Source organism: Lepidochelys kempii, chromosome 2 (assembly GCF_965140265.1).
Source record: "Lepidochelys kempii isolate rLepKem1 chromosome 2, rLepKem1.hap2, whole genome shotgun sequence".
NCBI classification, from domain to species: domain Eukaryota; kingdom Metazoa; phylum Chordata; order Testudines; family Cheloniidae; genus Lepidochelys; species Lepidochelys kempii.
The window spans coordinates 123,185,627-123,473,984 of record NC_133257.1 but is presented as its reverse complement, the minus strand read 5'-3'; the positions used below and the strand labels follow the sequence as shown (position 1 = coordinate 123,473,984).

Below are 288,358 nucleotides of genomic sequence, written 5' to 3'. Positions count from 1 at the left end.
TCATTTCACTTTCATCTTCCTGGGTCCTAACAATGTTTGAATTATAAGCACTACAAGCAAATTATACAACATATTTGCTTTTAAAAATCCCCATTGAAATTTTAAATGTTGACTGAAACATTTCTGTTTCTCTTATATCTTGTAAAAGATGGGGGAAATTTGTTTCTTTAAACAATATGGTCTCAGCTCCACAGCCATAGTTCAAAGACTTTCAGTACAGGTCTGCTGCCAAACAAACAAAAAAACCCTGTTGCATTCACTTGCCATGATATGCAACGTGTTCTGCTTTTCCTCTTGTCTCTCTAACTCAGTGCCATTGTGAGTGACCTTTTCTTCTTTTCTCCAAGTTCTGTGGAAGCATGCCGCAGGCCAAAAATTGGGACAGGGTGGAAATAGAAATACAGGAGGCATTCACATGTTCATCAAGCAAATTATTCCTGTTCATAAGGGAAATGTTTATAACCTTGTCCAAAAGTGGACATATTTGTAAATGATTCTTGGCAGGGATGGGCAAAGTGCAACAGTAGAGCTGTTTACTCTAGAGTTCCATTTCTTAGCTCATTAAAGCCTTTCGTTCCATGCTGAAAATACCCTGCCAAGAAGTGTATCTGGGTATTTTTATGTTGGAAAAACATTCTAGACAGTCTAACTAGAAACAGAAATGCAGGAATCATTTCACGCAGTAGAGTCTAAGGGAAATTTAAGTTTGTTCCAAAGGTTTGATTACTTGACCCAGTAAAAAGTGGCTCTAGGCAAGGTCATTTAATAGCCGCATGATCGTGGTTGTTATATGAGAGAAACAGAGAGAGAAGCTGTAATGGGAGGCATGAGGTCAGTCATAACTAACAAAACAAAGTAAAATAAAACTTTTGGATGACAGTAGTGGCAGGAAAGGAAAAAAAATCACCCCAAATCAAATGGAGGTATAGAGTGCTAAGTTGGTATGTCAATGACCTAGAAATACCAAGGGAAGGTCTCTAGAGTCTGGAGGTGGTAGAAACCAGGGAAATGGGAATTTCAGTGGGGCCAGAATTTCACCCTAGAAGAGTAACTGCATCTTGTACTCTAAATGTAGTAGTCACATTGCCAAAGAACAGATATAGCTGATATCTATATGCAGTGCTACAGCATTAGTCAAAGTAGCTGATGATGTGAGTGGCAACAACGGAAATTGAATGTCTCTTTCTTGTGACAAATGTCACCAGACTTAGTGATTATTTATGATTTTGACTCAAAATCTGAAACTAGAAAGGGATATTGGAGTCATTTATTCTTCAGCTCTTGATGACGAGCACAGGTAACTGATGTGCTTCACATCAACTGTTGATATTTTTCATATGATTAACAAGGATTTTAAGGTTCATGAGGTATGACTGTGGCTTGTATCCCTGCCTGGCACTATAAAAATGAATTTATTTTTAATCCTGTGAAGAGAACTGTGAATTGCTTTGGTGGCTTTGACAAAATAACAGCTGTGGCGACTGACGGTGCTCCAGATGCATGTGGGGGAGTCAACAGCTTTATTGATTTACTTAAAAAGAAATATGAAGTGAACTTTGTACCTTTTTATTGAACGAGACACCAGAAGGCCTTATGTGGGAAGGTGCTGGAACTGACAAATGCCAGGGAAGTTATTAAAGTGATTAACTTTGTTGGAGCAAAGAATTGAGCTCTCAACAACCATAACTTTGTCTCTTATACAAAAGATGCTGAGAGTGGAGTCTGGGGATTGGTTTCTTCCTGCTAAGATCTTCTGGTGGAAAGGACATTCTGAGAAATGATGGATTTTGTCCTCAGAGAAGACAATGTTAACTTTCATCCTGAAGCCCTCTAGAATCAATAACCTACCTGTGAACTCTCTCAGCAAAAACTATTGCTTAAATATTGTTGTTTTGTGTGATTTGGCATTTATTTTTAAGGTAACTCTTATCTGAGGTGATGTGGTGCGGCGGAGGGGTTAGTGGCAAATTGACAGATATGGAAAAATAAAATTAGCAGAAGGCAATCTCAGCTCTTCAGTGATACAATATACAAGTGGTTCTCAACCTGTGGCCCATGGGCTGCTTGCAACCCAATCACCACACAGCTGCAGCCCATGTGACATCCTCAGGGCCATACAGATAGTGTTGCAAGCGGCCCACATAACACATTGTGGGCCACATATGCAGCCCCCAATGGTAAATAGGTTGAGAACCACTGCAATGTACTCATGCTACAACACTCACCTGAAGAGACAATCAGGGAATTTTCTAGTGCAGGGATTCTCAAACGTAATTGCACCGCGACCACCTTCTGACAACAAAAATTACTACACAACCCCAGGAAGGGGGATTGAAGCCTGAGCCCACTGGAGCCCCACAGTCCTGGGTAGGGGCAGGGAAGGGGCAAAGTCCAAGCCCCAACATCCCAGACGGAGGGGTTGGGGGCAAAGCCAAGCCCAAGGGCTTCAGCCTGTATCCTAAGCCCTGACGCCCAGGGCTGAACCCAAAGTCCAAGCCCCACTCCCTGGGGCTGAAGTCTTTGGTCTTCAACTCACGGAGGGTGCAGCTTGGGCTTCGGCCCCAGGTGGCAGGGCTTGGGGTTTGGCCCCTGGCCCCAGCAAATCTAAACACCAGCCCTGTTGACCTCATTAAAACAGGGTCACAACCTACTTTGGGGTCCTGCCCCAAAGTTTGAGAACTGCTGTTTTAGAGCAGTTGTTAACAGAACTTGTTTTTGCTGGTGTTTCAGAAAGTAGCTTTCTGCTATGTATTGGGGGGGAAAGATCTAACTACAAGGATAAGACTTCCAGGAAAGGTTGTGGAATCCCCATCATTGGAGGATTTTAAGAATAGGTTGGACAAACATCTGTCAGGATTGTCTAGGTTATCATGGTCCTGCCTCAGAGGAGGGGGCTCAACTAGCTCACCTTCCAGCCCTACGTTTCTATGATTCTGTGTATTGATCCATTCTTGAAACACGCCAAACCAAGCTACCAGAAGATATTATTCCTCATTCAGAAAAAAAAAATCACATTGAGTTCAAGGACTACAGGATCTAGGCCTGAAAGAATAAAACAAAGGAGTTGAGGTATGAATAAGACACTGGAATAGTTCGATCATTTGGATTATACTAAGAAATCTGAGTTCCAGACAATTCAAAATCAATCTCTAGATTAATGGTAATAGTTTGTATAGTTATTAGAAATGGACACAAGCGGCAAAAGTTTATCCTTAGACTTTGACACCTACCCCACCTCACAAAATTAGGGAGGCTTTGGGTTTAGGGTTCTGGTTTTATTCCATCTCCAATAGCGACTGTATTTACAGAGGAAAACGCCATTATATTTCAACAGATATATGTGCTGCAGAAAGGAAGAAATCAGCTGATGTCTTAATTTCACATATACAAAGTTACAAACAAAATTGATGCTTTTCCAGCTTCATCTAAATAAAGGTCAGTTAACACATCTTCCATGGTGTGCAATGCAGTGTGCTGACCGAAACAGAACTTGTGAGCTTTAACTAATAAGAAAACCACATCAGTTAGCGCTCTGATCATCTCAGAGAATGATTTCTGAAGTTTCAAAGCAGCATGACATTCTATCTTTTTGTGATGACCCCATTCACAGTATTTCAGCTTGGAAGCAACAACTTAGCATTGTGTGAGCTGCAGAAAATGGCATCTTCCTGAGCAGAAAATATTCTGCATTTTAAAGAAGTTTGGGATTTGTGAATTTATTATTGTTTATTGAGTACAGGCAATGTAGTCAGTATGGTAGAAAATGGTGTCTTCCTCAAGGAGCTTATAACTGATGCGCTCTATTTTGTCCCTTTAAAACCAAAGCTGCAGTCTGCCTATGTGCATTGTACGTGCGCATAGCATCTGTCCCAGGAAGTGGATTGCTGAAGCAGGTGGAATGCCTGTGGGAGCATTGGAACAGGTTCTCAGAGACAGAATTTAAGAGCAGCTTTAGCCTTCCTTTTTGACACTGCAGCAGGCATCCCATAGCACCAGCCTCACACTAGGAGCTGACTCATAGTAAAAGGGTGTAATTCTGGTGTTGCCCCAATCTAACCAAACTGTGGCCTTTCTGGTAGGCCAGAGTTGCTACATACACCAATCATTCCCCTGCAACTGGAGTACAAACATCAGGATTCCAGCAGCTACTGAACCGGTGCATAAAGTGGGCACGGGCACACTTCCTGTCCATTCTTCCGTCTCCTCTCCTCATTGTACGCTCATTCAAGGCCAGGGGATATTGATTCAAAACAGTCTAACAATAGGAAACAATCCAAACCTTTAAAATGCTTGGTGACCATACTGTAGACTTGTCACGTAGCTCTGGGCAGCAGGTGTTTGTTCTATAAATTAAATAACAGCATGTCTTCGGGTGACAGAATAACACTGACACGCTTCATGGAAGAAGTAAGTTTTGAGGAGGGATTTGGAAAAGGAGGGGACACACATATCATTTTGAGGTATAAGAATGGAAGAATGGCATGTAGATGTGTGGGGAAAGAATACAGAAGGAGCACATAAATGGGAGGAGTGGACAGAGCAAAAGCAGCTGTATGGAAGTCCCAGAGATACAGGTTGGACAAAAATTGTGTAGGACCTTGAACATAAGGATGCTGAGCTTAAAATTTATTTGGAAGGTGAGAGGAAACCAGTGGAGGGATTTGAAGAGACAAGAAGATGATTTTTCACTGCCACAGTTTGGATGAACTCAAAAGGAGTGAATATCAAGGGTGCTAGAGAGAAGAAAGTTGTAGAAGTCTAGTCAAGAAATGACCAGAAGATATAGGAGGCTTTTAGCCATAAGGTAATGCTATAGAGGTATGCATGAAAAAACATGATTTGGGAACATCCTGGGCATGGTGTGGGGAAAAGAGAAAATGGTAGCAAGTGTGGGTAATGATAACTGTCTCACAAATGGTCCCCTAAGGCTGGGGAAGTTTGCTTTTAAAAATGTTCATATTTGAAAATACCGACCAAGGTAAAAATGCTTTCTCCAGCTTAAAACTCATTAAAGCAAGTACAAAGAATAAAGAGAATGGCTGATAATAATCTTCTATATCTATTTCCCACAACAGGTGCCAGTGTCCATGTAGATAGCACATTAAAGTGAAAGCTATTGAGGTAATCTAATCTCTGTAGCTCTTTGTATCACATTTGAAATATGTTTCTATTTTATTTTTGTTGTATTTTGTTCCTGTTAGTATTCTGGAACTATAATTGTCCTTCAAATAAATTATATGAGGCAACATGGGGGAAGCCAATATTTTTCATAATAATTTAAATTTATGTCAACATTCTTGGTTTGTTTGACGAGTTAAGACCTATTTTGGTTGCAGACAATAGCATTATTACAAAAAATAATCATCATCATTTGGCTTTTTCAATATTAATCATCTCCTGTTCTAAAGAAATTCCCTTCACCTTGAGATATAAATTAGACTAGACAAGAAATTGTATCTTTCTTGAGAAATACCTGCGTAAATTTTAACTAATCCCAGACCAATTCAGATCAGCATTGTAAGGCTCCAATCTTTCAACAACATGGGTAGTTCTGGTGAAGTCAATGGGACTAGTCACATGATTAAAGTTAAGCATGTGTATAAGCATTTGCAAGATCAGTTTACTATCGCCAGGAGTCCTGCCAGACATGTACCATGTCTGACCACATTCTTGGTGCTAGAACTCCCTTCTCCTGCTACCTCTTTCCTGACCCCAACTGGTACAGCTCCCACTTGCCCATTTAGTCTCTGTACCATATGGGAGGGCACTTCACTTTCCTTAAAGTAGTCCCTCCTCTTTGGATGAGCACCGTGCATAAGGAGGGAACCACTTTCACCCCCCAACCCAAACTAGCTTCTACTTCCTTTGACTGACTCCCCCTCCCACTCACTAAAGCATCTCCTAGTTCCTTCAGCTGGCTTTAGGGAATAGATATCCTAATCTTCGACTGAAGCGTATGCTCCTTCCCCACAAACCAACAGCTGCTTAAAAAGAAAACACATTTTTTTTTGCTAATGACAATTGTTTGTAATTACAGTCAAAATCCCCACCTGCTCCCATATTGCGTTAATCCCTGGTGTGACAGACTCTGGCTGTGAGAGACACTAGTGCTGAGATCTAGCATCACAGTACCATTATGACTGTCATTAATTTGTACAAGTAGTGGCATATTTGAGAAGAGCGATATATATGTCAATCAGTCTAGGGTTCTTCATGTTTGTGGTAAGTGCTTTCAGTGAATTCAGCCCTGCTATTACTTAGTTGCTAATTATTCTATTTCACACAGACATGCACTCACGTCCTCAGTAGGACTGCAAGATCTACAGTTTGAGTCGGTGTCACGAATAATAATCCTCTTTTAGCTCCCCGGGGCTTACAAAGAGTGATAGTGAAGTTCATGCTTATTGAGGGGGTCACTCTGGTATAGAAGACAGGGATTGCCGAATCATTCTTCCATCCAGAAAAAGCCCAGAGAGGCAGGGATGATCTTTTCTCAGGGCATGGTATATAATATACTGGTATCTTGGTTAGGTTTGCTTTTGTTTGTTTTGTGGGGGGAGTAGCATGTTGCTCTCCTATGGTTGGCCCATGGAGATGATAAAAGATTTGCTGCTATTGCTGGGTATGAGATATCTTCTTGCACTCAAGTGATAGAAGTTGGTGGGATGTTTTTGCAGCTGAAGAATCAGAGTTCTAGGCCCAGCTCCCCAGGTGTGTGTGGGTCTGAAAAAGAGATTTCTGTAGTAACTGTTTATTCTCTGCAGCACATGTATTCATTACAGTTGCTGAGCATAATATTCTCTGCAGTTCCTCAGAAAGACATCAAGGGTAAAATATTTTCTGGGGGCTAACACAAATTGTTACACCAACTCAAGTTAAAATCTGTTTCTTATGCTTTATCCTTTGGAGCACAGACCTGCAAAGCAGCAGGTTGGCTATTCAGAGATTATTTGACATTTGCTATTTTTAAAATTGTGATTAAACACACTCATCAAGGACTATTACTATAATATTTCTGAAGTAGTCTGCAACATTTATGCACAAGATATCAAGGTACTTGTATAGCTACCAGCCCCACAACAATATTCCTTTGTTTATAGAGCGGTTGACAGAATTTTTAATATCCAAGAATTTTTAATATCATTTGAGCTTTGCCTACTTACACCATGGCTAATGTTGGTCTGTTTACTAAGATTTTCAAAAGTAACTAGTGATTTTGGCTTCCTTGATTTTTGGGTGCCCATCTTGCGTCACCTTAAAGAGGTCTGATTTTCAAAAGTGCTAAGTACCCACCCTCTGAAACTCGGGACCTTTAATGGTATCTCAAATTGGCTACCCGAAAAAGGAGGGACCTCACATTACTAGTCACTTGAAATCCTTAGATCTTAATTTTAGTAACTTGAGATCCAATAATCCATTCTCCCTGTGAAAGGGGGATAAATTAGGGCAGGATGATTTATGGATTTGCAGCATCTAAGCTGTTCAACATTTGACCCATGCACCTTTCCTGGAACTATGAGGGCTACGATAGCTTTTCTGTAGAATAATTGCTGTTGTTCTATCTGAGCTGAACAAATTATGCAAAACTATTTATCTGATTATTCGTTCTAAAGTTCTGATTAATTTCTTGTGCCATGTCCACTTTCTGCAAACGTTTGAGTGATCAAGATTACAGGCACACAATTTCAAGAGAAGTGTATTTCAGTATTTGGGTTGGAAATGCTTGCGCACTGATTTAATCAACAGTAACGCGTTTCTACCTTCACATCACCCCAGTATGTTCTCCTCCATCTCCATCCCAATCTTATTCTAATTCCCCACCCACCCAAACTACACATGGTTTTCCACTTCTATTACACTGCAGGCAGATTGAGAGCTCTGTTCAAGCAGTGCATTTTAATATCCCACACATCTCTGGCAGAAACCATGATGGAGAAAAGTACAGCATTAGAGAACTGACTTGACTCTGCTTTAAACCACTGATGTCCATGATAAGAGCCTGTTTGAAATTTGTTTTAATCTAGTTTAAGACAGCAAGTATAATTAAACAAATCTGTCATTTTTAAAGGTTTAATACATCCTATATGACTCCATCATCTTATACTGAGTGCTGAAGAAGGCACAGTGAATGGAGTTAAAAGCTGCTAGGAAGATGTTAGCAGCCAGAACCTTTACATTGCACCTTTCTAGTATAATGAAAGGAAAAGTTAGCAGTGCTGTTTTTGTCACTGATGCATTAAGCTAATGATATAAGAGTTGTACAGAAGGAGCTACAGTAAAACACATTTTTAAGATATGTTACAGCACTACCCTATTATATCACATTTAAAAAAAAACTTGCTAATTTGGGGCCTTTTCCCTGTATTTATACAAGAACATAAGGATTGCTATATCACATCAGACAAATGGTCCTTCTGGTCCAGTGTGCTGTCTCTAACAATGGCCAGTACCAGGTGCTTCAAAGGCAAGTGCAAGAATCCGCACAGTAGGAGAATATGGAATAGCCTGCCCTCGGAGGATGTTTTTTCTTAACCTCCTCAGTTACAGGTTGATTTAAGACTTGAAGCATGATGTCAGAAATATAAAGGGAAGGGTAAACACCTTTAAATTCCTCCTGGCCAGAGGAAAAACCCTTTCACCTGTAAAGGGTTAAGAAGCTAGGATAACCTCGCTGGCACCTGACCAAAATGACCAATGAGGAGACAAGATACTTTCAAAGCTGGGGCTGGGGAAGGAAGGGGGAACAAAGGATTCTCTCCGTCTGTGTGTTTTTTCTTTTGCCAGGACCAGAGCAGGAATGCAGGTCAGAACTCCTGTAAAGGGCTAATAAGCAATCTAGTTAAATATGTGTTAGATTCTGTTTTGTTTAAATGGCTGATAAAATAAGTTGTGCTGAATGGAATGTATATTCCTGTTTTTTGTCTTTTTGTAACTTAAGGTTTTGCCTAGAGGGATTCTCTGTGTTTTGAATCTGATTACCCTGTAAGGTATTTACCATCCTGATTTTACAGAGGTGATTCTTTTACTTCAATTAAAATTCTTCTTTTAAGAACCTGATTGCTTTTTCATTGTTCTTAAGATCCAAGGGTTTGGGTCTGTGTTCACCTATGCAAATTGGTGAGGATTTTTATCAAGCCTTCCCCGGAAAAGGGGGTATAGGGTTTGGGAGGATTTGGGGGGGAAAGACATTTCCAAGCGGGCTCTTTCCCTTTTATATATTTGTTAGACGCTTGGTGGTGGCAGCAGTAAAGTCCAGGGGCAAAAGGTAAAATAGTTTTTACCTTAGGGAAGTTTTAACCTAAGCTGGTAAAAATAAGCTTAGGTGGTTTTTCATGCAGGTCCCCACATCTGTACTCTAGAGTTCAGAGTGGGGAAGGAACCTTGACACATGAGAGTTCACATTTACAACCACTCCGAACTTAAAAAAAACAAAAAAACACCTTGCTAGTGCAGCTCTGCATGTTCTTCTTCACTGTGTACATTGGAAGAGATTTCCTATCCGTCTGTCTGTTGGAACCTGAAATGTCACTCAGTACAAGCTAAGTCACTTTTGGCCTTTAATTTTAGTAACTCTTGATCCATTCTCCCGGTGAAGCCTGGCTCTGGGTCTGGATATTTGGGACAAGGGAGGTGCTGTGATGAGATTATTAGTAATGTGCTCTGATATAGTACTAAACATTATTTGGAGGTGCAGAGAACAGAAGAGGATATGGACTTGTTCCCTATCCCTTCTTCATAACAGCCTCTGTCCAGCCAACAAGTGTTGGAGCTGTTCAGTTTAGTTCTGTTTTCTCCCTTCGGGATATGGCCCAATATGGTCCGGGCCATCATGAAAATATGCTGCATTTAGTTGCACATCTACCTCAGTCAAAACTTAGGGAGCAGCCCTGAAGCCCTTCTCAGCTGGAGATGTGTTTATTAGTGGAGGACAATCGTGAAGGTGGCTTTTAGGCCTCTGCTGCAGCTGCTGGTCTGCTCAGTGCTCCCCATAAAGTCCTGCGGGTGCTTTGGAGCCCCTTGTTGGAATATGTGCTGCATAGACTGGGGGTTGTAAAACTGCTGCCACATGTGGCTTATTCATGTGGAAGATGGAAAATGCTACGCTGTCAAATGTGTCGCTATGAATGGTGCATAGAAATGGGAAGAAGGCAAAATATATATTTCACTTTGACATTTTCTCCTCCCTACCCGCCTCTCCAAATGGGCCAACCCAGAAGCCCCAAAAGCAGAAGTGTGTCTGTTTACCACACAGAATGATATGCTTCACTTTCTGGTGTTTTCATTTGGATAGCAGATTTTCAGAGTAAAACTTAAATCGGGTCAATTCAAATTATGGGGATTTTGGATTCCATTCGCATTCTGCATTAAAAACAAAAAATCAGTCTTCACACAAAGCACTTGATGCTAGCTGGTGATTTTGCTTCACCCACCATTGTCACAGTGTGCAAAGAATTAATGAGGCACAACTGATAAATTAATGCTCATCTTTATTAGTATTTTATTCTTCACTAAATAGGGAGCACGTAATCTTTGATCATTTGTTTAAGTTACTTTAAAAATGCAGCTTTAATATTATTTTCCCATTAATCCGTGACAAACTGTAAAATTGAATAATTTCACTGTGACTAACCCAGGAAATTTGTCATCTTTGTCTCTGGCTTACACAACACTGTAGTAATGGATATTACTATACTTAGCTTTGGTGCATGGACGATGATGACAGTGTTTTTCTAGTGGAAGTGTTGGATGCATACGTTGTTATTTTGGAGGGACATTACAAGCATCTGAATCTGGGCTATTGCATTGTTTGCCCATGAGGGCCTGGCGTTTTTTTCCAGTGCTTCATTTTTAAATGCAAGTTCAGTTCCTGAAAGGTGCTGAGAATGCAGTCCTATTAGTCCTCAGGACAGATAGAGGCAGGAAGACAGCAAAGGGTGCAATAAGGGTGCAGATCAGGCACCACCTGTGGGATGTGCAAAAATGAAAATAGCATCAGGTCAAATCAACAAATGTAGGCCAGGCTGGGACCCAAACCTACCTACATTTGGGGTGAATTCAGGATATTTATCCCAAATATCCTCCATTAACAAACATTTCTCAGAGTCTAGGAGTGTTTAAGGTGCCACCGGACTCCTCGTTATTTTTTTAGCTAATTTAGACACCATCATTTTGTATGTAGTCGGAATTATTTTTTCCAATGTGCATTACTTTGCACTTATCCACATTGAATTTCATTTGCCATTTTGTTGCCTGATGACAGCCATCCAACACAAAAAGTGGAACCCACTACTACTATTCCACAACCCACAGCATTCAACCGTTGGGAAAAACCATGGCACCAGTACCCACCATATGAACAGTACATGACACCCGAACATCATCAATTTTTTTAAGACTTAGCCCTAGCTGGAGCTGAATTATCTGTATTTTAAGGGACTGAAAACTTCTGCCCCACCCCAGAATCTGATACGATACCAACATGTGGAAAACTAGAAGAACTCTTCTGCCTACTCTGCCTCAAAGAATTATTTTCACAATGATAACACTCACTTATCCTGTCCAAACCAACAAAGAAAAGAAAACAGAATCATCTGGCTCGACACCATAGAGTGGATGAAACCAGACTCTTGATCCTTAAATTGACTGCTTCAGAAAAAAAATTGACTGAAATCCTGAACAAACATCACATCCACCACTAAGAGGACAGCTATATAGTCTCTGAACCCTTACCACCAGATAGTGATCAAAGTAGCGGACAAAAGGGGAATCATCATGGTGCTCAACAGGGGTGACTATGTTAACAAGGCTAACCGACAATTCTCTAACACTACCTACTATACAGAACTCAAAGAAGACCTCACACCATAATTTACCCAGTAATTTAAGGACATTATCAAATTCTTCCTCCAAAAACTCTGAGAAATTCTATAAACTCATCCCACAAATCCACCCTAGGGACCTTCTGATATGATTCGCAAGCTACACAAACAAGGGAATGTAGGCAGACCCATCTTGGCTGGCCAGAGCACTTTTACTGAAGGAATATCAAGACTCATAGAAACCATCCTCAAACCACTCACCACACAAAGAGCTAGCTTCCACAACCGACTTCCTCCAGAAACTCCAACATTAACAACCTCCCTCAGAACACCATCCTTGCCACCATGATATCATGATGTCACTTTCCTATACACCTATATCCCTCACAATGACAACATAGCTGCCTTGCTCAAATATTTATAAGACAAAGGACGACTCTCAGATATCCACCCCAAACACATTGCTGAACTCAACCATTTCATCCTCACCAATAACAATTTTACATTCAACAACAAACATGGGAACAGCTGTGGATACTAGCATGGCTTCCCAATATGCCAACCTCTTCATGGGACTCTTTGAAGAACAATTTATGGACAAATGCACCACAAAACCAATGATATTTCTGAGATACACTGATATTTTTATCCTTTGGATAAACAACTTAGATTTCCATCACCACTTCAACCACCACCATTAAACTCTCTCTGGAATATTCTCACATCAGCACCAACTTGCTGGATATCATGAAGAGCTTCAACAATGGAACCCTGCACACAGCTATATCAAGAAACCCACTGATTACCACACCTACCTTCATAGATCCAGTAACCACCCCAGACACATCAAGAAATCTATTATCTATAGATGGGCACTCAGATATCACAGAACATGCTCCGAGGAGAAAGACTAGGATATACATCTTAACACATTGAAAACCACCTTCATGAAACAAGGACGCTCCACCAGAGAAGTAGATCGCATCATGAAGGAGGCCCTTCAAATACTCCAAGAGAACTTACTTCAATACATAAATAAAAGTCCCTCCAACGACATGCTGCTAGCTTTTACCTAAACCCATACAGGGTATCATCGAACAACTACAACCAATACTCGATGGGGACCCCATCCTGAAAGAAATCTTTCCTGAACCCTCTCTTCTGGTCTTCAAACAACCCCCCACCCTCTCCAAGCTCATCAGAAGCAAGCTCCCCATGCACCAACCACAAGCAGCACCAGACCCTGCCAGAACAACAGATGCAAAACCTGCAGGCATATCTCAACTGCTATAATGACCAACATGCCCCACAACACACCTTTCAAGATCCCTGGGTCCTACACATACCTATCACAACATGTGATATACCTTGTACAGTGCACTAAATGTCCCAATAACAACTATGTGGGTGAAACCAGACAATCACTATGTTTTCGAGTCAACTCACACAGGAAAATAATAAAAAACAAAAACATCCTATTACCTGCGGGTGAACACTTTTTTCACACAGCAATCACTCTAAATCTGACCTATTGGTCCTCATCCTCAAAGGAAACCTGCACAACACTTTCAAAAGATGAGCGTGGGAGCTTTGCTAAGATTTGTAACTTTGTTAGACACTAAAAATCATGGTCTTAATAAAGACAATAGGTTTATGGTTTATTAAAACAATCTGTAACCCACTAACCCCCCTTTTTGTCCTATTACTACAGGAGTATTAATGGGCTACTTCCCCTTGAATGGTCCCATAGAATATGTGCAAACTACTTATGCTAAACTGTATTTTGATCTTGTATTTAGCTGACACTCTTAGTATCTTACCCAGACCTGAAGAAGAGCTCTATGTAGCTCAAAAGCTTGTCTCTCTCACCAGCAGAAGTTGGTCCAATAAAAGATATAACAGTAGAATCTCAGAGTTATAGATACCACGGGATGGAGATTTTTCGTAACTTTGAAATGTTCTGTGATGCTGAACAAGATATTACGGACTTCAGCCATGGGGGGTTGGGACTGCAGCTGTGTTTGGGGGGGTCAGAGTTAAGGGCGTGGGCCTTGGGGCTTCTGACCCTCAGGGGGGCTCAGGGCTTCTGCCCACCGGGAGCACCAGGGCTCAGAGCTTTAGATCTGGGGTGGGGGAGTGTTGCAGCTCAGGACTTGAGCCCTGCAGCTCTGTTCCTGGCTTCAATCCCATAGGGGGCACCGCAGCTTGGGGCTCTCCATGGCTCTGCCCTGGTTTCAGCCGGGAGAAGGCATGCCAGGACTTGGAGTTTTAGCTATGGGAGGAGCACTGGGTCTGAAACTGGAACTCCCTGCATAGGTAAAGCCCTTACCCCAGCAACCCCTGCAGGGCTGAAGCCAGGAACAGAGCCGTGGTGCTGAAGCTCAGAGCCCCAAGACTCTCCCCTGTCTAAAGCCCTGAGCCACGGTGCTCCCAAGGGTCAGAAGCCTCAAGAATCCTCCCCCACCCAGAGCCCTCACCCCTCACTCTGTGGCTGCAGCCCCAGCCCCCCCATGGCTAAAATCCCAAGGCAGATAAGTCTGTAACTTTGGTTTTCATGTCTTTGAGGTTCTACATACCTCACCCACCTTGTCTCTCTAATTTTGTTACCCAGTCACCCAGTTTTGTGAGATCCCTTTGTAACTCTTTGCATTTAGCTTTGGACTTAACTATCTTGAGTAATTTTGTAACATCTTCAGACTTTGCTGTAACCTAGCTGTTAACCCTTTCTTCCAGTTTTTTAATGAATATATTAAACAGCACAGGTCATAGTACAGATCCTTGGGACACCCCGCTATTTACCTCTTTTCATTGTAAAAACTGACCATTTAGTCCTCCCCTTTGTTTCCTATCTTTTTGCCAGTTAGTGATCCATGAGAGCGTGATCCATCCTTCCCTCTAATCCCATAACTGCTTAGTTGGTGTGGGACTTTGTCAAAGGCTTTCTGAAAGTCCAAGTGCGCTATATCAACTGGATCATGCTTGTCGACATGCTTGTTGAAACCTTCAAAGAATTCTAATAGATTGATGGGGCATGATTTCCCTTTACAAAAGCAGTGTTCATCTATGTGTCTGATAATTCTGTTTTTTTACTATAGTTTCAACCAATTTGCCTAGTGCTGAAGTTAGGTTTACTGGCCTATAATTGCCAGGATTGGCTCTGGAACCTTTTTAGAATATTAACGTTACATTAACTATCCTTCAATCATGTGAGACCAATTTAAGCTATTGGTTGTATACCTCAGTTGGTAGTTCTTCAGATCCATAGTTGAATTCCTTCAGAACTCTTGGGTGAATATTATCTGATAGTGGTGACTTATTACTGTTTAATTTATCAATTTGTTCCAAAACCACCTCTATTGACACCTCAATCTGAGACAGTTCCTCAGATTTGTCTCCTAAAAAGAATTGCTCAGGTGTGGGGATCTCCCTCACATCCTCTGCAGTGGAGACTGATGCAAATAATTCATTTAGCTTCTCTGCAACACCCTTGTCTTCCTTGAGTTTTCCTTTAGAATCTCGATTGTCCAGTGGGCCCACTGACTGTTTGGCAGGCTTCCTGCTTCTGATGTGCTTTACAAAAAATCGTTGTTGCTTTCTGTCCTTAGTTAGCTGTTCTTCAAAGTATTTTTTGGGTCTGCCTAATTATATTTTTACATTTGACTTTCCAGAGTTTATGCTCCTTTCTATTTTCCTCAGTGGTAATTGACTTCCTACTTCATGGAGACTTACAAGTTTAGACAGTGCTAATAGTCAAACAGAATTTTGAGTGCTTGTCCAAACCAAATCTTTCAAGATACCTCGACCACTAACTTTATATGTATATTTAGGTAGAGTTCTCTGTGACATTTGTCAAGTCTCTCTGCACCTAAATTTCCTCCTATGTATATTGCTAATAATGATAACTTCAAAGTTGTCCTGTAATGTTTGGTTCATTATTTGTCATGTTCTTTATGTCCTCAAATGGAAGTGTTGTGATTTTTTCCTAGTTTACTTTGTACTTGGATGGTTTATTGGTACAACAATACTGGGGTGTAGTCTGGTAATGTGGTAGCCCCTTTAGGAGGCCTTGCTAGTTTAATACTGGAGTTAGCATGTGGTTTTTGTTTAGATGTTAACTTTCCCTTTGATACATTTCTTATCTGCTTCTACAACTACTGAGGGAATAAAAGTATTATTTCACTGTGAGAGTTAAAATTCTGCAGGGGAAACGTGGAAAGTGTAAAATGCTCCACAGCTCTACAGGCTATGAATCATAATTAAGACTAAGATTTAGTCACAGGTATTTTTGGTAAAAGTCATGGACAGGTCATAGGCAATGAACAAAAATTCATGGCCTGTGACCTGCCAATGACTTTTACCAAAAATACTTGCGACTAAAACTCTACTTCCAGGGTCCCGTTGCTCAGGGGGACCCCTGCTGGGCGGGGCCAGTTGACTTCCCCCCGGCCACTGTTCCTGGGGATCACTCTCTGGATGGCCTCTGGGCATCCTGGGTCTGCCACTGCTCGGGCAGTTCCTGGAGCCAGCTGCCTGGGGCACCCGAGCAGTGGCCGTTATGGCTGGCCCCAGGGGCCACTGCTCAGGCAGTCCGCAGGACCACTGCTCAGATGGTCCTTGAGGCTGCCCCCAGAACCGCTGCTCAGGCAGTCCCTGGGGCCAGCTGTACAGGGCCTCCTGAGCAGCAGCTGGTGCGGCTGGCCCTGGGTCGCTCCAGCAGTAGCTGGTGAAGCTGGCCGTGGGGCGCCTGAACACCTGGTCCTGGTGCCAGCTGCTCCAGGGGCACTGAAGTCAGCTTCACCAGCTGCTGCAGAAGTCATGGAGGTCGCGGAAAGTCATGGAATCTGTGACTTCCAGGATCTCCGTGAAAGAATCACAGCCTTAATCATAATAGGGTAGGTCTATACTAGAAGCACTGTATCAGCGCAGCTGCGCCATTGTAGCACGTCTGGTGAAGATGCTCTATGCCGATCGGAGAGCATTCTCCCACTGGCATAATTACTCCATCTGTGTGAGAGGCAGAAGCTGTGTCGGCTTTGGTGTGGACAGCGTTTAGGTCGCTGAAACTTGTGTCACTTGGGTGTGTCTTTTTCACGTTCCTGAGTGATGTAAGTTAGATCATCTGAAGTGGTAGCGTAGACCTGCAGTAAATACAAAATCTATTTTGGTAAGCAACTGCTGCATTTTGCTGCTTATTCCTATGTAAACATCCTCTTCTTGTTAGTGGGAATGGATGTTTTCCCTTTTCTTTCATATAATGCACATACAGTCTGTCAATCAAACTCTTTGTATTCTCTGAAAGATCTCTAGTATTCTGCTGGAGAAAACCCAGTTTATCTGCTGTTCCTGCTGCCCTCGTCTGATGTTATTGTATTAAACTTTCATTTGATGATCTTCAGTCTTTTAACAGTATATGTGCAGTGCATGGATCATTTTAAGTAATGCTTTGGTTACACCTTAAAAACCATAGGAAAGGATATTGATTGGAGACCAGCCCAGAAGATATTCTAGCTCTGATCCACCTTATGTGCTACAGGTACACACTTTGGGGAGGCTGTTGGAGTGTGTTCACTTTCCTATGGTGCCTGATGCGTGGAACAGGTCCACAGATAACATCCTTCACAAAATCTGTTCATTTAATGTACCATCACAAGCCCTGTTCCTCGTTCAAGATAAAATATCTTCAAACCTTGGATACTCTGTTTCCTCTCCTTAGGCACTTGCTCTTGTCCACTCAGTCCTCTCTGTATCTCCGCCTCTTTCTTGTTCCCTCCCCTCAAATCAAAACTGTTCAAAGGTAACCACTACCCCATTTCCGCTCTTTTTTAAAAAAAAAAATAAAAAATCTATTCAAAACTCGTTTTGTCAAAAAAAAATTCTCTGTGAAAAAATCCTTTCTTTTGCACATCTCTACTCTTAACATTCATACAAATTCAAGACATACACAAAATTCCAAATAGTCCCCAATGGCAATCTCGCTTTACAAATGTATTGGCTATTAAATTTTGACTCTGAACTAAGATTTGTGTGTACTCTCTCTTCATCTGCCCCCTCCTCCCAGTATAGACTGTATTTAAGTAAAACAGCAAGAGAGTTGGCCTATGCAGTCCTAGAGCCTTGAAATTCTCTCCTGCAGACGGAAGTTAATTTCTATTGTTTTTACAGGAACACAATGTTCTTCAATGGAATTTACTCTATAGTGCAGAATTTAAATAATGATCTATGGACTACTGAAGTCAATGGGCTTTGGATCAGGCCCTTAACTCTGTAGGGTAAGTACAATATTGAGGCTCTAGGAGTGCATACTGCAGCCACAATGGCAGTAAGAGAAGCTATCAAGTAGGTAATTGCCTTCAAGGTCTCCAGGTTTCTTTGCCCATTAGGTCAATTATGCACTAAATCAACTTGTTGGATTGGCTGAGGAAACTATATTTATCCTTGCTTTGCCTATGGGTGAAAGTAACTAATATCTGGCACTAGTGTTCATCAGACATCTCTGAGGAATCTTTGGAACCAGAGGCAAAGCATTTGTTTGCTTTCCTTTATAATATAGAAACTAATGTGCAGTAATTAATAGGAAACGCTTAACATTTCATTTATTGACAGAGCATTTTCATTGGTTAATGAACATTATAAAGTAGCACATTAATCTCCTCTGTATAAACCTCACAGATCAATTGAAACTTGTTGTTAGCAATTTAAACTACCAGCTTCTTCTTCCAACATTATATATATATTATGCATTTCCCTCAAAGTCTCTTACAGTGGAAATAAAATTACTCCAAGTACTAGTTATTATGATGTGGGTTAACACATCTGTTCTTCCAAGCTTATGGTACTCCAGGGTATGTTTATCTCAGCCGTTCTTTATGGCTCACAGCACCCTGGGGCATGGTGCTTCTCATAATGCCTGTACCTCCAAGTTATGCTTTACTTTTTAAGAGAGTTGTTAGAGTGGGTGATGATTGAATTTGATCAAAATTAGTCTTTTTCCACACTGTTTCCCAAAACCATTCCACAATTTGGAGTGTTACATTCCTTGAAGACAGAATATTTTGCAAGAATGATGGCAATCATTATATAAGGGAACATCAAAGGCTCAATTTCCACTCCCCAATTTTAGGGGCTTATTCTGTGTGTGTGTGCATTGAAATCTAATGAATTAAAATAATAAAGAATTATATTTGACAGTATCTTGGTGGAAGCAGCCAAGAATTTGGATACTTTGCATAGCAGTTATCAATCAAGGAGCCAGTGAAATTGATTTAGAGGCAGGGGGGCTGGTGGAATCTTTCTGGAGCCAGCCATACAAGGTTCTACCATACAACGTCTGCCCTGCTATCTGGAGAGCTCCCACTTAGGGAGTGGATACCTCAAGCTCATGCCACGGAGTTGTCCTGGCCCAGTTCCCTGTGCAATTATATCATTGCTGTGCTGTTCACTGGCTCCAGTCTCACTGGGGCTTTGAGCTTTGATTTCCCCTCTTGTTCCCATTTAAGGAAACAAAACCTTTGCATCAAGATGACCAGCTTCTAAAACCCTCCCCACCTGAGGTCCCCAAGTGTGTGGGAATGGAAGGGGGCATAATTTAGCAAAGCCTATGAGACTTAGGGGCAGCTCTGTGGTTTTTATGGGCTTCTGCATTATGGGACTGAGATATAACTATTGTTGTATTTGACCTTTAAATAGGGGCTCATACTCCCTTTTTATTAGAAATTCCTCCTCCCCCCCCCTTTTTCATTTAAAATAAAATATGCCTGACAAGCCGCTACTCTGTTATTGCAGAATTGCTTCTAAATCATGTTTGCAGAACATAGGAAGTAAATATAATATATATATATATAAAATAAAAATCACAGTTCATTCACGTTCTTCTGCAAGTTGATGCTATAATGAAATATCTAAAAGTATTAGATTTTAATACACAAGCTAGTAAAACTGGAGCGTATCCATTAAGCCTTTGATGTTAGGCCTACAAAGCCGATTTGGGGCACAACAAAGTGAATCTAACTTAGCAGAATAGAGATTATTGCCTGGATGAGAAGCATGCCTCAGAAAGAGAGAGCATTTAGCAGAAAAAAAGGACTGGTCTGTTCGGCTTTCAGCTTTTCACTTCAGTAACCATATAAAAGGTTTGTCGTGAACTGGTCAGAACTGCACGGTTAGCTCAGACCAAACCTGGTGGTCAATGAAACAGGAAGAGAGTAGATCTGCTGACAGGGGATAAACTGTGCCTTAGGACAAAACCGTCCCATAAGAACTTGATAGATAGAGCATGTTGGGGCCATGGTAAAAGCAGGACTATACACAACTTGCAATTTGTGCCATTGCTATAAGTGCAGTGACTCATAGGGGGTCTGGGATAGCACTCTGATCTGCTGTATACAATGGCTGGGTTAGATGCCAGACAAATGAGTGGTGGGGACAGGTGGGTCTCTGTGCTTCCTGCCATGACCATCACAGCCTAAATTCTAAAACTACAGTGGTGCCTTTATAATTTTCACACACTGAATTTAGCTGAGTTGAGGAGGTGCTGTGTGGGATTATGTCACTTGGCATATTGTGCTAGCAAGGGAGTCAACAGGGTGCAGTGTGACATGCATGTTATGCTGTATGAAAATATATTCCCCTTCTCCTGCCACCACCACAAAAACAGAGTGTGAAATAATTTTCTATAGAATACATAAAAAGAAAAGGAGTACTTGTGGCACCTTAGAGACTAACCAATTTATTTGAGCATGAGCTTTCGTGAGCTACAGCTCACTTGCATCCGATGAAGTGAGCTGTAGCTCACAAAAGCTTATGCTCAAATAAATTGGTTAGTCTCTAAGGTGCCACAAGTACTCCTTTTCTTTTTGCGAATACAGACTAACACGGCTGTTACTCTGAAACCTGTCATTATAGAATACATGTTAGCAGCAAAACATCTCTACCTATCTCCTCTGATTCACCCCTAGAGAAGAACCCACTAATATTGTTGTCCATGACACCCACACTAGAGATTAAACTGCCTCCCCTGTACAAAGAGTAATTTGAGGTTTGCACAAGGCAAATTGCACAGAACTTGGATGGGTGGAAGATAGTCTTCTTGCCCTAAGCCACGAGATCTAGCAGAGTTTCTCCTCAGCTGCTACTGTAAACTGGGATCTGTGCTTCTGCATGCCAGATGGGTATGGCAGGTGGATCTGTCTCATCTCTCATTCACTGACCCCTTGCTGGCCCCAGTCACAAACCCCTCATCAGTGCTTAAAAGCAGCCCCTACAAATGGCAGCTCCATAATGCAAAGAGATGTCACCACCCCCACAAATCCTGCCCCCGTCTGTTACTTTTTGCAGAGCAACAATAGTGATTTTGCTGCATGTGAGGCCTGTACACCCATGTAGAGAGGTGGCAAGATTAGTCTCCTTATAGCCAATAAATCTCTACACCCAAGGCACATACAATGATTCACCTTTCATTGCAAGGGAACTGCAGCTGTTATCAACTCTTCTGGGTGCATTAATAGTGAGTGTTTGTAAGACCATGAAAGGTACCCAGAGGTTTGTTTGATATACTCTACACACTAGTCATACTGAACAGGCTTTAAAATTGGTGAGCTCGTATTAGCAGGTGAATTTGCAGTCTGTTTTCCCTCTTTGAAAATTACAACATGGTGAATCTTTGTTTTCTGAGAGCGGATCTGAAAAGGGGGTGGTTGTTGACTTCTCCCTTGTTACTCCATACGTGCCCCTGAGATATTGGGAAAATTGAGACACGTCAGTTAAATTCAGCAGACAAAATAATATGCTCATCAATCAACAGTATTATTTACTGCAAGTTTTCATCAAATATGCATGATTTAAATGATTGACACATTACAAAGACAGATGTTTTAGAGGAAAACTATATAAAAGACTAAAAGATTGTGGTCTACTTGGTGGGGAAATGTGGTTTAATTTAAAAATCATATAATTGTTATGGGAAGAGGCATATAAATCAAGCATTTTAATGTTGACAAGATTTTTATCAGGCATTCTAATCCCTTGCAATATCCCCTCTATTATCCAATAAGCATGTATAATAAAGTCTATTTTCAGGCTGTTACTGTAAGAATAATGACATAAGTTTTCCTCACTCCTTTGCATCACTGGAAAAGTTTTGCCCTATTTTTTGACATGGGCATGAATTGGAAAAAGTGCACACAAAAAAGAAACTATCTTCTATGCCTATGAACTTATCTATATAGCAATTGCCTGCAGCATTGCTACAGTTCTTAAAGTTGCTACAAAAATCCAATTCAGATTCTTTTCCTCCCTAGCTGAGTGGATGGAAGAGTCCTCTGTCTGTCTGACATGAACGTGAACATTTAACAAACAGCGTTCATGGGAAATATCAGTCCCACCTGGTCAATTTCCATTTTTTCCTACTACTCTCCAATACATTATGCTTGCTAATTAGGACCTGAGTTTATAAAGCTGTATGTATGCTGGTGGGTATGGCTAACCTTCAGTGGGGGATGTGGGGTTTAAGTGGATAGGGATGGAGTGAGGGGAAGGTCCTTGTTTCTTTTTGCTAATCAACAGTGACCTGTTTGTCAAACTAAGGAATAGTATTTACAGATTTTCATTGGGAAGTTGATGTTAGAACTGCATGATAATGGACTTTTGGGTTTTCTGGCAAATCTGAAAAATAAAATAAATATATATGTTTTGTGTCAAACATTTAGGCCAATTGAAAACTGTTAAAAAATTACTTGAGGTCGAACAATGTTTTGTGAGACGACACAAAAGGTTTTGTTTTGATTTTGAGCATTTAATGTTTTAGTTTGTTTTTTATAAAATTGAAGGAAATTTCAAAATACAAATAGTTTCAAATAATAATCAATGTTCTGTTTCAACTTTTTCCAAATGAAACATTTGATTTTTTCAGAATATTTTTGGGGTTATGTATATGTGTGAGGGATATTGGTGTGTGGTTTTTTGTTTTCATTTTGTTTTTTGGTTGTTTTTTTTTGTTTGTTTGTTGTTGGGGGGGTTGTCTGAAACAATTCAGCAAAACTGACATGAATTCATGAAATGTTTCGAGAGAGAAAGAGAGCTTGAGAACTTCATTTCCAGCTGCAGAAAAGTTTCCCTGGTAAGGGGGAAGAGTTGGGACATTTAAAACAAATTCACAAGCTCCCAAGGTTGTAGATTTTATTTCCAAGAACAATTAGCTGTGTAAAGATAGTTCAGTGATCTACCTCTTAGACAACACTGCCCCACTCTCTTCACAAAGCAGAATAGAATTACCAAAGAAAATAAATGATATTGGGGTGGGAAAGAATATAATTTTGTGGCAAAAAGGTCTTACATCAAGCCTTTCAATGACTGACTTCATGGACCCTGACTCTTAAATGAAGAGGTTGTGTGCCAGTTCCCTAGAATTAAGTGGGTCAAAAGGAAATGGCTTCTCTCGAGAACAAGCTGACCACTTTGGATAGACTGGGCACAAGCCACCAACACAGCTGTCTGTGGAGCTAGCCAATTGCTGAACTGTATGCTGCTGGAAGAACCCCGTGTTTTCCGTAGCTAGCATATTAGCCTTTTGATAACCAGCTAAATCAGAGAAGGAGGAAGAGTGGGATCAAAACAGCGGCATGTGGTTTGTTTTAATTATGGGGCAGGGAGATCTCCAAATGCAAAAACAAAACAGAAAATGAAGTTTGAGTTGCATTTGAAAAAGGAAGAGAACTTGCCAAAAAGTGGGTAATCTTCCGTAGCACGTTACCAAAGGAACATATTCTGTATTAAGAATTCCACATTTTACTGAATGAACATTTCAGAATTAATTCTATTCTTGTCCTTTTGAGTACATGATAAAGTAGATAGGGAAACTAAAGTCATCATTGCTGTCGTACAGACATGAAAATGTACTGTTCATTTCCTCCCTTAGCCCTGACCTTTCAGGAAGATAATCATAATGGAAAAAACTAATGATAGTTTAGTCGCATGCCAAAAAAAGTTCTCATTATGGACAAGTACGGGAGTGGAATTTTACAAGGCTTGTGTAGTAATTACCTTGAGTAATTGTTTCTTACACATGTTACAAATAGTGCAGCTGGCTGTGGATAGATTCAATTCCCACTGAAGTCAATGGGAGATCTTCCATTGACATCAGTGGGAGATGGAGATAGATAATGGACCTGCAGGATCTTGCCCAGGATGCTGGTTTTTTATATTTGTATGTGTATATACAGAAATACAAATAACTTTAGATGGTGGAAGTATCTGAGATACCTGAATGTCCTTCCAAGTGGAGAAATTAGAATGGATGTCAGAATTGTCGGATGTTACATTATGGTCATATTTTATAAGACATATGTTCAAAAGCTTGGTTAGAAATGTGTTGAAAACATGTTGCCTTTAAAGGAAAATTCAATTTAAATTTAGATGCTGTTTAGTAAGTAGAAAAGAAACTAATTACAAATGGGGCCAGTCACATCTCTTCAACATTTTTTTAAAGCTTTTATAATGTACTCATCTTTTTAAAATTTGTATCAATTTCAAATTAAACTGAATATGCTGCATTATGTTCTTGCTATTTCTCTACTGATAGGTTCAATCTCCATGGTGATCTATGTGCAAACTCATCATAAGGAATGAGTCTAAAGAAAATGTTCAAAATATCCTCTTCTGAACTGTTGGGAATATGAGCACGTAAGAGTTTGTGAGTTAGTAGAGCAGCGAAAACTAAATGTCAGAGCAGAATGAGATCACAACCTTGGGGTCTTGTTCTGAATGTATTTTTATTACAGGAGGTAAAACTTAGCCCAAGGCCAGACTTCATCAGAAAGGGGGATGGGTCTGCCCCCTCTCCTTATAAAAATAGTTTTTTCTTTTCCTCAAACATCTGAGAAATTAAAGCGGACCTTGGTAACAGTTTGGAGTTAGGGTGTGATACCCTTATTCATGCAGAATTCTGCCTTACATTCTGTATTAAGAATTCCACATTTTATTGAACGAACATTTCATTGAAATCAATGGGTCTAGTCGTGGAGTAAGATACTACTTTGTGAGCATAAAGCTATTGCAATTTGCCCCCATATGATCAAATATGGGTGTGGTCTACATACCAAGGTTCTGAAAATCAAACCCTATGCATTTTTCCCAGCCCTGAAAGGGAACCCCAAATCTTCACCAATGTCTGAGTTCAGAAATGCAGAGTGAATCATTGAAAAGCCAGCATTTGCCATCAGTGGGGGGTCTTAAATGGTTGCTTTCTCTTGCTGTTGTTTTATAGCTTTGAAATGTAGAGGTCAGGGAGTCAGGATGTCATGGTTCTATTCCTATCTCTGCCATTGACTTACTGTGGGACCTTGGGCAACTCTGTTAGAGCCAAATTTTCAAAAGCAGTCTCTAATTTTGGGTATCCAGCTTCAGAAACCTACATCCTGATTTCCATATGTGCTGAGCAGGTGGCCACTGAAGTCAACAGGCGTTTTGGGGGCTCAATACCTTTGAAAAATCTTGCCGTAGGCTTGCGTGAGGCATCCAAAACCAGAATCTACAACTGCAAACTTAGGCCTGAGCTGCTCTGTCCCATAGTTTGTCCATCTATGAAATGGGTGTAAAAATATTTACCTACTTAACAGAATATTGATTTGTTTCTGTAAATCATTTTGAAAGCATTGAATGAAAAATACTATACACTGTACAGTGAGGCAAATTTGGCCCTTAATTAACTCATGAAACCCCTTTGAAGTTGCTGGGTTACACAAATATAACTGAAGAGCAAAAGCTGGCCCTCTAAGTGTAAAGTGTTACTATACCTCCAGTTCTAATGTGTTTGTCAGTTTGTGCTTTCTTTACATGAGAGGAAAATACACCCATTTTTTGGGCTTCATACTGTTAACTTTGGGTCAGATTCTCAGGTGGTGAAAGTTGGCGTAAGTCCATTGACTTCAGTGGCACTAGACTGTTTTACAGCTGTTGAGGAGCTGGTCTGTTCTTTTAGGCTGGGAACTTTGGTCAAGAAGGATAGGATTGCATGTGCAGGGGTGTGTGTCAGGTCTAATCACCACTCCTCTTTCCCAGGTGTCACCCTTTCTTCACATGGGTGTGGTGTGTTAGGATCTGTCTCCAGCAGAGGGCAGAGAAGGTTCTGTACACTCCATCACAGGGGGGTTGCAAGTCGCCATCGCAATAAAGTGAGAGGAGAACCTGGAGTAAATTCTGTGCAGCCCACAACAGAAAGCACTGTATTTTCTGTGTGGGACATCTATTAGCTTATCAAAGAGAAAGTTAAATGGTGACTTAAACACAGTCTATAAATACTTGCAAGACAAACAAAAAATTGGCAATGGGCTCTTCAATCTAGCAGACAAAGGTATAAGATGATCCAGTGGCTGGAAGTTGAAGCTAGACAAATTCAGACTGTAAATAAGGCACCGATTTTTAACAATGAAGGTAATTAATGACTGAACAATTTACCAGGGGTTATGGTAGATTCTCCATCACTGGAATTTTTAAATCAAGATTGGATGTTTTTATAAAAGATATGATCTAGTTCAGACGGGAATTAATTCAGGGAAGCGTTATCGCCTATGTTATGCAGGAGATCAGACAACATGATCACTATGGTCCCTTCTGGGTTAATAATCTATGAATTTCTGATAAACTGCAGAATGCAGCAAAACATACTGAAAGGTAGCAAATGTGCATAGTAAAGGACACAACCTCAGAGATAAACGACTGCTTTGTTTTGCTTTCCCAGAATGCTTGTTTTATCAAGTGGCCCTGTCCCTTTACAATCCAGGCTCAGCCTTCTTGTCTTAAGCAACACAAACACTTCCAGGCACCAAACAAAGGAAATGTGATTTCAGAAGACCAGGGTGGGGTTAAGTGATTAGTTGTCTGAGCTTTCCCGATAGATTGTTATTAATCTGGATTTCTCCTAGGTGAATATAAAATACAATTACTATGCACATTTGCTACCTTTCAGTATGTTTTGCTGCATTCTGCACTTAAACTTAAACTTGCAGTTTATTCTGATAACTTGCCTTTAGCCTTCACATTTGTAAATTCCTGGCTGCAAATGGCAGGCTTCTCTTGTGGTTAAAAAGGTTAGAACTAACATGAGGCATAGTGTATTATATCCTGTGTGGATGTTTCCTATAAATTAATTTTATAAAAAATCTTTTATTTTCTCAGTTTTTTTTCAGCTACTCCAAGGACTTTCCAAGAAATGCAACCCAGCTTCTGGAGAGGAGTGTTTGGATTGCTGACAGATGTTGTGACTTTTGGCATAACTGGAACCATTTTCCTCTCCCTGTGGATAATCTCATGAGGAGATGTGGTGTGAAAAGTGTTTCTTATTGCCCTTCGTAAATTCTGAAGAGGTTTGGCACTTGTTTGGCACAGCTCACACATTGCAAAAGAATAGAATCATGCAATCATAGAACTGGAAGGGACCTCAATAGGTCATCTAATTCAGTCCCCTGCACTCAAGGCAGGACTAAGTAATAACTAGACCATTCCTAACTTGCTTTTGAAAGCCTCCAATGATTAGGGCCCTACCAAATTCACGGCCATGAAAAACACGTCACAGACCATGAAATCTAGTCTTCCCCCCATGAAATCTGGTCTTTTGTGTGCTTTTACCAATTATGTTATACCAATTCCATGGGGAGACCAAAGTTTCTCAAACTGGGGGTCCTGACCCAAAAGTAAGTTGCAGGGGGGTCACAAGGTTATTTTAGGGGGGATCGTGGTATTACCACCCTTACTTCTGTGCTGCTGCCTTTCAGAGATGGGCAGCCAGAGCGTGGCAGCTGGTGATTGAGGGCTTAGTGATTAAGGGTGGCAATTCCATACCATGTCATTCTTACTTCTGCACTCCTGCACTCGGTTCTGCCTTCAGAGCTAGGCTCTGGGTGAGCAGCCATCAATCTCTGGCCACCCAGCTCTGAAGGCAGCACCACCACCTGCAGCAGTGCAAAAGTAAGGATAGCAGTACCACAACCTGCCCCCTCCCCCACACACTGACCTTGAGATCCCCCCACAACTCCTTTTTGGGTCAGGATCCCTACAATTAGAACACTGTGAAATTTGATTTAAATAACTGAAATCATGAAATTTACTATTTGTAAAAGCCTATGACCTTGAAATTGACCAAAATGAACCATGAATTAGGTAGGGCCCTATCAATGATGAAGATTCCACAACCTCCCTAGGCAGTTTGTTCTAATCTTAACTACCCTGACAGGAAGTTTTTCCTAAAGTCCAACCTAAACCGCCCTGGCTGAAATTTAAACTCATTGCTTCTGATCCTATCCTCCGAGGTTAACGAGAACAATTTCGTATGTGCATAGAGAATGTGGACCATGTAGAAGTGGTCAGTAATCCCTAAGTGCTCCTTCCTGAACACACTTACTGCTGGGCATAGGATTTAGTACTGTGAGTAGTCCCATGAATTTCAGTGAAACAACTACTGACACAAGCTCTGCACCCCATTGTACAGTGGGCACACTTAAATGTTTGTTACATTCATTCTTCTGCAGAGCAAGTTTAGCAGCAATCTCCCCCTACTGATCTTTTGGGCTCTCTGTCTTCCTCCCTCCCACCCCCTCCCCACTTACTCTAGACTAATCAATAAAAGGGTCTTTTTCTTCTATTTTGATCAGTAAGTGATGATCATGCTCCCTTTGTTTCCAAAAAAAAATCCCTTAAATCTATTGAGCTGCATCCGCAGCTGGTGTAAATCAACATAGATCCACTGTGGAGCTGATTTGATTTAACCAGCTCAGGATTTGGCCCAATAGCAGTACCATATACACTACCTAAACTAGACAAGGATTATAGTGGCAACCAGTTTGTTTACAGGAAGCTGCTATGTTTGTGCTTCCACGTTGTATAAATATATACAAATACATTTTTACTCTCAAAGACTCTGTAGAATTCCGATCCGCTATGAGTTAAAAAAATACAAAACAAAACATAAACCCCACAACAACAAACTAGCAATAAACCTCTTATTCTGCCTATAGAGCAAATAATGCAGTAATGACTGATGGCTGCTGTCTTTGTGTGGTGAGGGGATTCCCTACAGCATTAGGTGTCATTGGTGTTTCTTTATTTTTGTCTATTTTATATTTCTCAGACTAAAGGAATTGAAACTGTGTTGCACCAAGGGAGCCTGGTACTGTGATGGGTCTGGAGAGATACTTGCTCTCCTCCTCCTCACCTTGCAGCTTCCTTGAAACAAGTCAGCCAAGTATTTTACAGACACTATAATTTCCTTGGCAGCACTGTCCATTACCATACTGCCCTGTGCTTGGCATCTTACTGGAGTTACTACTATACATTTGCATTGTGTCCTTTGGAGAAACCCCATGTTGATCCTGAGGATCTTGCCCAAGCACTAAGAGAATTGAATGGACTTTGCAATGTGGCTGTGAATGTTAGTAATGTTTGCTTACAATGAATGGTCCTTTACTCTATGTGCTAACTACTTATGCTAAACAATCTCTGCTCCACTTTGCATATTGCTGTTACACTGGGAGTACCTTTCCCAAACCTGAAGAAGAGCTCTGTGTAAGCTGGAAGGCTTGTCTCTCTCACCAACAGAAGTTTGTCCATTAAAAGATATTACCTCACCACCTTGTCTCTCCAATAATGTTAATATTCATCCAAATGCTGATACAATATCAGGGAGCGTGGTGAAGTGCCCTCCACCTGTTCCTTGGCATGATGTTAGCTTATAGAATCTGAATCTTTTGGACATAACAAATCCTGCATCTTGGCAGGGGGTTAGACTAAATGACCCTCGTGGTCCGTTCTAACCCTGTGATTGTATGATTCTATGAATCTTGTCTTTGTGACTGAGCTGTGTGTTTCATGATGCCAGCTATAAAGCTGATATTTACACTGCTCTTCTGCTTCAAGAAATGATTGTTACTCTTGCTTTAGATTTGTAGTGTTCCACTGTAAATGTTGATTGGTCTAGTGGTAATTTTCACTTCTTATTAGTGTCAGGACTAGACTTGATGAGTTCATTAACTGGATTTAATGCTGCTTGTTGCTGATGACAAGCAAAATATTAAAGCGCGGGTTAACACCTTCCTTCACAGATGCTAAACTGTATATGGCGAACATTTGATTTGCTTATTGCTTTTCACATTCCTGAGACACTGTTTGAGTTAATGATTATTCTACAGTATATATTGTGTGCATGTGCATGTATTTAGTCATCTTTACTGGGTTCTCTCCTGTGTTTGACTTGTTTCTGTCTGCGAAGGGGACAAGAGCCTGAGTTATGACAGCAAGTGCCAGATACCCATTGAAAAAGCCTAGGGGTGCTTCAGGATGCCTTGTTGTACCAGCAGCTATTTCAGTGGTCTGTGATACAGAGACGGCACAACAGTCACAGCCATGAAAGCTCCCTCTGAACATCCTGCTTTCACAGTGATGTTGTAAGGGTGCCCTGGAGTCCAAAGGGCAATGAGGACATTAGTACAAGCAGTCCTGGGAAGGGCGATGTCAGGTTTGGGGACAGATTCTCATTCATCTTGGGATCAGTGACAGCTGAGCACTCCTGGATAATGTTGTGGGGAGCTTTAGAATACTTTGCTACACCTGCAGTCATTTCAGTGTTGTGTGAGTGAGATGGCCCTTTATCCCAACACCTCTAGCCATGTAGGCCAAGCCTGATGCTCTGACCCCCTTCCTTAATGGGGTATTTATGTTATCCAGAAGGTCCCTGTGGGGGAAGGTGACACACTACACACAGTAGGGGTTACCTTTGCCTGTTTACAGCACAGTCAGGGTTCTGTGGGTAAAGGGACCTAACACTGCACAGTTCTAAGTGGGTGGACACTGTTAAAGACTGTTGTCTGTACACTAAGTGTTTTCTTAACATTTCCCACCATTGCACCAACTGTGCATCTCCAATAGTGGGAACTCTAGTATTGACCCAGTGCTGGCATTTTTATCTCCATGTTCTCTAGCTCTGCTCAGAATTGTTTAGGTAACATGGTGGTAAGAACCCCAGCAGCCAGCAGCATCTTGATTATGCTAGAGCAGTGATACTCAGACTGAGGCTTGCAAGCCACAAGTAGCTCTTCAATGTGTCACCTGGGCCTCTCTGCTGCCCATGATATTGCAGCACACTGTGTGATTTAATTAGCCAGTCAGGCCATAATTTTACTATGTTGTTAACCAATTGTAGTTGAGAAAAATAAGACTTGATCAGTCATTCTGCTGTGGGAAATATCTATATAACATATATAAATAGTAAATGAAACAATGAATTCCCACCATTGTGGCTTTTTTGGGTTATGTTGATCGCTGATTTGGCTCCTGAACCACTGAGGTCTGAGTGTGACTGTGCTTCAACCATTGCTACCAGTGGTGGAGTTGTACTAGCAACAGTGTGGGGAACCCTCTTGAGAGAGTTCAGCTCAGTTTGTGCAAGGGCTCTGAAGAAGGCATTCTGCTTTTTCAAATGCAGATTTTGCTCTTCCTATGTTCCTGTGTTCTCTGAGCCAGGAATGCAAAACCAGACTTTGAACATATATTCCTAAGGCAGCTAATGAGTCTTTTGTGCTGTGTCCCCCCGAGCATGCGCAGGGCGTGGCTACACTTGCGAGGTACAGCGCAACAAAGCAGCCCCGGGCGCCCTCGCATGCTCCCTGTCCACGCTGGCAAGGCACGTAGAGCGCTCTGACTCCGTGGCTACAGCACTGCCGGTACTTCACCTCGGCGAGTGGAATAACGTTTGCTGCGCCCCCACTGGAGCACCGCGGCACCATTGTGGACAAGGTGTTGCATTACTGCGCTCTGATTGACCTCCGGAAAGTCCCATAATCCCCTTAAATCAAGTGGCCTCTCTTGTCATTATTGTGAAATTGGCTGCTGGAATGCGGAAATGCCCATTGAAAGCTCCGTTTTGGAGAAGCCGGCTGCTTATCAGCTCTGAGAAAAAGCAACCATTTACTGTTTGCTTTGAGTGAGTGAGAGAGAGGCTGGGGGGAAGGGGGGTCTGAACTTACAAGACAGCATGCTGACACACTCTCAGCACCCCAGAAACCCACTCTCTCTCCCCCCACATACACACAACACACTCCACCCCACCCCATTTGAAAAGCACGTTGCAGTCACTTGCATGCTGGGATAGCTGCCCATAATGCACTGCTCCCAATGCTGCTGCAAGTGCCGCAAGTGTGGCCACACCAGTGCGCTGTCAGCTGTCACTGTCAGCTTTCCCTACTGCGCTCTACGAAGGCGGGTTTAACTCACAGCGCTCTAAATCTGCAAGTATAGCCATGCCCTGAGTGTGGAGAGAGAAAGGAGGGTAAGCGTCAAGAGGTAAAAAAAATTTCTTAGGAAAATGGGAAGTTTTCATTTTGAAGTGTTCAAAATGGATGCACTTATCATGTCGGCTAAATTTTTACATCTAAAAAAATCATTTTTTTTAGCAAAAATATGATTGAAAATATTATCAAAATTGTTTTGTGTATTGAAAACTTAGTTTTGGTAAATGACAATGTAATATAACTTTAATATAAAAAAGCATGACACTTTCCATAAAAAATAATTTTGAAAAATGGTCATTTAATTAAATCTTTCCATTCACAAAATATCCATCAGGTTTCTCAGACGAAAGGTGTGTAATATTCAACAAAGCACTAGAATAGCAGTCTGCTTATCTAAACTGTGTATTTACTAGGGCTGTCAATTAATCGCAGTTAACTCATGCGATTAACTCAAAAAAATTAATCATGATTAAAACAATTGATCACGATTAATTGCAGTGTTAATCACACTGTTAAACAGTAGAATACCAATTGAAATTTATTAAATATTTTTGATGTTTTTCTATATTTTCATGTATATTATAATCTGTGTTGTAAGTGAAATCAAAGTGTATATTATTTTTATTACAAATATTCGCACTGTAAACATGAAGAAAAATAGGTTTCAGAGAAGCAGCCGTGTTAGTCTGTGTCTGCAAAAAGAAAAGGAGGACTTGTGGCACCTTACAGACTAACAAATTTATTTGAGCATAAGCTTTCGTGAGCTGAATGCATCCGATGAAGTGAGCTGTAGCTCACGAAAGCTTATGCTCAGATAAATTGGTTAGTCTCTAAGGTGCCACAAATACTCCTTTTCTTTATGATGAAAAATACTATTTTTTTTGATTCACCTCATACAACCACTGTAGTGCAATCTTTTTGTTGTGAAAGTACAATTTACAAATGTAGATTTTTTTGTTACATAACTGCACTCAAAAACAAAACAATGTAAAACTTCAGAGCCTAGAAGTCCACTCAGTGCTACTTCTTGTTCAGCCAATCACTAAGACGAACAAGTCTGTTTACATTTACAGGAGATACTGCTGCTCTCTTCTTATTTACGTCGCCAGAAAGTGAGAACAGGCGTTTGCATGGCACTTTTGTAGCCGGCGTACTATAGTAATTAAGTGCCAGATATGCTAAACATTTGTATGCCCCTTCAGCCACCATTCCAGAGGCCATGCTTCCATGCTGATAACACTCATTTAAAAAAAAATGTGTTAATTACATTTGTGACTGAACTTCTTGGGGAGAATTATATGTCCCCTACTCTGTTTTACCTGTATTCTGCCATATATTTCATGTTATAGCAGTCTCGGATGATGACCCAGTACATGTTGTTCATTTTAAGAACACTTTCATTGCAGATTTCACAAAACGCAAAGAAGGTACCAATGTGAGATTTCTAAAGATAGCTACAGCACTCGACCCAAGGTTTAAGAATCTGAAGTGCCTTCCAAAATCTGAGAGGGACGAGGTGTGGAGCATGTTTTTAGAAGTCTTAAAAGAGTAACACTGTAATGTGGAAACTACAGAACCCGAACCACCAAAAAAGAAAATCAACCTTCTGTTGGTGGCATCTGACTCAGATAATGAAAATAAACATGCGTCAGTCCGCACTTCTTTGCATTGTTATTGAGCAAAACCAATCATCAGCATGGACACATGTCCCCTGAAATGGTGGTTGAAGCACGAAGGGACATATAAATCTTTAACGCATCTGGCACATAAGTATCTTACGACTCTGGCTATAACAGTGCCATGCGAACACCTGTTCTCACTTTTAGGTGACATTGTAAACAAGAAGTGGGCAGCATTATCTCCTGCAAATGTAAACAAATGTTTTTTTCTTAGCGATTGGCTGAACAAGAAGTGGGGCTGAGTGGACTTGCAGGCTCAAATTTTACATTGTTTTATTTTTGAATGCAGTTATTTTTGTACATAATTCTACATTTGTAGATTCAACTTTCATAATAAAGAGATTGCACTACAGTACTTGTATTAGGTGAATTGAAAAATACTATTTCTTTTGTTTTTTTACAGTGTAAATACTTGTAATCACAAATAAATATAACATGAACACTGTACACTTTGTATTCTGTGTTGTAAATGAAATCAATATATTTGAAAATGTAGAAAACATACAAAAATATTTAAATAAATGGTATTCTATTATTAACAGTGTGATTAATCGTGATTAATTTTTTTAATCGCTTGACAGCCCTAGTATTTACCTGTTATATCTGATGGCAGTACTCACTCAGGGAAGTATAAGCTCAATTTATCCCTGGAGTCTCAATAAATGTCTCAGCAGCTGTGTGTGCTTTGGGTCATTGTCTGAACAGAAAAGAAAATAGAGACATTAATTGTATTCTTTAACATGGCCAAGACACACACTTACTGGATTACAGTAATCAAGTAGGATACTTGACTTTGCTTGGGGGTGGAGGGAGTCTGTCTTTACCAATACTCTTGTGCAGGGCATCACTGCATACCGGATATATTTCTCCTCAAACAATTTGTCATCCATTGTCTCAGTTGAAGCTAGGATGTACCATCATCAGTGTTGGGGTTTGATTCACATATATGGAAACACAGTGACAACCTTAAAGATATAGGGGGAAATCGTGGCCCCACTGAAGTCAATTGGTTTCACCCATACTTTTGAGTATAACTATGGGGCCAAACCTGTGTGTGCTAATCATTCTCCCAATGCAAAGTTAATAAGTGGGAGTGCTTGAATCAGTTAACTCTTCGGTAACAGAAACACATTTTGCTGTGTCTCTCCTTCTCTACTGTTGTTTCATCTGTGAAAGTGATATGAAATGTCTCTACTACCTTGAGCCATTTCTATCCCTGATCCTTTCACTTCACCTTATTTGTGGTCTAGATAAGGTAGCAATGGCTGGAAGCCAAAGAAACAGATTAAATTTATCCAGCACTTCAAGCAAGCAACTTTAGAATGCCAGTGCTAATGTATTTAATAATTTACCTGGCCTTCACATAATGCCATCCCAGGTTTTCAGGAGGGTGGGTTATGCCTTATTTTGTTTTTGTTTCACTTGCTTATGGTGATGCAAAATATTTCTTTGGATGTGCGCACACATTTTAGCAGCGGTCAGCTCATTATCCTCCTACATTACCTTCAGAATTTCATCAGTTATTTCCCTGCATTGGAAACCTAGAAAGAAATTGACATATTAAACACAGTCTACTATTTTTCTATAATAGTTCATATGTGTTTAAACAAAGTACAGCTTGCGGGTGTTTCTATAAAACCTAGGGATGTAATTCTGATCCCACTGAAATTATGGCAAAACTCCCACTGATTTTAATGGGGTCAGTATTTACCTCAGAGTGGCATAGAGGTGTCCAGGGACCTTGGGGGGAAAAAGTCTGAAACAGGCCTCTCGGTAATTTTTTTTTTTTTTGGAAGGCTGGGGGAAGGTCTGGAGGGGAGTTGAAGAGCGAGCTCACCCCACACTCATGCTGGAGTGTGGCAGCTCCTATCCTGCGAGCCTGGGCCCACCTTTCTGCTCCAGGTGTTGCTTGCCATCTGGTGTGCGGGATCACAGCACCATTCAGGTTTGGCCCAGCCATCACTCCATCAAGTGGGCCTGGCAGCCCATCCCTCATGATGGAGGGGCTATTGGGCCAAACTTCAGTGGAGCTGCAACCCCGCACACCAGGCCCCAACACCACTTAGTTTGGAGGCCCTCTCAAACAGGGATCTCAGAGCAAACTGATCCTGTTGGCGCATACACACCCTTCCTCTCCCAGATGGCTTTGCCAGGTGTATTTACAAGCAGATCATTTCACAAGCCCTCCACCCCTGGGCTGCACTCCCAGCACAATGGTCACTGTGGGTGGATATGAAGGCTAGACCAGATAATGTTTATGCTCCTTTTGGGGAACCAGCATAGCAGTCTTACTGATGCTGATACCATCTTTTCATATTGCCCACAGATAAGTAATGATGATGGTCTTGTCTAAGGTCAAACAGCAAGTCTCTGACAGAGCTGGGAATAGGATCTAGGCCTACCAACACCTTGCCCTGTACTTTAAAAAGTTCTTTAAATTGTTTTATATCTCTACAACATTTTACTTAAAGATACAGGGCCAGCTCCTCAACTGGCATAAGACAGCATAGCTCTGTTGAACTCTGATTAACACCAGCTGAGGATCTGGTTTACATCATCTTCCGAGGACCGCTTAGTAAAGAGAGGCATAACTTTAATTCTTGTAATTGTTTATTTGCTTAAATTTGAATGAAGGGAATGCATACAGATATTCCAGCACCGTGCCAAGACAGCATTATCACAGATTTTGTTAGTTAATCTCCCATCTGTAAAGCAAGCTTTGTTTGGATTATCTACAGGGCACATATTCCTCTGTGAATTTGTTTTCTGGATAAAGGGGAATATACTCAAGTAAATTAATTTGCAAACAGATACAGCCACTGCTGGATGAATGTATTCTCTCTTGGTACTTGAGGTATAGCTCTGTTGGTATCTGGGCTATTGGCATACACTGAAGTGCTTAGATTGCTTGCCAGAAATCTTCCTATAATGTTGTAAGGAGTTATGTGATAATTTTGTGGTTTGAATAGCAGGTTGGAAATGTATGCCCTCCAGTTTGGAGCGTAGCTAGTTTGAGGAAACGGCAGAGCAGGGTGGCAGGGAAATTATTGTAACGTTTATTTTAATACAACAACAGGCAGTAGGCATGTGATTCCCTGTGTTGCTATGTCCATCTAATGCTTTCACCATTTCGAAACACTGTTTCTTGTCGTTTAGTTGGTCTGCCCAGAAAAATACACAGCAAAAACACTAATGACCTAATCATCTCAATAGCATTGGCTGTAGTATGTTTTCTACCCCTAGGCAAGCTGGAAAATACCCGCCATTCACAGCCTGTGGCCAGGCTCCCCATCAAGCAGTTGCTAAACATTTAGCTGCCCTAGGAAACTGAATGTTGCCACATAATTCACAGTTCAGCCAGCTGATTTATTGATCAAAACCAGAATGAACAAAGAGTGAGTCGAGGGGCCCAGTGATTCAGCGGGCTGTTATTTTTTGTCTTTAACGCCAAAATGAAATTCAGAGTTGAAGCGTGAAGTAGCCAAAACAACAGCACAATTACAAAGGAGGAAGTAACAAAAAATACCTGATTTGAAAACTTCCGTGGGACGTAGAAGGATAAAGCACAGCCAGAGAAGTGGCTATATAAAAATGGCACCCTGTGACACATCGTCTCCTTGTATGCCTTCTAGTTATAGCTACTCATTTTATGGACAAACAAGTTATCGTTTTTACTACTGTTAGCACTGCAGAGTCAGTACATCTATAGCAAAACAAAATGGATTATATTCAGCCGCATAGCTCAGTAACAGAATGGTCTGTTCAAATTTAAAGCCCCAGTCCTGCAATGAGCTTTGCGCCAGCAGACCCCCATACCAGCACAAAGTTCCATGGACTTTTGTGTGGCTGCATGTGGGTGAAGCAGTTTTCAGGATTGGGGTCTAATCAGAATCTTTGTCAGTGGTAATGGTGTAAGAGGTAGTGAGATCTGCCCATGAAAATAAACAGCTTGATCTTCAGATCTCTGGTTTTGTCTCCTGGGTGCAGTCAGTTATTAAAAAAAATATTTTGACTTGTGGACTGACAAATTGATACGGTTATTGCTGAAAAAGTACAACCAGAACACATTCAAAATAAATTAAAATTTGTCTGGTCACCTCAACTGCCAGAGGCAGAATTCTAGACTGTACGTTGTATCTATTAGTTGGGTTTATACGGGAATCCAATACTATAATGATTAAAAAAAATATAGTCAGAAAACTACAATATCACTGTGACAGACACCCCATGCAGACCCTGGCTGGCAGGCAGATTACTCCATGCTCAGCTGTCCTAGAGATGTAAAAGAATGTGGTGATAAAAGCAGGGCTTGGGGCTCTCAGGAAAATTAGGAAAATCTATGTAAACAGATCCCTGGTAGTCTGAAGGTGGAGAGCCTCTGAGAAGATAGCTTCATACCCAGTATCTAAAGAGCAGGGATGCAGCCCAAATTTGACTTTGTACATGTTTAAAAAAATCCTTTGTTTGATTTTGAGTGTGTTTAGGGGTGAGGGGCGTGGGGCAACCAGGAAATCCTCAAAAGTTTAGGGGGGAAAAGTCACTCTAAGGACTTCCTTTTGCAGTTGGATCAAGTGACCCATTCTATTATTGTAGGGCAGGGGTAGGCAAACGATGGCCCAGGGGCCATATCTGACCCTTCAGACATTTTAATCTGGCCCTTGAGCACCATCAGGGGAGCAGGGTCGGGGGCTTGCCCCGCTTTGCACATGCCAGGGCTCCATGTGGCTTGCATATGGGCAGCCAGGGGGCTCTGCACATCGCCCCTGCAGCTCCCATTGTGCAGCTACATCGGCCAATGGGAGCTGCAGGGACAGTGCCTGTGGATGGGGCGGCATGCAGAGTCACCTAGTCGTGCATCCGCATAGGAGCCAGAGGGAGAACATGCTGCTGCTTCTGGGATCTGCTTGAGGTAAGCGCCACCCGGAGCTTGCTCCCCGTCCCCCTCCGGCACCCCAACCCCCTGCCCCAGCCCTGATCCCCCTCCAGCCCTCCAAACCCCTCGGTCCCAGCCTGGAGCACCCTCCTGCACCCTCAACCCCTCATTCACAGCCCCACCACAGAACCCACACCCCCAGCTGAAACCCTCACTCTCTCCCACACCCTAATTTTGTGGGCATTCATGGCCCATCACACAATTTCCATACCCAGATGTGGCCCGCATCTTCAGCATAGCTCTGTTGAAGTTGATGGGGGTTATGCTGATTTGCACCTGCTGAGGATCTGCCCCTTATTAATTTGTAGTGTCCCCAGAACCAAAATGGTGGGGTGCCCCTACTCTTTGAAATAACTCTTTGGTAATGTCCTGGTTTGACTGCAAGGGACAGTACCCTTGCCAGGTAAACTCTAAGGGCAGGTCTACACTGCAAAGAAAAACCCACGGCTGGCCTGTGCTAGTTGACCGGGGCTTAGGCTGTGGGACTGTTTCATTGCTGTGTAGACTTGTGGGCTTGGGGTGGAGCCCGGTTTCTAGGGCCCTATGGGATGGGAAAGTCCCAGAGCTTAAGCTACAGCGTGAGTCTGGAAGTCTACACAGTAATAAAACACTTAGCAGCATTGCTACAGCCTGAGCTCCTTCACCGAGGAAAGGGACAGGGATTAGACAGGAGAGAGTGACAGTTTTCTGTCTAGTTGTAATTAACCCATTAGGTTACACTCTTAATTCTTTCTTGCTTTCTATCGCTTTGGGTCTAATTCTGATCTCCAGGTTGCTGGTGTTGGTAGAAACGGAACACATGTCAATGGAGTAATCCCTCTGTAAAACCAGTGCAAGAGATCAGAATCAGACCTTTTTGTCTCTAATGAATACCCTTCCTCTCATTTAAGCTGATGAATGTTTTAGGGGACACCCCTGGTGCCAGCAGATCTGGAATCAGGAAGTACAAAGAGCACCTCTGGATCTTCTGACTTCTCAGGGGTGCTGAGCACACCCAGGCTGAAGCTGAGGATCTGGCCCATTTGCAATTCCTGTACCTCTCCCACCTACACACATGCACAGACACACTGAGCATCACGGTATCAAATGGAAAAAAAAGGTGATTAGGCTGAAAAGCTCTTTTCGTGCACATCCTGTTCCCTGCCATGAGTTTAAATTAAGAAAAAGTAAAACTAAATGAACAATGCAACATCACCAAGATCACCCTAATGATATCTGACAACCTGCCAAAAGGCGAGGAAGAGGAAGAGGACAACAGAATATAAAACTACACAATAAATAGTGCTGATCTGCCAAAATATGCTCAATCCGTCTGAGAAAAGGTTCTGATTAGCGTAAAAGTGATGCTGTTGCACTTTCCACATGTGGTCTCCAGAGAGATGGTGGAATTCGCACATGATGAGAAATAGACTAAGGTTGTCTAGCTGGAGAAGGGTTAGAAAAGCTTGACCTAAGTGTTCAAAATTATGAATGCCATTGTGAAACCTAATCAGTCCTGCCTTTTCCTCTGTCCCCTGATATAAGGAAAAGTGGCATTCTATTAAATTAAAGACAGTAATTTTGGAGAACCAATAAAATTAAATATTTATTTTATGCAACATGTATTAATCTTGGAATTTGTTGCCAGAGAAGGTCATCACATCAGATATTGTGGATGGAGGTTTTGAAGGTGTGGGTACATTGTGACATTTGTGGCAAAGCAGGTTAGAATAGTGCTAAAGGTAATTCAGTCTGTAAGACTCTGCCAAGGGATGTGGGGACAGGTGGGAATTCCCCTTCCTTCTTTCCTTGTGCCCCTACCTTTGAAAAAACCTCTAACTGGCACAATATTCATTAGCCCATTGTAGCCATGAACTTCCAAGCCAAGTCCTCTGCCTTGACTCCCCATTGAAAACAGAGATCATAAACTCTGTCCTAATGTTCAAAGCCCTCCATGGAATTGGCCATAGCAATTGGAGAGATGCCCTCCCCACTTCTGAGCCTGTATGACCTCACACAATAGTTACCTTCCATTGAAATGGTGAAGCAGATAGCAAGAGGCTTGTGAGTGCAAGTGACACAGCGAGGCAGATAGCAAGAGGCTTGTGAGTGCAAGTGACACAGCTTTCACTGAAGGTGGACTTAAGATATGGAGTGAACTCTCACAAGGGATAAGAGAGTGAGTGACAGGACTAACCACTTTCAGAACTGAATGCAACCTTGGCTTAGCTTTCCCTCAAGAAGTTCTCTCTCTTTTTCTCTCATGCACACACTAACCTATATTAAAAAGAACCCCAAACTTTAGACTAACTAATCTATTTCTACAGGGAAGAAAAAGAGAGATGATGGAGGTTACTATTTTTAAATACTTGAAAGTGTTGAGATATTACAGGGAAGGCAGCATATATGAACTTAGATAAATATGTGACTGAGTATAGTGATAATTGGTATGTATATGGAAGAGAGACTGGAAAGGATGACTCTGTGTGTGTGAGAGAGAGAGAAAGAGAGACAGAAGCACTGTGAGGGGAGAGTGGTGCTTTAGGGGAGCAGAAGGAGCGATTGCAATAAGAAAGAAGAATCATACTAGGGGAGTGAGAAGGTAGAGAGGGAAAGGGAAAATGGAGGAAGTAGAGATAGTTAAAACAAAGCAGGGAAACAAGAAGTGAAACATAGAAAAAAGAAGGAAAAAAGAAGAAAAGACAATATGCAATACTGTATATAATATAAATATATAGTAAAAGAGTAAGAAGATAAGAAGGAAAGAAAAAGAAAAAAAGACATTTTAATTTTTTTAATAGAAATCTGAGTGACAATGTTAGTCAAAACATGTAAATGATATTTGCTTATATAAAATATATGTAAAGAGAGGTGTGAGTGAGATAAATAAAATGTAGGGAGAGGTATGTAGGGATTTTCCCTGTTTCTGAAAATACATCCCTTGCAGTCAAGTGGATTCTTTCTGCGATACAGATCTTCTTCCAAAGATTATAGTGAGCCCAGTAAGTAAAATAGGTATGTTGAGGGGCTTATTCTTTTCCTGTATTGCATTTCAGTACTCATGCCAGTCATGGCAGAAGTACATGACCTGAGTCATTTCTGAATTTAAAGTTTGTAGAGTGTTGAAAAGCACTGCAGACTGTGGAGGGCGAACTGGTTCTGAGAAGCTACCAGCAAGTGTCCTCTTCTGTCCATATCCTCAGTATGCAAATTAGTTCAGTGCTGGCAGTCTACACATCATTAGTGTCTGAAGTAGCTTATTTATAGAGAGAGTTCCAGTTTGGACCCATTTATCCAACTGCCAGCCCCTATCCAGCATTTTGGGAGTTTGGATAAAATGGGATCCAACAACAAACCATCCTTGGTTTTGATTCTACAGAAACAAAATCCAGCTGGCAAGGTTTTCCTAAACAGCCGTCATTTCTGCCTCTTTATTTACAGAATCCTGAATTTGACTGCATGAGACATTCAGATCTTTCAACAGCATCTGGAGTTACTCTTTGGTTTACATAAGTTTCCCTCCACACACACAAACACCCCACTTTGCTATGATATAATATAAAAGCCATAGAATTAGGAACAGGGGTCTGAAAAATACCCAGCAGTTTTCAGCCACTAATATATAATTCTTAAAGCTGAAAAAAAAAACTCACAAGGGAAAACAAATTGTGGAGCCTTATCTCCAGTGAGTATTTCTTTTAAAAACATAAACAAACATTTCATCTCTAGAGGAATAGAAAGATATTGGAAAGCTTGAAAAATGTAAGTAATTTTTATATAAGTACTGATCCATTTGAGCTTGATGTTTTCCCACCTCTTAGGAGTCTTTCCTTTTTTATACAGTATATCTTGGAACCAATGCATGTTTACAGCGGGATAAAATTTCAGAACCTGTATCAGAATTTTCTCCCCAAAAATTACATGCATTTTTCACATCCCCAATATTTCATGTGTTTGCAAAAATACGTGGGTGTAAAGTGGTAAAACTTTGTATGATTTTGCAGTGGATACAATTTTGCCCCCAACTGATATGAAAAATAGGCCCATTTGGGCTGAAAATGGTCTCATTTTACCATGAACATTTCCCAATAATGGAACCAATTTCAGTTTGCAGCAAAATGAGAAAACAGTCATGTTTGAATTTTGTTGCAAAAATGTCATACTCGTCTACTTACAATAAAGGTCATGCTTCTGACTGAGTCCCTGATCCTCTATTCGAACTATTACCTACTGTCTGTACTGCAATGGTGCCTAGGAACCCCAGTTGTGGACCAGGGCCCAGTTGTGCTAGATGATGTACAAACACAGAATCCATGCAGGCATACTGCTGCACCTGCACCAATCCCATTGAAATCAGTGGAACTTTGCCTGGGTACAGCAGGCCACCTGCAGACTATCAATTGCAGGATCAGGGCCACAGGCTGCTCTTTAAACTCATTATGCTCTGATTTTCAATTATGATTGATACCTTTTTCTATTTATTTCTTGATCTTGTTCTTCCTCATTCCCTCCCACCAGAATGCAGTTCAAATCCTGTCTTCTAACCCCAACAAGACTTGAGGATAAGGCAATACATTCTGAGTGAATTAACCCCTTATCCATCCCTGTGGATAAAGCTCTCTTTACAAGAACACTCTCTGGGAAATTTATTGATGAAAGTTCTGGGTGAAATCATGACTCCATCGGAGTCCACGGCAAAAATCTCACTGAGTTTGATGGAGCTACACTTTCATTCTAGTTTCTACTACCCACAGATACTACAGCTTGCTCCTTGATTCTTGCAGACCTGAAAAGTACAGATCATGGTTTGAAAAGTCAATTCTCTGTGCTTTATGTGCACTTTGGGAATGTAGCAAAACTCATTCTGAGCAATATAAACATGCTAATCTATCCTTGTATTATTCCGTTAATGGAAACAAGTAGTCTATCATCCTAGTCCAGGTTTTGGAGAAGATTCAGAATCTTCAGAGTAGGAAATTGGTATTTTGGGCTATATCTCCAGTCCTGCTGTTAAGAGTTTGTGGATATTCCCATGGTAAAATGGAAACTATTTCTACATCAGAAATCTAATCCAGATTCCTGCTCCTGAAGCCTTTGTATCTCTAGCTCTATCCACTCCATCACATGCAGAGATAATTTCTCAACTCACTGACCTGGTTTCATATCTTAAGTTCCTCTCCTTTATTTTTAGATCTCTTGACTGCATGGCTTATTCATAAGCATTCAGCTTTTTAGAAATCAAATTTTAACTGATTTGGTAAATCTCTCTTGCATACATACAAACACACAGACCTATGTCACACACAAAAAAATACCTTAATTTAAAGAATAATAAGACTGCAGAGTCAAGCACTGAAAAGTTAGGCATTTAGATTACTCCTGCAATGTTAATTTGTCCCCCTTATGAATGTGCATTGTGATATGGTTTTTAATTCCATGATCATATACTATTTTTTCCATTGGACTCCTGCCTCATCACTGCACAGGACAGACTAGGACTGTGTACTGAAGGAGGTTGTGGTCTGCAGAACCCTTGTCTCAATTGTTGTAGAAGTTGGAAGGCGACCCGTGAAGGAAGCAGGGGATTGCAGGAAGAGAAGTGATGGTCTCATGGTTAAGACAGTTGAATGCTGCCTAGGAGAATTGGATTCTATCCCTGCTTCCGCCACAGCATTCCTATGTGATGCTGGGCAAATCACTTAAACAGAACATTTCACAGGTGATTGCTAATTGTGTTCATCATTTTCTTGGTGTCTGATTTGGTACCGGGGGTCTGATTTACAGAAGTGTTGAGTCCTCGTATCTGCAACTGTAGTCAGCTGTGCTTTTAACATATAAAGTACTATACAATGCAAAGTGCCTCCATTTCCCATCTGTAAAATGGGGATAATAGCCTTTCATTGCATGGGGTTGTAGTTGCAATAAATTAATGAATATTTGAGAAGTAGCTGATAAGCACCCATAGAAAAACCAATGAGGAAATTAACAATTCTGTCTTCAGAGCAGGGTCTGAATAGTATGAAGTAAATAAGGGCTGGGCACCACACACTGAACAATGAGAATAAGACAAAGTATTGAATAGCTGCTCACTAAGTGAAGAGAAGAAGAAATGGGTAGGTGGGACTTTGTGAGTCATCCAGCCAGCTCATTGGGCAAAAAGGGGACAGAACAAAAGGTGGAGACCATGCAGTCAAATACAGAGGGCCTAATTGGTGCTATGTCATTACACAGGGCATGAAAACTGACAAATTATGGATTAGGAATGGAATAGAGTTGTTATTACTACTAACTTTTCACAGCACCGAAACTGCTTTGCCATCCGTTTCTAGAGACCCCTTTTGTGCAGGGCTCTATCTCTCACCTTTTAGATCTAGGAATCTTTCTGCTGCTGTTGACTCTATGGCAAGGAACATTCTGTCAGATCGCTTGTTGAATCATGGAGATCTGACATTGTTCTTGAAGGGTTTGAATTTCATTCTTCTCAATCAAATTCTTGAATGTTTGTTTTTAGGAATGCCATTGCTAGTATTATTTAGACTTTTGGGGATGTTCCTTGATCTTCTATCTTGAGCCCCATGCTGTTTAACAACTCTTGATGCTTCTTTGGGGGATTATTTTCAGTCTCTGTGCTTTGTGTCAGGGCTATGCACTGATCTATTTCTCTCTCACAAATCAGACAACCTGAGTGACACAGACTCTGGCCCAGTGTCTCTCAGTAGAGACCTTGCAGAGGTCACACACAAAAATTAAATTTGAATATCAACACAATCCAAATGTTTTTTTTCTGAGCCGAAGTAACTGGTGATATATTTTCACCTTCTTAGCACTTATCAACTAAGGATCTCAAAGTACTTACAAGCATTCACTAATTCAGCTTTGAAACATCCCTAAATTAAGAATTAAAGAGATCATTTCACCCACCACTGAAATTTGGCTATTTCCCAGTGGGAGCATCACAGCCATTCAACAGAGCACAGATATACTGCATAGCAGTAGATTAGGGCCGCAAGTGAAAAGGAATATGATATCCAGTTGAAGTTAACATTTTCATTACTGCATTGTAGGTCAGGTTCTTCTCTGCAGCAAAGCACAGTAGAGGGTTATTTTGGGTCAGTGGTTCTCAACCTGTGGCCCAGTCAGTACACAGCTGCAGCCCATGTGACTTCCTCAGGGCCATACAGGGAGTATATATATTGTGTGGATGTGGCCCATATAACACAGAGAGAGCTGCATATGTCCCCAGAATGGTAAATAGGTTGAGAACCACTGCTTTAGATTGATGCTTCAAAGTGGCATAATTGGGAAGAAGGGGAGTCAGTGGATTTTTCAGAGCCTTTCACCCTTAGGCTGCTAGTTCTAATCCAGACTTAGTAACAACTTTCAGTCACTACTAACTATCTGATGGCTGTTTGATGGGGGGTGACATGAGTTTGGTCTCAGTCTGATGTCTGGTGACGTGCACACCTCACAAAACAACAATCCAACTGAGACTACCTGGTGTCATCACTGATCTCCAAGTCTAGGTAAGCACAGAAAATGAGTCGTCCTCCTCATTCCGGAAGCGGGTATCCAGGTTAGGGATTGGGAGTATTGGTAGGGCAGTGTGAGGAAACTTGCACTTCCATTATCTGTGCTCTTCCTTTTTTTTTTTTTTTTTTTTTGAGGACTTCATTTTCCAAGACTGTCAGTCTGACAATAAATTCAAATTTAAACTAATTAATAAAAGTTTACATAGCTTTGTATAGAACTTAGTGTGCATTTTGCCCTGCATGTAAGGTACATTTGGCAGCACTCAAGTGGCTGAGTTTGGGTCCCTTTTCCTACTGATAACCACAATATTATGACACTTTCCTCTTTTAAGAGTTAGAGCCCTGATCTTTCTCACATCAGTGTAAATCAGGAGCAATGCTACTGATGTCATTGGAATTACATTGGCATAAAATTGATGTTAGAGCAGAATCAAGAGATCGTAATTTTTAGACTCCTGGAAGACTATATTCTGTTGGAGCACTTTGAAAATGTCCACAGGTATTCTTTCTACCATCTTACCATCTACCCTTAGGCATCCTGTTAGAATACAAGCTTTTTTCTCTTTAAAGCTGGTTTAGATATTAGATTTCATATCTCTATGACCTACAAGTTTTATTATTGTAATTTTTTACTTGATGTCTTGCAAAATTGATCAGCAGGTTCTAATTTATTCAAAATGCAGCTGCTACAGTAGGTTTCTGGCTAATATTTGTCCGAGGCAGCACCTCACAGCTGACTGTTGTTAGCATCCCTTGTGTGTGGTTGCTGGTGAGTATTTGCTTCAGGTTGGGGGGCTGTCTGTAAGCAAGGACTGGCCTGTCTCCCAAGATCTGTGAGAGTGATGGGTCGTCCTTCAGGATAGGTTGTAGATCCTTGATGATGCGTTGGAGAGATTTTAGTTCACCTTTCCTGATCACTCTTGTTACAGTCTGTATGGTAACACCCATTGTTTCATGTTCTCTGTGTATATAAAATCCCCCCACTATATTTTCCACTGTATGCATCCAATGAAGTGAGCTGTAGCTCATGAAAGCTTATGCTCTAATAAATTTGTTAGTCTCTGAGGTGCCACAAGTACTCCTTTTCTTTTCACAATGTTTTGCTGCTGTAGTTCCCAACCTGGGGTCCGCATGCAGGTCACACCCCTAGTTTCTATGTATAGCCACAGCCCTGGTCCAGCAGCCTTGGTTACTACTTGCAGAGTGATCCTAACACATCCTAGATTTTCCCCCAAAGAACATGTGTTTTGCACTGTCCAGCCCTCTCCTGGACAGTCCAGATATGTTAGCTCAGTTCCCCCTCTAAGGGAATTGTAACAGTGTGGCACCCACCTCTTGCAAGCACCCATTCAGGTCAGGTGTGTCTGAGGTCTTTAAATATTCACAGTGCTGGTATCTAGCTGTACCTCAAGACTTCCTCCCTGGAGGCAATGGTTTACCCTCTTGGTCCCTTCTGGCCCCAGCTCTCCAGCTGGGCCTCTTGACAATTCAGTTCTCCTTCCGGGGGTTTACCTCTGTCTGACTATAGGCCAGTTCCCAGTTGTCTACATGGGGGACCTGGGCTCACCTACGACTCTGGGTACCAGTCCAGGGACCCTAAGTATAGCAGCCACATGTCACCATGTCCTTTTAACTACACTGCTTTCAGTTTCCTGGGCCCCTTCGCTGCATCCCCAGCCTTTGCCAAAACTTCACTCTTACTTCAGGACATCTACATCTAAGTTCAGGTCCAGCAGCCAGCCAGGAGCTCTTCTTTACTTCCCTGGTCCTGCCTGCACTGAGCTGTCCATGGTGATGCAGTTCCCTTTGGCCAGCCAGGAGCACCCACTGTACTCCTCTAGTTCCAGCAAGGAACTGACTATCTCTATCTCTGTAGCTCCTTTTACATGGTCCTCCTGGGCCCTGCTTGGCCACTCCCTGCAGCCACGCTAGGATGTTTGGAGGACTCATCTACTGCTCCTTTCCTGGGAGAGGTATGGCAGGACAGTGAGACCTCCAGCAAGGGGCCTCTGGACATAGTCCACTCCATCACAGGGATCAACAAACAACAGTCTGCTACCTTAAGTGAATTTACCCAAACAATTCACAACACCGGATCCATTTTAATTTAGTAATAAAATAAGTTTATTTAACTTTAAAAAGAGAGATTTTTAAATGAGTACAAGTATAGGGCATTAAAGTCAGAAATAGTTACAAGAGTAAAAAAATATAAAACACTTCCTAAACTTAACAAACTAAACTAGGGTTAAGGTAAAGTCCCTTACCTTATGTTTTCAAAACATTGCTGACCAAATTCTTAGGCCAGGATCTGCTCCCAGATTCCAACAGCTGTTTCTTTTGTCATCTTAGGTGAAAAGAGAGAGCTGGATAGGGAGAGAGAACTTCGGGCGTGTTTGCTCCTTCTTTATAGTCCAGGCTCCTTGAAATGCATTTTTCTGATGATTACCCCTCAAAGCAAAGTTTATTCCAACAGTAAAAAAGATGACTTGGTGTCTGGTGATGAAAGAAGTTCCATTTTGTTTCTTTTCATCTCTGTTTGCTGAAATGCAGATTTTCCTTGTCTTCTGTCTTCCTCTTCTCACTGTCTGAGGAGCCTTTTTACAACTTATATGCAAACTAAGGTAAATACACATTCTTTTGTTTAAGACATGCTTGACCAGTTCTGCCTAATCAGGGTGATGTGGCCTTGAAAATGTGCTACCAACATCATTTAGAAGGAATTCATAACTTTACCCATAATGTTGCAACACTCATTTCATCGTATTATTGACCAGTAAGTTATTAGTGCTCAAAAGATACCTCTCAAGGCATATTTTATACAAAGATTATTACAACGGTGTGTAGGATGTGAATACAGAGGTACATTCTGTCACAACAGCTATTCTGATTTTAAACCAGCTGAGGATCAGGTCCATATGTGTGTTTTTTCTTGATGGTTTAATAATTACAAAACTTACCTTTAAAAATCTAATGAGTCCAATGTCAGAGAATTTGAGTACCTGAATAATGCTACTTTGGTTAAGCCATTCAAATAAAATAACATATGTTAGGATGTGATTTACCACTGAGGCTTTTTTTAAGAATATGATTTATGAAATATGATGCTGAATTATACTTAACTGCATAGCACTTTGAAGATAGCATGCATCATCAGAAGCTCTCAAAGTTCTTTATGAACACTAATTAATTCTCACAATGCCCTTCTAGATAAGGTTGTCATACCTATTTTAAGAGATGGGTAAACTTGGTCACAAGAGGCTGTGGTTTGCCCAAAGTCACATAGTAAGTTAGTGTCAGAGGCGAGAGTAGAACTCAGGAGTCCCCAGGCTCACTGCCCACCAGATAAGATTTGACTGCATTAGCAAAAAATAGATAATGCAGGGGTCTCAAACACCTGTTTGAGTTATACGGAGTTATTTCCTGCGGTTATTTCCTGCCGTCTGCCATAGGTGCTGACTCCACCAGCAGCCAAGCTCCCCTCCTCCCCTGCCCTGCCTCTTCCCACCACTCCCATCCCGTGCACACACAGAATATACATGATAGCTGCAGTCTGTTCTAACCTCTATCTCTGCGAGGAATGATCTAATAATTCACTTTTGGCTGTACCAGTCATGAGTTATCACTCTGCTCATTCATGAAGATGAAGGTAAATGTCATCACAGCACTTGGCCATCACATATTTTGCAATTCTGTGTGTGTATGAATAAACTTTGTTATTAAATTAATTTAAAAAGCTTCACATAAATTACCTCCAAGGATGTATTTTTCTTTCTTTGTAGTACCATGAGTGTTAATCATTAGTTTGTAAGTGGTTATCCACATCTTCACTATTTACTGATGCAAACGAGCCAGAAAGAAATAGTAAACTATAGATTATCATTCTTCGAGAGAAGTAAAAACATATTTTATACAGGTGGAAACTAAATACCAGTTCTTCTACAGCACAGCCACTGCAGAAGTGCTCTCTTTCCTGCACAAATGAAACTGTTAGATCATTAAACATGGTTGATATTATGATACCAATATTACAGTACAATGTAGTATAGTACCGATCCCGACAAAATTGGTTGTTACAAAATTTGATGACTGGTTTGCTACAGCTTTAGCATATTCAGAGTTTGCCTCGGATTTTTAAATGAAGTGTGAGTTGATTTTTAAAAAACGCTGTTTATATTATGCATATGTAGTTATATACAAATGTAGGACTCAGGTATAAAAATGCTTTACATTTGATCAAATACAGTGACAACTATATAATGATTCCTGTGTATGCCGTAATTCGAAAAGACAATCATCCACTATATGTAAAACAATTTTTCTATTATTGAACTTAACACTAACAGAATTATACTCAATCAGTCACAGTAGTATGGAGCTGGTGAAGAAAGGCCTTTTTTCCCATGGAAAATGCCACGTTTTAACACAAAACCCAAACGTTTATGGTTTTCAGCCCAAAAGTGTTTAAGTTATAGCTTTTCAGTGAAAACTCAGTTTTCCTCAGAAGGAAATCACTTTTTGCTGTAAAAAAACATTTTGTTGTAACTCCAGTTCAGTCAAACAACAGATGTAGTAAAAAAATTTTGACCTTCCCTACACAGCAGCAAACATAAGTTTTAGTGTCACTTAGTTAACTTTGAAGGTAAGGCATACCTTTATTATGTATTTATCAATCATGTTCATTACACTCATTCCTTTGGACCAACCAAGATTGGGGCCACATTGTGTGAGGTACTGTACAAACACAGAATAGTAGATAGTTCCTGCCCTGGAGAGTTTACAGTCTAAATAGACTAGACAGAAACAGAGTGCGAGAAAAGTGTAGAACTCACAAGCAGAGTGAACAATGTGATGGTGGCAAATGTCATGTTAGTTCCATGATTTTTGGAGAGTTGGGGAGGAGGTTAGGCAGAAAGGGGATAAGCTAAATAGACAGGTGAAGGAAGAAAGGACATTAAGGAGAAGGAGGTGAAGGGGACAGGACAGGGGAGAAGAAGATAAGGGGGCAGATGTCGAGTGAAGCTGAATTAAGAGACTCAAGATGGATGAGGGACAGGGTTGGAGCAAGCAGCCAATCAGCACAGGGCATAGAAAGTCAGTCAAATCTGTAGAAAGTTCTCTGAATGCCAGAAGGTCCTTGCTTTGGCTGCCCTTGCAGCTGCCCCTGGCTGGGGTATCTGGCTGGTTACTCTCTGTAGTTTTACTTCAAGGCCACATTCCAAGAACAGGGAGGGAACAATCTGGATCCTAGTTTTCCCAGAATGGATTGTTACCTTGTGATGGGATGTACCAGACCCTCTGAGGCTCCCTGCTGGAGGCCTTATGGTCCTGCCACACCCCGCCCCAGAACAGGGCAGTGGAGACAGTCTTCCAACTGCCTAGAGTGGCTGTGTGAGACACAGCCAATCAGGCTCCAGAAAGCTAGTATAAGAGAGCAGCAGGTCCAGAGTGGGATCAGTTCCTTGTGGGAGGAGCTTGGCTGGCTGGTGGAGGGAGCTAGCTATCTGCAGGGCATTATACAGGGCAGTGCTGGCAGAAACCAGAGAGAGCGAGAAGGAGCTCTGGGGCTTATTGCTGTGACTCCATCAGGACAAGGCACTGAGGTAAGGGTGAAGAAGGTGTGGGGCAACAGTTAAGTGGCCCTGGGAATTAGAGCAGTGGCATGGCTTAGATAAAGGGACATTTCCCTCCAACCCCCCATTAGTCACTGGGAGGAAGTGGCCTGGACTTTAAGGCACCCCAGAAGAGGAACTGAACTCTTTAGTGGTCTAGCAGGAGAGCTGGGGCCTGAAATGCCCAGAGAGGGTGAGGACATTGCCTCTGGGGGGAGTCCTGGAGTACAGCTCGATACCAGGACTGAGACCATTGGTAGACTATGGGACTAATTAAGGGCCTACGCCCAAGGAGGGCTACAGGGAAAGTAAGTGCAGGTTCGCACACTCTCAACCAGGGGGCACTTGCTAGAGGTGAGTGCACTACTACAATCCCCTGTACACTGGTCTAGGTCTGGTGGTGGTGGGCATGCAGGGAGTGGTCCTGGCAGGGCCCCATTTTACCCAGTGCAGCCGTCCCTACTTTAGCTGCTTCTGCAGCCACTGCTATCAGGTGGAGCTTCTGGCCAGCTCCTTTCAGCAGTTGTTCTCCCTAAGACCGCATCACCACATATTTTTGCATGTAAGGAAGATGGATGACCCACTCAAATAGATCATTCCCATTTTATAGAGATTATCTGGTCTGATTACATTACTTAGGCTTAAAACAGGTATATCACTAGAACCAGTAATACCTCTAGAACCAGGATGAACTTTTTAAATTCACCCACTGTAGGTTCTTCCCATAGGAGATAATGTTCTGTAATAATTCAAGCCATAAAAATTGGAACAAATTAACAAAAATAATAACAATTTCTAACATTAAGTAAATAAAAATTTATTTTTTGATTAAAAAAATAACAAGACTTTCTAATATGAAGCATTACAATACAGTAAATGCAATAAGACTGTAAAATGCCCATAGAGATTTTATGCATATACAGCCTTGTATTACACAGTATGATCTCTAACATACAGAATAACAGCCGTGTTAGTCTGTATTCGCAAAAAGAAAAGGAGTACTTGTGGCACCTTAGAGACTAACCAATTTATCTGAGCATGAGCTTTTAGTCTCTAAGGTGCCACAAGTACTCCTTTTCTTCTAACATACAGGTACTGTTAATCTGCTTGATCCTGCATCTACTGAAGTCAAGGGCAAAAACCCATTGACTACAATAAAGCAGAATCAGGTTCCATTTCCACTGCTGTTTCAGTAACTAGCCACAGCATCTGAAAAGTTGTAGGTGGAAAGCGAACATTTTGCTCTAGTCTATCAAGAGAATAAGGAACCTACAGTATCTGTTCCTGATGTTCAAGTGCAAATTGTGTCACAATCCATGTTTTTCCATGTGAAACAGATTATTTAATCACACTGGAAGTCTTTGCACTGTCATATTTGCATCTCCTTTGCTGTTTTCTTGCCTTTGCAGCTTCTCCCCCACAGACAACGGTAAGAATCTGAGTTTCTGGTGTATGAGAACCCCTTCCCTTCTGAGGTTACTTTATGCACAAATGCAGTTGCACTGCTCTATGTGTTAGACTCAATGTGGTGCAGTCCATCAGAGAATAGGCAGAAGTTAAACAAATAGAGTCATTCTGTGTGGGTGTGTAAGAAATGCTTGTAAGTTTAAAGCAGTAAAATATCCATTCCTAACAGAGAGATGTTAGTCTTCATAATACAAAGACTGCAGGTTCATGAGGCATCGCGCTGTATCAGCGCAATCATGCTCAAGAGATTGCCTTTTTCAAAAAAGCCACTGCATGTGGGGGTTTTCAAAATAATTTCATGTTGATTTAACTCTGCTCCTTCTGAAGTCAGCCAATTATTTTCCATAAAAGGTTTTTTCAACAGATATTTTGGTTTTTTTGTTGAACGAGAAATTCTTGCACAAAATGTTAGGGTTTTAATCAAAATCCCCAGAAACTTGTTGCTACTTGAAAACCAAAATTTTTCACCCACAATCCCAAAACAGTTCCATTTTCTGCAACCAAAAGCTGAAAAATCCTCAGTTTGTGTGTTTTAAGTTTTTCAATTAATGTTTTTTCTTTAACTTTTTCAGTTTTTAACGAAAATGAACACTCTTTTCATTATTTTTTTCACTAGAAAATAATTCCCCAGCAGCTTTAGCTTTAACATTTACGTCACTAGGAGCAGAGCTAAGCCAATTCTGAACAGTTTTGAAAACTACACTCCAGATGCAGCTCTAGTTTTCTAAGATGGATACTCTGAGGAGCTAAGCAGGAGGAGGTTGTCCAAGGTACAAAAGTCTACATAGTATATCAAATTGTGAACAAGTTATGATACGCTGCAATTTCTTAATTACTTTTATTAATAGATATTGCACTTATCACCAAGGCAGCTAAATATATTAATTCAATTAATATTTAAAAATCCATAAATTAATAAATCATCCATCCTAATGCCAGTAACATCAGGATCAGTGACTTGTATCTGTTTTTGGAATGAAGAAAAAGTCATATTTTAACTGTCTGCCCTGTCTTTCCATTCCATTGCAAGTGATCATCCTTTGCAAGGCTTCCTGTGTAGTCGGCACTGAGCAGCATAGGTCCACAACAAAGCATGACTGTTTTATGTAGTGGAGGATGCTACAGCGCATGATGTTTCTTTGATGAAAGTACTCTCCTCCATCTACTACCATTGTTTCTCTCACTGCTATACCAGTTTGGAGGTTGCACTTTTAATGAATTAAATGCTTTGACATGATCTGTGGTCTTCTGAATAATTACTGTATTTTACCTTCTAGCACAGCACAATTTAATTTAGATAGCAGTAGATCATTTTTGTTAAGTTAATTAGGGTTCAAGTAGTAGTTGCTCACATATATATGTGGTATAGCTGTTATCTTCATGAGTGGGTTTCTGATTATCTCACCAGCTGCATCCAACCATAGCATATACCAAGTTCTCCATGTATCAATCAGCAGATTCATGAATTTTTCAGTGCACATAGTCTTTCTGATGCCACATTCACAGTTCATATGAATGAAAACAATTTTTAAAGATTAAAACTGCAGTTGCATACCAGCTACCAGAAAGAAGAAATAGCTAAAATGCATGCTGGCCTTCAGTACACGGAATGACAGATTAACTAAGCTTGCTTCCTGGCATCTAAGAAGTCGTCGTCTCCATTGATAGTAAGAATATAGTTTTCCAAAATGCAGTACTAATTTATAAACAGCAGTACAGGTTTGCGATGGCAGGGTGGAAATGCAGAAGGAAGGGTAAGTGGCAGAATAATTGTTCTTGCTAGCAAAATGTTCTATACTATAATTAGAACATAGCTGCAGCTTAATGCAGCATAAGGGGGACAGTGTGGTTTAGTACACAGAACTCTGGACTTGGAATGAGGGTTCTGTTTTTAGCTTTGCCACTGCCCTGCTTTTTGACCATGGTAAGTCACTTCACTTCCCTTCTCTGTTCTGGTTTCCTGTCTCCCCATTTCTCTATCGTTTATCTATTTACAAGTGCACAAAGTACAAACTCTTTGTGGCCCGGACTGTCTTTCACTATGTGGGTGTGAAGCACCTACCACAATGAGGCCCAAATGTTGGGTTGGGCCACTAAGTGCTATTGCAGTACGAATATTAATAATAAAGTAATATCTTCATTTGAGCATGTCACAACCAATAATAATGACTGTACTCAAGAGAATTAGTCTAGTAACACACCGGTATTGAAGTCAATCCTTGTCTTTGTCTTGGATAGTCCTCAGCCTGTGCGAGCAGTGATGCACAAAATTCAGTGGCGTTGGTAGCCACTACCGACTGCATCCTGACCTCCACAGACCTTGGAGAGCAGTACTATAGAAGCCTGAGATTCCTGTTAGAATCATGTAGGCATCTAATACTCAGTGAGTTCAATTAAGAGCTATTCTTGCACACAGCGATCATAAAGCAAGAATTAACCTTTGCTCTGTGTCTGACAAATATAAGAAAATATGTTATGTACGCTAATTTAGACACAACTGAGTCTTGTTACACACTGCAGAGCTGAAATCACTGATAACCAGGTCTAAGCATTAGACCTTCTTTGGGATTGCCCATTGTGCACCAGCAGTGAGGATCCCCCCTGTAACAGCTGAAGTCACTGAGAGCTGGAATCACTGAGCGCAGTGCTAAGTGGTGACACCTGGAGACATCCCAGAGGATTGGTGATTGGCTGGCAGGGTGGTCAGCGGAGAGGACAAGAGTGGAGCCCCACAGAGAGGTGCAGCAATCAGCCAGCAGGGTGGCTGGTGGAGAGGTGTGGCAATTGGCCAGTAGGGCAGCTGATGAAGAGAAGCAGTGAGTGAGTGCCTGGGCAGAGGAGTGAGTAAGGTGCCTTCTTACCCCTACTTCACCCAGGGTGGGAGGTGAACTCTGCAGATGCACCTCTGAACTCCGGGTCTGCACTGACCAAGGACAGCAACTGTGAGTGGGTTGCAGAGAAGAGACGGGCATGTTAAAGGGACTTTTGGTGCTGGACTTAACCTGAGGGAAAAGGACACTGACCATCTTACTTGAGGGATGGGTCTTTTGTTCATGGTTTATGAACCCTATTTGCGGTGTTTTCCCAAATTAATGCCAAATTGCTTTCCCCCTTTTTATTAAAAGTTTCCTTGCTACACTCAGACTCTGTGCTTGCGAGAGGGGAAGTAATGCCTTTTAGAGATGCCCAGAGGGTGGTGTGTAATTGTCCCAGGTCACTCGGTGGGAGCTCGAGACAGTTTTGTATTGAATTATTGAAAAAGAACCCCTAGATACAGAACCTGGCCCTTGTTACTGCCAACACTGACTGGCAGAAAGGTTACAGTGTACTGTATATCATTAAATGTTACACAAAACAACATAAAATAGTGGTAAGAGATAATATAATCATCAGATTTCCCATAATAACCAATTAATAGCAGTGGACCCTCATGATCTAAATTCATGGGTCCATCTCTTTTCCATACGAAGGATATTTTCATGGGGGTGGGGGGAATCCTCTTTCCAAAATAGGGACTACATACTCTCTTTCTGTACCACTGTCTTCCATTCTGATTCTTGTCCTCTTCCTGGAGAGACTTTCCAAGGTCTCAACTTGTCCCCTCCTTGTTGGATCTCTGGCTCTTATTTTCTGTCATCCCTCAGCCAGTGAACGTCCTTTTCCCTTGCTTCCTTCTGGTGATTGGAACTTGCAAGTGTTCAGTCTTTCATAACTCTGCTGCAGGAATCAGGCTTTTTCTCAGCTGTAGTCCCTTAGCAGAAGCTCTCTAATTCAGATACCATAGTCTTGCTGAGCCTTAACATGCCTCTCTGGCTACCTCTAGCTGCAAAGTGGGTCATCGGAAAACCTTTTCTGAAGCTCCCTGATCCGAGGCTATTTTTACTAGGCCCTTTCAGCTTGGAAAGGGGGATCAGTAATAAAGGTTCCCTGTGAAGACATAACACAGATAGCCCCATCTCAAAGCTGGATTCCCTCTCTTACATGGTAGATGTAGAGAACTACCCAACTCTCCTTCCTGCTTCCTGATATGCACACAATATAGTTTACTGATTGTTTTGAGGTGGAACAATATGAGTGGCTGGGAAGGAGGTTGTCCAACTTTCCCTGGAATCTGATTGTTTGTTTTAATCAGGAAGGGACCATGCTGTGCAACCATCATCATATGAGCTCTGAAGTTGCAGTAGCTCATTCTCCTGCTGATGGAATGACAGTAATGGCTTTTTCAGACTCCATTACAGTTTTCTCTACCAATATCTAGCTAGCTCCCAATATAGCTTACCTCATAGCAGTAGTTTCTCTTTCTTTCTTCACAGTATCTACAGAATACACTTAATGAGGGGAAGATTATTCTTACCCTTATTTATGGGAGCTGGTCAATAATTTTCCATTAACATGCAGTTTCTGCAAAATCAAAACTGTCTGTGGAAAACTTTGAATTTGCCATAATATTTTGCTTTTTCTATTGGGGAAAATCTAAATTAAATATTTTATATTGGGATGGTCCCACCCAAATTGAAATGTTTTGTTGAACGAAATCAAAACAATTCATGGTGCATAAGTTCAGCATTGAATGATGGTCTCCTCTCTGGTTGAACTGCTGCAGAGCATCATTGGAGTCCCATGACCATGATGCATAACAGGAGATGTCAGGTGGTCCACAGAGGAGAATGAGGTCATGAGGCACACAAATTACAACTCCAATAAGTCACTGTATCAACTTAGGTGCATACATTACAATGTCCAACCAAACATTTTGACATTTCCAAATCAACAGATTTTTGGAACTTTTCATGCCATGAAAATATTTTGCTAGTTTGACTTTTTGTCCCAATTTGGGATGAAAATAAATGTCTAAATATCAGAGTTTTACATGAGTTGGAAATTCCAAATTTTGACTAGCTCTATTATGTATTTGTCTTACAATAGAAATGAAAGACCCAGAGACCGAGGTTCCATTGAACTAGGCACTGTTCAAACACATAATAAGTCATTCCCCAAGAGCTTACAACCTAATATGACAAGCAACGGATGAGAAGAGTAGCAAAAGGACGGGGAATTAAGTGGTTCCCTAAGTCTCCTGAATCTCTTTCCTATCCACTAGACCAATAGCGGTATTATATTCATTGCTGAGGGAAGGGGGAGGAGCCATAAAGTTAATTATAAAGTCCCTCCTCACTCAGCTGTGTGGCTAGAACTGATATTCCAGAGTCCTTGTTAGGTATTATTATGCTTGAATAATTTTGAAAGAAGATTCATGATGAATTTTGTACAGACATTATTTTAACTACAGATATGTGACTTACATTTGTAGTACTTTTGAATACTCTTGGCACATTCAGGCGTCAGTAAGTGTCAGAGCTGTTTGAATGTACGTGACAGGTTGACAGGTGAATTTATTTCTGTTCTTTATTGTTATGTCTTTTCTTTTACGGGATATCTTTTTCAAAGTTGTTTCTGTGTTTCTTCATCATACAAAGTAAGTTTTCATTTTTGAAGGCAACAGTTGCATCTACACTGGTGGAAGATGCTCTTTCAAAATGTAAAACAAAGTGTGGATTGGTGCATGCAAATGGCATTGATTGATGTATGGCCTTTTCAACAAATGTGGGTGCTGTGCGTTGGCAATAAATTTGGCAGACAAATTTTGATTGCTCTCATTAGTGGATTTATTTAGTTATGCTACAAAAGTAACTTGTTTTTCTTGACTCTAAGGTTGCTCAAGTGCATTTCTCATTGGCACAGTCACTACACATCAATGGAATCACCAGTTTAGTCAACAATAACATCCACAACATCCTCAGTTCACATGCCTTATCCACAAATCATGCCATTCAAATGTGCTCACAGACTTTTTTCTACCACAAACTAATTTTTAATTCCAACATATGACTAATCACTATGCAGACCTCTAATATCTTACTGTTGGACTCAAATGCACAACCTTAACCTCAAAATGGGCTTAGCAGACTGGAGAATCCAGCCCTGGAAATGTAATCATGTCACTGTCAGAATTCTTGGCAGTCATGAGTAGTTCAGCACAAAAAACAATCACAAAATAAAGGGAGCATGACCTACAAATGACCTTTCTGAAGAAGAACTTCCCGCTGTCCAAGTTGCTAGGAAAATAGTTACAGAAATTACATCAAATTGTACAGTAAAGCTGCAAGCAAGGTTCAGTAGGCTGGAAGAAAGAACTGGACAGAAAACTAATCTATTGAGCACATATAATGACCTGACCAATGGCAGGGAAGAAATGGAATAGAGGATTTCAAAGGTAGGGGATAGTGCTAAGCAGAAAGATAATAAAGTGGCAAACTGGAACAGCACATTGGATTTCTCATTGAAAAAACAGAGGACCTTGAAAACGGCAGACACTACAAACATATTCATGTTACCATGCTTCCAGGTGCTACAGAGAGCAAGCGCCCTCACGGCCTTGTCTGAATCCAGGCTTCCCAAAACCTTGTGTGTGACTAGAAAGATGAAAAAAATGTCAGGATTGGGAGGATTCATACAATTGGTGTATCCCTCTTCAAACACCCTCGTGTAGCTAACACCAGCCATCATCAGGCTTCAGCATTTCCATGACCTCCTATTGGTAGCTGCCTAAGTCATTATGGATGTGAGTGAAGGAGATACCTGGGTTCTTATTTTTCCCCAAGGTTATGCAACTAGAATTAATAAAAGAATAAGTGAATTCATGGATAGCCCCAACTAGCTTCATAAAATAAAGATTAAATTTATCCTGTTCTGCCCTTTTACCCTATGAAGATGTTCCACAAGGACCAAACACTCATCTTCTCTGCAAAACAGCAGGACTTTTATAGATGATGGACCACACCCTCAGCTGATTTCAGTGGAGCTGTGCCATTTTACACCAGCTGACCTGGACAGATGCTATTATAACAAGTGATCAATGAACATTTTAGTCTCAGGGGGCTATGTAAAAAGTGTAAGCCACATGGGGAACAGGACTGTTGTATAATATATCTTGACCTTTAAATGTGAGAATGAACCTTTTGGCATTTTACCATATCACTTAATATGGTGTTTCTGGCATTTCACTATATCTGTTTTGGGATCAGGTGTGAAAAGATAGAAAGTGATCCATGTTTCTGAAAATAAATGTTGCTTTTTTAGCTCTGTTGTTTTATTTCAGAATTTAGTGCTGAATGTGCAAAAAGTGGTTCCTTTCATTTGAGTTTCACCGTCTCATTCGCATAGAATTTTGAGAGAGAGAGTAAGACTTGCATTATGGAAGAACAGCACAAGATTGTCAAAAGTAACTAATGATTATGGGTGATTCAGTTTGTGATTAAATAGGTTAACCTTAAATAGGTGTGATTATTTTTTTTTTCAGAAAATGCTGCGCACACCTGCTCTTGAAAATTACAGTGTTGGAATGTCTCAGTAGAAGTTTCTTCATTTGCTTCAGTGGGAGCAAAACGTGCCTTATTTGTGTAAAGTAGACATTTGCTACATGCCTAGAAATTAGGATAAAAGTGTAGACAACGGAGTCAAGTAAACAGTGTGAATTCCCACAGTTCAGATTATGGGCTCTAGAAGGGATATTGATGGATTTGGTAGATTTTTTTTTTTCACTAGAACTCCATAGATCACTGTGTGGATTGCTGGGAATTCCTAAAGTTGTGTATTTGCCAACACTCTTCAGCTGATAGTGCTGTATAAACTAATAATTGAAAACTTGCTGTATAATTATACAAGTACCAGGAAGCGGGGAGAGAGGAGACTAATGAGAACTGTTCTGAAAAGTTTTGCTTCTCCTTTTGGTCTGAAATTGCTCAAGGAGTGCTACAAGGCCTTTGTTTACTAAGGCTGTCTCTGAGGGGAACATTTGAGCATTTGGGAGGAAAGCTTGGTTTGGCTGGCAGAGTTTCATAGTTTGTTAGCTATTGGTGTTGTGTGGCTGATAAGCAGTGATGTGGCGTTTTGTAGTCTTGTAAGTGCCTCTGGAGCTTATCAGAGCATTCTATTATAGACATTTAATTTATTAAATATTATATATAAAAGGGAAGTATCAGAAGGGTAGAAACAGCATAAGGATGAAAGACCTGAGGGTGGTGAGAGAACCCCCGGTAAGTCATTTCAGAGTTAAGCAATGTAGAATCCAACGTTGTCTGCAATTATAGGAACAGAAAGACACAAATTAATAGGTGTTGAGTTCCTTCATTTTCCTTGAAGGTAAATCATTGATTATTGCTCAGTTATTTACTGACAGTGACATGGTGTAGATGCTAACAGAAGGCTACCTGTACATGCCTCCTTTTGCTTCTGTCTTTTGCAAGTAGGATTAGCTGTATTTATAAGCAATTTATATGGTTATTAATTTACATGCATAGCAGACACAAAGTTTAAGCCACTATATTTTCAAAGAGTCACACATAGTTAAGTGTGTGATGTTGGAAGTCACTGTAAAACATCAAGACAGCTATCTCAGTGTCAAACCCTAGAAGAGATCTGGCACAGATAGTTTTACCTCAGTGTAGCTAGTTAAGGTCAAACCTATACCTCACACTAGGGGTCAACCTTGAGTAGCTACAATGAGGTAAAAGCTACAGTACCTTGTCTCCAACACAGTCTTACAGTGAGCTATCTCACTGTGTGGGAGTGTTGTTGTTGTTTTTTGCAATGAAGGCATAACCTTGGTCACTGCTTTGAAAATTTAAGGGTAACTATAGAGATGAAGATGAAAGAAATTAGATTTGTTTTGTATAGATTCTTGAGATGAAATTCAATCTACACCTGATGATATTTTTGTAAAACAGATTAGTCTGAATAACAGTATTCAGATCTCAACCTGAGACTTTTCAAAATCAGGATGTTGGATTAGCACCATCTGTATTGTAAAGACTTACTTTTATGGGCAAAAATGATGCACTTCTGTTCTTATAGACTATGTCAGTTTAAGTTATTGTTTGTTTTTCTTTTCTTTTCTTGTGAAATAAGCTCCAAGGCAAAATATCTTAGTACCACAAAAACCTATACCTGACTTCGGACTAGATTCTGATATTGCTGTTCACACTGAATAGTACTTCACTGTGCAGTAGACCCATTGAAGAATATGGAACAGCTTGTGCAATAAGGCACTGCTCATTATGATTATCAGAATCTGACTCAGGGTGGGCTAATCTCTTTTTAAGGTAAAAGTCACCAATACTTGCATTTCTGTTCTGGCAGAACTCGTATGAAGCCGTATCCTGAAAACCAGTTCATTAACTAGATCATTAAGACTGTGAAAATGTAGGTTCTATAGATCTGAAGACATCGGGTGCAGTTCAATTCCCAATATTACTCTTAACTTAGTTAACTATCTGTGGGCTTTAATGACTGAATCAATGTATTGCAGGAAAGACATCAAGTTTTTAAAATATTGCTGTATTATAGTTAATGTGCAAAACTTTTCCTCTTCTGTCAGCACAGTTATGATGATTTCTTTCAACGATTTAGTCAAGAACAAAATTTTTTCAAGCCCTTCCACGATGGGTTTTTTATGTAAGGGATATGTGATATAGGAGGGCCAGGGAGCAGTGGGGCAGTGCTAGAGGGGAAATATATAAGCTCAAGGCTAGCTAAGGCATGGTTCCCTGTAGACTAGAAGGTGGCTGCAGGTTAATTGGAGCACCTGCAGTCAATTAAGGCCCTGTTAGGAACCTAATAAAACCCCTTGCTTCAGGCAAACAGAAAAGAGGAGGAAGGAGAGAGGACTGGAGCTTGGAGGTGTGCTGTGAGACTTGGAAAATCAGAGAACTGAAGTAAGGGGGACCCTGCCCAGTAGGGGAGGAAGACTCCCTTCCCCAGCATCTAAGGACTGCAGGTACCCCACCCAAGGAGGAAGAAGGTAAGAACCCACAGGGGTTGAGAGGGGCTGGGGCTCAGTGAGGAGCAAACCCAGACCCCTCCCCCGCTTCCCTCCTCTCCACCTTCCTGGGCTATCGACACCCCAAGAACAGGGGCAGAGGGTGGCATCTTAGCTCCCTGCCAAGAAAAGCGCAAGACCCACCAGACTAACATAGGCCATCTTGTCACAAATGATAAAATTCACTCATCATTTAGATAAATAGAAAGATGCAGTATTTGTATAAAAGTGTGTGTGTATGAATGAATACAGATTCTTCATCTTTTGTAAGAAGGATCTATAAAGGGCTCTTGTATTTGGGTTTCTGATATTTTATAAAATATCTATGATTACATGTCATAAATTTTATTTTTTGCTGAATTTTCTTTTTTTACACAATTTCTATATTGACTTTAGGAAGAGGAAACTTGTAAGGGGAATCTGACATAAAAGCAGTGTTTAGACTCAATCGCAACACAATTTATTACAATAAAAGCGAAACTGGAATACCAGTTGTCACTGGCTTCTTGTGCATACGTAAGTACACTTTTTCCCTCAGGGTCACAGTCTGTTCCAGGAGAGCATATAGAGACAGTGTGTGATTCACCTATCATTGTAACTAGGGGGGAATTATGTACAAAATTAGAATACCTGGCACAGAGCTCAGTCCTGAAAAGCGTTAGTACACAATGTGTCGGATAGGCTAAAGTCTCCTTTTGTTCATTCGCATGAAATAAACACGAGAATAACCTTCAGGTAAGTGGATTTCTCTGCCAGCCTGGAATAGGTCTAGGATATAGTCCTATTGTTAATCACTATTCCAGATGACCAGTGATACTGATGTTGTTAGTAATCTGTGTTGAGCAGCAGCACTACTATGTCAGATGCACTATAAATCCAAAAATTTGCAAAGTGATGATGGTGATGTTCCAAGTGAATTTTTGCCTACCATACAATTTCGTAAAACAATAAACCCCAATCTACTGCATTCATCAGATCAGCCAATAACCTAGTTAATTTGCAAAACATTACCTGAGACAAGCATTGCTACTTGCTCACATAATAAAAGTAATAATGGTTCCCCTGATTTATTAGCAATTCTAGCGAGGCCTTTGGAAGGCATTTTTTACCTAGTCGGAGATTCTAAGACTATAGGGCGGCACAGGTATGTGCCAGGGGAGGTGCCTGTTTTTTGGCCGGGAGCATAGTGCTGTCGGAGTGATCCAGTGCATACCCAATGGCTCTGAGCCTGCACCAATTAACACTCATGACCTAACTGCACCACCTTGTGCAGGATTTGCATAGCCTTTCCATGTGCATGGTTGTTCAGAGAGCCTGATCTTGCAGGGCAGGGGGCAAGGTTTGCCTTTAGTCACCCACAGAAAAGGTATGGGATGATGCAGCCTGTCCAGGGCCAGGTTACAGATAGGGGGCAGTGCCCCTCCCCAGAGTTAGAGGTGTCATGCCCCTGTCCCAGGTAATGGTGCTAGAGCCAAAAATGACATGCCCTGGGACCGCAGCTTGTCATGCTACACCCACAGCCAAGCAGCTGGTGGCAGCACGGGGGTTGCCATGGAGTGACAGACTCAGGTGGGGCAGACAGGCCGGATAGGGAGTTCTAGGCCATGGTGCAGTAGATGCAAATGCTGTTGCTGGCCAGGGAAACATGGGAGCACGGCTACACCCAAGATCCTTCAACCATAAGGTGCTGCTCTTGTCCCACAGAGCTGCCAGCTGGCAGCCCCATAGCAAAGGGTGCCTCCCTCCACCACCACCTTAGCCAGGCAACTCATCTTTTTCCTGTGCCATGCCTCCTCCCTCTGGAACAAAGCAACCAGCTATGGGATGTGCAGGGGGTGTGGAAGCAGAACCATGGTGCCCTGGCCACCCTAGTGGGGTGGTCATGCAGCCCCAAATGGAGGAGGAGATGGAAATATGCTGCTTCAAGGAGAAGATGCTCTGTGCAGTCTTCCAGCCCCAGAAGCTGGCCAATGGGCCCTATGTTGAGGTGTTCATGGTCATCTTCCTTCTTGGGCAGCCCAAGGGGGTCCTGCGGGATCAAGAAAGCCAAGTGAAAAGCCCTGAAGAAAGAGCTGGAAAAGCTTCAGGCTGGGACATGGCTATTCTCCCCATTCTCTGGTGCTAGAGCTCAGCCACTCACACCAGGAGGAAGTACCATAGGCATTGGGGTCTCTTTGGCTGATGGGGACAGGAGCTACTCCTTGCCTGGGAGCTATGGGGAGGCACAATTATACTTTTGCCCAGCTTAGGGAGGCTCACTATGACAAAATTTGAGAACTCCTGACCTTGATTATTTTTTTTCTTCATTGAGGGTTTGATTTTTCCCTTTTATTACTTTTATTCTTTATGTTCTCCTGGTACCCACATTCTGCTCAGCGCTATGCAAACATACCTGAAAATCTGCTCCTTCCCCAGAGACATGGCGCCATCTCTCTCCCAAGATATTTTTTGACAAATGTTCCTTCATTCATTTGCTGTCTTTCACTCTTATCCTTCACTGGGATCATCTAGCCCAGCCCCTGTGCCATTCTTCCAGTGCCAGTGCACATAGGCACAGTGGTCTGCACTGGCAGGTCCAAATACAGCACCAGGTCCTGTGTGAGGCTGCGGTGTTTGAAGAAGGATTTTGATTCCAAAGGTTGGTTCTCAAGCAAACATCTTATGAGAGAGTAATGATGGCTGGATTAGGGCAGGTGTTTATAAACTGAGACCATTAAGACAAGATTCACCAAAAAAGAAAGAAAAGAAAAACCAGTGTTACATCCATGAATTTATAATATGCTGAATAAAAAGTCAACGTGTGTAATCTTTACCTGTGGAAAAAGATAAAAAAAAAAGGATGTTGTCAAATTCTTGAAGCAACATGTGTTCCATAATTAGTGGTAAAGGAACTTCAAGTTATCCCAGAGATGTAAGTGTTGTAAAATGTCAGGGATTTCTTTTAAACAATTATGCTTGCCACAGCCAGGTGATATTGTAGCTAGTTGGCACTGCCATCCCCCTCCCACTTTCCTGGTTTTTTTTCTGGATGAAACCCAAGGCTCCACACAGCGTGAAGAACCTATGCAATTCTAAATAGTTTTGAGTCCTGGTGATCACCTTTCTTTTTGAGTTATGCCAGTGTAACTGAGGTCAACTGAGCCATCTAAGGATGTGGTGTGTAGGGTGGCAGGGCATTATCATTTGAAGGGTCTTTAACTTTGAGATTCATTCTCCCTTCCCTGATCTGATAGAACCCAGAATTAATGAACTTCTGAACATGTGTAAAACTTCATCTATTTTTCCAGGCTGTGTTTGCAGATGGTTTGAGTGGAAATGACTGATAGGTGGGGGGAGGTTTGGGTGCTTTCGGAGTTTTTTAAATAAGAATATTGGAACTTTTTATTTAAATGTCTTATTTGGTCATGCACTTAGTTTTAGACAGGCTTTTTTGGTTTTTTTTAAATAGCGAATATCCAGTTTTTTAATAGAATGAGAGGACAGGAGCTCACTGGCATTCACTTATTCTCGTTACAGAAATCTGATATAAATGTCATCAATGAAAGACATTTGGCCACTGATAATATCAGTTTTAAAACAGAGGGCCAGATCCTGAGGCATAAGACGGCCACTTTGCACCATTCTGCCAGCAGATTCTGCTTGAAAAGCTGGCATGTCCAGCCATGGGAGAATCACCCAAGTACATAATGGTATCCTCCAAAGGCAAAAAGTCAGTGTTCATGCTGCTATGCCACCCTTTCCCAGCTGCTGGTGTATGTGGTTTGTCTGGAGCTTCCCCATGCCTCATTGATTCCTGGCTGATGGCTTGCTCCTGGATTTGTTACATTATAGATTAGCCAAGCAGAGACCAGTCTTTAGGGTACATATACTCTCCCACTCTTGAGTTGCACCATATGTAGTTGGGTCAGACCTCAGGATGTGACACACATGCTACTCAAACAGTGAGTAACAGATGAAAATACGGTCATCTGGAATTAAAAGTCCAATGGCTCTTTATAGCTCTGGAGATTAATTGTGTGACTGAAATGTCTTCACAGCCACTGCATGAGAGAAGTTGGAGATAAAAATACATCAGCCTGGTTAGTCGGTAAGCAGAGAGCCACACTAGTTGTTAATGAACTTCCATACGTCCAGGAATATAATGCTGAACTCAAGGCGACTGTGCTACATGCATCCACATGATACATCATGGCCTCAGAGCTGTAGAGGACTTGCAAATGAGAGTTCTATATCTATGAGCAACATAGACATGACATTAAGGGCTAGATTCTGAGGCCTTGACACAGATTTTACTCAGTTGTTGTAAAGGCTAAGGAAAAATTGATCCAGGGCTTCAGGATTTATTACTTGAGCCCTGTGCTATAAATTGAATAGTATAATGGTCAGAACTCAATAACTACAAATGCAGAGATGTTATAAACTGCAATGTTTAGAGCAGGTCTTTGTAATACTGTACGTGATGCTGTTCTGTAAATAGACAAACTTCAGATTAAACAGCTTGCTTTTGTTTTATTTGAGGAAGGATGATCATGTGGTGAAGACATTGGAATAAGTCTCAGGAGACCTGAGTTCAATTCCTGGCTCTATCACAAACTGCAGCATTCCTAAATTATATAATCTCTCTTGTCCCAATTCAGTAAATTGCCTAAGCACATGCTTAACTTTAAGCATATGTGTAGTTTCACAGAAGTCAAGATCTCTGAACTTCATCTCTCTATCTGTGAAATGGGGATGATAATAATACTTAATTTCTCTTATCCTTAGCCCTGGTCTACACTGTAAGTTTAGATCTAATTTAGCAGCATTAGATTGATTTAACCCTGCACCCGTCCACATGACGAAGCCATTTTTTTTTTACTTAAAGGGCTCTGACAATCGATTTCTGTACTCCTCCCTGAAGAGGGGATTAGCGAGGAAATTGACATCACCGGGTTGAATTTGGGGTAGTGTGGACGCAATTCGACGGTATTGGCCTCCGGGAGCTATCTCAGAGTGCTCCATTGTGACCGCTCTGGACAGCACTTTCAACTCAGATGCACTGGCCAGGTACACAGGAAAAGCCCCAGGAACTTTTGAATTTCATTTCCTGTTTGGCCAGCGTGGTGAGCTCATCAGCACAGATGACCATGCAGTCCCAGAATCGCAAAAGAATCATAGAATATCAGGGTTGGAAGGGACCTCAGGAGGTCCTCTAGTCCAACCCCCTGCTCAAAGCAGGACCAATCCCCAACTAAATCATCCCAGCCAGGGCTTTGTCAAGCCTGACCTTAAAAACTTCTAAGGAAGGAGATTCCACCACCTCCCTAGGTAACGCATTCCAGTGTTTCACCACCCTCCTAGTGAAAAAGTTTTTCCTAATATTCTAAACCTCCCCCACTGCAACTTGAGACCATTACTCCTTGTTCTGTCATCAGCTACCGCTGAGAACAGTCTAGATCCATCCTTTTTGGAACCCCCTTTCCGGCAGTTGAAAGCAGCTATCAAATCCCCCCTCATTCTTCTCTTCCGCAGACTAAACAATCCCAGTTCACTCAGCCTCTCCTCATAAGTCATGTGTTCCAGTCCCCTAATAATTTTTGTTGCCCTCCGCTGGACTCTTTCCAATTTTTCCACATCCTTCTTGTAGTGTGGGGCCCAAAACTGGACACAGTACTCCAGATGAGGCCTCACCAATGTCGAATAGAGGGGAACAATCATGCCCCTCGATCTGCTGGCAGATCCAGCATGGACGGAACGGGAGGTACTGGATCTGATCGCTGTATGAGGAGATGAATCCATGCTATCAGAACTGTGTTCCAAAAGATGAAATGCCAATATATTTGCCAAAATCTCCAAGAGCATGATGGACAGAAGCTACAACAGGGACCCGCAGCTGTGCTGTGTGAAAATTAAGGAGCTCAGGCAAGCCTACCAAAGAGGCAAATTCTGGCTCTGGGTCAGAGCCCCAGACATGCCGCTTCTATGATGAGCTGCATGCAATTCTAGGGAGCGCCCCTACTACTATCCCACCCCTGTCCGTGGACACCTGCAAGGGGGAAGTCTCACGCAACAAGCATGAGGATTTTGGGGACGAGGTAGATGAGGAGGAGGAGGATAGCACACAGCAGGCCAGCTGAGAAACCATTCTCCCTGACAGCCAGGAACTATTTATCACCAAGGAGCCAATACCCTCCCAAGGCAGGCTCCTGGACCATGAAGCTGGAAAAGGCACCTCTGGTGAGTGTACCTTTGTAAATATAATACATGGTTTAAAAGGAAGCGTGTTTAATGATTAATTTGCCCTGAAAACTTGGGATGCATTCGCGGCCAGTACAGCCCCTCCTTTTAAATGGCCAACCCAATGGGTGCTTGGTATGGGAAAGGAGGGTGCTGCTGTTTGAAACCATTCCCACATGTTATGAAGGTTGAAGAAGCCGAAAGACTGGCTTACCATGGCTGCCTGCAAGCCAAATTCTGTTGCCTGGCCCTGCGTGTGTGATCTCTCACACCAAACCAGCAGGTCCTCAATATAAAAGACAAAATGCGACCTTGTACCGAAAGCATGTGTACTATTTCATGTTAACAGCTTGGCTCACCGTGAAAGAGTCTACCCATTGTTCTCTAAAATGTGTCTTTTTAAATACTACTCTCCCTTTTTTTTTCCTCGCGCAGCTGCAAATGTTTCAACGCTCCTCCTATCATCTCCATCCCAGAGGCTAGCACAGATAAGGCGAAAAAAATGCACTCGCGATGAAATGTTCTCTGAGCTCAGGTAGTCCTCCTGCACTGAAAGAGCTCAGCAGAATGTGTGGAGGCAAACACTGGCAGAGTCCAGGAAAGCAGAAAATGAACGTGAGGACAGGAGGGACAAGCAAGATGAGAGGTGGCGGCAGAATACAATGCTGAGGCTACTGGGGGAATCAAACTGATATGCTCCAGCGTCTGGTGGAGCTGCAGGAAAGGCAGCAGGAGCACAGACCACCTTTGCAGCCCCTGTGTATCCACCCACCCTCCTCCCCAAGTTGCCCAAGAACGTGGCGGGGGGGCTTCTGGGCACCCAACCACTCCACCCCAGAGGACTGCCCAAGCAATAGAAGGCTGGCACTCAATAAGTTTTGAAGTGCAGTGTGGTCTTGTCCTTCCCTCCTCCCCTCATCCACCATCCCACCCGGTGCTTCCCTCCTCCCCCACCCCTCCCAGGCTACCGTGGCACTTATCCCCCTATTTGTGTGAAGAATTAATAAAGACTGCATGATTTTGAAACAACAATGACTTTATTGCCTCTGCAAGCAGTGATCGAAGGGGGAGGGCAGTTGGTTTACAGGGAAGTAGAGTGAACTAAGGGGGTGGATTTTCATCAAGGAGAAGCAAACAGAACTGTCACACCATAGCCTGGCCAGTCATGAAACTGGTTTTCAAAGCTTCTCTGATGTGCACCGCGCCCTCCTGTGCTCTTCTAACTGCCCTGGTGTCTGGCTGTGCGTAACCAGCAGCCAGGCGATTTGCCTCAACCTCCCACCCCACCATAAACATCTCCCCCTTACTCCCACAGATACTGTGGAGCGCACAGCAAGCAGTAATAATAGTGGGAATACTGGTTTCGCTGAGGTCTAACTGAGTCAGTAAACTGCGCCAGCGTGCTTTTAAACATCCAAATGCACATTCTACCACCATTCTGCACTTGCTCAGCCTGTAGTTGAACAGCTCCTGACTACTGTCCAGGCTGCCTGTGCATGGCTTCATGAGCCATGGCATTAAGGGGTAGGCTTGGTCCCCAAGGATAACTATAGGCATTTCAACATCCCCAACAGTTAGTTATTTTCTGGTCTGGGAAGTAAGTCCCTTCCTGCAGCTGTTCAAACAGATCAGAGTTCCTGAAGATGCAAGCATCATGTACCTTTCCTGGCCATCCCATGTTGATGTCGATGAAATGTCCCTTGTGATCCACCAGTGCTTGCAGCACCATTGAAAAGTACCCCTTATGGTTTATGTACTGACTGTCAAGGTGGTCCGGTCCCAAGATAGGGATATGCATTCTATGACCACAGTTAGGGAATCCCATTGCAGCAAAGCCATCCACTATGACCTGCACATTTCCCAGAGTCACTACCTTTGATAGCAGCAGCTCAGTGATTGCATTGGCTACTTGGATCACGGCAGCCCCCACAGTAGATTTGCCCACTCCAAATTGATTCCCGACTGACCGGTAGCGGTCTGGCATCGCAAGCTTCCACAGGGCTATCGCCACTCGCTTCTGAACTGTGAGGGCTGCTCTCATCTTGGTATTCTTGCGCTTCAGGGCAGGGGAAAGCAAGTCACAAAGTTCCATGAAAGCGCCCTTACACATGCGGAAGTTTCGCAGCCACTGGGAATCATCCCAGACCTGCAACTCTAAGTGGTCCCACCAGTCTGTGCTTGTTTCCCTGGCCCAAAATTGGCATTCCACGGCATGAGCCTGCCGTATTGTCAACAGGATGTCCAAATTGCCAAGGCCCGTGCTTTGAGAGAAGTCTGTGTCCATGTTCTTGTCACCGCACTGCCGTCGCCGCCTCGCCTTCTTTTGTAGGTTCTGGTTCTGCACATACTGCAGGATAATGCACGAGGTGTTTACAATGCTCATAACTGCCATGGTGATCTGAGCAGGCTCCATGCTTGCCGTGGTATGGCGTCTGCAGGAGAGCAGAGTTGCAGCGGAAGCGGTGGCTGATGACGGATGCCACGAGAATAGATATTTATAGAGAACGATGAGAGGATCTTCAAGGTGGACTCATGAAGAGCAGAGTTGCAGCGGAAGCGGTGGAGGACAGTGGTTAGCACCGTGCACATTTCCTGAGGAAAAGCACACGTACCCGGGAGCCCATGACAGACCACATGGAGAAATTCGCTATTGAGACGAGCAGCAGAGCAGAGTTGCAGCGGAAGCGGTGTATGATGATGGTTAGCAGCACCCAGGAGGACCAGAACGGATCCCCCGAGCTGCAGGAGAGCAGAGTTGCAGCGGAAGCAGTGGATGACGATGGTTAGCAGAGCTGCTGCACCGTCTGCTGCCAGCAGCACCCAGGACACAACAGCGGCAGTGTCAGTGAGCTGAGTGGGCTGCACGCTTGCCGTGGTATGGCGTCTGCGCGGAAAAAAGGCATGAAATGATTGTCTGCCGTTGCTTTCACGGAGGGAGGGGCAACTGACGACGTACCCAAAACCACCCGCGACAATGTTTTTGCCCCATCAGGCATTGGGAGCTTAACCCAGAATTCCAATGGGTGGCAGAGACTGCGGGAACTGTGGGATAGCTACCCACAGTGCACCGCTCCGTAAGTCAATGCTAGCCACGGTGCTAGTGAGGACACACTCTGCCGACTTAATGCGCTTAGTGTGGACATACGCAATGGACTGTATAAAATCGATTTCTAAAAATTGACTTCTATAATATCGACCTAATTTTGTAGTGTAGACATACCCTTAGTCTGACTTTTCTATTTATTTCCTATCTCCAAAATCTTACAATATAATCTTACAATATGTGTGTTTAGGTCCAAACTAATGAGGTCCCAATCTTTGTTGGGGTGTCTAGGCACTAACAATCTTAAAGTAAAGAATTATAGCTTGAAAACCTCTAATCATTTTTTTAAAATAACAATGAGCTTTACCTACTGTCTAGTTTAAAAATATTCCTTCACATAAAGGTTCAAATGAACTTTCTACACAAAGAATTAAGATTGTGGAAAAATGTGAGGGAACACGTACAGTATCCAAGCAGAAGTATGAATTATATTACTTACTGGATGCTTTCCTGTGCATCAAGAAAAGAAATGTAAACTCAGCAAGTGAACTATAAATATTTCAATTTGTAACTAAAGAAGCATGACACCTATTTGTATTTACAGCAGTTTCTCACATCCAATTATTTTCTTTGTTGAGGACAAAATAGTGTTTGCACAGTGTTACCTAGCAGCTCTGTGTTCTTGGGGAACCAGGGCGCAGTACCCAGCCTGTCTGACTCACAAAAGACCTTCCCCTCGCAATCCCCTAGCCTCTGCTTGAAACAAATCTGCATTAGAAGAAAGATTTACAAAAAGCAATGAAAAGGCAGTGGGTGACACACCTAAACCCTTGGGATAAGGATAACAGGATTAAGGAAACTCCATTAGCTTCATTTGCATTGAAGATGGGACAGGGAGGCATCTCCATTAACATACAGAATGGAGAACAGAGATTCCAAGGCAAGAACCGCACAAAATTCTGGGACCAGAAAAGCAGAGAAGCACTGCATGATGGGGGATCACTGCTCCAGATGTTAATGAACCTGCACGTGCACACACCCAGCCCAGTAGTTATCAGACCAATTCTAGTAATAAATCCTTTATTGATATCCAAAATACTGAAGTTGCCTAATTGCATTGTGAGCTCCCTCGAAGGAACACGGCCCGCAGCCAGGAATGATCAGTTCCTATTGTCTAGCCTGAACAAAACAACTTTGGTATATTCCTTTGAGCCATCAGTTTACACATAAAGAAATCTAGTGTTCTTGCTTGAACCACTGTTGTTTCTCTACAAAAACCCATACCCATGCTTCAAGTAAGTGTTCTGATGCCTGGATCCAAAATCTGCATCAGTTCCATTGGGACTTCATCTTCTTCTGACTGATTGTGCTGGTGGCTCTGCCTGTCTCCAGCACTCCAGACCCTCAGCTGCCACCACCACCTGGGACCCCCGATCGATTCAAGCTTCACAGAGTGGTGAGAACCCAGCTCTCTCTCTCTCTCTCTCTCTCTCTCTCTCTCTAGGGATAGCCTTCTGACCCTGACTTGTGTGATCAGTTACAGTTTTCTAAGCCTGACTTTTATAATCAAATTTAAGTTAGATTTAATATTATAACTGTTTTGTTTGTTTGGCTCCCCTATGGTTATTACCTGGCAATAAATAACTTTCATAATTAAGCTGGTTGCTTCTCTCTCTCTCCCTCTTCCTCTCCTCCACCCCCATGGGTATTTTTTGGTTTCCTCATTTGCTCTGCAGCAACGCTCCTCATACCTAAGCTAAAAGATCCCTGCAGCGCCCAAATATCCTGTGGGGTTTGCTCATCAAGTGGGTTACTACCAGAACAATTCTAACATGAAAGTGGGGACAGGGACGTGCTGAACCTGGGACATAGAAGGGTGGCAGATGGAAAGTGCTACTCGACCCAGCCTGCTCAGGCACGCTCTATTCCGGTGCGGTGTCCGTGGCACACGAGGGGGACAGCTTGGAAGTGCTGCTCGACCCAGCCTGCTGAGTCCAGGGACATAGAAGGGGTCAGCCTGGGAGTGCACCCGGTCCTCTCAGGCGTGCTCTGTTAGAGAGAGTGTGTGTGTGTGTGTGTCTGTCTGTCTGATTCCGGGGCTGGAAGAACCCAGCCCTGGGGAACCAAGGTCCTGCAGGATAGTTCCATTGGGAGGGAAGTTGCAGCAGGGAGAAGTAGAGCTTTGTATGAGAACACAAGTGACAAAAGCAGTGCATCGATAGAAGTACCGACATCTTCCCCCCCCTTAAAGAGTAACCCTAATAAATGAGCATACCCCCAAATAACAGGCAAATCTGGTAACAAGAGTTCTTTGTTATGCAGTAGTTTAAGAAAGTTGCCTCAGCAGCAGAGAATGTGTTAACTTTTATTTGCTCTTCATTTTCGTAAGGAATATATTTTAGATGACTTTTCTTCTGACTCCACTTATATTGAATATCAAAACACAAGAGTAAAGGAAGGTAAACTAGAAACACAAAAGAGCAAATTTACAGAAATTCAGCAGATTTAGGTGCGGGGGGATTGGAAAAAATCTCTGAAAGATAACCATAGATATCTGCCGAAAATCTCTTCAGATTTGTATTATCCCTACATATGGCAATTGCTATACTTCTGCACACTATGCTTCTGTGGATAACACTTCATTTTATATGTCTTGGGTACCTCAGCTAACATTAATCAGCAGGCTCCATTTACTTCTATGGAGCTAAGCTAGTTTATATTGATTGAGGATCTTTTGACTGTAATGTAAATACTCTCAAAAAGGTCTATACTCCTTTTATACATACACAAGGAGAATAAACCCTGAAATACTGTACCAAGCAATAGTTTTATTGAATGTAATATGTACATTAAAATAATGAAACACTATGTGTACATAGATAAATGGATTAAACTCTGGGAATATAATTAAAACTCCGGGGGAGGGGGAATCTTTGAAACTGGTAGAAATGTATGAAGTTAACCTATGTATGGGGAGGTTGGTGGACACTGTGGTTGTGAACAAAAAATGTTTCAGGCATAGGAGAAGCCTTCATCTCCTCCTCCCATTCTTTGCAGCTAGGCCGTTCATCCAAGATCAGCTTTGGTGGTACCAGAAAACAGATTGTTACCTCTTCCAGAAGCCTAGAACTATGAAGCTAGTGAGGTGGAAGAGGATCAAAAGCTTTTGTTATTGATCAACTACAAGGAAAAGGAGTTTGCTAACATTTCATTTAAGAAAACCAAGCCCCCAAAACATATGTGGTCCAGAGCTTCAGCCAGTATAAATCAGCAGAGCTTCACTGCGGGCAATGAAGTTATGCTCTAGTTCAAACAAGAATTAATTCAGGGAAGTCCTCTGGCCTGCGTTGTGCAGAAGGTCCTACTGGAGGATTACAATTTGTCCTTCTGGCTTAATAATCTGACTCTACACCAGAAGAGGATCAGGCTCATGTATGTGTTATGATATATACGTAGTCTGTGTCCTTCCTTGCCTTTTCTTTCTCCTGTTAAATCCATGCTTGTCGTTATGTTAATCAGTTAGGCTTCCTAATTTGAAAAACTTTCAGTCCATTTTGTATGTGTCTTCTGTGGCATGTCTAGTGCACATTGGAGCACTTTAGAAGATGTGTTTTCCACAGCCACCATCTTTATTTCCCATACCACATATTTCATTTCTGATTCAGGAGGGCCACAGGTTAACCCTACATAGCAGAAAAAATTCCTGAAGTAGCATTATACCTGTGGTGGGATGACCCTTTCGGTCTTGCAACTTCAAGTCGGTAGCCCCAGCTGGTCGAATACTCAAAATTCTGTTTCTTTCTTTCTTTCTTTTTTTTTTTTTTAGTGCCCAAGTGAAGAAGACATCTGCCTTTCTTTAATGAAAAACATGTCCATAATCAACACTTTACCTGCATTAAAGCCAATATGGCTTCAAAGTGTTCCAAACTTGCATGGCAGTTAGTTTGTGTGCAGCAGCCAGTTGGAGAGGCAACCTGACAAGAATAATTTCAGAGAACATTCAGAGCTTCATGGGTGGAGTCCCATGACAACATGTTGTCCCACAGACTACATTACAAGTGGCTGTATGCCATCTGTGGTCACTGAAGGTGTGTAGCGGGTAGGAAGACAGAGGAGTCGATTAACAAGATAGAACCAATATCCAGTGAACTATTTAAATCTTAGATGACTAGCATTGTCCAGACTGTAATTATTAATAATAATAAATAGCATTTTATAATGCTTTTCCACACTACTCAGAGCAGTCTCATTTTATAAACAAAGCTAGGTTCATTCTTCTAGCTGTGTCAAGATGCTGATTCAAAAACCATGAAGCAGAAAAGCTAAGGGATTTTTCCCCCCTTAAAGTGGCCTTTAAAATTATAGTAAAATTTTCAGCGTTTCTAATTTCAAATGGCCAAGATTCTTCAGCTAAGTTGAGAGATGGGCAGAAAACTAAGATTTCTGAGTGCAGACTACACTGGGTTATATAAATCGGATGCGTAAGTATCTAACTGCCTGGATTGGGCTCTAAAAATTGGGAGTTTGTCCATGTAAAACATTACAGCCAAATTCTTTCCAAATCCTAAATGATAAAAAGTTGGATGCCCAACAACTAGCTATGGAAAATTCTCTTCAGTTTTAGGAGCTGTATGTAGAGCCCTTGGAAAATTTAACCCAACGGTGTCAGAGTGTGTGCCTAGACTACATACACAAAACAGGAGAACTGCACTTGCAGCTACAAGTTACGAACACAGTTTTTCCTTTTTTTGCTTATTTTTTATATGCACTTCAGGCATAATGGGTAAAAACATTTCAAAAGGGCTTAAGTGACAAAGCCTAAATCCCACTTACAAAAGTGAATTAGGCACTTCCGAGCCAAAGTCTCATTGAAAGTCTGAGGTGTATACTTCTAAATCACTTTTGAAAAAAGGACTTCTGCTTTTGAACCCCTTAGGTGCTTTTGAAACATGTACCTAACTTTATGAAAGTTCCATCATAAAAATCCCAAACAAATTTTGAATTACAGTGTATTTAGGACATACCAATAAATCCACGGAATTTGACTTAAAAGTATTGCTTCCACTATAAAAGAGGGGAAAGCACATAAAAAGATATTAAGGCCAAAGTTTGTCGAACCTTGTAATTTTTGTAAACAACCTTACTTTAAAATCAATATGTAACCAGTGGAGAGACTTTAGGACAGTACTAATAATGTACAATAAAATAGCTGAAAGAGTTAGTACTCCAGTAGCAGTGTTCTTTATCAGCTACAATCTCCCTTGACACCAAAAGTCAGATTTATGAAAGATTTTATTCCTTTTGTCCTTGCCCCAGCCCACACGTTCAAATCTGTTTTGAGAGAATTGGACAAAATACATTCCAAGAAAGTGCTAACATTCGGTCTGGGATTTACTTGATATTGTTTCCAGGTGAAAAATGTTAGCTAACAAATTTGATTCTAATTCCAACAAGGAGGCTATTCCATTATTCATTTAGAAAAAAAGAATAACCTAATGGGACTTCTCTGTGACCATACAAAATTGAATCTGGTTGTGGCCTGATTGTTTCCTGCATACATGTCACAGATAGAGTTGGATGGGAAATGATTTTCCCCTCCTGAGAAAATTTTCTGGAATTTTCTCAAATTGAGAGAGTCAAAATCTCAAAAATTTTTGCAAACCTAAAATAACAATTATCCAGTCTTCTTTTTCCATTCTTCAGTCTGCTAATCAATTTTGTCCACTTATCTCATTTAAAAAACAAAATAAATACACAAAAACCTTTGAAGCCTTCAAGTTGTACAATCACCAAACATTGTGTTCCTGCTCCGTCACCTTTGTTTTCTCCTGGGCATGCTCAAACCCATTATGTTTTATGGCCCCTTGTTACAGTTTGTCCTTATTTAGATGTCATTCCATATTCAATGGGTCTATTCACAGTGCATTAAGTTTACCACATGCATAAGTCTTTGCAGGATCGAGGCCTCACACTGTAAACAAATAGTTGCTATGTTTTATTTTATATTTTACAGTCCTCCGCATAATAGGGCCGAAGATCCTAATTGGGGGTGCTGGGTTAGTACAAATAATGATCATCACCACAACAACTAGTAAAAACAGTAGCTTCAGAAAATAATTCATGGGAAGTAAATTGGTTATGAAACCTGCTTTGCGTTTGTAGTTTATTCTGTTGTAATATCTGTTGCTGAAAGCCAGCAATAGCTCCATGCGTTATTTAAGTCCACTCAAACACTCAGAATAGGATTTAGCCTAATTTCACTCTCAGCATACTTCTACCAGTGTCCATATTTCTTTGGATTGGCAATCTGTATATAGCTGAAAACATTGTTTATTGTTCTTGATATTATTGCATGTTAAACTGAGCTCTCAAGATGGGTAATCTTAACCCTCTAACCCTTTTCCCACCATCTTTAGTTTGTGGTGCCTTCTTATCATTAGAACTATGTAATTAAGTGATTTTTTTTTAAAATTCACTGGCAGGTCTAAAAAAATGTGGGGTCAACTTGAAACCAAGTTTTCAAAAAAAAATTCAGGGAGTCAAAAAGTTGAAATAATTTTTCTTTCGGGTCGCACAGAACGTGTAAAAAATACCAAAACTAAGCCTTTTGATTTTGGACAGAATTTTTAAACATTTTTTGTTGACTGACACAAGCTCGTGTCAATCGACACACATTCTCATTTTTCACCTAAAAAAGCTGCAGCCAAAAATTTTGCCCAGCACCACTTATCACAGCAAGGGCCCAGTCCGTTAAACACTTAGTGCCAAGTATATTGAGAATGAAAAGTAGCATTTTTAGGGTTCCACCCTTGGTATTGGAAGCTCTTCATATCAAAGATAGTTCTGTTCTGTAAAGCACAAGCACACTTTTGAACAATGGAAAACTATAATTGCTAAGAATTGAAATAATTAATACTGCTTTTTATTTGGTGCCTGTGGTGTCAGAGATTGGGAAAAAATTATTATAGGATTTTTCTTCTGTGCTTTAAGATTTCACTGCATAGAGAAGATATGAGATGAAAAATAAAACACCATCTACTTGTTGCTTTGATAGGCAGGAGCCATGAATAATGTTATTGATGTGTAGACATAAAGAGCTGGAGGCTCATAACTCAGTTTCCATGTGATAAAAACTCTACAGAAGGTACTTATTGTCATTGGGTACAGGCTGCTTATGATGTAAGGGAGTAGAAATGACAACTGACCTTTCCTGGGGATACAAATGAGCCTATAGCTGCTTGCACCTGTTAGTGCCCCTTTCCCCTTCATACACCACGTGACATTTTTGAGCAGCCCTCAAGTCTGCCTGCTTAATTGTATTTTACAACGTCATAGTTGTTGTCAAGGTTCCTTCCCCACTCTGAACTCTAGGGTACAGATGTGGGGACCTGCATGAAAACCTCCTAAGCTTACTTTTACCAGCTTAGGTTAAAACTTCCCCAAGGTACAAATTAATTTTACCCTTTGCCCTTGGATTTCCACTGCCACCACCAAACTTTATCTGGGTTCCTGAAAAAACAGAGTTTGGACATGTCTTTCCCCCCAAAATCCTCCCAACCCTTGCACCCCACTTCCTGGGGAAGGTTTGGTAAAAATCCTCACCAATTTGCATAGGTGACCACAGACCCAAACCCTTTTATCTTAGAACAATGAAAAAGCATTCAGTTTCCTTACAAGAAGACTTTTAATAGAAGTAAAAAGAAAAGAATCACCTCTGTAAAATCAGGATGGTGAATACCTTACAGGGTAATTAGATTCAAAACATAGAGAATCCCCCTAGGTAAAACCTTAAGTTACAAAAAAGACACACAGACAGGAATATTCATTCTATTCAGCACAGCTATTTTCTCAGCCATTTAAAGAAATCATAATCTAACACATACCTAGCTAGATTACTTACTAAGTTCTAAGACTCCATTCCTGTTCTGTCTCCAGCAAAGCATCACACAGACAGACACAGACCCTTTGTTTTTCTCCCTCCTCCCAGCTTTTGAAAGTATCTTGTCTCCTCATTGGTCATTTTGGTCAGGTGTCAGCGAGGTTACCTTTAGCTTCTTAACCCTTTACAGGTGAGAGGATTTTTCCTCTGGCCAGGAGGGATTTTAAAGGGGTTTACCCTTCCCTTTATATTTATGACAGTTGTTATGTAATTTTTCTTTCACTCTTGATTCTTTAACAGCCTTTTAGAAATTCTAAAATGTCTTTCTCTATCAATGTGATCTATTCCTATTTGATCATGATTTTTTTTCAGTGTGGGTTTTAGCCCATGAAAGCTTATGCCCAGATAAATTTTGTTAGCCTCTAAGGTGCCACAAGAACTCCTCGTTGTTTTTGCTTAAATTAATATGACTTTGTGGCCCCAGTCCTGCCATCACTCCACATGTGAAACTCATGTGAGCTAAACTGGAAGTCTGCGTGGAAGAATATGCAGGCTCAGGATCTTTAGTTTTGTTTAGGTTACTTCCTTATTTGTGCACCAGCATTACCACAGTGGTGCTACTGATAAAGTTTAGCTCAGCTCTGAGTGGGAATCATGTATGCCTGTAGCAAGTTCTCCTCGGTAGCTTGTATTCTAGACAGGGCTGGAAGGTCTAGCAGATGGCTAGCTTGGAGAGTCAGACAGCTTCATTCCCAGTTGACCAATAAAAGTGGCCACAGAACCAGTAAAACATAAATTAAAGATGTAGAGCAAGTCTCTCTCTCTCTCTCTCTCTCTCTCTCTCATGCGTGCGTGTGCACACAACCCTCTGTTCACATTCTACCCTTAAGGAAAGATGGTTACCAGCAAAATTATGGGCTGACAACAAAAATGTTAGCAGCTAGAGGCATGGTGAAGATGTCTGACCATGGGATGGTGAGCCAGCATCCTTAGTTTTATGCTTTGAGTCTGTCACTGATTTTCTGTTGCTTTGGGCAAGTCACCTACCTTTTTCTGGTGCACTGGGTTCCTTACATATTACATGCAAAATGAGAGTAGTAAGCTTTACCAACTCAGTTAGTGGCATAAGAATTATTTATTCATATCTGTAAAACACTTTCAAGATTAAAATGTCTAAAGTTGCATTAATTATTATTATATCTAATAAGAAGATAGGAGAGGACAAGACATGTCAGATATGATACAGTTAGCTCTCAAACACTTTTAGGTTGCCTAATCTCTCATCTACATTATGTTCCTACCCTTAGAAATGTAATTGCACTGCATTTCAGAGTCATCTGAATGCATTTTCACATAATTCCATTGTCCAGCGTAAAAACAACTGTATTAAATCAGAAACCCTTGTGGAGTTGCTCTATTGGAGCAGTTTATCCTTTCTCCTAGATAAATATACCCTTATTAAATGTCAGTAAAATTACGCTTTCCTAAAATCATGACTACCTATTTTATTTCCCTTTTTACTCACTAAACTACAGTTGGCCTCAAGAACCACCAACTTCTATACACAAAGACAAACAAAAGGTGCTCCATGGGTTATCTTTATTAAACTGCTGGATCAATATTTCAATCATCTGACTTGTTCCAAGAAGTGAAACCCTCATAAATCTTTGATGGCATAATTACCTTCTTGCACCACCTATCAGCCCTAAGGTAGACATGATTTAATAGAGTTTGTGCTTCATCATTAGTAAGTGTGGATGGAAAGAGTGGATTTTTAAAAATATTCCAAGCAAAACTTTTACATTTTGTTTCTGCAGGACTGCAAAGGCAGTGACATTGCCTGAGATGAATAGCGGAAGACAGTGTAACAAATTAATACAAATGAAGTCATTCCTGAGTGACTCCATCTGCTTTGGAAAGGAGGCTCGGACTCTCCAAAATGTGGCCAAGATCCAGTTAATTAGGCCTGACTCCAAATGAAGCCACACAGGTAACTTATAGCTTCATTAACTCTCTTCAGAAAGGCAGGCATCCAAAACCTAACCTTAATAGAACGCATATGATCCATTGACCATCAGTTTGATATTAAAAAATGAACTTTGTCATTGCTGTGTTACATGAGGTATTTGGCAAATAATGTATGCAAAATGCAGTGGTCCCAGGCATATTTTATCCTCTTGCATGCCAGTCACTGTATTTGGAGAACAAGGCTCATAATTTTTTGCCTGCAAAGTTTATTCAACATGCGTTAATAATTTAGAAACCAAGCAAGACACGTAAGGTGCCTGGTAGTGTGTTTGCTCCATAATCAACAGGAGGATTATTGGGTAATAACAAATGTTATTCATCTTCATAATGGCTAAATGACAGCCTGTTTAAAAATAACAAATGACTCCTCCTCATTGACTATTACAGAGTGACTATGACCTTCACGTATTTTAAGCAAACCAGTCCTCTTTTCAAAGACTTCCCGAGTTCTTTAATTGATAATGATGAGATGCTTTGTCTTTGCTAAGAAACAAAAGATCTAGTTTTATATGTTTGTAAAAAATTGGAGCATTCTGTATAGGGCTCTGTTAGAAGACACTGAGTATTATACTGATTTTTTCATAAATAATAAATGGATGAATAATTAAAGCAGTTAGTGAGGTGAATAACGAATGTGAGACATTTTCTTTTATCTTTATCAGTCTTCCTTCTGTCTTTTTTTTTTTTAAACTTTGTGCTGCTTGATGTTATGTCTTGCAAACTAGAATATGGAGTTTTTAAGACAGGCCTTTTAATCAGTTTAACCCTGTTCTTTGTGAAGGCCCTGATCCTGCAAATACTTAAATATATGTATACATTTACACACATGACTAGCGAGGTTGACTAAGGTGGAGGCCTAGTAAGCAGTGTTCAATATGGTATATCCAGAGTCATTTTTCTTAGAAGATCTTTGGAACAATTTTTGTGGCCTTTTAAGAGTTTTGACAATCAGAGCTGTGTGTTGAGCCCCACAAATGACTTACAGAAATTCTGTCCTTCAGCACTCTCCTCACAGGAAGAGACAGCCAGTGAAATGTGCCTGCTGCTGTATTTGGGTGAAGGAGTCTTAATTTGAAATGGCCAGTTAGAGTGGTCCTTGAGGAGCATTCCCGGTAGGAAAATAAAAAAGAGCACAACTACTATGCCTGCTTCTGCTATTTGAAAGATGATAGACTCGTTGCAGCTGCCAACTAGCTTGTTTGACTTATTTACCATACTGTTTAAACCCACCCGATCTTTACAGCTTTAAGAATTTAAGGCTTTCTGTTATCTTTAGTTTCTTCCCCGGTACTAAGTGTGTTGTCACAAACTGTAAGGTGCCAGAAATCCATGAAAGAATTGATATAAATATTCTAATTTATCTCTTTATTAATCTCAGACAATTGTTTGGAGCAGACTGTTACCCATTTTTCATGTGAATCCAGGAACATTTTAACCATGCCCCATAAAAGACAATTCCATGTAGAAACAAGTGTGATATTCTCCTTGCATAGTCTCACATTAATTGCACCAGCGCGCACTGCTCTGCAACACTTTTGTTTTTCATTGTATGGGAAAGTCTTTCTCCTTGAACTAGTGGAACAATGGGCTGAATCATTCCAACTTGGGTCCAATTTCCTTCAATAACAGATTTTAGCTGCAAATCAGCATGAGGTCGTTTATCACAGACGTGTCTTTATTCAAGCAAAAAATGAAGGCATTGATTTTGTTACGTGGTTATCAAATTATCTTCATAAATCAGTTAAGAGCTGAGTAGACCATGTCACAAACAAAAGTAAATGGTGTTATAGTCAGGTGGGGAAAGGTCAGAGGGTTTTGTATTCCTTCACCTGGGCTGCATACAGACCCCCATGAAAACTAAACAATATTTTATCATTTTTATTTTTAAAAAATTGATGACTGTCTGTCCTCTCTGACAAACACATTTCACATACAAATTACTCCTAAAATGTACATTGGAAGCAAGTTGCCTTTGGTAATGTTTTAGGCACTTAGTTTAAGATAACTAGACATGCTAAAAGCAGGTGGGTGATTTGATGTTCACAAACAACATTGGGTCAAAGGCTACGTACTATTCACTGCAAAAGGAGCAGAAAAGTAGCAATTATGCCTTCAGCCTTATAGATGTGATATATTAAAGCTACCAGCTTCACTTCCTATAATAACAGCTTTTGCCTGTTTGTACCAGATCTGTGAAAATCAGCCTGATACAGGGGAGTGAGGTAAAGGGGAAACACTGTGGTTATAAGATATTTTACTATTTTGTTTTCCACACAACCTAGCCTTCCCCCAGCAATATTCACTATCAATGTAGTTGTGGGAACATTTTGTGTTTCCATCATTTCTTGCCTGCATTGTGATTTTATGTATATTTGTCTCCCTTGTGAGATTACAGGCATTACAGATGTGTTTTTAATGTAAATGCTCTGCCTTCCTCATGAAAGGGCTAAATTAAATAATGTCAGGAAATACTGAAGCCTATTTTCCCTAACCTCTATCCAATGAAGAATTTTAGTCATTTAGTAAATAAACTGATATCAGAGTGGAATTAATGCTAATCACCTCCCTGCATATTATTTATTTGGTGCAAGATAATAATGCAAAGACAGCACAAATATCAGTCAATAACTACAGGGTTGGGAAGCTGTTTTTTTCCACTAGAGGCCTGTAGACCTAGATTCACTCATTTAGTTATGGAGATGGCTACCACTATTTAAAACCCCACACCAGACCTGGTGGATTGCTTTCTTGGTGGTCAACCAGGAGCCGCTGGGTCAATTTCCCCTCTATTAGTTTGCCCTCAGGCCACCAAATCTCCGACGTGCCATCGAGCTCTGTCTGGAGTGGCCTTCAGGTTGGCTGTGGCAACAGAGAAAATTACTGTCCTTGACATGAATGGGGCTTTTCTTGAAAAGCATGAATTGTTAAAGTTGTAAAAACTGGGCTACCTTCCCAAAATTTGGAACTCCCGGTATGCCTGTATAGGCAGCTGCTCACTTTCATGACATTTTCAAACACAGATTAAATATATGTCAGAAAACTTGTGGTGATGAGAGTGGGTGGAACTACAACAGGTATCCTGGCCTGACTCCAGCTGATGGGTGAGATTGTGAGACAGCCCTTTGTACTCCCTCCTGCTGGCTACCCATACCGAAGGCACCAGCATGATGGGGAGGACGGGGATGAGAACAGCCTCAACAGAGGTTCCATTCTCCATCCTGCACTGGTGGGCAGGGAGTGGGTGGAGCCAAGGCTCCCCCCAGCACATACCAACCCACACAGGTGAGCATGCATAGATGGGGGAATAACCTGCACCAGGTATACAGTTGGCACAAATTATTTTCCACCCCCTCTCCGAAGAAATGGAGGCGCAGGAGCCAATTCTCTCTGTCACAGTTTGGACAATGGTCTTCTCCTGAGTAGCACAGCTACACATTGCCCTTTACTTGGGGACTATAGCAAAACTGAGCCCTGGGTAAATATATTTCTGCCTATTCAAATCCCTCCTTTAATTTAATGTATTCATTCCCCATCCTAACATTTTTTGCAGAGGGTTGCCAGGCCCTGTTAAAGAGCTACCAAGTTTCTTCCCAGAGGTGACTATATTTCTGTAATGAACGAAGCTGTATGTGTTGCAATCTGAACATCAATTTGCAAAACCTCTTCTAGCACCAGGAAGTGAGGAACTGCCAGTATATAAATCAGTCAACTGTCAATACTGCTGCTCAACGGCATAATTTTCAAAGGCAAACTATGTGCAAAAGTTTGCATTTAGCTGAGTGAAAGCATTGACTAACTGTTTATATCAAAAGAGGAGCCTAATCCGGAGAGGTACTGAGCGTTTGCAATGCTAGGAGAGCTCCAGTGGAGAACCCCTCAGGATTTGGCCCATTCTGTGTATATGCAGGAAAGTCTCGGTTCCCTTATGTTAGCTTCTGGGAAGCAGCTGAGATTTTTTAGTAGAGGAAAAGCTCTTGAACAGATTAGAAGGCAATATCCTACTGGGGTTAACTTGCTGTGTAGAAGTAGGCTAGCCAAATACTTTTTGGACCTCACTGAGGAACAAGATTTAGATAAAAATACAACAGATGATTGTGAATCTCAGTAAGGTTTGAAGAGATACATACATATGTATGAACTGTGCTTTTAACTATAATAGAGCAAGTTTCATCATCCACAACTCTTTTAACAGACTCAGTTCAAACAACAGCTATAAAGAGAGCTTTTCTAAAGATTGCACATATCTATGCAGCAATTATTATTGGTACTAGGAAGTCCTTAGTTAGTCCCATGTCAATGATTTCTGAGTAGGGACGGCAGGGTTTGTCTCTTTCTTTCTCTTAATGCACACCTACAATAATAATCCATGCTTATCAGCTCTGAGAGCTGTAGATTTTACTCATATAAATATCTGTCATGATATCAAATGAAAAATCATATTTAAAAAGGAAAATATATCTACCTTTACAAATATAAATGCATGTGGTATAAATGTGACATTTTGGATTAATTATATTAATAAAATTCTTAGAACTAATCAGCCCAAGATAGCTATTATTTAGAAGCGAGCTGAAGGCATAGCAATTAAAAAGTGCTTTTTAAAATAATCAGGAAAAACTACTACAATATATTTTTAGATTGTCAAATTACTTTCATTAATAACATGCCTATGGGACAGATTTTCAAACAGGCCTCAGTTATTTAGGTACAATGAATTGCGGGAGCAAGTAAAAGAATTTAAATGTCTGATATGTCAGCACAATTTTTGTTTTCATTCACAAATCAGGTAGGTAGATATATAATTTTTTATTTATGCTTGGCTTTTAAAGGCTATTTGGCAAATTTGGACCATATGCAAGGTTTCTCATCGACTTTAATGCCAGAAGGGACCATCATGATCACTTAGTCTGACCTCCTGCACATTGCAGGCCACAGAATCTTACCCACCCACTAACTCCTGTAATAAACTCATAACCTCTGGCTGAGTCACTGAAATCCTCAAATCATGATTTAAAGACTTCAAGTTACAGAGAATCCACTGCTTATAGTGGTTTAAACATGCAAGTGACCCATGCCCTATACTGCAGAGAAAGTCCAAAAACCCTAGGGTTTCTGCCAGTCTGGCCCAGGAGAAAATTTCTTCCTGGCCCCAAATATGGAGATCAGTGGGACCCTGAGCATTTTGGCAAGACCCAACAGCTAGACACCTGGGAAAGAATTATCTGTAGTAACTCTGAGCATTCCCCATCTAGTGTACGATCCCCAACATTAGGGATATTTGCTACTAGCAGTTGCAGATCGGGTACATTCCGTTGTAGGCAATCTTATCATATCATCCCCTCCATATACTTACCAAACTCAGCCTTGAAGCTAGTTAGGTTTTTTGCCCCCCACTGCTCCCACTGGAAGGCTGTTGCAGAGCTTCACTCCTCTTAATACTTAGCTATTTGCCTTGTAAACTGCAGTATGTTCCCATATGTTTGAGGCCAGTGCAGTGAGGAATAGTGTAGAAAACTTGTGACAAAATGAGCCACAAAAGCTTATGTGCAAGATCTGTAACTTGGTACTGTATGAAACCAATCCAATGGACAACACGATAGAAAAGGTCCCATGGATTTCCAAAAGATCCTAGAAATGGGGATATAGCCTGTGGCAGTGGTTCTCAAAGCTGGTTCGCCGCTTGTTCAGGGAAAGCCCCTGGTGGGCCGGACCGGTTTGTTTACCTGCTGCGTCCGCAGGTTCAGCAGATCACGGCTCCCACTGGCCGTGGTTTGCCGCTCCAGGCCAAGGGGGGCTGTGGGAAGGGCGGCCAGCTCGTCCCTTGGCCCATGCCGCTTCCCACAGCCCCCATTGGCCTGGAGTGGCGAATCGCGGCCAGTGGCAGTGGGAGCCGCGATCAGCCGAACCTGCGGACATGGCAGGTAAACAAACCAGTCCGGCCCGGCCCAGCAGGGGCTTTCCCTGAACAAGCAGTGGGCCGGCTTTGAGAACCACTGGCTTATGGAAATGTGGGGCGGGGTCAGAGAAAAGACAACTACTGCCTGTGATACCATGGAAAAATCACTGCATAAAAGTACTTCTGTGAAAATCAAGTAACATTTCCTTTTGTGCAAAGGTACTTGTGCTGTATGTCTCTGTATCTATCTGGCCCAAATGACTAAGAAAAAACAAGCATGAAAATGACTCTGTAGCCTGGTGGTTAGAGCCCTCATTTAAAATATGAGAGAGCCAGGATCCAGTCCCCCAGCTCCAGTGACTCTCTAATTATTTATCCACAGACCAAGAGCTTCAAGAGGAGAGATTGAGGGATTTCCCATAACAGAATATCCTATAGCCCAGTGACTATAGCACCTGAGAATTGGGAGATCCCTCTTCAAATCCTTTCTCCCCATCAGTGGAGGGGGGACTTGAACTAGGTGTCTCCCACATCCCAGTTGAGCATCCTAACCACTGGGCTAAAAGCTAGGAGTGAAATAGTCATCCTCTTCCCTGTTTTGTGTGAACTTGCCTGAAGGGACTGAGCTGGTAAGTGGCCTCTGAGCATGCCCTACCACAGGCCTGCACAACATGCGGCCCCCATGGTCTCACTGTGCGGCCCGCGGGGGGTGAGTAGGCAAGTGGCGGGGTGGGGCAAGCCAATGGGTGGACGGGGTGGTGAAGAGGCCAGTGGCTGGGGGGGCAGGTGAGCTGGAGGCGGGGGAGAGGGACTGAGGAGGCGAGCCAGGAGGGGTGGGGGAAGAGCAGAGCCTCAGCACGCTCGCTGCTCCGGGGAGGTGGAGGAGAAGAGGAGGGAGTGTGGCCTTGGGGAAGGGGCTGGAATCAGGGCATATCTGCTCCAGCCCTTGCCGTGAGCACCCCCAAGACCCCAGCCCACCCCCCTAGCCCCCTGCCCATCCTGACCCCTGCACCCTCCTCACATCCCCCAGCCCCCAGCCCACCCTGACCCCTGCACCCCTTCACACACCCCCAGGCCCCTGCCCTGACCCCTGTACCGCCAAACACCTCCTCTGCACCCCCCTGCACCCCACACACCTCCCCAGCCCTCTGCCCTGATCCCTGCACTCCCCCACACCACCCCAGCCCCCTGCCCTGATCCCTGCACCCCCTCACACACCCCTAGACCCCTGTCCTGCCCTGCCCCCTGCACCCACTCACACCCAGCGGGGTGGCGCTGGGGAAGGAGGGTTTGTTTCCACGGGGTGGGTGGCGCTGGGGGAGGGGGGGTTGTTTCGGCGGGGCCGGGGGTTTCGGCCGTCAGCTGTTTTCTTTGGAGTAATATGGCCCTCGCCGCTTTACAAGTTGTGCAGGTCTGCCCTACCACCTCTGGCTCCTCAGGCAAGTTAGACAACCAAATGCCCGTCTTTCTCTGAGTTGAGAATTGCTCTGGGGTTAGGCAGGAGACAGGTGCTCAGACACTCACAAGTAGTGTGCATTTTCAGAGGCAGAAACAAAGGGAGCTTTTACTACAAAAACTGAGGCACTGAGTGAGTTTAGGCACCTACCAGATTTTAGTGGGAATTTTGTGCATTGCAGTTGTCCTGAAACTGGGACTTAGGCACCTAACTTCCTTTTTTGTGCATTCAGGCCTAAGACCCTAATTCTGTCACTGGTGCTACATATCCAGACTCCTTGTGCCTGTGCAAAGCTGGATTGAAATCAATGGAGTGCTGCACAAGTGCAAAGGTCTGCCTGCCTTGAGCCAGTTGCAGAATTGGGCCCTAAGTGAGCATAATGATTGCTTGTATAAATCTTGTCTTTGAGGAGTTTTGTAATGAGTCCTGAAAAGAAGTTCCCATGTTTGCATAGTATCTTTCAATGGTGGTATATTGGTAAAAATTCCTGAGGCATCATATTACATCAGATGAAAAAAATTATATCCAGTACAGACAATGATCTCATCTCAGGAACACAACCAAGGATGCTAGCCCATTTTCATAAGAAGAAAACAAATCTTAGCTGGGCAATCTGAAAGGGAATTTAAAATACAGTTTCTGTTGGTAGAACTCCTTCTGGCTTTACAGTTTAAAAGAAGAAAAAATAGAAAATGGCTATACAGATAGTTTATTTAATCAAAATAATTATTTTTAAATACAACAATGTTAAAGTGAGTAATGTGTTTTAAAAAAAGGAAAAAGCAACTTAACATTAAATTTCAGTGGAATTATTCTGGAAGTACTTTTTCTGTATTAATATTAAATGAGTTATTTAAGAGTAATAACAATGGACATCAAATGAATGAAAAATAAAAAGGATCAGATTAATTGAAAATCAAAAGACAAATCTTAGATATTCTTAGAGTGTCTTCCACCTTAATGTTAGAGCAGGGCAAAAATTTTCAAGCAGAACCTCTTTGCATAAGAAAATATGATTCCTGCAGAAAGTATAGATTCTGATTAAATGTGTTGATTCTGATCAATTTCATTTTGAAAAAAAATCCGAACAAAGCATTTTGATTGTGAAAATGTTCCATTTTGATATTATCAGATGGGACCGTTTTAATTGTTTGTCTCTAGTTTAAAAAACAAAAAGTCTAAATCAGATCAAACCATTTTGATTTTATCAAAACAAAATGTTCCAATCAACCCGACACATTTTTTAAACTTCATTTTGTGGAAAGTGTCGGTAACTTTTTGTTTTCGTTCATATTTGGGAAGTATACACATTTCCAAGTCTCAATTTTTTCATGAAACAGAAATTCTGGTCCCTGCACAGCTCTACTTAACATGTGACATCCATTGAAACCTATTGCCCAGTGATTTGCTTTTTTCAGGGGGAACTGGAGACTCTGGAGCTGATGTGAGGATCACAGCCAAACAGAAGAGAGTTGCAAGGTCTCTCTAAGCATTTATGCCATTCTAGCTCTGGATAGATTGAAGGACCACCTAGTATAGTGTCTCCACTTATATCTGTTTAATTATAATGAGAGATTCCCATTCCGTAACTACAGGCATTGACACGGTCATTTCAGTCTGATTTAGGGATTTATCTTTAGTCTGAATGTAAGGGCAGAAACTGATTAAACTCTCCCTTTGCTCTTGACTTGACTTTAAGCCTCACATACAGGGAGGGTGGGGTTCATCAGACTACAGCCAAAACATTTGTATACACAGTTTAAGTAACAGCATGCTAAACCTTGGCATTATGGTTAAAAATAGCTATCTGTGTTCATGCTGACTCATTTTGTAAATGAATGGGTAGATAACTCAATGGATTAAGATATGGGTAGGGAGCATCTCATTTCTAGGGTCAGGGGTTCAGATTCACCTCAAATCAATAATAACCAGAAGTTATTACCAGAAGCATCTTTTCATAAGCACTTAAATTCATATTTAGGGAGGTGGGAAGAATACGAGGCACGTTTGCACTATCCAGTTAAGTCTGTGTCAGCATTTCCATTATAAACCCTAGCAGGCCATATAAATTTAATCTGGGCTAAAAGTTGACATACAAGCATCCACCCAGCCCTGGAGTATATTTCAAACTGTATTAAAAATATCTCAGCCACTTATAAGTTAAAATACTCAAGGCTAAATAAAAATAATGAAAAATCCTTTCATCTAGGTGTGGAATGGAAAGAGGAAACAGACTGTCAAATATTCTGTGGTTTTAAAAAATCATAACACTGTCTGTGCATCAAATGAGAAAGCATTAACAAGTTTTTCTGATTAAGTCTGAGGATACTTAAATGGTTCTTGTTGCTTGAACTGTTGGTATATGCTGTCAGCAGGTCCTGGAAACAGACCACAGAGAGCTTTAAAAATGTGAGTGATAACATTTTGAAATCACTGCAGAACTTTACTGCCACAAACGAAAAATATGGAGATTTGGCTTACTCCCAATGGGAAGATGAGCTACATATTTTTGTGTAGCTTGAAGGCATTAAATATGCCCAGTGGGAAGACTGGTTTAAAGAGAATTACAGCAGTTTAAGCATGAAAAATAAGAGTGTACTGCACATCAGCTCTCTCAATTCTCAAGCAGATAGTATTACACTTTTTAATAGCTGTCTTTCTGAGACGATTTTTTTTTCTTTTTAAGAAATAGCAAACTACCATTGGATTTAAGAACAGCTAATTCTCTTAATTTGTGGGGAATATTCCACAGATTTGTGTATAAAATATCAAGCAAGAAAATGTTTGTTTCTCTTCTGTATATGTTTAGAGAATTAAAAAAAACACTAGAAAATGTACTTCGGGATAATGGATTAGTTTATCTAATACACCTTTTCCATCTCTACATGCTGTGTAACTAACTGGCAGATAAATGTCAGGAATATGGGAGGTTGGTGTATGAGTTAGTGTAAAAGTTCCATTTAAAATTTCTAAAGGTCATGGAATCTTGAATAACAATTGATATCCCAAAGATAAGAGTCTCAATGAAATGGCTATGTTGAATGAAATAACCTTTAGAGGAGACACTTCAGTGGTCAGCAGTGTTCCCTCTAATTTTTGACAGGCTGTGTGCGCAAAAAATTTCTTTTGTGCAAATTTTTGACAGGCCGTGTGCACAAAAAATTTCTTCTGTGCAAATTTTCGTCATGTGCGCGGGGTTTAGGATCTGTGTGCGCACGCACAGCTTAGAGGGAACAGTGTCAGTAAAAAATAGAAGGGGACTTCATCTTGCTTTGGCTTCTAACTCAGGTCTTAGCTCTTTTGGAGGCCTTTCTCTTCCTAAATATATAGTAATATGTGTGTGAACAGGCTTATGTCTGTGGATAGTTTCTTTTTTTTGGTCCCATTCTATGCCAATTTTTACCACGTGAGAATCTGGACCACAATGTCTATATCTGGAAAAATTGGGGTAGGAGGGAAATAATTTGCCTTTATTTCCCTAAATAAACAGAAGACTTGTCAAAGGTAGCCTGCTTTTATCAACAGCATGGTAAAGCCACATTATCCTCTACCTACGTCTACTTCCTAAGACTCTTAGCTGCAAATCTGCCTTGTCTGACTCTGACCGTGTGGTGAAAGCTGTGTCTCCTGGCCAGTGGGCTTCAGAAAGACCTCCAGCTATATCACACCCTTTGCTAGCTGGAACTGAAGCAGCCACTTCTCTGACAAACTGGGTCCCTTACCTAGAAATGTTTGTCTGCATTTTTTCATTGAATTGATCAGACTTGGATCTCTCTGGTTTGCAGGACCCTGCAGCTCCGAAAGTCTGGCGTGTCCTCACCAACCTTTCTGCCTTTAGTCTTTTCTATATTTGTAAATACAGAAGACACAATATTCCTGGGTCTTGCTCATTTAAGACAATATAGAGCAGAATAGAGTTACACTGTAATTGAATTTTCATCCTCCCTGCCAACAAAATTCATCGCTCCTTGGATTTGTCCCTATCCACTGCTAATTGGATTTCCAAAGAGACAGCTCTGACACTCTGGCCAGCCAGAGTAGCAATGTGCTTGGTACTGAGCAAGATAAAAGAGACATGTTTGCTGTGCTGAGCATATATTCATACATTATAAGGACAGAAGGGATTACTGTGATAATCTGGTCTGGCCTCCTGTGTAACGCAGATCATAGAAGTTCCCTGAATTAATTCCTTTTTGAATTAGAACATCTTTGGAAAAATATCCAACCTTGATTTAAAAATTGCTATTGATAGAGAATCCACGACAACCCTTGGGAAGTTGTTCCAATGATTAATGACCCTCGCTGTTAAAAGCCCATACCTTATTTCCAGTCTGATTTTGTCTACCTAAACTTTCAGCCATTGGATCTTGTTATACCTTTGTCTGCCAGATTGAAGAGCCCATTATCAATTTTTTGTTTGCCACGTAGGTACCCATAAACTGTTATCCAGTCACCCCTTAACTATCTCTTTGTTATGATGAATAGACTGCAGTCCTTGAATCGATCACTATAAGGCATGTTTTCCAATCCTTTAATCATTCTTGTGGCTCTTTTCTGAACCCTCCCAAATTAATCAACTTTCTTTTTGAATTGTGGACACCAAACCTGGACACAGTATTCCAGTGAGAAACACAGTCACACGAGCAACAAATACAGAGATATTATAACCTCACACTCCTATTTAATATTCCTCTGTTTATACATCTGAAAATCACATACTCTCTTCTGACCACAGTGTCTCACTAGGAGCTCATGTTCACCTAATTATCCACCATCACCCCCGAGTCTTTTTCAGAGTCACTGCTTCCCAGGTTAGAATCCTCTATCCAGTAAGTATGCCCACATTCTTTGTTCCTAGTTGTGTATCTTTACATATGGCCATATTAAGATGCATATTGTTGGCTCACGCCCTGTGTATCAAGTGATTCAGATCACTCTGTATCAGTGACCTGTCCTCTTCATTATTTACAACTCCCCCAAACTTTGTCACCTGCAAACTTTATCAGAAATAATTTGTTTCCTTCTGTCATTGATAAAAATGTTAAATAAAGTAGGACCAAGAACTGGTCCCTATGAGACTCAACTAGGTACACACCCACCCACTCACTCATGTTTCCCATTTACCATTGCATTTTGAGACCTGTCAGTTACCCAATTTTTGATCCATGTTACTTTGTGTCATTCTAGTTTTTAATCAGAATGTACCATACCAAGTCAAATGCCTTACAGAAGTGCAAGTGTATTACACCAACATTATTACCATTATCAACCAAACTTTTTAACCCCCATCCAAAAAAATCTTGCATTCAAAGTGGTTAAGAGCCTTTCCATTTGGGAAGATCTTCCTGCTTTTAAGAAACTGAGTGACAGTCACTTCTACATTAGATAATCCAGCAAGGGGACCCCACTACCTAATGAGCATTTTACATGGGCCTAATTCAGCAAGATACTTGAGCATGTCCATGGGGCTTCACCTATTTAAAGGTACATGTTCTTAACATAGGACTGTAGAAAACTACATGGAGGAGCTTAACAAAAAAGCTTGCCATTTCCCTTCAGGTTGAGCTGGAGGCCCAGGAGAGGAGGTCCCTTTAAATCATTATCTAATCTGTTATAAGGACTTCAAAGGCACCCTGGCAGTTATGTCAGAAATCTTAGTGTGTGGGATGTTTCCAGGGTTCACTTTTCGAAGGGCTGTATGGAATCACTGTGGACCCCTCAGATCTAATGGAGGTGATTCCAGGGACCAGGCAGCTACGTGGGAGATATAGGGCGAATAGGAAAAATGGAGCTGGCCAGTTGGTAAAACAAAGGCCTCTGGGAATGCATCTTTAATGCCCAGGCTCCCTTCCCATTGCAGCTGCTCTTCCTCTTTAGGAAAGTGGAGGAAGGAATTATTTCCCTGTGAGGGGGCATGGAACAAGAAGGTGTCTGGGAAGATAGCTCATACCCCCCTATATCCTGTGGTGCTTATGTTTGAGCAGCCATCTTGGCCAACATACCAGGGATTGAACTGATTATATCGAGAGCTAACATATGAGCTGCTACAGCTTGACCTAAAGAGACAAGGCTTCCTAGCTAGCGCTGTAACAGGTTCATGCCCTTTGGGGACCAGACACCCAGAGAGACCTGCAATGAGTGCTGACCAGTGGGTTACACTTCAAAGGGTCATCCTCCTACAGTGAAGCAAAGCCAAGCTGCCCTTATCTACATGGGGAAGAGGGAGGAAAAAACCCATGGGCAGAGTCTGGAACACCAAAGTTATTGTGATTTATTTTTAAATATTGGGAGGTATGCAGCTACTGTTTTTATGGGGGCCATATAAACACATACATAGAGAGAAACCAAATTGCATAATATCTGTTCTTCTGAGATTGAGAGGAATAAAATGTGCAATATAGATCCCTCAGACTTTAAAGATCATGGACATTAATCAAAAATTGAAAGGAGATAAGCTACCTTTATTGAGAATAGGCACTGACATTCACAAGAGGCAAAGAGCAAGACCTCAATGAAATAGAAGCTAATTCAGAGGCCATGTCATTTAAAACACTTCTATTCATATATATATACCTCCCACGTACTACTCAAGTTCACCATTAAATCAGCTGCTGTGGGTTCTCCAAATGAATCTGTCAGCAGTTTAAAAATGTACAGGCTGATATTTAAAAGTACAGTACCAAACCCTGGGTTCAGTGATGAAAAGGTCAGGATGAAGATCTACATGTTCATGAAGTGATCAAGAAACATTAGTAAGGGGGAAGTGATGTTCCAAGGGTGCAAAGTAAGTGAAATAATTAGATCAAAAATGGGTGACCCTTTTGGTGAAATCAGCCCTGGAGTGTGATATTCCATGAGGGGAAGGAAGGAACTAAACTTTTTTTGGCATACGAGGTACATGGTTACTATAAATTGAGGGTATGATCCACAACACAAGTCCTATCAGTGTTGTTCTCTCTAACACATCACCCTCTAGTTTTTGACTTGCCTTGGTAGCTGTAGTTCTGATTCTACATTCCTTTTGTTGCAAAACACTGGGTCACAGTCTGTTCTCAGTTACATTGATGTAAATCTGAAGTCATTAATTAAATCCATTCAAGCCAATATAGAGTTACACCCATTGCTTAATTTGCACTGGGGCTTGCCAGGGCTGAGCCCTGGCACCTCTAGGCTTGGCAGTTCCTAACCCCAGCACCTCTGGGCTTGCTCTGCCAGTTATGAAAGTAAAAAAAAAAGTTGTGTGAGGCCCAGCACCTCTTTCATTACAAATTAAGCACTGGTTACATTACTGTAACTAAGAGAAGTATATGGCCCTTTTGTTTCCACCTTGTACTCCTCTGCCTGAAGTAGTTTATAGTAACAATAGGAACAAATGGAAACAAGTGACTGAACTCTCAGTGTCTGTACTATGTAATGACTTTTCTCTGCAAAGGTCCACAAATGTGGACATTAAGGTCTTGATTGTCAGGAATCAGAGCCAGCAGCAGAGCCAGTCTCTGGGCAATCTAATGAGCACAGTTGGCCTGTAGTAGATTACCTTATTAACTACCAGCATGATTGGTGGGAAGAGTCAGCAGACCAGCTCTTAAGCCAAGAACCAGCAGCAAGGTGGTGGCTGTTCAAAGTGTTTGCTTGTGACTGCCATAGCTCCTGCTTGTTCCAAGTTCTGTTCTTTTCTTGTTTCCATGTGGGATCCAGCCCTGTCCTGCCTTGCCTCACAGGTAACCTGGGTCTGACCCTTGGCTCTGATTCCTGACTTCTGGTTTCGGTCTAGTCTCTGACACTGAGCTCTTTGTGCCTGACTTATTCATAGATTCATAGATATTTAGGTCAGAAGGGACCATTATGATCATCTAGTCTGACCTCCTGCACAATGCAGGCCACAGAATTTCACCCACCACTCCTAAAAAAGACCTCACACCTATATCTGTGCTATTGAAGTCCTCAAATTGTAGTTTGAAGACCTCAAGGAGCAGAGAATCCTCCAGCAAGTGACCCGTGCCCCATGCTACAGAGGAAGGCGAAAAACCTCCAGGGCCTTCCAATCTGCCCTGGAGGAAAATTCCTTCCCGACCCCAAATATGGCGATCAGCTAAACCCTGAGCATATGGGCAAGATTCATCAGCCAGATACTACAGAAAATTCTTTCCCGGGTAACTTGGATCTTACCCCATCTAAAAACCCATCACAGGCCATTGGGCCTATTTACCATGAATATTTAATTACCAAAACCATGTTATCCCATCATACCATCTCCTCCATAAACTTATCGAGTTTAATCTTAAAGCAAGATAGATCTTTTGCCCCCACTACTTCCCTCGGAAGGCTATTCCAAAACTTCACTCCTCTGATGGTTAGAAACCTTCGTCTAATTTCTAATCTAAATTTCCTAGTGGCCAGTTTATATCCATTTGTTCTTGTGTCCACATTGGTATTGAGTTTAAATAATTCCTCTCCCTCTCTGGTATTTATCCCTCTGATATATTTATAGAGAGCAATCATATCTCCCCTCAACCTTCTTTTAGTTAGGCTAAACAAGCCAAGCTCCCTGAGTCTCCTTTCATAAGACAAGTTTTCCATTCCTCGGATCATCCTAGTAGCCCTTCTCTGTACCTGTTCCAGTTTGAATTCATCCTTCTTAAACATGGGAGACCAGAACTGCACACAGTATTCCAGGTGAGGTCTCACCAGTGCCTTATATAACGGTACTAAAACCTCCTTATCCCTACTGGAAATACCTCTCCTGATGCATCCCAAGACGACATTAGCTTTTTTCACAGCCATATCACATTGGCAGCTCATAGTCAACCTATGATCAACCAATACTCCAAGGTCCTTTTCCTCCTCCGTTACTTCTAGTTGATGCGTCCCTAGCTTATAACTAAAATTCTTGTTATTAATCCCTAAATGCATGACCTTACACTTCTCACTATTAAATTTCATCCTATTCCTATTACTCCAGTTTACAAGGTCATCCAGATCCTCCTGTAGGGTATCCCTGTCCTTCTCTAAATTAGCAATACCTCCCAGCTTTGTATCATCTGCAAACTTTATTAGCACACTCCCACTTTTTGTGCCCAGGTCAGTAATAAAAAGATTAAATAAGATTGGTCCCAAAACTGATCCTTGAGGAACTCCACTGGTAACCTCCCTCCAACTTGACAGTTCACCTTTCAGTAGGACCCGTTGTAGTCTCCCCTTTAACCAATTCCCTATCCACCTTTCAATTTTCCTATTGATGCCCATCTTATCCAATTTAACTAATAATTCCCCATGTGGCACAGTATCAAACGCCTTACTAAAATCTAAATAAATTAGATCCACTGCGTTTCCTTTATCTAAAAAATCTGTTACTCTCTCAAAGAAGGAAATCAGGTTGGTTTGGCACGATCTACCTTTTGTAAAACCATGTTGTATTTTGTCCCATTTACCATTGACTTCAATGTCCTTAACTACCTTCTCCTTCAAAATTTTTTCCAAGACCTTGCATACTACAGATGTCAAACTAACAGGCCTATAATTACTTGGATCACTTTTTTTCCCTTTCTTAAAAATAGGAACTATGTTAGCAATTCTCCAATCATATGGTACAACCCCTGAATTTACAGATTCATTAAAAATTCTTGCTAATGGGCTTGCAATTTCTTGTGCCAATTCTTTTAATATTCTTGGATGAAGATTATCTGGGCCCCCCGATTTAGCCCCATTAAGCTGTTTGAGTTTCGCTTCTACCTCAGATATGGTGATGTCTACCTCCATATCCTCATTCCCATTTATCATGCTACCATTATCCCTAAGATCCTCTTTAGTCTTATTAAAGACTGAGGCAAAGTATTTGTTTAGATATTGGGCCATGCCTAGATTATCCTTGACCTCCACTCCATCCTCAGTTTTTAGCGGTCCCACTTCTTCTTTCTTTGTTTTTTTCCTATTTATATGACTATAGAACCTTTTACTATTGGTTTTAATTCCCTTTGCAAGGTCCAACTCTACTTGACTTTTAGCCTGTCTCACTTTATCCCTACATATTCTGACCTCAATAAGGTAGCTTTCCTTACTGATCCCTCCCTTCTTCCACTCCCTATATGCTTTCTGCTTTTTCTTAATTACCTCTCTAAGATGCTTGCTCATCCAGCTTGGTCTACAACTCCTGCCTATGAATTTTTTCCCCTTTCTTGGGATGCAGGCTTCCGATAGCTTCTGCAGCTTTAATTTAAAATAATCCCAGGCCTCCTCTACCTTTAAACCCATAAATTCTTCAGTCCAATCCTCACAGGTAACCTGGGTCTGACCCTTGGCTCTGATTCCTGACTTCTGGTTTCGGTCTAGTCTCTGACACTGAGCTCTTTGTGCCTGACTTCTGCTTTGACCACTAGGCATGACTGTCCATGTACCAGTCACTGAGTCCTATTGTTGCCTGTTCTATTTAGGTTCTTATACCATATCCATCACCCTCTGACCACTTTTAGAAATACATTAAGTGACATGACTGGCATCTGTCACACATGGCTCTCATTTTTGCCTTTCTCCTGCTGGAAAAAGGAATTTTTTAAAAATAGAGGTGTCATAAATATAAAGGGAAGGGTAAACCCCTTTAAAATCCCTCCTGGCCAGAGGAGAAAAAAAAATCCTCTCACCTGTAAAGGGTTAAGAAGCTAAAGGTAACCTCACTGGCACCTGACCAAAATGACCAATGAGGAGACAAGATACTTTCAAAAGCTGGGAGGAGGGAGAGAAACAAAGGGTCTGTGTGTCTGTCTATATGCTGCTTTGCCAGGGATAGACCAGGAATGGAGTCTTAGAACTTTTAGTAAGTAATCTAGCTAGGTATGCGTTAGATTATGATTTCTTTAAATGGCTGAGAAAAGAATTGTGCTGAATAGAATAACTATTTCTGTCTGTGTATCTTTTTATAACTTTAGGTTTTGCCTAGAGGGGTTCTCTATGTTTTGAATCTAATTACCCTGTAAGGTATCTACCATCCTGATGTTACAGGGGGGATTTCTTTACTTCTATTTACTTTTATCCCTATTAAAAGTCTTCTTGTAAGAAAACTGAATGCTTTTTCATTGTTCTCAGATCCAAGGGTTTGGGTCTGTGGTCACCTATGCAAATTGGTGAGGCTTTTTATCCAACATTCCCCAGGAAAGGGGGGGTGCAAGTGTTGGGAGGATTGTTCATTGTTCTTAAGATCCAAGGTCTGGGTCTGTAGTCACCTAGGCAAATTGGTGAGGCTTTTTACCAAACCTTGCCCAGGAAGTGGGGTGCAAGGTTTTGGGAAGTATTTTGGGGGGAAAGACGTTTCCAAACAGCTCTTCCCCAGTAACCAGTATTTGTTTGGTGGTGGTAGCGGCCAATCCAAGGACAAAGGGTGGAATATTTTGTACCTTGGGGAAGTTTTGACCATAGCTGGTAAAGATAAGCTTAGGAGGTTTTTCATGCAGGTCCCCACATCTGTACCCTAGCTTTCAGAGTGGGGAAGGAACCTTGACAAGATGTATTCGCTTATTTCATATCTTCTGTACCATGTGCTTATATTTGTGAAGGCCAGATTGAAGAAGTCTATCTTTTAGTTGGAAAAGAAAGTGGTGAGGCTTGAATTGGTTCTTAGATTCTGTAGCCTATAATCCAAAGGCTATTGAAGTCAATGGAAAGACACTCGTTACCTTGGGATCAGGCCTTTACACTGCTATCTTGATTAGTAAGCCAAGAGAGTTCCTTAAGAGAGTTGGAAGATGGGACTTTGTCCTCCCTCTGTTACATCAATCTAGAATTGCTAGAACATTGCAGAGATGTGCGATGGATGATCTAGACCAAAACTAAGCATTTGGACAACAGGATGTCAGATGAAACCGAATGTAGACATGCACAAGGCATGTCAGAAGGAACAATTTAGACTCTGTGTATGCTCTGTTGGCTTCTAAATAAATTAGAGCTGAAGACCTGGGAGTCATTGTGGCCAGCTCTCTGAAAACATCTGTTCCATGTGTAGCAGCAGTCAAAAAGGCAAATAAGATCATAAAAGTAAATATGATTGCATTGAGAAAGGGATAGAGAATAAACCTGAAAATATTATCATGCCATTCTATAAACTGATGGTATGCTGTCACCTTGGCTACTATCTTTGGTTCTAGCTCCCACCCCCAATCTCAGAAAGGATCTGATCAAGTATGGCAATTCCTGTGTTCCTATAAAATTCTTATATGTTTTATTACATCTCTTAAACTTTATTTATGCCTGGAATGTGCTACAGAAGCTTTAATTACTCTCTGCTGATATATTTTTGTGCTGGCTTCCAGTCATATGACCCTGTTATCCAATAGCAAAGCTCCAACAGTTTATCTTGTATAAATGTAAATGAGCATTTGTCCTTGATTTTTACAGTTTTTACCTTTGTTCTGTCAGCAATAACATCATTTTAAGCACATTAGCAAGTCTATGTAAAAGAATGGGCAAAACCACACTTTTGCCAGTATGGCCCGTTACCTTCTCTGTACTCATTCCCTATCCATAATGACAAATCATTGAAAATATAGCTATCAAGGCTCTTAATCTTACCATTAACAGTTCTTAATTGTATATTACAGTATTATAAGTCAGTGTGTTCTCCCCTTCCACTCTTTAATCTATTATAGGTGGGGAGGGAAGGGCGCTATGGGAAACATGATGTTTCTTTAATGTCAATATTTATTTTCTTTAAACATGGGAATTTTCATTCAAAATCCAGTTGTATATGATTTATTACAAAGAAACGTGGTTAGAAATTTTCGTATGAATGCAGGTGAAGGGATGTTTCAATTTTTGGACCTTGATATTTGTTTGCTTTTGGTGGTACCCCAACACCATTGATACCAAACTGTGATTGGGGTTTAGCAGATGGGGAAGTGATGCCTATTGGGGGTTCATGTCAATGGGTGGGGAACTGAGTTAACAGACTATGGCCAAAGATATAATGGGGGAGTGACTTACTTATTGTTCATTTAGAAAAATGATTGTGGTGTTTCCCCAGGTTGTGTTCCATTTCCCGCAATAAAGTTCCCAGAAACTTTCATTTCTGTTCCGTTGACAGCAATATAAACAGCACCCCACTCATTTATTGTGAATTCAGTGCTGGTGAAAGGTGCCAGATTAACAGCTTTGGGGAGAAAAGTCTTTACTTCATTCAAAAACAGGTACATAGGCTGCAGAATCCTCAGCAAAACTGTGTTTCAGGTCAGATCTGAAACGACTGCCTCAAGAAGAAAGGAAAATAATCCATTCTGCACACTTATTTATGCCTCCATTCAGAAAACACTTAAATATATGCTTAAAGTTAAGCTTGTATTTAGTTGCTTCCCTGAATAGGAATGTTTCCCTGAACTGGAGCCTTGACTCTTGACCACTCTGTTAACAGTCAGTAAGGATCTTAACATTAACTGATGTGGTTATTTTTGTCATCTTAATATGCATAATGCAATGCTGTCACAAACATTACTAACATCTGAGTGAGGTATGTAAATCCCCATTTACAGAACTGAATAGCTGAATTGCAGAGAAGTTAAACAATTTACTCACATCAGTATGGCAAAGCCAACTTCAGATTTTGATTTCCTGATTTTCCCTCCCTGCACATCCAACTAGACCAGTGGTTTTCAAACTTTTATACTGGTGACCCCTTTCACATAACAAGCCTCTGAGTGTGACTACCTCCTTATAAATTAAAAACACTTTTTAATATATTTAACAACATTATAAATGCTAGAGGCAAAACGGGGCTTGGGGTGGAGGCTGACATTTCACACTCCCCACTGTAATAACCTTGCGACCCCCTGAGCGGTCCTGACCCCCAGTTTGAGAACCCCTGAACAAGACCACCAGCCCTGTCTCATTTGTGGTCTGCCTTTTTATAAAGAAATGGACTGAGACAAGGAATAGGAAGCTTGTAGGTCACTGTTAATTACTAAAGCATCTGATTATCATTAACATGAATTGTGACTGAAGGAAATGGGACTTTTGTGATACAGCAGCAATTGCCCGAGCAAGCTAAAATTGGTCTGAAGACATGCACTATATGTTAGAGCCAATGGAGGAATGAAAAGTAAAACTATAACTCTGTACTTAGGCCCCAGTCAAGCAAAGCATTTAAGATCATATTTAACTTTAAATACTCTGTTGAATTAATAGTAGTCTAGTTGAGAGGTTAGATAAAGTTGTAGTAGCAGCAAATCTGCACGTAGCTGGAAATACCATTTCTAACTTTCAAAAAGGCATAGAGGGTCAATTAGAACAATTGCAAAAACAAGAAAATCTTAGATTTTAAATTAATTAGGACACAAAAATAGCATTATAACACCTCTACTCTATTTACAGACCTACATATGTCACACTGCCTGCAACTAATGATCCAGTAGTTTGACTTACCTAGTCAGAATTTGCCTTCAAGGTGTGTCTGCTTCCTTTTGCTTTAGAAGTCACCCCAATCTGTCTTGTAATATTTGTGAAAGTTCTCCAGACTGCTGGCAAGCTTTTCAAAAGTAGGTCTTGACCTCTGCCTCCAAAACACTTATATAGTAACTGTATAAAAGTCAAGGAGTACTTGTGGCACCTTAGAGGCTAACAAATTTATTTGAGCAGAAGCTTTCATGAGCTACAGCTCACTTCATCGGATACTTTGCATTTAAACACATTTTCTTTTAAACTGTTTTGAAGAGTTTGGGAAATACTGTTTATCAGCTGAGTCAGGGAAAAGAGAACTTGGGAAAACATCTGAGAAGAGAAATAAGTGGGGGGGAATTTTTAAATGCTAATTTCATTTTTGTGGCTTTTTTTCTGTTTTTGAGTCCTTTGGAATTGGAGAACTCTTCTGTCTTGGAGATGAACATATTGGTCCAAATTCAGGTGTAACTCCATTGAATCTGATCTTGTGTGTCTATATGGAGATTTACCTGAATTATTAGTAGAGTTACTTTACTAAGTAATCTGATATTTCATGCAGTGATTTCATTTTATTCACTGATGGCATTGCATGATGTTTTATAGTACACCACTTAGTAATTTGGTCTTGACCGATAATACTTATCACTGCTGTCTATAGCATGAGGGGAAAATAGCATTGCATCAATGAAGTCACAGCACTTTCTATATTTTTATGTCCCCTGAAAGTGTTTTTATCTGCATTTCACTCATCTTCAACTGATGTAAATCAACATTACTGCATTGACTTAAACAATGCGGTGTACTTGTGGCACCTTAGAAACTAACACATTTATTTGGGGATAAGCTTTTGTGGGCTAAGACCCACTTCGTCAGATGCATAACTTCAGTGGAGCTAGGCTGACATATACAAGCTGGGGATCTGGCCCATAATGTATAAATGTAGATTACTTCTTAGGACACTTGTCCACTTATTAAACTAGAGGACTGGGATATCAGTTCTTACGGAATGTAGAATGTAATAGGAATTAAACCATTATGCTTCTATGACTAATAAGATAGTCTATCACCCTATTTAATTCTCTTTCTATAGGTATTTTTAAACCATCCTATAAAAATTCCATAGGAAGAATGTAATTTTCTGATAAATCTATAGGATGGCTCAATATAACTAGAGAGGGGACTGTAACATAAAAGAAAAGCTGAACTTGGTTGTTTTTCTGGTTCTGCCGCTAATTTGCTATGTTCTATTCTATAACTGTGGTACAGCAGCACCACTGTGGTGAATGTTGTTTTATTACTTTTTTCTGTTTCAGGGTCAACCTTTCTAATTCCTCTAATACCAACATGCTTAGTCAGAGTCCTCTGAAATTTGGTGTGCCTCAGGAGGGTGCAGGATAGGGTTATAACCCAAATTTGGAATCATTTGAGCCAGAGTTACATACAAGTCCTGATTAAAAAAAAATAGCCATTTTCAAAAAGTTTCAATGTGTTTTTTTGTGCAGAGCTAGAAATCAAAGTATTGATGTAATGCAGGTCAAAATGGTCTTGATATATCGAGTTTTACCCAAGCTAGTGAATGGTACCCACTAAATCTTTGGGGACCCAAACTGAGAATGGCATTTAAGAAAATGTACATTTTTAATTGCTCATATGCTAGTATGGAAAAATGGCTAGGGGGTTTCCATTCCTGCCATTTTATATGCCTCAGAGTTTTACACTCGTAAGTGCTCTAAACTTCAAAAAGTTACTCAGATTGCTCTGAAATTTGGTGTGCCTCAGACGTGCAGGATGGAGTTAGTGATCTGAACTTGGGGTCAGATGACCAAGAGGTTCCTGAATGACAGGCTTCCCCCCAATACTGCTGTATTATACTGTTAAGCTGAGAGATGCTAATGTCTGGATAAATTGCAGACCTCACAGAGTTTGGTGGCTGTAAACTCACCCTTCAGTTAAGGATAAATTAATCACAAGTCCTCACCGAAGACAAAGGGAGTTCTGGACTGAGTGGCTGGAGACTGCTACAATTTGTGAATCATGCATGGCAATTTTTATTTTGTGGGGAATATAATAAAAGGTTTTTTTGGGGGGAAAATTAGACATGAGAGAGCTTCCTGGGAAGGGGAGCATTAGGGGACATAGGAGTGGGGAAAACAGAGGGGAGAGGAGTTTGGGGCTGCAGTGAGTCAAATTTTACCAAGGTAGTGCATGGCACCCACGAAATCTTTGAGGACCCAAATGTATTTAAGAACCTGTTCACTTTTCTTGTGTAGATGTGCAGTCTAGAAGGATTACAGTATGCATGTGCTAATAAAGAGAGAATTTCTTTTCAGCTCTTTTGTGTTTCAAGGGATTGTGTCAACACTACTGCTCCAGGTGAGAACCCCACCTCTGGCATTTCTAGTCTGAACCTTTGCACATCTCCACAATAAAAAATTAATTCATGTTGCTTATGACACATTATCTCTGTTATATTATAACAAGGTTTTTTTATTTGAGGAGGAGGTTTACTGTAAACACAGTAGAATAGTCAGCGGCCTGTCTAACCAACATTTTTGTTGTCAGGTGGGGAGGAGCTTGAGATAGAAGACTTTGTGTGCAGGGGGGAGGGAATTGGGGGACAGAGACAAGGAGGGGGTTGCAGCTGTGGAGGAGGCAGGAAATGAGGATGGGTGTTAAGCAAGGATTGGATTTGTTGTTTCAGAAAATCTGTATTTTACTAGGCCCTGCAGGGAAGTGGGGAGGCAAATGTCTATTTCCTGATCTTAGGGCAGATTAATTTGATGTTTCCAAAGACACACAGCACTGAGGTTTGGAATTCACAGCACAGGTACCTTGACTGTTGAAGGAAAAGAAATAGGTGAGCTGCCATGGTTGCCAATGTGTGGGTTCTGGATTATATGAGGTTGCAGAAGTTTGTGGGAGAGCAAGGAGTAGACCAGTACATGGGGATTGCTGATTTGGGTGGAGAGAGGTGGCCTTTGTTGGCATCACATTTTTCCCACTCTGCAGCATCTATCTGGTGACCTAGGAGTTGTGATTTACCAGACATCGTGGTGAATCACTCAGCAGAAATAAATTAGATCTCATGCAATGTAGGAGAGCAGATTTGGACTGCAGCAGAGATTTGTGTCTGAGCTGTGATAGTTTTCTCTGATTTGACTGAGCATCTGTGGAATTGCTGCATCAACAATGTGAAAGCTATTAATAAATGTTGAAAGAACATTAATAGGGAAAATGGAGGTTCATGGCTGACCGGAAGAGTGTACTGTATGGTATATGGAAACATAAGAAGCTCTGACACCCCACTGTTGCTTAAAGATGGGATGAATCTGTTGCACATGGGTCAGAGGAACTTGCTTTTTGTATTCTGGAACAGAAACCCTGGCTGTGATTTCTCTCACTTAGCCCTACCATAAACTTCACCTTCCAACTGTTCTCACACATACCTGGGAACACCATTCCACTGTAACATAGTTGTCCTTCACTCCAAGCACATTATGGAGGGTGGGATGGAGGGAAGTAACAGCACTAAATGTGTTTGTATACCAAGAGAAGGGAAGATGAGTTCCCTGCTCATGTGTGGGCGTGGGATGTGGGAGCAGCTGGGTACATTAGTGGTGAGGAGGCCAGGTAGGGGAAGAATGCAGTGAATAGGTCAGGAACATGCCTGAGGAGGTATGTCGAAGCAGGGCTGGTGAGGCCCTGCTATGGGTTGGCAGTTGGTGTGGAAGTAGAGGGGAAGCTGGTTGGCATAGTATGTAAATTGTGGGAAATATGTACAATTGCCTGAATGACTACTAACTCCAACCAACAACATTATCTTTTCCTAATTAAAAAAAAAAAACTAGGAAATTCAGTGGCAAAAAATCCTACGTTACTACAGAGTTAAGGCTCTTTGGTGGTATGTTGTTCCTCTGCAGAATACTGAGTGGAGCAAATCTCAAACTTCTGAATACCAGGAAATGCAAAGTTAAGATGCCCTCTTTCTGCAGCACTCCCAATATGCCCTGTTACTATATGTACCTTTACTCTCCTAACCCCAGAATTGCTGAAAATGTACAAGATCTTCACCTCCTTTTACAACCCATTCACTGTCATCCACAGGATTCCAGCTAATATTATTAAAGGACAAAAAGGGGTAGGGGGATAGTTGCTTATGCCAGTGGTTCTTAACCAGGGGTATGTATAACTCTGGGGATACACAGAGGTCTTCCTGGGCATTCATCAACTCATCTAGACACTTGCCTAGTTTTACAACAAGCTATATTAAAAGCACCAGCAAAATCAGTACATACTAAAATTTCATACAATGATTTCTTTATACTGCTCTCTATATTATACACTGAAATGTAAGTACAATATTTATATTCCAATTGATTTATTTTATAATTATATGGTAAAAATGAGAAAGTAAGCAATTTTTCAGTAACAGTGTGCTGTGACACTTGTATTTTTGTATGGTTTTGTAGGCAAGTAGTTTTTAAGTGTGGTGAAACTGGGGTGTGCTCAAGACAAATCAGATGCCTGAAAGGGATACAGCAGTCTGGTAAGGTTGAGAGCCACTGACTGATGCTACCTTCCCTATACCCTTTTTGAGCAATGCCTTCAGATGCACTTACCACATATTCCCACTGACCCTTGGTGATATAAGATTCAGGAGATTCTAGATGGTATGATCCTGATGGTACGCTCGCACACTTAACCAGCTGCCTGGACAGACAACCACACTTGAACAATTGAAGAACCACTTCAGCCATTTACAGCTCCCTTCCACTTATTCACAGGATACTAGCTCAACCTGCACTTTTACTTTACCATTGTTAAAGCATTAGAATCCTCTCCTATTCCATCTCACTGCAGACAGTGTCCTTCGTAATAAAGGCCCTATGCCCTTCTACTAACATAACCTACACTATTCTCCAAAGAAAGGCATGCTGAATCCTGAAGGTACACACGTAACTCTTGACTGTCCTCAAACACAAGAAGGTGAAAAACAAATCTCCTCCTGTCACAATCACTGCTCTGTCACAAGCCTCATAGTAATCCATAGACCTCACAGATGCACCTCAACCAAGCAGAGCTAACTTCTGCCTCCATCATTCAGTACAGCTACACCTGACACCAACTGTCCTCACTTTACCTGCAGTGCATGCAGATTATACATGGTTAGACTGCTGTCATAACCCAGTTTGCTAACGATGATACCTTTTTGTAATAAAATCCCTGGGTCCTGCTATTTATATAATGTATCATTTATTTTTCAGTATTTATTAACTTCATTGGGCGGGCAGTATTTTTAGCAATTTTTTACTTATGTAGATGCCCAAAAATTGGGGATTTTCAGTGCTTTTTCTTTCATGCTGTAATAGAAGATTTTTTTCCCCCAGGTTTTCCCCAAAATTCTTGTCTAAATAAGACCTACTTTAATTTTTATTATATGTATAAGAAATGACTGACATGTTAGTTTAAGCTTTGCATGCTTGTTTCTGAACCCCTCATTTAGCATGTAGTGCATTTGCTCCCTAGCGTGCTGGGATATAATATTGTTTCAAACAGCACTATGTAATGGTGTGCTAGGGAACCTTTAGTGTGCACCAGCAGGGTCTTCACAGACCAATTAATATGCAACATGTTAGTGTGCTCTCGAAATCACACCCCTGTGGTTCACATTACTGTTCCCTGGAGATATGCCTTTAGGTACAAGCCCAGGAGCAAGGGCATTGCCTATATAAACAAACTGTGCTGAGAAAGAGGTGAAGTCAACATAAATTGAGTAACCATTACTGGTATTTTTCTAGTGTGTGTTGGATAAACACAGACTTCATTTTTCTTAATGGGTGGTGTGTGTTTTATTGGTTAAAACAAAATTAAAATCCCTAAAAGTACACAGTTCTGCACTGAAATGATGCACATGCACATCTTCCCTTCGCTTACACACATCAGTGGGTGCAAAGCATAGATCTCATATCATAATCACAGCTCTCTCATGCACCTAAAAGCAGGGCCGGATTAACTTTTTGTGGGCCCGGCGCCAAACATATTTGTGGGGCCCCCTGGGGAATGATCGTAAAAGGGGCCGGGGGCAAAAGCACAGTGGGGAGGGAACTAGGGTTGGTCCCTGGAGAAGGGAGGGGCCAGGGGTAAACTGCAAGCACAGCAGGGCTGGGGAGGGGGTAAACGGAATCCCCTCCCTCCCCTGCCCACATAGAGCAGGTACCTACCTGGTTCTAGCCCATTCTCTTCGTCTCTCTCTGCACTGAGCTGCCCCTCCTCCCGCAGCAGCAGGACAGGTTGTCTTCCAGCCCTCTGGGGTGGGTGTTGGGAGTGGGAGGAGCAGAGGCTAATGTGGTTACTCCTACAACCGGACTTTTAGTTTCCAGTCAGCACTGCTAACCGGACACTCAGGTCCCATTTTCTATTGGAGTTTCCAGTCTAAAACTGGATACCTGGCAACAGGGCTGCCAGAAAAGGCTGAGGGGGGGAGGGGGCTAAGCCTTAAGTGGGGGGAAGCAAGTGGTGGGTGGGCTAGGGAGTGGAGAGGAGCTAGTGGGCAGGGCCATGTCTGCTGTACTGTTCAGGTAGGCTGGAGATTGTGGAGATCAGTCAACACAGTATCCCCAGCCCAGGTGACGTGACAGCCAGTGGTGGATTTAGGGTTAGTGGGGGCCTCCCGGCCCTGTGCTCAGCTTCATTTTTGGGGCCCCTCCTTAGGACCCAGCCAAGAAAAAGGACATTTTCTGTTATCTCCCTCTACCCCTGTTTTTCGTTCTTTTTTTCTTCCTCCTCCTATAAGAAATAGGAAGTAAATGAAAATAAAGTGAGGTACCGTGATTGTTTTTGTAGTCTAACTTATTTTTCCACAGACCACTTGAAAATCGCTGAGGGTCTCAGCGGAACACTTAATGATCTTTCCAAATACTGTTTGTACCATTAGCTAACTATTGTAAAGTGCTTTGGATAAGAGCGCTGTATAAAAAAAATGTAAAAAAAACCTTGGGGTGTGGGGTCTGGCCAGGAGCTAGGATGAGGGAGGGGGCTCAGGGTTGGGGCAGGAGGCTGGGATGTGGAACATTTACCTGGGGCAGCTCCTGTTTGGTGTGAGCAGTGCAGGTGGGAATGTGGGAGTGGGGGGGAGGGGTGCAGGAGCTCCTGTTTGGTGCTCAGGCTGGGGGTGGGGATGGGGGGGCTGCAAGAGTCAGGACATGGGGTGTGGGGAGGCTGGGTATGTGTGTGGGTGCAAGAATCAGGGCAGGGGGCTGGGGAGGTATGAGAGGGTGCAGGGGTCAGGGCAGGGGGCTGAGGGTATGTGAGGGGGGTGCAGAGGTTGGGGGGTGCAGGGGTCAGGGCAGAGGGGTGGGGGTGCTCACGGCAGGGGGCTGGAGGGGGTATGCCAAGGGCCCGCCCCTACCTCTTCTCTGTCTCCTTCCCGGAGCAGTGAGCATGCTGCGGTCCCGCTCTTCCCCCTCCCTGTGCTGGCAAACAGCTGATCAGCGGCAGGGAGATGGTGGGGTGGGGCAGAAAGTAGCACACTGGGGGAAGAGGTGGGGGAGGAACTTGGCTGCTGGTGAAACCTGCCCTGCTGCAGCAGGAGCCCCAGGAGCCAGCAGCATCAAGCTTCTGCCCCCACAGGAGAGAGCGGAGGGGTGGGGGAAGAGTGGCCAGGCCGGGGCTCCTTTGGACTGTGGGCCCAGCACCATGGCGTCACTGGCGCCATGGTAAATCCGGTACCGCCTCAAAGTAAACACACCTTTACCAAGCTGGCCAACTATTGCTTCCACAATTTAGTATAGGTACATCTAACACACTGACTACCTGGGGTGTATGCAAATAATTCCTATTGGCTACTGCAGGTTCAGAGGAACAGAGGAAAGGTGGCATGGACGACTTCCCTCCCTCCTCTGTTTGTCCTTTAATAATGTTGCATGGAATCCTGCGGGTTAGAGTGAATGGGTCGGAGGTGAAGAGCCTGACCTTTCAGCAGTTGTGGGTTTGGCAAAGTAAATGTATGTGTGTGAATAGGACATAATGATGGATTGCTAAAAGAGAACAGAGTTAAGGTCGCATAAACAACCTTAACTGTGCATTGCCTGGTTTTCAGAAGATTGAATTTTGCCCAGCTAAACGTTCTGCAAAAGGACGACATACCACCCCACAACTTTAACTCTGCATTCTTGTAGTTTTTTGCCATTGACTTCTAGATTGGTGATGAGCACAGTATAAAAACCTACGTATCTAAGAGCCTTCCAGTAGTGCATTAAGCAACATGACTACATATCTGTCATATACTTTGTTCATTCTCTCATCCTCCCCAAAGGGGGAAAAGCATGTGCAGCAGCATGTCTTATGGCAGGTGGTTTTTGTAAATTACCTATTGCTGTGTGTGTGTGTGTGTGTGTGTGTGTGTGTGTCTTAGAGAAGGCAAGCTCAAAGTAATGTGCCTTCCACTTGGAGTGGAAAGTGGTGAGGTTTGTGATGGTCCTTAGTTCTTTTGGGAGTTCATTCCACTGTCTCTGACTACCCCTGGAGAAAATTACAGGCAAGTCATTTTGGCTACATTTTTTGAACTTGGGTCCCTAAAGTTAGATTCCTAAATTCATATTTAGGCATCTTAAGTAGAAGAGTGCTGATTTTTCAGAGGTGGCATCTCAGGGCTGTAGTTTATCAGCAGCTTTGAAAATCGGGCCTACTTGCATTCAGGTATCTAAGGGATTTACTAACTTAATTTTAGACGCCACGTTTTAAAACTTTAGTTGCCATTTTCCACAAAGGTGGAAAGTGAGTATTGAGAAATAAGCCTTACAGTTCAGAAAGGGTAGCCAAGAGGTCTATAAAAGAGTGACCTGAAATTGCTTCTACCACCCCTACCTAGATGGAACACACCCTTCACAAGTTTCTCCTTACAGAAAGTAGCCAGCTTCCTCTCGGGCATCTTTTTCCCTGTCTTTCAGATCTCTGGGTACTTCATTATTTTATTGGGCTTGGTGCAGGGGTATCTGGTTGAAATTCTGTGGCCTGTGTTATACAGGAGGTCACATTAAATGATCTAATATTCCCATCTGGTCTTAAAAATGTATGAATCATAGATTCATATGGGGCCAGGCAGTGGGAAGTGGCAGATATTGAGACAGGACATGATGTCCCTTCTAGCCTAGAATTTAGCCAGAAAAGGTAGTAAAAACTTTGAATATTATCTTTCACAGAATGGATGCTGGTGTCTTGAAGGTTGCTGCAATTAATAACAGCCCCAAGTAATATGGCTGCATTGGAGCCTCTCTGTCAAGGACCAGGGATGAAAGCTGGTACAAAGGCACCGGATTTCCATACAGGTGGCCTTCACCTCTGTTTTTGGGGGACCCTCTAAAAGTGTGGGTAGGCCCCTGAGCCTATTCCACTGGCAAACCCTACCCTCACAACAGAGCAACACAGGAGGAACTCCACAAGGTCATCCTTATGGGTATTTCCTTTACCAAATCTTTCCCATGGATTTTTCAATAGGATAGGGGTGATCTGGGCCAATGTTTATGAAGCACCTTAAGATCCTTGAATGAAAGGTGATCTATACACAGTATTACTTAATAATATAAGGCCTTTCTCCCTATTTATTCATTTTTAATTATTATTAAAATTAGGGAAAGGATAAGGATAAAGAGCTCCTGAGATTGTGGCATGTTGCCCAAAGGCTGCTATTTAGAAAATTGGGCCCATTGGATATGGGTTGCATGTTGATTGCATTACAGTATCACATGGTGAAAAAAGTGATGTAGGCCTAAACTTTAAAAAGCAACGAGTGATTTTTTTGGGGGCATGCCTCAATTTTTCGCTGACAAACTTTACATTCCTTAAGAGGGACCGATTTTCAGAAAATGCTCAACCTACTGTCTGGAAGTCAGGCCCCTCACACAAACCCAAACACCCTTCCCATGCCCCTTCTCCGAGGCCCTACCCTGCTCACTCCATCCCTCCTCCCTCCGTCGCTTGCTCTCTTGTCACTCTTACTCACTTTCACCGGGAAGGGAGTTGGGGTGCGGGAGGGGTGCAGGCTCTGGGCTGGGGCCTAGGGGCTCAGTGTGGGAGGGGGCTCCAGGCTGAGCTTGGCTCAGGGGGTTGGGGTGCAAGAGGGGGTGCAGGGCACCAGCTCTGGGAGGGAGTTTGGGTGCTGGAGAGGGCTCAGGGCTGGGGCAGGGGGTTGGGGTGCAGGAGGGAGTGAGGGGTGTGAGCTGCAGCTAGACAGTACTTACCTCGGGTGCCTCCCGGGCAGCGGTGCAGAGGGGCTAAAGCAGGCTCCCTGCCTGCCTTGGGTCCGTGCCACTCCCGGAAGCAGCTGGCACGTCTTTGCAGCCCCTGAGTGGAGGCAGGGGGCTTTGCGCCTTGCCTCTGCCTGCAGGCACCGCCCTCGCAGCTCCCATTGTCCACAGTTCCCGGCCAATGGGAGCTGCGGAACTGGCACTAGGGGTGGGGGCAGGGCACAGAGACTCCCTGCCCCCTCCCGTTTACCCACCCCTCCCCACAGGCCACAAGGACATGCCAGCCACTTCTGGGAGCAGTGCAGAGCCAGGACAGGCAGGGAACCTGCCTTAGCCCTACTGCACCGACGGACTTTTAGCAGCCTAAAATCTCCCAGTTTGGCTTCAGTAGCCTCCAGGAGATAGAGGACAATTCCGGGAGGCTCCCAGCAAAACCGGGATGGTTGGTAACCCTATTGGGCACCCAAAAATCATTAGTCACTTTTGAAAACACTTAGGCCCTAATCCAAATGTAAATGAGTTTGTTTGTTTTTAATTTTCCCCCAGATTCATTTGATCCCCAAATTACAGAAGAGAAGACAATAGTTTGGAGCATGTTAATTGGGCTCTTTTGCATGCATACTTTTGAACATATGACTGTATTATTTAGATGTGCTAGTCAAAGATTTTATATTCTGTAGGCAGTAACATCTTTAAAGAAAAATGAAGGGTGGATTTTTTGTTGACTTTGCTTTTATTCTGTCTATACGGGGAACATCGAGCACACATTTCATTTATGAACAAGCTACTTCAACTACCTTAACAATCAAGTTAGAGCCACCTCAACAGCAACATATTGCCTTAACAACGTTTCAGACATTTCTATATTTTATGTACTGCACTGACATTCTGTTCAAGAAGTTGTCTTTTGAATGACTGAATCTTTTAGCAGACTGTCGTAAAAAAAGAACATTTTGGAACTTTTATTAACATGGTTTTATTGTTAATATTCATTACAGTGACACTGTTTCAGCTCAGGAGCTCAAGGAAAAAGGAATGAAAAGTCTCTAGCTACAGTTCTTCGTAGTGTTGAGAAGTTTATTTGGCGTAATACTCGGTTATAGAGGGCACGTTCTAGTTTAGATTAATTTACATTTAAGTATATTTCATCTGTTTGCCTCTGCCTCTGTTGTGTATGCAGAACCTCTTTGAACCCCTTTAGCTTTATCAGTGGTTGTCAGTAAAAACATATTCAGGAGTCAGAATTGGTTTTCTGTCTGTTTTTATCAGTATCTGTCAGGTCCCCAGTGTGTTTCTGGCTAAAATAAAACTAAATTCCTCCCTTTTCATCTCCTCCTTATCACTGAAGAGAATAATAGTGTGACAGAAGATCTGCAAAGTTACTGTAGTTCATATCATGCCCTTGATGATCTGTAAGCATGGCTCCTATGTATGTGTCCATGGGAGCTGTGCGTGCTGACGAAGAGCATGTTGTGGAACTGTAGTGGTTTAAACTATTACCCTGAGCAGCAGACATATGAGTCCAATCCTGAGAGATGCTGAGAGTCTGCAATCCTATTTACTTCAGTGTGAGTTACAGATGCTAAGTCTCCCTCAGGACCATACGTTTCTCTAAAACAGAAGTGGTTGAGGAATGATTTTCACCTGCAATACACCTGTAAGAGGTAAGTGTGGGACCCAAAGTAGTGACTGTCTGTGGCTTTCTCTATTGTGAGTTTCCTCTTTTCATTATGTCTGAGATGGGGACTGAGGTTTATTAGTCTAAAGTGGGCTGGTGTTGATGAGATTATGCTGATATATAGAACAAAACTGAGTCAGAGAAAAGGGAAGAAAATTGAAATGATAAAGTTGTATTGGTAGCTTGTTGAGGTAACTGAAGTGCCTTGTAAAGTTGTATTGTGATGGATTCACATGAAATATGGGGCACAATTTGTCGAGATCACTTTGAACAACTGCATACTGCAAAATAGATTCCTTTATTCGGGTGTGAAAGGTATGTTCAATTCTTTGTTGTCGGTGTAAATTTTGAAATGAAAATAAAATCTCTTCTCAGTGTGTCTAGACAGTGGGTAGTACTTTGCTGTAGGCAGCATATAGTAGGTTGTTTCACCTTTTTTTGAATGCCAAGAAGGATTTCTCCATAAAAAATCAAACCTATCCACTTCATGCACCCATGGAATTTTCAGAGTCTCACCCCGCACAGTAGCAGACACTTTACTGAGCTGTGGTTTCAGATTTACTTTCAGTGCCACTAGTGAGGTTGCAGATTAAATTAAAAATGTTCAGCTGGTTACCCAAATCTTGTCCAAAATACTAAGTTCTGAAAAGTTTCTGAGAATGGATTTGTTCAAGTGATTACCAAGTACTTCTGCTTTGGTTGTGCCTGGGATCTGAAAGTCCAAAGGCACAGAAAAATGAAAAGTAATGGAAGAGGAAAAATAAACACTACCTTTCCAAATCTCCAAAAAGGGTTGTTTGAGTTACAGATGAAGACTCAGGGATGCAAAGGATCGTTTTTCCCCCTCAAAGTGATACCGATTCCTGAAGATTTTACTTGTACAAAACTCCCATTGAAAATCCATAAGTGTTGCCTGAGTAATAACAGCAGGGTCAGTGCCATGGCTGGTGTATGCCTAATTTATTCCTTATGCACAAATCCTGGAGCCCATTCAAGGAATTAATACCTCTGAGAACTGTAAAATATACTTTGGCTGGGGATCACAGGACACTGTCCTGCAGGGGAGATGGAGTTATCACAATGAAGAGTCCATGCAAGGTTGGTGGGTCAACTACTACACCAGTCTATCAATTATTACACCATGCAAAGCTGGAGTGCTGGAGCCATGGGAGCTATTGAGATTCAAGGGATGTACTAGCAGAGTAGCTCCACTACAACTCTGAGTGGGAATGAAGGTTCCTTTCCTCACACTCTTCCTCTATACACTACACTCCGAATACCTCCAAACTCCAGAGTATGTATACCTGATTACTTTGTTTCAGAGTAACAGCCGTGTTAGTCTGTATTCGCAAAAAGAAAAGGAGTACTTGTGGCACCTTAGAGACTAACCAATTTATTTGAGCATGAGCTTTCGTGAGCTACAGCTCACTTCATCGGATGCATACTGTGGAAACTGCAGCAGACTGCAGTTAAAGTTAAAGTCTGCTGCAGTTTCCACGGTATGCATCCGATGAAGTGAGCTGTAGCTCACAAAAGCTCATGCTCAAATAAATTGGTTAGTCTCTAAGGTGCCACAAGTACTCCTTTTCTGATTACTTTGTGTGTACACTTGGAGAAGTAATTGTGTCTAAGGGTATGTCTACCCCGCAATGTAAGCTCGGGTAAGTGGGACTTGTCAGCTGACATGTTAGGGAACCCTGAACTTGGTGTATAAATTGTATTTTAACCATGCGTTAAGACTTTTCTAATGCATGCTCAAATCTAGGGCTCCAACATCCATGCTGCAATGTGCAGAGCCCAGTCAAAGTAACCATACTCCAGAATCCCTAGCATGCGTCCTCCCTGAAATGTGGCCGCTCTAGCCATAGGACCATGGTGCACTCTGGGAAAACTTTCTCTAATGTGAAGGATGAAGTTTGAAAAGCCCACCAACACAGCCTGCTAAGTAATTTTGGTCTGTGCGTGCCCAGCCACCAGAGCCCGCAACATGGAGGAGGCGCCTTTTGACAAACTTCCTTGTTTGTACTTTCACACTGTTAAGATATAGATAATCAGGCCTGTCTGTAAAGGCCTATACTCTAAGAATTTAGGTGTATTATTATCACTTAGCTAGTTATAGAGGTATAAAAGAGAGAATCAAAATCACTGTCTGCCAGTGTAAGGTCCTTCTCTTACTGTGACAGTCTGAAGCCCTGTGCTTAGGCTAAGATCTTTGGCTAAGCAGCAGAGGCAGCCATAAGCTGGGAAGCAAACGGTCACATCCTCACATTCCAAACTAGTCACATTGAAATAAGGTGCTGTTAGGAATACAATCCTTTCTTGATAATGCCTGTCGCCTCCAGAGAAAGGGAAGTGCCTAGAAAATGTAAAAGGAAACTTAGTGTGATAGCATCCTGTCTGGCAAGAACTCACTTATCAATAGCTGGGATGTGAAATCCTCACTTCTGTATTGTTTTGTCATTATTGTTCCCACTTTGCTATTGTTTATTTGCATGGTCTCTGTCTGGTTCTGTGATTGTTTCTGTCTGCTGTATAATTAATTTTGCTGGGTGTAAACTAATTAAGGTGGTGGGATATAATTGGTTACATAATCATGTTACAATATGTTAGGATGGAATAGTTAAATTTCAGGAAAATGATTGGTTAAGGTATAGCTAAGCAAAGCTCAAGTTTTACTATGTAGTCTGCAGTCAATCAGAAAGTGTGTGGGTGGGGGAAATGGGAACAGGGAATGAGGGTGGGGAAATTGGAATCATGTTTTGCTAAGGGCAGAAATGGGAACAGGGACACAGGTAAGGCTCTGTGGTATCAGAGCTGTGAAGGGGGACACTAAGGAAGGAAACTGGAATCATGCTTGGAAGTTCACCCCAATAAACATCGAATTGTTTGCCCTTTGGACTTTGGGTATTATTGCTCTCTGTTCATGCAAGAAGGACCAGAGAAGTAAGTGGGTGAAGAAATAAGCCCCCTAACACACACGTCTATCAAGAAACTGGCAGAGCATCCAGGAGATGCTGGTGGTCATTTTGGTGGCATTTTCTGTACCATCAAAGATACCTGATAGATTTCCTGATGGAGTTGCAGGAGAAGGAGCAGGAGTAACCTGGCATTGCAAACTCTCACTGGCAGATGCTGCTCAGTATAATTGGCAGAGCTGCAGATGCCCGCCATGTGGACCACAGCTTCTAGCACAAGACCACAAGCACAGACTGTTGTGACTACATCATCATGCAGACTTGGGATGACCAGCAGGGGTCCAAAACTCTCTCGTGATGAAAGCCACCTTTCTGGAGCTTTGTGAGCAGCTGGCCCCCACCCTCCAGTGTAAAGAGACACATTTGAGGGCATCCCTGCTGGTTCAGAAGTTGGTTTCTATAATAATCTGGCTCTCCCAGACTAATACAGGTCCATTGCCAACCAGTTTGAGATTGGAACATCAACTGTGAGTGAAGTGGTGACAAAGGTTTCTGAGGCTTACCCCAAGGTGACAGGCATTAAAGATATCCCGGCATGAATTGCTGTCTTCAGGAGAATGGAGTTTCCTAACTGTGCTAGGACTATTGGTGGGATTCATGTGCCTATAGTTTGCCCTCCTGAAGGAGCACATGATACATAAACCACAAAGGGTACTACTTCATTGTGCTCCAGGCACTAGTGGACCACAGAGGCAGATTTATGTACCTCATTGTTGGTTGTACAGGAGAAGTTAATAATGCCAGAGTTTTTTGCCACTCAAGAATCTACATTCATAGACTGGCTGGAACACTATTCCCACCAAATGACATTGACATAAACAGAGTTACTGTCCATGCTGTTGTTCTTCAGGGGGTGGGATGGGGGGAATATCCTGTGTACTCCCTTTTGCCCTGGCTTATGAAACTGTACCCTGATTTCAAAGGCCCTGGCAAAAAAAAACAACAAGTTTTATTATACTCTCAGCAGGTGTAGAATAGTTGTTGAATGTGCTTTTGGTAGATTAAAATCATGTTGGAGGTATCTACAAACCTGTTTTGATGCCAGTGTCATCAATGCTGTCCACATTACTGTGACTTGCCATGCTCTTTGCAACCTTTGTGAAACCAGAGGTGAGCTATTTCCCCCTCCATGGAACTATGATGGCAGGGGGACACCGGATCAGCACACTCAGCCAGAAAGTGCAGGTACCACTTCAGGAGCTGGTTGTGCCCTGGCAGCAGAAGTCCTGGGGTGCTTTGTGTTCTCACATGATGAACTTGCGTGGCCCAACAGAAGGCGGGGAATCGTACCTGTACGAATGTGCTTGCAGGAGAAAACTGGTTCATTTTGGGGAGGGGGTGAAGGAGCATGGGAGGGGCATGGGCTTGATTATCATCCAAAGTCAGTTTGAATGACTTGATGAATAATGAATTTGGTTGGGGGAGAGGGGACGCAATGGCTGTACAGATGGAATTTATTCAAATGTGAATTGCTGTGCCTAGCTAAATAGGAGTACCATTTGCTTACTAAAGCTTAATTGCTCCTGAGCATCTTTATAGCTTTATTATCTCAAATCATGATTTAATGATGTGATGCAGTGATAGCAATAAACTTTCTTGAAAACATAGCATGCTCTATTTGTAAACATGTCTTATATCAGTAAATCACTCTCATAGTCTTCGGCAGGCTAGCCACAATTACAAAACCATCCAGTCCTCCAAAAACAGGTAGGAAAGAGTTAATACCTGACACAATCGCCCTACCGCTACATATCCCCCAGACCCCATATCTTCCTTTGCCTTCTTTACACATTTTCCCCTCACTTGGCAGCTCGGGGACGGGGGTAGGCTTCCACTGGAGAGTGGTGGAAGAAGGAAGGCGGCATAAGGTTTAGTTGCCCTGCCCAGCCACTCTTGAGTCCCAAATTCGTGGGCCGCCCCGACATGAAGTTGTCCAAGCTACTGCTTACTGCGGGTATGTTGTAGGGTGATCATGCCATGCTGTGGGGGAGGCAACAGGAGCTGGAGCTTTTGCAGCATTTATAGACTAGAGTTGCTGGAGCAGTTCTCTCTGAGCTCCGTCCTCCTCCCTTAGCTGTTGTTCCTGTTCCAGGAACTGCTTTGCAAGTGCCTGCTCCCTCTCTGAAACCCTGTCCGCCACCTGGGTGACGAGCCTCAGCCTTTCCTCCTGCCCATCAGCAAGCCGTTGTTCCAATCTTTCGTCCATCTGCTTCTGCTGTAGCATCTGCTGGTCTGCCCTTTCTAGAACATCATCCCTAACTTCATCATGGAAACGCTTCCTTTTGAAATGGTCCGTGATGGTACATTGGGCCAGGATCGAGTCCCTGAAGAATAGTAGGATGTATAGGTTGAGGGGCCTGAAATAGGATGAGACACGGTTTTATTGTCTAAAGTAGCTCTGTGGAGGAGCACAGAATTAATTACTGTGGAATCTCAAGGACATAAAATGTAACATTTCTAAAGTGAAACAACATTCATTATTGTGACCAGGATGCTTCAGTCCTCGTACCGTCTCTGGACACAGCCTTGTTAATTGCACTTACAGAAGTGCAGAGACAGTGTTGAGTTTAAAGTTATAAACTTTATTCTGTTTCATAAAAATGTCATAACTGTCTGCAATATGGAGGGTTGGGCTAGTACGTATAATACCCTCTCTGCAAAAGGCTTTTTCTGTCATCACAGGCCTTTCATACATTGGAAGGCATAACTGTTCTTGTGGTGCCCTATTGGCAGAGGGGTTATTCCAAGCTGCTGAGGGGAAACCTGCAGTGTCTGCAGCTGAAGTAATCAAATGTATAGTGACCGAACAGCACATTTGTGAAAAGAATGGACTAGTCAGTTATACCTGGAAAATACGCCCTTCCTTGCAATGAGATTATCTGGAGTTCCTGCTCCAGGAAAAATTTGCAGTTATCAGTAGCCAGGATTGGGTCGAGGGTTGTCAGCCCTCCAGGATTGTCCTGGAGTTTCCAGGAATCTAAGATTAATCTTTAATTATTGTCACGTGATGAAACCTCCAGGAATTCATGCAACCAAAACTGGCAACGCTAATTGTGTCAGAATCCATGAGAGAAGTAGTATGATGCTGTGGTAGCTTGCATGTGGCTTACCATGTTATTGCTGCACACAAACCCACTGAAATCTGCAGTTTTACTCTACCCCACATTGTGCACTGCTCCTCGAAATAACTGACACCCTACTAGTTCTTTGGAAAAATGATTTTGTGACCCGCAGACTGCCTAGACTACCTCTAACTGAAATTGACTAGATTGGGAAATAGAATATTGTTTCACAACTACACACACTCAGCTGGCTGCTTACAGATGGCACCATAGACCCAGAAGGAGTGATTACAGAGTGGCAAATTTCTTATTACTGAAAGGAAAACAAGATGATATGATGTTGTTAGAATAACAGAGACTTGGTGGGATAACTCGCATGGCTGGAGTACTGTCATGGATGGGTATAAACTGTTCAGGAAGGACAGGGAGGCCAGAAAAGGTGGGGGAGTTGCATTGTATGTAAGAGAGCAGTATGACTGCTCAGAGCTCAAGTATGAAACTGCAGAAAAACCTGAGAGTCTCTGGATTAAGTTTAGAAGCGTGAGCAACAAGGGTGATGTCATGGTGGGAGTCGGCTATAGAACACTGGATCAGGGGGATGAGGTGGATGAGGCTTTCTTCCGGCAACTTGCAGAAACTACTAGATCGCATGCCCTGGTTCTCATGGGCTACTTCAATCATCCTGATATCTGCTGGGAGAGCAATACAGAGGTGCACTAGATCGCATGCCCTGGTTCTCATGGGCTACTTCAATCATCCTGATATCTGCTGGGAGAGCAATACAGAGGTGCACAGACAATCCAGGAACTTTTTGGAAAGTGTAGGGGACAATTTCCTGGTGCAGGTGCTGGAGGAACCAACTAGGGGCGGAGCTCTTCTTGACCTGCTGCTCACAAACCGGGAAGAATTAGTAGGGGAAGCAAAAGTGGATGGGAACCGGGGAGGCAGTGACCATGAGATGGTCGAGTTCAGGATCCTGACACAAGGAAGAAAGGAAAGCAGCAGAATACGGACCCTGGACTTCAGAAAAGCAGACTTTGACTCCCTCCGGGAACTGATGGGCAGGATCCTCTGGGAGAATAACATGAGGGGGAAAGGAGTCCAGGAGAGCTGGCTGTATTTTAAAGAATCCTTATTGTGGTTACAGGGACAAACCATCCTGATGTGTAGAAAGAATAGTAAATATGGCAGGCGACCAGCTTGGCTTAACAGTGAAATCCTTGCTGATCTTAAACACAAAAAAGAGGCTTACAAGAAGTGGAAGATTGGGCAAATGACCAGGGATGAGTATAAAAATATTGCTCGGGCATGTAGGAGTGAAATCAGGAAGGCTAAATCACACCTGGAGTTGCAGCTAGCGAGAGATGTTAAGAGTAACAAGAAGAGTTTCTTTAGGTATGTAGGCAACAAGAAGAAAGCCAAGGAAAGTGTGGGCCCCTTACTGAATGAGGGAAGCAACCTAGTGACAGAGGAAGCTAATGTACTCAATGCTTTTTTTGCCTCTGTCTTCACAAACAAGGTCAGCTCCCAGACTACTGCACTGGGCAGCACAGCATGGGGAGGAGATGGCCAACCCTCTGTGAAGAAAGAAGTGGTTCGGGACTATTTAGAAAAGCTGGACGTGCACAAGTCCATGGGGCTGGATGCGTTGCATCTGAGAGTGCTAAAGGAATTGGCAGATGTGATTGCAGAGCCATTGGCCATTATCTTTGAAAACTCATGGCGATCAGGGGAAGTCCCGAAAGACTGGAAAAAGGCTAATGTAGTGCCAATCTTTAAAAAAGGGAAGAAGGAGGATCCTGGGAACTATAGGCCAGTCAGCCTCACCTCAGTCCCCAAAAAAATCATGGAGCATGTCCTCAAGGAATCAATTCTGAAGCACTTAGACGAGAGGAAAGCGATCAGGAACAGTCAGCATGGATTCACCAAGGGAAAGTCCTGCCTGACTAATCTAATTGCCTTCTATGATGAGGTAACTGGATGAAGGGAAAAGCAGTGGACGTGTTATTCCTTGACTTTAGCAAAGCTTTTGACATGGTCTCCCACAGTATTCTTGTCAGCAAGTTAAAGAAGTATGGGCTGGATGGATGCACTACAAGGTGGGTAGAAAGTTGGCTAGATTGTTGGGCTCAACGGGTAGTGATCAATGGCTCCATGTCTAGTTGGCAGCTGGTATCTAGCGGAGTGCCCCAAGGGTCAGTCCTGGGGCCAGTTTTGTTCAATATCTTCATTAATGATCTGGAGGATGGTGTGGATTGCACCCTCAGCAAGTTTGCAGATGACACTAAACTGGGAGGAGTGGTAGATACGCTGGAGGGTAGGGATAGGATACAGAGGGACCTAGACAAATTGGAGGATTGGGCCAAAAGAAATCTGATGAGGTTCAACAAGGACAAGTGCAGAGTCCTGCGCTTGGAACGGAAGAATCTAATGCACTGCTACAGACTAGGGACCGAATGGCTAGGCAGCAGTTCTGCAGAGAAGGACCTAGGGGTGACAGTGGACGAGAAGCTGGATATGAGTCAACAGTGTGCCCTTGTTGCCAAGAAGGCCAATGGCATTTTGGGGTGTATGAGTAGGGGCATTGCCAGCAGATCGAGGGACGTGATCGTTCCCCCTCTATTCGACATTGGTGAGGCCTCATCTCGAGTACTGTGGGGCCCCACACTACAAGAAAGATGTGGAAAAATTGGAGAGAGTCCAGCGAAGGGCAACAAAAATGATTAGGGGTCTGGAACACATGACTTATGAGGAGAGGCTGAGGGAACTGGGATTGTTTAGTCTACGGAAGAGAAGAATGAGGGGGGATTTGATAGCTGCTTTCAACTACCTGAAAGGTGGATCCAAAGAGGATGGATCTAGACTATTCTCAGTGATAGCAGATGACAGAACGAGGAGTAATGGTCTCAAGTTGCAGTGGGGGAGGTTTAGGTTGGATATTAGGAAAAACTTTTTCACTAGGAGGGTGGTGAAACACTGGAATGCATTACCTAGGGAGGTGGTGGAATTCCCTTCCTTAGAAGTTTTTAAGGTCAGGCTTGACAAAGCCCTGGCTGGGATGATTTAGTGGGGATTGGTCCTGCTCTGGGCAGGGGGTTGGACTAGATGACCTCCTGAGGTCCCTTCCAACTCTGATATTCTATGAAGGACCCTACCAAACCTCTGCCTTAACAGTGAAAATAACCTTTGCAGCCCTTCATGAATGTTTGAAATTCCAAGTTGCCATCTTGAACGCCACATGGTTGGGAAGAAGGGGATGCCAAGGCACCGTGATACAATCTGCCATTAGTGGCCAAACGCTCATAGCCAGGTATAATCATTTTGCATTGCTTCTTACAGCAGAAATCCCTCCTGTTACTATAATAATAAACTCTTCATTTGAGTCATACGCTTACCAGGCTCTGCGGCCACTTCTGTCTCCACTGGATTCTCTGCAGGCTTGGCAGCAGGCTGTTTCTTTGTGGGAGGGGAATCAAACAGTTCTTCCAAGTGGTAGGGTCCATATGTCCTGTTTTGGCCAGGACAGTCCAATTTTTAAGCTGTGTCCTGGCTGTTCCAACTTTTTTGGCAAAAGTGGGTATTTGTCCCATTTGCTCTTGCCGGCTTGATCAGTTGGCAAGAGCAAACAGGACAAATGCACACTTTTTTTTTTACACAAAAGTGGGGTGCAGTACAGAGGAATGAGTGGTGATGCCAGTCACTTGCATGGGGGCGGGGGGCAGGCAAGTCTCATGTGGGGGGTAGGCAGGGTTTAAGCAACCAGCCTCATGTGGAGGAAGGGGGGGTGCTTCGGTGAGCAGCTCGAGCCAGCCCTGAATGGGGAGGGGGGAGGGCTCGAGCCAGCTCAATGCGGGAGGAGGGGTGGAAGGGCTCGGGCTGCCTGTGTGGTTCCCATTTTCCCTTTGGGAAATATGATCACCCTAGCAAGTGGGGACCAAGAATTTGCTGTTGATCCTGATCCACAGCCTGCTCTAGGACTGGTTTCATTAAGAGGTATTTCATAACCTGGCTGGAAGCCTACAGCTGGATCCCATCCGTCCCCATGCTGGATTCAGGTACCAGCAGGGCACCATCGCAGCTGACCAGGTCATCATGAAACCCGGTTGGCTCCATGCTGGGCACAGTGCCCAGGACCTGTCAAAGTCGTCATAAAATGAGCATGTCATTGACAAGTTGCCCAAGGTGCAGTTCTTGTCCCTGGTCTTCCGATACTTGCTCTTCAGCTTCTTAATATACTCACTGCACTGATCACCTGTCCGGAAACTCCGCAGAGCTGCCAGATTTTTAGGGGTCTGCCAGTATGCATGGACATTTCTGGTGCTTTCGCTGAAGTGCAGAGTTTTACTGGCCTTGCACCAGAGGTTCACCAAAATCTGTCTGTGCTCCTGTGACCATGAAGCAGTTTGCTTTGCAAAGGTCTTCACTGGTTCACTCTCTGTGGCAAACCCAGGAGGTGCTCTCATAGTGTGCTTACAGATCGGTGATTGGAAAATAATTGGTTAATGCTGGCCTTAGCTGCTGCCATTCATCAAAGGGGTGCATCTTCAGTTTTCAATAAAGTGGATTGCAGATTGTTAGGAAGTTGTCCCATGGAATTGTGGGATACTTCTGGCTGACTTCTGGTATTTGAGTCAAGCAGAGCTGTGTCTATGCTGCAAAGCAATAGGGCTCAGACCCTGGGTTGCAGCTTAACTCGAGCTCGAACCCTCCAGCCCTTCAGGGTCCCAAGACCCTGGGTCTGAACCCTGGGTTAGTGCAATTGTAGTGTAGACGCAAGGAGGGTTAGGCTTGAACATGAGCTCAAGCCTGGGCTTATGGTATGTCTAAACTGCAAATCTAAGTGCTTTTTGAATGTAGCAGCAGTGCTCTGTCAGTTACTGTGGAAACCAGAAAGAGCTAACCAGAGTATCCTAAAACACAAGTTCCTACATGCATAGGTAAATAGATTAGATCCTTTTTTTTTTCCCCGAGGGCAACAATATAATAATTTATTACAAGGGAGTTTGTGGGTAGTGAAATGGAGTTTGCACCCAAGATGTCTAGACACAGCTTTAAATATTACATAAACTTTTTTTTTACTTTGTGTAAAAACAAAAAAAGTGGCTTTATTGCTATCAATAGAACTTGTGATGTGCTTGCGCAATGGGATTCATTCTTTCTCTGATACTGGACTCTCCCTATTCCTCTCTCACTTTATAATGCCCTTCATTCTTTGCTTTGTGTTAAGGATACGTATTGACTTTGTAGAATCACTGCGGCAAGCTGTAAATGATGTATTCAAAGAAAAAACGCTGCCCAGTTCTCACAGAAAGAGCACAAACAGTGATGGGCAATCACTGCTGTGCTGTGTTGTGTATTATAATATTCAGCACAAATACAAATGTCTCTGACAAAAATGCAACAACAAAAGAGAACTAACCCTTTTTTTAAATAATATAGGGGTCTTGGTATCTTTTCCCTTTGTACTTTTACTCCTTTCCATTTCCTTACCTGCATCTAGCATACACTTGGCTACTGCTTCTGGAAGAAGAGTCCTTCCTCATATGCAGCTCCTCCCTACAAACAAGAGTGAAACTAGCAATTAGAAAATTGTATATGTGGTGGCCAATCTGCTACCTGCAGTATACCCATCATCTTCTGTGGTAGATAAGTCATGGCAAGTAATAGGATCCCTTACACCGCAGGTGTAATTAGAGATACCCAGAAGTGTTTCAATAAAAGCCAGGCAGAACAGAAAACCTGCCAGTCAGAGTCCCATAAGAAATGTCTGAGAGAAATTAAAAACTGCACAGCATGGCATGCATTATTTGTGTGTGTCTGTATCTATAGCCTCCAGAATACCCAGAAAGCTTTAAAATCAACTATTTTTTTCAATAAGATTCTTTCAAAGCTTTTTATGCAGGTTGTTTGTAGATAACACTTCTATGGGTTTTTGGTTTGTTTACTTGTTTCTGGTGATACCATGAAGATAATCAGTATCATTTAGTACTTTGCACTAGTAGTAGTAATAGTAAATCTCATGGGGTAAGAGTAAAGATAAGATGTGTTTATATAGTACTTGTCATCTTCAAAAGACTTAAAGAATCCATATACCTCGATCACAAAGAGAGACCATCTGACATCTTTGCTGATGGCTGCAGAGGCCGACATTCAGCCCTGTGCAGAAGGCCTATGCACCAAATGAAGTCCCATGTATGCCTTATTTTGAGGTCTTCAGTGGCATATAGGCTTTTTGCTGTCCCTCTGCATGGGGGTGAATTTCACCCAGACAGATTTTGTGACATCTTTGTTTCTAAGTGTGACTGTGTGAACCTTTTTTTTTTTCTTTTTTCTTAAACAATCTGAAAACAAACCCAGATCTGTTGAGGTTCTCAAGGAGGTGCAGGTTTGCTTGAAATTGGCTTCTATTCTGGGAATTCCATAGTGCCTTTGTGCATTGTGGGATCTTCAGACCATAAAATGAAGGTCTTTCAGCAGGTTGCTCTCCTGAAGATTTTTCTGTCAATTGGTGGGCACTGGCTGATATTTGCAGGTGCCCCCACCATGACAGAAAATAAAGGTAATGTGCAAACCAGCTGCCCTCCCTTCTCAGAGGAAATCAGGAGGGAAGGGAGAGACTGCAATCGACCAGATCCCTCTCAAAAGAGAGCAAAAGGAAAGTGTGTGTGTTGGGAGGTGGTTAGGCTGTCTGTTAGGGAAGGGGGCTTGTGAAAGGGTAATGTTGGAAAATTTTGACACACAGATGCTATCATTGGCAGCATGGGCAGCGCCAGCAAGTATCAAAGGCCAGGGCAGGCTAAGCCTGCCCTGAGCCAGGCCATGGCCCAGCCCATGTTCTGCCCCGAGGCCCCGCCTTCCTCCCACTCTTCCCTGAAGCCTGTAGGGCTCACTAAGCTCCAGCTGGCAGTCTGGAGCTCAGGCCCGCTGGCGTCTTGGCCCAGAGCTGGAGAGTCTGGCAGCTCCGCCCAGCACTGGGTTCTGGCGATGGGGGGGCCAGCTGGCATGGCTGGGAGGGTGGGCCACGATTCCTTGAGGCTCAAGTGGAAGGACCGGGCTGGCAGGCTAGCCTCCCCTAAGCGGGGGTTCAGTTGATGCCCATGATTGGCAGAGTGGAGGCAGGGTTAATGGCTCAGTATTGTATGAAATTATATAGAGAGCACAAATTGTCCATGAAGTGCCTTAAAAGTGGAGATACATTTTTTGTGCTTGGCGCAGTGGAAAAAGGAAAGATGCAAAGGGTGTGAAATGGTCAAACTGAGTCAGGAAGATGATATTTTTGTAGCAGCCTGTTGAACACCTTTAAGAGACCACATTTGTTGAGGCCAGAAAGGAAGTGGTTGCAGCAGTCGCAGTGCAAGATTATAAAGGTCTGCGTGAGAGTTTTCGCTGTGTAGACAGAAAGAAACAGCTGTACCTTAGAGATGTTCTTCAGAAAGAAGTGGGAAGATTTTAACAGGACCTAGATATGAATCGATTACTTTCTGATCAATCGATGATGCATCGTGCAGGATATTTCAGTAGTGCCATCATTCAATATTGGTAGCGATCATCGCCTGCTGAGAGCCAGACTCACGTTCACTGTGAAGGTGGAGAAAAAGCTGCGGTGTGTGGTGAACAGAAGGCACCAACTGGTAGCTTTCGACGAGGCAATCCTGAAGGAAAACATTTCTAGGGAAGATTGGAGCCTTCTGGATGACTGCAACGACAATTATGAGAACTTCAGTAAGAGACTGAAACAGTGTGTGAAATCAGCTGAGCGTGAAAGACCAAGAAGACTTAGTGGGAGAATCTCGGAGAATACAAAGACTTTATTGGAGAAGATGAGGAAAATGAAAAGAAATGGCAGTGACAGGCTTGAGTACTCCCTTCTCTGCAAGCTCATATGAATGAAGTTGAAGACTTTGAGAAATTTCAAACCGAAAAGCTCCTAAAGGCTGCTGAAGATCGTAAAAGTCTCAAGAAATCCAAATGGGAACTGGACTGTACCGGTCATCATTATCAGCTTTGAAGAACAGGGACAGAGAATCAATAACTGATCAAACAGAGATGGAGGCAATCTGCAGGGATTTCTATACCCAGCTTTTTGCATCCCATATAGACATCCCAATGCCATCACTTCAACAAACTGATGAACACATACTCCCGGTTGTCATCAGCAAAGTCTGTCACACAGTCCATCAAATGAAAGAGGGGAAGGCTCCAGGCAAGGATAGTCTGACAGCAGAAGTGCTTAAGGAAGGAGGTCAGGGACTTTGGAAAGGTCTCACCCAAAGGTTCAGCCACTACCTGGAAATCCAGAATATATCGTCCAGTTGGAAAGAGTCCAATACCATCTTGCTGTATAAGAAAGGTGATCGAGAAAATCTAAAGAACTGTTGCCCCATCTGCCTGCTTTTGCATATCTATAAGTTGTTCACTAAAATAATAACAAATCAACTGTCTCAAAACCTGGATGAACCGCAATTTAGAGAGCAGGCTGGCTTTTGAAGGAATTACAGCACGATAGACCACATCTTTACTCTAAACCAACTACTAGAGCATTCAAGGGAATACAAGTTCCCCTTGTGCATTGCCTTCATGGACTATGAGAAGGCGTTCGACAGCGTAGAGATTAATGCTATTCTTGAAGCTCTTTCAGAACAGGGCATCAGCGTGAAATATATCACTTTACTAAAGGAAGCAAACTCTGGCTGCAGCATGGACATATCGCTGTTCAATACTCCCCTCCGAATCCCCATCGAGAAAGTTGTGAAACAAGGAGATACAGTTCCAACAAAATTATTCACAGCCTGTCTTGAATTGGTTTTTCGATGAGCAGACTTGAAAAGTGGGATTAATATCAACGGCAACTGGCTAAACCATCTCAGGTTCGCAGATGATATAGTGCTGATAGCCAAAAATATAGCCCAGCTTGAGAGAGTGCTTAAAGAACTGAATGCGAAAAGTAGTCAAGTAGCATTAAAAATGAACCAGTCAAAAACAAAATACATGAGATCAGATGTTCTTCCAAGAACCCAAATAACTTTTGGAGGAGAGCAGATCCAGGAGGTTGATAAATACGTTTATTTGGGCCAGGAAGTCAACATGCGCCACAATCAGAAAGGTGAACTGTCGCACAGAAGAAAAAAAAGCTGGATGGTGCGCATTCAATGACATCAAGGTCATCCTCCAAGGAAAGATCAGCAAAACAACTCATGCAAATCCTTTTAACTCTACCATGCTTCCAGCGATGTTATATGGCAGTGAAACATGGTCACTGACAAAGATTGAAGAACATCAACTGTCTGTCACACAGAGGGGAATGGAACGAACATTTCTGGGCATTTAGCTCTGCGATCACATCCCCAACAAAATAATAAGGCAGCAGTCTGGAGTGCGAGTCGTTGTTGAAAGCAGGCTCAGCAAAATGCGGTGGGCGGGACATGTGGCCCAACTCAGCGACAACAGATGGACCGCAGCTATATCCAAGTGATATCTGCGAGAACAGAAATGGCCGCGCGGTCAGCCTCCAAAGAGGTGGAATGGTTTCCTAACAAGAAGATATGGACAAACATGGCAAAGGATGGCCAGAGTGAGAGAAGATTGGAAGATGTGTTGTGATTGGCTCAGCCTTAACTGATAAAGGATCGACAGTCTATGCAGTCTACGCAGCTATGAGGATCTAGAGAGAGGATTAATTCAAAATCAATGCCAAAGCTACATTGCTGAGTAACAGAGAGGATTGTGTATTGCCTATGCATACTAAGAAGAGGATGGAGAGTTTGTGGGGGAAAGATCTCAGTTTTCACCATGTTGAAGGTTGAGTTGATAGTTAGAAATAAGGAGATATCTGAAAGAGATTTTAGTTTGAACAGGAGGAGATCGTTCTATGTTACCAGCTAAAAGCCAATAGTTAGTCATGTTTTTGAATAGGTTTCCCAGAGTTATGGTATGGAGGAAGAAGAAGAGGTGGCCAGGAAAAAAGTCTCTTGTGGGACCCCCACTGAAAGTTTCAGTGAGGGAGGAGAGGATTCCCAAAGGAAATGAGGGAGTGATTAGAGAGTTCGTCGGAGAACCAAGAAACGATAGAAAACTGAAGGTAGGATGCCTTTTAAAAGAAGAGCATGGTTGCTGGTGGTGAACACAGCTGACTGGTTGAGAAAGATGAAGATAGAGTACTCATCCTGAGTTTTGGCCAGGAAGAGGTCATTAGAGACTTCAGAGAGAGGCATTTGCAGCAAGTGGATGCTGGATTCTGATGGGGTCTAGACTGGAGCTGGAAAAAAGAACTCCAGATAGTGATTATAGACCACCCTATGAGATTAGAGGTGAAGGGGAGGAGAAAGATGCAGAGGTAGTTGAAGATGCAAATTAGATCAATACTAGGCCCTTTTTTTTTAAATGGGGGAGATTGAACAATGGTTGTATTGTGAGGGGAATGAACTGGGGGGAGAGGCTAGAGAAGGGGATGAGAGTGTGGGGCAAAGGAGAACAAGAGATCAGGTGGGATGTGATCATTGGAGCAGTTGGAGGATTGCAATAAGAGAGATGCCTCTATTGTAGCCACTTTGTTTCATAAAATGCACTTGCCATTTTAAGTTCTGTCCTTCACTATCCTTGTTTTGAGTACTTTTTAGAAATAAACAGACTTTGTAGAAATAAAGACTGTGTGGCATTTGCATAGTATTTACTCACTAATATATGGTACTTCTGCGCTTTCTTGGATGTGGGTGGTACTGGCACTCTTGCCCTGTAGACATGACTCTGAAAGATTTCTCTGTTACCTGTTTCAGTGACCTTTTCAAATGTAGAATTTATATTATATAAATTTCTTTCACTATCAATTTTTATATGCATTAGCTTTATGTACCACTTCTTGGAACTATGTGTAGTTTTGTTTTACTACTTTGGAATATGCTTCTTTAAGTTCATGGTCTCTCTCTCTCTCCCCCTCCCCACCCCCCTTTGGATGATATCTTATTCCAGTGAATTTTCACAAAATAAAAAATCCAAATCCTTTTTCCTGTGTAAGAGAGATACCATACCAATGATAATTGTGCATTGTGTAATTAACACTGACCCTGCAAAATGCCCTAAAATGAATAAAATATAGGATGGGATTAATTTTAAAAGAATCTTAATTATATGACAATAAAATCTTAGAAAAGAGGAATGAAGATTAAGATGAAATCTTCATAATTTTGATTCCTCAAAGCATTTAGCTCCCATTCATGCAAGCTGAATAATGGAAATATCCCATTCCTCCCTCTGTTGCCAAAGAATGAGTGCTTCCTATCGGCCACCTAATGAAGGAATACTGCAACACAGTTTATCATGTACCACAACCCAGTCTTCTTTCTTGAGGAATGATGAAGAGAGATGAAAAGGGACAGGAATGAAAAAAGGTGGAGAATAAACTAGCCAGAAACATGAAAGCTACTGCATGACATGAAGTGACCACACAACTATAAAATAGTTGGGTTTGAGCTTTCTGTATTTTTTCTTTAGAACTTGTAACTTATCCTTCATGTCAGTTGCAAAAGACAGACATGTATATGAGCAGATAAGCAATATACACATGTTTATTGCAAGTTTTTATTCCAAGAGAATGTGTAAATAGATGGGAGCATATTAAATTACCTTGTTCAAACAGTGATAGCAAAATGTTTTTACATCTCCCCCAAAGACTCTAATCTTTAAGACTACTCAGCATGCTCTAAAATTATTTTTTTTAATTTTGCTTGTTTTGTATGGATCTAACTTTACATATAGTTTCAAGGCAGAGAGAACTTCAAGTATTGGAACTAATATATGCAGTAGTTTATATAAAAATATTTACTCATAGCAGCAATAAAATGCCCATTTTTAAGGATGGAATCTTATGGATCATCTCAATCTTGAGAGTTAGGGTCATTTTTTTTTTAATTTAAATTGTCATCCCTTTGGTGATTTGTTTTTAAGGAGAAAATTGAGACCTCTAGGATATCCATTCATCTATTCTATATGGGGTCTGTGTATTTTAAAGCAGATGAGGTGAGATTGTAAGCACTTTCTCTGAAGTGCTGGGTGCTCTCAACTCTGACTTCAGTGGGAGATGAGCATGCTCAGCATCTTGCCTGATTGAGGCCTTATCTTTTTTTTTCCAGTAGGAATGTAGGATCACTCCCTCCTCCCCTGCACCTTTTTTCCCATCCTTCCACTATGCATCACATAATACTTCTTAGGAAAACAGTCACAGGCACATTACTCAAACTTTTTTCTGTGAAAAAAATGACACAAATATTGAACTGTAAAAATTAAGGTATGCAAGTAGCATCTATTTTAATAAAACATTTTTGATATTCAAAATCAACTGTAAACATAAAATTGAGAACCTCACATTGTTTTTTTTCCAGTGCTCACTCTGTATATTATAGAATTATCTTGTGCTATCTGTCATCAGTACAGCATTATGTACTCTATATCTATTCATCCTAAATTATAACCTTATGCAATAAACAGTATCTGCATTTTATTTTCATGGTGCTGTGGCATACAACATAATCAAAGTACCTTCACTGCAGCCTCCACACCATTAAAGCTGTCTCATATATGTTTATTGTGACTTCTTTTTTCTTATAGCAGTATAATTTCGAAAAATAAATAAATTAAGGGGAGGGAGGTAGAGACTACATACAGACTGATTCCAACATATTACAGGAGTGGCATGGATTTACATTTTAAAAAAAAATCTTATCCTATATATTCTTAACATGTTATCTCAAAATAAAGATGTACATATCATCTGCAAGTATAGTATCCATGCTAAACAATATGTATTACATTGAGAATAAATACATTAGTATGGAAACATTTCCACACTTAACTAAAAGACTTGATTCTGGCTACAAGTCTTTGGGATTTTGATTAAAATTGCAACTGTGGTAACTTTCTGGAATATTGTTACATGTGCTCATGATCATTCTCCTCAATAAGGTTATATTTTGCCTTATTATCAGAAACACACTGAGACTTAGTCATTGACAGACAGTAGCAGCGAGAGACAATTCTGGCTCTCTAGAATGTTTCATTAAAAGTCACCAATCAACCTGAGTCCAGAGATGAATATACAATAGAAGAAAACTGGATAAAATATTGGCTGTCAAAATATATATTTATCACAATTGTAACTTATCATTTATATTGAACGTGACACCAAGCAACGTCAAGACTTCCAAACTGTTAATGTAAGAATCTCCATTGCATTCTTTCTTTTTTTGCAGCGTCATTGTAGCTGTGTTGGTATCAGTATACTAGAGCTAGGTAGGTCTAAGATGGGTGAGGTAATATCTTTTATTGCACCAACTTCCATTGGTGAAAGAGACAAGCTTTCGAACTTACGTAGACCTGAAAAAGATCTGTGTGTAACCTCAAAAGCTTGTCTTTTTCACCAACAGAAGTTGGTCCAATAATGATCTCCTCACCTACTTTCTCTCGTGTGCGTGCTCCCGTTTTTTATACTGAACTGATTATATAGCGATGAATGTTTATGAAAAATGCATGTCCCTAAGATTCCTCAGGTATATTTCTGTGACCTTAGTTCTGCTAAATAATCAAGGCAATTAAAAAAAATCTAAACTGTGCAATCAATCTTCATAGTAGATTTCATCGCAAAGAGGCTGGATGTTCCAGGAAATCAATAAGGGGAATTAGTCTTCAATGGCAAACTGACTGATTTGGGTAGAGATTATATGGTTTCTATTCTGCACTGAAGTTAGTGGAGTTACTTGGGATCTGACCCAGTGTAACTGAGAATAGAATTGGGCTGTAGGCTGGTAGTGACTAGAAGGTATTACCACCTGACAGCTGTTCAGCATATATGAAATGAGCTGCAGTCTCATTCTAGTACCGAATGAACATCTCTTTCACTCCAAAGTTGGTGCTAATTTGTACCCTTACTACACTATCTGCAGAAAGATGAAGGATCGAATGGGCATAGAGTTAGGAACCTTCTCACCCCTAGAGGTGGTTATTCCAGGTCACCACTGGGGCAAATTGGTAGGGAGCATGGAATGTGTCTCCTGTGTACATGTGCTGCCTCTGCTGTAGCAGTTCTGGGGTTAGACAGAGTATTTGAGTTTTCATTGCTGTCAGTTGCATACCAGTTTCATGACTACGACAGACATTTGAAAAAAGTTTAAAAAGGAAGGGTTTTTAGAGGATTATTTAATGGATTTTTTCAATCTTCTACAATCCCTACAAGAAATCGTATTTACACTGATATCTGTAAGATCAAAGAATATTTATTAGAACTGAGCCTTCTCAAGGAAACAAAGCTTTCCTCTGTTAGAAAAATAAAGCTTTGTATCCCAGTATTTTCAGACTACCTAACAAGTGTGTTTTAAATCTGTCATGTTGTCCTTGTCTTTCCCCATAAATTCCCATTCAGTCCTGAACAGGGATGGTGCATCTTTTAAATCCTCCTAAGACATATTCTCTGTAAAAAGATGTCTCTGGTACACACTGCTGCTTTTCCCAGGACCTGAGATGTGTGTGGAATCTAAAGCCAGTGGGGTTCCCCAGAGGTGCCAAGTCAAAATGGCAGGGTCTGAACCACAGGGTGCCAACTGGACACTAATTACTTGCATCTGGTGGTGTTCCAGACAGCTCCGCAGAGGGACGGAGTGCACATTCCTGGCACCAATTGGCTAATTCAATTTACTTCAACAGCATTCGCCTCTGTCAGAATATTCATGAGCAGCAGCCTGAGTACCAGTGGCACAGGCAGCCAGCAGCCACTTAGACTAGGGAAGGAGCAAGGGCGAAGGAGGAGGGGAAGAGGTGCCTGCCACAAACTCGAGAGGAGCTGATCAGGAGGAGCCTCCATCTCCACCGGCTCTGAGCTGAGAGTTGGCAGAGGCGAGGGACCGGGGGCGGGGGGGAGAGAAACCCCGTCGTCACTGCAGCCCAGGTGGAAGCAGAAATCTAGCCCTTTGTGAGCGCCGGGGGCAGGAGGGGGAAGCTGTGCGTCCCCCTCCCCCCCCGAGGTGGGCTCAGGAGTGGACTTCGCTTCTCGGACGACAGTGGCCGTGGCGGGGGGCGCTGGGATGTGAGCGGGGACCCCAGCGAGGAGGAAGGTCGCCAGGAGGGTTCCCGGGGAGCTCCTGCCACACACCGCGCAAGGTACCCGCGGGGTAACACCGGAGGCTCCCTTGCCGAGCACCGCGGGAGGCAGAGGGAAGGGGCGCGGGGCTGCCGCTGCTCTCGAGTTTGGCTGGGACGTTTTCAGGTGCGCTGGCGGCGGGGCTGCCTCCGCCCTGCCACGAGCTTCTCGCTCCAACTTCCCCGGCGGCTCGGGCCAAAGGGCCGGGGAGGGAGCCGCCTCCGCAGCGCCAGGCTGAGCAGCGCCTCGGGTGCGGGGGACGTGTCCCAGGCCCGCCGGCTCCGGGGTGGTCCCCTCTGCTCTGCTGCGTGCTGGGGGAGCCGCCTACGGGGAAACCCCCCAGGGAAAGGAGCCCGGTGGAGGCGGGGAGGTGGTTGAACTCTTCTACAGGCGGCCGCCCCATGGAGATGCAGCCCAAGGATCAGACACTGGGGCGCGGCGGCGGCGGCGGCGGCGGGGGGGGGGGGGGGGAGAGTCTTGCAAGCCCGAGAGAGCGCGGGGCGCCTGCGGGGGGGGGGGGGGGGATGCCGAGCAGGGGGCCGAGAGTGTGGGGAGCCATGGGCTGGGGGCAAAGGGGGGGGGGTTGCCCAGTGGAAGCCCTGAACACAGGGGCATTATAGGAGCAGGAGGGAGCCCTGCCCATGGGGTGATTTGGGGGAGCCCTCTAGGGAGCAGGGCACTCGCTGTTGCCAGCCCTCTTTCCCTCCCCCCGCCCTTAGAGCCAGGGGAGGATAAATGGAGCTGTGAGCAAAGTGTGCGGGAAACTCTCCCCCTTTCTGTTTTCACTTTTTTTCCTCCTGTGAACCAAGTTTGGTTCTTCTTCCGTGGCTCTCACTGGCCGCGGTGGCCCCTCCCGGCCCGTCCCCCCGCCGGGCAGCCTGCGGTGAAGGGCTCTCGAGCCGCCGACTTGGTGGGACTCTGCTGGGTGTTGCTAGAGGAGGGGAAGGGGTAACAGAAAATAAATGTGAAAGAGATACGGAAGGAAGAGACCAATGGCTGGGCCATAAATCAGCCAGTATACAACAAGGAGTTGATGAGAATAGATCTTTTCACCCTCAAAACAAAACAAAACCAAAAAAAAAAAAACCCACTTTGGAAAGGGGAGGGGGGAACCAAGAAGGTTGGTTATTGGCACCCAGCTCTGAAACCAAGGCAGCTGATGCTGAGCGGAGCCAAGGGGTGCAGTTCTTCTTAGTTAGTTTCAAAACAGCAAGACAGCCTCTGCCAAAGATTGCTGTAAACACTGAATAAAGATTTCATTGTGGGCTGGTGTGACTGGAATAATTAGGCCGTTAATTGTTCATTCTGATCTGAAGGTGCGGGAATCAGTAGGGCACAGTAGCCACAAAATGAGAGAAAGGGAGAGAAAATAGCAACATGCAACATTTATCACTTGCTCCGCTTCTGCAGTACTTTGAATCCCAGAGCCCAGGGGTCGCTATCTATTTAACAAAAGGGCATCTCTGTGAAACTGCAGTTTAAATATGCATTACTGCCATTTTCTCTTCTTAGTTTTTATGCTGGACACAATCGAGTGATGAGTTGTTTTTTTAATCCCGTTTTAGAGAAGTAAAATGTAAATATGCCTGGAGAATGAACATCCTAACTAGACTGACTAATACCAATTAATGCATTTTACTTATGTGCACACTTTATTGCCAGCTCAGCAGGGATGGCCGCTAATGGTGCCAGCTTTTGTGCTGCTGTAAGGCTTTTCAAACAGGCATGCAAGATTTTAACAGTAAACTGTTTGCGTTTTAACTTTGTAATTATGTCCAGGTTTAAAACATGTTACTCAGAATGATTTCTCTTTCATGAAAAACTGGTGAAATAACCCTTACTACACTTTTGCTTTTCTATATGATGTAACAGAAAACCCCATGCTTGCTAGTGCTAAAGGTGATTTTAGTAGTCAAGCAAAGTACATAGGCAGTAGACTGACAGTATTGATATTTACTAAAAAATGGTGCTGTAAGTGAAAAATGGTTGTAAATTATTTCCTAAGTAGCATACAACAAGAGATACCTGTACAAAAAAAGAAAGTAGTGATATGTCTAATCAGAGAGAATGGAAGAGCAGGGTATTAAAACAAAGTTGATGAAGTCATAATCATCTGAGCAAAATCACAGGATGATTTGAAGTCTAATGTTGTAAAGGAAACAGATTCAGCTTTGGTGTGACTCCACTGACTTCAAAGAAGTTACACCAGGGATGAATTTGGCTCACAGATTTTAGTACAGATATCCATCCATTATATATTACTAAATAAAAAAAGATTTTGGCACTGGACAATGTTTAATCAGAACCACAATTAGTATACTTTTCATCTGTATACATAAGGAAGCCAGAGTATAGGAAGTACCAGTAAGATAACGGTGGAGTGAGCTTTCACTTTGCTGTCCAAATCATAGTGTTGTATTTTTCTGAGTTTACCTAAGACTTTGAGATACACTTGTGAGATTTTTGCATTAAGGGAAGGGGAGAAAACAGGATACATGTTAAAGTGCTACAACTGTATATGTAATTAAATAAAATAATGTAGTCTCTATTCAAATCCCAAATTATCTGAGGATGGACTGAGTGAGCACTGCAGTGTTTGGCCCAAGGTGGGGTGTTGGGAGGAACTCACCTGGATACTAAAAGACCGCAGTTAAAATGCACTTCACAAACGTTCTGATGAAGTTGTCAAAATTGCATTGTCATAATCCAATGATGGATAGAGGATAAATTCTTTATTTCTGATTTAATTGTAATCCCTGTTGTGAGGAACAGTTTTCAAGGCAATCTGCCAACCTGTTCCTATTTACCAGAACTTTCTACAAGGGAATATTGCTAACCGTATCTGGATCGACCCACTTTTAGAAACCTAAGAACATTTTACTGAAGTATCCTCTAGAGGTAGAAAGACAAAATGTATAGTGAAAACTATAAGAGACACTACTGACCTTGAGTCGTCGCCAGTGGTGTTTCATTAGGGAACTCTTATAAAGAATCTTAACTTTATAGTGCATCAATTAGTTAAGTGCTGTGTTTAATTTTAGAATAATTTCTGGAGCCACGACTGAAGACCAGTAAAGTTTTGTCATAAGTCTAATGTTTCTTATATTTAATAAACATAAACATATACAAAATCTATGGTTGTTAAATAAGACATGAAAAACATGCCTTAAGAACCATGATAATCATGGGGAAACTATCTTATGCCCAAATAAACTTGTTAGTCTCTAAGGTGCCACAAGGACTCCTCATTGTTTCAGCTATACATAGAGGTTTACACAATTTTATGTATTGAAATCATTAGTCATTGGTTTGTAGTTAAATGCTGAATAATACCTTGTACATAAGTTATGTGAAATGCACAGTACATCTCCAAAATAAAATTGCATTTTCACATACATAATTGTTATTCATAGCAAGTAGTCTGACAAACAGATTACATCTCTGTAAGTACTGAGTCTGTCAGGCCAATTCTGACTAAATTACTGCATGTCCTCTATTGTATAAACTAATTAAAGGGTAATTAATAAAATGATTATTTCATTCCATGGCAATGACTACATCTGGTTGTCATAGCAGAGTTTGACATATGGTTGAATGGTCAGACATTACATTGTATGATAGCAACATTTGTGCAGAACACCTAGCAAGACAGCAGAATTTTAATCCTTAAGGCTTTAATTTCAAGACTCTGTGCCAAGGTGTTACTGAATTTGTTTGCTTATACTCTTCATCTAATCTTCCTAGACCTAATATAAAATAATTTAACCCTTCAGCAAAATTTAAATGAGCTAACCTCATGAGGGACTTAAGTTGGAACTAAAAGATAAAATACTCAGATTTACATACTTAGTCAAATGAATTGGATGTTGTTAGTTCATTTTCTAGTGGACAGTATATGTTAATACTGTACACTGGCAAAGAAAAGCCATGATGGAATTAGCATTGAGACTAAATTATCTCTTCTCCTCCTCCCCTCCCATCACCTCTGCCTTACAGATGTATACCAGGATGAGGCTGTGGTCAAAATGACATGGAGAAATCTGCATTGCAGGCTTCTCCGACTGTACCTTGCATCTGTAGGTGTACCAAAACTTCAGTTCCCAAAACTCTTAGTACAAACAGTATCGGTAAAATACACACACAATTTAAAATGTTCTTTTAGTAAAATAAATAATATAAATAAATGTGTGTGTATATATACATGATATACAGGATAACTATACACATACTCTGAAAGATCAGTGGTTGAGATTTTCAAAGAAGTCTAGGGGTTTTAAACATACCTTTAATGTGTCTACACCCCCTAACCTGCTTTGAAAATCACAACCACTGATCTTTCACAGTAGGCTTATGTGTGTGCATGTGTGTGTCTTTTGAAAATGCTAACCACAAGTAGTCATGGTTCTGACTGAGTATAGCAAAACCAGAGAGAAGAAGAAATGAAGCAATAAATTAACATTTTCATTTATAAATTACACAAAAATGGTTATTTTTTTCAGAGAAAGCAAAGTAAAAGGGTGTATGAAACTGAATGATCTCATTCGTGTCTTCCTTATTTCATGTACACCATCATGAATGAACAGTTTCTTCACTGAGTAGTCATGATTGCTCATCACCTTCCAAGGTCAGGTGCAGAGTTTGGCCAATGATGCATATAAAGCACTGTTTGTCTGTTTCTCTGAGAGTCTGAGTCCTGTTTCTTGAGATTTTCCAGTTAGACTGATCTATCTCATTTTAATTCTAACCATGTAACTCATTAACACCTGGAAAATCTTTTTATAGCATCTAACTGCATCATATGCATTGTCCAACACATGTACTCTTAATAGGGCTTTCACTGTGGCATTGTCAAAGAACCCTTATGTCACAGCTGGGAACATGAATCTGTCATGTCAGCACTGTACCTTGTTTTAGAAAGCGATAGTGTATGAATGTATTTTATGAAGAGAAGTTAAATGTGCTCATGTACTGATCATTAGCAAGCGAGAAATTGAAGTTTATTTTTTATATAAAGATTAAAACTAGTATTAGCAGAGTGCTCTGTACACTAACACTACTGCCTCTAAGGCATTGTATTTAAGGAAAAGCAAGACATGAGGCAAGACAATCATGTCTTAGTATTTTATTGGTGTAATGTGGCTAGTTAAGGATATATCATCACTTACATTTCTTTTAAGAAAATGCCAGATGTTTATAACTCAGCTGTGATAACTTGTCTGAGGCTGAAAGCTGATATGAAAGTCCTTAGTCTGGGAATATTTGTCTTTTAAACAAATTTAATTTAAGTAATTTGGCAATTTTAAAAGATGAGTGGAAGGAAATTATCTCTAATTTCATATGCTATTTTTGTTTGCACCTACAAAATGATTGCAAAAGCAATTGAACAAGAATATTTTGTAGGTTATGAATCATAGTATCTTGGGTGTTTTGTTTTGTTATTTTTTTAATTAAAGCAATAGAGGTATACGTTTGTAAAAATGTCTTCAACACTAAGACAAGACCTACTTTTGCGTAAGGATTAATATATATACATGTGCATTTTCATTTGTGAATTAATATCACTGTTTTAAAATTCACCATCTCTTGTTGACACTATAGAGCATGTCAATATGGTAATTCTCTGGTAGAGCTCACTAAGTACACATTGACATGATAGACTATGAGTACTGTGAAGGAAGAAATACAGTTTCTGATGTCAATGATCTGTGGATGAAAGGAGCATTTCATACATTTCCAGTATGATCTATTTTTCTTTTTTGAACTAATGTTTTAAAAAAGCAAACTAATATAATGATAATTCACACACTGCACCCATTAAAGGTACTTCAAGTGTTTAGAAATAAAGTTACACTGTCAAATGCCCTTTTATAGGTTTAAAATATTTGTCTCCATTGTTTTTAATACTTTCTCAGAACCTTGAAAATGAAGGGCCCAATCCTGTAGCCGTGAGGAAGTCAAAGCTCCCACTGATATCAGTGAAAATATTCCAGTTTAAAGCAACAAATTAGGCTCTGAATTTTCTTCTCTTTTGATTCTTTCCTTCTGCCATTGGTCACTATTTCTGGGGGTTTCTGTTTTTTCTAATAGTATTTGAAGACCCAAAAATATTTTTTGTCTGTCTCCCTGTTTATTCACACACACCCCATTATCATCAGAAGTCTGGGGATAGGGTTTGTTAGATAGTTGCTGTCTGGGGCCAGCAGAGGGCACATACAACTTTGTTTTTGAGTAGGTCCTTTGTTTAAACTGCTTTTTTTTTCTTACGTGGTGAAGTATGTTTAACAGAATTTGTTGGGGATTTGTAAGGATTCATGTTGGTGAGCTCTGTTACAGCTAGCCAGCGGGCCTGCTATAGTAAGTGCTCACCAACATGAATAAAGTTTGCACAATCAAGTCCTAAGAATCGTAAAGACACAATCCATGAGATTCTAACAGTTCTAAAGTAAGTAACTCTTTGGGACTAAATTATTCAACATGATTTTTTTAAATCTACTACAGTAGCAATTCAGAGGTAAAAATGAAACTATATAATTAACGTCTCCTGTATGCCTAAGTATTTTAGCACTTGTAGCATATAGTGGATTCCTAAAACATGTAACTTGGACACAATGGGGCATGTTAAAGATGGATTGAAAGGCTTACCTATAAATCTTCTTGCTTGTGTAGTTTTGATTCAGAATTGCTGTCATGAAAATTAAAATAGCAGTAGTAGAACACCATTTGGCAAATCTTATAAAATTGGTATATAGACACCTCACTAGGTGGTGGTGGTTTACTGAGTGCCTTCTGTGTGCTTAGCACTATACAAATATAAAACAAGACATAGGATACATTTTTTCAAAAGCACTTAATTGACCTAGGAACTTACTTTCAAGACTTCCAATGTGTGTTAGACACTGAAGAACCTGTTTTCTTTTTAAAATGGGAGGCTCCTAAGCCTCTTGGGCACTTTTTTTGAAAATTTTACCCATAGTCCTTGTGCCATAGAGCTTACAATCTAAATAAGATGTAGACAACACCATTCCAACATATATGCTACATGGGATAATGTGATGGGCTAATATTTCAAAGCCTTGTGGAAGAAGAGGGTTTTTAAGGATGTAATTGAAGAAATGAGAGAGATCCATGCATGGAAAGGGCATGGAGATGGGTATGGGGAAAGAATGTAAAAGGTCCTAGACAGGGTAGTGTGGGAGGAATGTAAGTAGTGTGGGGGAGAGAGAATAGAAGGAAGCAGCAGTAGAGAAAATGGAATGAAGAAGGGACTTGAAGGTGAAATATGAAGCTTGATCTTGATGCAGAAAATAAGAGGGGAGACCTGTCAAATGACTCCCAGGTTGCTGGAACAAGATAAATTTATCAACACTACTTTGTATGTACTGGATCAAAGAACTGCAGAGAAGAGGAGGTTGCTATAGTAAAAGAGAGATGACAAATGTGATAATCCCCAGGGCTGAAGAGAGAAGGATAGACTGCAGAGGTGAAAGAAAGAGAATTTGGTGAAAGCATGGGTCGGATATATGTAGAAATAGGAGACAAATGGCAATTAGGTTGTGTGATACAACATGGCCAGAGGGCAGCAGGAGAGTGTTAGAAGGGAGCCTTATTCCATGTAGTGGGAAGAAAGTTTGCTATAAATTAATTAAAGCACTTTGAAGCCAATTAAAGCACCTGAAGCCAGTCATATGATAAAAGCTCCCTGCTTCAATCAGACAAGAGGAGGAGTTGAAGCAGAGTGGATTGGCGTTGGAGCAGAGAGCAGTTTGGAGGAGTTGAAGCAGAGTGGATTGGCGTTGGAGCAGAGAGCAGTTTGGAGGAGTTGAAGCAGAGTGGATTGGCGGTGGAGCAGAGAGCAGTTTGGAGGAGTTGAAGCAGAGTGGATTGGCGTTGGAGCAGAGAGCAGTTTGGAGGAGTTGAAGCAGAGTGGATTGGCGTTGGAGCAGAGAGCAGTTTGGAGGAGTTGAAGCAGAGTGGATTGGCGTTGGAGCAAAGAGCAGTTTGTAGAAGTGCTGTGGTGGGCTAAGAAGACCAAGACCCTAGGTAAAGAGACACCTGGTTTGTGCAAAGGGAGGGCAGGAAGCCCCACAAGCTGAAGGGCAGGAGAGGGAGGTAGCCCAGGGGAAGGAACCACTAGTTCTAGGGGTTTACCGCTAGCCTAGGGCTGGGACCCAGAGTAGAGGGCGGGCCCGGGTCTCTTCCTCTCCACTCCCCTCCGCTAGGACACTAGTGGGGCAGTTAATACCCCAGTTCAGGGGCAAGAAACAGTGCGCTGAACCTCCCCTCAGAAGAGAAAGTGCGAGACCCATCATAGTAGTGCCAGCAATTTGCCACACGTGGTGTAAGGAGTGGGATCTACGCGCTGGGCACTTAAACCAGGGTTAGCCAAAACCCTCCCATCCCTAAGATGGACGACATGGTCAAGGCCCTAATACAAGCCACCACAGCCCAGCGGACATATTACAACCATCGGGCAAAAGTACGGGTGATGGTGCTAGTGCCGACAGCAGAAAGCAAGCTCCTAGCCAGCTGGCATGGACCATATGAGATAGTGGAAGCCATTCGGGAGGTGGACTATAAGGTCAGACAACCAGACCGCCGAAGGCCAGAGCAAATTTACCACATCAACTTACTGAAGCCCTAGCATGACCGAGAGATGTGCCTGGTCATTCGAGGAGCTCCACCCCAGACAGATGACCCAGAGGGGCAGGTGAAGATATCTCCTGAGTTAACTCCAGAACAACGAACAGAGGTCATTGATATGATCCAACAGAACCAGGACGTGTTCTGTACACAGCCGGGCCATACGACACTAGTCCAAAATCATATTGTCACCAGGCCCGGAGTAAGGGTGATAATAAGACAGTACCAGATACCGGAAGCTAAAAGGGAAGAAATTAGGACAGAAGTGAAGAAGATGCTGGAACTCGGGGTTATTGAAGAATCCCACAGCCAGTGGTCTAGCCCTATCGTCCTAGTCCCCAAGCCTGACAGCACCCTGAGGTTTTGCAATGACTTCCAGAAGTTGAATGAAGTATCCCAATTCGATGCCTATCCGATACCACACATTGATGAGCTAGTTGATCAGTTAGGCAAGGCCCAGTACCTAACCACCCTGGACCTGACCAAAGGATATTGGCAAATTCCCCTGGCCGAGAATGCCAAGGAAAAGACTGCCTTCTCTACACCTGATGGCCTGTTCCAATACACTGTCCTCCCTTTCAGACTCCATGGGGCCCCTGCAACATTCCAATGACTTATGGACAAATTGCTGCGACCCCATGCCAAGTATGCCACCACCTGTCTAGACGACATAGTCATCCATAGCCCTGACTGGGAAACGCACCTAGGAAAAGTAGAAGCAGTGCTAGACGCCCTGCGGAAGGCCGGCCTCACTGCCAACCCTCTCAAGTGCGTTATAGGACTAGCTGAGGCCAGATACCTCGGGTATGTAGTAAGGAGAGGTTTGGTGAAACCCCAAAGGAATAAAGTGGAGGCAATACAAGGTTGGCCTCGACCAATCTGCAAAAAGCAGGTCAGAGCATTTCTAGGGATAGTAGGATACTATCGGAGATTCATCCCTCATTTCGCCACAAGAGCAGGGCCATTGACGGATTTGATAAAGGCTCGGGACGCCGAGATAGTAAAGTAGACTAATGCGGCAAAAGGAGCATTTGCAGATTTAAGGACAGCCCTTTGCTGCCATCCAGTACTCATAGCCCCAGACTTCGAGAAGGAATTCATCCTACAAACAGATGCCTCGGTGGTAGGGCTAGGAGCGTCCTTTTGCAGATGGTAGGGAAGGAGGAACACCCTATCTTGTATGTCCTCAGGGAACAAAGGACGCCGTCGTTGAAAAGGAATGTCTGGCGGTAAAATGGGCTATGGAGACTCTCCGCTACTACCTACTGGGGCGGCGGTTTACCCTCGTGACAGACCACGCCCCACTCCAGTGGATGCACAGAAACAAGGAGAAGAATGCAAGAGTGACTAGGTGGTTCCTATCCCTGCAGCCCTTCCATTTCCGGGTACAGCACAGGGCCGGAAGCCAACACGGCAACGCTGATGGCCTATCACGACAGCACTGCCTCTCATCCCAAGTAGCCCAACCCCATGGTGTTGAGCAAGGGGCAGGGGGAATATGAGATACAGCATGGCCAGAGGGCAGCAGGAGAGTGTTAGAAGGGAGCTTTATTCCCTGTAGAGGGAACAAAGTTTGCTATACATTAATTGAAGCACCTGAAGCCAATTAAACCACCTGAAGCCAGTCACATGATAAAGCCTGCTTCAATCAGACAAGAGGAGGAGTTGAAGCAGAGTGGATTGGTGTTGGAGCAGAGAGCAGTTTGGAGGGGAGCAGAGAGCAGTTTGGAGAAGTGCTGTGGTGGGCTAAGAAGACCAAGACCCTAGCTAAAGGGACACCTATTTTGTGCAGAGGGAGGGCAGGAAGCCCCACAAGCTGAAGGGCAGGAGAGGGAAGTAGCCCAGGGGAAGGAACCGCTAGTTCTAGTGGTTTACTGCTATCACTAGGGCCTCTGGGCTGGGACCCGGAATAGAGGGTGGGCCCGGGTCCCTCCCTCTCCGTTTCCCTCCTCTAGGACACTAATGAGGCAGTTAATACCCAGTTCAGGGACAAGAAACGGTGCCCTGAACCCCCCCTCAGAAGAGAAAGCACGAGACCCATCATCATAGTGCCAGCAATTTGCACAGTTGTGACATAATATGAAGCTAGGTGAAACAGTTTAAGGTTATATACCAAGATTCAAACTAGTCTGGTGTTGTCTAGATTTTTATGAGACATCTTTGGGACATATACAGTTCAAGAGATTAATGGGTTTTATAAAAAGGTAGATTCAATTTTTTCAATGTTGAGTTTGAGGCGATAGTTCCTTTAGGAGGAGATGTGAGAGAGGCAGCTAGAGATATGATATTGCTATGTGTAGAGATCGTGGGTAGGAAATCAAATTTGGAGTCCTCCATATAGAGATGATAGCCCAAACCATCTTTTGTATACAGCTCAGGCCTCACACAGGGCCAAATTCTGTTCACTCAGTCTTATGTAAATCCAGAGAAACATCTTTGAACTCAATGGAAGTGCACCAGATTTACCTTGTTGTAACTGAGAGCACAATTTGTCCTGAGATGTCCATCGGAATCTTTAGGAACATTAGTTATGTAAACTTTATATGAGATGTGTGTGTGCACCTTATGTTATAGAATAAGGAACTAGGCACTCAAGTTCAAATATCCTGTAAAGGGTGATGACATATCAAAGTTTCAAAGAAAACAAATTGATCAGCTCTATGTTATTGAGTTGTCAACTCCTGCCTCTGGTCTGCCTATGAAGCCAGCCTTCATTGCCTGTTAATCCATTTTTCCCTTAAACTCCTACAGGCTTTGTGCCATGCTGCCCAATATACATGGAAGGATCTCTCCTTAGAACTCACCTCTACTGTGATGCCAATGAAACACTTGACAATAGCTAGGCAATGGGTATACTGAGATTAGTGCTTAATGGTGTCAAAAATAATTATCTTCTCTTCTCCTCATCTTCACCCAGTTCATTTGTTTCTCATTAAATGCTAAGATTGTAAGATCTTTGGGGGAGAGACTGCCTTTTTATTACATGAGTAGAGCAAAGGGTTCTTGATTCCTAACTGGGCACTCTAGGTGCTACTGTAGTATAGTCAAATATGAAAACGTAGTAAAGAAATTTATTAAAAATCTATAAACCTTGAATCTGCATTTTGTTCAAAATCTGTTGCTAATTTATTCCACTGATAATGCATGTTCATATCAAATGTAAGTAAAAATATAGGGTTTAATTCTTCACATATCAAGTTAATGAAACCTGTACATTTATCTTAGATCACCATTTAAAATACTTTTTGTGGTTCTATTTCTTTTGTAAGTTATTAATATTCTTCAGTTTTAATATCTTGGCAGTGTACAGTGTTTGCTACCTAAGATGATTGCACTTGCCAGCAATTTTTTAGACTATTATGTGATGCCCAAGTGTTTAAAATATGGTCAGATCAAAATATGTATTTAAACTATTAAATCTCTTAACAGACAATAATACCATAGGCCTCTTTATGATGTTGAGGCCCTATCCTGTTCTCGCGACTTCAGGTATAGAGCTGAGATTTTTAAAGCCACCTGTGGGATTTAGACACTCAAATACACTACTGCAACCTCATTGATTTCAATGGGATTATGCTAGTGTAACTAACAGCACAGATGAAAAAAGGGTCTTTAATTTTAATCCTTATAAAAGGGAACTCTGGGATGAGCTCAGGAAGGCAGGACAATCCATGACATGGTAGAAAAGGTGGAAAGTAGTCCTGAAAAAAAAAAAGAATCTTCTTCCGGGGTACACAAAAGAATCACTCATTTCTAGTTATATGTTTCCTTCCCTTGGAGTTAGGGGCAGGGATTTCAGAATTTTGTAGTCCTTAGGATAATTAAAATGAGATCCCCAAGAGTTTTGGATTATGGGTCCCTTCTTGTCCCATTCATAGATCGTAAACTTTACTGGAGGCTTGTAAGCTTTGTCATCTATGACTCTCATACATTAGGATTGCTTTGCTCTGCTAAGGCAAGATTGTTCCTTACAGTATAGTTTTTGTTTTCGCCACATAGCTTCTTTTCATAGTCTTCTGCCTTCCATGATATAAGTAATTATTTTCTCTCACTTCTTGATAATGAACTCTAATGGGCCTGCTGTTATGCATGTTTTGAGCCTGGGAAGCTTGTCCGCAATATTACACTATAAGCGTTCTACTCAATGCAATTTGCAAGAGGACAAAGCTATAAGGGTAGTAAAGTGGAATTGCATTCACACTTCTCCATGTAATTTATTTCCCATTTTTTACTGGATATGGTATGGTTTAAATGCTGCCCAAAGGACTTGACACCTGTGCAATACATGTGTCCTGTTCTGTGGGTTAAACCTTAAAGGTGATATTCCTTTTGTCCCTTTCCACTAGCTGTCTGGAGATAATTTAAAGATAACATGACATTTTTTTAAAGAATTACGAGGATGATGCCAGTGACCTGACCAGTCTTTTCCCTCTTAATAAAATAGGTTTTACTCCATACTATGATAATATGTAACATAATCTGGGATGATGGACACTTTAAAAATGTTCATAAATAAACGGCTCCTCAAAGCTGCGTTTGTGCTATGTGCTCAACTGATACCATGTGTGCACTGAAAGTATCTAGTACAGCTCACAATTATAATCAGTAAAGTGATGCAGGGTATCTTGCTCACGTCAGGAGTCTGAGCATTCTTGGGGGCCAGGCTGAGACTGTAAGAAACTCCCACAGGAACCAATGACCGTCACAGTCCTTACCACCTTCCTCTTCTTTAGTTTTGACCTGCCTTCTCTAGCATAAACACATAGTAGCATATACATTTGAAAAAAAATCCTGCTGCAACAAAACACTATACTGTACACCAATTGTCGCCCAGGAAGAGGATGTGAGAGAGAGAATGAATGAATGAACGAACCAGTCCTGATGCATGTTAGATGCTTAATGCTTTACTGGAAGGCACTCAGATACTACCATGATGAGGGAGTATAAGAACTTCTGTAGAATAGAATAATCTCTCTCTTACCTTCTCACCAGTCTGAGGTGAGGAGCCTGAGTACCAGTGAAAGCAGTCTACACCACTGATAGCACTGTGACTGATATGACAATATCCTGGCCAAACCTAGTTGAATTAGTTTAAGTATTTCAGGAGATCATTGTATTAAAAATGTAAATGTTTGTGTCCCGTTGAAGGGTTGTATGTAGTTCCATGGGGAAGGGGGCCCTCAGGCCTCTTGGAACTAAGAATACTGGGGGATGAGTCGGGGAGGGGAAGGGGCAGGCAAATTCACTCATGTTGTAACATCTCCAGAGAGCTACTCCCACTTGTGGAAAGGCTCTCATATGCTGGTTCAAACTGGATTCTCCAAGGACCAATAGATAAAGCATTTTTGCTTAAATAACCTGAGTGAAAACAGACTCAGAGCTTTCTTTCTGACCCAGCAAATGGGACAGGACCTCTGGTCCATGGGCAGCTCTTAGGGCAGGGTTGGAAGGTCTTTGTCCCACTGAGGCCCCATAAGACTTGAGTGCTTGTTCTGAGCCGAAGATGTGATGAACTCGTGACTACAGGAAAAAACCCTGTGTGAGGTTTGAAGGGGTACAACCAGAGCTCTTGTTGGAGTTGGGGTGATCTCTGGTAAGCTTCCTAGGTGAGTGTAGGTTCTTTTATTGTTTTCTCTGTAATGCTTTTACCTAAAGAATACAAGCTCTTGCTTAGAAGGAGCAGCGTGTTAACTTATAACTGTGGCAATTATACTATGTACCATCCGTGAGGAGAGAAGCAGGCCTGCTTAGGTAGTCTCTCTTTTGCTGGATGTATCATAGTATAGTCAGGGAACTGAGCAGCCTGGAAATACCCTGGTATGAAGGGAGAAAGATGCATCTCTATCTAAGAAAGGAACAGTTGGAGAGCTGGAAACCTAGAGTGGGAGCCCTTGCTGGACCGTAGAGGGAAAGTATATGTGCAATTGCCCTGAACTGTGACAAGTGCATAGTATGTACCCCTTAGGCACACTAACCACTCCCCACAGGTGGTGCAGTTCCATACTACCCACTGCATGGGGCACTACATGGGTGACATTTATGCTTTGGGAATCTAAATGGTGAACAGTCCTGTGCTAGGGTCTTCACAGGGGTGAATGTCACCCTGTGGGTAAATCTTGCAATCTAATCCTGAGTGTAAATTACAAGAGTTCAGAGCACTTGGATTCCTCTTAATTTCATCTTTACTTTTTTTTTTTTCAAGGGCTGTCTGTGATCATGCTTTTCATCACTGGTTTTATTTTGAACAGTTTCTCTCTGATTTCCGGATTACATAGGTTGTGTGCAGATTCATTTCTCTGCTAGCCACTGACGATCCACAGTGCTTACATACAGTACACCATCTTCACAAACCATAATGAAGTTGAGATTTGAAGGAATAACTGGATGAGCAGGCCTCTTTCTCCAGCTGTCATGTCTAGTTGTGGCAGCAAACTGGCGTTGCATTGTAAAAGATGCTAATTTCAATGTGAGCTGTAGCTGTGTTGAGAGAAGCATAAAAGGAATTCTTGATTATCTATATCAGTACTTCTGTCTCTGGGGACAGGCTCTGAGTCTTCAGATCACATATGGCAAGAGTGCTGTGATAAAATATGCATCAATAAAACTTTGCAATTTATGATAAAAGAGTAGAAAGTTTTATACACTGTGATAATTATTCCTGACTAGCATTTCTTTCTTTCTTTCTTTTCTGCCCCTTTGTAATCCTTTACTGTTAATCTGTTTCAGCTTGTTGTACTAATGATTACATCATTGTGAGCATGGGCTACAAGCTCATTTCTTCAAGCAAAGCTGTCAACGCTAGGGAGCTCTCCCTTTTTGTAATTCCCAAACCCTCCCTGAGATCCCCAGGTACTCAAACTGTGTACTAGGCTGGGATTTGCTGTTGTAGGAGGGCCCTATTATATAGGGGTTGTTAACTTTTCTTGCACCTTTATATAGATAATTTATATCCCACAAGATTGGAAGATTACCTTCCATACAGGACCAAATTACATCCTCTGAAATACATTTATAGTTCTTAGGAGATGCAGATCTTTGAGAGCAGAATTTATCCCATATTCTATATTGATAATGCATTAACCTGCATTGGTTTACAGGTATGTCATTTAAATAATTTTTTTTAATTTAGAAAAAGGAAAAAAATCTCAACCTCTGCCCAGTTGCAAAAAGTACATTGCTGTCCATTTAAATATAACAAACCGATATACATAGTCAACAAGCCACAATTTGTTTTTCAGATCCTATATTACTTTGCTCATCACAGCATAAGAAAGCACAGGTCACTTTTTGTCTGCTTCAGAACACTTGATGATAACTAATAATAATACTTTAGCATTTAAGTCGTGATCCCTGCAAACCGTCTGTGGGCTGAATTCCAAATGACTTCAAAGGGATTTCCAAATGCAGTGTTCACAGGCGCAGGCCTTTATACAGTACTCTGTACTGATGTGTTTGCACAGTGCCAAGCACAATGGGATCCCTTTCCTTATTTGCATATCTAGGCACTACTGTAATACAAATAAATAATTATTAGTCCTGTCTGTCTTTTTTTTTTTGCTTTTCTTCTCTTTTCTTTTCTTTTCTTTGGTAGGAAATTAAAAACTGGCGGGGCTTACGCAGTAGCACATTTCTACATAACTGAGAGAGAAGCTGGGGAAACTGTCCACAACAAACAATTTAGCCCAATAATTCGTTCTTTTGTTTTGTTTTATTTTTGCTGTTTAATAGCTTGTTCCCATGCAATGTTTGCAAAATGCTTAACTTTAAGCATGTGTTTAAATTGCATTGATTTCAATGGGAGTTAAACACATGCTTAAGAATTTTGCTGGATCAGGGCCTAAGGCCCCAGTATAGCAGCCCATCCCTGTCGCCCACATTAGCACATGCCTGAGTTTAAGCATATGCTTGAATCCCCTTGAAATCAATGGGATTAAGGCATTTACTTAAGTGATATACAGAACAGGAATGGATTTAAACTCATACTTAAATGCTGTACTGAATCAGGGCCCAAATGAGTAAAAAAGATTCAAATGTCAGTAAAGAGAATGGATTGGATTAATCTGGAAGAATATTCACAAATATTTGTCTTTGTGTGTTTACCTAGCTTCAGTTGAAAAGACAAAATGTAATACTATTAACTCCATATTAAAGAGTGATGAGAGATTTAGGTTACAAAAATAATGACTTTTAATTATACAGCTGTAAGGTGGCGATGACTTTTTAAGACAAGTGGTGGAAAAAAGTCTGGGTTATTTTTCTACCTCTTTGCCTTTACATGAATTAATAGGAATTACAGAAAGCTGAATGAATTTGTTTAACTCCCCTGTTTTTCATTAAGCCGATCCTAAAGACACGAGACCTTCAATTAGTTTTGTTGGCAGCACTGGTTAATGTTGTAATGATTGTGAGAAGAGGGGAAAAACTAAACTTTACTGTGGGGATAAGGGATAAGATAGACCAGGCAAAGAGACAGAATACTTAACCACTAATTAACTCGTGTACTCATTTAAAAAAAAAAAAAAAAAAAAAAGCCTGCAACCTGAAAGGGGTAGCAAAGTATTTCTGCACTGCAGGGCAGGCCTTAAGCTTTTGCTACAAAGTGCATATAATATTAATAGTATATAAGAGCCAACTGCCTATAAAATCATAGTCTTCCACTCTTGTAGGTCCTTGTCACAGAGCATATTTAATTTAACATTGCAATATTTATTTTCCAAAGCTAAAAGTAAGCCAAAATATATTTAGTAAAATGAGTATTTTGTAACAGCAGAGTATCTGACCTACGTTCAAGTAGCAAATTAACCCTAATTCATCATTACAATGACCCTATGCCAAATAACCTTATTTCAGCTGCTCCATTCCAGTCCTTCATTGACTTTGTAAAGTGTAACTATAGCAATTTTGCCCAGTTCTGTTTTGGGGTTTTAATTACATCTATCTCTTTTATTATTCCTGTTTGAATCTCTGTGTTGTGCTTGGGTGACTTATAAGCAAGCTTGGCTTGGCCTAAGTATTCTTTAGGGATAGGCTCAAGCCAAAATATGCATATTGTCTTGAAACCATGTCAGATGGGAGCTTGTATCTCAGATTCTAACTAACTAGAGCATTTTGTTTTCTGACACAAAGGGACGAATCTTGTCTTCTGTTGCATTCATTGAGCCCTTATAGGATTGCTTTTGGGCCTCATATATTATGATTTTTGTGTGTGTGCAATTCACTGGAAACAGTCCCTTTGAAGAATAAATTGATAATACCTCTTGCTTCCACCTTTTCAGTTCTAGCATCATATACCATTACAATAACTAATTCTGCTTTCAGATATGATACACAGAAATCTGTAAATATGTGAATCCAAACATTTTTACTGTCTGACGCATTATTCTTGATCAAATTAATAGGAACAGAATGACCTTAGTAGGTCTTTCCTTATTTCATCTATTGTGTGATCTTGTGTGATGTGTTGCAAAGTGACTCAAGCTTCCTTCCCTCCAAAGATGTATACAGAACATACCCAATTCCTCTAAGGATTTCTATTAGGGGAGGTCGGAGCAAATATATACTGCAGTAGGGACACAAAGCCAGAAGGCTGCACAAAGGGCATTTAGCTTTAAAATCTGAATCTTCCCCTGAATTCCCTCCAGGCATAGATGGGGATGTTTCATGACAAATTCTATCAAAATTCAATTGTCTTGTCGTTGTACATCATTCTTAAGAAACTGTATAATGATTAAAAAACTCCTTAATTTTTAATATTTTTCATCAGAGTCCTAGATTTCTCAAAGTCAAGCAACTTCTACTCTAGGAGACACAGGAACAAAAATAAAAGCTAACTGTCATTTCCAAGCCCTAATACAACCCTGCTTATGGTCGTGTGTGTTTGGGATGGGGGGAATAGAACATACAAGAGCAAATGGAAATAACTGGAAGTTTTACATTTGAGAAAAAGTGCTTCCTACAGGTGACACTATAATTAACTTTGTAGGTCCTTGATATGCACTTTAGTCAGAAAGTTTGTGGGGGGAGGGAGGATGTACACATATGTATAAATATTAATATAATTTGAGTGACTGGACAGGCCCTGTGACCAAGCAGTATCCTCTGTAATGTAATGAAAGTGACCTCTGCTCTTTCTGATTCTTGACTTCTGTCTTTCTTCCATGTCCTCACCTCTCTCTCTGTCCATGCTGTCAAGAGCTGAATCAACGTACTTAGCCACTGTTGGCTTAGCATTTAATAGCAACCCCTCTGGTGAATTGTGGGACAGCAGTAACATGTTGCTGAGGAAGCCCCTTCCACACTTTCACAGCTGGAAGCAAGATGACCATGATGTAGGACCCTTAGAGGTGGGTGAGAACCAAGCAGAGCAAAATGGGGAGGAGGTGGTCACTTGTAGTGTTATATACCAGGAATGCAAAGAATTCTTTCAGGGAAGGGGCTAGGGAAGGTAAGTAATAAAAGCAAATATATCTTGCTTAAACTGTGTGAGGCATAACAATAGAAACATACTCCCCTTTGATAATACGTAATACTTTCACGTAGCTATAATAAATACAATTTTCAGAAACAATACAGTGTTTTAAAACAAATGATGCTTGCAGAATCACAATCTATGATTTATCTCTCAGCATCTTCAAGATGCGTGCGTTATTAAATTTCAACCTGGGCTCTCTGTACTATAATGTGGATAATTAATGTGATTATCACTCAGACAATTTTCTGACTGACTGAAATGTACCCTGTATTGTGGCTGCTTATATTTCAATTAGCTGTACAAGCAAATTCCGCTACCAATTTTTTTCTCGTGGTTATCTTTCTTCCTGGCAGTGAGTAGTACTAAAGTACATAGTATAGAATTACTAATGCCTGTACTAATGAATGCAAGGTGAATGCATTTGTTTGAGTACATGTTCTGCATTCATTTTTAACTATGCCTGCATCTTCTAATGACACAAAGTGATTTTTTTTTCCAATGGATAAGGTTAGGACCAAGGAAACTCTGGATATCCTGCGTATTAAGCTGTAGTTCTTGAGGATTATACATTTGTTACTTCACTTCTAAAAAATGAAGTAAGATTCACTGCAGAAATGTATACGGTTGGGAAAGTATTATGTATTGGTGCATTATTTTTGATTGCAGTTTTTGGTTACACAAATTATATTCTAAATTAATAAACATCATAGCGTAAACATAAAAAGAGTTTTCCAGTCCCATTAATGTCTCATGTGAAAAATGTGAAGTGTTTCCCCCAGAAAATACTAAAAGTTTCCACTCAGATGTTGACATAGTGGTAGCCACATGGTATGCAGTATTGTCCAATGGGAGACAGAACTCTTTTGGCAGACTGGGCAGAGGCTGAGGGCAGTGCGGAGACAGTATCGTCTACCTCCTGAGAAATGTTGCTGGCTGCATCTCTCATTATGCACTGCACTCTTCTGACCAGTTTGTGCAACAGCATTGGAATCCCGGTTGTCAGAAGGATAATGCCTTGATTAAGATGGAAGTGAATAAAGGAGGAACTCTAAAAAGTAAAAATTAGGACAATAGAAAGCTTTACTATTTTATTTATTATTTGAAAATGAAGTTTTAACTTACTTTGTTCTTTATGTGAAAGAACAGTTGAACCCTGGCATGGCTGAAATTGTTTCTTTTCCAAGGTCAGTGCTGCACCTTACATTTAGAATAATGGTTTAGTGTGGCTTGTTGATTTCATTTATGAGAAAGATCTATAAAAATTTATCCAGTCTTGCTTCAAGCGTGTTGGAGTACTTCTTCTGAAGTCATGGAGCTCCATCCCAATGGATGCTAGTAAAAAAATCTTTTATTGCATAAAAGTGGGTAATAGCTTACAAGATAAAGAATTGGCCTTTCCACTATATTGAACTTCAAGTCCTAAATGAAATGAGAGAGTCCCTTTTGGATGTTGCACCATATTTTAAAAAAAAAAACGAATGCAGTTAAACTATTATGAATTGTTCTAAATTGTATCCGCCACAGAGAGACTGAACTTGAAAGTTGTAAAATTTAATCCTTTTTGCCCTGAATTGAGAGTAATTTAGAAAGGTCAGGGAGACAGACTACTATAAAGGAAATATGGAGAAGTTTATTCTGCCTGTAGACTTCAACCACTGTCATTGCTGGTCTCTGAACAGGAAATATTTGCCAATAATGGTGGAGCAATTTTTTTAAAATTACACATCTCTAAATGTTGTATCTGAATCTGTTCCCATGGACGTCAATGGGTATCTTACCATGACTCCCACTGAAGCAGCAGGACATAGAAAATGGCAGTTGTCATTAGCCCATTCCAGACACACAGGAGAAGTGAGCTAATAATAATAATATTTATTTATTCTTTAATAATAATAATCACCCAGAGTCCCCCAAGAAGTTCAGGGACCTATTGTGCTAGGTGTGGTATAAATACACAGGAAGATGCGTTGTGCTTCAGAGAACTCACGATTCATAAGAAACAGGTTTAGAACGTATTAGTCCCTCTATACAGCCTTTTCCATGGACAGTTACTTCCTTTTTTTCCCCTTACTTGCTTCTGGGCAGTGACTATGCTCATTAAATCCACTTGCAAGGTTTCATAATACTTCATTGTTGCTACATGTAGTGTTTTGGGATTTTTCCTGACTCAGTATCACAAATACTATATATACAGAAACTTAGTACATGTTTCTTCTATTTTTCTTATATTAAATGTTTTTCTTTTGGCTATATTGACCTTAAAGTTTATTCAGATACTGTGTATAATAGTTCTTAATTGTTAAGAAAGGTTCACATAATGTTTATAATAAATAGCAGGTGTTCATTTAGCAAACAACTTCTTTTAAATCTGTATTATTCCTATGTTATGCTGTATTTTTACTGATTACTTTTTTTACTTTTTACTGTATTTTTACTGTATTTTTATTTATGCTGTATTTTGTCAAGTGATTAATCGTATTGTTAAATAATAACGGAATACCATGTATTTAAATATTTTTGGATGTTTTCTACATTCTCAAATATATTGATTTCAATAAAAACACAGAATACAAAGTGTACAGTGCTCACTTTATATTATTTTCATTACAAATATTTGCACTATAAAAATGATAAACAAAAGAAATAGTATTTTTCAATTCACTTCATACAAGTACTACAGTGCAATCTCTTTATCATGAAAGTTGAACTTACAAATGTAGAATCATGTACAAAAAATAACTGCACTGAAAAATAAAACAATATCAATCTTTAGAGCCTACAAGTCCACTCAGTCCTACGTCAGCCAATCGCTCAGACAAACAAACTTTGTTACAATTTGCAGGAGATAATGCTGCCTGCTTCTTGTTTACAATGTCACCTGAAAGTGAGAACAGGTGTTCCCATGGCACTGTTCGCATGCATCTGGCATCACAAGATATTTACGTGCCAGATGCACTAAAGATTCATATGTCCCTTCATTTTCAACCACTATTCCACAGGACATGCATCCATGCTGATGATGGGTTCTGCTTGATAATGATCCAAAGCAGAGCGGACCAATGCATGTTCATTTTCATCATCTGAATCAGATGCCACCAGCAGAAGGTTGATTTTCTTTTTTGGTGGTTTGGGTTCTGTAGTTTCCACATCTGAGTGTTGCTCTTCTAAAATTTCTGAAAGCATGCTCCACACCTCGTCCCTCTCAGATTTTGGGAGGCACTTCTGAATCTTAAACGTTGGGTTGAGTACGGTAGCTATTTTTAGAAATCTCACACTGGTATCTTCTTTGCATTTTGTCAAATCTGCAGTGAAAGTGTTCTTAAAACAAACATGTGCTGGATCATCGTCCGAGATTGTTGTAACATGAAATATATGGCAAAATGCGAGTAAAACAGAGACAAGACATACAATTCTTCCCCAAGGAGTTCAGTCACAAATTTAATTAACGCATTATTTTTTAACGAGCATCATTAGCATGGAAGCATATCCTCTGGAATGGTGGCCGAAGCATGAAGGGGCATACAAATTTTTAGCATATCTGTAACATAAATACCTTTCAATGCCGGCTACAAAAGTGCCATGCAAACACCTGTTCTCACTTTCAGGTGACATAAATAAGAAGCAGGCAGCAGCATCTCCTGTAAATGTAAACAAACTTGTTTGTCTAAGTGATTGGCTGAACAAGAAGTAGGACTGAATGGACTTGTAGGTGCTAAATTTTTACATTGTTTTATTTTTGAGAGCAGTTATATAACAAAAAAAAATCTACATCTGGAAGTTGCACTTTCATGATAAAGAGATTGAACTACAGTACTTGTATGAGGTGAATTGAAAAATACTATTTATTTTGTTTATCATTTTTACAGTGCAAATATTTGTAATAAAAATAATATAAAGTGAGGACTGTACACTTTGTATTCTGTGTTGTAAGAGAAATCAATATATACGAAAATGTAGAAAAACATCCAAAAATATTTAATACATTTCAATTGGTATCCTATTGTTTAACAGTGTGATTAATCACGATTTATTTTTTTAATCATGAATAATTTTTTGAGTTAATCATGTGCGTTAACTGCGATTAATTGACCACCCTAATTTTTATTTAATTCAGTTAGCACCCAGAATGTGCTGAGTGCTGAACGTATATTAAGGAAGGCAAGGTCAATGTCCCAGAGAATTTAAAAGGATATTACAGACACAGGATAGGGGAAACTGGAGCATTCAAGGTGATCAGTCACAGTCTGGTGATATTATATAATGGGGGTGGGGGGGTTGGTTGTTTTGTTGGTAGGAAATATATGAACTATGCCTAATTACTCCTCAACCATGCTATTATCAGTCAACTAGTTTTCTCGTGGGCATCTTGAGGATTTCAGGAGCAATCTGACTGAACAGAGGAGACCCCTTGCAGACCAGCTCAGGGAAGGCATTCCATGTGCAGGACATTGGGACAGTTATGGCATCAGCACAGGCATCACTGGGGGAACAGAGGAGGGGAGGGTAATGAAGAAAGACAAGGGATGATGTGAGGGAGGGGGAGCAGACTAAATCAGGAACTTTAAGGCAAGGACAATAGCTTGACCCCCATGTGGGTCTAATCAGCTCCTCTGCTTAGCAGCATGTGCTCACATCTGAGGCCAGCATGTTTATTTTACAAGCTTAATTAAAAAAAAAACTAGATGATAAAACTAGGTGCAAAGAAAAGTTAAATGTCACTAGTTGTCTTGACAGCTAAGAGCAGCATTCTATATTCTAGCTATTGCAGAGTTAATGGCTGTACTTACCCCTTCCTTGGACATTTTGAACTGTATTGAAAGACAGAAGTTTTACTCTTGCATAATTCATGTGACTGGTTAGATTTTTTTTTAACATAGCAGTGAAAAACAAAATCCAACATATTTTACTCGGGTGATAATATTTTACCTAAAGCATGGCCATTATCCGTTCCTTTCTGTAATGCTACATTACAGTGGAATATCTGTGAGATGAGAGACAAGGTGGGTGAGGTAATATTTTTTTTATAGGACCATCTTCTGTTGGTGAGAGAGACAAGCTTTTGAGCTACACAGATCTCTTCTTCAGGTAAAGATGAGGCTCACAAGAATACTGAATTAATTCATTAGGACCAGTGCAGATAAAATCAATTCCTAATTCGTAGTTGCTGAGGGCTATACTTTGCTGTGATGTGAGATGCTCATCTGGGTTTTATTTCAGATAATTTCCATGTGAGGGGTGTGGAGAGAAAATGGCTCTGACATGTAATTTAGGAAAACTGGTATTCTGTCTTTCAAGATATGACATGCACCCCAGAGACACTTCCAGTTCCATCGGAAGGAAAGTATCACCTCAGGAGGTTGAAAGAACAAAAATGAGTTTAAGGGTGGGTGAAGTGCTGCCTAAAATGTAGTTGAACATTTGACGTGCATCCTCTTTGTTCAAAAAGTAAGCAAAACTAACAAATTCTAGATACACAAGTTAAAACTGGCCCTAGGCAACTTTACATAAACAGTAAAACTGAGACAAACTTCTGCCCTAGTTCTTCACCAGATCTTAACCTATGCCCCAGCTCAGGAAAGCTCCTTGTTCAGGATAGTACTTAAGCACGTGCTTAACTAGAGTCCATGGGACTTAATTATGTGCCTATAATGGTATTTAAGAACATTCTAAAAGTAAGCATGTGTATATGTGCTGTCCTGAAGTGGGATAAACTTCAATCTGTGCTTTCCTGAATTGGGACCCAAGTGTTTCTATCAAGTGTGAAGACATATACCTAGGACTCAAAGTATTTTAACATTCATTTAATTATAATTATTTATTTATATATTATTTTCTCGTTAATCAGACATGACCCCATCTGCACTGAATAAATATACTTAAAGTATACATAAAATTATGATTGCACAATGTAAACCCAATGCATCAGTTCAAATGGAAAATGACTGTTACACAGGAACATAAGTATTGCCAGACTGGATCGATCAAATAGTTCGTAATCATTTCTCCAACAATGGTCAAAATGCTAAAGAAGGAAGGAAAAACTCTCTAATAGGCCTGGGCAATGATGAAACCCCATGGATAAGGTGTGTGAGTGGGGAGAGAAGGGGAATTTTTTTTCACTCCTGCTAATAGATATGCACGTTTACATTTCAATTGGTTGTGAAACTCCTACTCATGCTGATGAGCAGGTACTCAGGAGAAGTCCCATTGACCACCAATGTGAGTAAGGGGTTCACACTCCAATCCCTAAATGGGCCTTCCCACTTGTTTAAATGAAGGCTATTTTTGTGCTCCAGGAATGAAGTTACCCAACGTATCTTCTATATACTAACAGCGATAGAATGTTTTCAGTTTGCTCACTTCTGACAAATCTCTTTTTGTGATGTTTTTCCCCTCTTTTTAGGAAAGTTTCCCTGTACCTTTACCTCTCAAAGAGACAGAAATGTTTCTTCTCCAGTGTGCACTTAATATAGTCACAGAATTATAGAAATGTAGGGCTGAAAGGGACCTCAAGAGCTCATCTAGTCCAGCCTCCCTCCACTGAATCAGGAGCAAGTAAACCTAGACCATCCCTAATAGATATGTCTAACCTGTTTGTAAAAATCTCCATTGATGGGGATTCCACAACCTCCTTTGGTAACCTATTCCAGTACTTAACTATCCTAATAGAAAGTTTTTCCTAATATCTTGTCATTAACTATATTTCCCATTGAAATCAAGGGGATCAGGTTCAAGCCCACAGTGGTCAGGTAACCGTGGTTTTTTCTTATACCTTATGTAATAGTCAAGTCATGTGTCTTTGCTTAAGGTGCATAACTGCCCAAATGTGGCAAAAAAAAAATTTAAAAGGAGACTATGAGTCAGATTGTGATCTCAGTTATGCTGGTATAAATCCAGAGTAACTCCAGTACAGTCAGTCAAATTATTCCAGATCTATACCTGTGTTACCTAGATCAGAATTTAGGTCTATGTCCATGTGTGGCATTATTCCAAGTTTTAACTGTAGGTTGTTGATTTCAGATTTTAACTCACTGTGTTTATGCCCTTCTGATTAACCATAATGCTTTGTATTGTTACTACTGCAAAAGAGTTACCTCAGTTCTTTTCTTCATTTCTCATAAACAGACAAGGGCAATGTAACCTTGATGGAGCTACTATAAGGTGGGTGCAAAACTGGTTGGAAAACCATTCCCAAAGAGTAATCATCAGTGGTTCACAGTCATGCTGGAAGGTCATAGCGAGTGGGATCCCGCAGTGATCAGTTTTGGGTCCGGTTCTGTTCAATATCTCCATCAACTATTTAGATAATGGCACAGAGAGTACACTTATAAAGTTTGTGGACAATACCAAGCTTGGAGGGGTTGCAAGTGAAGATAGGATTAAAATTCAAAATGATCTGGTCAAACTGGAGAAATGGTCTGAAGTAAATAGGATGAAATTCAATAAGGACAAATGCAAAGTACTCCATTTAGAAAGGAACAATCAGTTGCACACTTACAAAATGGGAAATGACTGCTGAAGAAGGAGTACTGCACAAAGGGATCTGGGGGTCATAGTGGACCACAAGCTAAATATGAGTGAACAGTGTAACACATTTGCTTTTTTTTTTTCAACAATCATTCTGTGATGTATTAGCAGGAGTGTTGTAAGCAAGAGACGAGAAGTAATTCTTCCACTCTACTCCACACTGATTAGGCCTCGACTGGAATATTGTGTCCAGTTGTGGGAGCTACATTTCAGGAAAGACATGGACAAATTAGAGAAAGTCCAGAGGAGAGCAGCAAAAATGAATAAAGGTCTAGAAAACATGACCTATGCAGGCAGATTGAAAAAATTGGGTTTGTTTAGTCTGAAAAGACTGAGAGGGGACATGATTACAGTTTTCAAGTACATAAAAGGTTATTACAAGGAGGAGGTAGAAAAATTATTGTTCTTAACCTCAGAGGATAGGACAAGAAGGCAATAGGCTTAAATTTCAGCAAGGGAGGTTTAGGTTGGACATTAGGAAAAACTTCCTGTCAGGGTGGTTAAGTACTGGAATAAACTGCCTAGGGAGGTTGTGGAATCACCCTCATTGGAGATATTTAAGAGCAGGTTAGACAAAGACCTGTCAGGGATGGTCTAGATAATACTTAGTCCTGCCATGAGTGTAGGGGACTGGACTAGATGACCTCTCAAGGTCCCTTCCAGTCCTATGATTCTATAATTAGTTCTGGCTGGTTGGCCTTTTGTTTGTTTATTTTCTCCTGGAAAAAAATACAGAGCCAGAAATAATGAAATGTTGAATGTTTTGCATCATTGTTTTAATTTTGTATTAAAATTCATTGTCTAATTAATCAGGTGTTCCTCAGTCTCTTTTAAGATTTTATCATAAGGAAAACATGTGACTATGTGGAAGCAATAGGGAAGCCATCCATCCTTTCTATGTGAATGCATTATCCATGTTGTACTACAGGCTGGGCAATGTAAGGACTTAACCTTTAATTAAGGGAAGAATGAGCTAGAAGATATTCATGTTTGAATTACAGCCAATGCTACTGGCCAACCCTAAAGTTGATCTGCATCCTGACATTATAATGTTTACATTCCAATATAACCAGTCAAAAGTTAGCATTTACACAAAGCCAGTAGCACCTACACACTGGGGAGCAAACACAGAAGAAGGGCAGAAGAAGAAAAGCTCCTGGACTTATCTTTCTTATGCTTTATGGATGGACTTTCAGAAAGCAGAGTTCCGTTAAGCCAACTTCTCTCTGTACAAACCATGTCCTGGGAGTGGATGACCAGAGCTAAGAACTCTTCTGAGATAGCATTGTAAATGACAGGAATGAAGGTCTGCAACTGTGCCTGGGATCAGCTAGCTATCTGCAGCTGAAATCCCTAATCAGCCAGACTGCTTGATTGCCTGAACAGGATTACCAGACCTGCTATCCAATAGTAGCGCTTGGCCATTGGCTGCTCAACACTTACACCCTTGCTTCAGCTCTTCTCAGTCTCTGATTCCTGACTTTGGCTCTGACCACTCGGCCTGACTGCCCACATCCATTTTGTGACAACCAAACAAAAAAGGAAGTAAACAAGGGGAGTAGGAATGGATCAGTTACTTAATGGATTCCACTGAGGCCAGCATCTCCCTGTCTGAGATAGTGGGCACCCTGTGGAACCTACAGCTGCAGGTATAATTTTTATGCTGTAGGCACAGGCCATATCACCTGCAATTCTTCCCCCTCAGGAACCTAAAATTCCTCTGCTGGACAAGTTTGGAAGTGACCAAAGCCAGTTTGAGCACTTCATTCAAGCCATGGCAGTAATTTTTGATGATCTGTACCAATGCATAGCCAAGGCCACACTCCAGATCCTGAGGCAGGGATTCCAGTCAGATGCTAGTTAGGCTGAGGAATTTCAGCATCTGGTAGCTGATACCACATAGAATGAGGCAGAGCAGGGCTACCACTTCTAGCTCAGCCTTGAACATGGGATCAAAGATGAGCTTGTGCAAATAGAACCACTAGTCAAGCTCAGAATTAAGATTGAGGACCACCTCATGGAAGGTTTATATTCCGACCCCCCCAGTCTTACCAGGTAGGATCCGTCAACCTCTGGTACCTTCATCACAGCAGCTTGATGCGCCCATGGCCATGCCTAGTTTCATCTTTCTGATACAGAGAAAACTGGTATCAAGCATCGGGCATATGCCTGTACTGCGATAAATGGGGACGCTTCACATTAAGCTACCATGCAAAAGCCTGGTCTGCATTTCCAATTGGGAAACAGTACATTCCAGTCCAGACAGAGGGGTTTGGGATGGGTTGGGGTCTTCCTCCTCACTTCAGTACTTCATGCCAAGGCAGGTCCACAGGGTCTTTGGCAACAGTTAATTGCAGTCTGACACCCCTCCAACTCCCACTCCTCCTCTGGCACTCCACGTTGTTGGAGGTTAACCAAGAAGCTCTGGTGGACTCTGGTGTTTGAAGAAATTGTGTGGATTTGGAGTTTGCCCAAGTGCATGCTATCCTAACCCAGCACACGATTCCTCCTGACTTGGCGGAGATCATTTATAGATCACTCCTCTCTTCAGGCCGAGTCACTCACCAAACCGCTCTCTTAGAAGTTATCACCCTTCTAGGTCACCTTGAAATCCACCACTTCAGGTTGATCCATGCACCACACTCTCTAGTCATGCTCTGCGTCCTATGGCTCATCCGCCATGATTAACGGATCTGACAGACAACTGAAAGGGATCATTTTAATTCACCATAGTGACAACAATCTTCTCTCCTAGACCGCAGTTCTACCTGCACCCGAGGGGACCTTGAGACAAAAGGAATGAATCAGGAAGGAAACTCTGCATCCTCTGCTACTCTCCCAAAATGCCTTGGGAATACCTGCCAAGTATCAGGCTTTTGCAGATGTGTTAACAAAAAAAAAGGCAGATATCTCACCAAAGAATCACAGATAGGACTGCCTCACTGACCTCTAGCCTGGAGCAGAGGTCCCTTTCAAGTGAATCTATTCCCTCTCTGGAGCTATCTCACGGAAAAGTTACAAAAAGGGTCCTTGGATTGGACTCTGATGTTTCTTTGTGACTAAGAAGGATGGCTCTCTGCATTGTTGTGTGGACTACTGGGCATTAAATAAGGTTTCAATCTGGAAACTGTACCCCTGATAACTTATAAGTGAGCTCTTTGAAGGACTGTGCTAATCCAGGGTCTTCACCAATTTGGACCTTCACAGATTTTATAATCTAGTTCAGATTGGAGAAGGAGATGAGTGGAAGACCGCTCTCCTTACCAGGTATGTACATTTCACATCACAGTTGGTTGTGCCTTTTGGCCTGTGCAACGCTCCAGCAGCCTTTCAACACTTCATTAATGATATCTTCCAAGACATGTTGGACCAATTTGTGGTCATTTATCTTGATGATATCCTGTTTTTTTCTGAGGATCAGTATCTTCATGAACAGCATGTGTGCCATGTCTGAAACTCTGGCAAAACCACTTGTATGTGAAGCTTGAGAAATATGAGTTCAACTGGGACAGAGTTGAATTCCTAGGGTATATTGTCTCTCCTAAGGGACTAACTATGGATCCATGCAAGGTAGCAGCCATATATGAATCAAGGGCTCTGAAGGATGTATGAGGGGTACAGTGGTTCTTGGACTTTGCCAGTTCCTACTAGTGTTTCATTGAGGAATTTTCTAGCCTGGTTGCCACTATGGTGGCACTTCTGTGAAAAAGAACGGAGTTCATCTGGTCCTTGAAGGCTCAGCCTGCCTTTGATCAGCTGAAGTGGGCATTCACCATGGCAAATATCCTTATCCATCCAAACCCCATCAGACCATTTACTGTGGAAGCCAATGCATCAAACTTTGCCATAGGCATAGTGTTGTCCCAGCGTGTGGGCTCCCATAGTCAACTTCACCCCTGAGCCTTTTAATTACACACAGACTGACCCCAGTGGAAAAGAATAACATCTAGGACAAGGGATTACTGACAATCAAGACAGTGTTTGAAGAATGGTGTCACCTCCTAAAAGAAACTCCATTCCCAGACCAGGTTCTCGCAGACCATAAGAACCTAGAGTATCTCTGGACAGCCAGGCACTTCAATCAGTGCCATATCTGCTGGTCTGTCTTTTTTCCCTGATTTGACTTTGTTGTACCCTATCACCTGGGGGCTACAAATGGGAAAGTGGATGCACTGTCCTGAAAAGAGGAGTACCTCAAGACTAGCAAGGAACTCCTCACCACAATCCTTAAGGCATTCAACTTTGTCAGGTATCAGCTGATCCACTATCTAATGTCATCTAACCATTCTCTGCTGTCCCACAACCTCTTTGTGACCCGGATCGGCCGGACCCTGGATAATGCAGATGCTCAGTCCAGCTCCAAGTTCAGGCTGCAGGATGGCCTTTTCTATCACAAGGATCATATTTACATTCTGGAGGATCAACCTAAACTCAAGTCTAGCTAGGAAGCTTGTCTCTCTCACCAACAAAAGTGGATCCAATAAAAGATATTTTCTCACCTACCTTTTCTCTCTATATTTTCTGACTGGCAGGCAGGGTCTCAGCTGCATGAGTGTAAGTAAAATGTATGGTTTCAGAGTAACAGCCATGTTAGTCTGTATTCGCAAAAAGAAAAGGAGTACTTGTGGCACCTTAGAGACTAACCAATTTATTTGAGCATGAGCTTTCGTGAGCTACAGCTCACTTCATCAGATGCATCCGATGAAGTGAGCTGTAGCTCACGAAAGCTCATGCTCAAATAAATTGGTTAGTCTCTAAGGTGCCACAAGTACTCCTTTTCTTTTTAGTAAAATGTATGGAAGAAGTCTGTCTTGAGCCCTGTGAAATGTTTAGAAAGTTTCAGAATAAGTCTCTTTCCCATTAACACTTGATTAAAGTTGCATTTTATTCATTTATTTTTGTTATTTCAGTTTCTCTGCCCCTCCATTCAATCAGAATTCAGCACATCTCCAGTTGGGAAAACAGGGTTCTAAAAGGGCAGCAACAGATTTTCTTGTACCCCAAAGAAGGCTAGATGCTAATGTGATACAAGGAGTGAGAGAAAGGTGATTGCACCGAGATTTTTTTTTCTCAAAATGAAATGATGTAGGACTTCACTTCTGAGGGAAAAATGCCAAAAAGCACATCATCTCCTTCTCACATTGGTAGACAGAGATCTTATAAATATCAATGATACACCAGAATAGGAAGTTGTGTCTGGAAGCTTGCTGCAGCATGGCTAAAAATGTGGACCTTTAAACAATGCCAGAAGAGGGAGGCTAAAATGTAAAGAGCTAGAAATGAGTTGTAACATTTTCAGTGACGGCAATTAACCCCCATAATACTTGATCAGGAGAGTGCTATTCCACCTGGTGCTCTTGTGTTGTGGTATAGAGCAGGGGTGAGCAAACTTTTTTTGCCACATCAGGGAATAGATATTGTATGGCAGGCCATGAATGCTCACAAAATTGGGGTTGGGGTGCGGGAGGGGGTGCAGACTCTGGAGTGGGGTTGCGGATGAGGAGTTTGGGGTGTAGGAGGGTGCTCTGGGTTGGGACCGAGGAGTTCGGAGCGTGGGAAGGGGAGAAGGGCTGGGGGTTGGGGCATGGGGGAGAGGCTCAAGGGGTGTAGGCTTCGAGTGGCGCTTACCTCAAGCGGCTCCCGGAAGCGGTGGCATGTCCCTTCTCCGGCTACTACGGGGAGGCATGGCCAGCTGGCTCTGCTCATCTGCAGGCACCGCCCATGCAGCTCCCATTGGAGCACGTAGGAGCCAGAGCGGGGCCATGCTGGCTTCTGTGGGCCGCGTGGTGCGGCCCCCAACTCAGTGCCTCGGCTGGAGCGGGGCCAAGCTGCATGGTGCAGCTCTTGGGCCAGCTTAAAACAGCTCGCAGGCCGGATCAGGCCCATGGGCCATAGTTTGCCCACCCCAGTATAGAGGCAGGAGCAAAGAGTGCAAAGAGGCACATCAGACTGCCACAGAGGTAAGATCTTTATTACTGATAACACAGAAGATATCCAGCACTACTTCCTGGTGTAGTGAGACCTACAGCATTAACTCTTTCAGTCCCTTCCTACACCTTTCTGCTGAAGGGCCAAAAAGACTTATTAACACTGAAAAATCCAATAAGACCTAACTGTAAACTGTACTGGAACACAAGTGAGGCTTTCTGAATTGAGATTTTCCTGCTTCCTTATTAAGCTGGCAATCAATACACTGCATTTCTTTTTTTCTCTTTGACACGAGGGTGGCCTTTCTTTTTTCATTTTAGCTTTTGGCTTGCTCATCTCTTTTGGCCTTAGGTTTGGCCTTTTCCTCCTCCTTCTCCTTGGCTTTCAGCCTTTGTTTTTTTCTTCCTTTTAGCTTTAGGCTTGGCCTTTCTGCTAACTCTTACAGCATTCAGCTCCTCAGGCTGGAAACATATTTTCCAGGAAAGATGGAATGTTTCATGACATTTTCCATAAGTTTTTTTATTCTATTTCCCACCCCCAAAGTCTTCCATCACTGTTGCTAGCTTTTTCTGCTTTCCATTTTTTTTTTTTTAGCTTTTTTTATTGAGCTCCATTGCATCTAAATTTGTAGTGTGACCTGTTGATTCTCTTTTCTATTTTTCTGGTGGTTGCCCAGGTTTTTCCCAATGGAATGACTATCAAACAATTTTCTTACTTTTTCATTCACATTCTTCTGATGTCAGTAGGCCTGATGTCAGTCTGCCATTTGCCTTGTGCCCCATGGTGTGGACTAGAAAGCTTACTGTACTCATTATGCTTATTAACAAGTCCTGGTACAGCACAAAACTGCTCCTGCACAGATAGACCGCTCTCCCATTATGTCTCTGGGATCTGAGCCTCCTTGCTGTAGCTTCTCTGTTTTTGGCCTACAGCCCCACTTCTCTGCAGAAGCTTTACATGGAGCTTATTTTCTCTGTCCTGGTTTTCTGTTTGCCCCTGCTCTGGGCTGGGTCTTTTGTTGCCTTCACATCCCTTCTCATAGCATTTTGCTGCTTGTTTTCTCTTCCTCACACCTCTGCAGTACAGCCTGTTCTGGGGACACTCTGTGGCTTGAAGTTGAGGTAGAGTTGCTTGAAAGATTTTTAAAATTTGATTTTTTCAATGAAAAACATTTTAAATTAGTTTTTTTTAAAAAAAAGACATTTTGGGGTGAAAAATTCCCCCGCCCTTTTTTTTTTTTTTTTGCCAGCTTTAGATGACAGAACATCGTCACATAGCCCGTCCCCCACAAGGAGTTCTGCTTGCTTTTTCTTCCTCTCCTCTTTCTGGAGGTAGGATCCAGTCAGTTTCAACACCCTGTCATATGCAGTGCAGACAGGAGCTAGGAGGCAGTGAGGTTGCCACTGCGGATAGGGTTTTATTAGTAATAACCCAGAAATGACACAGAAAATCAACAGTACCTCTGGGTATAGTGACAAAGGCCCTCATTCTCCATTGTCCTCCATCTTTGTACAGTCATTTACACCAATGGAAAATTAATGTAAAAAACCTACCATTCTGATTTGGTAGCATTTGACACTAACTCTTCACTGGTGTAAAAGACTGCACAAACTCCAGTGCAATGGAGAATCATGCCTTAACTCTTTAAGTTCCTTCCAGCATAGGTGTCCTTATTGCATCTCATCTGCTTGCCCATCACACTTTTCAGCATTCCTTCCCTTTGATGGCTCCATAGTCTCCATAGTCAAATTCCTGCCAGTCCTTGTGACAGAAAATCTAGGTTAGTCCTGCTGCAAGTGATATAGAAGGAGAGACTAAGCAGGCACTTTTGGGGTAAGATTCAAAATAGTATTTAGGCACCTAATGCCCAATGATTTCAGTGGGAATTAGGTGTCTAAACACCTTAGTGAAGCTCATCCTTGATGTTTGGATAACAGGAACATTCCCTGTACCTGGTTATAAGAGCCAAATTTTCCTGTCAGATGAGCATGCCTGGCTCTCATTTACTTACATGCTGCATTGAGCATCTGAGATAAAAATGTGGCTCTTCATGCCAGATTAGTCCTTAGTTCTCTAGTCCCTCCTCTGATTGATGTAAAATATTTCAGTCTGTTTTATTTCTGCAGTTTTTTAGTAAGGTTGCCTTTTATCCTGAGGAAGACTTGTATCAGCAAAATAATTCCTCCAGCAAACTCACTCTGCTAATTTCAAGGGTCTGCTGATGCTGTCTGATTCTTGTCATGTCAGACTAAGTAATGCAGTTTGCATTTAATATTAAATTAGGGAAGATGTGAGAACAGTGAAATTACCTGCATTTGCAAAATTAGTTCGGAATGACATTGGCAGCTTCTTCTAATACTTGCTCCACATCTCCCTACTAGAAGCCCTGAATCTGATACCTAGATGTATAAATTGATGCCAGGCTATGAATCAAGAAAATGCCTTTCTGTACTGTTAAATTCTATGGCATGATGTTAATCTTCCCTCCTGTTGTCTTCACTCACATGTGGCATGGCATAGCATGATGAGAGACTCTCAGTACAATCTAATAGCTGTGGTGTCAGAAAACTGGGGTTAACTCTCAGCATCCCATTTAGGGAGAGAGTTTCAGACACAAGAGCACTTAGGCTCATGTCATAAATATAAAGGGAAGGGTAACCACCTTTCTGTTTTTCAGAACTATAAAATCCCTCCTGGCCAGAGGAAAAACTCTTTCACCTGTAAAGGGTTAAGAAGCTAGGATAACCTCGCTGGCACCTGACCAAAATGACCAGTGAGGAGACAAGTTACTTTCAAAGCTGGAGGAGGGGGGAACAAAAGGTCTGTCTGTCTGTGTCATGCTTTTCCCGGGAACAGATCAGGAATGCTCTTCAGAACTCCTGTAAAAAGTTAGTAAGCAATCTAGCTAGAAATGCGTTTGTTTAAATGGCTGGTAAAATAGCTGTGCTGAATGGAATGTATATTCCTGTTTTTGTGTTTTTTTGTAACTTAAGGTTTTGCCTAGAGGGATTCTCTATGTTTTGAATCTGATTACCCTGTAAGGTATTTACCATCCTGATTTTACAGAGGTGATTCTTTTACTTTTTCTTTAATTAAAATTCTTCTTTTAAGATCCTGATTGCTTTTTCACTGTTCTTAAGATCCAAGGGTTTGGGTCTGTGTTCACCTATGCAAATTGGTGAGGATTTTTATCAAGCCTTCCCCAGGAAAGGGGGTGTAGGGCTTGGGGGGATATTTTGGGGGGAAGACATCTCCAAGTGTGCTCTTTCCATGTTCTTTGTTTAACACGCTTGGTGGTGGCAGCATAGGGTTCAAGGACAAGGCAAAGTTTGTACCTTGAGGAAGTTTTTAACCTAAGCTGGTAAGAATAAGCTTAGGGGGTCTTTCATGCAGGTCCCCACATCTGTACCCTAGAGTTCAGAGTGGGGAAGGAACCTTGACATGGTGGCAGAGCGGTGGGATCAATTTGAGATTTTTTGGGGATCATTTTGAACCAGAAGCACATTAGGATTTTAAAAGGACTTTTTTTTTCCTTTGGGCTGCTTGGAAACAGGTTTTAAGCTACAAGCAGTTAGAGTTTTTTTGTCTCTGCCTGGGGGCCTGAGCAGAGACAAAAGGGATTTGTCTTTTTTGAGCTGGAGTTTTCTCTACCTCAAGTCAGGGTAGTTAACGTCCTGCAGGGAAATTCACAAGTTTTTCACAGACCTGAAGAGGGTTTTTTTTTGTTTTTTGGTTTTTTTTTAAGCTAAGAACAGCTAGAGGATTTTTCTGTAGGCTGAAAATAGCTATCACAGAATATAGGTATCATATTACAGCGCAGCAAAATTTTACAAGCCAAGTTTTTTGTTTTTTTTAACTCTCGGATGTAAAGTTAATTAAAAACAGAGAGGCTAAGATGACAGAACCCAAGGAAGAAAAAACCCAAGAGGCTGCCCACAGGAGAGCTGTGGAGGCAAAGGACAAAGAAATGGAGGCAGCGAAAGAGGCAGAAAAAATCCAAGAGGCTGCCCACAGGCAAGCTATGGAGGCAAGGGAAAAAGAACTGGAGGAAAAGGAAAAAGAGAAGAAGCATGCACTGGAGACGGAGAAGGCAAAGGCTCAGCAGAATATACCAACAAACCCTAGCAATCCTTCTCCAGGTACCACTTTACATCCCAGAAAGTTCCCCACCTACAAGGCACGCAATGATACCGAGGCCTTCTTAGAAAAATTCGAAAGGGCCTGCCTTGGGTACAGCATCTCTACCGACCAATACATAGTAGAGCTGAAGCCGCAGCTCAGTGGACCCTTAGCCGAGGTGGTGGCTGAAATGCCTAAGGAACACATGAACCAGTATGAACTGTTTAAAACCTAGGTGAGAGTCAGAATGGGGCTAACACCCGAGCATTCCCGTCAGCGGTTCAGAGTCCTAAGGTGGAAACCAGACGTGTCATTTACCTGACATGCCTATCACATTGTGAAAAATTGGGATGCCTGGATATCAGGAGCAAATGTTGACTCTCCAGTAGATTTGCCCTTCCTAATGCAAATGGAGCAGTTCTTAGAGGGTGTTCCTGAGGAAATAGAAAGATACATCCTAGATGGGAAGCCCAAAACTGTAATTAGGCGGGGGAGATTGGAGCCAAATGGGTGGAGGTGGCAGAAAAGAAAAAAACTGGTTGAAGCTGGAGTGTATACCAGAAGGGACAACCTCAGACCACACCCTACTACTGGGAGCTGCCCAAGGCCCCACCTACACCCCAAGGAACACTCCAGATACATTATCGTCCCACCACACCGTTCTCCAGCAACCCACCTTGCCCCAGTGACCTGTCAGCTGGACGATGTTTTAAATGTAATGAGCTGGGGCATGTAAAGGTCAACGGCCCCAAGAACCCCAACAGAGTACAGTTCATTGCACCAGAATCACACCAGAGGTCCTCAGGCCCAGATGCCTCCCAGATACTCTCGGAGCGGAGAGAAACTGTGAGTGTGGGCAGGAAGAAGGTCACCGCTTGGAGGGACACCGGAGCACAAGTGTCAGCTATCCATGCTTCCTTAGTGGACCCCAGTTTAATCGACCCAGAGATCCAAGTGACAATTCAACCCTTCAAGTCAAACTCTTTTGACTTGCCTACAGCCAAGTTGCCGGTCCAGTACAAGAGCTAGTCAGGAATGTGGATTTTTGCAGTCTATGGTGATTATCCCATCCCCATGCTGTTAGGGGAAGATTTGGCCAATCATGTGAAGGTAGCCAAGAGGGTGGGAATGGTCACCCGCAGTCAGGCTAAGCAAGCTGTCACACCTAGCTGTATTCTGGAAACTTCTACCAGGACCCAGTCAGAGGTGATGGAACCGGACCCCATGCCAAAGTCAGCAACAGCAGTAGTGGATCCAGTCCCAGAGACCCAGACAGAGCCAGTCCCAGAACCGGAACTTGCAGAACAACCAGCACCAGAACCAGTGCCCACACTGAATGCAGTGCTTGCAACCCCAACACCAGAGGGCCCAACTGAACCTGCACCATCAGCAGCAGATAACCCTAGACAAGAGTGACACTTATGTCTGACCCTGTGTTAAGGGCCCCAGACTTTGACAAACCGTTCCTAATAAAATCCCTCCTGGCCAGAGGAAAAACCGTTTCACCTGTAAAGGGTTAAGAAGCTAGGATAACCTCGCTGGCACCTGACCAAAATGACCAGTGAGGAGACAAGTTACTTTCAAAGCTGGAGGAGGGGGGAACAAAGGGTCTGTCTGTCTGTGTCATGCTTTTCCCGGGCCCAACAAAGAAAATAACAGAACGCCACTAGCCATCACCTTCAGCCCCCAACTAAAACCTCTCCAACGCATCATCAAGGATCTACAACCTATCCTGAAGGACGACCCATCACTCTCACAGATCTTGGGAAACAGGCCAGTCCTTACTTACAGACAGCCCCGCAACCTGAGGCAAATACTCGCCAGCAACCACACACCACACAACAGAACCACTAACCCAGGAACCTATCTTTGCAAGAAAGCCCGTTGCCAACTGTGTCCACATATCTATTCAGGGGACACCATCATAGGGCCTAATCACATCAGCCACACTATCAGAGGCTCGTTCACCTGCATATCTACCAACGTGATATATGCCATCATGTGCCAGCAATGCCCCTCTGCCATGTACATTGGTCAAACTGGACAGTCTCTACGTAAAAGAATAAATGGACACAAATCAGACGTCAAGAATTATAACATTCAAAAACCAGGTTTCAGAGTAACAGCCGTGTTAGTCTGTATTTTCAAAAAGAAAAGGAGTACTTGTGGCACCTTAGAGACTAACCAATTTATTTGAGCATAAGCTTTTGTGAGCTAGAGCTCACTTCAGTCGGAGAACACTTCAATCTCTCTGATCACTCAATTACAGACCTAAAAGTGGCAATTCTTCAACAAAAAAACTTCAAAAACAGACTCCAATTGCTGAATTAGAATTAATTTGCAAACTGGATACAATTAACTTAGGCTTGACTAGAGACTGGGAGTGGATGGGTCGTTACACAAAGTAAAACTATTTCCCCATGTTTATTTCCCCCTCCACCCCCACTGTTCCTCAGATGTTCTTGTCGACTGCTGGAAATGGCCCACCTTGATTATCACTACAAAAGGTTCCCACCCCCCGCTCTCCTGCTGGTAATAGCTCACCTTAAGTGATCACTCCCTTGTTACAGTGTGTATGGTAACACCCATTGTTTCATGTTCTCTATGTATATAAGTCTCCCCACTGTATTTTCCACTGAATGCATCTGATGAAGTGAGCTGTAGCTCACAAAAGCTTATGCTCAAATAAATTTGTTAGTCTCTAAGGTGCCACAAGTACTCCTTTTATCTCTGACTTAATATCTCATACCTGTTCTCGCTTAAAATCTCTCTCTTTGTAGTTAAATAACATGTTTTTATTTTTTAATCAAAACTTAATCCAGTATTAAATGTAAACTGAATTGTATGGTAATTCCAATTAAAGTAGCAAACTGTTGTATATTGACCCCTTCCAGGGGCAATTGAGCTATAATATCTGAACTGTCCAGGAGAGGGTCGGACAGTGCAGAACACATGTTTTTGGAGAAAATTCAGGAGTGGGAGCGTGTTGGGGTCATGCTGCAGGCAATAACCCAGGTGGCTGGAAGCCAGAGTGTAGCTGGTGTTTGCTGGGGTCAGAGCTGCTGGACCAGAGCTATTGCTGTGAACAGACACTCAGGTGTGACCTGCTTGCTGTTTAGTTATTTGTGAGCAACCCAGGTTGGGAGCTACAGCCGAAAAGCATTGTAAGGCACCCAAGGTTGCAGGGCAGGTGATGACACTACCCCTCACTGGTCTAGATTGCACCCTGAAATGTGATACGATTGTGTATGGCTCTCTTACCGAAGACCTTAAAAAACTAAAGGCGCTTCCGCTGTGCATGGCCTATTTTAATTTAAAATATGCCTATTCAGCACTTTGTATGAACATGTGCAGTAAGCAATTATGCATATCAAACCACACATAGGCCAACAGCTAATTTCCCTCAAACCCTCCCCAAAAAGATGTAATTTGTCCAAACTTAAAATTCTTCCCTCTCATTCTCCCATGACTAGACTAGTGTCCAAAACCTAGACGAAAATGTGTTCCAAAGCCTTCACATTCAAACTTCCTTGAGCAACAACAGGAAAAGGCTGGGGGGAAAGATGGACCTTGCAGCATGACCCAAATCTGGTTCTGCAGGACCAAGCAGGGATGTGCTTATAAATCAAACATATCCCTGCCAGCACCCCCTGTGTTTAAAACAGGGCTACGTTTGAGCACTTTGGATGATTGCAGCTGCTACATTATCACACCATTGTTGCTAGCATATAAACTGTTTTGCCAAGGACAGTTTTCCTAATAAACTGGGGGCTACCTGAGGACTTAGTGAATATAAGATTATTCTGAGAAAGGAAGGGAAGAAGACAAGAAAAATAACCTAAAATTACCTGAAAGTATATACATTCGTATAGCAGATCCCTGACAAGTCATCCCTTGGGAAAAAAATTACTCCTCCTACTATCCCCCTCATGACTTTCCATCTTCTTCCCACAAGACTCCTTCTTTCCTCTACCCTGTCACTCCTTTTGCCCTTTCCCCCAATCCCTATATGCTGATCCCCTTCTCCTGTCACGTCTGAGTCTTTGCTCACACGCAGACTGCTCTTTTTCCTGGAGGCTCAGTGGTCCTCTCCCTTGACCTCAGGAAGCTTGCTCCCAGCTCTTTCCCCTGCATTTGCCTCTAGCCCTGTGCTGAGTTCGATATTGGGGAAAAACTCAGAAGGGTCTGCCTGCAGATGAGGAGGCAGGCAGCCAACATAGGGAAGTGGCCTGCCACATCATTTCAGGGCATTGATAAGGACAGGGACATTTTGCTCGAACAGATTTTCTAAACCAAGGATTATTCTAGACAACCCAGGACTGTAGGCAGGTATTTCATAAGGGGAAAGTGTCAGTTTCTCAAGTATCTAAGAACTAGAACATACAGTGTGTGCTGCCTTCCTGACACAAGCTGGTGGGCAGGAGATTAGGGCTCTGACCGCATTTCCAGCCCCCCAGAACCTTTTGTGGTCAGGGAGTATTACCAGACACCCTGAGGCTTCCTTCAGTTCAGGAACTGCATGGGGGGAAGGGTCTCCCCTTTCCAGTGCATCTATCTAGCAGTATATATCCAGAGTTCTCAAAAGTGTTTTGGGTTCTTTCATAATAACAGGTGCTATGTAAATGTACAGTCTTATTACATTCAAGTAATTTGGCATAGTTCAGGGTGTAACGGGGGGGTTGCACCATGAGACTTCAGTTCTCACCTAATGAGATAATGATATTAATTGAAATTCAAGCAAAAACAAAACTAAAAGCCTCACAGTTTTGAGTCCTGTGCTGACATATAAAAGCTTGGCAACAGTTTATTTAAAGTGATTCTCTGTTACAATTAAATTGCAAAAAATGAATGCTTGGGTATTCATGAAGATGTCTCAAAAAACTACCCATAAGAAGTCTGTAAAGGTTAGCTTTAAAAATGTAGCAATAAACCATTATCTCCTTATGCTGAATGTTGGGCTTTTTAAAAAAAAAATCAAGTAAACATCATATTCTGTTACAATCAGTCAATCGAGAATTAATGTATTATTTCTATGCGCACATGCTAACAATGGTAACCATACATAGCAATTATAAATACAATTCAAATCGTATTGCCTATGCTATGTTCCCCTGACAGTCTGCCCATAACATTTGAAAACTGCACAGGTTGTTGACTGGGAAATATTTTAAGATCTAAACATAGTGAGGTTGGAGTTGCAGTATGTAAAGCTGAATGTTAAATTGTTTGGGATTTATCAGTGTTTTTCGATTATTCATGTTCTGTCTCTTCCAGCTGAAATTGAGGGTGTTGAAAACAAGATGTTCAAAACTGATCTAGATGATTTCTCTGAGGGTTTTGTATAAATGTGATAACCATCACCAGTGAATATAAAGCAAACAAGAAAAAAAAGTAAGCAGCTTGGTCTTTGGTGAATTCACTTAGAGTCTTATGTGTCAGGAACCATTGTACTTATCATTTGAAATCAGACTCCCAGCCTTATCCATGCTCTCTATCAGCCGTTAGACCTTGGCAATGAGCAAACTGCTTCTGAAGGATTGTCGGTTTGTAGCCAGTGCAGGCAAAGCGTCCCTGTCAGGAACAGTAATACATGTTGACAAATGCACATGAATGTTAGATTATCCATTCTGACAAGGCTGTTGATATGGACGTTTGCTGCAACTGTTGGTTTAGCCAGGCACAGAAGGAAGCTGAAGGCATGAACAAAACCCAAAGGGGGGCTTTTGGTGGAGGAGGATTAATATCATGATGAAAAGTCTTCCTAAATTTGTCTAGAGTTCAGTTTGAGCTTGGAAAGCTGACATGTAATAAAGATGTATTTCAAGGTCTAGCAGCACAGAAGAGGTAACCATGGCAATTTAACCTATTCAGGATGAGACAACAAGAACCAGAATAGAGTTCCTACCACCCTCTTAAACAGGAGATACTTTGCATATGATAGAGAAAGGGGGAAAATGTGTCCAAAAGTTAAATAAAATTCATGGGATGGTGGAAGTTAATGTATTTTAAGATTCCCATACAAGTTTCAGAATCACTGGAGCCTAGCAATTAGCAAAGTTCCCATGAATTCCATGGAGACAAGATTTCAGCATGGTCCTTCAAGTCCATTTTATTTTAGGGCAAAATAGAGTCCTTCAAGAAAAGTGTATATACCTGGGCTTATTAATTAAAAAAGCATCCAATCGGGGTAATTACCAGGTCTACCTGGTCGTCTTGAAGAAAGTATTTATTAAAAAAAGATTTACAATTTCAAAAAGGAATGATTGTCCATAACAGATAGAACTGTCTCAATTTCTAGTATGATAAACAGGTTCTTTTATCACACCATGCTAGTTAGCCATTCTATATCTTTTTATTGTCACTCTAACTAAGGCATATGCAGCCATGAAACTTTGAGGACAACTCCATAGATCAATTAAAAAGTAGAATATTTAAACATGTATCTGGGAGTTTTTAGTTAGAAATTGTTCTTTAAAAAAATTTAACATCCACAAAAGTTTGAAAATAACAGTGAGCCAGACTGAGAAGTGCACAGTCACATTCCTGAGCACTTGCTTATGTGAATAGTCTCATTGAAACTAATGAGACTATTTGAGTGAGTAAGCACCCACCAATGTGAGCAAGGGGGATGCATAATCTGGCTCATAAAAAAAATTGCCTGCCATCCCTAAGGGATACAATAATATACAAGATACAATAATATCAGGATAAGGGAGCAGAAAGCATCCTAGCATTGCATTTGGAAGACAATATAACTATTTTTAAGAACATCAGGGCAAATATGAGTTATATAGAATGGTGAGAGTAAGTGTGCACAAGTGCCTCTTTTACACCGGTGATCACTGATGTGTTTCTCTAATACTCATGAAATATTAAATGGGTCTATAGTTATATCCAATCAGGAGACTAAGACTGTGGTGACCCAGAAGCTTGACTCTGCTCTCTTTCAAGTCAGGGAGAAATTTGCCACTGACAATGGCATCAGAATTTGGTTTCTTTTGCAGGCTAATTTTATTTTAGTAAATGTTGTATAACATTAAACCTTAAAAAAAACTGTAGCATAGCTGTCAAATTCACATAGTAGAAGAAGCATTTCTCGCCATACATAAATTGTATTTTAAATATATTTCAAAATGTTTACCTTCCTACAGACAGAGGACAAATAGCTAAAACTTTTTTTTTGCCTTCTTTTTTTTGACACTTTAACAGCAGAGAGACTCAATATCAGAGATTTGAAAGTAGTTACGTTCTATTTTAGTGTTAATTTAACAAGCAAAAGCAGTTCTTGACATTTAAAATAAAGAACATTTTGTGTAAAGATAAGCCTGACCAGAATTCCAGATGTTCTAAGATTTGGGGTCAGACCCAAGAGTCCAGAGCCAACTTCTGTGTGGTCTCGCAATATTCTCTCCTTTTTTTTTCCCAATGCTGAATTTGAAGTTTGATCTGGACTGTGGCAGAGGATGAGATAAACATACCTGAGCTATGAAATCACACTCAGGTGCCTTCCAGATACAGACTCCACCAGATCATCCCTTCACTAATTTTGGGGTGTGAATTTCAGTGCTCACAGTACTGGTAGTTTAATACCACTAGTTAGTGACTACGGAGTACAGTAGCATATAGAGTTAGTTGCAACATTTTTGACAAAACTATTTGTTGTAAAAATGTGCTGTTTCATCAAAGCCAAAACATTTTGTGGAGGCGTATCAGTTTCGACAGCGTTTTCATCAGGAAGGTTTCTGAAATCCAGGGTCATCTCTCTGGTCAATTCCACAGATAGAGAGGGAGACCCAAATTGGAAAATGGTGGTTTGAGCACAATTCTGTTTCACAACAGCATTCAAAAGGTTTTGGCTTTGTTTCAGTGCAGAATGAAAACAAATTTCAAAACCTCACATTTTTGTGAAATGGAATTATGGTTTTCTAGTCCGCTCTAGGAGCATGCATTACTTCCTTTGTCCTGATATATTATGCTGCACTGTAGCCTATTTATCACCATCCTTACCTGCAACACTCTTGCCATTCCCATTCTGGCTATCTCTGCAGCAGAGACTATCAGTGAAACCAAATAGTGAGATGAAGAGACGGACAATGTCACAGTTTAAATGTTTAAGCAATACATTTTTCCTTGTGATTGTCAAATCAGTATTGACGCAGGATGGAAACTCATTTATGAAACTTGACACAGGGCCTGCATGTTACCAGTGTCACAGATTAGGGTTTAGGCTTTATCTGCTGCATTGGGAAGTACCAGTACATTACAATTCACATGCAACTTGAAGGGGAAAAAAGTGATTCTAACTATTTGGATTTTCAGAACACCACACAGAGCCAAATAGGCACAGCTTTCTGAGCTGGTGATGAGTGAAGACAAGTATTAACTTTAAATACTGGCAATATTCAGCCATCTGAATTCAGGTGAAAATTTTAGGCTGATATTTAAGTTACTGAACCAGCAGCAGCACTAAGGTGGGAGTAACAACGTGCTCCTCACTCTACCACAAACCTGCAAACCGACTTTGTGATGGGAAAAGACAGAAGGGTCCTAGCCTGGCCCCTTCCCCTAACCTCAACAGGGAGGGTAAAACAAACTGCCAGTTGTCTCTGAATCTTCATGGTGAGGAAAAATATACCACCCTTCCTCCCCTTGCCCCATTTAATTTTCCTGCAGTGTGTATGTGGGAGGGAGTCCCCTTTTGTGAGGAGAGCAGCAGCCAGCATCATCTCCATTGGCTCATTGGGGAGGGAACAGAAAATCCTCAACCTCCTTCCTCCCTAGTCCTCTTTGCAAGAGGGGGCCAAGAGTCTCTACAACTCCTTTCCCTGGCCACAATAGAAAAAGGGAGACGGCGACTCCAGATTCATCCTCCTTTGGCCCTCATGAGGGAGATTCAAGGGGAACACCCCATCCCATATTCATTCATCTCCATGGTGGGCAGGGCAATGAGAATTCCTACTCTGGCAGTCTCAAATGCTAGGGGAGCTTAAAAAAGGCTCTGACAAGAGGCCCCCGTGCACTGATTTGTCCTCCTCCCTTACCTTCAATTGTTTTGTAGGGAAGAGGTCTGGTATCCTACTGTTTCCTCCTGGTGTATTCAGAACATGCCCAGCTAACCTATTTCACACCACACTTGGCTGTTTTTTTGTGGGGGGACAGCTGGTAGGTCTGTTTCCCTATCCAATTGTAGCATCTACTGGAGAGGGTAACAATCCCTCCTCCTACTCTTCTACCCCTCCCTCCCCCCGCCTCATCTAGCAGCAGCAGTAACCACAAAGACTTTTTTGGTCCTGCTGTTGGCTCTTCTACTGGCCCTTTAATCCTCTGGAACTAAGTATACTTAGAGGATGTGTGGCAATGGTTCACAGCTAACTGCTCCCTGAAGATAGTCTGTGTGGAGGGACAATCAAGTCAGTGGACCTTTCCCACTTCTCCAAAAAACAGAAGAGAAAGGTAAGGGGAAATCCAGGCCTGTGGGAGGAAGGGATTCCTGTAGGGCAGTAGTTGGAATTGGATGAAAATCAGAATACTGAACAAAATCTGAATAATAAGACAGTTCACCCACCACTACTCTGTGCCAATCAGCACTATATTGATGTTTATAGGGTTTTTTTGTTTGTTTGTTTTTTCCTTTAGCTGCCTCACTAGGATTAAATAACAAACTGAAATCTCTAGAATTTTGAGTCGGTGGTAATTTTATTGGTGATCCTTAATCTTTTTTTCCCTGTTCTTTCTTTCTCAGCTTAATATTTAAATTGGATTCACTTTTAATTCCTTAATATGCAAACACTTTTGTGTCAGAATTGATTCAATATTTAAACTTGTTCAATTTCAAACACATTTTATGCTTCAGCAGTTTCAACTTGTAGATTATTTCAAACATGGAACTGATTCCAAAATTAAACAGGTCTAAATGTTCAGTAAATGTATTTTAAACTATGTGCTGGCTGTATTTTAGAAGCTTGTACTGGGAATATTAATTTCCTTTGTGGGCACTTTTAGAGTTCATAGTATGTAAGCAATCTGACAAGAAATTGGCTATAGAAATTTAAGCAAGGCTAGAGGTTGATATATAAAATGGCACCCAGCTACCATGGTGATAAACATGGTGTAAAGGCCTAGATAGACAGACTAGTAGTTTTTTTTTTGTTAATTTTTTAAAAAAATCTGTTGCCATTTCTTTTAATTGTCAGAGTTGAAATACAACAAAATAACAAGCACCACCTGGTGGTGCTGGAACAATTTGTATGGTGGGGGTGCTGAAAGCCATTGAACAAAACTGCAAACCCTGTATATAATGGAAATCACTTCAAGCCAGCACCCCCAGCACTCCTAGTTCCAGAACCTATGCCACTACTCTGAAAGCCCCGGTATCACAACTGATGCATCCTTCTTGGCAATCCTAGCAGATAGGCAGAGAATTGAGTGGTTATGATATCTGCAGTTCAAGGCCTAGATGCATTTGTAGGGCAGAGTGGAGAAGCTAGTACTGCAGCTGTTGTCCATGCCATGTTTTTGTGCATGAATAAGCAGAGGTCTTTTGTTTTAAGTGCTGTGGATCTGGTACTTTTCATGAGCTCTCAACTGATTTTAAAAGGAGAACCGTTATAGAAATTACAAAGTTTTGGATACTTTTATATACTCCTATAATTCAAAAATAGCTTTGTTCTTTAAAAGGAAACGTATTCCATTAGTTAATGATGTGGATGAGGCTCTTTTTTGTTCATTTAAAGTTAAAATTGTTGAGTTCTTAATGTTTGAATGTTGGCCAATGCATACACACACTACCTGCTTTTATTTCAGAATCATTTAATACACATATCTGTATTATTGTTGTAATGCCTTCACATTATTAACTGATAGGTTATATATACCTGCCAAGGCCCGCTATTTAATAAAAACAGCAGTAGGTTGAACATTTGAATAATTTTCATATATTTGCATAAACTGAGACACAAAGCATCAGAAGCATGTTTCTTCCTTTAAAGTTATACTGAAGAAAAAAAAACACGACAGAGAAGATGATTGCATGCAAATAGACTGAATATCCAGCCAGACCATCTTGAGGACCTAGCTAGAGAGCTATCTGGATGGTTTTCAGTCTGCAAGAAGGCTATATCCCTTTGGGATTTGCCATTGATGATGATTTGTGGGGAGCATTGAGTGTTGATAGGCATTATATATATATATTAATTAAGTGAGTAAATTTCCATGCCATATTTACAGTATGGTTCCTATTATTTTTCATGGTAACAAGTTCTATTAAGGTGGGCTATTTGGGTGAAGTAAGTACCTGTTATGATGACTCCTAATTTAAGGCTTGATTCTGACACTGTTGATTAGTACTATTACTATGCGAGGCAGTAGAGCTACCCACAGAATAAAACACTACTGTGTGTTTGCGTGCAGTAATAGCAGAATCTGGCAGAACGTTGGAGAGCAATCAGAATTTGTATAATCTAAATGATGAAGGTCCAAGCATGACTTAAGGGTCCACGCACAGAGCTAGCCAACGAAGCCTGGATGTCTTCTCTCTCATGCTAAAAGAAGAGGGCCAACCACTTCCGCAGCAATGTTCCTGTCTTTGAGATGGACCCTGTAGATCCATGTGTAGGTATGGAGAGGTTGGGCCATGGGGATGAGTAGGAGGACAGGATAGGGGGAATGCATAATATATGTTTCCCAAGAAGCCCCCTCTGCAGTGAGGAACTCTGCCTCTAAGGAGGCCCCAAAGGCAGCTAGAGGAAGTTTTGTGATGGGAATGCATGGGGCTTAGGTGCCACACCCAAGGTTCCTTCTGCAGGGGAAAAGGATGGTGAAGCCCAATGGGAGAATAAAGAGGAAAAACGACTGGAATCATGCAGAGTTGTCTGTGCCTGTGCAGGTGCTGCTGTGGAGACTGTGATAAGGCCCTGGGAGAAGCTGAGGAAACAACATATTGCTTTGAAACATTTTAGTGCCAAGGCTGTTTATCTTCCCACACAAATCACTCTCTGCTTTTGTAGTAAATGCCCACAGCCTGGCACCAGGAAAAAAAACACAGTATATTTCAGTACATCTGTAGCAAACGCCAAAAGGCAATATTCTGTTGTGAAAAGGCATAGACTTGACAGGTCTGGTTGTATTACAAGGGTATCCTCTTGAAGATCCAGATAGGCCTCAGGCCAGCAAACACGTAAGTTCATACTTAACTTTAAACGTTGACTTCAGTGAGGCGACTCACATTTTTTAAATTAAGCATGTGCTTTGCTGGACCAGGTCTATAATGATTCTGAAGGATTATCCATACATGTATCAGATAAATAAAACATGCAGCTGAAAAATTATCAGATGTCGTGAAAGTTTGGTTGCTTGGCCTCTCCATACCTGGTACTCACATTGACTTCAGAATGAGTTCAAAATCCAGATCAGCTGCAGGAGCAGGTCTACATTTCTCACTGAAAAATATAATGCTCTAGAAAAGCTACTGAAGTTAGGTAAACAATATACATGTTAAAAATTGCCTGTCTGGAATTGAAATATATATTTATGAAATGCACAGTGAATGAGCCCTTGTGGACTATTATTTCAATATCCATATATTCCCATAAGAGAGATCTCTTTTTTTTTCTTTTTAACAGTACTTGTACGAATGAACAATACATTCATATAGCACAAAGAATCCAACATAAACACACAAATGCAAGGCAATTCATAGATAAAATTAGAAGTCTATTTAACTCTAACCCATAATACATCAAGAAAGGCTCTAAAATAGTGCATGATCTTATATACTGTATTTCTGTGACAAAAGGTGCTGAGAGCAGAAAACGAGTGTATGAACAGCTGCTTGGTTTTTTACAATCAGTAACACTGTCACTGAAATACTCTTAAAAATGTCATGAGTGTTTACATCACAATACAGGGCATGTGTCTACCTTTTAGACACAACCCTGCACTGGGGAAGGTACAGAACCACACTGCTCCAGAAGGAGCACCGGAACACATTCTGCTTTGTAGAGACCTTCTTGACCTGCCAGGTGCATAAAGCCATGCTCCCACGACTACATCCCTTTAGCTGCTTAAGGCGGATACAGCTTCCTATTCAACCAGTTCCATTGGCTTGTTTGTGGGAAGATGTGTGGAGTCATGGATAGAGCTGAAAGAATAATTGATTTTTTGCTTAAGAGACTGCACTAAAAAAACCTGAATTTCTCCCCTTCCCCACAAAAAACTTCAATCCCCCAATAGTTTGGTTCAAGCCAAAACTGAATTTTCAGCTTTTTCTTGCCAAAATGGAAAAAAATGGTTTAGAATCAAACAAAATATTTTGTTCAAATCAAAATGATTTTTCTTCCAGATTTTTGTTTTGTTTTCTTGTTGTTCTGGGGTGTTTTTTCTCCCTTTTCTTTTAAAATTTAGATAATTTTTGAAATGCCATTTAAGTGAAAAGTGAAAATTTAGAAACAAAATGTCAAAATAAGACATTTCACTTAAAATGGCTGGAAAAAATATTTTTGGGGGGGGAAATCCATTTTGGGGTGGGAGACAAAACTATTAGCAAAATTTGATCTGAATGTTCAGAGTTTCAGTGCCCTCCCAAAATACATTTACAGCAAATTTACTATTTGCAAAAAAAAAAAAAAAAATTGTTTACCCCGTCAAGTCATGGGTCCTGCTCATACCACCTCCCTTCCCCTAAAAGGTAACCACAAGGGAATAGGGACAGGAATTCTGCCTGACACAGGAGCTGAGAAAGTGGGGACTTCTGCCACCCTCTGCTCACATATAAAAGACTTGCAGAATCTGACCCATAATGGTTTGATTTTTTTATAATTTAAATTAGAGCTGATTTTGAATGAGAAGATAAAGTATTTTGAACCAAAAATTTTTGTTTCTTCACACTTATAAATGGCCAAATATACATATAGAAATACCTGTAATAGAAAATAGTAATATGTCAGTAATGAATTATTTTTTGGCAAATATCAGGTTTTATGGAATTGAGAGTTAACTGTTGACCATCCATTAATATTTAATTCTCTGGTCAATACAGCTCAATGTTTATATAATGAATAAGTCAGTATGACCCGCATATGTCAATTCATATGTTCTGAATGTCTTCCTGAGAATAGCTGCAATTCTCTCCATTGTAGCCATGAATTTCAAAAGCTGTAAAACCTTCCCAATGAAGCTAAAATTCCAGTAGGGAGATAGAAGTTAAAAGTACATGAAAAAGTATATTTACTTTAATCAAGCCAGTCAGAAAGAGGTTTGCATATATTATTTGGTCCATCAGATAGGATTCAGAGGCAGGTGGTGAAAATGATTAGCGGCACTAAGAGAAATTGAAAAAGATGGTGGCTATTTGGAGAGAAGACAAATAATAGAAAACATGAAAGGTATACAAAATAATGTACTGTATAGAGATGGTAACTCCACAGTTTCTAATTACCCTGTCTCATAATACAAGAATAAGGGGGCACTGAATGAAATTGAAAGGCCAACAAATTTAAAAACTGATAAAATGAGATATATTTTTACACAAAAGTACAATTAACTTGTGGAACCGTGGCCACTAGATATCATTGAGGTTTAGTAAGATTCCAAAAAGGGTTGGATGTTTATGTGGATATTTAGGACATCCACAATTATAATAGATAGGATTTAAAATATAAAGGTCATGTAGCCACATTCTTCAGGATGTAAACCAACCACTGACTGATGAGGTTAGGTTAGGAAGAAGCTTTCCCTACAGTCAAGTTGTTCCATAATTGTCCAATAGGTTTCTTGCTTCTTCCTCTGAAGCATCTGGCACTGGCAGGCTACTAAGCCAGCTGGACCATTGTTCTGATCTGGTTGGCAGTATCTATATGCCCATAGTAGAGAGAATGATTAAAGGATTGGAAAATATGCCTTATAGTAAAAGGAAAAGGAGTACTTGTGGCACCTTAGAGACTAACAAATTTACTTGAGCATAAGCTTTTGTGAGCTACAGCTCACTTCATCGGATGCATGTAGTGAGCTGTTGCTCACGAAAGCTTATGCTCAAATAAATTTGTTAGTCTCTAAGGTGCCACAAGTACTCCTGTTCTTTTTGCCGATACAGACTAACACGGCTGCTACTCTGAAACATGCTTTATCGTGATAGACTCCATGAACTCAATCTGTTTAGTTTAACCAAGAGAAGATTAAAAAGTTACATGATCACAGTTTTTCAGTACCTACATGGGGAATAAAAATTTGATAATGGGCTCATCAGTCTAGCAGACAAAGTTCTGACAAGATCCAATGGCTGGAAGCTGAAGCTAGAGAAATTCAGACTATTAATAAGGTGCATATTTTTAACAGTGAGAGTAGTTAACCACTGGAACAATTTACCAAGGGTTGCGGTGGATTCTCTATCACTGGCCATTTTTAAATCAAGACTGGATTTTCATCTAAAAGATATGCTCTAGTTCAAACAGGAATCAGTTCAGTAAGTCTTATGACCTGTGGTATGCAGGAGGCAGATGATCACAATGGTCCCTTCTTCATTTATAATCTGGTTCTATATAAATGAAAGGCACCCTTGTTTATCTGTAATAAAAAATTGAGACACCCATTGTGAATTACTGAATTTTGTAAATTAGCAAGTAAACAAAGCAATAAAGAAGCTAGGATAATGCATCACGTAATGTGCTTTGTTCACTTATTTGGTAAGTGTAGGTTAGCTTCAATTATTTATTATCACTAGTTAGATACCAATCATTGTTCTATTTTGAAGTTCTAATAACAGGAGGCTTCATCACAATATTTTGCTGTTATGTTTGCTGAGAAGTGGGAAAGAGACCACCTTTGTTGTGGGTAAAATTAGGTGGTTTATGGATTTGCAAAAAGTACAAATTAGCAAGATTCTGCTTTTACACTTTCTGCAGAAGTCAGCAGCGGGCATTTGAGATGTACTCATTTGTTTGTGTGATCTGATTGGTTAACTGTATTCCACAGATGATAATTATGGATCTCTGAAGAAAGAAACAATAAAAACTTAGTGAGTAATTGAATGGCTGCTTTTATCCAATCATGAAAAGTATTTTGTTGTTAATGTAACAACAATAGTTAATAAAAACTTACAAGAAATGAAAATGTTCAAACCGTATTTCTCAGGCTAGACAGTGATGCTGTACTACAAATATTTGGGTAGAAATTTAATAGAGTTGATACTAATAATTACAAAATAAGTTAGGCAAAATTTTTTAGAATTTCCAGATCTGAATTTTGTTTTTGACTCCTCTATAATATAAAGAGGGAGGTGTCAAAAAAACCAAGCTGCTGCAGAGAGAGGGGAACCAGAGGGACAAGAACTCATGAGGGACAATTGGTTGTAGAGGAACAGGTCCCAGGCAGAGACCCCCAAACATTTTCCCATTTGTCAAAATCCTCCTGCACACATCTTCTCCCAAAATCTTTACCTATACATCATTCTGTTAAAACCTCCTGGCACAAATAGACCCCTGCCAAACCTCTTTCACCTAAGTCCTAAACACAGAGTAGGATGTCAAGTAGGGTACTCAAGAATAGCTGTATTGCCTAGAAAACACCTAAAGATGGATAACATCAGTCTTGTGACAGTCATTCCTTTCTGTTCTAGTACCTTGTATTTCTTTTGCCTTCCCCTTTTGTTTTCTTCCCTCTCAGTTTAAAAATATATTTGCTTCTGTTCCATATGACTTTTTTCCCTAATGGGCCATAAAAAGGAAATGCACCATTGACACATTTTGTTCATCCATTGCGAAAAGTAAGACTTCTTTTATAGAGGAAGACTAATGTAGCATTTACTGTGCAATCCAAAAATGTTAAAACTGAAACAGGTCATTGTTGGGCTCAGATCACAAGATGTATATCCACAAACCCATTTGGCTTTCTTTCCAAGTCAGTAAAGAAAAAAATCTTTGATGGGTTTTTTTTCATCTTTTTCAATCAAGATTATCAAAGTGAAACAAGCTAGAACATTGGAGTTGGAAAGAGGTTGATTTCGTTCCTCAGGATCAATTTATGATGGTCTAAAATAAGCTTCTTTTAACAGATGCTGTTGCTGCAAAATTGCATGCCTCAGTTTACTCTGTAAGGAATACAATTAAACCAAGGCAAAGCTGGTATGACTCATGTATAATGAAATGAAAACAGTATAATCATTAAACACAACATAAAGCCATTGATTCCTTATATTATTGTCAGGTTTAATTGAATTGCATTTTTCCCTTTCAGTTCTTAACTATGCAGTTCATTCCTGAATCCTAGTTTTCATGCACAGAATGAGGTAAGGGTGGGAGGGATAGCTCAGTGGTTTGCGCATTGGCCTGCTAAACCCAGGGTTGTGAGTTCAATCCTTGAAGGGGCCATTTAGGAATCTGAGGAAATAATTGGGGATTGGTCCTGTTTTGAGCAGGGGGTTGGACTAGATGGACCTCCTGAGATCTCTTCCAGCCCTGATATTCTATGAAGCACCTAATGCTCTCCCTCCTTACCTTAGCAGCTAAAATACAAGCCTATTGAGTCCAGACATGCCTTTGTTGGACTTAATTAAAGCCAAGCACATTCAGAGCCCCTGATAAAAGCAGATATTTCTGTATTGAGACTGTTACTGGGTGATGAGACAACAGACCTGCTTCCTGTACAATGTCTGTATTTCTAACCTGCAGCTAAACTCCCTGCACCCATTTCTGTCTGAATGCACAAAATGGGACTTACGGTAGTTTGCAAAGATAAGCCAGGTTACTAATGAGCATTCTAAAAAACAGGAGCAGAAGAGTGGAGAGGGAAAGTGCAGCAATGATAGAAACTTAAAGAAAAAAGCCTGTTCACATAGTGCAAAAAGGTGTGTTTGTGGAAGAGCGATTCAAATCTAATGTAAGCCCTTCATACCAATAGCAGATACAAAGAGCATTAAAAATGATAGCATTGGGACCTGGTGCCCTTCGTCATATTGTACATTTTGCCCAAGATATGCTGATATTGGGGCTGGTTTGCTGTTTGTTGACAATAGCAGGGACATACTGTACAATTTCTCACTGACAGAGCTGATCAAATGGCAGAAAAAAAAGTGTTTGAATAAATTATTGAAGGAAAAACATAGAAATTAGTTGAATAACAAAGTCACTGGATATTGTTTGACCCGTTCTAGTCATCAGGGGACTTTGCCGCACTTGGGGTCAGTTTCTGTCGCCCTTATTCATGGTGAGGAGTAACTTGTTGTGCAAGTAGTCCTATTGAAATCAGTGGAATTATTTATGAAGGTGCTACTTACTATGACAGGTTTCAGAGTAACAGCCGTGTTACTTACTATGAGTAAACTGGGCACAAATTGGTTCTTGATGAGTAGGTTCACTTGGTATGGTTTTAGCCTAAAGTTTTTTTTTTTCTTTTCAGACTTTCCACTGAATATGCTCCATTTCTAGTGCCCAGATTCTGATCTCCTTGCCCCAGCTGAATAGCACTATCCTCGATATGTAGTCCCAGTGACTTCAAGCTATTATACCATTAACTTCAGTGGGTCTGCTCATGGACCAACGTGCTATTCAGAAAGGGTGTCAGACTCTAGTTCCAGATGACTTGTATCAGTTTGTTAAAAGATGGCATGTTTGAGTGATGTTTCTATTCTGCACAGATTCACAGGGACATCCAACATAATTAAGAGAGACAGCCAGAGAGTCCTCTTCACAAGGATTTACAAAGTAATTTTTCCACTCCTCAAGAATGGAAAATTGTGAAAGGAGATTATAACAAAGTCTGTGGAATAAATTGAAGCAACGCATACCTGCCAACATCTTTAATTAAAGAGAAGAGGGTGGCTTATCAAAGATAACTGGGGAAATATTGACTGGAGGTGAAAATATCTGAAAGGAACAGTATGCTGAGGAACGCCAGGTTCTTCCCAAATAACTATTTTTATCATGTAAGAGTCCTACCTAATCTCCTTCCATCCTGCCTCATTTGTTTGTTCTGAGAATAGTCTGGTGTTCAAAATGTTAAGAAAGTTGAGGTACAAGTTCTGTTCTTGGTCACGTTCTGTTATGACTATTTTATTTATTATTCATTGTATTTACTTTATGGTAGCTTGAATATTTCTACTGTATCTGATTGTATTTAATTTAATTAATATGACCCCTATAACCATTGCACCCACAGTGCAGTGGAGTCAATGGAGTTGCAAAGATGCAACAGAGTGCAAGATATGGCTACTAATATGTAGGCATGAGCAAATTACAGAGAACCCAAGGCTGACTGAGACTCCCTAGATCTTCTGAGGATGTTACATTTGAATTTCATGGAATTAGGTGTCAGAGTCAGTTTTTATAATGATTTGGGGTTACTTTCTCTTAAAAAGATGAATATTGGTATCTGTGATCAATTGTAGTTATCTCTGCTGTGTTACTTTCAGTAACAGACTTAAAGATGCTCAGTACAAAAATGCTTCCAAATTTCATTTCATATTATGTGCCAGTCTGTGTAGGCGCTGTGGCATGCACTTCCTTTCTCTAACCACTTTTTTACTCCGTCTGTCATGCTGAAAACACAGGAGAACAGAAAAGGCATATTGATTTGGGATCTGTGGATGAATGGGGTTTAGGTCCACCCAGGCTTGACCTTAATCCAGGATGGTAATAATACAGAAGAATTTCATGAAAATAATACATGTGGTCCATCACCTCAGTGATTTCCTATAAAAGCATACAGATATAATTAAGCCCATATTCTGTTCCTATTTGAGGAGAATATTTCTTTTCCTGTTGAATACTGATTTGTACATCTGTGAAGAGAGAACCTGCCAGCCGCGGGAAAAGAAAACAACGATGTTGTAAACTGCTTTATAGCTTTGTTTTTTAATTCTGTCGGTCAGGCTGTCTCTTTGTCTCCTCTCCCCTGACATTCTCTGCCCCCACCCCACCCCCAACCTGCCCCCTGCCTAAGTCTTTGTTTCTCTGTTGCTCTTTGGTGTCTGATGCATTTAAAAGTGCTGTTTTTGCAAATGACAAAATAGCAACATTTACTCAGGATTTCTGTAACTGGTTTCTTTATATTTCATTTATCAGGCACTTTGTATTACCTTTCCCCAATCACTGTGAGGGAAGTTGCAATATAATAGGCAGATCCTCTGAGAGGCGGAAGACCCTCAAGTCCAAGCCATTCAGTCAGCTCCACCGATTACAATGGGAATGGAAAGTGCTCAGCCTTGTAGCACAAGGCCCTAAGGCAGCAGCAGCTGGAAGTGGCAAATTATTTTTTTCACCTGATTCTCCAACTCAGCAAATCATTAATATGGTTTAAACTGGAAATGAAGATGCTAGAAAACAGCATCTAACTATAGGGTGTCTGTACAGTTCTATAAAAGGATCTTTTTCATGCGTAGTGGTTCAAAGTGTTTCATATAGCTGTCACCCTTGAAAAGGTTACTGACAGTACTCATTGGGGATATCGAAGATACCTCAGTTATCATCTACACTACGCAAAGTGAAATACTGCAGTGGCTTATATATCCCTGTGTGACAACTGTTGTTGTTTATTTGTATTCTAGTAGCATGATACAGACTCTGATCAGGATCAGAGAGTCCCATTGTGTGAGGCACTGTACAACCAGAGGCAGTGCTAGCCTATTGGGGGCCCTAAACAGGAATATTTTGGGGCGGGGGCCACATAACACATACTGATAATTAATAGGCCCCTCTCGACCTGCTCAACTCAATAAGAAATTGCTTAGTCTGCATATGCCCACCGCCGACTCTGTGTACACCCATATAGTCAATGATGGTCCCTGCCCTGAAGAGTTTACAATTGTGGAAGGCTAGCTGGTAAGGGATGAGGCTTGAGAGTTGACAGGCAGCTGCTGGAGCTTCACCTTGGGGAGAGAACTGGGAGCCAAGGTCTGGAGCGAGGGGCAGGAATGGGCTACAGCCTGCTTGGGAGGATTGGAGAACCAATCCTCCCAAGAGGCAGGAGCCTTCCATGGTGAGAAGATGGTGAGGCAGGGGTTAGAATCTCCTTGGGGTGGAGAACAGGGATGAGAAAGCTGGAGCAGGCCTTGGGAGAAAATTATCTGTATAGTTAGCTGTTCAGAACAATGTCCATGTTTTTCCACTTACCAGGGTATCCCATCCCCAACCGGCTTCTCACGGGCTACATCATCGCCAGGTAACGTAGCCGCAGACAGGTTCATCTGCATTTTCATGGGGCTTTTTGATCATATTAAGATAACTTAATTGAGCTAAAATAACTGAAAAACACAACCTTTTTGCCTGTGAAGATAGAACCAAATTGGACACACAGATTCTGACCTTCCCTGCTCTTCCTTCTGGCAGGATCTTTGCTTTCTCTATTCTAACCCTTAGTGTGAACTTTCCCTATTTGACATCCTTTTTCCCTTTTCTTCTCCAGCCATATTACACTCCCCTTTCCTCCAGTGCACTACAGGCACAAGACTCTAGCCCCTGGATACAGTCAACTGATTAGGAGAGTTTCTGACTCTCATTGTGTGACATGTAGCAAATGGGGTATTGTCACTGGAACTTTAATTGCTGCAGAGGAGAGGTGAAACAAGTATCATAGCAGAATCATTTACTGGTGTGGAAGTTTGTACCGATTTTGGTGCCTATATGAAGTGGCATGATTTTCAGAGAGGCTGAATGCCAATAGCTTTCATCAACTTCAGTGGGAGCCATTAGTATTCAGCACCTTTGAAAAATCACACCACTCATTTAGGTGCATTAATATGAATTGAAGTGCCTGAGTTACTGCATTCAACTTTGGAAATTTTGGTCTCTGCTCTTGTAGTGCACCTCCTGTTCAGCTCTGTGTGTTATGCTCAGTTATATTAGTAATTCAAATGAATTACACTACTGTCACCCAATCATTTCCTGTTAATGGCATCTGGTGGCAGAGATTATTTTTTAAAAATCATTCATAATAATTTAATCCAAGTATCTTTTTATTGCTGCTGCTATTTAAGATAACTTGTTTGTGTAAATTTGTATGACTTTACTAGAGATACATGGCTCCATTTCCAAGTTGCCTTCTGATTTTGAGTATTTTTAACAGCTTTATTTGTTAATGTATTTTTTCCTATAATTATACCAAGATAACTCCTAAGTGTGTGGTTACATCTAAGAGAGCCATGAAGCATTACTGCTTGTGTTTGATAGCACCATGCAGTTGTGCAGGGATCTTTATATTTAGTGCCAACAAAGCCTTGTAAAACTAAAAATATTTAGCTACAAAAATATGCTAGGCGCCATTTTTGCTCATGCTAGTAGTAGTAATCAAACATGACAGCCTAAAGGCTAGTTGTGAACACTCTGTTAGGAAGCTGTGGGTTCAATAGAAATTTCAAATACCCTTGTTGTAGTGTGCCTTATTGGCTGGATTTGTACTGTGCAGTATCTTATGCAAAGACCTCAGCTTGATAAGAGGCATATTTTGTGAACTCTTTGTTCATCTCTTCTCCAAAATCATCCCCATGCAATAAAGGGATTTTACATTCATAAAATCTGATCCTGCTCTCTCTCTTTGGTAAAATTCACTTAGTTCTGTGGCAAATGTAAATAAAAAATAGCAATTCTTTAATGTGCTTACATCTCAGCTAGGTCTGTTATAGTATGAAGAAAACATATTAGTATGTGTAATAATACTGATGATGAATAATTAACTTTTATAACATGCCATTAATCTTCAAGTACTTTATAGACTTTGTATATACAAGAGTCACTTCACTCATCACTAAAATCCAGTTACATCTGGATTAAAGCACAGCAGCTGTTAAATTGTATATGCAAACACATTGAAACAATTTAGGACAGGAACTGAAGAGGAATACCATACACAATTAAAACCGCAGGGGGAATTTAGATAGGCTAGGCAGAAAGTAGTATTAAAAATCCTGCATATAGTGCTGCAAATTTACACAGGGCTTTCCAAATGTAATTACCAGCATTGGAATTTGGCCAGGACACTAAGGATAATATCCCTGCTCTTCTAGAAAGGGTCTCTGTATCTTTTAACAGCCACATGTAATCAGGACCTCAACTTCATGTCTTATTCAAAAGGAAGAGCACCACCATCAGCAAAAATTTCTGTAGCACCTAGGTATTTTTTTGAAATCTCTCATCCAAGTATTGGGCCCGGCCTGACCTTCATTAGCTTTTGAAAGCTGATGGGAATCATAGTACAAGATGGCATCGCTATGTGAATATATTTAAAAGGATGAACATTTTGCTGTGAGTTTGTTTAATCAGAAGAAAAAATGGTTAGAATACTAGAGAAGGAAAACTTTAACAGCTAAAACATTATTTGGAATCTGACAGGTTTCAGAGGAGCAGCCTTGTTAGTCTGTATTCGCAAAAAGAAAAGGAGTACTTGCTTAGTCTCTCAGGTGCCACAAGTACTCCTTTTCTATTTGGAATATGCTACCACTACTCTGTGTCCTATGCATAAATAAGGTAAATACCTTCAAAAGACCTAGTGAACAATGGCATAGGATCTGTCTCTTCTGTCTACATACCAGAAAATATGGAAAGAGACCCTTAACAATTTGAACAGGTGAATTAGGATGCCTAATTTATGAAAGCCAAGCCCCTGGGACATGATATGTATGTATATATTGTGACAGGGTTGGGCCAGATGGCTACAGGAGAGTGATAAAAGGCAGATATATTAGCCCCAGGTTAAATAGGTCCCTTTTCCCTGGGTAAGGTAACAGGGAAGGTTCAAGAACAATTAGGAACTTTCTGGAAACAATTAAGGCAGACAGGCTGATTAGAACACCTGCAGTCAATCAAGAAGCTGCTGGAATCAATTAAGGCAGGCTAATCAGGGCACCTGGGTTTAAAAAGGAGCTCATTTCAGTTTGTGGTGTGCATGTGAGGAGCTGGGATCAAGAGGTGTGAGGAGCTGAGAGTGAGAAGGCATACTACTGAAAGACTGAGAAGTACAAGCATTATCAGACATCAGAAGGGAGGTCCTGTGGTGAGGATAAAGAAGGTGTTGGGAGGAGGCCATGGGGAAGTAGCCCAGGGAGTTGTAGCTGTCACGCAGCTGTTACAGGAGCCACTGTAGACAGTTGCAATCCACAGGGCCCTGGGCTAGAACCCGGAGTAGAGGGTGGGCCTGGGTTCCCCCCAACCCCCTACTTAATACTGGAGGAGTTGAACTGGACTGTGGATTCCACCAGAGGGGGAAGTCTCTGGCCTGTTCTCTGATCCACTAGGTGGATCAGCAGAAACTGCGGGGATTGTTCTTCTTCCTTTCCCCATGCTGGCCAGTGATGAGGCTAACTGAGTGAACAACAGGTTTGAGCCACAAAAGTGGCCAAACTGAGGGCTACCGTGAACCTCTGAGGTGAGAAAATCCACCAATAAGCGCAGGACCCACCAAGGCAGAGGAGGAACTTTGTCACAATATATATAAAGCAGAACCCAAATACAGCAATGATCAGTAACAACATTTGTATCTACACAAATTAAGATATAATAAAAAGGCTAATGGATTCTGATCCTTCAGGGTATTTGGCAGATCACCTAAGAGGTCAGGAAAGGGTTTTTTTTCCCCTTTCCCTATATGCTACTGCCTAACTGACTGGGTGCTTTTGCCTTCTTTTAAAAGAGCTCACTGCTTAAGGCAGTGGACTAGACAGATCAATTGACCAGTAAGACCAGTCCTATGTTGCTGTGGCCCTGAAAGGAGTTCTCAAGTTGAGAGAAGGTCTGTCAATTCTTACTTTTGGCAGAGTGAGACAGGGCAGATATGGACTCTGCATTTTCACCACTTACAGAGATTCAAAGCTACTGCCTTCGATCTCTTTAAAACTCACCCTTAGCTTCATATTTACATAAGATTATAATGCAATGATGTCTCTGTAAAGTGTTGGTTTCTTTTCTATATGTATTTACCTTAGGCACTGTGCAATTGTTATGTGAAGACAAGGGATGAGTTTTCCAATTTGACCTATGTAATCCAAATTAAACCTACTGGCAAAAGTCTGTTCTCATTTAAATCCAGATAGAAATCCCACTGAGGTCAATAGGGTTTCTTGAATGTAAATAATGGCAGAATTTGACCCTAGAGGCCCAATCCTCCTTCTGTTTGCAGGAATGCAACTCCTGTTGACTTCAATGAGATTTTTAGAAGGAAACCTAGAAACTGAGTCCTATTAGACTCTAGAAATACCCATCTTCAGAGTGAGAATTTGCCCATTAGATTGTAACTAGACCATATCTGATCAAAGAGGATGACTTGAAACAAAGAGCAAGGGAGTGGCAGAACTTAGTCTCTGCAGTATAGGCTTTAGAAAAGGCTGGGACAGCAGGTTTGTGATGGTGACTGTCTTTTTAGAATGGATTTGCCGTTGTGGTTTTGCTGACTCATCGCAATTGTAGAAGAACATAGAAATCATGTTTTAAAACTTGCACTTTGCTATTTTTTTCACAATTCATTTCTCCTTTACCTCACAGAAAAATTAACCTAATTGTATTTTGCTTCCTCCAGAAGCATTTAAAAATTTTCTAAAAACACAGGCCTGTTTTTAGTCAATTAGTTTAGTTGTGGGATGTTTAAGAAACATAATTGGTCATTGAAGATTCACAAGTTATAACAAACCTTTTAAGATCAAAGGGCCTTTCTCACTATTTCACAAGATTAAGATTTGACTTCATTTTTTCCACTTATTTAGTTTGCAAAATCAGTCTAATTTTTTGTCTTGTATTCCAAAACAATGGCTTTCTGTCTGTGATATTAGTGTGAACGTGTCTGCACAAAAATAAAGGGAAAAATTTCAGTGTTTGAGATTGTCAAAGCAGCAATGCCCCAGATTCCATATTGAGTCCAGTCCTGTAGAGGTAACAACAGTAAGGTTCTTTTACTACCTTGGCTTCAAGCCATCACTGTGACTCAATATACTGCAGTTACAAATGATTTGTGTCCAGATCCCACCCAGCGAAAATAAAATGGAGGGGAAAAAATCAACAATCTGACTTGGCTTATCAGGAGCTGAGCTGCTTATCCCTCATGTCTCCTTATGACTCATTCAGCAGTTGGGTAAAAGTAACTCATTGTTTTTTTTCTGCTACTGTTTACTACTATTGCAACAAACTAAACAGATATATTAGCCTAATTTTTAAAAGTGACTAGTGATTCTTGGTGCCATGGTTCTTAGGTGCTCAATTTGAGATGCCTTCAGTGGGCCTGATTTCCGGAAAGTGCTGAGCTCTCACCCTCTGAAAAATCAGATCCTGACCTCAAATCAGGTATGCAAAATTATTAATTACATTTTGCAAATCATGGGCAAAAATTTGGTTTTAATACACCCAAGAAAGCATTCTGTTGAAGTCCATGCAGTAGTTAGCAGTCAATTTTGCAGATCCTTATTCAGGACTATGGAGTGGCTGATACGGTGCTTGATTAATAAAATAATTAAAGAATTAATGCTTGCTAATCAACATAGGCTTATGGAAAATAGAAACTACAAAACTAACATATCTTTTTATTAATAAGATTACAAGTCTGGTTGATAAAGTGGTGATGTGATATATCTACACTTCTGTAAAGCATTTCACTTGGAGCTGTATGACATTTTGATTAAAAAGACTAGAACTATATCAAATTAACATGGCACACATGAAATGGATTAAAAACTGGCTAACTGACAGGTCTCAAATTGTAACTGTAAACAGGGAATCACCATTGAGCAGGTAGGATTTAGAGTGGTCCTGCAGAGTTTTGTTCTTCGCTCTATGCTATTTAACATTTTTATTAATAATCTGTAAGAAAACATGCAGAGGGGGAATTATGACTTCTTCTGGTACCAGAGACTGCTGAGGCGCCTCTCCCCCATGCTCTTGGGGTTCTGTCAATTCAGATAAATGGCCATATTCAGAAGGGAGATGGTCCGGGGGAAATAGTCATTCTACAGCACCATCCTTCTGGAAATCAGTGGGAATTTTACCCCTGTAAAATAATACAACCCTTCTGCTGCAAGAAATACTTCTGCCTCTCTAAGAGGGAGGTTCAGGATCAGCAATAAGAGGCTAGGCCATGTCAGTGAGAGTCTGCAAAAGCCGTGCTGCTTTGGGATTGAGAACTAGGACAGTTGTAGGTATGGTGGTGACAAGCAGTAGGAGTTCCACATACTGCATGAATCTAGACCTCTAGGAGTTTAGGGCCCCAAACAGCTATCCTGTTCCATTATCACCCAATACCAGCACAAAGATTTGAATAAATTCCCTGAGTAGAACGCCAGGAATTGCATGTCTCCTCCATGGGAATTCCTTAACGTAGGGGAAATAAGGCCTATCCTGTGAGATACTATATATCTTGTGTGTGGTGCTTGTTGTCTTCCTTTAAAATTAGCGGGACTTGAATGACCACAGCGCCTCTCAGTAATAGTCCTCATTCTGGTTTTCATACAATGTACAAAGTTGTACATCTGCCTTTATGGAAAATTCCTACTGAATTTAATTATAAACTTTTTATGCAATTTTTAAACTATTCTATAGTATTTAATAGAGCATTATATCCATGCTATAAAATACTTGCATATGACTAAAAAGGATATAATTCAATACTGAATTCTATATGGTTTTTAAGTAATTTCTGTCATACACTAATTAATACCTATGGAACCCTCTTGGCTACATACCTATTACATTTTATAGGACTTTTTTCATAAGTGCAAATTAAATAATATACTCTTTGTGCCAAATCCATCCCTGAACTTTCATGTTACTTACACTGAGGCTAAAATGGTTTATATCCCTTATATTCAATTTACATTTTCCCCTGTAGTTCTCAGTAGTTTTATAATGTATTAATGGGACAATATAATTTCCTCTTGTGTTCATAATAATACCTTTACGTTACCATGTATTTTAACAAATGTCTGTTTAGAATAATGGATAGCTATTTATTTTAATAATGTTTGCACATACTGTTTGCTGTAGCTAAATTGCATTCCTCTTAATTATCATGATCATCCTAAAATATTCAGCTGTTATCATGTGGCTGGGTGACCACTGCAGGATTCCAGTTTATAGTGCCAAAGTTGTTATCTCTACAGGACTGGCTCAAATCCCATGGAAGCTCATTTGCTTGATGTGAAAACTATATAGGGAGGAAAGGCTGTCCAGATTTCAAGTCACTTAGGGCCAGATTTTCAAACGTATTTGATTTCAGTGGGAGTGAGGCCCCTGAGTGTTTCTGAAAATCCCAGTAGGTATCTGTCTACATCTTTAAGCACCTAAGTGACTAAAGTCTGGCTTTTAGTCTCTCTGTGCCTCAGTTCTCAAATCTAAAATGGGGATAATAGTATTTCACAAGGGAGTTGGGAGGCTAAATGCACTAAAGATTATGAGGACTATAGTAACAAGGGGCATAGATACATGTTTAAACAGCTCTTTTTGTTGAAGAGCAAAACACAATGGGTCAAATTAATCCCTTATGTATCTCAGTTGACTTCTGTGAAGCTACACCAGAACATTTCTACCAATCACATCTGTCTCTCTTAAGTATCTATATATCAACTTAGAATACAGGTTCTTCTTCGAGTGCTTGCTCATGTCTATTCCACATTAGTTGTGTGCGCTTGCCACATGCACCAGTGCCGGAAGTTTTTCCCCTCACCAGTATCCGTAGGGGAGCAGCTCTGATGCCCCCTGGAGTGGTGCCCACATGATGCAGTATAAGGGGCGCCGCCAGCTCCCCCCAGCCTCAGTTCCTTCTTGCTGCCAGTGACAGTGCATGGAACGTTCACTGCTCTTACTAGTGTTGCTTTGGCTTCGTTCGTATGAACTAGAGTTATCGTAAAGTTAGTGTACATAGTTAGTTGTTGAGTTAGTTAGCCCTTAGCAGCAGGGCTAGACCTGTTAGACCTGCCAGTGACTTAGCCGGGGGCCGGGGCATGCCCTGGTCCCAGGCTTTAAGCCCTGCGATCACTGCAAATGGCCCATGCCCATGAGCGATCCACATAGTAGCTGTCTCAGGTGCCTCAGTGAAGGGCACATAAGTGATAAGTGTTGAATCTGCTAGTCCTTTAAACTTATGATGGAGTTGGCACTCATTCCAGCCCTGGAGCAAAGGTCCGACTTGGCACCCAGCACCGCTGCATTGGTGCATAGTGTCCTGCCAACACCGTCAATGAGCTGGCACTGATCCCCATCCACGGCCCTGACCAAGAAGAGAAGAAGGCCGATAGGACATGGTCTCCTACTTCCCACAAGGGGAAGGACAGGGCTGGGGGCGAGCTAAGACCCATGCCAGGCAGCTCATCTTCCCTATGAGGAAGTTGTGCTCCAGCACACGTCGAGTGATGCAGTTTCTTGCCTGGAAGCCTGGACACAGAGGTGGGCTTTCATCAGCTTCAGGTGCTGTCGATGCCAGAAGCACTTCAGACTGTGCAGGAGATCCTGACTCTTCTGGTGCCGCCAACACCAACTGTGCCCAGACCTCGGGTAAGCCTGCCTTGGGACCTTTCAGTGCACCCTCACCCCAGTGGTACAGCTCCCACCATTCACCTGCTCAAAGCCATCATGCCTCAGAGTTAGGGAGGCAGTCACAATGGAGACCTCTATAGTCACTGGACCTTGGGCTCCACCAGTGGGATTCGAGGCGGACCTCACCGGTTATCTGGCACAGACCCATGGAGGCACACACTCCTCGGCGGGAAAGTCGGGATCTGCCCTTCATGTCACCAGAACGCCCTTACAGATCCCGGGAACGATTGGAGGACCAGAGCCGTGGGCCCCACCAACGATCCCCAAGACTGGTGTCACTGTATTTGGGGAGATCCCCCCGCAGTGCCTGGCCAGCGATACCTCCAGGTCCCGCTCCTTGTCCTGGTACCAGTCTCGAAGCATGAGGCGTGGATCATTGGTCTTCCACGCAGATCTGCCAAGCGCCGCCAGTCACCGAGGTCCACATGGAGGCGCACATCCCACTTGGACCAGTCCTCCTCTAGATACAACCATGATTATCGCTAGGCACAGAGTTGCCACTCCAGTGGATCTGGGTCACTGGGCAGCAATCGCTTCGTATATGGTTCCGGTATGGAGCAAGTCTGCACGTCAGCGGGGAAGCCTCCCAGAACCTTGGTGCCACCTGCGTCGTCAGTACTGAAACCTGCCCCAGGCCCAGTGGCCAGCCCCGTGGTACCCCTGGACTCTGTGGGGGTTCACCCAGCCCTCCTAGACTGCCCACTGTCGGGTGCCTCAGACAAGCCTGTGGCCTCGACAACCCAATGCCTGAGGCTCTGGGGTAAGACCCATCAAGTCCATATGGACCAAGGGGAACAGCCAGCTGGACCACCAATGGGTGCTGTGGAACTCGTGCTACCAGCCTCCACCTCCTCGTCACTGGACCAGGCACGCATAGACCCCCTCTCACCCGGTTCCTCAGGATAATGCTAAGGCGCACCAGAAGCTGTTGAAGAGGGTCCAGTCCAAACTTGGCCTGCAGCAGAGGAGTTGGAGGAGCAAGCAGACTTCCTGTTCGATGTCGTCTCCTCCACAGCCTCCGTTGTGCTTTAATGGTAAAGAGATTTGGATTTATCTTGATCTCCAAGTTCAACAGCTGGAGGCCCTCCAAAAAATAATCTAGATCACCGAGTTTTATCACAGGCTACTTCAGCTGAAATGTTGCAGTGGAGTACAACTCTCATGTGAAAACTCTTTGAAGTCAGTGGGAGAAAATGTATTGACTTTGATCAGGCCTGTTGGATTGCAGAGGTAGAGGCAAAGTAAAATAGCTAGGATATAGTACATTGAAAGTTTTAAGAATTAAGGCCAAAAAATGGATATAGATCCAGAATACTGTGGTGGTGGTTGTTTAACATTTTACATTGTTCTAGTGACTAAGGGTCACAAATAGGTTGGGCCCCATTGTGTTAGTTTCTGTGCAAACATACACAAGATGACAGTTCCTGCCCAAAGAATTTACGGTCTAAGACAGCGTTTCTCAAACTGGAGTCTGTGGACCTCTGGGGGTCCCCAAGGGTACTCCTGGGGGTCAACAGGCCCCACTGATCAACTCCCCCTCCCTCAACTCCTCCCCCTCCCTCTGTCTCCAGGAGGCTACTGAAGCAAAACTGGGAGATTTTAGGCACTAAGTCTGGCTGCGCAGCAGGGCTAAGGCAGGCTCCATACTTGCCTTGCTTCCATGTGGCTCCCAGAAGCAGTCGGCACATCCCTGCAGCCCCTGGCAGGGCAGGGTTTTTTTGTGCGCTGCCCCCACCCCGAGTGCCAACTCCAGAGCTCCCATTGGCCAGGAACTGTGGCCAATGGGAACTACAGGAGCGGTGGCTGCGGGCAGGCGCAGCGCCTGGAGATCCCCTGGCCCTCCGACCTAGGAGACACTGCCAGAGAGATGTGCCGGTCGCTTTCAGGAGCCACCTGAGGTAAGCGCTGCCCAGACGGAGCCAGCATCCCTCAATCCTTCCCGTGCCCCAGCCCAGAGCCTGCACCCCAAACCCCCTCCTTCATCCAAACTCCCTTCCAGAGCCCACACCCCTGCCTCAGCCTGGTGAAAGTGAGTGAGGGTGGGGGAGGGCGAGTGATGAAGGGAGGGGGGCTGGAGTGAGTGGGGGTGGGGCCTGGGGCTGAGCAGGAGAGCTTGGGGGGGGTCCCCAAAAAAATTTACATCAAAATGGCAGTCCTCAAGTTGCTGAAGTTTGAGAACCACTGATCTAAGGGACATGATGTAACTGGTGGATGAGACAAAAAGCGAGCCAGTCTCGGATGGAGAAGATACAATCATAGAACCATAGGACTGGAAGGGCCCTCAAGAGGTCGTCTAGTCCAGTCCCCTGCACTCATGGCAGGACTAAGTATTATCTAGCCCATCCCTGACAGGTGTTTGTCTAACCTGATCATAAAAATCTCCAACTATGGAGATTCCACAAGCTCCCTAGGCAATTTATTCCAGTGCTTAAACATCCTGATAGGAAGTTTTTTCTGATGTCCAACCTAAATCACCCTTGCTGCAATTTAAGCCCTTTTCTTCTTGTCCTATCCTCAGAGGTTAACTAGAACAATTTTCACCTTCCTCGTTGAAACAACCTTTTGTGTATTTGAAAATTGTTATCATGTCCCCTCTCAGTCTTTTCTTCTGCAGACTAAATAAACCCAATCTCCCTTCATAGGTCACATTTTCTAGACCTTTAATCATTTTTGTTTTTCTTCTCTGGACTTTCTCCAGTATCTCCACATCTTTACTGAAATGTGGCACCCAGAAGTGGACACAGTACTCCAGCTGAGGCCTGAAAAGCATGGAGTGGAGCAGAAGCATTATTTCTTGTGTGTTGCTTACAGCACTCCTGCTAATACATCCCAGAATGATGTTTGTGACAGTGTTACACTGTTCACTGATATTTAGCTTCTGACCCACTATGACCCCCAGATCCCTTTCTGCAGTACTCCTTCCTAGGCAGTTATTTCCTATTTTGTATGTGTGCAACTGATTCGTTCCTTCCTCAGTGGAGTACTTTGCATTTGTCTTTATTGAATTTCATCCTATTTTCTTCAGACCATTTCTCCAGTTTATCCAGCATTTTGAATTTTAATCCTATCCTCCAAAGCACTTGCAACTCCTCCCAGCTTGGTATCATCCGCAAACTTTATAAGTGCATTGTCTATGCCATTATCTAAATCAGTGGTCACTAACCCATTGATCATGATCGACTGGTCGATCCTAGAGGATCTCCCAGTTGATTGCAATCACCGGCAGTGTAGTGTGGCTGCAGCTAAGGCAGACTCGCTGCATACCCCGTCCCCAAACCGCTCCCAGAAGTGGTCAGCACAGCCCTGCGGCCGGGTGCGGAGGGGGAGGGGTCTCCCTTCACGTGCTGCTCCTGCCTACAAGCACCGTCCCCGCAGCTCCCATTGTCCGGGAGAGTTGTGGGGGCAGTGCTTGCAGAGAGAGGCAGTGTGCGGAGCCATGTGCCCCCCTGTGCCCTGCCTCTCCCTGCCCCCAAGGGGCCACAAGGATGCATTGGCCCCTTCCGGGAGCAATGGGGGTAGGCAGGAAGCCTGTCTTAGCCTCGCTGCACCTGCCACTGACCGGGAGCCACCGGAGGCAAGTGCTGCCCGGCAGGAGGCTGCAACCCAACCCTCATCCCTAAGCCCCCTCCCGGATCCAGCACCCTTTACCCCTCCTGCACCCCAACACTCTTCCCCATCCCTGACCTCCCTCCCAGAGCCCTCACCCTCCAACCCCTCCTGCACCCAAACACTGCCCCAGGCTCAGCCCAGAGCCCCCTCCCACACTGTGAACCCCTTGGCCCCAGCCCAGAGTACATACACAGACACCCCTGAATGCCAACTTCCTGCCCCAGCCCGGTGAAAGTGAGCGAGGGTGAGGGAGAGTGAGTGATGGAGAAAGGGGGTGATGGAGAAAGTGGGGCAGGACTTTTGGGAAGGGGCAGGGCCTCGAGAAAGAGGCAGGGTAGATCCTGGATTGCCCTTAAATTCAAAAAGTGATCGTGGGCATAAAAAGGTTGGAGACCACTGATCTAAATTATTGATGAAGATATTGAACAGAACCCAACCCAGAATTTAATCCCTGAGGGACCCCACTCGATACATCCTTCCAGCTTGACTGTGAACCACTGATAACTACTCTCTGGGAAAGGCTTTCCAACCAGTTATGCACCCACCTTATAGTAGCTCCATCTAGGTTATATTTCCCTAGTTTGTTTATGAGATGGTCATGTGAGACAGTACAAAAGCTTTACTAAAGTCAAGATATACCACATCTACCACTTCTCCCCCCACCCACAAGCCTTGTTACCCTGTCAAAGAAAGCTATTAGGTTGGTTTCACATGACTTGTTCTTGACAAATCCATGCTGTTACTTACACCTTTTTATCTTTTGCAAATTGATTGCTTGATTATTTCTTCCATTATCTTTCTGGGTACTGAAGTTAAGCTGACTGCTCTGTAATTTCCTGGGTTGTCCTTATTTCCTTTTTTTATAGATTGGCCCTATATTTGTCCTTTTCCAGTCCTCTGGAATCTCCCATCTTCAATGGCTTTTCAAAGATAATCGCTAATGGCTCATCTATCTCCTCAGTCAGCTCCTGGAGTATTCTAGGATATATTTCATCAGGTCCTGGTGACTTGAAAACATCTAACTTGTCTAAGTAATTTTTAACTTGTTCTTTCCCTGTTTTACCCTCTGATCCTACCTCATTTTCCCTGGCATTCACTATGTTAGATATCTAATTGCTACTAACCTTTATGTTGAACATAATTTAACACCTCTGCGATTTCCACATTTTTTGTTATTGTTTTCTCCCTCATTAAGTAATGGATCTATTCTGTCCTTATCTTCCTTGTGTTTCTAATGTATTTGTAAAATGTTTTCTTGTTACCCTTTATGTTTCTAGCTATTTTGATGGGATAACAAATATTTATATCTGGATGTGAATGATTCTTAGCTGATCAGTACTAGTAGTCACAATTATTTACCTGCTCATTCATCAGATTGCAGCATCCTGTATTCGTTATAGCAGAGGTGGGTTTTGAGGAGACACATGAAAGAGGACTAGGCAGTGGCTTTACAGATTTTGACAGGGAGCCTTTTCCACTTGTAAAGGATGATATGGAAGAAAGCACAACATTTTTGTTGGGGAAGTGGGCAATCGAGGTTGGCATCTTTAGCAGAGCATGTCCTATTGGCAGTCTGCTTTACTTTGAATGCAGGTTCAACAAGTGAAAATGTTTATGGGGCCTGCTTGTTTACTCCAGGTAGACCATATTACGTTAGCCCACCATGAAAATAATAAAAGCATGGATTACTGTTTGTTAGACCTGCACCCATAGGGAAATGATGTAATCTTCTGGATACACATGGAGGAATGCTTTCCTGGATACTAGAGCTCCCTGGAAACAGGAATTCCTTATCCAAAAAGGAACAAAAACTCAATTTTGAAATTTCCAAATTTCAACTTTGATATTTTGATGAATCAGCATTTCTGACAGACAAACATTTCATCAGAAAATTTCCAACCAGCTCTACTGACTACTGTTGCTATTTGGGTGACTATGAGTAGTGTTGAATCCAACAGGATGTTAAGACTTTGTACCATCTTCACAAATTGAGGTCCGCTGCTGAGGTCATGCTTCCAGCCAGTTCCTGAAAGTGCTTCCTTTCTCCTTCTAGTAAGCATCATCTTTCTCATTCCTGGGTTGAGTTGGAGCCAGCTTGTACCATCCAGGCATTCGACAGGCTGGCCTAGATTTAGAAGATATGGCTGTTGTCTGTGCACTACTGGTGTTTGGAATGAATAATGAGCCCTATGAGATTCTACAAGGTACAACACTTGGGAAGGATGAGTAGCTGCTTATCACAACCCTTGGAGATCTATACATGGGGAATGAATGAAGCCAAAACATGCAGCTCTACCTAGTCTGTAGGTCTGATGTGGGGGTCAACTGTTCCTCATGGTCAACTGTGCTGAAGTCTGCTGATAGAGCTAATATTACACACAAACCCCTACATTAGGATAATATTATTCCACCCCGGCTCCTGCCTCATCCCATTCTCCTCACTTAGCCAGTCTAAGTCTTGACTTCTCAGGCTTCTCATCCCAGTCCCAATCTCTTTGTCCAGCAAATCCTAGTTTCATCCCTCTGGACTCCTGCTTCCAGTCCCCTCACGCTCCCAGTCCGAGCCTCCTCACCCAGCCAGTCGCATTTCCACTGCTCCCAGCTTCTCATCCAATCTGTTTTTCTTCCTCACTCTTCTGTTCCCGTGCCCATTCCCCATCTCCATTGGCTCCCAATCCCCATCTCCCTCCTTGGGCTCCTCAGCCAATCCCTCGTTGGCTTTCTGTCCCAGTCTCTTTTCCCAGCCAGTCCCATTTCTCCTCCTGCACCCTAGTCCTCATCAGATCAGTCTCCTGTCCCACATCACCTCCTTCCCTTGGACCCACTGGTTCTCAGTTCCAGTTTCCTCACCGAGGCAGTTCCAATCTCCTCTTCCTGCTCTTTATTTGATCTCAATCTCTTCCATACCTCCCAATACCTCCCTAGGAATGCTGGAATTTCTCAGATCCAGACAACTGAACTTTTACCATAGAGGATATGCCAGCACATGCTTCTGCAGCATTTAGAGATTTAAGTCTGTTTTTTTGTGATATTTACTCATGGAATAGGACTCTGTTCAGTGTAAGTAATTGTAACCACCACCACCCCACTTTCCTTCCTGGGTTAGTCAGGAACAGGTAAAACTCACCTGTGTGCCTAAGTATCTAATGTTGTCTAAAGTAAAAGAGAGCCTGAGTATCCCAGTGGTGATGGATAGATGGGAATCCTCTATCAACCCCCCTGCTGCCGTCCTTTTACTTATAAAAAAAATTAATCTTAGCAGTGCCTCCACCTGACTGAATCCTGTACCCACTCACTGGCAGGATTGGGAGCCTCCAGGAATAAACCTGAGCTAATCTATGCAACTCTAACTCAAAATTACCAATTATAAACAATATACAATCAATATACTCTTAGATTAGAGTTAACACACCTTTACTTAACAATTTAGAAAAACATGATATAAAATTGCGATTAATTAGAATGTCGCAACCAATTTAAATCAGCAGAGGGCACTTCAACAAATCAATAAATAAATGCAGTTTACGGAAGTAAATTAAACTTAACCAAATTACACTGACACCATTTACCCCACCTTCAGTGTGCATTCCTCTGAATTTCAGAGTTCTAGACACTTGCTTGCATGGGCGTGCTTGAAGATCTCGAACCAGGGACAGTATTCTGCTGGTCCAGTAAAGCAGTCCAGCCAAGGCAACAAGGTGCAGAATGATTGGGATCACTCCAAGCTGCACAACCCCTTTGAAGGAGGAGGTTCCCTGAGGTTAGTCCAACCCAGCCCCGGGAGCAGCCAGTGCAGGGGAAAAGGAAGTCCTGTCCTTCCTCAGCCGATCCAGGAGTAGCAACTGGAGCCCCATGTAAGGTAGGAGCCCCCGGCCAGGGTGCCCCCAACCCTGCCCCCGGGCCCAGCACTTGGAGATTAAAGGGGCCCTGGGCTGGCTGGGACAGGGGGGGTAACAACAGCACCCTGGGTGGTCACCCACATCACACACCTGTAAGGCTAGCCCTTCCCCCTGCAAAAAGTATGACCTCACACTCATACTATGCCACCCTCACCTATGTTCTTCTGTTGGTGGTGGTGCTGTTGCCACCACAGCAGGGCGCTCGGCCAGCAGCCGCTGCTCTCCACTCTCTGGCTACCCAGCTCTGAAGGCAACACAAAAGTACAGGTGGCAATCTTGAGACTCCCTACACTCGACAGATTTTATGGGAGAGGCCAGATTTCACAGTCCGTGATGCATTTTTCACGGCCGTGAATTTGGTATGGCCCTATCAATAAGGCTATGCCAACTTTTCTCAGAACTCTTAGTCTCTTGGCTAGTGTCCTTTCCCTTGCAAGCATTTTCCTAAACAACAAAGGTGGTGGTTACTCACACGTCGTTCGCTGCAGGCCAACCTCAGTCAGTTCTGGGCACAGCAACAGTCTCTCTATCCTGGCTGCATTGTAGCCCACCAGCAGCCTCTGAGGCTCCCTGCTTGGTTAACCCCCCAGTAGTTACTCATCAGCAGCTTCTAGCTTTCTAGCAGCAGCTCCTAGCTTGAACAGAGCTCGTCAGGGCTGAATCCCCATTCTGGCACTTCTTGTGGACAAGGTGGGGCCCACAGGATTCTAAAAATTAATACTTGCCACTCCAGCCTTGCATTAAACTCCCAAAATTACAGCTTTTCTCTGACCTTGGTAAACACTGCCACCATCCAAATACAAAAAAAACAAAACAAAAAAACAACCTTGGACCCAGGAAGGAACACTTGGGAATTCCTCCCTGTGGGGTACCCTCAAGCCCTTTCACCCACCCTGCCTATGGGGAATAGCTGAGGGGAGAAAAAACAAAAGGAAATTAGCTGTTGCTACCAAACAACATGCACAAGCCTCTTAGGACACCAAAAATCCAATCTTGTTCTTAAAAGTAAATTTTATTAAAAACAAAAAGGAAGAAAATACATCTTGAACTTAGGCTTTTGTTAGATTTTAAAAGAGCAACTCCAAAAATTAAGTACCCAAACTAGCTTTCTTGGGGGTTCAGCTTACAGGTTACAAGCAAACAAAAGCATCAGGGGTTGGCACAAAGGAGATCCACAACCCAAAATAAGAAATAAACCTGATTGTGTCTAACTAAACATTCCCTATCCAAATAATTGGAAGATACTTTTTCATACCTGGTTCAAACCTTGCACAGCATTCTTGCTTATAGCATTGCTGATCTGTGTCCCTGCAGCCCAGAGAACAACAGACAAAGGGAAAGTTTCTTTCCCAATTCTTAAAAGTTCTAGCCTTCCCATTGGCTCTTTTAGTCAGTGCCCACTTTTTTTTTTTTTAACACCTCGGGGGACTTTTTAACCCTTTACAGGTAAAGCAAGTAGAGAACAGCTACCAAGAGGGATTTTACAGCTAACTGGCTGGCTGGGTGTCTGTGAAAGGGAGCTACCCACCCCTCCTTCATTTATCACAGAGCTCCACAAAGCAATCTCAGCTCCCCATGAAGGTGGAGCCCACCGCATGCTCAACCTGCGTCACCTCAAAGCAGAAGTCTTTCTCCTCCCCAAGGTATCATAGGAATTGTAGTCTCCAAGGCTGGATTGCAGCATTCAGGATCTTCCAAATTGGAACACCCGCAGTGTAGTTCAGAGATCTTGGGGTGCATACGTAAGGGTATTGGAACCTCACCCTTACCGACCTTCATTTTTTACTCTTCCAAAACAAAAAAGTTGAGTATGCAAAGCCTATCATTCTTACACGTTCCAGTTCAGTCTGTTTTTCTGACATGCTACATAAAATAGGAAAGACTTGTTTATTCATAACTATTTTACACAGCTTTAAATGGGTAGGTTCTTTACCTTTCAAGTTTTTTTTATTCTTTGTTGAATTAGAGAGATTATTTCAGAGTCCATTTGGTGCAACACTGCTTCAGCCATGAAAATAGCCTGCTCTACTACTGTTGTCCACAACATAATTCCACATTGGCTATATCCAATGTATTTTTACACTGTATTGTCACCAGTTAAAATTGGTCTTGTTCCTCAGTTCCTTCCATTTTCCAAATGAAAAGGGAAAGGTACAGATAAACCTCAGTTTAATTTGTTCTGGCAATTATTGGAAAGCTCCCACTGAGAGGGAAGCCACTGCCTATCAGTGCAGAATGACATACGGCCATACCCCAAACAAAAGGAGATCCCGCTTTTCTGCAAGTGTATTCAGGCATGTATAGACATACTGACTGAGGTACCAGCCCATTCGAATCTTAATGGAGAAAAAAGAGATGAGAACCTAAAAAAAAGAAAAGAATAATCAAGTGAGAATGGAGACTGAAGGAATGAAAACAAATTGTGAATTGGTGAAGAGAGGGGGAAACTGTTTTGCCTGTCTAGGCCAGTAGATAACTACATTGCTGTTATATATGTTTTAGAGCTATCTGAATTATTCTGTTATTACAGATAAAGGTGACAGTAAGATTGATTTGGGAATGTGAATTGAAGTGTGTTTCGAGGTTGGGGTGCAAGCTATCTTTTTTCTCTTTCTCTTTTTGCTCTCTTTCAGTAAATCAAGACTCCACATTAATTCAACCCAAATTAACCTGTTAAGATAAAATATCTCTGAGATGCATTTTAAAAGATAATTCTTGCAAAATGAGTATGTAACTTTATTAAAAAACCAAAGTACTAGTCAAAAGGTGAAAGAAATAGGTTACATGATTATGAAGGAAGAGGCTATTTAAGAAATAGCTGAAATGGCAGTTCTTTTTAAATTACCATGTGGATGTTTTTAAAATGCCGTGAAAAGGGTAGCTTTTCTTTAATGCTTTTTCCTTATACTCTGCTCTTAAGCAAAAGGAAAGAAATATATTTGTAGAGAAAATCATTTTATGGTAGATTTCCCTGTTCCTGAATGAATTCCCACAACTTATCCATTTTAACAATACATAATGGTAATTGTTCCAGCCATGACATTCCATCTACTGTGAAAACAGTTGACAGGAAGAAATGTCAAAGTTATGTTAATGACATATTAGAAACAATTTACCACTACACTAATAACGTATATTTCAAAGGATAAGCAATCATGTGAATTGGGGTGGGGAGGGGGAAAAACCCAAACCTTGACTTTATTTTAAAAGAAATTGTAGGGCCTGAGCCATTGAATTCAGTAGAAAGATTCCCATCGACATCACTGGGTTTTGGATCAGACACATTGTGTATAAGGACTGTAACCTTTTTTGTTGTCCTCAGCAAAGAGCACTTAATAATGTACAAAACTAACAAAAACCTGCTTTCTCTCCACTGTTGGTGATTTCCATGGTAAATCACCAGGGAATGGTTCTTCTGACCCTCCATGCTCTAGGTATACAAGTTAAAAGGGAAAGTTTTAAAAAAAGTAAAACGCTTCCAGTTAGAAACACAAGCAGTAATCCCACTGAAATCAGTTCTTATCTCAATTAGTAGCCAGTTTGTTCAAGCAGTAACAGCCTCAGGCCATCTTAATAAACCAGTTCCTAACTGCTGGTAATGACAGATTTCTCAGGGACTATTACTTAATTAACAATAATTTGAAAGGGCAGTTCAGCTAAAATGATGCATGTATTTGGTGGTATATCTGAGCAATATCAAATTAAAAGGATTTGTAGAATGGTAGCATTTACTGTTATCTTTTGGTTTGTGTGTGTGGTGTGTGAGCTATTTCTACTTTCTTGAATGTGGGGCATAACAATGAAGTTTGTTCCCACTGTGTAGTTTGCACAATGCTTAATCATCACAATATGCCTTCTGAGTTTGTGTATTATGATTTTTAATTGGAAATGCTAACTTGATTAAAAAATAATAAGGCACACCCTTTTCATCCTTTCTGCACCAGAATGAGCCAACTGTTTCCCCCAAGAGATGCATTATTCATTTCCAGCCACCGGAACATAAAATGTTTGCTATTGTTCCTACTGTCCACCCATCAGCATCTTCCTGGTGAATGGCTTCTGTACATCTCACCTCCTGGATTATTAGATTCATTCAGATACTAGTGCTTTTGCTGAGAGGGAGGGAAAATCTTCAGACTAAGCCTACTCTGATTGGTTTGTGACAATGTCTTCTGCCTGAAAGATGCTGGACTCTAAAATACAAATGAAACTTTCTTCTTTGAGATGGGTTGTGTTATAGAGAGGGAAGAACTGCTGAGGGGCCGATCATACACACTGAAGTGCACAAGAATCAGGCAATGTATAAACTGAACTGCAGCAGTAAGTGACAAGACAACAGAAAAAATGCAAACATAGTGACATTTTTACAAGAAAAAGGAAGGTATATTATAATTTTCCTGTGTTATTCATAATGGTTTTGTTTCTTCTCACTGAATAAAATATATAGATACCAATCCTATATTGTTAAAACAATTATTAGGCAACTGCTAAATATAGTGATAGGTAGCTGTATAAAAGGTTTAGGAATAATTTTATTATTTGTTATTCAAAGTTTATATAACCCAGGTCTTAGTTTTAAAATATTACATTGTTTAAGAAGCATAAATACATGAAAACATTGTATGTGATTTGCAAAACACATGTAATTGAAAAGTTGATTTGTAAAATGGGTATTAAGTGCTACAAATTTATGTTTGCTTTCAGATAATTCTTGTTCAAAGGACTAATCCGCATGTCTCAACTGTCTAGCCAATGTTTATACTTGGAAGTAGATTAGGATGGCACTTGTACAAAACATTGACTTCTACGGTGGATTAAGATTGGTTGCAATGCAACAGAATTTCTCCTTTATTTCTTTTGAGTTTAAAGATTTCTTTAGTTTACAACATCAAGGGCATCCTTCTAAATAGATATCTGTGTAGTAATTTTATTTTAGAACATGCCATATTAATCAGATTGATATGGTATTGTGTCAGAAACAGCACATGTTGTTTTGAAATGTGCCTTGTGGCAAAACAAGTGAGGAATATATAACAATATATGTATTTATTTGAAGAGAAAGAAGAGTTACAATGAATGAAGCTCTGTTATGCTGAGTGTTGGACAGACACTACATCTGTTCTTGAAATACAGAATGAATGTTACAACAGAAATCAAAAGTTGTATTCTTCTTGACATATTTTTTTTCTAATTCATAATGCTTTCTTTTCCTAGCTTAATTCAGTGCTTCTGCTGTGTAGCAAAAAAGTTTATAAACTATCACTACACTGAGATTCATGATGTGTGTGGATTTTCACTAAAGGAAAACTCCACTGTTTTTTAACAAAGGCTGTAGAGTTAGTTAAATATGTATTAAAAATATTCAAAAATTATACATGCCAACTAAGGATTATCACTGGAGGTTCCTAGTTTTTGTTTTTTTTTGTTTTTTTTTTGCAGGGGATAGCTGTTATCTGGAAGGACAAAGGGCAAAGAGCATTACTGGCCCCTGTCCTGTGCACCTGCTCAGTTTTGGCCAACTCTTCAGCTTCACAACAGGTCATACTCCACACATGAAACAGTGGCTAGCTGTTTCAGAGAGGAACTTTTGAGGCCTGATAAGCTCCTGGCTATGGAGTCTTATGTGCACTAGATCAAAGTGATTCTTGTAGTGGAAGGATTTTCACTGTGATTCTTATTAAGTTATTCATAGTTATTCAGAGTCTCCATCCACTTTTGCCCCTGCAGTAACTGAAACCCATAGCCCTTCAAAGTCTGGGGAGAACCTCAGAACAGTTTGTACAGTGATGTGGGTGATGCAGCTTGGGCTTCCACTCATGGCTCTATGACTCTTCAAGCTTCCTCTCAGCCAGCTGAACTTTCAACATAGTCTCTGACCAAATGTCTGGAGCAGCTCAGTAGTGCAAGAGGCAGTTTTGGCGCAATGGGCTAAGCACAGGAAAAAGTAAGGGACACCTATATTCTAGTCCCAACCTTCAGTCTGATGGCCTTAGTCCCTTTATGCTTGAGTCTCTTCATCTATGAAATGGAGCATTCTCCTATCTCTCATATAGCAAGCCACCAGTCTTCTTATTTAAATCCCCTTTAAAAACACGCTTCTTCAGTGATGCTTAGAATAACTGAGTCAATCATATTCACTGTCTTTATCGTCTATATTTACTCATAAACCAGCAGCAACCCTCTTTAATAATTTAAAATGTAATATTTTCTGAGGTTCCTCACTTATTATATCACTTATATACAATGCCTACTGTATTCATCCTTCTGCCTTATATGTCCTTTTCATAAAGTATGTGTGTATGTGAGCTACATGTGCATTGCATTTGTCCTTCCTTTTGTCTACAGATGATGTATATTCATGCACATCATATTTGCTAGGTAGAATGGACACATGCTTTACCACATAATCCAGATTAGGTTCTTTTTATGTTAACAGCAATGTTAGTCATGAAAAGAAACCCAATACTCTTAGATTTATACAAGCGGAGATCATTCTGTCATTTTTAAAAAATGGAGTCTTCCCTTAAATTGTATTTTTGCTTGATGGCCCAAGAGCAGCAGGTAAGTCCTTTTCCTGAAAGATTTCTAGAAAGAATGTTTTGGGCAGAAGAGGGGCAGGTGATGAACAGCATGCCTTTTGACAGATGATACTAGGCACTTATATCGAAGCTTTCATCTCAAAGGATTTCAAAGTGTTTGTTTGAAACAGTATACGAACCAAATTTTCAAAAGTGCCTTTAGTCTCTGCATGCCCAATTTTGTGCCTGCAATCATTTGTAGGCACAATTTTGTTGGCACAATTAATTGTGGGCCCAAGTGATAGACTTTAGATATTTAACTCTCTAATCTGCATTTACAAATAGCATTTACAACCTGCAAAACGTGTAGCAACATGACAGAATTTAAACATTTGCCACTGTCATTTGCAATGCAACTGATTGTGAGTCAAACCCGGACGACTTTATTCACATGATTATTCCTACTGAAGTCAATTGGACTACACAAATGAATAATACAAGCAAGATTTTTCCCCAAAAGTACAAAATCAGAGGCCAGGTTGAAGCCATTTTTGAAAATGTGGTCTTATATGTATAAGAATCACTTCACCAAGTACTAAAACAGAGCCATCTCTAAGGTTAAGTGCAGTAGATATTTTACAATGCAGAGCAACACTACACCACTATATAGGTCAGGCAGCGTAGAAAAATGTCTCACAATCATTTGAAACTGCAGGTTGATTTAAGTAGACAGACTAACTAACCAAGCTTGTAGATAAGTAACCAAAACCTAACACCTTTACTCTTGCAAAAAGTGGCAAGGATTCTTTAGAGTACAAACAGGCAGGATCTCAGTTTTACATCTTGTCTGAATGATGCCAAAAAGGAATTCCTCATTATATCTATATGATGTTGTAAAGCAAGTTGTGATTGAGTCACTTGCAATCAAACTTTGTTTACTGGGAATAGATTGTACTTAATAGAATGGGCCAGCTAATTGTTTTCACTAGATATATCAACATGAACCTGTGCTGTGAGGCAGAACATGAGAAAGATTTTGTTTTGTTTTTCTTGTGTTTTCATACCAGGGATTTGAAAGGTAACATAGGGGTAGGCTTACTTGCATATAGGTGTGGGGAGTAGTGCATGGTTAGCAGTTTTATCTCAGTCTTTAATAAGGTATTAATCAGCACATGCAGAAGCAGAAACCGTTTCTGAATAAATACTGAATCACTGCACTAAAGATGGCCATTTTGTTGATTTAATGTGATAACTCACTGAGGTTAGACAGATTACAGCATGGTATGTATCACAATGAGCCATACACTAGAATCACTTAGGGGTATGACCCATTAGATGAAGTGATAATCCTAAAGAATGGTATTTAAGCATATTTATACTGTTCAGTGACTTGGTTAATCAGCTCAACTATTGCTATCATGTGAAAAGGGAACCTCTTGGGCAATCAACACACAGATCTACTGCATGCTTGCATTTCAGCCTTAACCATAAAGTGCAGCAATTACAAATAAACTTCTATTCACCTGTTCACAGCGGGAAAGTATATTTTTTGAAAGGCCAGTAAAATATCAGTTTTTCTTCATTATCATTAGTCATCATGGTAAAGAGTGTGCAAGCTGGTTGTTTTTTGTCTCCTCTCATAAATGTTAACCACATTTGACAAGGATAGTTCATTCTTTATGCTAATCCTGATAGGTTCTCAGGTAAGCCAATACAATAAAAACAACTCTCAACAAATATGGATTCAGCATAACCAAAGAGGAAAACTAACAAATGACTGAGGAAATACTAAACAAAATGGGAAGTAAAGCTATTAATGAAAGGGAGTGAAGACTATTAGAATCACGGGGTTTCAATATGATGAGAGGGTACAAAAACCAGGGCTATTTAGTTTGCAAAGAAGAGTGAGGGTATGATCCCTAAAATACTTCCATTCATTTTCACTGGCCATTGAATCAGGCTCTTAGTGGAGACTAGACTAAGAGGTCAAAATTACTTACAATATAATAAAAATTGATCAGTCCTTCTTTTTACCCTGTTCCCAAAAGATTAAGTTAAATGGCTGTTCAGAAGGAAATACATGGTGTACTGTCAACTTGTGAATTCATTGCCACTGGATTTCAGTGAGCCGATAGTGTGGGCCAAATAATTTTCAAGCTAAGAAATGGGAATCAAAATTCATGCATAGGTGCATAAACTGATAAGGAATTTTTCCCACCACTTACAACATTTCACAACTGCATAGGCACACTATATCTTTTTAAAAGTATTATTAAATGTTGACTACATGTAAAACAGTATAATAAAACTTACCACAAAGACCATCACTGGTATATATCCTCCATTGCCATAATGGTACTTCAGAAGCCAATTATTATCAAGTAATATCCCACAAAAGAGAAACAAACAAAAATGACATCAAGGCTGATGCTTCATCTTTACCTGGAAGTAAAGCTTGATTCAGTAACAATCTTGCAGTCAATATTTACAACTTTACACATGCTGTTCCTGCAATTCTTATACTGTACATTATTCTGAGAGTCTCTAACCTAATGTCTATACACTCTCAAATAAATCCCCCTTTCCCTTCATTTTTTACATCTTCTTTTGGTAGGATGCCAAATTAGAAGTCCATTCTATTTCCACTTGGAAAGCACCGTCCTTCCAATTTCTTGATATAATCCTCTTTGCCACCATTAATCTTGGCTAATCTGTATCCAAGTATCTTTTGTCAAAATTTCATTCACTTCTGAACTACCAAAGTGTGCTGAGAGGGAAAGGGAGAACTTACTTTGAAGCATCAGTTATTGACAACTTCCAAAGGCAGGATACCATACTAAACAGATCAGTGACCTTGTCTGATAGGAGTACGCCTATCGTCCTTAAAGGTACAAGACCTGTGAGTAGAAAAAATTTTAAAAGGCAAAATTATAAGGAAGAAAAAATTAGTGAACAAAGCATAAATATAGTAGCTTGTAAAGAAGCATCTTTTTTGCTGCAGTGGATACGCAAATGGGCTAGCAAGGAAGATACAGTGGAGAGGAATACAGTGAGTGAGGATGTATTTCATAGAATCATAGGACTGGAGGGGACCACAATAAGTCATCTAGTCCAGTCCCCAGTTTTGCTTTTCTTTAAGTCTTTAAGTTCTTTTTCTTTTAAGTATTTTCTTGGCCAGGTTGTTTTTTGACAATGTATGTGGAGTCCTGAGAAGGATTTCCAAATATAAACTGGGTATCTTGAAAGAGTTACTGACACCTTAGCATGTAGAAATTGTAAGCTATCCGTATCCCTCCATATTCGTGCTGTTCTAGTCAGGCACCTTAGTAGTTCTGACAGTGTCTCAGTTCCAGTTTCTTATCTGGGGGGAAAACCATTAAAGATTTGGGGTTTAGGCCTTGCCAGTATTTGGAATTACCCTCGAGTGAGTCAATGGTAGCCAACAACTGGGGTAACTGCACTGAGCAAGTCCCAAGCATAGATAAAGAAAGCCATGCTTTGTACTGATTGAATTCATTCCCCTTTCAAGTCCATGCTGGGGTTTGCACTGATATATATTAACCAGTTGCTAGCCATCAGTGGCTGAATTCCTAGTATATACACAAGGCCCGAGACATTAGAAGGCTATGAAGTGTCTCAAGTCTGTCATGATCATAATAATAATTATTTATATGTAGATAGTCTGTCAGGATGACATATACTATTAACAGAAAATAGACATATTCAAATGCAGCCATCTCTCAGATGGAAGGCAGCAACCAACTGGGTCACAACCAAACTGCACAACGGTTTTGGCCACGCATACTGTAGCAAACTCCTACTCCGAGCACACAGATCCTAGGGTTCTGAAGTCTCTTCTGAAAGACCCACATATAATAAACTGCATGGTCTTCAGTTTTCCCGAAAGTGATGGAGGCCCAAGGCAACCTTGATATTATTTATTACTATAAATAGCAAAGACTGCTGTGCCTTAAAGAAATCCAGATGAATGAACTTGAAAATAAGTCAGCTATAGGAATATGGCATATTGTGGGTGGTTTGTGAAGGTGGGAATGGAGTCCCAATACCAGATTATGAAGGACAATAAGAATGGACAATGGCATTCTCTTCTTGAAGTGTATTACTGGTGTATGTCACATTCAGGGAGACCAATTAGGTAGTACCACACACACTTCCTGTGGAGATTTTAACAATTGAGTCTGGGGAACAAAATCTAAAGTTTGATGTGAAAATCATCTGAGATTGGTTTTTTTCAAGGTTTAGGAATGTTATTTTTGCTGAATTAGAACAGTTCTGGGAAGAATGAGGTCAGTATGTCTTTATTCCTTGTTGCTTTATTCTTTTAACCTGAAAAATTTCTGTGAAGGCCATGCACTCATATTTTGTATTCCCAGAGGCACTTTGAAGCTTGGAGATAAGAACAAGGTTGATAGCACTATAGCACCTCAGATAGTTATACATACTGTAAGACTCTATTTCTTGCGCTGGTTTGATTTCATAGACAGTAGCCTGACATTGGCTCAAAAATGTTCTTCAGCTTGTTGGTTAACAGTATTTCTTCATGCTTGGTATTGGAGTTGAGGCAATCAGCAAGGTCAGGGCCAGATAACATAGATGTCAGTATTAGCCTGCAGTACAAATGTCAGATCCAAGAAAGTTTTTAAATTAGGATGAGGGTTTCCAAATCTTGCAATACTGATAGCCACATGGGCAGCTACCCCGTAGCTTGGTGGCTATACCTGTCCTACTTTGTAAGTGGGCATGTTTTAATTTAAAAAAAGTTAGTGCATGTACATGACTGTATGTTTAATAAATGTATCTTGACAGATGGCTAGAAAATACTTGTTGTTTGAAACAAAAATCTGCTGGTGATCATCTTTGTCTTCACCCTGCAGCTGTTCGGAGATGGTGGCTTTGGGTCAATTTTTAGGACGTTACATTTATCCTTGGACTGGATTTCTGGCATACTGGGATTAGGAGCATACTATGTATCTTGTAAAACCCACCTTTTAGAATTAACATGTGTTTTTCAAATCCATATGTTCTCGCTCTCACCTGGAGTTTTGAGTTTGTCGTATGCACGCCAAAATGCCACTGGGAATTTCAAGCTAACTGGCAAAACTCAATGGTATTATAATGAAACTAGAAAGTTCTCTCACCTCCAAGAGACTCCCTTTCCCCCTTCTTTCAGACCTCTTCTGAACACCTCCAACCCAATCTTCTCATATCATTGCTGGCAGCCAGGCAGCCTGATCTCCACATCTGTTGTTTGCCGATAAGCTGACAGGTGTAGCTTCCAATCTCTGTGGCACTTTCTGGGGAACAGGCAGCCTCTTCACCCCTCCATATGGCAGCAGTGGAATGAGAAAGACTCCATCTCTCACTGTTGGGTGGAGCTTTACCACATTCTGGGTCTGAAGCACCCAGAATGCAATTCCTGATAAATAGGGGGAATGCTTCAGTTACCCTAGTTACCACGCAGTGTCGGCTGGGAAATCTCAAATTCAAGGCACTATCCATTTGTGGAACTGGAGCTGTTTTGAACACACTGCTGCTGAATGAAGGAGCAGGCAGGTCACCTGCTCAAAACCCAGCAGTTGTTTGTGGATGTAGAAAACAGGTTATAATTGATCTCACAGCAAATGAAAGAGCTAGCCAGCTGACTGAGCCCTAAATACATTAAGAGGGGGCAGGGAAGCAGGGAGATCACAGGCTGCTAGGTTTCTCCCTACACAGAAGAGTGCAGCACACAAAAGGTCCTGGGTCAGTTGCAGGAAGAGAGTGGGAAGTCATGCTGAGGGGAGAAGGGATGCTTGGGTGGGTCCTCTTGAAAGTTTACAGAGACCTCTAGTCTAGCTTTATAAAGCTCTAGATCAGGTTCACAAAACATCTCTTGGTGTTGGCTTGCCAATCTGGGCAAGAGGTTTATGGGAATCCATCATGAAACCTGGATTCAAATTTATTCTGAAGTCTTGCACTGCCTTAATTATAGGGGCATTGGGTTTTTTTTATATTTTTGGGGTTTTCAAATATACTAAGCACTGGCCTAACTTTGCTCCCATTGGTGTTGACTTTAGAGGAAGCATTTCAGCCAGCATTGAGCATTTTTGAAAAGCCCATCTTTATTTATTATAGCATGTCATTGTCAATTACCTCTCATTTAGTAAAAATTTTGGAGTAGATCCTCAGTAGGTGTAAGTCATTGGCATACCTCCATTTGGAAATGTTTACCTTGTGATTGTCTGTAAATTTCCTTCTTGGTATGTTTATGGTCCTGTAAGCATTCCACTGGGATTTATATGATGGGACTCCCTCTGTCATTCTGCAGGAGTTCTTCATTCTGCGGGCATTCCATAGTTTTGAAGGACTTCAAATCTTGAGTAAAATGAGTTCCCTGATGTGTCCTAAGAGAGATGGTTGACTGGTCTGTGGATGTAACTTTGTGACATTGCTCCGTATTCTGAGTTAATGCTTAAGCACCATATGGTGCATTGTCAAGTTTCATTGTATTTATCGAGATCTTAATAAAAAGGGGGGAAAAACAAGGGCAGGGGGAGAAAAAGAAAAGCACATTTTCAGTCCCAGTCTATTTCCCAAACTAACAAATGTCTTGGGAATTTGTTGTTTAATATCAACTTGCACAATGTGTAGCAATAATCCCCAACAGTAGCATTAGGCTAGAACAGGGATCAGCGCAGGCAACTCTGTAAACACCCCAGCTCCCTTTTGGTAATGATGAGCATGGGGTGCAGCCATTTATTCCCTTGTTCAGTAAGAGCTTCTGTGGAGCTAGCACATAAATATTACAAGACAGCGTTACAAACAACTAAGGGGACAGACTTGAAAGTAGGCTGGGAAAGAATAAAAAAAGTAATCCATTTACTCTTACCCCGCAGCCTGTGTTTTAAATATCACAGGAAATTTAAGGAACCAAACAAACAGCTCACTTCGAGCACATTTTGCACTCAAGTTTAATTTCTTCCTACTGTGTTCATTACCAAGCTGTTTGGTTTCTTTAGGCTGAATGGTGGGTGGGTGGGTGGGTGGCGGTAACCTTTAAAGAGAGTCATTACACATGGAAATCAATTTCAACTAATGTAGTCTTAATACAGGATAAGTGCTACTGAAAACAATTTCTGCGTGTATATGTAAAAAAAAATCGCGTGTGTGTGTGTATTTATTCCTATAAAGAGAGAGAGAGAATATAAATGTGACTGTATCCCTCTTCCCCCACCTTTTCTGTGTCACTTGTCTTCTAAGGCCGCCATTCTGCAAACAAATTACCTTGGCTCAGCCCCTGTGCCCACTGAAGTCAGGAGGACTCTGTACAGGTGCAAGGGTCAATCCACCCAGATTCAGCTGAAAGATCAGGCCTGCAAAGACTTATACATGTGATTAATTTTATTCATGTAAGAAGTCCCATTGCCTTCAGTGAGCTCCCCCCCAATGCAGTCAATGACCATACTTACGTGCATAAAGTTAAACAGTGTGTAAATCTTTTCAGAATTTGGGCTTTAGATAATGAGATCTTGGTGCACTGAATTTTCATATATACATGTTTGTAAAGTGCCTAATACAATGCACCTAGCCCTGACTGAGTACTCTGGGTGCCGATATCATCATTATATAATACAAACCATATTTGTATTCTTTCTTTGGAAGTACCATTGTCCACAGAAATAACATAGCTGGTTCATTTATAAGACTTGTGACAAGTTTATTCCTACAAATATTTCTCTCCCTTTTCATCTTCGCCTGAAACAGATATTGAATAAGGAGTAGTTTAACTAAAGCATAAATGTAAATTTTAAAAAGATGGGAGTTTTACATCAGCTCCTACATAGAACACACATTAATTTTCAATTGTAGAATGTGAGTTACGAGAGTTGTTTCAAACATGGTGGAGAATGTATAATTGTGCCCCTGTTGTATGGAATGATTAAAGAGATGTAGACCACCAGTTGCACAGGGTTCAAAAAGGGCTTCACAGGTTCTAATGATGCCAAAAGTCATATTTGTAACAGTTTGGTAAAAATAATAAAAAGACTTTCCCACAATGTGTCTGAGGCAGGAGTAGAAGAAGGTAGCCTAGATAACTGAACTGGCAACCAGATATCCATCACAAAAAGACAAGCAAAAAAGGAGTTTGTCAAGCACTTTGGGTCAGAGATCTAAGCTGTTCTGATGTAGACAAGTTCATTACCATGGGGGAGTCCGCTGTGGATAACAAATTGGGTTCTAAGACACACTTTTAAATTGCATCATTTATTTCTTACTTGACAAATAAAATACTCTTTGAGGTAGGGTTACCACCTTTGAAATGCGCAAAAAAAAAAAAAAAGCTTCCCCCCAAACCCCAAAAAGGCAAGCCCACTGCAAACCCAACCCCCAATTACATGGCAACTCCACAAACCCACCCCCCTTCAACAGCCACTTATGGTATCTAAATAACACATACAGATAAGATAGATAACATTGCCTGTCTCAAGTGACTCAAACCCTCTCTCACATGCACGGGCGGGTTCCCTTGCATGTTGGTGGGCAGACAGCTGCTGTACCTTCAACAGTTTTGATCTGTTATCGCTTAAACTGCGGAAGTGGGAACACTGCAGCATCTTTAGCTGGACACAAACTTTTAACATTAGATATCCCAGTGTAGTGTGATAATAATGCCAGATTAAGTTATTTTTCTGGCACCTGGCAAATCTATTTTAAAAAAAAACAACAAAAAACAAAAACGGCCAACCCAGTCAAATGCTGGCCAGGTGGTAACCCTCCTCTGAGACAAATCCTGCTCATTATGCTCATGCAAACAAACAGTCTCACTGGCTTTAATGGGGCTCTTCACATGAGCAAAGAAAGCAGGATTTAACCCTTTATTCTGTTTTTAAATTTTTTAAGCAACAAAATCCTGACTAGACCAGTGTCATTTTCTGTTATATATTCTACGTGGAAAGCAGAATAGCCGTCATTTCCATCTTTTCAGATGTTTAAGCCTCTTGAGGACTCTTACATGAGTCCATAAAACAATTTGCATTAAGGGAAGAAAATATTAAGGACCTTACTACATGAGTAATTTCACTGATTTCACTTGAGCTACTCACATAGCAAGGTACTACTCAGCGTGAGACTTGATGGCATTTGATCCTAAAGTTGTGTCATCAGTCACTGACATGTCAGACATTTAATAAAAAAACAAAACAAAAACCCCACAACCTTAGGTACATGTGTGCTAGATTTCATAGTGTTGTGTAGTCCACCCTGTAACCTCACAAACAATATTTGAGAAGTGCCTCTCACAGCACCAGAGTTAAGGAATTGGTTTTGGATTTGAAGCAGGGATTCAATCACTTTGCTATATATGAAGAATATAATATATCCTCCCCAAAATTACACTGGCTCTTTGGGCACAAATAATTTTTTTGAAAATTTACAAGTAAATCCAATAATTTGTTTGAGTTAAAATTACTTTAAAAAATTATCTTTAGAAATGTATCACCTAAAGTCCATATTTTTGTCCCAAATTATCTTAGTAATGGAATAACACAAACTTTGCATATAGTTAAACTCATTAAAATCTAGTATGTAGGCTACGTTGAAAGTTGTTTTTTCTAAGGATTAGTGATCATCATTTACCATTTTTCTTCATAGCTGAGAATTTCTCCTTCAGCAGAGACTAACAGGTAATTTTTCTTCAACAGAGAATTCTAAGAACTTACATCTTTAAAAATACCTGTCATCTCCCATTGTTCTCAGTGGGATTGGAGCTACAGCTGCCCTTCACAAAGGTGCCATGTTTCAAAATGACTACTGCCTCCCATTGTTCCCAGGAGGAGTGAAGTCAAAATACCCTCAGCTAAGATGGTGATGACAGCATAAAGAGCCACTGAGTCAGTGGAAGGTGCCTTGAGGAAAAAGAATTTGGGGGGGGACCAAAAAAAACCCCTGTGTCTTTAAAAATCAGTTTAATTTAATCTGGAACTACAAACACTTATGTACTAATCATAATTATAGGTTTATTCTCTGGCATCACTACGGGGCAGAGTTAACATCATTTGGGTGCCTTACCATGCATTTCTGTACCATAACATGTTTAGATTTCTTTTAAGTAACTTGTAATTATCCCCAAAATCAAGCATTAAAAATAGAAGAAATTCAAACATCCCTATAATGTTACTTGTGCAGAACCCAGCCTCACTCACTGTGCATCTTCACCAAATTCACTAAGAGCTTGATCCAAATTCCAGTTAATTTAATGTAAAGGCTGCCCTATATGTAGCACTATGTAAATGGTTAGCTATGTGATTGGTAATTAATTACTTAAAATTCTAAAAAAATGAAAAACAAAACATTCCAATATACTGCACAGGCAATAAATACAATTTCCAAAGACATATCATTATATAATTCATAATACAAAACTAGGAGACTCAAAAGCACCTCTTCTCAGTGGTGTGTATTTTGCTGCCAAATTTCAACATTCTAATAGAGCCGTTTTGTTGTTAGTGCTGGTATATATATATAAAAAAAAGAAATAGCAAGAAAGTTGTTGGCCAAGTATATTCTCCCTTATGGTTACTTTTAACCTTAACACCTGATTAGATGCATCATCACAATGAGACAAAGTCAGTGGAGTGCCATGTACCCTAATGGTGCTACATAATAGCTGGACTGTTGTTGCTTAAACGAAATAATAATTACTAATAATTCTTGCAGAGACTAAGAGAGGAAAATTTCAGCCAAATTTGCAAAGTTTGGGAAAGTTGTGAGCTATTGAAAAGCCTGGGATTAGAATGGGAAAGCTTACACAGCTGTTAGCATTTACTTCTGCTCCTAGTATAATGCTCTAGTCTGTCCAGAGTGGGATGGCATAACATTTAGAAACACATTCCAGTTAGTCAAGACATTAATTTACATTCATTCTGCCTAATGGCAAAATTTCTGATGATAGTATTACTATTCTGAAAGGGATTTTTGACTGTATCCTAAATGTTCTCTGTGATATGGCTGTTGGGGGCCATAGAAAATGCATGTTCTGTGGAGATGCACATTTTCAAAAGGAGTTTCTAATGGAACTTGAAGGCAAAGCCCAATGATGTTTGAGTGAAAAGCAGTATTAGTACAGAAAGCATGGCAGTATGAATTTCACTGCTTCCCCCTTTCATTTTCCTGTTGCTTTCTGCTGGTACACATATAGGCAGATATAGGGGAAGAATTACTGTGATCAGATTCCCTGCACTAATCCCCCATAGCTGCTTCAGCTTCAATTTTATGACATTATGTAACTGTGCTCTGGTACTGCTTTGGCTGACTGCAGTCAACCCTTGCCAGGTTTACTTAGTGCTAGGAGGAAACTGGCAGTGTTGGATTTGGATGGTTAGATGGTTTCTGAGATCACCTACAAACACCATTCTAATTATAATGGGAATCTATTCAGTATGTCAGGGCAATAATGTATGATTTGTTTTCTTTATAGCTATAAACATACCTATTTGTGCTGTTGTGAAGTAAATGGGATCACAGGCAAATAAAATTTCAAGCAGAAACTTTGATGACTCATAGTCCAGGTTCCTGCTCATTATGGGTAGAAGATGAGTTCTTATAAACACTGGGGCAGGGCTGTGCAATGTACACAAAATATAATTCTGAAACAACAATTTTCTTTAGCAAATCCCCCACCTTGGATCTTAAAATCTTCAAAGGCACTTTCTCTTTCTATGGGCCTTATCAGTCTCTACTCTCACAAAACTGTTAGATTGAATAGTGTTGTGCTATCTGTGCTCAACTAAGGGCCCCAGGGGTCAGACAGATGTACCCCATACACATAAAATGAAGTAGACTGCAGCCACCTGACTTCCCAAGCCACAGATGAGCACTGCATGTTGGGATTAGAGGTTCCCATGGGCCACAGCACCTTATTAGAAACTAGGCAACTGCAGCTCCATTGTAGAATTCTCTGGGCCATATATGTACTGCAAGCTGCACTTCAGCTGCCTCTCACATAGAGTTCCCATCTTCTCTATATCATAGTAGGCATACACACACTATTTTGACCCTTTTGGGGTATGTTGCCTAGAAGGGGCCTGTTGTATTTGGACCCAGCAGAGAAGGAGCTAGACAGAGAGGGAGCTTATACAAACACAGTTTGTCTGCTCTGCTTGCTTTATTTTTCTGACAGCAAAACTGAAACAAACATGAAAGTGAGGCTTTGCACTGGGGAGTGGGAAGTGCTCTAACATGTAGAAGGACAGGACATCACATTACATTCCTCCACACTACTTTAAAAAAAAACTTTACAAAAGCATATACATTGTCATTTATATGGCTAACATGAGACACTGTATAACCTAACTAAAAATTGAGGGGTGGACTACCACAGACCCTTAAATTGCAAGGGATCATTCTGACCTGGAATAGCAACTCGCTAATTAAACAATTTATCAGTTCAGGTGCAGAACTGGTTTTCGCACTCTCTTGGGATAATAGGGCAACTGGGGGGTGGCAGTGTCCTGAACAGGAACAGTCTGTTGTAAGGAATCAACTAGATCTAGTATGGAATCAACTGGATCTGACATCAAAGTTTCTCGCAACAAGTCATCAAAATTATGAGTTGTCATGGAAAGAGGTTCAATCAGAGGAACACAGTCCTACTGGAACATCCCTGGACTCCAGTTCTAGTTGAGGCTGCAACTGGTTCATATTTCATTTCCATAACATACCATCAGATGTTTTGTTTGAGGTAAAACTAAATCCCTTGCATTTTACAAATTCTCCAAGTACCCCTTTCACTCCAGAACTGTAGTTACGAATCCACACTAAGTTTCTGACTTGAAAAGAATGTTGCCAAGTCTCACATCATCGTTCAGTTTGCATAGCTTTAGATTTGGCTACATGTGAGGCAACATCAGGACATAACAGATCCCTACAGGTATGCAAAGATCACTTCAAGAAAAGTGTTGTAAGTGACTCCTAGGTAGTAGCATGTTGTATGTTCCTGTAAACAAGCCAGAAATTGTCTAATTTCTGCTGATGACTCAAAATAGACTTGTTAGTTCTTAAGGTGTGCTTAAGTGTTAGTACAAAGCATTCCACTAGTCTGTTTGTAGCAGGGTGTTATGAAGCAGAGCATATGTGCTGAATTTCATTTGAAGCTAGGTGCTTCTGAAATTCTTTAGAACAGAAATGAGGTCCATTGTCATTCATCAACTGTAACGATAAACCACATTGGCTAAATAAGGTACAAAGATGTCCAATCATCTTGGTAGCTGTACTAGATGTTCTTCTGAAAACTTCCGGCCATTTCAATTGGGCATTGACTACAACCAAAATCATATAACCTTCTATAGGTCTTGCAAACTCCACGTGAATACCCGTGCAAGGAGTCTGAGGCCACGACCAAGGATGTAGACCAGCTGGGCCAAGATCATGCTGAATTTGCTGACACACAGTCCTCTCAATATCTTTGTTGATCCCCAGCCACCACACATGACTCCAGGTTCTGGCCTTCATACGTACAATACTTGACCTTCGTGAAGAGCTTCCAAAACTTTAGATTGAACTTATTTCAAAATGATCACTTGCATTCCCCATAAGATGCAACCATAATTCACATATATTTCACGTTGATGTGATAAGAATTGTGTAAACTGGGGATTCATATGATCCAGCACCGTAACGTGTAGTACCTCTCCCTTCACAAGAGAAAGCATATCATCCTTAGCAATTTCTTTGTTGATATCTGTGTTCGTGATGGGTAACCTATCCATTAAATTGAGATAGAACACTTCATCTGAAGTTTCTTTGTGTTGAAGGGCGCTTGGACGTGGCAGGCATCACAGTCCATCAGCATTGCTGTGCTGAGTCCCTTTATGAAATTGACTAGCATAGGAATGAGCTGAAAATAGTAATGCCCATCATTGCACACAAGCAGCAACTAATGACAGAATTCCATGTTTCCATCCAAAAATAGAAAGTAATGGGTGATGACATACAGATAGATATGGAACTTACAAATTCTGAAGATAATGCTGAGAGTTTTTCGCTCTATTTGTGCATAGCTGTTCTCAGGTTTAGTGATTGTTCATGATGCAAAGGCAGTTGGTTTCTTCATGCCATTAGCAAAAATGTAGGAAAGAACTGCATCCACTCCATATGATGAATCACCACAAGTCAACTGCAATGGTAGCAAATCATCAAAGTGCATAAGAATTTTGACTGATGACAGTAGTTTCTTTGCTTATTTAAATGAATACTCAGACTCAGTCCATTTCTATTTTTACTTTGCTTATAATAGTTCAAGTAAAGGTGTCAATACTGATGCTAGATTAAGCAGAAATTTACCACAGTAGTTAAATAGTCTTCAGGATGAACATAACTTTTGAAGATGATCCTCTTCATCCTTTCATGTAACAAGGATCTTATTCAAATAGCATTGAACTCCGTTCCGACCCTTCAGGATCTCATCCATCACTTTCTGGAACAGGGCAGGTACCAGTGTGATACCAAAAGGCACCCTGTTGTAACAAAATAAATCTCTGTGTGTGTTAATTGTGAGATATTTGTGAGATGCCAGATCATCTCAATTTGCAGGTATGCATTGAGCAAATCCAATTTACTGAAACATTTTCATTCACTAAGAATAACAGACAAATCTTCAGTATAAGCTAGTGGAAGTTGGTCTGCCCATAAAACTGGGTTCAGAGTCACTTTGAAATCTCCACAAATTCAAACAGAGCCATCCTTCTTGATCACTGGTACCATGGGTATAGCCCACTGTGTGTGTGAAACCAGTGACAAGACTCCAATATTCATTAAATGGTCCAAATCAACTTCCAGAGGCTTCAGAGCACAACTCTGGGCTTGCAATATTTTGGCTGGCTGTCAGACTGAACAGTGACTTCACTGGCACGTTGCTCATCTGTCCAAGCTCTTTTTCAAAAACTTTGGAGTGTCTGTCCAGTATTTTTCAAATATTTTGAGGTGCTTTTGTGATTGCCTTGATCTTGGTCCAGTTCACCTTGAACTTCTGAAGCAAGATCTGCCAAATAATGGTAGATACTTCCCTTCAATCACATACAAGGATAAAACAACTGATTATCCATCTAATTGAACTTTCACCTGGAGTATCCCTTTTGGGACCTACTTTCACCGAGTATAAGTTTTCAAAATTGTGGAGGTGGACAAAGTCTGGTGATAGTAGATGCAGAAATCAGTGAGATGGCAGCTCCAGTATCAAGCTCCATTCTTGTAGGAACTTCTTCAATCAAAGTTGTGACCCAGATGTCATCTCTGACTCCAGCTTCTGATAACACATGTAGTGCTAGATCTTGGTCAGTAGAACTCTTGTCTTTTTCCACATTATGAATTCCCAACTTCCGTCCTTCCTTAGGTTTATTCTTGGATGGATGGTTATTCTGTGTTGCTGGTTGTTGAATTGTGATACAAGTCACTATGATGTGCCCAGCAATCCTTCTAAGCAGCATGGTCTGTGCCAAATGGAAATTTCTTACATTCCCATGGTCCTCTGTGTTGCTCATTCACAAGATGAACTTCTCAGTTCACACTAAATTCCAGAGCATCCTTCTCTGAGATTTCCATTGCAACTGCTACGTTAACTGCCTTATTGAATTAAGTGCTGATACAGTCAATAACTTCTTCTGAACCTGGTCATTGCATAATCCAGAAACCAATTGGTCACACAGGTCATCACAATGTTTGTCCAAATGACAATGCTCTAACAACTTCCTTAGAGCAGCAACGAACTGTGCTATGGCTCTCTACTTCTTTGATGTCACTGATGGAACCTATATCATTCTGCCATGGGGTAGGAGAATATGTTCCTGCTTTGCTGCAGTAATTGCAGCTTACATGGCAGTTCTGAGTATAGGAGGAGACAATAGATCCTGCAACAGCCCATATGCCTTCGGACCCATCACTGTCAACAAGGTTGAAACTCATCCAGCAGGAATGGTGGTTTGCAGGTTACAAATTGCTCAAAACATTCATGGTACATCACCACATTTTGCAGTTTGTCGAATTCACCAACACACCCCCAAAAGTTGCCATTTCTCTGCTCTCCCGTTGGAGTTTGCAGCTCGTGAAGGTCTTCTCTGCCACAGAAAAACTGTTACTGCACTATCTGTGCTTGACCTGCCTCTTCTAGATTCATGGCAACACTGCAGACTACACATTTTTTTCTTTGGCTGTACTTGATTTCCCTCTGCTGGCTATAGACCCTCAGCACAGGCTAGGCTGTTTGTCCATTTGTCTACCTGCACCAGGTCAACCAAGAAGGCTGCTTGATTTCCCCTCACTGCTTTCTTTTCAGATGCTCCAGGCAGCAGCCTATTCTTTTGTTCTGTTTTTAATTGCCTGTTTCCCCCTCTCTAGCTGTCTGGTCCACATTGTCTCAGCAGTAAAAGCAGCAGTCTATCACCTTGTGCCTCTAGGTGAACTTTCCCCCCTTTTTACAGTATTATTTGTTTACTTTCTCTTGTTGTTCAGGGAATGGGAGCACTGGACACTCATGGGATAGAAATCTTCCATTGCCAAATGTTCTATTCAGATTCAGCAGAGAAGGAAATAGACACAGCGGGAACTGATAGAAACACAGCTGTCTGCTGTTCTCACTTTATGCTTCTGGAAGCAAAACTGAAACTAACATGAAAGTGAGGCTTTGCACTGGGGTGAGGGGAAATGCTCAAACTTTTAAAGGGACAGGACAATCCTGGGCCCAATTCTGACTTGAGTTACACAGGTGCGACTTCCATTGACTTTACAGTGAATTGGATTCATTTAATTGGGGACAGAGTTTGGATCCAAGAGATTTATCATGCCAACATCGGTAACTGCCCTCCCTCTCCAATTTATAAAGGCCCATCTATTCTGTAAATCATTCTGGCTTTAATATATTTATATTATTGAATATTTGTTGTATTTTGTGCCTTGTTTATTGTACCTGTTATGCTTTAGACTGTAAACTCCTCAGGCAATGGACTTATTTGTTTGCCACACTTCATGTAATGTGCAACATGCACATCAGTTGCACTATATAATGATACTGTTTCTATTATACCCCCTTAAAAGCCACGGTTATATTACAACACTCCATTCTTGTAACTTCATGTTGAAAATATCTTCATGTTGAAAATATCACATTATATTACTTTCCACTTAAAGAATTTTCTATGCAGCTGTGCAAAATAATTGCTAATGATTTTTAATCCTTTGAAGGGTTTCAGTTAAGGGAATTTGACAGCTATCTCCTGCCAGTTTTTATTTCCTCAGGATGAAACAATTAAGTAGGCCTCAAGGCCATAAATTTATAACAGTAATGAAATTAAGTGTGTTCGTTAAGTGTCTCAATTGAAAAAACACTTGCTAAGGAGTTCATTTGTTCTGAGAGGGTGGAAAAGTAGAGTTCCCCTAAAGAACAGCAGAAATAGTTAGACCCACAGGATGTGCTGAGTATTTTGACAGAGGAACTCAAGTGCAAAGCCATCTCATTTAACCCAGAAAACAGCAAAAGAAAAGATTGCAACAGTCCACGGCCTGGAGTGAGGTCACCAGCTAATCTGACTTCATGACAACAAAAGATCCTAGCCTGATGAGAAAGTGTCCTCTGATGGAGGTCGGCATTCCTCTGCCTAAATGAGCCTTTTAGGCGTAAGAGGAAAAATTTGTTAGCTCGTCTCGCTTAGACATATCCCACAATAGCCATGTGACCATCAGCATTCTGAAACCTTTTGTGAATTATATAATGATTAATTGACCATTCACATTCTAGAAATGTCACATTAGCCACAGCAATCAGCTCCTAGGAGAGAAGGCAACAGAGTGTGATGCCTGAATTCAAGCAACAGGGGTTTGAAAGAATTAGAAATAATTAGAAAGTCAGAAATAATTTGCAGCTGCTAGAAATTAAATTCAAGGTTTGTAATATAGCCATCATATTTAAGATGGTTTCTAAACAGAAAAATAAAGTCAACTGGCACAGAGGTATGAGTTATCTATACTAATTTCCATCTTTTAAATGTTTTCATGGGGCTTCTGGTCATAAATATTTCTAAAGTGCAACCTATTAACTCAAGCCGATCAATAATATACTGGAACCCTGCAGGTACTTAAGTTAGCAAAGCAGAGAACTCTTACTTACTAACTATATCCTAGTGGGGTTTGCATCTGAGTGTGCAGTGCTGCAACTAATAAAGTAACAAGTCTTCCTTGTCTAGGACAAGCATACCCCGGTATCAGAGTTTTATGTGGAGGATTGAATGTTTTACAGCACAGTTGTCTTTTGTGAAAAAAGATGCTCCCTCTACGTTGGCAAAAACATGAACTTCTTACTTTTCCTTAACTTTACAGGAGACCATCATCCTTAAAGCTGTCTGCTCCAGTCAAAGTCTCTCTTGGAAGTTTCAAAGACCTACTTTTTCTTCCTGAAAAACCCCAGCTGTGATGTTTTGACTTTTAAAAAAACCCTGGTAAACAGATGTGGACTTCAGAGAGAATGAGCAATGCAAAGAACTGGCTTGGACTTGGTGTGTCCTTATATTTTTGGGGACTGATGGACCTTACTACACCTGCACTGTCTGGGAGTGCCAGGCCACTCGCCAAAAGCCAGGAAGATAACCTGTCGGACAAGCTGCTGCTGCATCAGCGAATGAAGAGGAGCTGGGTGTGGAACCAGTTTTTTGTTCTTGAAGAATACACTGGAACTGATCCTCTGTATGTTGGCAAGGTGAGAACCATGAAATCGGAGGGAGAAGGGATATCAAAAAGAGAGAGAGAGAGAGTGTGTGTGTAAGTAAGTAAATGTGGCAAAACGTGAAGTTTCCCCAAGTACCTATTCTTACCTTCCTGTGGCAGTGAATTTATCCACCTCTAATTTACTTCAGCTGCTGAGTGCTTTTGACTGGTGTCACCTTGAACAGGGAAGAATGTCTCTTTCGAGAAGCTGTCAGTGTGTTTGCCTATTTCAGAAAGATCCACTCTAATAATTATCAGTTGTAATTGGGGTAGCCTTAGAAAATCTGCAACAGACTTTCAAGGGACCACTAAAGTGTCAAGGCAAAGCAAGGTTATATTGACATATGAGGATTAGGGAAGAAAGAGAGTGCTTGTGATCATGCTTCTGTCTCTGATCAAGTCTGGTGTTAAAGCTAAAATTTACAATCGAACAAGAATAACCAGTGGCTTGTGAAAAGCAAGACTTCAAATGATTTTCTGTTGACTTCTATAGTCTGAATCTCCTCTCATTTACACCAGCTTTACTACAGTGTAATTCTATTGATTTAAATGCAGCGAATGCCTGATTTATACCCTTGTGAGAGCAGATCCTTAAATTCAAAGACACGAGGCCTGATTCTCCATTAGCCTGCACCTTGTGTAGACTACTCCTCCAGTACAAAGCCAGGGCAAAGCAGATGTAAAGTGCTATCAAATCCAGTGGTGCAAGAGGCTTCACAAGGTACAGGCTAATAGAGAATCAAACCCATGATGGTTACAGTCACAATTTACCTTTTGTCACACACTATAACCCACCCTCTCTGCTCCATTTTCCTACTGCTTATCAAGACTGACGTGGATGAAATAATTTTGACCCTGCTGTTTAAGAAGTTTCAGCAACTAGCTTTGCTTCCAGCCTATGTTGATTGCAGTAAGTTGTAATTATAGCTTGAACAATACAGTTATGGTTTCTACACCTCAGGATGATCAGATGCTGTGGTGAAGAGCACAGTATAAATACAGATAAATATGATAGATTAATAGATGAGTAAGTAGATATGAAGAAAGATTACATTATGGCTTTTACCCACATCATCAGGTTTTGACATGCTGAATTAGGACCTGGGGAAAGTCAGATGTCTCTGGTTCATTCTTTTCTTCTAGGTTGTGCATCTTAGCAAACAAAATTTCAAAAGTCAAAGGGCCTGCTTTTGAATTATTTATCGCGATTATAACTCCATAGGGTTCTCAGTTACATGGTGTAAAATCAAAATAATTCCACTGACTTCAGAGGAGTTATTCCTGATTTGGTGTTAGTGTGACTATTGACTTCATTGATTTCAGTGAAGTTACTCCGGATTGACACTGGTGTAAATGAGCCCCCCTCGAGTGTCTCACCATTTTGGCTTCATCACTGCCTAACTTTTCTGTTTTTCATCTCCATTTCTTTTGGAGCAAAAGGAGTTAATATTTAACTCCCCCATAAATCTTTGTTTAAGAATAAGGGACAGTTTTTTTCTCAGTCACACCAGTGTAACACTGAAGTTATTTCAAATCTGCACTGGGCACTTGGAGCAGAATCTGGGTTTAAATGAGTATATAAAACTGGTTAATGTTTTTGAGAGCCAGGTTGTATAACTAACCATGTAAAAACTTAAATATAAAAAACTGCAGGCAAAACCTCAGATGATCTGAGCTCCCACTCAGCACATCTGAGGAAAGTGTGGCAAAGATAATTCTAAGCCACCTTTCTATCCACCTTGATCCTAGGATCTTGACACAACTCAGAACAGACACAGGACTGCTCTAATTTATGCCATATACAATGGCCCTGTATATCATTCTGGTGGCCAGAGATTGCTGGAGTGCACATGTCAGTGCTCCCTCCCTGATGGAAGGGGGAAGAGTGAATACCAAAAAGCCAGTTATATTGGCTTTACACCATGAAGTGTTCCCCTGTAACAGGGAAATCCCTTGCTGCTTCTTTAGAATAGCATTCTCGTCCCCTTTGTGCCACTGGAATAGCACCAACGAGATTCAATCTACGCTGTAGATTTTGTTGGCTATGGAAAATGTGCCTCATAGTTAATTAAGAAATACAGGGAAAGTATCTTTGGGGGGGGGGGGGAAGGGGAGGAAAAGATTCTCCATTAGTCAGCATAATGCTTGCTTTTTTCTGTGATGCCTAAAGTTGTCATTTAGAGGTTAGTTTCAAAGTGTTACATGGTGTTTTAGCTACATGACTCCCATTAAAGTTAAAGACTAGGTAAAGGTGAGTGGCCAATGTGATAAATTAGGGAGACAAAAACTAATTTTCAGTGTCAGGCTGTTTCTTACTTCATCCAGCAACCTAGAATGCTCCACCATTTGACCTCTGGTTCCAGAGGAGTTCAGGGCTCACTTCTTTGCACGTACCACTCCTCCCCACCCCTGTTTTAGAGGTTAACAGGCATTTGAGCCTGGCAGCTGAACAAATGTTCAAGGGAGCGGAGAGGCCACAGGACACCTCCCACTGTGTGCCGTTGTGCATCAACGCAGCACAATTACACTCTCTCACAGAGCACCTGCACACATTATCCTCCCTAAAGGGATGGAAGGGGCAGGAGGAGGTAGGGCCATGTCCCAGTGAGTGGAGCTGGTCGGGTGCACAAGGGAGCACATGCTGCACTCCCTGAGGCACAGTTCCCACCGTGAAATACCTCCTGGGGTGATTTCTCACTGCCCTTACACAAGGCTGTGTCTATCAGACATAAATAAAGCTCCCAGGTATGTTTTACCATTCTGCCCAAAGAAGGCTACTTAGGCTGACATAGTTAATGCTTTCTCAGGGGCCACCTGCTTCATCTCTCCAGTAGCTCATCTTTTACTGTGCAGAGAAAAATCCAAATAAATTCCTCCCAGCTCCAAGCCTGCCATGTGACAGCATGATGCTGCAGCAGCCACAGCACCATGCCAACTTAAGACAGGATTTCCTTTCCAACACAGTAACTGCTACATTGTACACACCTATTTGTAAAACTGCAGTGTCAGAGGATTTGGTTTGTCACTGCAGTGATGTGAGCTTCTGTCTCTGAAATGATGAAATCGGTTAGATTTATAATATAGACTGGAATGATAGAACCTTTGCTTTCAAAATGCTAAACGCATTGCAGAAGAAATCTCAGTTTCTTCCCCCTATCCCTCCAAACACACACAATTCACTTTTATGCTTGTCCTCTTCGTTTTGTCTGGAAACAATAGGATACGTGATAAGTAATGCTAACAGCAGTTTTGCAGCATAACAGCTAGCCTGCTTGGGACACACAACTCTTAACTCTAAACTCTTAACTCTTAACACACAACTGCAGAGTAGGAGACCCTCCATTATCCTAAAATTGTTATTAATTGGCCAAATTTACACCATTGATTTCAAATCAGATTGGGTACAGGGGATATAATTTAGTAGTGAATGTGGCTCAATGCCTTTTTCAAGTCACTCGAACATTACAGTGCAGCTTCCTATATTTTATTTTATTTACTATTTAATGAATACTTTTTTATTAATGCACCAGAAACATTTCTTTCTCTCTGCCATAGCCAGTCAAATGTGACAGCTACACCTACCCAAGAGGTCATGCTAACACACAATACCAAACACCCTAAAAAGAGTAGAAAGTGGCTAAGTAGTTCTGAATCAAATTTTACAATAGTCTCCTCCTCCTGGAAAAGTCCTGTTTACTAGCGTCTGGATTGATATTCTGAGTTAGAGGTATGTAGAGCAAAAGATGACAACGAGTGTCTTTTTTAATTAATCACCAGATACCATTTTATAAAGATATGCTAGTTTGTAGGGTGGCATCTGTATTAATACTGGTAACAGTAATCTGAATTTGACTGCTTTTTTGTTGATGCTGAATGTAGCTGGTTCTCCTGTTCTTCCCCCATTTAACTGATGCATCAACTATGAAATACTAGTGTTCCAGAGAAATGTCAAGACTCCAAAGAACACTGTCTGATTCCACAGTAGCCATAGCAGAGACCAGCAGCAAAGTGGTTAAATTAAATATCAATTACCAAACAAGTTCACTGTCACCATCTGAACCTTTCGGTTTTTCAGTATGTAATAAAAAGAGGCTCCAGTTGTAACTTTTAAACCAGTGTGATTCAGAGTAAAGCCAATAGAAGTGGATTTTTTTTAAAGGGATCAAGTAGTCTGTGGGGAGAAGGACCCTAAAATGTGCTTTAACACTTTTTAAAAGAAATAGAAGTTTACATATTTTAATACACATTTTTCACACTATGATGTGCTTTGGATTATAAAATAAATCTACTTCATCAAAAATGTAATTTCAATGTCCATTAAAGGAAACACTAGTGATTAGTAGACCTCTATTTAGCTAACCTATATATTCTAAACAGTTTTGTGGTGGCACTCCCATTGCTGCGACAGTTTTGCTGAATCACAGCACAATCTAGTTCTCATCTAAATTAATGTGAAATGTCCACTGAATTCTATAGGGGTAGGCTCAAGGTCTGCATAGGTCACACATGGTACTCTGATAGGTTAGGGAGAAAAATAGCCTCCAAAAATGTATAGAATCACAGGGCCAGATCCACAGCTAAGTGCAAATTGACATACCTCAGTTGAAGCAATGGGGCCACAGTGACTTACAGTCTGGCCCACAGGAATTAGAGACAGGTAGTATAAGGTGACTTAGTCCATCCCCCAACAAATCTGAGGTCCTTCTATTTTGAAATCAGAGGTTATTTTATCATGTATATTTGTAGAATTTTGTCAGTTTAATTTTAAATGTCCCTGATATGGGATTCCACCACTTTCCTCAGAAGTATATTCTATTGACTAATAGAAAAGGAGTACTTGTGGCACCTTAGAGACTAACCAATTTATTTGAGTATAAGCTTTTGTGAGCTACAGCTCACTTCATTGGATGCATACTGTGGAAAGTGTAGAAGATCTTTTTATACACACAAAGCATGAAAAAATACCTCCCCCCACCCCACTCTCCTGCTGGTAATAGCTTATCTAAAGTGATCACTCTCCTTACAATGTGTATGATAATCAAGTTGGGCCATTTCCAGCACAAATCCAGGTTTTCTCACCCCGCCCCCACCCCCACACACACAAACCCACTCTCCTGCTGGTAATAGCTTATCTAAAGTGACCACTCTCCTTACAATAATCAAGGTGGGCCATTTCCAGCACAAATCCAGAGTTTAACAAGAATGTCTGGGGGGAGAGGGGTAGGAAAAAACAAAGGGAAATAGGCTACCTTGCATAATGACTTAGCCACTCCCAGTCTCTATTTAAGCCTAAATTAATAGTATCCAATTTGCAAATGAATTCCAATTCAGCAGTTTCTCGCTGGAGTCTGGATTTGAAGTTTTTTTGTTGTAAGATAGCGACCTTCATGTCTGTAATTGCGTGACCAGAGACATTGAAGTGTTCTCCGACTGGTTTATGAATGTTATAATTCTTGACATCTGATTTGTGTCCATTTATTCTTTTACGTAGAGACTGTCCAGTTTGACCAATGTACAATGCATAGGGGCATTGCTGGCACATGATGGCGTACATCACATTGGTGGATGTGCAGGTGAATGAGCCTCTGATAGTGTGGCTGATGTGATTAGGCCCTGTGATGGTGTCCCCTGAATAGATATGTGGGCACAATTGGCAACGGGCTTTGTTGCAAGGATAGGTTCCTGGGTTAGTGGTTCTGTTGTGTGGTATGTGGTTGCTGCTGAGTATTTGCTCACGAAAGCTTATGCTCAAATAAATTGGTTAGTCTCTAAGGTGCCACAAGTACTCCTTTTCTTTTTGCGAATACAGACTAACACGGCTGTTACTCTGAAACCTGTCATTATGCAAGGCACTGCATTTAGCCGTATGGAGTGGAAATCTACCAACTGCATGAAAAAACTTGTACAGATACAGACAGACATCATTTTCCTTTCCAAATGCAAACAGATGGACATCGTACCAAAAGGACTGAAGGTAAAAAATCCATTACAATCTACATACCACACAGACTATGCTGACAGCTTGTGCCACACGCTCTCAAAGAAACTGCAGAACCACCTGATCAACATCCTCTACAGCAAACAGGGAAAGATTAAGAATGAGCTCTCAAAAATGGATAATCTCATAAAAAACCAACCTTCCACACAAACTTCCTCGTGGCTGGACTTTACTAAAACTAGACAAACCATTTACGACACACACTTTGCTTCTCTACAAAAGAAAAAGGACACTAAACTTTCTAAACTACTACATGCCACAAGGGGCCACAGCAATGGTTCCCTCAACCCACCCAGCAATATTGTTAACCTGTCCAACTATACTCTCAGCCCAGCAGAAGCAGCTGTCCTATCTCGGGGCCTCTCCTTCTGCCCCTCCACCCCCACAAACATGATACAGTTCTGTGGTGACCTAGAATCCTATTTTCAACATCTTCGACTTAAGGAATATTTCCAACATACCTCTGAACAACATACTAATCCACAGAGACCTCCCTACCAACACTACAAAAAGAAGGATTCTAGGTGGACTCCTCCTGAAGGTCGAAACAGCAGACTGGACTTCTACATAGAGTGCTTCCGCCGACGTGCACGGGCTGAAATTGTGGAAAAGCAGCATCACTTGCCCCCTAGCCTCAGCTGTGCGGAACACAATGCCATCCACAGCCTCAGAAACAACTCTGACATCATAATCAAAAAGGCTGACAAAGGAGGTGCTGTTGTCATCATGAATAGGTCGGAATATGAACAAGAGGCTGCTCAGCAGCTCTCCAACACCACTTTCTACAAGCCATTACCCTCTGATCCCACTGAGAGTTACCAAAAGCAACTACAGCATTTGCTCAAGAAACTCCCTGAAAAAGCACAAGATCAAATCCGCACAGACACACCCCTGGAACCCCGACCTGGGATATTCTATCTACTACCTAAGATCCATAAACCTGGAAATCCTGGGCGCCCCATCATCTCAGGCATTGGCACTCTGACAGCAGGATTGTCTGGCTATGTAGACTCCCTCCTCAGGCCCTACGCTACCAGCACTCCCAGCTACCTTCCAGACACCACTGACTTCCTGAGGAAACTACAATCCATCGGTGATCTTCCTGATAACATCATCCTGGCCACTATGGATGTAGAAGCCCTCTACACCAACATTCCACACAAAGATGGACTACAAGCCGTCAAGAACACTATCCCTGATAATGTCACGGCTAACCTGGTCGCTGAACTTTGTGACTTTGTCCTTACCCGTAACTATTTCACATTTGGGGACAATGTATACCTTCAGATCAGCGGCACTGCTATGGGTACCCGCATGGCCCCACAGTATGCCAACATTTTTATGGCTGACTTAGAACAACAATTCCTTAGCTCTCGTCCCCTAACGCCCCTACTCTACTTGCACTATATTGATGACATCTTCATCATCTGGACCCATGGAAAAGAAGCCCTTGAGGAATTCCACCATGATTTCAACAATTTCCATCCCACCATCAACCTCAGCCTGGTCCAGTCCACACAAGAGATTCACTTCCTGGACACTACAGTGCTAATAAACGATAGTCACATAAACACCACCCTATACCGGAAACCTACTGACCGCTATTCCTACCTACATGCCTCCAGCTTTCACCCTGACCACACCACATGATCCATCGTCTACAGCCAAGCTCTGCGATACAACCGCATTTGCTCCAACCCCTCAGACAGAGACAAACACCTACAAGATCTCTATCAAGCATTCTTACAACTACAATACCCACTTGCAGAAGTGAAGAAATAGATTGATAGAGCCAGAAGAGTTCCCAGAAGTCACCTACTATAGGACAGGCCTAACAAAGAAAATAACAGAACGCCACTAGCCGTCACCCTCAGCCCCCAACTAAAACCCCTCCAACACATTATTAAGGATATACAACCTATCCTGAAGGATGACCCAACACTCTCACAAATCTTGGGAGACAGGCCAGTCCTTGCTTACAGACAGCCCCCCAACCTGAAGTAAATACTCAGCAGCAACCACATACCACACAACAGAACCACTAACCCAGGAACCTATCCTTGCAACAAAGCCCGTTGCCAACTGTGCCCACATATCTATTCAGGGGACACCATCACAGGGCCTAATAACATCAGCCACACTATCAGAGGCTCAGTCACCTGCACATCCACCAATGTGATATATGCCATCATGTGCCAGCAATGCCCCTCTGCCATGTACATTGGTCAAACTGGACAGTCTCTACGTAAAAGAATAAATGGACACAAATCAGATGTCAAGAATTATAACATTCATAAACCAGTCGGAGAACACTTCAATGTCTCTGGTCACGCAATTACAGACATGAAAGTTGCGATATTATAACAAAAAAACTTCAAATCCGGACTCCAGCGAGAAACTGCTGAATTGGAATTCATTTGCAAATTGGATACAATTAACTTAGGCTTGAGTAGAGACTGGGAGTGGCTAAGTCATTATGCAAGGTAACCTATTTCCCCTTGTTTTTTCCTACCCCCCCCCCAGACGTTCTTGTTAAACTCTGGATTTGTGCTGGAAATGGCCCACCTTGATTATCATACACATTGTAAGGAGAGTGGTCACTTTAGATAAGCTATTACCAGCAGGAGAGTGGGGTGGGGGGAGGTATTTTTTCATGCTTTGTGTGTATAAAAAGATCTTCTACACTTTACACAGTATGCATCCGATGAAGTGAGCTGTAGCTCACGAAAGCTTATGCTCAAATAAATTGGTTAGTCTCTAAGGTGCCACAAGTACTCCTTTTCTTTTTGCAAATACAAACTAACACAGCTGTTACTCTGAAACCTATTGACTAATAAATCTCACCATCAGGACTTGGTTCCTGCTTTTCAACCTAAATTTCTTCTTTAGTAATTTCATCCTATTGCTTCTGTTTATATCCATTTTATTATTCTAAACAATTCCCCTCCGCCCTTGATATTTGCTGGTGTTCAGTCCACTAGATCAGTGGTTCTCAAACTAGGGGCGCTGCTTGTTCAGGGAAAGCCCCTTGAGGGCCAGGCTGGTTTGTTTACCTGCTGCATCCACAGGTTCAGCTGATCACAGCTCCCACTGGCCACGGTTCGCTGCCACTGTCTGCTGCTGTCTGCGGGAAGGGCGACGAGCACGTCCTTCGGCCCACGCCACTTTCTGCAGCCCCCATTGGCCTGGAACGGCAAACTGCGGCCAGTGGGAGCTGCGATCGGTCAAACCTATGGATGCGGCAGGTAAACAAACCGGCCCGGCCCGCCAGGGGCTTTCCCTGAACAAGCGGCTCCCCTAGTTTGAGAACCACTGCACTAGACCAGTGCTGCTCCTGTTGGTCACAGTTCAGTGACGCACTTACGCGGCCCTTCTCATCAAAATATTTATACATGTGTAAAGTTAAGGAAGTGCTTAACTACTTTGCTGAAGCTGGGCTATTATGCCCACCATTGTTTATTCATCCACCAGTGTTGCAAATATATATTAAAAAAAAAATCAAGCTTGACAAACAAAAGCTATTCTTCATAAATCCATTCTGATTGTTGTTCATGGTTCTATTATCTTCGAAATGCTTCGGGCCTGATCTAACGTGTTTCACTGATTTCATCAGGCCATAAAGCCCCAATCCAGCAAAGCATTTAAGAATATGCTTGAATTGAAATTAAATGATTTGTTTGATCTTAATATTTGTTCTAATATTTCACTAGGGTTAGACGTTTAGCAGAATAGTAATTACCAGGGTGACTCTTGTACCTGGTTTTGAAGATAATTAGTACAACATTTAGTTTTCTTCTGCATTTGGTTGTGTCTCCAGTTAGCCACAACTTCTCAGAACTGTTTACCAGTCATGCAGCAAATGTATTCGTTAATTCTATTTAAAACTCTGGGATGCATTTAAAATCCACAGGCTAGCTTGTATATACTCAAATGTTCCAAACTGCTTGCCTTACCTGTTCTTTAATAATAGAAACAAGGAGGGTGAGGCAATATCTTTTATTGGACCAACTTCTTGTCTCTTCTTTCACAGCAGAAGAGCTCTGTGGAACTCGAACGCTCGTCTCTTTCACCAAGAGAAGACTTTGTCCAATAAAAGCTATTATCTCATACATTATATAATACATATATTATCTCGCCTTGTCTGTCTCTTATCCTGGGACCAACATGGCTACAACACTGGAAACAACTTTCATAATAGCTACTTTATACTACCTGCCTTATTACCTAGCTGTCCAGCTCTATTTTTCTTGTTAGAGACAATTTTTTAAAGACATTCTGCATCACAGCAGTTATTGAGTAGTCATTCACTCCATTCCACTCCTCATTCATTAGTTGACTGAGGGCTTGTCTACATGACAAGTTACTGCCCAGCAAGCCAAGCTATAGCTCACCAGTTAGCTGTGCAGTGACATCCAATGTGGACACTGATACAGCATACTGAAAAACCTGGAGCACAGCTTGGCAAACTTTCAGTGTGGTGTAGAAGGTCCACATGCGACGTTACTGCACAGCAAGTTGGTGCACTGTAGATTCACACCCTGGCTTGCTGGGTAGTAACTTGCTTTATAGACAAGCCTTTACTGTATTTTCTCTCTAGTCCAGTACTACTTTTGCACCCTGGTATATTTTATAACAGACATTCTCATTCCTTTTAATCCTCTTTAGAAAGTATAAAGCCATTCTGCATGTTTTTTGTCCTTATCTTTTCCTAAGCCTTAGCTCAGAGGTCCCCAAACTGTGGGGCGTGCCTCCCTAGGGGTCGCAGATGAACATTCATGGGGGTGCGGCAGGGCCCAGGTCAGCCTCCAGGGGAGTGGAGGGGGAGCACCACCCAGCCCTGCTCTGGTGCCACCTCCAGCCACAGCCTCAGCTCCCAGTCCCACGCCTGGCCTCCCCCTAGCAGCAGCAGTGCTGCACCTGGCCCCAGACCCATGGCCCCAGCTAGGGTGACCAGGTGTCCAGTTTTCAACTGGAACACCCAGTCGAAAAGGGACCCTGACAGCTCCGGTCAGCACTGCCCACTGGGCCATTAAAAGTCCGGTTGGTGGCGCTAAGGCAGGCTAGTTCCTATCTGTCCTGGCTGGCACCGCGCTGTGCTCCGGAAGTAGCCAGAAGATCTGGCTCCTAGGTGGGAGGGTAGGGGCCAAGGGGCTTCGCGCGCTGCCCTGCCCCGAGCACCGGCAAATGGGAGCTGCGAGGGCGGTGTCTGCAGGCGAGAGCAGCGCGTGGAGCCTCCTGGACTCCCACGTAGCACCCAGACCTACTAGCTGCTTCCAGGGCATGTGTAGTGCAGTGCAGTGCCAGGACAGGCAGGCAGCCTGCCTTACCCACTGCACTGCTGACCGGGAGCCACCCAAGGTAAAATTGCACCCCAGACCCAAGCCCCAACCCCCTGCCCCAGCCCTGGGCCCCCCCAAACTCAGAGTACCCTCCTGCACCCCAAACCGCTCATCCCCAGCCCCGAGCCCTCACCCGATCCTGAACCCAAGCTACCTGCTTCAACCCACAGGCCCCTCCTGCACTCCAAATCCCTTGGCCCCACCCCCCCAGCCTGGAGCCCCTTCCTGAACCCCAAACCCCTCATCCCTGGACCCAGCCCAGAGCCCTCACCCTCTCCCACCTCCCACACCCCAACCCCCTGCCTCAACCCGCAGCCCCCTCCCACACCCTGAACCCATTTTTGGCCCCACCCTGGAGCCCCCAACCCCAGTTAAAGCCCTCACTCCAACCTCCCACCCCAGCCAAGTGAGGTGAGTGAGGCTGTGGGAGAGCGAGCCACAGAAGGAGGGGGAAATGTAGTGAGCGGGGGCGGGGCCTTGGGGAAGGGGCAGGGTTAGGGTGTTCGATTTTTTTGTTACTAGAAATACCCCCAGATGTGGCCTGAGCCTCAGCTCCCTGACCCTTGTCTGCTTCCCGGCCCGGCTCGGCGGGGCATGGACCTGAAAAGTTTGGGGACTGTTGTCCTAGCTGAGTATGGGCACTATCTGAAGCCCATTGAAGTCAAAAGAGAGACTCCCACAGACTTATATGAGCTTTGAATCAAACCCCAAGAGCATTCTTGTTTGGTTGCCTCCTCCTTTTTCCACGGTACAGATTTGGGGGTAGAAATGAGGGGGAGGTTAACCTCAACTTTGCACTTCTGCTGTTTGAATTATTTGCATCCTTCCATATTTAAACAACAACAAAAAAGAAAAAAAAGTTTCTAAAACCAGTAGATGAATTTCAATAGGGAGACCAAAATGTTCTGAAAACTAATTTTCATGGTGGTGTTCACCACATACACTCCAGGCTTGTTTCCTGATTAGATTGTGTTACTTTTTGCAGCTCCATTCCGATATGGACAGAGGAGATGGATCAATCAAGTACATTCTCTCAGGAGAAGGAGCTGGCATTGTATTTACGATCGATGATACCACTGGGGACATTCATGCCATTCAGAGATTGGACCGAGAGGAGAGGTCCCAGTATACTCTGAGGGCTCAGGCCCTGGACAGACGGACAGGCAGGCCAATGGAACCAGAATCAGAGTTCATCATCAAAATCCAAGACATCAATGACAATGAACCCAAGTTCCTGGATGGACCTTATGTAGCCTCAGTTCCAGAAATGTCACCAGTAGGTAAGGTGAATTTAGGAACATAATTTTCATTATGAGCAAATTACAATTAATCACCAGTACACAAATTACCCAAGTCTTTGGCCTCTACTTTGGGTCCTTTGTTCTGCAGCATTGGGAAAACCTTCTCTAGAACATCTCTGGCTGCTGCAAGCAAGTGTACTTGGTTTACATCACCAGTTGCTGGCCCCACACAGCATAGGAGGCATGTCAAGTGAAAGATGGGGGCAGGAAAGGGCATAGCTTGAATGTATTGTGCTCTGACAATCTGTATGTGTGTAATGGTCTCTTGGACATCCACTATGAGTCAGTGAAGGTTAGAGGACCTCTGAGCCTGATCTAGCTTATACCAGACATCGAAATTTCCCCCAGCTGTCCCCAGGATTGAAGGTGTGCAAAGCTAGCTTTAAGCCACCTTTGACTTCCACTCCTTTCTGGTCCTGCACCAAGCTTAGCTCAGTGGACCCAATGATCTGACCCAATGTGTTTTATGCTGTTAGAGTGGGATCAAAGAAGAATTTATGGGATATTTTTTGCCGTACAGCCAGAATGCAAACAGGAGGCTTCCTGGGACCTAAGCAAAACAGGAAAACACCTTTCCGTGTAAAACTTCTAGTAAACATGGAAAGTATTTTTTTCCAATTTTGTCAGTTTTTCATTTCCTTGGAAGAAACAATTGTTTTGTGGTGGCGTAATGCTGACAAAGAAATACTGCAAGCTAAATCATCTGTTGTGTGCTTACAGGCAGGGCGGCGCACCACATAGTGTAGGGGCATCGACCTTCAGGAAGGGCGGAGCACCAAACAGCCTGACAACCTAGCTCTGCAGATGGCAGGCAAACGCAGGCCTCTTGCCGTAAGGTGGGGGGCTGGCAGCAGGGAGCAATAGGGGGACCTGGGCCCACCCCACTCCACCAGGACCCATCCCACAGCCCTGAGAGTGGTGGAGTGTTCTACCACTGGGATTTAGCCAAAACATGCTGACTTGGATTCAGGCAACAACACAACTGGACTACAATCTGGTGTCCCTGGGCTACTTCCTACATTCCCTGCATGGTGTACCTGTGTCTCGGGTTCATCCTCTGTCTCACCGGGGTACACAGCTAACGGCAGTCCCAGCAATTCCTCAAAATTCCTACCAGCAGGCAGCTCTGGTAAGTCCTCAGCAGTGCAGGGATCCTCTTCAAGCACCAGCAGCAGGAAGAAGGCATCTGTCTCCTCCAGTGGCTCCAGCCCAGCTGGAGCTGCAGAGCTTGCTTTTTATACTCCTGTCCCGCCCTCTGCTTCCAGTGGGGTGAGTGCAGATGTCCTGGTTCCACCCATCAGAAGGTGGGCAGGGGTCAATCTCAGAGGGAGGCCAAGGCACCTCACTACAATGGCACACGTTAGATGAATTAAAAACTGGCTAACTGATAGGTCTCAAAATATAATTGTAAATGGGGAATCATCATCTACCGGATTTGTATTCAGTGGGATCCTGCAAGGATAGGTTTTTGGCCTTACACTATTGAACATTTTTTAACAGTGACCTGGAAGAAAATATATAAGCATCACTGATAAAGTTTGTAGATAACACAAAAATTGGGAGAGTTGATACATAATGAAAAAGGACAGGTCACTGATTCAGAGAGATCTGGATTGTTTGGTAAACTGAGTGCAAGCAAACAGTATGGATTTTAGTATGGCTAAATGTAAATGTATACATCTAGGAACAAAGAATGCAGGCCATATTTAGGGGATGCAGGATGGGAAACTCTATCCTGGGAATCAGTGACTCTGAAAAGGATTGAGGAGGGGAGGGAATGAACAGAAAAAGTAATCATCAAGTGATCCATCCCCGTCGCTCATTCCCAGCTTCTGGCAAACAGAGGCTAGGGCCACCATTCCTGCCCATCCTGGCTAACAGCCATTGATGGACCTATCCTCCATGAATTTATCTAGTTCTTTTTTGAACCCAGTCATGGTCTTGGCCTTCACAACATCTTCTGGCAAGGAGTTCCACAGGTTGACTGTGTGTTGTGTGAAGAAATACTTCCTTTTATTTATTTCAAGCCTGCAGCCTATTAATTTCATTTGGTGACTCCTAGTTCTTGTGTTATGAGAAGTAGTAAACAACACTTCCTTATCTACTTTCTCTATACCAGTCATGATTTTAATAGACCTCAATCTATCTCCCCTTCACCATCTCTTTTCCAAGCTGAAAACTCTGTTTTATTAATCTCTCCTCATACAGAAGCCGTTCCATACCCCTCATCAATTTTGTTGCCCTTTTCTGAACCTTTTCCAATTCCAGTATATCTTTTTTGAGATGGGGCGATCACATCTGCACACAGTATTCAAGATGTGGGCATACCATGGATTTATATAGAGACAACATAATATTTTCTGTCCTATTTTCTATCTCCTTCTTAATTATTCCCAGCATTCTATTTGCTTTTTTGACCGCCACTGCACATTGAGTGGATGTTTTCAGAGAACTATCCACAATAACTCCAAGATCTCTTTCTTGAGTGGTAACAGCTAAATGACTCAAGGAGCTCAATCTATTTAGCTTAACGAAGAGAAGGTTAAGGGTTGACTTGATTTCAGTCTATAAATATCTATTTGGGGAACAAATATTTAATAATGGGCTTTTCAATGGAGAGAAAGGTATAACATAATCCACTGGTTGGAAGTTGAAACTGGACACATTCAAACTAGAATGAAGTCATAATTTTTTAAAGTGAGGGTAATTAACCATTGGAATAGTTTACCAAGGTTCATGGTGGATTCTCCATCATTGACAATTTTTAAATCAGGACTGGATATTTTTCTAAAAGATGTGCTCTAGGAATTATTTTGGGAAAGTTCAATGACCTGTGTTATAGTAGAGGTCAGAATGGGATACTCACAGTGGCCTTGTAATCCATGAATCTATGAGATCCAATATAATAGAACATTTTTTATGGACTGAAACTAGTTAGAACTGTTTTCTTTCTTCCCAGCTATGAATTTAATAAGGGTCTACCCTGTTGTTGTTGGGTTTTGTTTTGTTTTTCAGGCACCTCTGTTATCCAGGTGACAGCAACAGATGCTGATGATCCAACCTATGGGAACAGTGCCAGAGTAATCTACAGTATTCTCCAGGGGCAACCATATTTCTCTGTGGACTCCAGAACAGGTATTTTATTTCAACAAGGAATCAGCCAAAAAGTATGACTTCTCTTAGCTTTCATTCACTATGGACCACATTCTTCCTCAAGGAAACACCCAGTGAATCTTAAACACCAGATGGACACAGGAGAGCAAAAATACTGGGGCAGGAAGAAAGTTAAAAGACAAAACACACTACCCGAGTCTTATTTCTATATAAGAGCCAGAATAGAACAGTTTTATGTTGGAGATTAAGCATCATTGCAATAGAGATCTTCAGAGCAAGAATATGCTATCTGCAGTAGCATATTCATCTAAATTACCAAATTCTGCATTAGTGGAGTTGGGTTTATTTTGTGCTGTTACTATTCTTGTAGGCTATCATTTCAATGAAGTCTTCAGCAGATCTGGTACACAAATCCACGTGTTAAAAAACCTTTATACCAATAGAGGTAAGAAAGTAGAAGCAAACAAATGTAGTTAGCTGGAGTATCCTATGTAAGGGTTTATTTATTAATAGCCCTAGATTTATGCACAGGACACTGCATATGACACACACCACATAATGTCTGTATCATAGGAGGAATCATACATTTTTTGACAACTCCCAGGGGCCAACTGTAGTGTTAAGGTCAGAAACTCATGAGAGGATATTTATTGATGAACCCTAGCGGAACATAATAAAAAGAAATACCATATAACTCACTTTTGAAAGTTACCAGTAAATGAAATATGTCCATTATCCAAGAAGAAACTTAGATACGCTTTGTTCTTTCCTGAGCCCTATTATACATAGGCAAAACAGAGTTATTTATTTAGTATTTGGGTTATAAACCATAGAATGAGTAACCCCTTAATCATTTTTGTTTTCAGATACTTAGGATTTCTAGGAGGATGAAGTGAGAACATTTTCTGTATTAAGGGGCAGAGAGGGGACACAGTCTATAAAGTATTCACACACAGAGGGCCCATTTTGCAAAGATGCTAAGCACTTTCACATCCCAGTGGGAATTGAAGATCCACAGCATTTAATGGGCAGTGCTCAACTTCTTGCAGAATCAGGCTCATAAAAACTGCAGGTGGCAACATTTAAACAGTGCACTTGTGAATTGTTTGCATTAGTCTCTATTTCTTCCTTAGTATATAGGATGATAGTTGCCACTGCAGTATCATTTTAGTGCTGTTTTGTTAAGCCCCGCACACAGTGTGTCTGCTAAAAGTAACCACTAAAAGTATGTAGAATTCAGCAAGGGCAGTCAGGTATTAAAAAAAAGAAAAGAGAAAAAGACTTTAAAGCCTTAAGAAGGGAAGGGAGGTGCTGAGGTGAGGATGAGAATAGCCTAAATAAAGAAGAGGTCAGTTACACTACTAGAATCCCTGAAGCAGGAGACCAAGAGAGAGAGCTAAGGAAGCATGATCTAAAAGTCCAGAGAGCTGTAGCCTTGCGAGTTCCTGCTTTTATAACCAAAAGCAACAATCTGCTTTAGTGAGTCAGCAGAGGCAGTAATTGCATCGGATGGCTCTTTGCAGACTCTGTCAGAGAAGTATTGCTGCCACCTCATGTTCTTTTTCAGTAATGTTACCATAAAAGAAAGCAGACTCTGCATGGTGGATTTATGCGTGATTACCAATAGCAATTTCTGTGTTCCCAACCCTGAGATGTAAGTTACAAAGTAAAACTGCCAGTCTTTCTTTATAGAATATCCATAGGAAACAAAATGGAGACTGAGCGCCAAATTCTGTTCCAATTTACACTGGAATTGATGTGAAGTAACTCCATTGGCTTCATTTGAATCACTCTAAATCTACACTGGTGTGATTGAAAGCAGAGTCTGACCCCATTCTTTTAAATTAGGAGCAATTGTGTTTTTTTATTGAAACCAGCTCTGTCCTGTTTTGCATATTGTTTAAACAGAATTTCTTTTCCGTCCTAAAACCTTTAAAAAAAATCTTACAGGCTTAATTAGAACAGCTCTAATGAACATGGACAGAGAAGCAAAAGACTATTATGAAGTGATTATCCAGGCCAAAGATATGGGTGGACAGTTGGGAGGATTAGCTGGGACAACCAAAGTCAACATCACCCTCTCTGATGTCAATGACAATCCACCCAGATTTCCACAGAGTGAGTATCTGCTTTATTACAATGTTACTGAAGAGGGAAGATGGGTTGAAATACTTGCATGATGAATATCTGCACTTACTTTGACCTTTTCAAATGGAATCAATCCATGACTAGAATAGGGTACAAACAATTTTCCTGTCCCCCTGAGCATTTTTGAAATTTTTTACTGTCTCAAAACAGGATGAAAAGTCAAAATCTCAAAAAAAATCTGAGAACTGATGATCCAAAACAAATGTCAGATCTTTTTCTTCTTTCAATAATTTCAAAACATGTATTGATTTTGACATTTTAAAATCTTATTTTCATTAAAAGTTTTTTCAAAGTGAAAAACTAAACTTTGTTGAGAAAATGTCAAAGCATCCCATTCTGACATTTCTAAATTTTTCAAAAAAAAAAAATTGAATCAGAATATTTGTCAAAACTGACCCTTTCCTGCAAAGTTTTTGTTTAGACAAATTGACATTTTCCAAACCAAAAAATAAAAAAAATTATTGACCAGCTGTATCCCTGACCTCTTTTTTTTTTAAACCTATTTATTTTTGGTATTTATGGTTTTGTTTTTCCTTTTTAAATTTAGGAAATCAGGGACATTCCTTTATTCCTAGATTAGATACTGCAGGCCTTTGCAAGTAGGTTTCCATGTACTACTTTGTTTGTTTTCTCATCCTTAGCATGGAAGGATGTCTGTCTCAAGGGCTGGGAGGGAGGAGAGAAAAAGGGATTTAATTCAGCAATTCAGTTTAGCCTCTCCTCTTTATGAGTGAGTCTGTTGTTTGTGCTGAACAGTATGGAATAGTTTTGCATGCAGACTGTTTCCCAGTAAAAATTCAACTGAACTCACCAAAAGATTATTTAAAGTCTAAGGCATATGATGATTTCAGAAAGGTTAGTTTGGATTTACACTGGTGTAACTCAAAGCAAGATTTGTCTCATTATGCCCTTCTCTAAATGCATCCCCTAATGCCTGATCCTAAGCAAAGTCCATTGAAGTCAATGGAAAGACTCTCTTCAACTTCAGTGGCTTGAGCAATGCCCATATTTTCTTAGACTAACAGCCTGATACTCTAGTTATTTTTAATGTTTTCAACACTTTTGTCTGTTCCTTTTCTCCTTCTCCCTTTACATACTCTGCTTTGCTAAAACCAAACTCAGCTGGGAGCACTCTCCAGCAAAACCATCACCGCATATTGCTTTTTATTTTCTTCCTCCTCTTCCCCTTGTTAATCAAGTCTGACTTGATGTATGTTATAGATGTCATTTCTATTTTTAAAACATCAAGTGGCGAGACTTGGTGTCAATCCTATGGATTAGGGAAAATCGTATTAAATGACATCAGGCCCCATCACTGATGCTGTCCTTTAGAATAGAGTTAAATAAACGGTATAGTTAAGAGAGATTGTTCAAGCATGGAGCTGAGCTAGGGTGGCAGGTAATATCATAGGCATTGTATTTGTACTTTAAAAAAAACCTACTTTATTAAATTGCAGTTCTCTCTTTCCCCAAGCCTGCTGTTAAAGCAGATCAGTTATTCACTAATTCTGCTCTCATTTCATTTTGAGTTGCCATTGGAAGCACTGGTGTTTTGATGAAAATCACTTAAATATGCCCCTAACAGGCAGCTTACTGAAACTCAGCAAGGCAAATCCAAATTAGTGATGGCTTCCTAAATGGAGATGACCCTTTGCTTTTCAGCCTGGAAAAAAGAACCTTTAACTGGACCTCTCTTCAGACTGCTGGATTTGTTGACTGTGGCCAGTCCTCTGAATTCCTGTACAGTTTTTGTTCCAGTCATGTTTTTTTCCCCCTCCCCCTCCACTTCTCTTGCCAGAACATTATCAGATGAGTGTGCTGGAGTCTGCTTCAGTCAGCTCCACTGTGGGCCGTGTTGTTGCTAAAGACCTGGATGAAGGCATTAATGCTGAAATGAAATACAGCTTTGTAGATGGAGATGGACTGGATGTCTTTGACATTAACACTGATCCTAATTACCAAGTTGGCATCATAACTGTGAGAAAGGTAGTAAGTTCTCTTTTTATATCCATTTATACAGCTAATAGTTCCGGTTACATTTCATGAGTGCAATATTCTGTTATGGCTACTGTAACTTGGTTCCCATTACATGACAATAGCTTCTTTCCCATTATGAAACACCATTTCTTTAACACTCTTTGCTAAAATATGAAAACAGGCTGTATTCTCAGGAAAAAACCTTAAAAAGAGACGGGACAGTGATCTGAATAAATAGGTACATAAATGTCCCAGTTCAGTATTTATCCACGTAAATAACCTTTGTAGCTTAATTACACAACAGTGTGAGTGATCTGATCAATATTTGCATTTGAACTGTAGACATTTTTCATGCTGGTGTCCCATAAACAATAATAAAGCAAGCCAAATAATTATTTATAAACCAATAAAAACCAGGCTGTTTTTTTAATTGCTGCTTGAAGATCCATAAATGCTAATTAGGTTAGAAGAAGCTCTACTTTAAAATGGCAGCTGTGAAATTGCTAGTATTTTGTACCACAGGCTGCACAGAAAGGAATATAGTATTTTGCTTAGAGTATCTCCTGCAGAATATTTATTTTATAATTTTATACAAATGTTAGCTGTTGAACTCTTTCTTGATTATGAAGCTATTGTTATACCTTTTCCTAGGCATATCTAGTGCACTCAGAATGAAATAAGTTCTCTGTTTAAATAGCCTGAGCCAAAATCATCCACTAAAATAGAGTGACACAGAGAATGGATTTGATTTTCTATCTTTCCAGATTACTGTTGCCGTTTCAGAAGTCTGATTTGTCTTGCGTACCCCAAGTTTCACCTCACTTAAAAACTACTCGCATACAAAATCAGACATAAAAATACAAAATTGTCACAGCACATATTATTACTGAAAAATTGCTTCCTTTCTCATTTTTACCCTATAATTATAAAATAAATCAATTGGAATATAAATATTGTACTTACATTTCAATGTATAGTGTCTATTGAGCAGTATAAACAAGTCATTGTATGAAATTTTAGTTTGTATTGACTTTGCTAGTGCTTTATACGTAGTTTGTTGTAAAACTAGGCAAATATATAGATGAGTGGATGCACCCCCTGGAACACTTCTGCGTTCGTCCAACTGAGAACCATTACTCTAGTTCTTAAGGCCAAGATTCTGCAAAGCATTTAAGCATAAGTATGCAGTACTATAAAAGATGCATTGTAGAACATACCAAAGGAGAAGAATATCTAACACCAACACAGTCAGGTACATCTCATTCTAGGCTACCAGAGCTTATATTTTTGTAAAACTGTGTGCCCCTATGGCATTTTATAAGATTATTAATTTGTGTATAGCCACACTCCACTTTGGAAAAGTTCTCATTCAGATCAAGATTTCAAACCCCACAAGGACAGCAGAAGTGGCGAACTGTGTGTTTTGCTTGTTCTGTAGAGCTACAAAGTTTGTACCCAGAATGCAGCTCCATGATTTTTGTTTTGGATCCATCTCTACAAAACAGAATAATAGAATCACAGGGTTGGAAGGGACCTCAGGAGATCATCTAGTCCAACCCCCTGCTCAAAGCAGGACCAATCCCCATTTTTTGCCCCAGATCCCTAAATGGCCCCCCTCAAGGATTGAACTCAGAACCCTGGGTTTAGCAGGCCAATGCTCAAACCACCGAGCTATCCCTCCCCCGAATGTAGTCAGTCTATATGAACAACAACAACAAAAGATTTAGTTTTCCTGCCACACTATTAACAGACTCAAAGGATAACATATTTGTAGTGCAACCTAAACTTTGGAGTCAATTAAATAGTACTTCCATGAGGCCAAGTGAGTCCAGTGTCTGGGGCAAAGGATTGGGAACTAAAAAAATTCTAAACTGTTGCAATGCAGACAGCCATTGATGCATGCAGAGACACTGAGCAAGTCACTTAAACCCCTTGTGCATCAATCCAGCTGTAAAACTGGATTAAAAAGTAGCTATGGTTAATCTCAAAAAGTCTGGAGTGCCAGTTCAGTCCAGATAATTTCTCAAATGTTCTAAAATTTAGCTGAACTTCTTCGATCTGTAAAACTGGTCTGGAAATCATGTCAGAATAGACAATCTTTCTGGCCATGGAACTTCACTGAAAACCAGATGATTCATATGAACAGAGAAAGGGGCCAAATCCTAATGTCCTTGCTTAACCCTGCAAAATTACCACTGGCTTCAACTGGAGTTTTGCCAAATAAAGACGGTGTGACCAGGCCTAAGTAATTAGCTACTTGATACAATAGTGATGAGCAGCAATTAAATAAATAGACAATGGAACTTGTCACTAGTGTAAAATCACAGGGTTTGCAGGACACTTTGATCTAAAAGCCATCTGAGGAACAGCTTCTCACCAGCTACCTTCCCCCTACTCCGACTGCTCCTTCCCCATCCTGCCTCCTACTGGCTTGTTAGTAGACAGTTTGAGTCAGTAAATAATATAATACTTTGTATTTCTATAGCACCTTCCATCCAAAGACCTCAAAGCATTTCAAACTTTAGTGAGTTCAGCATCTCTAAGTAGGTGGATCTGGCTTCTCAGCTGGAAAGCGGAGCCCCTGGCTCTGACTCCCCTTGTGGGAGAAGGTAGCTAGTTCTTCTTCAAGTAGTGTCCCTATGGGTGCATGCGCCCCGCGTCTCTAATCGGAGATTTTTGGCAACAGTTTCGGTTGAGCCGGCGCACATGCTCTGGTACGCTGGAGTCCTGAGCGGGGGGTGGAGCCTCAACTGGAAGGGGGCGGGGCCTTAACCAGAAGAGGTGGGGTCTTTAAATCCCTGGGCCCTTTAAATTGAGATTTAAAGGGCCCGGGGCTCCAGCTACCCCTGGTAGCTGTAGCTACCCCATGATAGTGGTAGCTGCAGCAGTGGCTGGGAGTCCCGGGGTTCGGGCGGCAATTTAAAGGGCCTGGGGCTCTGGCTGCTGCCACCACAGTGGAGCCTGGGCCCTTTAAATCGCTGCCCAAGAGCAGCATAGAAAAACCCTTTGGTACCAGGTACAACAAAACTTCCATCTGAGGAGTGCTCTTCACCTTCCCAACTATCAGTACTGACAACATACCACACACACTCCTCTGCGGTACCAAGTGAGCTCTAGTACCCTGGAGACCTGTGGCTCTTAAGACAATTAACGTACCATCTCTAAAAGAGTGGCACTGACAAACTTTCTGTACCGGGTGCAACAAAAAACTCATCTAGGGAGTGCTCTGCACCTTCTCAACCATCGGTACCAACAAAGTACCGTGGACACTCGTCCGTGGTACCGAGTGAGCCCAGGGTTCTGCATGGTCTCTGGTACCCTGGAGACCTGATGGTTGGGGAAGAAATGAAATCCCCATTACTTGGTACCAGGCTCCTGGTACCAAGCACATCCCGGCACCCGGAATCGCTCTTGGCACCAGGCCGTGTACCGCCACTACTCCAGTCAGTACCACCCTTACCCAGTGTCGAGTCTGACAGTGGCCAGGAGGAGGTAATTTCCCTGCCCCCTCATCACAATACAAGGGTCCTCCCCAATTTCATTGAGCCAACCCACAAATCGTAGTATGGGCCCCCTGGGGTAAGCCTACCACCCATGCCTGCCCTCCTTCCTCCATGGCCGTATTGCAATCTTGGGCAAAGTACACACACACACACATATCACGGCCGTCCAGCGTCTCTCAGAGAGAGTCCACCAGATGGTGTCCTACAGCCTGGCTGTCCAGAGCCCCTGAGGCAGGGGAGAAGGAAGCTTTTTCAGAACAGGAAGAAAGACTCAAAGAGGAAGCTACCCCTCCAGCACACTTATCCTCATCTCCACCAGATGAGGCTGTACCGCCTCCCTCCTGCCCATCACTAGGTGATGATTTTAAGAACTTTCTAGATCTTACCAAGAGGGTGACAGGTGAGCTGCAGATTTCCCTACAGGAGGTGGCAGATACACATAACAAGTTGGTGGATATTCTGCACACCTCCTCCTCATCCAGAATTGCCCTCCCAATTAATGAGGTGATTCTAGATCCTACCAAAGTCATCTGGCAGACACCAGCCTCCAACGCACCAACCAGCAACAGAGCCAAAAATAAAAATACTACATCCCTCCCAAAGAGATAGACTTTGTTTCAACATCCGCAACCCAACTCCATCACAGTGGATGTGGTTAATGCAGAAAGCAAGCAACATAATGCCAAGTCGACCCCAAATGATCCGACTTGACAAGATGGTGTATTTGTCGGCGACATTACGTTTAGAGTCACAAATTACCAAACTGTCATTGGCCAAATACAATTTTATTAATTATGGGAAACTCAGTGCATTTCTAGAACGTTTACTGGAGACACAAAAGGAACAGTTTCAGACCATTCTTAGAGAGGATCAGTTAATAGCCAAACTGGTGCTAGAGACAGCACTGAATGTAGCTGATACATCTGCCCACCCGATCTCCATGACAGTGGTACTGTGGAGGGCTTCTTGACTACACCTTTCTGGATTGCCCAAAAAACTGCAGAAGACTTCCAGTTTGAAGGGCCCAAACTCTTCACAAAGATGACAGATTCTTCTGTCCGCATCCTGAAGGATTCTCGGACCACATTATGCTCCCTAGGAATCTACACTGCGGGACAGAAAAGAAGATATACCTCTCAGACACAGCACAGGTCACAATCTCCTCAATACCCACCATCTCAGTGCTGTTACAAGCCACAGTGTAAAAGGACCAGGGCTCAAAAGTGGGCACACCCCAGTCTGCAACCTCTCAAACCACCTCGTCTAAGCACTTTTGACGGGTTGGTTGAGGGCCTGAACAATTATACCTTGCAACATCAGCTGCCACCTACACACCTGTCACGTCCCCTTCAGAAGTCACCTGGCCCTACTTCACAGCAGTTGGGAAAATATCACCTCTGACTGATGTGTCCTGGAGATAATTTTGAAGAGTTACACCATTCAATTAATGTCTCTCCCCCATTCCAACCCTCCTTCCCCGTCCCCCTTCAGGGACCCTTCTTATGAGAACCTACTTCATCAGGAAACATATAATTTATTATGCCTAGGGGCCAGTGATCCAGTCCCGGTGCAGCTCAGGAGCAAGGGGTTTTACTCTCATTATTTCCTGATCCCCAAGGCAAAGGGAGCTTGGAGGCCCATTCTAGATCTAAGGGCATTAAACAAATACAGGAAGGTGCAGACATTCAAGATGGTCACAGTCGCAGCCATTATTCCAGCTCTAGAGCAAGTAGATTGATTTTCAGCCCTCGACCTACAAGATGTCTACTGCCATATCTCAATACAACGATCGTACAGGAGACTTCCTACGGTTTACCTTTGAGGCAGGACCATTATCAGTACAGACTGCTCCACCCAGGGTATTCTCCAAGGTACTCTTCATTGTAGCGGCACAGTGACTGGAGTTTATCGGGGCCAAAATTCATGCAGTATAAGTGAGAGAGTATTGTTCCCGCTATGCAGACTCACCACCCTGGGATGGATGCCTCCCTAATAGGCTGGGGAGCTCACCTACACAACCACAAGGTTCAGGGCAAATGACCTTCTACAGAAGTGACCTTCCATATCACTCTTTTGGAGCTAAGGGCTGTCAGGAACGCCTGTGCACACTTTCTGCCATTCATCAAGAACACCCACACAAGTCATGATTGACTTAATATGACCTGTATTTTGTACATAAATCACCAAGAGGGTGCCAGATCTCCCTCCCTCTGCAAGGAAGCACTCAATCTTTGGAACTAGTGCATCCATCACAGTTTGCTCATCTCAGCTGTCTATTTACTAGGGATACAGAACATGACAGCTGACAATCTCAGTCAAAATTTTTGTCATGACCATGAGTGGGTACTGAACTCAGAGGTGCTTCAAGATATAATCGCCCTTTGGGGAAACCTGACTATGGATCTCTTCGCTACTTACCGGAACAAGAAATGTCCTCATTACTGCTCCAGGGCCAGCCTGGGGAGACGCCCTCATCCTTGATTGGGACAGGGCTTTCTTGTATGCCTTTTCCCAGTTTCCTCTTCTCTCAAAGGTCCTGTTGAAAATTCAACAAGACAAAGTGAGAGTTATTCTGATTGTTCCTCCTGGCCATGACAAGTCTGGCTCCCTTACCTTGACACAGATGGCAATATGCCCTCCTGTTTCTTTTCTTCCCAGCCTCCAGTGGTGGGTACCGCTCAGGAGTCACCTACGGTGGAGCACCCATAGGGACACTACTCGAAGAAGAAGAGGAAGTCACTCACCTTGTGCAGTAATGATGGTTCTTCAAGATGTGTGTCCCCCTATGGATGCTCCACAACCTGCCCTCTGTGGAGTTTCTGTAGGGCTCTGTGGTGGAGAAGGAAGTGAGGGGGTTCACCAGCACAATGCTAGATAGCCTCGAGGCAGACCACGAGGGAGGGAGAGCACATGCATGGGCTCAATGGACACGGCTACCAAAAATCTCTGATTAGAGATACAGGGGTGCACATACAGCTACAGTGTGGCACCCAAAGAGCCATCATTACTGCACAAGGTGAGTGAGTACCTCTTCTGGTTGCCACAAAGTGGCTCAGCAGAGTGTAGCAATTACAGCAAACTACTGACTTCCATGGTGGTGGTGGTGTGTGGGGCGAGTGCATGATGATCTCTGCTGCCTATGGGTTGGGGAGAACTTCTGCCATTTATGCTGTGCCCTCCCACATACCTACCACAACTGGCCTTCCCCTTCATCCTCCTTGAATGCACTCCCAATTGCCCTGCCACCCAGCCCTCTCACAATTCCACTACCTGTCTAATTTCGTTCAGTTGTCAAAAAGAAAAGAATGACAAAGATTGAAGGTCAATAGTGCTCCAAAAGGTTGGGAATAGCTGTACAAGCCTCAATCAGATCCACCTCCATAGTGAATTAAGTGGGTTAATGATCTGCTCTATGCAAGGCAGTTTCGTGGTTCTAAGGTTACAAAATATGAGGCTTAAAACCATAAAATCCATGATTTTTTACAGAACACTGTATGCCTCTGAAAACTGGGCAATTGTATTATAGGCACAAAGTTTGTTTTGCTCAGACTCTGCACCAATTAAGGGGATTCTACTGAGCTATTTTCCACTGTAAAACTCCCTATATATTAAAGGTTTGGTTTGAGTATTGGCCTGCTAAACCCAGGTTTGTGAGTTCAATCCTTGAGGGGGCCATTTAAGGATCTGGGGCAAAAATTGGGGATTGGTCCTGCTTTGAGCAGGGGGTTGGACTAGATGATCTCCTGAGGTCCCTTCCAACCCTGATATTCTATGATTCTATGATTTAGTTATTAGAACTGCAGGAAATTAAATTTGCAGCAGGGTCCCCCATAACTTAACTATAACGTTGCAATTGCTTCTGCTTCCACTAGACTTATGGATAGCACTTGATTGGGTGAATCATTTTCGGTTTTTCAGTTGTTTCAAACAGAACCCTTCCTCTCATCACTTTAGTGGTATGGTTTTTAGTTAAATACAGAATGTTCCTGGTACAACGGCCACTTCAGGATTTATTTTCAACTAAAAATATTTAGATGTAGTATTTGGCATGACTGACAGTGTAACAGAGAGAAATCTGTGGAAAGACACCAAGATGCAGTGTAAAGGGGAGAAGCATTTCTTTCAGGCACGCAGGAGGCTGCAGCCTAACACAATGAATTCAACAGGCTTAACACTGTCCTTTTCTCTTCCTCAGCCCTTAAGTTTTGAGAGCAAGAAGAGCTACACTTTAAAAGTAGAGGGCACCAATCCCCACCTGGAAATGCGTTTCCTGAACCTGGGCCCCTTCCGAGACACCACGACTGTGCACATCAGCGTGGAGGATGTGGATGAGCCCCCAGTGTTTGAGTCTAGCTTCTATTTTGTGGAAGTGCCTGAGGATGTGGAGATCGGAACCACCATACAAATTATTTCTGCCAGTGACCCTGATGTGACCAACAACTCAATCAGGTTTTTCAGAGTGTTTTTTTAGCTTTTCTTGTTATCCAGAGATTTTCTACTGTATGTCTTAGGCCAGATGCTCAGCTGGTGTAAACTGAAACCTCCATAGCAGATCTGTCCCCATATTGTGTTGTAGCTCTCTTCTCTCTTTTCCCTTCTGTTTCAAAACACATAGGTTGCATGTAACAATCTTTGTCAACAGTTCAGCTATACAAATACATTTGTAATAGATATAGTGCTAACAACATATGCACGGACCCCTCAATTATATATTGTGATATTCAAGCTGCTTAGCTAGATATTCCCATAAGCAATAAAGGAAGGTAAACTACAGTCCCGGGAGCTTCATATCTACAATTCAGCCAGGAACAAAAAGAATGAGCTACATGATTATCTCTCTCATTTCCAGAGTGGCAGCCAAGTCTTAGCAGAAAATTCCAATGTTCTTTGAGGCCATCTCATGTATTCATTGTTGAAACTTACATAAAGTTGAAGGTTCATTGCATGTTCATAGACCAGCAGATAACACTTAAACGTTTCTCTGATCTATGTAAGTGGTTGCTATATTGTTTCCCTCCCCCTGTGCAAGTTCAGCTTCTCAGCTGCCTGGCTTCAGGATTTTTACAGAGGAGCACAGCAGGAACGCTGGATGCTGAGTTGTTACAATTTTTGAAGGGACAGTGAAATCCTTATGTGTGGCTTTATGGGCTTCACATAGGGAGGAAACCTGACAGACACAGTCTGTTCTGCTTAGCACACCATTTTCCCCCTATAAGTGCTCTAAGATGTATTCTTTCCTTTTCCCTACATCATGTCAAACGTTTCTAACTCCTATCTAGGTTATGAGACTATCCTTCATTCTGCTCTGTGCTTCTCATCTTAGTCTTATCCTTCACTATCAAACTACGTCATTCTGCTCTCTCTGCCTCAGGGTCTTATATTCTGACATCATCCACACTCTGCAGCTTTGCAGTGAAAGCAAGTTTGTGTGCATGTGTGGAAAAAAAAAAATCTGTAGACACAAAAGGTAGATATTTGTTCATATTTTTACTGTCGTTTTTGAGTTTTTTCTAGACTTTTCAGCTAACTCAGTTGAGAACAAACTTTTTAAGGGGCGGTGGGAATACAAACAGCAAGGCAAGAACAACTATTTAAATTCAGGAGCAATTAAAAATATGCCCCAGTATTTACATACACACATTTTCTTACATACAGCCTCTCTTTCTTCCTGCATTGTAAATACACAGACAGAAACAAAATATGAGTGACTGATTTGGGAAAATAAAGATGTAGAGATCAACTATTGCTCCTCCACTGGCTTGCACCTCATTTGGCCAGTTACATCTATGTCTAGTGAGAGCAAAATCAGAATGGTAGTGTTTTACACCGTCTTTTCACTCACTTTCTACTGGTGTAAATGACTGCACGAGGTGCAAGGTTGGGGAGAATCTGGCCCTCGTAGTGCAAAAATTTTAAAAAAGAGGAGGAAAACACACTCAGTGCCTCAAAAATAATTCCACTATGGTTGTAATCCAAAAAAAATATATTTTTAATTAAAATTTTTTTTCAAATTTGAAAATAAGTTTAAAGAGCCAGAATATCTTTCAGAAGGGCTCACTAAACACATGGGAACACTCAAATCCTCTTATTCCCAGCTTCTGGCATCTGGACTCCCACACTGAGAGACTCCAATTGCTGGAAATATGGCTTGAATACTGCTGAGTGACTAAGGAGAATTATTTAAACAGTGCAATGGAAGTGAGCGTAGAAGACTAGTTATTAACAGGAGATAGTGTCTGGAGAAATCAGTACAAAGCCCCCACCTGTGCTTTGTGACATCACTGATTAATGCTGAACCACTAATCAGAAGGCTATATTCACTTCCAGATACTAGCTGGCCTTAAACTGTCATAGGAAAAGTGTTTTTATAGACCCCATACAAGAATGATTATTATAGAAAAATACAGCAACCCTCATGCAGATTTCTGTAATAAATCAAATACCTCAAAAATCTCTATTTGAAATAGAAAAAATACCCTTTCCCCTCCTTCTCTCACTTTTTGGGGGGGGGGGGGGGGGGAGAATTGCTGTTTCTTTCCCAAGTGCAGAGCTTTACAGTGTTTTGTATTGCCAGTGCTATACAACATGATGCTGTCTCAGAATCAGTCTTGCACGCTTGTTCTGCAGATTATAAAGCAGAAAAGAATTCAGAATAATGGTCCTGATTCTGCTTCTGTTGATGTCAGCAGATAAACTCGTATTCAGTTCTAAGAGAGCACTGTGGATTGGGCCAACAGTGGTGGAAATGGGTCTGAACTATAACCTAAACAATAGTGCTTGGATTGGTGCCTAGTGATAGCTTTTGAGGGAGTGACTACATTAGATAGATAGCTGTAATAGATTAAACGGTATGCATTACAGTTACACATTATACATTACACATCAGCAACCTCCCAAAGACAGAAAGAAAGAAGTGGGGGGGGAACAGTCTACTCTAGTCTTTAATTTAGTGTGAAAAGTAAAGGTATTTTTCATCTACAGAAAAGCATCATAATATTGCAGAGAAAGTGGTCTGTGCTTCCCAAGTCCAAATGTTCTTTTCCACAACATAAAATGAATCTGTGGACCTCATTACTGCAGAATATCATTGATGCAAATAGGTGTCAAAAAAGGATTACACATTATGGGCTCATTGAAGACTCTCAGAATCAGAATGATATTGAGGGGGCAGAAGAACTGCCTCCACAGCAGTAGCTGGATGCACTTTTGCACCCTACCTTGCATTGCCATCTGAGAGTTTTGGATGTGCAGAGAAATAGCAAATTTTCCACCTCTAGTAAATACATGACAGACATCAGAAGGATTGTCCCTGGGTTTCATGAAGGGTGATAATTGTGGATCAGATGTCTGAATTTAAAAAAGAAAAAAAAATGCCAAAATGGATAGTGTCAGACAACTCTGTTCAAGACTGAGACACACATTCCAGTGCTTGTTTCTAACATCCAAACTAACATGGTTACTATACTGGTATAGTCAAAGTAGTTAAACGTGTCCAAGCAACAGGAGATTGATAGTAATATAAAAGTGCTTATACCAGCATATCTTATTCCTATACAGGAAAGGGAATAACTATACCAGTACAAGGTACCTTTATCCTGGTATAATTGCATCCCCAGTAGGGATTGTACTAGTATAACTATCTCAGTAACAGACTCCCACCCAATTAGTTAGGCTGTACAACTTTCAACATAGTCTGTGGTGAACTGTGCATTACACTCCCCACCCTCCAGCTTCAAACTATTAGTGTTCCCTGTGAAGAGATGCCAATACTGAACCACTTATCAGTTAGTGAAGGCTCCAATCCTTACCTACTGAAGACAATGGGAACAGGAGTAGGTTCTAGATGAATGCAGTTATGTTCCATGTGGTAGTTGGTGAGGTTCCTTAGTGGCTCAAAACTGGGTGACTGGGCAACAAAATGGGAGATTAATTCAATGTTGATAAATGCGAACATAATCCCAACTATACATATAGAATGATGGGGTCTAAATTAGCTGTTACCACTCAAGAAAGAGATCTTGGAGTCATTGTGGATAGTTTTCTGAAAACATCCCCTTAATGTGCAGCGGCAGTCAGAAAAGCTAACCAAATGTTATGAAACATTAGGAAAAGGATAGATAAGACAAAAAATATCATATTGCTTCTATATAAATCCATGGTAAAACAACATCTTGAATATTGTATGCAGATGTGGTCACCCCATCTCAAAAAAGATACATTTGAATTGGAAAAGGAACGGAAAAGGGCAAACAAAATGATTAGGGGGTCTGGAACGGCTGCTGTTTGAGGAGAGATTAATAAGACTGGGACTTGTCAGCTTGGAAAAGAGACACCTAAGGGAATATATGAGAGAGGTCTATAAAATCATGACTGGTGTGGAGAAAGTAAATAAGTGTTATTTACTCCTTCTCATAATACAAGAATTAGGAGTCACCAAATGAAATTAATAGGCAGCAGGTTTAAAACAAATAAAAGGAAGTATTTCTTCACACAATGCACAGTCAACCTGTGGAACTCTTTGCCAGAGGATGTTGTGAAGACCAAGACTATAACAGGGCTCCAAAAAGAACTAGACAAATTTATGGAGGATAAATTCATCAATGGCTATTAGCTGGAATGGGGAGGGATGGTGTCCCTGCCCTCTGTTTGCCAAAAGCTGGGAATGGGTGACAGGGGCTGGATCACTTGATGATTACCTTGTCTTTTCATTCCCTCTGAAGCACTTGGTATTGACCACCGTTGGAAAACAGGCTACTGGGCTAGATGGACCATTGGTCTGACTCAGTATGGCCGTTCTTATGGATGTAGCACCAATGTTTCCACAAGAGTTGCATAATATTTTTAATATGTACTTTTGCAGATATTCAATTGATAGAAGCAGTGATCCCGGGAGGTTCTTTTACGTCGACATTGCAACAGGAGCTCTGATGACTGCAAGACCTCTTGACCGGGAAGACCTTTCTTGGCACAATATCACTGTGCTGGCTGTGGAGCTGAGTAAGTAGATGGAGACTGTAGATAAATTAGAGATACAACAGGAACAGTGATAGACTGTTTTCAATTAAGCGATTCAGGTGTTGTTTTATTAATTGAATGGAAGTCACATCTGTTTGAATTGAACTTCTCACATTACAGAGTGAATATTATATTTTAGTTTTTCCACTTTTTTTTGGTAGAGGGATGAGATTGGGGGGCTTACAATTAAATGCAGAGTGTTGTTTTCTCAAATCATTAGCATTCAAGTGAATTATTGTTAGGCTCTTCTTGAAATATGATTCAGTGAGAGCCCTCCCCCCAACTAGAACAACTAGTTAACAAAAACAGATGCTGCAGTGTGTATCAGAGTAAAAACCAAGGCTTCTAGGGAGGATTGGATGGCTCAGGGAATTGGAAATAGGATGAAAGCTTTTTCACTTCTGGATCACTGGTTCAAATCCATCCTAGGTCAGTAAAGAACAAATGTCATTACCATCTGCTTGCTGTTTACAGCCAAGTCATTTCACACAAGCTATTGAAGCTGTGTGAATTGCTTTTAACAACTCCAGAACAGTTGAAATTTGCTAGGATTCCCTATTTAGTTACATACCAAAAACTCAGCCCAGATTCACCATTGTGAATGTCTAGGTGCAAAGGAGGCACTGACAGTTTTAAAATGAATCTATGAAAAACTGCTTAGCTTGGGGTTTGGAGTACAAATGAACATGAAATTCAAAGCAGAGCTCCAGGCATCTGAGCTGAAACCTCTATGGTTCATACGGTTTTGTTAATGATCTCAATCCATTTTCTTGTGGACATCACAAAATCTGCCACCACTCAGCATTAACTGGTATCTTTGTGAGCAGTCTCTCATTTGTCCACAAACTGATTGGACTGATCTAGAAAGACCACATCTAGGGCTACATCAGATTTGAAACAGACCAGCTGGGCAGTTTGAATGAGTGTGCACTCCTGCTATTTAGGCAGTGCCTGCTTTATGGCTGGAGTACTTCATACTCCAGGGCTCTTTAACCTGGCAACTTTTGCAATCAGTAACTTAACCTAGGAGCCAATTCTGCCACTCTTCTGTTGAGCAGAACCCGCAGACTGCTAAGTGAATTGGACCACCTGCCCCATAAGGTTCAGTTCACTATGGTGGGGGAATCAGGTCCTTAAAAATTAAAGTTGAGATTTTCAAGATCACCTAAGAGATTTGTACACCAAATTCCCATTTATTTTAGACAGCTTTGAAAATCTCAAACTAACTGTGCTATCAAAAGGCTTCAAAAGTAAATGTTACTTCTGCCAACTGCAGCAGTGAACACAGAGGGTTAGATTCACAAACGGACTTAGGTGCACAAATGCCAGTTTAGAGACTTAAATCCAAGAATCAGGTCATCTAGGATTCACAAATCTCCAGCTCAGCTGCCCTCAAATCCTGTAGGCACTTAAACTCACTAAAATTTTGCCTAAAATTTTGCAGCAAAAGTTCACTAGAAGCCTACATTTCTGCCATTGAGCATGTGCCCTGCTGCCCCTCACCAGGCGTCCAGCTGCCTAAATCCCAGAACAATGCATGAACCAGGAGAAGACAGACTTGCCCTCCACATTGGGCTCCAATAGACAAGCTTACAAAAACAGCCAGGGCGGTCGACAACTCCTAACTTTTAGCTGGTGGGTACTTATCTGGGATGTGGGAAAGTCGGTTCAAATCCCCTCACTCACCTGAAGAATCTGAACTGAGATCTTCCACCTCTCAGGTGCATGTCTTAGCCATGGCGTTATGGGATATTCTGATGTGGTCCCTCAGTCTCCTGTTCAAACTGTGGATAAATTTTAAAAAAATCCATTAGAGCAGGGATACTGGGTGTCTCACATTGCAGGGAGTGTTCTGACCACCAAGATACAGCATCATTCTTATGCTTTCTCCCTCTCTGCCTCTGGCCCCATGAATTTTGTTAAATTGTATATTCATCCTCAGTCTGCAAGTGAATGTTTTTGGAACGGTTGTACAAAATACATCCTGCCATCTCTGAGTTAGGTGAAAGGTGGTAGTGAGCGGGGTGGGGCGGAAATATACCATTCCTGCTTTAATAAAAGTGTCAAGGTTTTGCTTGTTGTTTTAAATATACACAGCTCAAAGTTACGAGTGTAAAACTTTGCCTTGGATTAGTCCTTGATGAAGAAGAATTGCTTGTTTTATCTGAAAAAGATTGGAGGGACAGATCAAGAGGATCTTGACTTGCCACTGCACAACTAGACTAATGCAGCCAAAAATCCAATTTCATAAGTCCAGGGAGGCTCATTTAAGTTAAGCGCAAGGGTGACCTACCCCAGTAGTGGAGAGCTAATGTAAGGGCTTTTATAACACACTTCCACTTCCTATATAGCAGCAGCAAGGAGTCATGACCTGATCTGACCCTACAGTGGCATGTAGCCGATCTACATCTGCTAGCAGCAAATGTCTCCAATGGCCAGTGATGGGACACTAGATGGGGATGGCTCTGAGTTACTGCAGAGAATTCTTTCCCAGGTGTCTGGCTCATGGGTCTTTTCCACATGCTCAGGGTCTAACTAACCACAATATATGAGGTTGGGAAGGAATTTTCCCCCGGGTCAGATTGACAGAGATCTTGGGGGCTTTTCACCATCCTCTGCAGCATGGGGAATGGATCACCGGTGGGGTTAAGGTAGTGTAAATGGTGGACTCTCTGTAACTTGGAGTCTTTAAATCATGATTTGTGGACTTCAGTGACTCAGCCAAAGATTAGGGGTCTATTACAGGGGTGGGTGCATGAGGTTCTGTGGCCTGCAGTATGCAGGAGATCAGACTAGATGATTAAGGTCAGATGGGACCATCACAAAGTCTATGAGTTTCTATTTTTAAAGGATAGTTTGGTATTATTCAGTCTATAAATTAGACATTCATATACCTCGGTGATGGGTATAAAACATATATGGATAGATAAACTACATAATCAAATTATTCAATAGTATTAACTCAGTAGTACAGTCATGCTACATGCAATATGAATACCATACATAAAAAAGTACAAAAATTCCAGAGTGTATACTCTACAATATTTGAAAATATTACATCATGCTATAGAGAGAGATAATATTTTAAATATATACACAAGGTAGCAGGGTTAAAGTTGAGAACTAAATCTCAGCTTTTATGAACTTTTGAACATTTGATCACTCAGTCTTCATCTTGTTTTTTGAATGGTGTTTCATTTTGGTTATGTGGGATAACTGGGTGTGGGGGACCATAAAACACCACAAGAAGAAAGAAGCTAATGTATTTATCTTGTAGACACTGGGTTTGTAAGTTATTTGATCTGAAGATATTTACCTTGATGAACTCATTTCTCCTTCCATTTGTGAGCAACTAAGCTGATAAATTATGTCCCACTTGGTTTCCACAAAAGGTGTCATGAAAATTCCATCTTTTTCTCTTTGAAATTTGACTGCAAACTTTTGTAGAATTGTTTACATTTTTCAACTAGTGCTATAGCTGATCAAAAAAAGGATGATTTTTGTATAAAATATTTGTCCAAAATGTCAAGCTGTTTTATAGTTGAAATTCTAAATTTTGAGAAAAATCAGAATTTCAAAAAATTTTAATCAGCTCCTTGAGCCCATTGCCTTCTGAAACACGACTAATTGAATCACATCCTCCAACCCTAGCCTACCTTAATTCTTGGCATCGTCTCAAACTTTCCCAGAAATTTACCTGGTTCTGGAGGCCAGGTTTGAGAAAGCCGTAAACATTTGAGGAGTCGAGATGGTTAGACTGGAAACTGGAACTCAATCTTGCCTATAGTATCTGCTATCTTCCCACACCGGTTACAATTCAAATAAATTTCATTCAGTGCAACAAGGCTAAAAAGGAGAGTTCCCTTGCCTTTTTGGTAGGGCAAGCAGCTACTTTTCCCTGTGATTATGAAGTCCCTGTAGTTATTTTGTTCTTTCTTCTTTTAGACAATCCCTCACAGGTTGGCAGTGTATCAGTCACAGTAAAAGTCCTGGATGTGAATGATAATGCTCCTCAGTTTTCCAGGTTCTATGAAGCTTTTGTGTGTGAAAATGCAAAAGCTGGGCAGGTGAGAAATCCTATATGTCTGTGAGAGATGAATGTTGTCACTTACATGCAGATACTGCATTGTATGGGCATAGCCAGCAACTAAGAAAGGGGAGGGGATGGGGCAAAGCAGATGTGCACTACAGGACATCAGATGTTTCATCAGAACTCTGTTCAGCAGAGTTCATCCATAGCACCTTCTGTTCATCCATAGCACCTTTCTCCTCCCCATTGATCAAAAAGTACTTTGTAAACTCTGATTCACTTCACTTCTGACATGAAGCCATCTTTAGAGAGGCTGGCAGCAGACAATCAGACAGCATGTTGCACAGCAGTAATGACAAGAGGAAATGTGAGACCACTGGGGCAAACTCAGCCTCTAATGAAGAGCATTATGAGGTCTTTAGTGCTCCTACATGACAGGCAGTGGCTTGGGTTGTGTTTTTTGTTTGCTCTTGGGGGTTTTTTTTGCTTTTTTAAATCCTGGCAGGAAGAACTCCACATGCATAGTAAGTTGCATAGAATTGAACCTATCCCTCTAGGAAGGATGACAGACTGAGTCAGCTCTCTAGGGGTTTGATCATGTAATTACAGGAAGTCTAGGTATTTCTAACATAGAATCCTAGGTTCCACTCATTGACACCCATGAAAATCAAGAATCACTCCACTGAAGCAAGCAGTGTCGACTTCACGATGATGTCACTCCTCTGTCTCAAATCAGACCTTTCATATATGGACTCATTCATTGGGGTGTCTATATTCCACAGGCAGACACACAAACTCAGCATTTAAGGTCTGATCTTACACTCATTGATGTCAGTGGGAATTTTGTCACTGAGCCCAGCCATTGCTCAACCTGGCCCTTAGGCATTCAGTATCCACGGTACTACATTTGGGTGCTCAAATAAGAATTGGATGCCTAAATTTAAAAACTGGAATGCCCATCTCTTAGTAGGGGAGAAAAAAAATAGACATTTCCTATTTTAGACCTGCCCTTAGCTTTCACTAAATCTACTTCAAGCCTAATTACCACTATAAAGTAGCCTGGAGCAAGTGGGCCGACTTCACGATATGACTCTCCTCAAGTCAATGGGTTTATACCAGAGATAACTTTGTACAAACTATGCACAAAGAAGCCCCAGCATGAGGCAAAGAAAAATCATCACTGTTTGGGTTTCCTAGAGGACAAACTTTTCAAGTAGTGCATGAGAATTTAGACAGGCAGCTGCCATTAGGAATTACTGGAGTCATGTGACTAAATTGCTTTGCACCACTCTGAAACATTCCTGGAATCAGTTTCAAAGTGCTATTTAAGACTGTCCAGATCGATCATTTCCCGGTTAATCACTTAGAAAACAAACTTCAATGCTATGAATTCAAGTAGAAGTTTATTCTTTATATTAAAACTAAGCAACAGGTCTGTCTCTGATTCTGTTACATGCTCAGGCTGAGCCAGGGGCGTATTCTGTTACTCCCCATTGAAATCAACAGGCTACATATGGTGTAAAGGTGGCAGAAATTGGCTTTGAATCAGCTTCTATTTTAGTTTCTTTCCAAACAGCCTATTATATTCATTGCTTAAGGCAATGCTTGTTTGTTTTCTTATTGTTGACTCCATAGGAAAAACCTAATTAATTAAAAAAAATTAAGGGAGCTTAGATTTCACCATTTAAAGTCAATGGCAAAACTCCCACTGACTTAAGTGGAGTTAGAATTTCACACAAGATATTTTGAACTGTGGGTCAACCACACTATCACCAGCACTAGTTCTTCTGAAATCCAAATGCTTTTTCTAGTGCACATCCTTGGTGACAGAATATATAGAATGGGGAGGGAAGTTTATATTCCGTAAGTTACAGTAGGTTTAGCTTATTGTGTGAAAGTTAGTAGAAACCAGCGAATGGAGCAGGGGCAGGAATTTAAATTTGACCATTTTTGGAGGGGCACGTTCTGTTCATGCCCCTGCTTGCCTTCCCCCTTGTGCACACCCCTGGAAGGGAGCATTCATCACATGGAAATCAGGCATGGAAAATTTACATATATAATGGTACAGAACTGCCTTTTTTTCCATCTTTTAAGCAAAGCAACATGTTTCCTTGTGAAACATTCCTTACTAATTAAAATTGTGTTCAAAATCCTCATCTAGGGTTCAGTGTGGATAAGTGTCTGAAAGTTATCTACTTGGTAGTAGAAAATGAGGTTGGAAGTCTATTTACAATGGGCTTTCTTGTGACTTCTGATCATGTGCTTCTGAGCATTTCAGAGGCTTCAAAAAAAGGTTTGATTTAAGCTGGGAACTGAGGAGTGGCTTGTCTGTTATTTTAAATGAACCAATTGGCCCATCCCTAGTTTTACTGGGATTTTTATGATTGTAATGAAATAAAATGAAGTCGAGAAGGCTTTCAATGTCTCAGGTCATGAGTTGTCCCTCACAAGATGGTCTTGTTCAAACACTGAATTGGCTTTCACTTTTGGAGTGTAATTCTTTAAGCGGTGTCTCCTAGCAGGGCTGCTATCATTCTGTTTTGTTCTTGCATCCCACAGCTGATTCAGACAGTGAGTGCAGTTGACCAGGATGACCCACAAGGGGGTCAGCACTTCTACTACAGCTTGGCTCCTGAGGCAGCTAACAACCCCAACTTCACTCTGAGGGACAATCAAGGTAATCAGAGTGGACGCCATCCGTTAGTGACACTTATTTCTATAGCCTGAGTTGGATGTGAGAGGCTTTGACGCACAGTGCGCTATGAACCTGCCATTATCAATAATGCCAAGTGACATCTGCTCCTTAAAGGCAGCAATAAAATGACATTTTATACGCTTGAAGGTTATACAACATTTGCGTCTATATAAATATTTCCCAGTGATTGGCGCTTTTCTTCGAGGAAAAGTGTCAGTATTGTGCAAATTCAGATCTTGTGGTCATGCTGTATGCATCTAAAATTTCAAGAGTGGGACTTGGTTCAAAAGGCGAGGCTTAAAGGTAGGATTAGAACTGGAACTAGGAGAAATCGAGAGCAAAATAATTTCACTCTTTTGCACCCTACATGTTTTCTTCCAAGCACAGAATGTGAATGCTCCTATTATTCCAGTGTCTCCTCTCTTTTTCTCAAAGCTCTTTACACTTGTTCACTTGCTGCTCGTAAAAAAGCTGTAAGAGTTACAGGGGAGATGCACAGCACAGAGGTAAGAAGCCATCTAGGACGCACGGAGCAGAAAGAGAGAAGCCAGAGTAGAACACTCAAAAAAGGAAACAGGGAGTAACAAGGGAAGACAGTGAAAAACCATTGTCCAAGAACAAGGAGATAAGCATGTTAGCTGGATGGTTCAAATGGGATCATTCAAAGTGAAAAACATTTGGAACTGAACCTGATCTTGCAATCCTTGCACACAGGATCAGGCCTAAAAGCGTCCTTTATTCTAGCTTTAAGAGGTAGCCACAACTATATAAACATTCGCAGTGAAATATTTAGTGCAGAAGCGGCTCACCACGTCTTGCCCAGTGGTACAGAGCTACTTCTCTGCACTGCGTATAGGAGACCTAGCATTGACAATGGAGCCAATACAGGGTTGGAAAATAATGCTTTCAGCCTATGGTAGGAAGAAGTCTCTCCTGTACATCATATTAACTCTGGAAGCTTCTTTCAAAGTGAAAGAAATTTGACTCAAATAGAGTTTGTTCTATTCTTTGTGCTCATGCAAAGCTGTCGTGCACTTCTTTGGCAGTCCTCCAGCTGCTATCCCACACTGCTTTGCAGGCAACCATTAATGACTTGTCTATTTACCTCTATGCCTTCCACTGCTCTGGTGTCAAGCTGACCAGATGCCCCTTTCCCTGTTTAAAAACTGGCACAGGGCCAGATTTTGCCCATTTTCTCCTGGATTTGAATGCATCAGTATTACTCCAGAAGCCCTAAAACATGCCTAGAGCAGCTGCTTGGAGCTATGCTGAGACCCTGAATCTCATCACCACCTGGGGAGAAGCATCAGAAAGCTCTTGTGGCCACCCACCAGAAGAAAGCTCTTTCTATGGGCACTGCTAAGCACGTAACCAGGCCGGGCCTCAACCAGCACACCAAACACTGCAGGGTAAAGAGCAAACAGCCCAGGAGGACTTACATTCACACTGGGGATGCTGGGAAAAGGTCCAGTAGTGGCAATGTGACCTGTCCATCTTTTGAAGAGCTGGACAGAATTTTGACCAGTTACCCTACCACCCAAACCAGGAAGGGTATGGACCCTGCTCCGTCCCCACCCCAAGGACAACCTGCAAGACTCACTGGAGGATGAACATGAGGAAGCCAGTGAAGACCTCTCCCCAGAATGCTAAGATTTCTTCAGGATTCAGAACCATGATGTTGGCCAGGTAGAAAGTGAGCCTAGTTCCTGATGTGCAGCAACCAAGCCCAATTCCCAGCCAGAAATCCAGGCTTGGACTGATAAGGCAGACCCTCTCAAGGGAAGCTTGTCATGTAAGTATCTATCTTTATAATTAAATTATTATTATTATTATTATTGTGCTATGCTAGCTTCAGTTTGGGTGCCCCATGGCCAAAGCCACTTTAGTTTGATGCAAGCTAGGAGCCTTTCCGAGTCTCCAGCCTCGTCCCCAGTCCACATTGTGTTTTTGGCCCCTCCATACAGTTTTCAAAATGGTGGCTGCTCTGGCCAAGCAGCCTGCATCTGTCTCATGCTAAAGTCCTGACCATTTTCAAGCCCACACCATGGAGGACACATGTCCATCCACCTATTTTTCTTTCCTCTCCCCACATCTGTCCTGTCTGGCAAACCCCCCCAACCCCATTTGCCCTCTCAAAATGGCAGCCAGCAGCCTGGCACAGCCTCCACCTGCACCCCCCATACCTCCTCAAGCTTATTTAAGTAATGAAAACATTCATTTGTGCAAAATTAAACAGTTTATCAATGCAGTGGTTACAGGAAGTTTGGTTGCTATTCAGTTTACATGAAGTAGACACGGACACCGCATGCCTGTACAGGTACAAAAACTACAGCTCCTTGCGGAGGCATTGATGCTCTGTAACAGTGAATGCTTCAGACAACCACAGCAGAACCCTAGTTTTCTCTGCACTTTCACCACCTCTGCAAGGAAGATAAAGCAGAATCTAAGCCAAAGAAATTACCTGATTTTGGTCTGGGCATTATGGAGGATGGCTATGCAGCCATCCCCCTTCCATTCCTGCAGCATTTTGGGGGAAGAGCCGTCTTGGTGAATTACTTCACCACGTATCTCACTGGTCTGCCCTTTGCTTTTTTCAATAAGGCCATTCTCTGCTTTTTAGTCACCCACCTATATGTAACATCACTGAGAATCAGGACAGCCTAAAAGTGATGTAGAGGGGATTCCACGCAGGCCCTCCACTCACCCCTACCACACTGTATAAGCAAAAATGCAAAATTCCCAACCCTTCCCTAGCCTCTGAGGGGCAACGGCAAACCCCAAGCAGCAAATAACACACAGACAAAAATCCCTGTAGAGTTCTCATTCACACACTACTTACCATCTCTGAAGTTCCCCCAAGACTAGGAAGAATCTCAAGGAAAGAAAGTCACCAAGTGCATGGTGATGGGTTGGGTCACAGAAACCCCCTTGGGACTGCCACCTGATGTGCTGAGACTACCCCTGAGCCCATTTTTCCTGCCAGCTTGGGACTTCAGTACCCTGTCTTGTTGAGCCAGACACGCTAGCCTGCTGCAAACACAGACCCAGAGTCTGAACCACGTCCCCGAAAAGCTGAAGAGTTAACTGAAAACAGCTTAAGAAGTGCTCCTGTTTCTAGCACCCAGCCACCTAGCTCCCAATGGGATCCAAACACCAAATAAATCCATTTTACTCTGTATAAAGCTTATACAGGGTAAACTCATAAATTGTCCTCCTTCTGTAACACTGATAGAGAGATATGGACAGCTGTTTGCTCTCCCAGGTATTAGTCACTAACTCTGGGTTCAGTAATAAGTAACAGTGATTTTATTAAGTATAAAAAGTAGAATTTAAGTGGTTCCAAGTAATTACAGACAGAACAAAGTAAATTACCAAGCAAAATAAAACAAAAACACACAAGTCTAAGCCTAATACAGTAGGAAATTAAATGCAGGTAAACGTCATCCTCAGAGATGTTCCAATAAGCTTCTTTCACAGACTAGATTCCTTCCTAGTCTGGGTCCAGCAATCATTCACACCCCCCGTAGTTACTGTCCTTTCTTTCAGTTTATTTCAGGCATCTCTTTGGGGTGGAGAGGCTATCTTTTAAGTCAGCTGAAGACAAAACGGAAAGGCTTCCAGGGCCTTTTATATTTTCTCTCTTGTGAATGGAAACCCCTTTGTTCTTCTGTGCAAAGCCATAGCAACAAGATGGAGTTTGTAGCCACCTGGGCAAGTCACATGTCTATGAATGATCCAGCATTTTGCAGGCCGACGCCATTGTTTATATGTTAGTTTGAACATCCCCAGGAAAGCTCAGATGTGGATTGGTGTCTCCTAAAGTCCATTGTCAGTTAAGTGTTTCTTTATTGGGCACTTACTGAGACTTTCTCAAGAAGCTGACCAAATGCTTCAATGAGGTTACTTAGAGTCAAACACATTGAGATACAAGTAAATAGCCAATATTCATAACTTCAAATACAAAAAATGATACACACATACAGACTGTATAATCATAACCAGCAAACTACAACCTTTCCAGACTCACCCCACTTGGCCTCCTCTGTACAAGACCTGGTGCAACCATAGGACCCTGGTTACAACAACGATCTATACAGTCACAGTTTATGTCAATAACGTCACATGCATATGAAAAACAATGCTATTGTAGCCTCTCTGGAATATGAACAATAACCACTTTTATCTTTTCCTTCCTCCCACAGCTGCAGCACTTGCAGTGGACAGACCCTCCATGACAAGGCCTTTATCAATAGCTGAGATGCTGGCTAACCTGATAGGGAAGAGACTTAAAACGCAGCATGAAATGTTCGCGGGCCTCATTGCAGAGGCCCAATGACAAATGAAAATAGTGGAGAGATGGAGGCTGTACTTGGGCAAAGAGAAGGAAAAAGAAACTGAGCTCCTCAGAGAGACCATTGGGGTGAACAAAGACAGTGTCACAGTGGCCAGGGACAGCATTGCAACGGCAAAAGATGCTGTTGAAATAGACATGGAGATATGAAGGCATCTCCTGGAGGCAACAGAGAGCCGGAAGGGTCTGCTGCAGCTTCTGTTAACCAGGACCCAGCCATGTTATGCAGCCCCTGACAATATAGGGTACTGGGAACACTAGCAACAGCGTGTACTGTTCTACACCCAACAGAATACCCCCAACCCCACAAAGGCTATTCCTTCACAGACCCAAGCTCAGGACAGCAAGAACAATTTCACCTGGGAGCCCTCATCTACCACCCTTAATAACTTTGACCCTTGCCACTCAACACCAGAAGAGGAAGAGGCGAGGCATATGTTCCCCTGTGAATTGAGCCCTCCCTCCCCTGGTTGTGTTCTGCCCTCCACTGCACAATGTCACTTTGAATTTTTGTTTAGTTATTGTTCTAAATAAGGCCTCTTTCTGTTTGCTATATAATACAGTGTTTAATAATAAAACTCATTAAAATAATTTATAAAAAAAGAGTTGTCAATGCATTTTATATAGAAAATCCATAGACTGTAAATAGTTCAGAGTGTTTTACAGAAGAACCAAGCACAGACAAAATAAAATGATTTCCACAACATTGCCCTTCACTTCACTAATACTGCACTGTTCACAATCCCCCCCCACCCACCCCCACACACACACCCTCAACTGGGTAACAGCTGCACATTTTCAGGCTGAGACTCAAAGTAAGATCAAGAGGTATCTATGATAGCATTGCCCTGGCTGTTTCTATTTTGTATTGGATTCCTTGCTGGCTTCTCAAGACACAGCCTTAATCTCAGGTGGAAGGCTTTTCCCTTACTCTGACAAATGTTGTTCAAAATGTCACGGAGCAATAATTTTAAGGCACTTATTTTTTTCCCTCCAGCTTCCAACATATTCCACAAACAGCACCACCTTCCTTTCAAATGGCAAAATGCACACCCACTGTCATTCTGCAACTATTAAGACTGTAGTTAAACAATTCCTTCCTTCTGGCCAAACCAACTGTGAATGGCTGTTACCCAGGGAAGCAGGGGACAAGCCAGGTCTCCTAGGATAACCAGAGCAATCTGCACACCATTCATGTCCATAATCATCCTCTAGGCAAACTGTTCTTGATCCATTAAGATAAACAGAGCTGAGTTCCCAAAATCCAACCATTGTGGACTCTTCCAGACCACCCTGCATTTAAGTCTGTAAACCTGCCACGGTGGTCAACAGCCTTTGTAGCACCATGGAGAAATACCCCTTTCTGTGTATAAATTCTGAACTGCGGGCATAGAGGGGAAGGGATGGGAGGAGCCAAATAATAGGTACATTGTATTGGAGCAACTGATGGCAGCAGTTTGGGAATCCCAGGAGTGCAAACCCATCAGTAATATGCTGAACATTACCAAGCTTTATAACCTGGTGCAACAGTACCTCTTCCATGGCACCACACATAAACAATGGCCCCCACAGCTGATCTCCCCAGGCCAAATTGGTTGGCGGTGTTCCAGTAGCATTCTGGGGTGACCAGCTTCCAGATGGCAATGGCAGCCTACTTCTCCGCAGGTATGGGGCACCATGTGTTGGTATGCTGCCGCTCCAGGGCCAGTTCTGTACAGATCTCAAAAAAGGTTGCCTACACTACCCTGAAATTCTCTCGCCATGGCGGATTGCCCCAGCTCTGCAGAGTGATCCTTTCCCACCAATCCATGCTGGCTTCCCGAGCCCAGAAATGGCACTGCAGGCTGTGAAGCTACTTCAGCAACTGCTTCTCTCATGTCAGTTGCTCGCCGTCCTCCTCTTCCTCCTCAGCCTCTGCAGCTGATGTGGCAAGTGAAGTCCAAACCCAAAGTCATCCAGCTTTGAGTGCTGAAATAGAGTCCAAGCAGCCTCTGTGTGCTCACAGTTGCCAGCGTTGCTGAGTCCATGCTGGCTGACAGCAATTCAAAAATCAATGCTAGTCTGCCCAGAAAAGGAAGCATGGGGAAGAGAGAATGGAAAAATGGGATTTTTTTTTTTTAATTGAAATGCCCTGGCTTCTGGTATACAACCCACAATTCACAGAGAGAAAAATCCCAGAATGCACACTGCTCAGCAGCAAAGCAAAGGACCATGGGATACCCTCAGAGAATGCAACATGCTTGTTGTTCACCAAGCCACCACTGTCTGTGCACAATGATATGAATCAAAAGAGGCACCACCAGCCTGTGTGTGTGCCATTAGTGTAGCTCATGTCCTGCAAATTAAATAATGCATGTCAAATTAATCCTCTACCCCCACTCCCACTCTGTGTAGACAACCTAGAGATGGCAAAGAATTCTCTTCACTGATTTAGCGCTGACGAGATCAGCACTGACTTCCCCAGAAAATCCCTGCACGTTTTCATGAGGATCGAACTGTGAACAGCTGCCTGAACCCCAACCCTTCTGGCCAGCTGCACCCACGGTAATTCGGAAGTCCTGACTCTGAAGTTTGTAGTGTGGACAGGGGCCTTTCGTGTTTTGAGAGGAGCTGGGTGAGAACTGGAAATTCTGTTCTGCAGGAAAGTGCAACATTTTGGCAAGGGGTGTTCTAAATTAGAAGAGTGAAATTTCAATTTCCTGTGAAATAATTCCAAAAAAGTTTGAATTGAGACCAAAATGTTTCATTTCAATATAGTGTTGAAATATTTTGTTTGAACTTTGTTTTCATTCATTTAGTTTTGACGTTTATATTAGACATGACATGAATATATAAATACCATATTATATAAATTAATATAATCTAAATGAAATGAATCAAAATGAAATGTTTGATATTGTCAAAACAAAATACTTCAATCTTGTCCCATCTAAAGTTTTGTCAAAATGGACATTCCTGCAAAATGTTTTAATTTTGATTAAACTACCCTTATTTGGGGGGGGGGGTGGAGGGAGAGTGCTGAAAAAGCATGCCATCCTCCCCTCCCCTCGCAACCCAACCCAAAGAGACACTGAATGAGACTTATTTTGGCTTCTTTTATCCCCCTGGTGCCCCCAGCTTGTATAGCCCAGAATGATTGAGCCAGCTGATTTTAGAGGTCTTTCAGATGTAGAAAAAACAAGCCACACATCAAAAATAAGAGACCATCACATGTCCACAAGGGTTACACAAAGAGGTTTCCACAGCATTTGCACTGGAAGCACAAACAACAAGGCCTAGAAAAGCTGCTGAGCAGGAACAAACAGGGACAAGAAGCTACCCTCAACTGTTCATTTCTATCTTGCTTTCTGAAAGATATTTGAGCAAGATCTGAAGGCTGAGAGTTTGCTCTGGGCACTTAGTGTCACACAGGGTAAGAGAGTGTCATAAGGTGTACGCCTTACAGCTCTATATGTTTTAGCCTGAAAACATGTTGGAGTGAGGATGGGAGACTGAGGCAAAATGCTGATTAGTGGCAAACTGGCGAAAAGCAAAGAAACCAGGGAAAGGATATCCCCAATGTGTGTCTAATGCTGGAGGGGGGAGGGGGTTAAACCTCCATTTCCAGCTGAAAATGTTGGCATCATAAATTCTTAAATATCTTTATTAATTTCCTACCCTAGACAACACTGCCTGGATTTTAACCAGGAGATCTGGCTTCCGACAGCACGAGCAGAACACCTTTTATCTCCCCATCCTGATCGCCGATAACGGGCACCCCATGCTGAGCAGCACTGGTACGCTGACCGTGCACGTGTGCGGCTGTGATGACGATGGTGTGGTGATGTCCTGCAATGCAGAGGCCTATATACTCCCTGTCAGCCTGAGCAGAGGAGCACTCACTGCAATCCTAGCCTGCATCTTTGTCTTGTTAGGTAAAACTTGGGTTCCCTTTCCTAATGAGGGCATTAACTCACCTATTCTGGTCATGATACTTGGGAGACTGTTAGCCTCACAAAGGTTGATTGTATGTTGTGTATAAAATAGAAGTGTGTGTATAATATATATATTGACCTCTTTATTGACCTCAGCATTTCCCCCCAAGATTTTATGAGACAAAGAAGGGCAACAGGGCAAGGGAGGTCAAATGGTCAAAGTTTCTCTCACACACACACAAATCAGAAAAATATTGAAAACTTGTAAATTTCAGTATTTGGCTCTGAATCTTCCAGATGTTTAGCACCTCTGCTCCCATTCTGTGTTTTAATCAGATCTATCTACTTACTTAGATGTAGTGGTGAGCTGGAGCCGGTTCGCACCGGTTCACTAGAACTGGTTGTTAAATTTAGAAGCCCTTTTAGAACCGGTTGTTCCGTGAGGGGCAACCGGTTCTAAAAGGGCTTCTAAATTTAACCCGTCAAAAGTGGCACCTTAGGCACCGACTCCACAGGTGCTCCAGCCCTAGAGCACCCAAGGGGAAAATTTGGTGGGCGCAGAGCACCCACCGGCAGCTCCCCGCCCCACCCCCAGCTCACCTCACCTCCGCTCCGCCTCCTCCCTACTCTGCTTCTCCCCCGGCCCGGCTTCCCGCGAATCAGCTGTTTGCGCGGAAAGCCGGGGCAGGCTGAGAAGCAGGCCGCAGCTTCCTGCTCAGGCCCAGGGAGGCGGAGGTGAGCTGGGGCGGAGGGGCACGAGGAGGGCTGCCCGCGCCACAGCAGGTAACCGGGGGGGGGGGCGCACAGGGGAACCGCTTCCTGCCCCAGCTCACCTCTGCCACCCTCGGCCTGAGCGGGAAGCCGCGGCCTGCTTCTCTGCCCTCCCTGGCTGATTCGCAGGAAGCCGGCGGGGGGAGAGGGGGCGCAGAGAAGCAGAGCAGGGCAGTGGGTTCAGGGGAGGAGGCGGAGGTGAGGTGAGCTGGGGCCGGGCGCGGGGCGGGGAGCTGCCGGTGGGTGCTCTACACCCACCAATTTTCCCCCATGGGTGCTCCAGCCCCGGAGCACCCACGGAGTCAGCGCCTAAGGCACCACTTTAGATGTGATCAGTAGGGGGAGCAACCGCTCCCCCTACTTACCCCCTAGCTATGCTCTCCCCCCCACCCAGGAGCCAGCGGGACCTGCTGGATGCTTCCTGGGAGCTGCCCCAGGTAAGCACTGCCGGGACTCCCCACCTTGCCCCCCAGCAGGTGCCTCTGGCTCTTAGGGGTGGGCCACGAGACCCTCCTGCCCAGTTCTGGGGGCAGTCAGGGGAGGGGGGGTGGATGGGGCAGGGGTCCCGGGGGGCAGGGGTGGGCAATGACCCCCTCGTGGGGTGAGGAGGGAACCCGTTGTTAAGATTTTAGCAGCTCATCACTGCTTAGATGGTCCCATCATCACAAATATCTAAGGTTAGTATCTCACCTCCAGGGGGAGCTACAGTGCTTAATAGCTCTCTTGTGCTCTCATTTATCCTCAGATCTGGTCTGTTTCCCTACCCATTTCCCCTGTACTCTGCCCCAGATATTGGGATCAGCAGGAATCTGGGTCAAATTGCTCCTGCCCTTGATCTCCACATATTCCCTAAAGTTTCAGAAGTTCATTCTGAGAAGCAATGGGATAGAGGCACAGGCTAACATTTTCAAAAGTACCGAAGTCCTATTTTCAACAGTGACTTAGGCAAACAGGAGCCTAAGGTCATGTCTACACTAGAGAGCTTACAGCTATGCCACTGTAAGATCTCTTGTGTAGCCACTCTATGTGGATGGGAGTGAGCTCTCCCGTTAAAATAATTAAACCATCCCCAACGAGCAGCAGGGCAAGCCCACGTTGACATAGAGCTGACCACAGTGTCATGCACCACGGTGCTTGTCAGTGTCATGTATGTTGCTCAGTCAGGTGGTTTTTTCCCCCAAACCCCTTAGCAACGTAAGTTATACCAACTAAAGTGATAGTATAGACATAACCTAAGTGTCATTAAAAAAAAAAATCAATGGGATTTATGAGAGAAAGGGAGCAGATTAGATGGGCTCAAACCACAACATTTGGGTATGAGTCCAATTTTACAGCAAACCCTCTCCCCACTCCAAAGTTCTGGATTGTTTAAATCCTGAGATTTGGTTTGGTGTCTTATAGGAAAAAGGAGCCACATTCAGACCAAAAATTTAAAATTAGTTTTCTTAGCTCCATCCCAGAAGTATTTGACTTCTATGCACTACTAATATGGGCTCCTATCTAGAGGAACTCATTAAATGAGGTATTTTAGTTACTATCATTACAAAATTGTCATACTGATTCTGTCAGCGTTTGTAAACACCAAGTACAATGGCTGGACTGGGCATTGGTATTTGCATTCTCACTGCATCTTTCAGCCATGCCTTCTGTTAGAAATGCTCATTTGTTCCTTGTCTCAGTGATTAAGGAGAGCAGAAGCCAGAGAGCTAATTTTTCTGATGCCCGTATGTTTTGGTTGCCCCTTGTAGTGCTCGTGCTGCTCATTTTATCCATGAGGCGGCACAGGAAGCAGCCTTACATCATCGATGAAGAAGAGAACATCCATGAGAATATCGTCCGGTACGATGATGAAGGGGGTGGGGAGGAAGACACAGAGGCTTTTGACATTGCTGCCATGTGGAATCCCCGGGAGGCACAGGTAGTGGTGAAAAGCAGGCAGGAGATGCTGCCAGAAATAGAGAGCCTCTCCCGCTACGTACCTCAGACGTGCATAACGGACAACAACGTTCACAACTATGTGCTGGCCAAGCTGTACGAAGCGGACATGGACCTCTGGGCTCCTCCTTTTGACTCCCTCCAAACATACATGTTTGAAGGGAACGGCTCAGTGGCAGAGTCACTCAGTTCATTACAGTCTGTCACTACGGACTCAGACCAGAGCTATGACTACCTGACAGACTGGGGACCTCGCTTTAAAAAGCTGGCCGAGATGTATGGCGTCACAGAGGGCAATGGGGCTCTGTGGTAATGAGTGAGGAGCAGAGTGTTTTCTGCACAACACAAACGTCCTAATCTAGATCCATTCTCATCAGAAGCTTGTGTGGACATAGGGTGAGACCTCCTAAAATTGCAGTATGGTGCTTAAATGAGAACAGGAGAGAGGGGTGCAAACAAAGCTCTCTCAGTGTGTCAGCTTTACTCAGTTAAATTAAGTTACATTTTTAAACAATGAAGAACAAAGAGGAAAGTATTTCCTGATTTTTAGAGCTATATTTGAAAGCTTCATTTCTGGAATATAATGATATTACTCAGTCTCGGTTTTTTTACATGGCAGCTTATGGAGTTCTTTGCATCGGTATATGAAGATCCTTAGGGCCCAATAGTAATCTTCTGCTCACAGGGAAATTGTCAGTCAAAGAGGATCCCCATTTGGTTATTTCCCCCCATTGCTAGCCAACAAAACAGAAAACTGGAATCTTCTGGAGTATTCATGATAAAATCAGCCTTCTTTCTTTGTTGCTAAGAGTCCTTTTAACCCTTGAAAAACAAGCCTGGCTTTTCCCATGTTACTCAGAGGAGAGGGCTTGGAAAGATCTTCGGATTTGTGCTCTAGTTTAATTGCTGATCATGAATCACTGAGGTTAAATACTAATCTGTCCTTTGTCAAGTTAGCATAAATTTATTTTCCCTCTCAGCTCTTTAAAATTTTGGCACTGCGGAACTGCTCAGAACAAAACCAGAAAATCTGCCTCTTTTGCACTGTAGATGTCTCTTCCATGTGCCAAATGTGATGGTTAGATGCTAGCAATGAAAGCCAAATAAAAACAAATTTGATAAATACATGGGTTAGAGGGGCTTTCCTAATCTGTGTGAGGTCAATCCAAGGGATGTTTACATACTGTAGATAACCTACTTGAACAAATGCAGTATTATAGAAGAATAAATGGATGTAAGAAAATTACATGTAAAAGTTTTGTATATTTGTTAATAATTTTGGTAATAAATATGATGTACTGCATACAGTACAGTACCTTAGCACCTCTTTTAATAAAAGTTATACTGAAGGGAAAGTCTGATGACAATTTATTGGATGCTTTACGTACACCAGTTAGTGCTTTTGAATAGCAGGCAAAAAGTGGTTAGTCAGAGCTGTACAATGGAACTGAACTTTCAAGCTGCAGGGTCAAGCCCATAAAATGTTCACTTCTAAATAGTGGAACCCTTGTCAAAGAGCTCATTTAGGAGAGAGTCATTCCTCACTGTATGAAGCATTTAAGGCCATGTTTTAAACGCAGCTTCTCTTGTTGCATGCACAACACTTATGCACTCATTGGTTCAGTCGTGGATGAAATCTACTCATGGAACCCATTTGCGCTCAATTTCCTGTGCAAATAGAATTTGGTGCATGGGGATTCTCTCATTTGTGTGCCCTAAAGGTAGTACACAAAAATCACATGCAGAAGTGAACGAACAACTCAGTGCATGTTTTACTGGAATCTTGTGATGAAATACAGATCTCAAATTGCATCTACAGGTTCTTTACATATAAAGAGGCTGTGCACACAAGGGTGTGCTGAAACATGTGCCAGACCTAAAAGTAACATGATTGTGTTATGTCGCATCTTTCTTCCCCCCTGCCCCATCTTCATTTTACTCACACGCACACCCACACACGCACCCCTGTCTCTTTATTTAGTCTAATTTTAGATTATAAGCTCTCCAGCAAAGAACTAGTCATCTCAGATGGGGGGGTGTGTGAGAGTTCGTTAATCTGGAGGAGAAGACAATTGACTGGGGGAGCACAGAGTGATTTTTGGAGAAGGCAAGCCAGGAAAGAGAGTGAGCAAAAGAGAAGATTTG

General features: G+C 41.8%; 1 protein-coding gene across 3 annotated transcripts; it reads left to right on the top strand.

Annotated features, from left to right (window-relative positions):
* The first annotated feature begins 136,855 nt into the window (after positions 1-136,855).
* CDH20 (cadherin 20) lies at positions 136,856-287,535 on the top strand. Of its 3 annotated transcripts, none has more exons than XR_012157363.1 (12): positions 136,856-137,195; positions 235,739-236,114; positions 248,445-248,739; positions 251,776-251,895; positions 253,825-253,992; positions 255,821-256,008; positions 263,698-263,951; positions 268,363-268,499; positions 272,463-272,584; positions 275,107-275,224; positions 281,988-282,137; positions 283,256-283,341. XR_012157363.1 is itself a non-coding variant. In XM_073332246.1 (12 exons), the coding sequence occupies exons 2-12, from the start codon at positions 235,866-235,868 to the stop codon at positions 286,524-286,526; spliced, it is 2,403 nt and encodes an 800-aa protein (XP_073188347.1). In that variant the 5' UTR covers positions 136,856-137,195; positions 235,739-235,865; the 3' UTR covers positions 286,527-287,535. The 3 variants fall into 3 exon arrangements, 2 of the variants coding, with proteins under 2 accessions (XP_073188347.1, XP_073188348.1); XM_073332246.1 differs by lacking the exon at positions 281,988-282,137 and adding an exon at positions 286,027-287,535 and having other exon boundaries at positions 283,256-283,507; XM_073332247.1 differs by lacking the exons at positions 136,856-137,195; positions 235,739-236,114; positions 248,445-248,739; ... (2 more) ...; positions 255,821-256,008; positions 281,988-282,137 and adding exons at positions 257,179-257,251; positions 286,027-287,535 and having other exon boundaries at positions 283,256-283,507.
* The last annotated feature ends 823 nt before the right edge of the window (positions 287,536-288,358 follow it).

What these genes read in the sequence shown, in the direction of transcription:
- CDH20 (XM_073332246.1), top strand. Translation starts at nt 235,866, where the DNA reads ATGTGGACTTCAGAGAGAATGAGCAATGCAAAGAACTGGCTTGGACTT. An exon ending in TCCAGAAATGTCACCAGTAG is followed by an intron (nt 248,740 to 251,775) that starts GTAAGGTGAATT and finishes TTTGTTTTTCAG; the next exon opens with GCACCTCTGTTATCCAGGTG. An exon ending in CTGCATCTTTGTCTTGTTAG is followed by an intron (nt 283,508 to 286,026) that starts GTAAAACTTGGG and finishes TGCCCCTTGTAG; the next exon opens with TGCTCGTGCTGCTCATTTTA.